Source organism: Lissotriton helveticus, chromosome 10, assembly GCF_964261635.1.
Source record: "Lissotriton helveticus chromosome 10, aLisHel1.1, whole genome shotgun sequence".
In the NCBI taxonomy this organism is placed as follows: Eukaryota; Metazoa; Chordata; class Amphibia; order Caudata; family Salamandridae; genus Lissotriton; species Lissotriton helveticus.
Window position 1 is genome coordinate 140528822 of NC_136071.1, and position 288358 is coordinate 140817179.

Genomic DNA, 288358 nt, shown 5'->3' on the forward strand with positions numbered 1-288358 from the left:
AGCAACCAGTGACCCAGCGAACTGCACGGAGGCTGGCGGCCCCCTCTCATTCACCGCAGCTCCAATGCCCTTCGAAACCCGCCAATGCCTGCCGTTATCGGCCTTCCCGACACAAACGCTCGCACCGACGCCGTCACCGCCAGCGCCAGCATCACGTTATCGCGGAGCCGTTAACCGACAAGGGCGACTTCACGAACTATTCGACGTCACATCGCCTCTCCGGAACTGACTCTTCATCGCCGACACCGCCTAACTTCACCTGTCCTGGATTCGATGCCTCACCTCCTCACGGACTCGACACCACGCCTTCCTCGTGGCAGAAAGGAATCAGCTTCTCCTCGGCACCGACACCTTACCTCCATGACACCGTGCATTGTCTGTTGACTTTGTTTGCAAGGTACTGTTGTTTGGGGGTTCATGTGACTCATTGTCTGGCCTGCGCACCTTGTGGTCGGCGCCGTACTTTGGATTTGTGCCTGTCACGATATATCGTAATGGCCCCAGGTGGAGATATTTTGTTTCTACAGTTCTATTTTTGCAAGAAACCATTGTAAAAGTAATATCTAGATATATGTATGTTGGATTTTTGTCGTTTTGGTATTGTTTGGTTAATATAAAGATAATTTACTTTTCTAAACTGGTGTGTTGTCCATTTGTGGTGTTTTCACTGTGTTACTGTGTGTTTGGAGTACAAATACTTTACACATTGCATTTGGGATAAGCGTGTCTGCTCGTGCCAAGCTACTAAGGGGGTGAGCAGGGGTTATCTAAAGTGTGTAACTTCCTTACCCTGACTAGAAGGAAGAATCCCTACTTGGACAAAGGTGCATACCTCTTACAATTGGAGACCCCCATTTCTACCACTGTCCATTTAATGTTATCTGGAGAGTGTTGGTTTTTAAAAATTAATGTGTAATCAATTTCATGATGGGTTTTGATTGTCGAATTGTGCTTCAATGTTCTGGAATTCTTAGTTTAACCATCCTGAAAGTTAATTCAATATATTACAATTGGCATGGACAATCCCATGTGGCATTTGTCTTTAATGTCTGGTAACATAATTTGCCATGTACCAGCTGTTCACGTTTCTACTCTCTCATTTAAAAGCAAATCTGGGTTAAATCATGGCTGATTGCCTGCACTCAAGTTCTTCCAAATCTCTGTATGATTTTCTTCATCTGGTTCGATTAAGTGCAATAATAAAGTCATGCCCTCAGTTTTATTTTTCACATGTGGTTCTAGTTAAACATTTCATGTTGCTATAAAAGCTTGTTTGTTGGCTTTTTGAATAGTTCCTTTGTGGTAACCCTGTGCCCTAAATCTAACCTGAGGATTTTTTGCCTGAATCGTCTACGCCTCCGAGGGGTCTACTATTCCTTTAATATCTCAAAAACTGTCCCAAAGGAAGATCCTGAATGAGATGATTTGTTGGATAATAGTGCAATATTTTCTTTCGGTTTTAAACCACATTGTTCCGCAGACTCTCATCTCAGGACATAATTTGTAGGTAAGTTGTTATTTTGTTGATCGGGCTTCTAATGGCTGGTAGAAGCCCGGAGAGCAACATTCCAATGCTTTTTTAATTTCACAGCTGTTGCTGTGAACAAAGGCCTCTTGGAGCCCGAGGGGATTTAAACCCCCTAGGGCTCTGAGAGGCCTTTGTTTTTACATAGGAGAACATTCTGCCCTCAAGGAGCAGAATGTTCTAATAGCCTGAGAGCCCTCAGTAGCAGGCTCTACCAGAAATTTAAAGCCCGCTCCCATGTTAAAGGCCCGAGTCGAACCATTTAATGGCCAGTAGAGCCTGCTACTGAGGGCACTAAGCCTAAATTATTGCACTTTTTCCACTGTTTACTCTACCCCAATACAGACTCATGTCAATGTGGAAATAGGCTGCTTCAAACAGGGCAACAAAAATAGTCACCAGACAGGGCGTAAAGGGATCCCCATCTAGGTCCCACCCACTTGCGAAAAAGTTATTTGTTAAAGACAACGCAAAACACTGAATAACAAATTGGATGGGGCATCATAAAACCATTCTGTCACAGAGCTCCGTCTACAGCTTCCAAGGTGGCTCTCTGAAGGATGCTTCTGGAGACCCTTGATGTCTACTGTTACCAAAATGTAATTATCAGACTCAAACTGATAGCCCTTAATGATCTTCAATACCTGCACGGTATCCCTGAGTAATGATGTCATGTTAGCTATTACCTCCCTAAGAGAAAAGCCCACTGTGTTTGGGTAGTGGTTCTAAAATAGACGCTATGTCTGAAATGATGGGACATCATGGTGGGGTATATTTGTTTTCCTGTAGTTTAGGGAGAATGTAAAAGTTTAGTGTGGGTGGATTTTGTCCAATTAGGAAATTTAAACATCCATGCACTTATACATTTTTTTTTTTTGCATTTTCAAAATTAGAAGAATAGAGTTCCAAACCTTGTCTGCGAGATAACGCATACTTAACTGATAATTGTTTTGATTACTCAGTAGTCTCACTGCCTCTGCAACGTATATATCTGTGTCTACAATGACCGTAGCTCCGCCTTTATTGGCTGGCTTAATCACTATGTATTGATTGTGATTGAGGTTCTATGGGGCTTATCTTTCACCCAAGGAAAGGTTTTGAAAGGATTTATACTAATGTTTTTTGAGTGCCTCTAATTCTTTCAGAACTTTATTCTCAAAAGTCTTTGCCACTGGAGTTGTAGGGCTATATAGGGACGGAAATGAGAGTGGTAGTGTAAATCCATTGAAAATAGTTCTGCTTCCCAAGGTTGGTTACCAAAAGATTGACACAATCTAATTTTTCTCATAATTTTCAAAACATTACAACCTGAAGGTAAATAGATTGTTGGTAGTCCTTAGAACAAACCCCAGTTCCTTTGGTAGTACACTCATTCCATCCTCATATGAAGTGTATTTCAAGAGGGTTATATTATGGGATTCTGTTGGTTGAACCCTCTGATTGAGGCAACCTTTGAACAGCCACCAGACACAGGGTTTGATTGTCTCTCATTACTTTAATAGGGATCGACCAACCCCTGAAAATGCTTCCACAATTGCTCCATGCTACTGGTCATTGGAATACACTGTCTTATTTTACATGTTTTTTAGCCATTTTTAATCCATCCATGACCAACAGTCCTTATAGCAGGCTGAATACAGCAACTCTGGAATATGCTTCACGGTAGATAAAGAGCAAACAAGGCATCAAGAAATGACCTTTGCTGAAAAGAAATAGAGACCTTTACCACAATCAATTTTTACAGTAGTGGCAGCATCTGTGATTACTGCTGAAGCCAGTTTGTGCTGTAGAATACTCCATGTCCATTTGCTGGTTAATGTCCTGCATTCTGTGATCACCTGACAGTTGCAGACTCTAGGAATGGAACATGCTCCCCGGCTAGGCTAGGGAGAGCATGTACTGCTGCCTTAAAGACCCTATAGCAAGCTGTCATGTTTTTTGGATAACCAATCCGTCCAACAGAGTAATTCATTATTAAATTTAATATGTGCTTTGTACCAAATAGGAGAATACTTGAAAATATCTAATTTTAGCAGTGAATGTTGTAAACGGGATCTTGCTAAAAATGCAGAATAATCAGCATCAGAAGAAGAAAGAAAGAAAGGTTTCTTTAACATATATAAAAAAATCTTTAATGTAAAAGGGGAGAATAAAGTATGTTCTTACTTCTGCCAGATGTTTAGACATTCTTGAGGGCTGTCAGACAAAAATGGCCAAATTTGTTTAAGTGTAAATGCTGAATGGTAATTCCTAAAATTCAGGAAAATCACACCATTTTGTTTGGAATACTGTACTTTGTCCAAAGAAATCCAAGACCTTTTGGCATTCCACAGAAATGTGGGTCAACAACTAGCTATGGCTATATAAACAATTTGTGGAAGTTTGACTGGGATCGTATATAAAACAAAAGTAATAAGAGGTAGAAGTAGCATTTTAATGGTGTCAAGCCTACTCCGCCAAGAAAGCAAAAGGGGAGACCACTTCTATGTGAGCACCCCAATTTTACGTTTAATTTCCTGAAGATTAATAATGATAGTTTTGCTTATAGAGTTTGAATTGAAAATACCTAAGGATTTTATTTTCATAGATTTCCAGCTGAAACCTGTGCTTAAAAACATATCTTTATAACAGTATACCTGTATTTATTAAGTGCCATTGCTTCAGGCTTATCAATATTTAACCTGTAACCAGAAACTAATGAATATGAATTTTTTTTAAAGCCCAGGACGAATGTATCAGGGTTAGACACATAAAACAAAACATCATCTGCATAACCAGGAAACCTGGCATCAGCTTCTTTAAATTTGCATCCACTAAAATTAGTAGAGGTGTAAATCTTCTCTTTGAAAAAAAAAGATTCCCATGTTAAACTATAGAGCGAAGGTGAAATAGGGCAACCTTGCCTGGTAACTCTTCTAGGATCAAAATATGAAGATTGTGTGCCAGTAACAAAGACTATGATCTATAATAAAGTGATATATTGTGTTAGAGTTTTGGGCAAAAAACATGCAATTGTAAATCTTTAAGCATAAATTCCAAGATTACCCAATCTAGTGTGATTGTAGCAACTGGATCTGATATTCTTGATACACCATGAATTATATTTTAAAAAGTCCTAGAATTATCAGCAAGATATTGCTTAGAAACAAAGCCAGATTGCGTGTGTCCGACCAAAGAAGGGATACATTCTTTAACATGCATTATCAGTATTTATCAATAAAATAGGTTTAAAGTTTTAGCAATCTGATAGGTCCTTGCCATTTTGGGGTATCAAGCAACACATGATATCTAGAAAGGAACGTTGAGCATAACCTTCAGAATAAAAAGTTTGAAACAACAACAATAATTTAGGAATACGAATCCCAGAGAATTAAGAATAGAACTCAACAGAAACACTATCAGGCACAGGAGCTTTGTCTTTGGGGAGACTGGAAATAGCATTGTAATATAATCAATGACAAATCTGCTTCTAATAAAGATAGGTCCAGTTGCTGTGTTTCATTTTTAGGTATAGTATCAACATAGTTGTCAATGATATCCTGTGATGGAGTATACTCAGGTGTTTAAAACTCGACAAAACAATTCAGAAAATCAGAATAGTTGTAAGGTTTATTACCCTGAGAGTAATTATGGATTTTTCTCTCTTAATTTTAAAGTAATTAGTTAGCGGTTTGTCATCTTTATTACGTCCACCAACATATTTGGCAATAATCTTCAAGAGTGTTCCGCATTCCTCATTGTTAGATTTCTTGTTAATTTACAGTTTTACCTGAAGAAATCGAGCAAGAGTATCTTTATGACTGGAAGAGAAATATTCATATTCTAAACTTTTGATAGACTTTAAACGCTACAAGCAGCTAATTTCTTTTTATCAGCAACATAGTTAATAATGAAACCTCTATCAGTGACTTTGAACGAATCCCCAAAATAATTACGTTTTGAGTCAATAGTAGTGTTGATGTCAAAGAATTCTGTAGCAAATGTAACACATTTATCAGGAAAAACTTAATCTTACAATAAGAAATTAATAACTCTCCAACTTTACAGTCACAAGATGCTGATAGAAGATCTTAGTCCACCAGCACTGGGGTGTGTCCAGATAATATTAAAATGGTATCTTTTTCAGAATGTATGAGATTAAGTATGGTTTACTTAAGAAAATATAGTCTATTCTAGATCTGGCTTGATGACCTGGAGAAAAGAATGTGTATTCCAAAATATTGGGGTAGCATAGCCTCCGAAAATAGCCTTCTGAAAACCTTTTTGCATTATATTGGGATTATATTTTGGTTTTGAATTTCGATCAGTAAACGGGTCCTGTTGATTACAATCACCTCCCATGAGAAGGTTAGAGTTAGAAATCACCTTAATTTGGATTCAGTACCAACCCAAAAATTAACATTAATGCTATTAGGGCCATGAAAGTTAAAAATGGAAAAGGGGACATTATTAATCTTTAGATCTAGAAATAACCATCTGCCATTATTATCAAATTATTGTTTTAAAAAACGTGTAGGTTTAGATTTTTATGATAGAGAACAATGACACAATTTTTGTAACAGAGAAAAATTTATCCCATTCGATCAAGTCTTGACAAGTGAGGCTCTTAATGTGTTAAATGTGTTTCCTGAAGTAAAGCAATTTGACATTTCAATTTTGAACAGTGTGTAATAAATCTCTGTCATTTCATGGGATTACAAAGTCCTTTAACACACACACACACACACATATATATATATATTAGAATCACAGCACTATACGGTACCTATTTCATTTCATCACTTAAACAAGGAAATGCTGCTCACGTGAGGTCCACCTTCTTGCTTAATAATTGCCAAAACTCCTTCTTGTCACAGAAAGAATGGGCACAACACACTCTAGGAAGATAACATTCATGCCACTTTTATTTAGGCATGAAACACCAACACCAGCACCAAACATATGCACTTGTTCTTTCTGTTCTGTGATGAGAAGGGGTTTTGGCATCCGTTTACCCTTTTCAGTGAATTCCTAAAAATGTTTCATTTAAAGTAACATATTATTAAAATTCCTGACTGTAATATCACTTTAACCTATGTTTTTTCAGTAAATTTCTATTTTAAAAAAATGTAAAGTAAGATGTTGATTGCCGTGTAGGGTTGGGGGCCCAACCCACCTGCTGTGCACAGCCTTTGGCCATTCACGGCTTGGTGTGGGTCACACGGCCTGGCTTTTAGCCAGGGGCCTAACACAGGCTCCCACATCCCCCGCACTGCAGGGGCTCCCAAGCTCCAGGGAGCCCCCTCCACGTATCTTGCAGGGGAGCCCCCTCAATGATCGTTACGCCACTGCTTTCAGCCTGGCGCTGCACCCAACCCCTGGTCACATACAGCTGACTATGTCATCTAACAATGTAAAGGGTGTCATTTTAAGCAAGGCAGACCTACTGGCTTTGTCAAAACATCAAAATACAAAAAGCTTTATCAAGAAGTCAGCACATCAAAGCAGAAATATATGTTTTGTCCCAGAACCCCCAAGCCCCGGCTGGCTCCCCAGGCAACACTGTGGTGGGAGCCAGCCAAGTTTTCATTTTTTGGTGGATGCCCACCCAGGAGACCAACTAGCTAGGTTTCTTTGGAGGCTGTGGGAGGAGCCCCAAAGCTCTCATAGCCCCTGGCAGCTCCCCTGGCAGAAGCCAGACAATTTTCAATTTTTTAGAGGGTGCCCCAATACCCACCTGGGGAACCCACATGCTAGATTTTGTTGGTGGACACAAGGGGAGCCCCAAGGCCTCTGTGGCCTCTGCCGGCTGCCGCGGTGGAAGCCGACCATTTTTTTATTATTTTGAAGAAATGTTTACATTTTTGGTGGCTGCACGCCCCCCTCCCCTTTTGTAAATTGTTGGCCTCAGGGGATAGGGTCCACACGGCCTGTCGAAGGCCCGGGATGGAAGTTAGCTTGCGCCCCTCTCCGAAATATTAACATACCAGTTCCGGGGGATGGAGTCCACGGGGTCCATTCAAGGCTCATGAAAAGGAGGGAGACCACTTTTTTTTTATTTTTGATCGATGATGCAAATCCTCTGCGGATTCGCAGCCAATTAAAAAAGGCAGTTTTTGCTCCCCCTCAACCAGGTCTGGGGGCTGGGTGTCCCTATCCTACCCCCGTATGTTCTTTTTTCTTTTTTGTAGGGCAATGGACCGAGTCCCCAGGTCCTAATATGACTGCCATCACATTCTTGTTGATGTGGTGTGGTGTCCCATCAGATCTCATTTTGAGATCCTCCACAACGTGAAATATGACAAATTAATGTGGAAAACACGTTTTGACATTCCGCCTTTTATCTCATCCTCACTTGATGGATCACCACAAATCTTTCCAGGAAGGAGCTTAGGTGGATAAAACTTCATATATATATATATATATATATATATATATATATATATATATATATATATATATATATATATATATATATATATATATATATATATATATATATATTCTTCCAAAGTTTGCCCTGCATTGAGAAATTGCACTCCACCAGCTGTAAAGTTTCAAACTTTTATTTCCAAGGCAGAAATGCAACTCCGACCTTTCAATCCCATTAGCCTAATGCATTTTGAAACTCTCTTGTTTCTCCGTCAGAGGCAGATTGTCAGCACACCATTCTGGGTTTTCACAGGTCCTCACGTGACTGCACCAATTTATACAGACCCCCGGTGTGTCAATTTCATAGCGGTGCACGTTGGGACTCGTGGTCCAATACCCTCTTATTAGCCTCCAGTGGCTCGTGTACTTTACAATTATTAAATGGGCTGCTTTTTACCCTCCAGTGGGCCTCGGTGTAACATTTCTGCCTTTCAATTCCGAATAACAGCTGCGCCTACTCAACCCGAGCATTACAGGTAAGACGGACCCCAGATCGCTGAAGGGGCGGTGCAGGCTCTCTGCGGCTGGACCTGCCGCATGAAATCTTCTTCCAAAGTTTGCCCTGCATTGAGAAATTGCACTCCACCAGCTGTAAAGTTTCAAACTTTTATTTCCAAGGCAGAAATGCAAATCCGACCTTTCAATCCTATTAGCCTAATGCATTTCGAAACTCTCTTGTTTCTTCGTCAGAGGCAGATTGTCAGCACACCATTCTGGGTTTTCACAGGTCCTCACGTGACTGCTTGGCCCCTGCAGGACTGAATACTAGTGAGGAACTGGCTGTGCATTTATATGAAGAATGATATATATATATCTGAATTAAGCGAATTGTAAATTATGCTGTCTGTAATTTTAACATTTTTATGTCTATTTTATTTCACTCATTTACACACAATCCTTCTTTTTCACAGATGTTATGAGGTATTGCTGGATACTATGAATTGTTTGGAATCTGAACATTATCTCGTTGGGGACTTTTCTTTTCTGATATATGAGACATATGCCCACTTGGGCGAGGACTTCCTTTGAACTGACACTGTAAGCCCACAGGGGCGATATGTGGTGGAATTTTGACAACCTATGCGTTTATATGCAATCCGCCGATGGTGGCGACTGTAAATGCATTTTCATGCCCACTCGGGCACAGCTCGAAGGATCACATGCATTAATGAGAATTATGTTGTTACTCTGTCTCCCAGCAACAGATATCCAATCAGAGGGGAGTATACGTGCTTGTGTGTTGTAACATCCAATAAGCGTTAAGATTACGGATTAGTGACAAACATGTGATCGCCACTTGGCGGAATATGTACCAGATGAATATTGGATGTGGTTAAATGATGCAAGTTACTTCCAAATACATCTAAACAACCGTGCTGGTAGTTATAGGATTTATCCAATGTTTTACACAATTAATTTGAGGGGAAATATCGCCCTTGGTAATCGTTTGGCTCCAGCTGACAATCTTTGAATTATTATTTTAACACTCGCATGTGTAACCCCAACACTGTACATTGTTTTGTTTATGTTACAAGGGATCTAGTAACCCGTTATTAACATAGTACAATATGGCGTCCTTGCAAATGTTTCTGTGATTAATTGTTTTTCACTGGGTGTGTTTACAGCACTTTAAAAATGGCTGTCATTGTTGGGTTCGGCGAGCGTGAGCAAGCCTTATCGGCGAAACGCGTCGCACTTTTTCATCTTGCCATTAAATTTTGCAACGAACTCCGTGTGTCCTGGTGTACTTCGTTACTTTGGAGGTATTTGGTTTGGATATATATATATATATATATATTTCCATCATATTCCATCATCTGCCAATGTACAATGAGGAATAGTTCTGTAAACTTTCGTGAGATTTGTCAAACAGGAACAAAGTTATTAAGTGGCAAAAATCAGAAGAATTCCTATCTCTGGCAACCGTAACTATAGCTAACACCACTCTGTGATATATATATATATATATATGAGGTTTTTACCTTGTAACAAGTATGCAAAGTATTTATGTATTTATATACTTTTGAAATTACAAATGTGATTGTGTAACATGTCAGTATCAAGTTTTTGCAGAGCCATGCTATACACTGCTAATATTTGTATTAGTGTCCAGTGTACCTAGTGATCATGTAAGAATTTTTTTTTAAATTAAAAATCGGGGGGCGTGGCCAAGATGGCGGCCTGACAAGACGTGTCTCACGCGGCTCCCCGGCCCTGAACCCTGTATTGCCCCTTACATACGCCGGCAAATCCCCCAAACACAGGCATCACACCCCACAGAGCTGCGCTCCTCGACGCTACCCCCTGGACTCGCCTACAGCTGCAGGGGCAACGTCCGGAGCCATCACCAGCCCAGCTCTGAGGCCCTGCCGGGAGGCGCGAAGAAATGGCGGCCGAGCGCTGACAGAGGAGGACGCACAGCACGGAAGCGGGTGCCTGGCTGAGTGCCGGCGGTGTGCCGCGGTCTGCTCACTGGCGAGGCCAGGACCCGGTACAGCCGGTTGGGTCCCGGTGCAGACAAGGCGACATCCGCAGTGAGAGGCGGCGGAGCCCCGTGCGGGCCGGCGGGCCGCTGCGAAATCGAGGCCCCGGCTTCGGGCCTGTAACGAAGGGGCGAGGCCGTGCAGCAGCTTTGAGCCGGCGGGGGGTCTGTACAGTGGGCCCCGCGGTGTGCACCCATCCTGCCGCAGAGAGACTGGCCCCCACTGCTCACCCGCCACCAGAGGGCCGCGACCGGTGACAGCGACGTGGGCAGTCGCGAAAATTGAGGCCCAGGTTTTGGTCGTTGGAGGAACCGGCGGCCAGCCGGGAAGTAGCGGTCTGCGGGCGCACTGGGAGACCCTTCCAGGCAGTCATTGGCGACCCGACGGCCCACGATACCCAGTAGAAGACTCAACAGCTGACTGGTGAGGAGGGGCACGGAGGGAGCGGAGGTGCCCAGCTGCAAGACACACACCTGGCTGGCCGGCCACAGCAGGGGGAGTCCTGGTAGAGAGTGGGGAGGCTGTCCCCTCGCTGGGTGACCCCCCCCAGTGAACACACATCTAGCGGGACTGGCATGACCACCGTTAAGTAGCCCAGCTGCCTTGGGAGTGCCCACTGACCACACCTAACTCGATTGGAAAGCAAGACCACCCTGCCCCTCAGAGACAGGGCAATTACGGCGCAATGGCCAACACTGGGCGCAGGGGCGGCCGTACTATAACAGACATGCTGGTTAAGAACACTCCAAAGGCGGAGAAGAACCAGGCACCCCCCTCCCCGACGACACCAACTAACGCACCGGGGCAGGAAGATGGAGGGGCCCCTATCACCAAAGCCTTCCTGGAGACGCTCTTTAATACCCTGCGGGAAGATTTCCAGACCCTGAAGCAAGATCTGGCCGGAGAACAACGCGAAATCCGCTGGGACGTAGATAACTTGGGGGAGAGGGTGGCAACGATGGAGGAGGCGGACCAGGCCAGGAGCGAAGAGGTGGAACTTTTACAGCAAGAGGTCCTTCGCCTCCGGGAGCTACAAGTGGACCTCCAAGTACATGCGGAGGACCTTGAAAACCGCTCCCGGAGAAATAACATACGGGTCCGGGGGGGTGCCATTGAAAGCGGAAGGGAACAGCGTCACTTGCTACTTACAGTACTTGTTTACTTGTTTAGGGAGATTCTCGGCGAACCCGCCGACTTTGACGTTCGCATAGACAGGGAACACAGAATCGGCCTGGCGCGGTGCGCACCTGCGCCCCCACCAGACATCTTGGCCTTTCTCCCTGACTTCCCATTGAAAGAACGAATTTTGAAAGAGGCCCGTCAGAAACAGCCTCTTGACTTCAAGGGCTACCCTGTGGCCTTATTCCAAGACCTTTCGGCCATTACCCTCCAGAAGAGGAGATCCTTCCGGGTGGCTACGACATTTCTGCGGGTCAACGGGATACCCTACTCTTGGGGACACCCCTTCCGGGGTAAATGGTCAAAATATCGATTCCAAAATATAGACAAACCAAAATATCGAGTCCAAAATATAGAATGGACAAAATATCAAATGGACAGAATATAGACATCAAAAATATCGTTTTGAAGGTAAGTAATGTAATATCGATTTAAAAAATATAGGCCGTCAAACTATCAAAGTACATAATATAGTTTATAAAAAATATCGAATTTTTAATAATATCTAATTTTTTAAGTGTTTTTTATGTTAGCATATGTGTGAAAAGTGTATATATATTTGTAATTTATTTTAAGTAATTAATTTTATGGTATTTAATTATTGTGTAATTTAATTCTGTAGCGGGTTGTGGGTTTATAGGGGAATAGGGTGGGAAGTAATTTCATTATAATTAATTAAATATATTAATTAATTGGTATTTATTTAGAATAATTCGTTAATTAATTTTTAATTGGTAATTAATTAATTCTTAATAGCTAAATATTTTTTATTAATTGATTATTTGATAATTATGTGAATTAAATTAATTTATTTTATGTAGCGGGTTGTGGGTTTATAGGGCAATAGGGTGGGAAGTAATTTAATTATAATTAATTAAATATGTTAATTAATTAATTGGTATTTATTTTGATTAAATTGTTAATTGATTTTTAATTGGTAATTACTTAATTATTAAATGATAATTTTTTTATTAATTTGTTAATTGATAATTATGTGAATAATATTACTTTATTTTCTGTAGCAGGTTGTAGGTTTATAGGGGAATAGGGTGGGAAGGAATTTAATTATAATTAATTAAATATGTTAATACATTTATTGGTATTTATTTTGAACAAATTGTTAATTACTTTTTAATTGATAATTAATTATTTCTTAATTGATAATTAATTTTTATTAATTGATAATTATGTGAATTATATTAATTTATTTTCACTAGAGTGGGAATAGTAAAATTTACCTCTATGCTATCCAACGCTTTCCCTACTGTTGCACTCTCTGGAGTGGGAATAGTAATTTTTACCCCTACGCTTTCCAACGCTTTCCCTACTGTTGCACTCTCTGGAGTGGGAATAGTAATTTTTACCCCTACGCTATCCAACGCTTTCCCTACTGTTGCACCGTCTGTTGTAGGAATAGTAATTTTTACCTCTATGCTATCCAAGGCTTTCCCTACTGTTGCACTCTCTGGAGTGGGAATAGTAAATTTTACCCCTACGCTATCTAACGCTTTCCCTACTATTGCACTCTCTGGAGTGGGAATAGCAATTTTTACCCCTACGCTATCCAACGTTTTCCCTACTGTTGTACTCTGTGGAGTGGGAATAGTAATTTTTACCCCTTCGCTATCCAACGTTTTCCCTACTGTTGCACTCTTTGGAGTGGGAATAGTAATTTTTACCCCTGCGCTATCCAACGCTTTCCCTACTGTTGCACTCTCTGGAGTGGGAATAGTAGTTTTTACCCCTATGCTATCCAACGCTTTCCCTACTGTTGCACTCTCTGGAGTGGGAATAGTAATTTTTACCCCTACGCTCGCTATCCAACGTATTCCCTACTGTTGCACTCTCTGGAGTGGGAATAGTAATTTTTACCCCTGCGCTATCCAACGCTTTCCCTTCTGTTGCACTCTCTGGAGTGGGAATAGTAATTTTTACCCCTACGCTATCCAACGCTTTCCCTACTGTTGCACTCTCTGGAGTGGGAATAGTAATTTTTAATCCTATGCTATCCAACGCTTTCCCTACTGTTGCACTCTCTGGAGTGGGAATAGTAATTTTTTACCCCTACGCTATCCAATGCTTTCCCTACTGTTGCACTCTCTGGAATGGGAATAGTCATTTTTACCCCTACGCTATCCAACGCTTTCCCTACTGTTGCGCTTCCAGGAGTGGGAATAGTAATTTTTACACCTCCGCTACCTACGGTAATAATATTGTGTATTTTTTATTAATATTATGTTAATATATATATATGTTTTAACAGATATGATTGTATTTTTTTATAAGTTAAATTAGTTATTTAATAATTTTAAAGTAATTTAAGTATTTTTAAGTATATTTTAGCTGTTTATTTTTAATATTTTATTAATTTTACATTAATTTTAAGAAATTCGATATTTTTATAATGTATATATATAAACAATATTTTGGGGTCGATATTTTGGTACTTACCTGTTTGTAGATAGGAATTCGATATTTTGTCTGTCGATATTTTGGAATCTATATTTTGGGTAGTCTATATTTTGTCCCTCGATATTTAGTCAGTGATCCCCCTTCCAGTTAATCTTCAAATGGAAAGGGGCCCTACACCAGCCCCGCTCGCTCCGGGACACATGTGCCCTGTTGGGCATCGACCTCGCAGAGGAAGAGCGGGCGGGAGAGGCATCACCACGACAGTCGCAGGAGGGATCCACACAACAGTCACACGGCGGATGGCAACGAGTGAGAAGACAATGCTCTCCTAAGGCGGACCTTAAACCTGACTCAAAGACCATGGCCCAGGAACAGGCGGCGGCCATAAAAGAGGTGGTTAAGGACACAATGGCTCCACCATGAGGCACTGTTGATAAGGGATTTGCTTTCTTTGCATTGGATCCACATGGGCGGGGGGGACGGGCGGGGGGGCCAGCAGGGCTGCCACTGCCACACACTCCTCCTGTTTGAGACTCTACGGGCCTGGACTGCGTTCTGATAGGCCTGGGACTATGGTTTGTTCTAGGGGATTCCTTGTTGGGGTTAAGGGGGGAGAGGGGGTTAGGGAAGTTTGGGGGGGTTGGGGGGGCGGCGGGAGTTGGGGGTTGGATGGGGGACGGGGGAGGGACGGGGGAGGGAACCAGTGTGCCGCGGGGAACCGACGAGTTGCGGGGTCTGGCGCTAATCTGAGCACGGGACTAGTCGGTTCTTGGCTTACTATGGCATCCCGGGTCCTCTGTACAAGTGATGGCTGACACTACCTTGAAGATCCTGACGTTAAATGTAAAGGGCTTGAACAACCCTGTTAAGCGCAGGGCGGTGCTCTCTTACCTAGAACACTTGGGTGCGGAGATATGCCTGATTCAAGAAACCCACCTCCTCACGAAAGACTGGCACAGGCTACGGTCACGCATGTTCCCGCACCAATTCTTCTCCTCCACTCCGGAGAAGAAAGCAGGGGTCGCGAGTTTAGTATCTAAACATTTTCATGGGCAGCTAAAGGGCAAGGTGGGTGAGATTAAGGGAAGAATGTTGGCCTACAGCATCCAAATAGGAGATCAGCAGATGACAATAGGGTCCCTGTACACACCTAACACAGGGCAAGAACCATTCCTACGAAACGCGTTTTCCGAGGCATTGCGCTCGGCTGATCCCCTCCTGCTCCTGGGGGGGGGGGGACTTAATTTGGTAATGGACACTGACAAATACAGGTCGGGGCACAGGTATGGCAGCGTGGGCGCTATCTCAGAGGCGGGCGAGGACTGGTTACAGCAAAGGGGCTTGGTGGACCTCTGGAGGGCTAAACATCCTGCTACATCACAATTCACCTTTTACTCACATGCACACCGCACCTACGCCAGATTAGACCACTCCCTCGGTTCTGCAGAACTTGAGGCCCGGGTCGCGAATGTTGACATTGTCCCAGCGGCTATATCGGACCACGTGGCGGTGGAACTCACACTTACAGTTCCCAAGATTAGAAGGCCCCCGGGTGGGTGGAGACTGAGAGAACCCCTCTTACAACGAGCGGACGTGGTCCAACAGATCCGCCAATGCATAACTGATTATTTAACTGACAATGACAACCCCGAGACGCCGGTAGTCGTGCTATGGGGAGCTCTGAAAGCGGTAGTGCGCGGGGAATTCATCGTGATCGCGGCGGGGGACTCAAAGGAGCGCAAAGCGAAACGTGAGGCACTGACGGCCCAGGTGATAGAGCTGGAGCGGGTCCATGGTCGCACTGCAGCACCTAGAGTCTGGAAGCAACTAAAGGCAGCCAGGGCACAACTAGCCAGTTTGGACACGGATAGAGCGGAATATGCCGCCCTCCGCCTTCGCCACACTTACTACATCGGCGGCAATAAGACAGGGAGGCTTTTGGCCAGCGCGCTGAAGGCGAAGGTCCAACGCTCCAAAATCCAGACCCTGCGCAATGGGAATGGCGTTGAACTCCAAGAGGAGCCACAGATCTCGGAGGCCTTCCGGGACTATTACGCCTCCCTCTACCATGCCGAACCCGTCTCGGCCACTGCGACTTACCTGGCGGGCGCTGCGGTCACGGCACTCTCTCCTGCAAATGCGACTTCCCTTGAGGCCCCTATCCGCCTAGCTGAGGTGACGGCAGCTATCTCTCGACTTAAACCCTTCAAGTCGCCTGGTCCGGACGGCTAATCCACTGGATTTTACAAGGCATACAGCTCGCCTCTCGCCCCTGTCCTCACAAAACTTTTTTACTCCTTTCAGGGCCCAGGCTCGATCCCCCCGGATATGCTGGAGGCGGAGATTGTGGTTCTGCCGAAGCCGGGCAAAGAGGTGACGCAATGCTCGGCTTTCTGCCCCATTTCATTGCTTAATATTGACCTAAAGCTCTTTACTGGCATTCTAGCCACGCGCCTTGGGCAGTGCTTACCCGGGGTTATTGAGCCAGATCAATCGGGCTTCGTCCCAGGGAGGCAATGCAGCGACAATACTAAGAGGATCCTCCATCTCATCGACAAAACCCACTTCCAGCAGTCTGACTCGGCCCTATTAGTGATCGATGCTGAAAAAGCTTTTGACCGTGTCAACTGGTCCTTCCTACAGAAGGTCCTGGCACGTTTCGGAGTGGGTGAGCGCTTCAAGGCCTGGATCGCGAGCTGCTATCATCACCCCATGGCGCGGGTTCGCCTGGGGGGCCTGCGCTCTAGGCCTTTTGAGATCCAACAGGGCACGCAACCAGGGTGCCCCCTTTCGCCGCTCTTGTTTGCGCTATATGCCGAACCGCTGGCGCAGAAGGTGCGCGACAACCCAACCATACGAGGCGTCACATTCGGTGGGGAATCTCATGTTATCGGCCTCTACGCCGATGATATCCTGGCTGCTCTCGAAAATCCGGCGAGCTCTGTGCCCGCATTTCTGGCCGAGGTAGAAGCGTTCGGTGCAGTGTCCGTCTTCCGAAAGAATAGAGGGAAGTCGCTAATCCTACCACTAGGCAGGAATGCCCACCTGAAATCCGATGGACCCGAGTACGGCGGAGGTCTAACGATATGCACACAGCTCCCATACCTGGGCATCACCCTCACCCCATCCACGGAACACATGGTTGCCCTCAACTACACCACCCTCACGTCCCAGATTCGCAGGGACCTGGAGCGCTGGTCCAAGCAACCGCTCTCTTTACTGGGGCGTATCGCAGCAGTTAAAATGTCCGCCCTCCCCAAGATCTTGTACATTTACCAGACTGTTCCAGTGCTCCCTCCTCCTGGGACCATCTCCACTCTGCAAACTGCCCTCCAGCACTTCATTTGGTGGGGGAATGACCGCGCCTCCATAAACAACTGGCTTATCCGAGGAATGGACGAAGGCGGCCTTGGAATCCCCAATCTCACACAATACTTCCTAGCTACGCAATTGTGTTATCTGGTGGAGTGGCATCGACCAGAATCTGGGAAGAGATGGCTCTTCCAGGATAGACCCATGGCCCAGACATCAACGTGGAAGATACCATTCCTTCGGCGCAAGGACAGACCCCGATACCTCCAAAATTCTCCTATCACTTGCTCCAACCTGCGGGCGTGGGATAAGGTAGCGGAGACCAGGGGCCTTACAACCTTCCCCTCGCTGCTCACCCCCCTCTGGGACAACCCGGAGTTTCCACCAGGCACCGACCCTCATGCTTTCCCGCAATGGCGCGACTCCACCTGCCGATCGGCTGGTCACCTCTTTGATCTGCGAGGCTTTCTCCCTCTCTCAGAGCTCTCCCGGGGCTACCACATCACCTCGCCGCAGCTGTTCCAAAACTTCCAGCTCTGACACTTGCTCACACATCCAGACATTGTCCCTCTGGTTAGCCGATGCATGACCAAATTGGAGAGGTGGGTGGTCCTGAAAGAGACAGATAAAGGGCTCATCACGGACATATATTAGATGCTCACACCCCTCCCCCCCAGAACCACGCCAAGCTGCAGGACAGAGACGATGAGAGGCAGAGCTAGGGAGAACACTTACACCACGGGAGTGGCACTCGATCTACCTTAGGGCCAACCACACATCGCATAATACAGCGGGCAGAGAGATGCCGGTAAAGCTAGCCACATACTGGTACCTTACACCGGTGAGACTTAATAGGGGTAACCCGACACGCAGTGCACTATGCTGGAGGGGATGCGGAGAAAGGGGCACCTTGGCTCATTTGCTATGGGACTGCAGGGAAGTCAGAGACTACTGGACGGAGGTGCTTAATGACATAGACAACACCTTTGATACCGAAATCCCCTGCTTCCCGGCCTACACTATACTCGGCCTCCCGAAAAAAACTCACTTTCCCCTTGACTTCGGTAAGGGGCCGCCAAATGGGCATTGTCATGCAAGCCGCCTCCCAACATATACTGTCCCTCTGGGGGTCCACCACTAGGCCTACTCACACGGGATGGTTGCATAAGATATGGTTCACGATGGGGATGGAACGAATACAGGCCACTCTCACTCAATCCACCGACACTTTCCAGAAAATTTGGCTGCCAATACTCACTCTCCTCTCTAAGGAGTTTAATGAGATTGATGAAGCAAGATTTTGCATATTACGCAACTTGCTCGAAATCATGAACCTCGAATAACATATAATAATATAACTCAACCTGTACGTCTTACTAATTTCCCTTTTATTTTACACTTGGGGTGTCCTAGTGATGCTTGCCTATGTGTTTTACTAACTTCGTAACCCTTGTCCTTAAAATGGCCGCTGCTTGGCGGGTTTCTACTGCGCATGCGTTAGTCACACTCACGTGACGTGACGTAGTTGCAGTTCTGGGGGGAATCTGTGCGCATGCGTACTCGCTTGTCTGTGTCCTCACATGGTGAAGCTTGCCAGATGCTTTCGTGTTATTGTCTGTTTGCCTTAATCACACACGCAATAGTATATTATAAAGTAAGGGGTATAGCGTAGCTAATCATGGTATACAGTGAATCATTTATTTCTATGTGTTAATTTGTTTTCGCTTACTTTTCATGTACCGCGATATTGGGGGTTTTGAGAGACGTGAACCATCTTGAAGGTCCCTATTGCGCATGTCGCGCAGCCAGGGAGAAGTCAACCTTGAACAGTGGAACTCAGCCAGCTGGCAGCCTAGTCAAGTGGCTCATGTGAAAACAACCTCTGACCCAGCAAGATGGAGCTGAACCGTTCCTCACTCGATACAATTGTAATTCCTTATTGTATTCTGTCAAATCTATCGTGAGAACCCTAAACTTGCTAGGCGGTTCCTAAATATGTAAATAGGGGCTTGCAAACGTAAATTGTGATTGGTGTGTAGACCTGGCCTACTTGGGGACCAATCGAAATTGGGGATTCTGACACTTGCAACATTTGGGGGGTGGTGCACTGACCCGAAAACAGTATAACTAGCCTGGATGTAGCTAGAGAAATTGTCCGACTTGTCTGAATAGCTGACCTGTCACTGACCCAACGCACTCAATAGGTAACTGATACAGAGGTGCTGCGGAGCATTCTGTCCGAATCTGACCATAGACTCAAAGGTTTTACTGAACCTTAAGTGCTGGCGAAGCACTTTGCTGGGATTTTCGCTAACCCAATCGGGGTTCTGACTGATAGCTGCAGAGAGGGTGGAGCGCAGGCGTTGCTTCCAAACTGCGGGTGCTGGTCGTGCCTTGGTGGTCCTGTCCTGATCCAAATCTGGGTTTCCTGTCCTGTCCTGGGGTGTCCATTCTGCATCTGCTGTTCCATTGATGACTGTCCTTCCTTGGGGTATTTCCTGTCCTTGTTTGACCCGTGGCCAGGGTTGGTCTTCACACCATTCTAGGTAAATATATATAGTGCTGAGAACTCTATACTGCACCTATCTATTTTTCTGTCTTTACTTTAATAAAGACATACCTATACGCATAATTGATTTTCCATGCTTTTGCATAGTCACTGAATAAAAGCTCATATTGGTTTTCCTAGCATGTTCCTATGTTACCCTTCCTTTTAGTACATTTCTCCATACTGTTCATGACATTATAAATGTGGTTTATAATTTTCTCCTGAAATTGATTTGAAGTAAGGTTGCTATAACTATAGCGTGTTCCCTTTTTACCTTCCTTTAGATGTATAGGATTTCAAATTCTCACCCAACTTAAGTATTACCCAGAAGTACATTTAGTATGTGCCCTCGTTAGTCCTATCAATAGATGTCTTTTTTTAGAATTGTCTTCCTGAAAACTGCCTAGCATATCCGCATGTCCTATCTCACCTTAGACGCATAAATGATTGCCCTAATATATTTTCTATTTGGTTATGTGATTTTCGTTATCTTGATTATCGATTGCTTTTTGACTGTAAACTTGATGATCTCAGAATCTGAAATCTAGATAAACCTTTTAAAACTTCCCAGTGGTCTGTGGTCATTTTAATGAAAGTATAAAGGAATATAGGTTGGTATTGTATATTTGCCTGCCTTTCTTTTACAGCTAGCTCCCTGATCCGTTGTGGTCATAGATACCCGTAACGGTGGATTGGTAAGTCGGGTACACTAGGAATAAACAGGAAGGAATCAGGGTTACTGGTAGTAGAGTGTATGGTCACCCGATTAATATATGCGACAAATTGAAATTTAGTATATGGGCCTGGTATGTGTATGGTGAAATTATTGGCCGGGTGACCTGCGATCTCTATCAGTAATTTTCTGGTAGCAGAGCTATGGTTAGGGACTAGTTAAAGTTAGGTAGGACTAGTTAAGCTAGATAAGTTGGATGCTGCTAGAAATTATTGCTGCTAGTCGAAAAAAAAATTATTGCTGCTAAAAAGGTAGACTTTTTCGTGGACTGATCACTCACGTAAAATGTTTTGCTTTGAAAAATTATGAAATGTTTTAAACTGATTTTCTTATTATTGTACTGATATATGTATTAACCCACTCGTTAGTAAAGTGTTCTGTGTTTGTTGGGAATCCCCGGGGAATTGAATAGCGAGTGGTGAAGAGAATCCACTGCGCTTTGAGGTCGCTTACTCTAGGAAAATTAGTGCAGGTTAGGCAGAACTGGAAGCACTGATTAGGGTTTTTCTGAATGAATAGTTGAATAAATGATAGCAACGAGTTCGCTGGCAAAACTTTTATTGTGATATCAACCTAGTGTGGGTCACACCGGAAGGAGTAGCAGGTTCATCGAAGCTTGGGTGATAGCAAAAGGGGTTCGCTGGTGAAACTTTGGGCTCGGTACATATCCCGAAAAGAAGTGGATGAGTCAAAGAAGTAGCAGGTTCCCTAGATGCTTGCGTGAAGGGTAGGCAGAAGAGATCTATCCGTAGTATTTGAAAAGTAAATGGAAGTAGTTTACTTGCAGTGACACAAATCTTTCCTGTCTAGACACTCGAGTACAGTGGCGAATGTGTTTACGTAGTTAAATAGCTAAAGCACTTGCACTTTAAGAAAGAAATAAAAGTTTCCGTTACCGTGTGAAGGAGAGAGTCAGTTGCGGAGCTGCTCTGACGTCACTCTGTGCCGCGCTGGGATTGGTCGAAACAGCGGGTGTGTAGCGGAGCTGGAATTGTAAAGGAGGGGTGAGTGCCGAAGCGTGGGAACCTGTCTCGCGAAAGGCCGCGCACCCATTGGTCGAGCTTATTTGAAACCGTGCACTCCACTGGTTGCACGAAACCATAAGATGCATTTAGATTGGAAGTGATTTTGTAAACAAAGTCGCTTGCGGAAAAGTATATGTGGCATACGCATACTCCGGAGACTAGACCTGATCCAAGATACCTAGGGTTTGGAAAAGATAAGTAAAAGACTAATAAATACGACATAATGTACGGAAATAAGAGCAAGTTGTCACTTGTAAACAAAGTGAAGAATTATTTCAAAAAGGACAAGCCTATTAGAACTCGGGAAGGTGTTGTCATTCCGCCACCTAATACTCCTGCATCTTTCATGATGTTTGATAAATGGTACCACTCGTGTGTATGGTTAGAAAACTGGGCGGAATACACAAAGGATGACGGAATTTTGGCTTTTCCGTTAGAAGGTACATTTAATGGCAGGATTCTATTTAATTTGAGAACCCGAATGAATGATTTACATCCCAGACCTAAATTAACGCAGTACGAAGCACTAGAGGAATGGGAGATTGAGGCTTTTGAGAGAGACAAGCCCCGAATGGATAAAGGTTTTACAAAATTTTATCCGAAACTGAAACAAGAAACCCGAGACAAAAAGATGAAACAGTGGAGGCAGAATATGATTGTAGAAGGGCTTTTTCCAATGATGCCAATGGGTGGTCCTCCAGCGGGGGAGAAGAAAACAGAAAAGTGCAAACATTGGGTGCCCATTGGGGAGTTGGATGATGAATTGTTAGATGACCTGTTTATGAGAAGTCCGCCTCCTTATAATGAAAGAAATAGACCCTCTAGTGAAGGGAACACTTCCCAACAACCTCCGTGTCCGGAAGGGAATAGAGTTGTAAACCAAAGAGACAGTTGCCAAATGCCTGCTTATAATGAGGGCCTAGGACCAATGTTCCCTCTAATTTTTTTCCTCTGTGTGCGGCAGTGTGAGGTCTCTGTGCGCTCCAGCCACAGTAATGTGCGCCAAGAACCCAACATGTGTGGGTGCAGCGACAGGGGTCTGACACAGGGGTTCCTGCTTGAGTGTGCAGTTAAATGGTTGTATCATGTTCGAAATGAAAAAGTGCAGTGCAGAGCATCACTAATATATATTAGGAAACCGGGGCAACCGGCCTCCTTCCACAGTGCCAGTGAACCTCTTCTTTCCTAACTAACTACACAGCGGCATCTCAGGGACATCTTAATGATTTTGAGGGCCCTGGGTCAAATGTATTTTGGGGGCCTCTGTGCGGATCAGCTTTGAATTTATGATCCAGTTTCACCTTTCTATTGTCCTTTTGGCCAGATAATAAACAGTGCACAGACACACTGGTTCAAATTCCAAATGTGTTTATAGTTAATATTTAAGGATAGTGATGTATTTTTCCAATATTGTAACACAGTAGAAACCCACTAATTCTACTGTAAATAATCACTGTGACATCCTCTAATTTTTCATATCTGAGTACCTGTTTGGATCTAAAATAATTTTTTAATAGATGTTGCATGAAACGCATTTGTCATAAAATGTCTGTAATACAATCTCACTCATTACCCAGAACAAAAATAAATGAGAGGAAAATGCTATTTGCGATCATCTGTTTGAGAATTATTCGAGGTCATCAGGGCAAGACTCTCTGCAGTACAGATCTGGCTCTACCAAGGCAAGGGTACGCCACTCTTTAAAACTGATAATCATGGGGCAGATTTAAGAGCCCCTTGCGCCTCATTTATGCCGCTGTTGCGTCACTTTTGTGACGCAGCGGCGGCGCAAATCCTGCTCCATGGTGCAGGGGTGCTTACAACGTGACGCATCTGGGAGATGTGTCACGTTGTAATGCCCTGCACCACATGTAGGCGTTCCTCTGCAGGGGGGGGGGGCGCAGGAACACCTTCTAAAAGTGGCTGAGTGAAATCTACAAGATTTCACTCAGTCACTTTTAGGCCCATGCTGTGTCAAAACCCTGCGCCTGCCTGAAGCAGGCGTAAGGATTGACGCAGCATTAACTAGATAGGGCCCCCAGAGCATTGCTGGAGTTGCGACGCAACTCCAGCAATGCGTCACTTTTACGGCACAGATGCGTCACGCATCTGTGCTGTTTTTGCACCATGGTGCAGTTATTGTAAATGCGGCGCATCCATGATGGCGGAGCTGTGGCGTACAATAACTGGCGCATCCCTGCTGATTTGCAGGGATGCGCCAGTTATTGTAAATATGCCCCCATGAGTTTACTTATCAGCTCTAAAGATGGTTTCCTGGATACGCATGTGTGCATTCAGAGTCACTAATATATGTCAATGATTCTGAAAGCACACGTGGTGCTTTTAGGCTTGCTCAGGGCTTTAAGTTGGATGAAAAAACTGGGGGGTCTCTCAAAGGGGCGTGCCTGATGTAATTAAGGGTGTGGCTTAAAAAGACGCAAGCTAAAAATCTGTGCCTAGCATAGCGTGCCCACCCACCTGTTATTGTGCTGCCTCTGTCATTGCATTGCATCCAGATATATAATAAAAGTAACTTTATACCTACAACATGTCAGGACTATTGACTTTGTCAATCGTTGTTAGTTGCATAAGATAAACAACCAACTATGGCTTTGTTGAATATAATATTGAAAATGCCTCAGTTCTGAAATGATGAGACTGTGGAAAACTTATTAAAAGTCCTCTGAAGTTACACCAAAGGCTTTGAGCAGTTGCACTGCTGCACTGTCTGATGCTTGGAGAGAGTTACTCGAATTATCTTTCCATACATTTTTTGACCATTAAGATGACTCATTGCAAGTTGAGGTTGGTTTGCATCAGCCATCTGTATGAAAGAACTGTCTTTCTTATTGTATAAAATCTCCACATGCTGCACATCCCCATAAATACTGAAGAGGGTAACAGACTTTGGGGCGAAACCATCTCTTCATTTAGATTGCTAACCAAGAGTACAGTGTAGACTCCAGGTGTCATTCCACCCATATCAGCACGACCAGCAGCATGAGCTGCCACAGCAGCATTAGGAATACCCATGGGACTTGGAGTTCCTGAAACAGCTGTAACTGGAAGCCCTAAAAGAGACGTATATGTAATCCTTTCATTGTTCAAAACCTTCCCTCAGATAAGTTACTTATTGTTTACACGTCTTTCAAGTATGAAAGGCTCAAACATTTATAAACAAATAAGCTATTAATTAGTATAATCTCAGATTCTTCTCTAGAAACACAACAACCTACACTGAAATACCCTGACATTAATCTTGCTCTTCAGAAGAAAATGAAAATCTGGCTTCATGGTTTAAAAAAATCACCCTATGTAGTTTCTAGAGTTATTCTCTTTATGGCAGTGATTGAGGGATGCTTGGCAGAAACCGGCAGATGGCTGTGGGGCTGGCGGTGACTCTGCAGCATCGCTAACAGGGGAGTAAAAAAGTATGTCAGTTGCCCGCTGCCACAGAAAACTAGTTAAGTGGCTCTGTCCTCATACATCGGAATGATCCAGGAGCCAGTTGTAGAGGGGGGTTGGTGGCAGCGCGAGCATGCCCTGTGGAGAGGGGGCGAAAAACACTGCACTATTGGAGGTGCAATGGGTTAGTGTTTTTTGGCGCGGGATGGTGTTTTCATTCAGGTGAACACTGGGAATGAGGTGATAAAATAGGATAACTGCCGAGGGTACAGAGAAGGCTACATGGGAGTAACATCTTTTTCATTCTTTTTACTAAGAAAATAACCTTGAGAACTGACATGCTTGCGGTGTATTTCGGACTAACACGTCGGAGGAGCAATTTAACAACTGGGCGTAGTGATAGCTAGCAGCAAAGGATGTAAAACTCTGATCACGGGATAAAGGATCATCTATAGGTGCAAGGTGCGTAGCTGCTAGCAATCCTCTACCTACGCGTTTCAAAAGCACACTTCCTGAAAGCAGATCTCTTCACACCAATTGCAACATCAGAGACAATACCGTCCATTGAATTTCGTCTCTTAAAGGAGCACGGCTGGGGGCTGATTGTGGGCCATTGTGAAAATAATTGTTAATTGCAGCATTGACGATGCTGCAATTAACAAACATTTTCACAAGGGCTGACAAACAGCCCCCAGCCGTGCTTCATTAAGTAGTAAGTACAGGAGTAAGTGCAGGAGGCAGGAAATGACCATTTTTCGCGCCGCTAGCGTTACAAAAGCGGCGCAGGCGAAAATGCTCTCCAGGATATGTTGTGGGTGCGCGCTCCACACGCAGCACTGCGCGCTCGGGAGGACAGATGTGGGCGCGCGCCCAGGCGCGCACGTAAGGGGGAACACTGCCTAGGACCCATAGGTGCTAGAGATACCTGTTCAAGACTACCATTTAGTGGGGAGTCAAGATACTCAGGTGAGAGAGATTTCAGTCCCAGACCACCCTATGAAGGTGAGGCAAGACCCCCAAATACAGGGAATCCATTCTCAAGACCTCCACATACAGAAGAACCAAGATCCTTAAGCACATGAAGCGTGTTCCCGAGACCCAATTATGGTGAAGGACCTAGTATGACGCACCCAACTGCCCCAACATTGACTCCGCAAATAGTACCTGAAATAAGCCTGGATAGGCTACTGCAGGAAAGAGAGCGAGAAGCTTTAGCGCAACAAAGAACTGAGATAATTCAGAAAATTTCCCAGTTAAATACAAGTCCTGAAGCATTGACAATTCCGGTAACTATTGGACCTGTGGTTCCGTTGTATGAGGACCGACAAGGAAGTCCAAAAACTCCAGTTATTACCCCAGTTATAGCACAGCCGAGACCAGAACCCTTAATAGTGGATGACCAGACAAGTGAATGCGAGTCTGAGGTCTCGCTAATGGATCTGCCCATTAGGGATACAGGGAAAAGATTACAGAAAAGGCATAATCCTTTCAATACGAGGGAGATTCAAATGGAATCGACTTCGGGTACTAAGAGCGTCACGTTAGTGACTCCCGAGGAAATTGAAAGATGGAGTCGAGAATTAGAAAAACAAACTCCTCAGACGAAACCTTTGGATATCTACAAACTGAGAGTAGAAATAGAAGAACTGATGGCAGGAAACGTAGGGATGGATAGATTAAATACCTATTCTGAAGAAGAGCTACTATTTATAGTTAAGAGTCTTACCTGGAATGCCCGAGTGCTTCATGAGAAACTAACAGACACTGCAGCTAGTATGGGAATAGATATTTCAAAATCAAACCCTTGCAAAAACCGTACAGAGTAGATTTCTCAGACAAAGATCTGTAAAACCTGAATGTATCAGGGAAAAAGGCACAGGTCAAGGAATTGTTGACCGTGTTACAAAAATGGGGAGATGTAGAAAGATGGAAAGCCAGATGGACGAGAAAAAAAGATGAGGCTAGATCCAAACAGGTGACTCCTGAATTGGTTCTAAAGGATGCTGACAAACCAGAGAAGTTGTACCCTATGCGCGAAGTGCCAGGTGGAAAATATGTGCACGTTCCCTGGTCCAGACAGGATATTGTGTCCTTTACCAAGGATTTTCCAAAACTGAGAGAGAAACCTGTAGACTGGTACAGGCAGGTGGAAAGGTTTGTAAAGGTGCAAAAATGCCTATGGAAAGACCTGGATGGGTTTTTCGACATAGTTGTTCCTGTGGATTTATGGACCGAATGCAAGGTTGCCATTGGTTGGCCTAGTGAGGAATACCCGAGCGACTCTAAAACAGGAGCTCCTTCTAATGAGGTGATGAAAAAATACGAACAGGTAATGTTCCACCTGAAGGGAAAGGTGCCTGCAAAGGAAACTGATTGGACCAAGATAGATAGAACCACGCAGGAAAGGGACGAAACTGTGCACTCCTTTTATGAAAGACTGTTACAGGTGTTCAAAACTTACAGTGGTATAGATAACATCGAGATGAAGGATATGACCCACTTCATTTACAGGTTTGTAAACGGTTTAAGACCCGAAATTTGCCAGAGGATCAAAGACAATAAGATTTGTTGGCAGTCTAAGAAAATGGATGAGGTCCTACGGTATGCAAAGTACTGTGAGGACGAGATGGCAGATAAGAAAAAGGCACTCAAGGAGAAGGTTATGTGGGCACAAGTGAAGCTAGCAGAACAACAGGAAAAGCAATTGAATAAGATAAACAAGAATACCCAAAATCAAGGCTCTGGGGGTGGAGGGAAGCCCAAGGTAAAAATGAGCAGAGAAGAAGCTAAAAAGAAATTTCCCTGCCACCAGTGCGGAGAAATTGGGCACTGGAGAGACGAGTGTCCATATTTACAGCATGATAATACCCAAACCCCTGATTTAACTCCACAGACGCAGAATGAGAAACCAAGAAAGACCCAGCATCAGGTAAAGGCAAGTCAACTGCCCCGTGCACCTAAACCAAATTATAAGGGAAAATCACCACAGGGTGATTACATAGAGATCTGGGGAGGCAATGAGAATAGAAATGCAGCAACTAGGCAGTTTCTGTTGAATGATACTTTTTTCTGTGACAACCAATACTGACGGGGCCTGAGGGGGGAGGACGAGGAGTGTGTACTTGGCGCCTCCTTGCCGGTAGACCAGTCAGGGCCATACATTGAAGGAAAGGTTGATGGCAATGATGTCACCTTTCTGTTGGACACTGGTGCTACCCGTTCTACTGTGAGAACAGCGGACGTTCCAAACCTACCCCTCTCGGGAGAAGCAATCCAAGTAGTGGGTGTATCTAATCAATTGATTAGTACCCCAGTTACTGAGCCCATGGAAATAACAATAGGTAACTTCAAAGAAATGCATAGATTTGTAGTTTGTGATACCAGTCCAGTAAACTTACTGGGACGTGATTTGTTGTGCAAAATGAACTGCACCATCTTTTGCACACCAAAAGGCGTCGAAATTCAAACCCCTGACGAAGATGGCCTATACAAATTGATGCTAATCAGACCAGACTCAGAAATTAAACAAATGACTGTACAAGACTTACCTGAAGAACTCCAAAAGACAGTGAAACCCGAAGTATGGGACTTTACTGGAAAAGATGTAGGTCTAATGGCAAATGTAGACCCAATAAAAATAGCTATGAAAGAAAATGCAGTTTACCCCAATACCAAACCTTACAAAATGAGTGCAGAAGTGAGGGCAGGAGTTGCCATCGAAATAAAAAGGTTACTAGAAGCAAACATCATACATGAAGTGATGAGTAGCCCATGTAATTCACCCATAATTGGAATCAAGAAACCTAGTGGCAAGTACAGGGTAGTGCAGGACCTGAGAAAAGTAAACAAAATAGTGGTTCCTTGCTGTCCAATTGTCCCGAACCCAGCAGTGATCCTGTATCAGATCCCTTGGGATGCTGAGTGGTTCACCGTGATTGACCTATGTCACGCATTCTTTTCGATCCCATTGCATCCAGATAGCAAATTTCTTTTCTCATTTGCTTTCGACAGTCACGTGTACGTTTGGAATCGGGTCCCTCAAGGGTACACCGAAAGTCCCTCTATCTTTAATCAGATCCTAAAAAAGTGCCTTGAATCTTTAGTGTTACCTGGAAATTCTGTCTTGGTGCAATATATAGACGACCTTTTGGTGGCATCTAAAAGTCATAGAGATTGTGTTGTTGACACCATTGCCTTACTGAATCACCTAGGTGAAAGAGGACATAAAGTGTCCCCTGACAAATTGCAGTTTTGTACAAAGTCAGTGAAATATCTGGGGCACCAGATAGAAAAAGGCATCAGGAAGGTCACTTCAGAGAGAGTCAGAATAATTCGGAACATGCAGTTACCCCGAACTCAGAAAGAAGTCAGAATGTTCCTTGGAGTGGTAGGTTACTGCAGGCAATGGATTGTGGGATTTGCAGTCCTGGCAAAACCTTTAATAAAGATGACAAAGAAAGGAGCAAAGGATCCCGTGGAATGGGATGATAAAGGTTTAACCGCCTTTACTAAATTACGAGAATGTCTGTGTACAGCCCCTGCATTAGGGATGCCTGATTATTCTAAAGAATTTGCTCTATTTTGTGACACACGAGATAATTGTGCACTATCAATCTTGACTCAGGAGCATGGTTTGACTAGACGCCCAGTGGCATATTTCTCTGCCACATTGGATCCAGTGGCTGCTGGATTACCTGGATGTCTGAAAGCAGTAGCTGCAACTTGCACAAGTCTAGAACAGAGTGAATCCATTGTCATGGGACATCCTGTAACAGTATATGTTCCACATGCAGTTGTAATTTTACTGACCCGAACTAAAACCCAGTATCTCACCCCTAGTCGGCTGACTAAATACGAGAGGATTCTCGTGGGTGCTGCAAATGTAGTCATTACTTGGTGCAATATTCTGAATCCAGCCACCCTGCTCCCTGACTCAATGATTGTAGAAGCCAAGGGAGAGGACGAGCATGACTGCATTGACCTGACCGAATTCAGTACTAAACCACGCCCAGACATTAAGGAGGTGCCTTTGTCTGTGGAAGATGAAGAATTTTTCGTGGATGGCTCATGTATGAGACACGAACTTGGAGGCCTAATTGCTGCTTATGCTGTAGTCTCACTAAACCGTATTGAAGAGGCATTATGCCTATTTGGAGTAAAGTCTGCACAAGTAGCCGAATTAATTGCATTGACAAGGGCCTGTAAATTGGGGAAAAACAAAAGAATAACAGTATATACTGACAGTCAATACTGTTATGGGGTTGTGCATGACTTCGGCCAATTGTGGCTACAAAGGGAGTTTCTGACTTCTTCAGGTACTCCCATTAGAAATGGAAAACTTGTACAAGACTTACTGGAGGCAATCCAATTACCAAAAGAATTGGCAGTAGTCAAATGTGCTGCTCACAAATCTGGCACTGATCCTATAACCTTAGGAAATGGATTTGCGGACCAAGTGGCCCAACATTGTGCCAGAAATGACATGTCTGTAAATATCAAATTGGGGGGACCTGGAAACAGCTGCCAACTTATGATGTTTGAGGAAGTGCCTACCTGGGATGAGTTGAAAGAGTGGCAGCATGCTGTGCCATCAAAAGAAAAGGAAAAATGGAGGAAACTTGGTTGTCGACCGAGACGTGAGGATGGTGTCATTGTGGGCCCAAATGGTATGCCTGTGTTACCTAGACATCTGCTTGCTTCTATGGCCCGATTGATACATGGAAATTCACACATTGGTAGGGACGCCATGGTTCTGGTTTTCCAACAAACCTGGTACAATCCGAAGTTCAGGAAAGTAGCAGAGTCACTGTGCCAAAGGTGCTTGACATGTCAGCAGTTCAACGCTGGGAAAAGAACAGTCGTTGAACTAGGGAAAATTGGAAAATCAGGGGGTCCCTTTGTCAGAGTACAGATTGATTTCATCACACTACCTCGTTGTGAAGGCATGAGATATGTCCTTGTCATTGTCTGCCTATTTTCAAAATGGGTGGAAGCCTACCCTGCTAAAAAGAATGACGCCATAACTGTAGCCAAATTATTGCTGCGAGAATTGATACCTAGGTTCGGGGTGCCAGTCACAATTGAATCAGATAGAGGCGGACATTTTCAGAATGAGGTAATCGATCAGCTCTGTAAAGCATTCCAGATCAAACAAATACTGCACTGTGCATATCGTCCAGAGGCTTCTGGAGTGGTGGAACAAATAAATGGCACTATAAAATCAAGATTAGGAAAGATGTGTGAATCTACTGGCATGAACTGGATAAATGCTTTACCTCTTGTTCTGATGGGACTCAGAAGTATTCCAGACCGAAAAACAGGCCTGAGCCCCCATGAAATCCTGATGGGAAGAGTAATGAGACAAGCATGGGTACCAGGATACAAACTGTTAAGCATTTCTGATGATTTAGTACTTGAGTACTGCAAGCAACTGGGTGACCAAGTGCGTTCTATCTCTCGCCAGATTGGGGAAGACGCCGTCGCCAATCCAACAACCCCAGTCCACAAATTGGTTCCTGGCGACTGGGTCGTTCAAGTTGCCTTGCACCGAAGTGGGGAAAGAAACGCCAGGTGATACTGGTGACCACGACAGCGGTGAAGTGTGCCGGCGTTCCAAAGTGGATCCATGCCAGCCATACACAGAAGGTGATTCCAGACGAGAAAACTGACGCTGAAGGTTGTCCAGCTGAGGGGTCTGCAGAAGTTGGTCCTGAAGTAGCTGATGACGAACAACCGAGCACCAGTCGAGAGGAGTGGATACCCATAATTGACCTGACTAACGACCCCATCAGAACAAGAAGCCAAACACAAGCAGATAGAGAGTGGGATAGAGAGGAAGAGACAGGCACAGGCGAAGACTATCAGATTATCGAAATCAATGTAAAATCTGAAGACGAAGAAGGTCAGACAGGGACAGAGCAAGTGACTGACACACCTCCACAAACTCCTGAAGTCGAAAAGGGACAGACCAGAACTAGTGCAAAAGTTCGAGCAGAAGAAAATCAAGGGATCGAAGTGCTTGAACAGGATCAGGTAGAACTAGAAGAACGAGTTCAGGACACAGAAACTGAAACACCCAACAGCCAAATCCAGTATACACCTGAACAAGGCCAGCTTAGCGACCAGGCAGAAGACACTGAAGTAAGACCTGAAACTAGTCAGACAGGAAGGGAAGAAACAGAAGCAGAAGTGCCACGAACCAGTGAAAATAAAAGAGCATTAGAAGAAAGCCCAATCACAGTGCCAGCTAAAAGACTCAAGAAAAAGAAAAATATCGAACCAAGATATATTAAAAGACTGAGACTGAGAATAAAAACAGTAGAAGAAAAACTTGAGGAAAGGAGGAAAAGTTCTCATATAGCAGAACAAGCTGGGGAGAGCTCCAAAAGGAGAAGTAATAGAATTAAAAGACTGAACGAAAAATACCAAGATCCTGAATGGACGTATCTGATATTGGAGGAGTTTGAGGATCTTGATATAACTGACCAAAGTGACGAAGAACAGATTGCTGATCAGTCTGCTGAAGAAGAAGAACCAACCTGAGATTGCTCAGTGTAAGCTACCTGTGCAAAGTTACAAAGAGGGGTTGAAAACTTCTTCTGAGCGAAAATGTCTGATTCAAATGTGAATGGTAGGCCTAGACGCAGTTGTTGCAAAACATGCTGCAAAGTATGTATATGTAGTATAGTCCTAGTGTTAATCATTTGGATAGGACTAACATTTTTTATTCCTTATATGGTGAGCAAAAGTACTAATACTGACCCTATAGAGACTGTGACGAAAAATACTGAAGAACAGACAACACGAAGTGTAGAAAGATGTGAAAAAGCACTTAGACAAACAAAATCGAACTTAGAAGCACCAGGTGAGGAAGGACTACATTATCATGGAATTAAGAACCAGACTCATTTAAATGTATTTGCTAACCTTTTAGTACGTTATGTAGAAACTATGGAAATAGAAGACTGCTATGTCTGCATGAAGCTACCTACTTCTGTAGCTGAAGGCGTGACTTATCAAAATCTGCCCTTGACGTATGGAATCTCTTGTAGTATTTTAGCTGGTTTATTCTACAAAAGAGGACCGTTACAGTACTATTACTCAAACTCAGACGTGATCTTTTCTGAATCCTGTACATACTAAAAGTGACGTTACAAGTTATATGGGAGAATATTTTCTGACTATAGGTACCATAGACTTAAATGACGCACACAGGGATACCTTGACCTGTTCATTACATACACAAGAGAAAATGTTCTTAAACATGGCAGAAAAAAGAAGGGAGAGTTTCCAAAGAAAGGCAAATGACAAAAGGCAGAAAACTCCTAAGTGGGCTGAGAACATGGAAAGCACCTCAGATGGCGGGAGTGGCCCTGCTTTGTTGCTGGATTTCGAAAGGAAGGGAAAACTCTGTCTTCATCGCGAAAAGACTAGTTATTATAATAACATTTTCATTGGTTCCAGTCAATGTGAACACAATCACAAGGTAATTGGAGGTTGGGGTTTCAAAAATGGGTCAGAACCTGTGTTTCCCGGAATTTATTATATATGTGGAAACAAGGCTTATTTCAAATTGCCGGATCAGTGGTATGGAAGCTGCTACTTTGGCATTGTCTTCCCGAAAATATACCATGTGAATGAAATTACTGGAAGCAATGAAAACACTAATGGCTTAGTGCGTAGTAAAAGAGAAAGCGTAAGTGAAATAATGGGTAGTATTTTTAGTGCACTGATACCTGGAGTGGGAGTGGTTCTGAACACACACAGAATTTGCAAATTATCCACTATAGTGGATGTGTTGTCTACTCACACAGCTCATGGATTTCTGATGGTCAACACCGAAATGGTTGCGATCAGATCAATGGTTTTACAGAACAGACTTGCTCTTGATACCTTATTGGCAAAAGAGGGTGGAGTCTGCCGGATGTTGAAAGCGCAACATTGTTGCACTTACATAACGGACAAAAGTGTGCAAATCCAAAAATATGTAAGAAACATTACAAATTTGGAAAAGGAACTCAAACCACTGGAGGTTGATAGTGCCTGGAAGAGACTTACTGATGGTCTCTCCTCTGTAGGTCATTGGTTTGCTAACTTAGGTAAAAGCTTATTGTTTAAAGTACTGATGCCAATTGGAGTGACAGGCTTCGTCATATTCCTTATATTTGTCTGTTGCAAATGTCGTAAACACACCAAAAGGTACACTGTAAATAAGAGAGGTGTGAAACGAAGTGTGGATGAACTTGAATTGGAAGAACTGAATAATCAGATTTACAAAAGAGTGAAAAATTCTCACCCTAACAAAGATGTGAAAGAGAAATTGAATCGAATGCTGGAAGAGATTGAGATGAACAAAGTGTGAGAGAAGTTGGCATCTGATTCCATTAGTTAGTGATGATAGTAAATATCATCAAAGAGGGGATTGATGAAGCAAGATTTCGCATATTACGCGACTTGCTCGAAATCATGAACCTCGAATAACATATAATAATATAACTCAACCTGTACGTCTTACTAATTTCCCTTTTATTTTACACTTGGGGTGTTCTAGTGATGCTTGCCTATGTGTTTTACTAACTTCGTAACCCTTGTCCTTAAAATGGCCGCTGCTTGGCGGGTTTCTACTGCGCATGCGTTAGTCACACTCGCATGACGTGACGTAGTTGCAGTTCTGGGGGGAATCTGTGCGCATGCGTACTCGCTTGTCTGTGTCCTCACATGGTGAAGCTTGCGCAGATGCTTTTGTGTTATTGTCTGTTTGCCTTAATCACACACGCAATAGTATATTATAAAGTAAGGGGTATAGCGTAGCTAATCATGGTATACAGTGAATCATTTATTTCTATGTGTTAATTTGTTTTCGCTTACTTTTCATGTACCGCGATATTGGGGGTTTTGAGTGAGACGTGAACCATCTTGAAGGTCCCTATTGCGCATGTCGCGCAGCCAGGGAGAAGTCAACCTTGAACAGTGGAACTCAGCCAGCTGGCAGCCTAGTCAAGTGGCTCATGTGAAAACAACCTCTGACCCAGCAAGATGGAGCTGAACTGTTCCTCACTCGATACAATTGTAATTCCTTATTGTATTCTGTCAAATCTATCGTGAGAACCCTAAACTTGCTAGGCGGTTTCTAAATATGTAAATAGGGGCTTGCAAACGTAAATTGTGATTGGTGTGTAGACCTGGCCTACTTGGGGACCAATCGAAATTGGGGATTCTGACACTTGCAACATTTGGGGGGTGGTGCACTGACCCGAAAACAGTATAACTAGCCTAGATGTAGCTAGAGAAATTGTCCGACTTGTCTGAATAGCTGACCTGTCACTGACCCAACGCACTCAATAGGTAACTGATACAGAGGTGCTGCTGAGCATTCTGTCCGAATCTGACCATAGACTCAAAGGTTTTACTGAACCTTAAGTGCTGGCGAAGCACTTTGCTGGGATTTTCGCTAACCCAATCGGGGTTCTGACTGATAGCTGCAGAGAGGGTGGAGCGCAGGCGTTGCTTCCAAACTGCGGGTGCTGGTCGTGCCTTGGTGGTCCTGTCCTGATCCAAATCTGGGTTTCCTGTCCTGTCCTGGGGTGTCCATTCTGCATCTGCTGTTCCATTGATGACTGTCCTTCCTTGGGGTATTTCCTGTCCTTGTTTGACCCGTGGCCAGGGTTGGTCTTCACACCATTCTAGGTAAATATATATAGTGCTGAGAACTGTATACTGCACCTATCTATTTTTCTGTCTTTGCTTTAATAAAGACATACCTATACGCATAATTGATTTTCCATGCTTTTGCATAGTCACTGAATAAAAGCTCATGTTGGTTTTCCTAGCATGTTCCTATGTTACCCTTCCTTTTAGTACATTTCTCCATACTGTTCATGACATTATAAATGTGGTTTATAATTTTCTCCTGAAACTGATTTGAAGTAAGGTTGCTATAACTATAGCGTGTTCCTTTTTTACCTTCCTTTAGATGTATAGGATTTCAAATTCTCACCCAACTTAAGTATTACCCAGAAGTACATTTAGTATGTGCCCTCGTTAGTCCTATCAATAGATGTCTTTTTTTAGAATTGTCTTCCTGAAAACTGCCTAGCATATCCGCATGTCCTATCTCACCTTAGACTCATAAATGATTGCCCTAATATATTTTCTATTTGGTTATGTGATTTTCGTTATCTTGATTATCGATTGCTTTTTGACTGGAAACTTGATGATCTCAGAATCTGAAATCTAGATAAACCTTTTAAAACTTCCCAGTGGTCTGTGGCCATTTTAATGAAAGTATAAAGGAATATAGGTTGGTATTGTATATTTGCCTGCCTTTCTTTTACAGCTAGCTCCCTGATCCGTTGTGGTCATAGATACCCGTAACGGTGGATTGGTAAGTCGGGTACACTAGGAATAAACAGGAAGGAATCAGGGTTACTGGTAGTAGAGTGTATGGTCACCCGATTAATATATGCGACAAATTGAAATTTAGTATATGGGCCTGGTATGTGTATGGTGAAATTATTGGCCGGGTGACCTGCGATCTCTATCAAGATCACTTGCCCCAGATATCTCCGCATACTACGCCTGACAACACCTACGCCTGACACATCAGGGACGACAAACCGGCAATAACCACGCAACGTAGAATACTAGACATCACATTTCGATATTCCAGCACACTGGTTGGGGTGGGGGGTGGCGGGAGCGGGAGGGGGGGGGCTCCGTTTTTCCCTTCGGGATGTTCTGGTTTGGCTAAGAATGGATGGACGGGCACTTCCCTCCAGGCGCGCAAAGGTCTACGCAATCTGCAGCTACTTGGTTTAAATGCTTGTTATGCATGTAAAGACTGTTTTTCCATCCTTCGCAGACCTCTGCATTGCTTTGTATTGCCTGTGATTCATACTGACACTAATAAAACAAATTTAAACAAAAAATTAAAAATCTATAAATGTACAAAAACGGCTATTCTGAGTAATGATAACAGACTGACATGTTAAGGCACAGGGATTGATTTCTAATTATTTTTATACATTTTTAACTATTTTCAAATGTATTTATATCATGTACTGCTAGTTTGCACGAGTGTAATGTTTTCAGCAATATCAATCAGGCATGATGTCAACAGCAATAGCAAAAAAAGAACCACAGTGAAGATGATTATTCACCCAGTCGAAATCTGTCTGCTATGACCATGCCTCCCTGGTATCACGTGGTGTGTTAGGTTGTATTTCTTAAAATGGTGGTTTCGCAGAGCTTCAGTAGATGTGAGCAAGCCCATTGTGGTGGGCGAAACGTGTCATCTAGTCATGTTGGTAAATAAAAGAAACTAAAATCAGCACAAAACTTGGAGTCTGTGTCCTGTTTCTGCATTGGAGCGCAGTGGGATGTTTTTGGAAATGAATGTGTGTTTATGTGTGTGTGTGTGTGTGTGTGTGTATATACCCTTCCACAAAGAGCATGCTCACACGTCTTCTTACATATTTAATCACTAACAATGACAAACAATTTTCTTTGAGTTGAACAACCCAACTTAAAGATTTCAGCATACCCTTTTTCAAGACAACTGTGTCACAGGGCATTCCATATTCTGCAGTAGGTGATGATTCATTTGTATACATGAAAGTGAAACCTAAAGTGATCACAGTCCCTTGGCGTCATATCGTGTGATCTTTGCTGGAATACACCGGCACACCCTTTGAAACAGCAACGCCTGGTTCTAACCTCTCACCACCTGTCAGTCCTTTCTGACTCACCTTCTGATTCACATGCTTGTCCACACCTTATGAGCTGGCAGAAGGTATGGCGCATTATGCAGCTAAAGGGTAAACAATAGCCCTTGATGCAGAGCTAGACTAAAAGCACTCACAGTGCTCCTGCCATTTTTTTGCAAATTTCCCGGAGGAGGGAGTAGTGAAAAGCCATTCTATATGGCAAGGATAAATGATCATTAACTCAATCTGGCTAATATCAGGATGACCGTCCGCATTAAAGTTGTTGGTTCTGGTACCATGCTGATTTAAGACAGCATTGATCAGTGTGTTATTATGACTACAGCGGTCCATGGGTCCGCTGTTGACACAATGGCAGTGCGGACACCGCTGCACCGATGGTCCAACCACCCCATTACAACTTGGGCAGTCGAACTGCATTGGCACCGCGGTCTTGAGGCCGCTATAGGCTTGGTGGGGCCGCTGCTACCCTGCCAAGCATATTACGAGTTTTTTCACTGCCACACTTTTCATGGCAGTGCGACATCCATGAAAAGTGTGGCGGTGAGGAAACAAAGAGGCCCTACAGGGGCACCTTGTGCCTTGGCACCATTGAATGCATGGAGGAAGACACATGTTGTTCACCCCTGTCTACATTCATCCCCAGTTCCTGCGGGTCATGGACTTGGCAACGCATGCCTTGCAGCAACTGCCTTTGACACTCCCATTGCAGTGACCGCCAACGAACTGCCCGTCAGAGACTTTAAAAGTTGTGCTCTGGCAGGTTTTTTTTTATGGCTTTAGGGGTCTCGGAGCGGAGTGGCGGCCCCACCCGAGACCGCTAAAGTCATAATAAGGCCATAAGTGCACTTTAGAGCTGGCATTTACAACTTCCTGCTTTCAAGGTTCGCCTGCCACCCGCCGCCATTAATCCTTCTCCAGCGGACCGAGTAGACTTCCAGTTCCTTCACCACCCGCGCCAGGCCAGGCCAGATTAAAAAAGTATTCTTAGTCCATGGTGCAGAAGCTATGTCTTCCTCACAGGCCTGGTCAAGAATACGGGCATAAATGACAGCCTAGGCCTTGAGGAAGGGTGCAGTGTATGATGCAGAGAACAGGCATTGCCATGCACCCTCCAAAGCTTCGTTCTAAATGGCGCCCATTAAAGATATATCAAGAGGGAGAAGACGCATGACTAGGCTATGCTTATTATTATTTTTTTTTACCAGCAAGTGGCTTCGCGGGGAGTTTTGTTAAGGTTTATTGAGAAATGTCCAATACCAAAGGAGCAGCTTAATTAAGAATCAATACACCATACCGTTTAATGCACTTTAAACATTCTAAATGGCGTATTAAATCCAGCACATCTCCCCCCTCTACTATTGGATCAATCTGTGACATATGCAGGTGCCAGGGAAAGCAACGACGGACATTAACCGGGCTTATCTCGAAGCTAGGCCAAGGCCGCGCCACAAGGCGAGGAGCTTCCCTTCTAAATACATATTTTGTTAGATAATTTACTATTGGGGCAGTGTGTTCGCGCGTGTGCTTCCAACGCACAGAGAACGTCTTTGGATATATATGTATATTTTCACAATGAATAATCATGCTGTCGACTAGAAGAAATATCACTTTACCTATATTTAGAACTCTATCTTTATATATATATAAATATTTAAAGAAATAACGTTCTAAATATAGGTAAAGTGATATTTCTTCTATTCGACAGCGTGATTATTCATGGTGAATTATCTAGCAGCGACAGATAATATTTTTCCACACACCTTACACTTTTAACCAGACAATAACTTCTCCCTTGTGTGAACATTACGGCGAGGCAATTAATGCTGAAATTGGGCGCACACCTCTACCAAGCTTTCATTTTGTTAGGAGGGGTGGTCCTGTGGTATGAGGTTTTTGTGCCTCTGCGAAGAGGCAAATATTGTATTTACGCCCCTATAATGATATCTGGGCATTAACCCAGCTCATCATGAATCTGAATCTCAACACATGTGCCTCCTGTACCATGTTTTGAGACGCACCCAGTGCCCGTGGGCAAAGTTCCACTGTGATTGCTGAAGACGTAGCTGTTTTACCTCACAGAAGCAGGCCCTCTCTGTGGGTCTGACCGCCGTGCATTTAAAGTGACAGTCGCACACCTATTACCATGCAGCGACAGTCACCGGCTTAATCATGTGCTTCGGTGATTTTCAGCGCAAAGGCTGACGCTGAGCCTTGCCTTAACTGCAAAAGTAATTTACAGTAATTATAAATAAATCAAACCACTCATATCGCCCGTGATGGAAGGTGCGTACGCGGCAAGAATAATTCATGCGCTCGAGACACTTCGATAGGGGTTTGCTGTTTTCATTGTCATAAATGCAGCGAATACAGATCGCCGCATAATGAACTTGCACCCTCGCGCGCTCGGTTCTGAAGTCCAGCAGCCTAAACTTTTAAGCAGACTGAAATAGAATTCAAAATGGCCATTGGGTGATTTTTTTCCAGTTCTATTCCAACTTCTGACCCAGATTTGTAAACTTTTCCATAATGTAAAATTAAGAATAATTAAGGATTCGTACACTTCTGATGCAATTTGATCCAATTCGATGCTTTAGCAAAGATGTGACTATTTTGTTGTTTGGCACATATATTGCGCCTGGTCAAAAATTAGTATGTCATCACGCGTGTCTGTAGTCCAGGGGCCCAACTATGATGGGCTGATCTGGCTCAGCACAGGGACCAGTTTGAATGTCCCTTCACAATTTAAGCTGTGGTTGCAGGTGAGGCCCACTAACACTTAGCGACTTATATATGAGAATTGTCGCTTAGCTGCGTGAAAGCAGCGATACGATACATTTCAGTGCGCCCTCCGTGCGACATGATGGATGCATCATATTTACTGTATGACGCATCATGCCACAAGTAATGACAGATACGTCAGTATTGCTGACATATCTGTTGGTGCAAAAGTGTCACGTTACTGGGGTGTGTCTGAAAACAGAAGCAACTCCAGTAATGTGTCCAGGGCCTGCGTCACCCATACGCCTGCCATGAGGCAGGCGTAAGGTTTTGACACATTGGCGTCATAGAAGTAGTGCAGTGAAATCTTATAGATTTCACTGCGCCTCTCCTACGACCCTTTCTTGTGGGGGAACGCCTACCCTGCATACATTATATCTGACGCAGGTATAAGTAGCGCATGGGTTTTACGGAATGACGCATCTGCCTAGATGAAAAGTGCAACACGGCGCATTATTTATGCCACTGTTGGTCACAAAAAGTGACGCAACGTGGGCGCAAAAGTGACGCAGGGGCTCTTAAATAAGCCCCTTATTCATCATTCTTCGCCGAGCAGGAGAGAGAAAAACACAGCAGGTGGAGGCACAGGACAGAAAAACAGTGACAAAGAGAGAAAGCTAGGATGCAAAAGAACCTGCAATAGTGAAATAAGGGGTCAGTAAGTGCCTGGTGGTGCGTGAAAGAGGCACGAGACAGAACCAAAACTAGGCAGCCGCAGTGGCTCCTCTGCTAAGGCGGAGGCACGTTGCCCCACTGCTTTTGAGCAGTGAAAAAAGAATAATAAAATGATAATAACAAAGTTTTTTTCATTTATATTTTTCCTCCCTTACTTCCTGCAGTGAGCCAAGGGCAGAACAATCCATTCACATCGACACAGCCGCAAGAAGGAGGAGGAGTGGTGGCATAGCTTGCTTCAAGGACACATGAAAGTTTTGCCGGCCATCTAAGGCCGACCAAACCGTCATGCGCACTTAGATATCTCAACTGAGCTGTGTTTTACAGCCGGGTGGAGAACAAGGAGAGGGTCATAATCCCTTAGTGAGTGCCTAACTATGGCCCTCACACCAATCACTGCGCTTCTCTCACGCTGGGTAATACCAGCATGAGAGCAGCGTCTGGATGGTGTAGGGGACCCTGTGGCATGCTAGGAGTGAAGGAGCGGAGACCAGAGGAGCACCGTCACTGCAAAATGCAGGTAAGCATTTTTTGGTTCAATTATTTTTCCCCTTGCTGCCCCCGTGCTGCCCTCCCCGCGCTACCCTCCCCCGCGCTACCTCACCACTTAGAAGCCACAGCAGCCGCCACCGGCAGCTTTGGTATTTACACCCAAACATTCTACAGCCCAGCCGGAGGCTTTTAAGCCAAGCACTGTTGCAATGTAAGCTCTGCGCTGTCAGTGGTTAAAGTGTATTCATTTAACTCAATATTTCTGTGAGTTAGGGCTTGATTTTCAGAGAGTACAGCTCAGAAACAGTGAGCAGGTTTTTACCTCTTTTTTGTTTCTGACATGTGCTGTCTAAAACACTGCACTAAGCCAAAGAAACAAAAAGTTAAAAGAAGTCACTTTACACACTGCAGGTGCATAAAAACAGGTGCTCAGCTCTGCACCAAGCCAGAGCAGCCCTTCATAGTACATACCCTGGTGTGAACGTCCAAATGGTTTTCCAATGCAGATAAGTCCGGATAGGGTTGTGGATATGGGAATGTGCCATTGTTAAGTGAATTTGTGACACCTTAGGGGTTGTGGTATGGCCAGCTCAGGTCAGGTGGCTCTACGGCAGTGAGCTTCAAACTTTTAAATTCCGCACCAACCCCCGTGAAAAATAATCATGGCCCCCCCTCAAAATTTTTCACAATTATTCTATGAAACTGCCATTGTTTAAAAATATCTAGACTTATTTAAGCATTGCGGTTAGGTTCTGCTACCATTTTAAAATGAAATCAAATACATGATTGCCGCACCTAACATTCTGGTCAAGCAGGCTAACGTGTAAAAGTATCCACAGTGTGATTATTAGAAATGGGGGTGGGGGTTCTGAAGAATATTTGGAGTCCCTTCCCATTTGACATCTTCTCCTAGCCAGGATATAAGTGACAAAAGATGTTAGTCATGGCCCGTTACAGAGCGGTTTAATGCCGCTCCCGCCACCAGCTGAAATTAAAGCACAGTTATCGGCATAATGCTTCTTTTGGCCAGAGCCTGGTGCCCCCTCCCCCCCATCACTTGAGGCCCCCCAGTTTGAAGATTCCCGCTCTACAGGGTCATTCACAGATCTCAGGAAGTGCCCCAGCACATTTTCTGACAAGTATGGTGGGTTTGGGTAGCAGGTGGAGCAGTAGCAGCCCGTATAGGGCGTGCTGCCGGGCAGTGATGTGGGGCGGGAGAGGGGCAGGGTGGGGGGTAGTAAACACCGGAATACGGATGAATGCAGGTAAGTAGACATTTAAATCAATAAAATGAATTTCGTTGCGCGCTCTGCATCGCCAAATGCGATACAGGGCGCGCAACAAAATTTGTTTTATTGATTTAAATGTCTACTTACCTGCATTCATCCGTATCCCGGTGTTTACTACCCCCGCCCCAAGTCACCGCCCAGCAGCACGCCCTATACAGGCAGCCACTGAGGTGGAGGCCCCCGAAGCGTTGCGCGGGCTCAATACAAGAAGAGCACATGTTTTTATGCGTTTGAGTTGTCCAAAGTTCATATGTGTCATGCGGAATTTCCTTGAGTTGAGGAATGAAATGCAGACAGCACAAGGCGGAAACAGTGAGCACAGATTGCTTCTCTCTGTTGCCGACTTGTGCTGTCTGAAATTAATACATTTAACTGAGAGAAATTCCGAGCTATATGTATGAACTATAGACACAGCAAATTCAATAAAGAGGCAGTTGGCTCGGCTGTGATTCTGCGCACATGAGCCTGCGCACATGTTCACGAAATGAAGGGGCCCATTGGTTCAGACAGTTCAGAGTGTGTGATTGGAGGTCTGTATTCATGCATTCTGCTATAGCAAATAGTTCTTAATTTGAGAGAGAGAGAGAGAGAGAGAGAGAGAGAGAGAGAATCATGGAAAAACGATATCAAATGGCGAAAGCAGGGATGAAAAAGAACTTGCAAGAATGAGAAAAAGTGGCAGGTACATAGTGTATGGCGGTGGATGGAAGAGGCATGCGATGGAATCAAGACTGGACAGCCCTGGTATTCGGCCACGACATTGTTCTGCAATGCCAGCCGCAGGCTTCTGAGAAAAAGGTTTGGACCCCACCACATATTATTTTGCAAATTAAGCACTGATGCGAAATATGTGACGATGTGCATTATTAGTGCAAATTGCTGTTGTGTGGATGGAAGGGATTAAATTGACTAAATACTGAGCCTGCACATTTCAGCGAGCTTGGAAGAAATTTGGACACTGCTGATGAAGTCAGATGGAAAACCAACTTTGGAATTGTCCCATTGTCCCAGCCTTCTTAGTAGAAGTACAAACTGGGTTCTCTGTCTCAGGTGTGTGGATACAGTGAGTAAAATCTTTTCTGGGATTTTCAATCCTCAAGGCCATATCTCCCAAAAATATTTTGGGGGAGATTTTTAAAAAATACACGCAATGCAGCACAGCCCCCCGCGAGGCTGCGCAGCATTGTGCGACAGGTAGGGAGGAGGGGAGCGCCATATTTTCAAAGATATGTCTCTCTGCTCCCCTTTCCCTTGCACCAGTGCTGATTTCAGCTGCCGTGCGCCAGGCAAACAGCTTAGTGCCATAGCGCTAAGATGTGTGCATGAGTCTAGCATAGGTTTTGTACAAACTACTATGCCTAGACACGATGCAAAGCTTTTCCCACTCTGTATGCGTGCAGCACAGTGCAGCATGTATGCGAAGTCGGTAAAGCAAGGAGAAATGAAAGCACCTCCATTGAAGGGGCGTTAACTTTTGGTGCAAAACCATTTTTACAAATCTTTATGAATATGGTTTTGTGTCAAAAGACATGGGTGGTTGCATGGGAACGCCCTTGTACCACCCATGTAACGCCCCCTTGGCACTAAGTAACGCCCAGCAGTGCTTCACGCTGCTTTGCGCTGCTTTGTGCTACTTTGAGGGTGCTCTCCAGCGCAAAGCAAGTTATGCACTGGAAAATAAATATAAAAAAAACATTTGGCACTGGTTAGCATCACTTTGTGGCACTAACCTAGCACAAAATGTTTGTAATACTCCTCCCTTGTGTTCACAAAGCCTGCGCTAGGCAAAGCGACAGGCGTTGTGAATGCAAAATCCCGAATTACAATGTGCTAAAATCATATTACCAATTGCAAAAGTATTTGTGCGTAGCAATGTTCACATTGCAAAATCCGTGTGAGTTGTAATGCAAAAGGGGCAACATATGGGTGTTCCCACCCTTCGTGCGACTCACAAAGAAATGTAGCAATGATTTGTGGCAACTCATGCGGTTGCAAACCATTGAAGGGTAACATATAGCCATAGGCGTTCAGTAGCCATGAACGAGGTCTACCCTAGTCATGACAAACAGAATCTTCTGTGCAAGGGACAGCTGTTGGCATCAGGATGAGCAGACAGCAATCCCATGGCCCCACATACCCCAACCATGTCTCTATCATGATGTGCCATTTTATAATGGCATTACGACCCTTGAACTTTCAGGGAACTGGTGCTGCAATTCCAGCACACTGTGAAAATGAATGGAAAATAAAGGCCTGTAGTCCATTGCAGGCCTCCTTCTATGCATTTGCATTGAAGGAGGCCACCTCAGCTTGCACCACCCATTGCCACTGCCTGTGTTGCCAATACACAGTACATACACAACTACTAGACATCACACTGCGACAAGTGTGACAATTCCGACTATTCCAGGTCCCCCAAAGCTATAAGAATGGCTTAGGAGGCAGGTATTAGTCGTTTTAACGTCTAGCTGATTAATAAAAACTCTTGTTGTGCTAATCTCTATATTACATAAACAGTGCCACCATGTGGCAGCTGTCATAGGTGCCGGTGTTGACAATTACGTGCAGAGCATAGGAAACCACTGGTTCAAATTAACGACTGAAGGCAGGATTTCTGGAAATCCTTGGCAACAGTTTCATTGCACTCTGCTGGATTTCCACATTGAGCGGAGCTCAAAGGCATTGCCAGTTACTGTGCGAACAGTGTGCAAACACAGCGCTGCATTACAGTCCAGCCAGATAGTGCATTTGGCACGATCGGTTCTTACAATGATGGTTTCCTCTCAGGGAACTTTCAAGGGTTAGGCAATACCAAGGAGCCATATACAAAGGGGCTGCATAAAGTGTCACTAGAAAGTCTTTCTCCTGTCCTGAGCTTGGGTGTGGCAAACTGCTGGTACACCTAGGCCTGCAAGCATTGTTACACCAGACATGCCTCTACTAAATCTGATGTGTAATCTGAGGTCGCCACAACCAGTCCACTCCATCTCAGCCTATGTCTCACTCTCCAGATGCCAACTTTATCACATCAGAACTCAGTCCTGCCTTGGCCAGGAATACCATGGATCAGGAGCACCCATGCCAAATCCACACCACATCTGCCCTTTCCTCGGGTGATAGGACAGGCCTTGTTATTGACTCAGCGCTTTAATTTAACTGACTGGTTGTATCAATGATGGCAGACTTGCATTGTTTGCACTCTTTGCATTGCTCTCACAGGTCACCACTATACACAACAAAGCACATTATTAACCAGAACATCTCACACACCCTAAACAACACAAGTATGCTTCTTAGATGACTATCATAATGCTCCCAACAGCACTCAACACAAATAAATCATGCTCTAACTTCCAACAGCAGACATGAAATAGATCATATCACATTCACTCATCACAGCTTAGATCAAGCCACCTGGTTTGTCATCATTGACTCAATGCCAGTTAGCCCTCACCCCCTAACATGGCATCGTATTCCGGTTGAAATATCTCCATATTTCTCCATACCCCAACAGACCACTCCAAACAGACCTCTGGGCAATTTCATGGGCACAATATGCCACTAAATCTATAAGGGCGGCACACAGTTGTCACCTCAGATGCACATATTTATTTATATATCAGAGCCATTCACCAGATGGCAGTGTAAAAATAGTGCATCTGCTTGGGCACAAAAATGCATTCAATCCATACAGTTGGCCAACAATGCTGCTCAACAGGATAGTTTTTTACGGTATAGGTTGACGTATGAAGGCACGTGCATCCTAGGACATAATAAGATATAGTACACTGCAAAGGTACCCAACAGACTCTGACACCACATGTTCTTTTCATTAATCAATAACAATTGTTACGAAACCATACGTACAGTAGACCAGTGTTTCCCAAACTGTGGGAAACCATTTTTAGTGGGCAGGGAAAGTCCAAGCTATAAATAAAGATGCCTTAAAATTCTGTATTTATCTTGTCAACTTTACTGAGCGTCAATGACAAAGATCAAATGTCGGGATTTTTAAAATAGGGATTGATGTTTGCAAACTCCTCTCACTTTGCAGTCAGATAAAGAAAAGTTAAGTGAATTGTGTGAAAGGTTTGCTGGGGTACAGAGAGTGTGAAAGGAAATGCTGTAGGATGTCATTTTTTGTAACACACAACAAAATGTAAATGCCTGGAAATGAACTATACACATTCAGCAGTTCAGAAATAAATAAAAAATAAAGCACATTTGTGTGTAATTTTGAAGTGTACTGGAAACAAAGACTGGGATCCAACATAGCAAGACACTTTTTCTTGGTGATGTGCAAATTATAAGAACTCACTGAAACCCAATTTCCAGACATTATCATTTGTGTGCAATGTAGTGTAATCAGTTAATCTTTATCTGTGTAAATGTAGTGGCCATTTCAATGGAAAGTGTGCTTTCTGTAAATTTCCCTGTGCTACCACTCAATGCTTTAGTCACATTAAAAATGTGCCTGCCTCATGTCCATTAAAGCTAAGTGGGTTGCGAACGTTTGTCAGGCTCAAAAGTGGTTCCTAAAAGTGTGGAAAGCACAGCATTAGACAGACTGCATTTCACTGACCAAACACAAAGACGAGTAGCCATAAGACATCCTAAGTTGAATGGAAAGAACGCCAGATTCCATACCATACTAAAAGTGCATATGCATTACAGAAACGCTGTTAACATAACACGATAACAGATACTGATTATTCCTGCCTCTCAACATAAAATACCTGAAACCCATCTAACCCCTTAACTTCATCACTCTTCATGTGCTGGGCACCATATTTAGTCTTGGGGTAGATTAAATTAAAATGAGAAAGCTTATGTCTCACTGCCTGGAGGCAGACCTCCGGCACTCATTTTCCCAAAAGTCCAAGTTTGTCCTCACCTTCTTCCATACCCTCAGACCTTTACCTTACAAGTACTGTAGAAGAACCACAGTTGGGTGGATTGCATGCCTAACTTTTGTCCTGGTAGAGGCATTAGCAACATCCTTACTAGCACCAAGTCGATAGTTACTTGTAAAATTGGATTTGTTCCCATTGTCTTACTTTATTGATCCATGGAGTGATGTCAAACATTGGTCTATAAGGGGATGAGCCAAAAAAACATTAACTATGTGAATGAGTCAAATGTAGTTTTATTGCAATTATTTTTGTCTCTAGTGGACATAATGAAAACTTCAAGAGCCTCCAATCCTCTTGGACAAAGGTTTTATTACGCACTTCTGATCCACTAAATTTGATACAACAGAACATGCAGAGCTCCTGAAATACCAGCATCGATTACCCCTGTCTACTGTAGCATGGCTATAATCTTCGGCGGATTGCATTTTCCACAGGTATGTCCTCTATACTAGAACACAGAGTGGTACCTGTTGATGCCTACCCTGAACAGATCACTCATAGTAAGTAATGCCGGCACTTCGCCTGTATTGGGTTGTTACTTATAAGGAGTAAATGTTCTTTATCTAAGAGGCTTTACTGATGCTACTGAATTTATTTATGGACGTATGATGAATCCTGCTCTTGGTTCATATTTGTTGTTTTAATTAATTATTTTATCATGGTAGTTGAAATGGAAAAAACTTAAAGTGTAATCAAAGAATTGCATGGAATGTTCATTTTCTAGGCAAAGTGAAATTTTGCTCTATTTGGGGCAATCTTGTGCCCCCCTCCGTATGAGGAAAGCCTTAGGAGGCTCCTAGTGCCTTTCCATACAACCATCTTTACTAAATGGACGTAGATTCAGCAAAATGCCTGGGGCAGTGGAAGTGACATCACACACCTTTTGACGCCCAGTGACATCACAGGGTTAACACCTTGAACCATTGCTACCCTGTCAAAAGCCTCCTGTTTTCTGCTGCAAGGGTCAGCACAGACATTTAAGAGAGTGGGAAATTAGCTGGCATGAGATCCAGAAAGCAAGACGGTGACTCATCAATGGTCAGGCTACCTCACAGATATACAAATGTCCTGGGAGGCCCTGAAGAGTGGGGATCCTTTGTATCACTGGGATTTCAGGAGCCATTGTTACAGCTCTCGGCAAAAGTAGTGAACAGCCCTGTCAGGTTTCCTAGGTCCATGCATGATGTGCTACTCCAGACCCGTTTTTTTCTTGAATTCTGGGACATGTAATCTTGTTTGTTGAATTATAGAACAGGACTACAAGTCCCAGAATACATACTAAAAAACCTGGATTGGACTAGCACATCACACATGAACCTGGGAAAATTGCCACTATGACTTGAGCACCAAAGAACTACAGCTAAGCATGGGTGGAGGGAAGAGGAGGGTTCATATATGAAGAACAGTTTTCACAACCAATATCCGAACACAGATTATCAGACAATAACTGGTGTGTATTGATCGAGAGACTAGACCCAAGTCATGAAGGACTGCTTAATGTGTTCCTGTACAACTTGAGTCAGCTAAGGGAGCCTATCAGAGGTTAGTGGTGACCCCTAGAAAGGTGGCCTGAAGGTGGCTAGCAAGACCAAGAGCTACTACTCAAAATCTAAATTGGCTCCCAATAGAAGGAAGATCCGCCTACAAGATTGCCTGCATCACTCACAAAGCTCTTCACCAAAACACCCCTTCTTACCTTACAACAAAACTACACAAAGCTGGTTGCTCCAGGTCCCTGAGGAGCACAAACGCCCTTGTCTTGATCCCACCCAGACTCATTTCATTTCATTTTCAAAGAACTTTATTTGGTTAAAAACAAGTAACCATAAAAGTAACAGACATAAAAACAGATTACAATAATTACAGCTCTTAATGTGAGTTCAGTGAGGGGGATCAATAGACAGTTATTCAGTTATTACCATTTGTTTCCGTAATTTAGAAACACTTTTTAGGAAATTTAAAACCACAGTTACAGTTAAAACCGTATCCATTCTCTGGACTTCTAAAAAAGCTGGGCGACATCTGGTTAAATTCATTTCTTTTAAAAAAGGGCCGACAATTTTTCTACGAGAGGCACTATAAAGCCTGCAAAAGAAAAGGATATGGATATCCGATTGATGTGAGGTGCCATCACACGGGCAAGTGGGCAATATACGTATCCATGAGTTCATACTGGGAAAGGACACTAATCTAAAAAATATACAAAATCTAAAACGAGTTAAAAGAAAGCGATCATAGTTTGTCATGGGCAGGGATAAGTATGGCTGTAAAGACTTAGTCTCACATAGAGTAAGGAGGTGGGAATGTACTGAATGTTTCAAGGTTTCAGCTCTCCTCCTCTTATCCTCAAGATGGTCCAGGCAGAGGGCTTTCAATGTACTCCTTGAGATGCTATCCAATGTAGATGGATCCGAGTAATAAGAATAGCACCCAATCTCAGTCAGGAAGCACTTAACATATCCCAGCCATTGTGATCTCTCCACGTAATCCAGGCTGAGGGTATCCTGTAATAGGGCCCGATTCATAACGCATTCATTTGTAGTCCATACCCTGTGCCACAACAGGATAGGTTGAATTTTAATAATGTCTGTTATGTAAGGTTGAGCCAGTTCAGCGTGACAGTTAAATGTGGCAACACACTGTGGAACTGCAAGGACTTCCCTCATAAACTTGTTTTCCACCACCTGGATTGGATCAACATTTGCGTACCCCCACAAGCCTGAGCCATACATAGCCACGGATAAGCATGTTGCTTTATATATAGTTAACATTTCTTTTATCGGCTTCCTGCCCAATTTTCTAGCAAAATTCTTTAAGGCCATGATCGTTTTCATAAATAAAAGAGTTCTGGCCTTAATTGCACTTGTCCAAGAACCTGACTCATGGAATAGAATGCCCAAATAAGAAAAGGTTGGGGTGTTATCTAGTGGAACATTATTTAAAAACATCCGTTTCATCGGTTTACCTGATTTTGGACCACAGTTCATTGTGAAAGTTTTACTACAGTTTACTAGCAAATCAAGATTCAGCATGAAGTTCTCAAAGCTTACTACTAGTTTTTGCAGAGCCTGAGGAGTACGTGCCATAAGCACGGCATCATCCGCATACATGAGCGCAGGGATTGCCCTCCTCCCCACCCTGGGCATATCTCTGCACTCCTGCAGCAGATGATTTTCAAGCCCATTAACCACTTCAGCGCTAATGACAAGGGTAACTCGTCATGGACTTTCCATTGATTTCAATGGAAAGTCAATGGAAGATCATCAGGTGCCTTAGCAGCCAAGTGGTTAATGTAGAGGAGGAAGAGAAAAGGTGCTAATACGCAACCTTGGCGCACTCCACGACCCACACTGAATTGTCTGGAGCATTCGCCCCCCCTACCGTAGCGAACAGAAGCTGTGGCTCCACTATAAAGTTCCCTCAGGAAACAGATGATGGTGTTGTCCACTCCCAAACTTTTCATTATTGCCCACAATTTGGTGTGTGACACGCAGTCGAACGCTGACGAGAGATCCACAAAGGTAAAATACAAGCGTTCTGACTTAATCCTTATATATTTATGTTGCAATAACATTAAGTTTAGGCCTTGCTCGATTGTGCCAATCCCTTTTTGAAAACCAAATTGCAAGTCGCTCATGACTTCATTTTCCTCCGCCCAGCTTTGGAGTCTTGCCAACACAATTCGTCCCAAGATTTTTATTGAAGAATCAAGAAGGGAGATTGGCCTATAACAGGCACAGCTGTTTCTATCCCCCTTCTTGTAAATAGGGACGATGACAGAGGTGAACCAGGAATCTTTTAAGCCCCTCGATAAAGCCGCATTAAAAAGTTGTACCAACATTGGGCCCCAGATTTCAGTATTTACTTTGAATAAGTCCGCAGGGATCCCGTCAGACCCAGCTGCCTTTCCTCCTTTGGTAGCTCTTAGAGCGAGCAGTACCTCATCAAGTGATACAACCAAATTTGGGCCTGGTTGTAAATCCAAGCTGGTCTGAGGACCTCCACTACGAGTATCATCCTGAGCCTTGTAAAGATTGGAGAAATGGTCCACCCAATTATTCTCATTTATTGCGATCTCAATTCGCGCCGTGTGGGTTTCGTAAGGGAAGGGGGTATTAATTACTTTCCAAAATGCAGCGGAATTTTTAGTTTTTGAAGCCTCGCAGAGTGAATCTATTGCCTCCTTGTTTAGCGCAATTTTCCTTACTTTAAGGGCCTGGTTATATGCAGACCTGCATGTTCTTATTTCACCTGTGTCCCTGGGGCTTCTGTGCACTGCATGTTTTAGATTTTTCAGCGCCCTGGTACAAGCATTGTCGAACCAACTCCTGGATCCCTTACCTCTTCGTTTTGACTCCACCCGTAAGCCACTTTTTATGTTTGTAGCTATAATACCAAAGTGTTCAATTATTTGATCACTACTAGAATTATCTCCCAAACAGGTCATAAAGCTAGTAGAGCATACATCCCAGAGTTCCTTAAAGAATGTAGCGGGGATTACTTTGCTCCAGTTAAGTGTGTACCCATTTTGTCTCCCAAGAACCACATCAGCCGCTGCCTCAACAAGAGGCGCGGCCGAAGATGGGTCTGGGAATAAATCTGCTACCTTAAGGCATTGGGGGAGATGATCACTTATAGGCATTGGGATATTTGTAACCCCCACAACTCTATGATTAAGATTTCTGGAGGAGATAATAAAATCAATGGTTGACACCAAACCTCTACCAACAAAGGTCGGGACAAAGGGTGTGGGTTTCAGTGCTGTTTCATTGGCAAACCCCAAGTCAAACAAAAATAATAATTCGTTCAACAAATCCCTCATTAAAGTGTGATCAAAGTGAGTCAGATTCATGTCTCTCTCTGTCATTAGGCCGCATAGGCCCTGACTCCCTTTGGTACACAGTGAACAGTTAAAATCCCCCCCCCATAAAATTACTAGTTCGCTGTCATTTTTATCTACCTCTAACTGAACTACCTCCTTGAGCTGCTTCATCGCAGCCGCAATTTCTTCCCTTGGGACATTATTATAAAAATTAATAATGATCACCTTTGCTCCTTTAAGATCTCTTAGAATTATGAACTGAAAATAATTGGAATATAAATGGCATTGGGCCTGTTTGATTTTAAGTTGATTTGAAACAAACGTAGTCAAACCACCCCTTGCCCTTCCAAAGTGGCCTCCAACTGCTGGGGTAAAAAAGGTTCTATAACCATTTACATGGATTGGGTCCTGAATCCATGTTTCTTGCAGGGCCACTATGTCCTGGCCGCTTATTACAGACTCCCAGGCTGGGTTAGTGATTTTTTGCCTCAACCCAGCTACGTTCCAGAAGAGCAGTTCACAAAAGTCACTCTTCACCTGTGTCGGGCCATTACCTGTCTTTTCTCTACTCCCATAATTGTCGCCTACGATGGGTTGCATCTGCTCTAGTAGATCACTGTCACAAGATGTCAGCCCATCGAGAGTGAGGGTCTTATTTACTATGGGAGGTTCTTGAGATGACTCAGTGGGGGCCTCGATGTTATTAGAGAAAACCCCACCCCTAGTAAGAACTTGAGAAGCTGGGGGAGAGGGCTTTTTCCCAACCACAGTTTCTATGGGAATCTGGGCTTGCTGTCAATCTACCCCATCCAGACCAGAAAAGATCTGGTAACGGTTTTGGATCGGTAAATTATACATATATGGAAACAATCCTCTATTGTTCCATGGTCCACCTTGAGTAGGGTTGGGTCCCAAATATGGTAGGTAATGATTACTGGGAGGGGGGTATTGATAGACCTGATGCTCATTTCTGAGATAAAAGTCCTCCGGCCTCTGAGTGTAAAGAGAGGGGCCTTGACCACTTGGATAACCAGAACTACCCAGCATAGGCGGTACTCCCCCAGGCCCAACCCTATCCAATGGTCTTACATTTCCTAGCCCCCGACATTGATGGACTGGCTTCTTAATAAGCTGCCTGTCCCTGCCCCAGTTATTAAAACTTTTTGGGGGTGCATAGGGATAGAAATAGGAGAGAAGATGTGTGGAGATGGAGTTGCTACTTCTAGCATCGAACCAGTCCCCAATATGCCTCACAGCCCTATGATCCTTAAAATTGATGATTATAACATCACCATTTTTATCCTTTGGCCTGGCTCCCACCCAGTTGGCACGCCTTAGACTTAAAATTTCACCATTTATTGATGCAGGTAACGGTCTATTATCACGGAGCCAGAAGACAACCTTATTCCGTAATGCACCATGATCTTCCCATTTACCTGCAGGCAGTTCTGGGACCCCTGCCATTACAATAACATAAGGAGCAGAATCAGGGGTTAAGTCTATGACACGATTAGTTTTTTCGGGAGCGATGGCCAAAACATTCCCTTTACTTATCTTGGTCGTTAGTAAGTCCTTACTACCACCTTGATTTTGGATTCCCCCTGGTTTAGATGTTTGCTCCTCAGTTACAGGAGCCGCCAGTTGAGATATGGCCGTTTGTGGGGTTGGAGTTATTAACGTAATCACAGGGCTACCCGATCTTACCCCCTCTTGCACAGATTTCTGTTTTTGTACAGGTACCGATGTTGTAGATGCTGGTGTTATGGGTACTAACATTGGAGGGGGAGCTGTTACTATGGATTTTGCAGGTGGCTTGGCTCTTAATAAAGGGTTCGCCTTAGGTTTCTCTAGCCCCTTTACCAGGTCAAATAAGAGAAGGGAATTCTGTTCGACCTTCTTCTCTATTTGATCTAGATGAGCGCACATCATAATTGTCTTATCTAGGAGTGGTTGCGTCACACCCCTGATAAGTTCTACAATTTTGGCCATCATGACCGCCTCACATCCTGGGATTTGACCAGTTTGTGACTGGGGGGCATGAACAGCCCCTTTCCTTATTTTGTGTGCTCGATTTCCCAATGGCTCGCCCCCCCCTTTTTTTGCTGTTTGTCGTAATAAGGGGGGATGTAGGGGACATGGGCGATGGCTCAATAGGAAGTTTTGGGGAGCCCGATAGCCTAAAACTATCATTCCCAGTAAGTAAGTCCAATGCAGATGAACTAGCGGGTGTACTAGACAAAGGATGATTACTTATCATGGTGGGGTCATCAGAAGTGCTTTCAATATTATCTGTGGCCCCTGAGTGTGATAAATCAATGAGAAGCAAAGAATCTTTAGGGCGTTTGGACGCGGTGACATCCCCTATTTCTCCTAGTCTGACTGATCTGATTTCTGTAAATAGTGATGAAGATCCAAACTCTCCCCCCCCTCCTTGTGTAGTTTTATGGTTGATTTTCCTTTGTTTCCCCCTGCGTCTCACTCGGGCTTTCTTAAATCTTCTAGGGGATTCCCTTGCAGCAGGCTCAAGAATTTCAGAAGAGCCTATACCTGTCCCCATGAGGGCTTGGACGTTAGAATCCTCATCGTTCTGACCCGCATGGACCATGGCAAATACAGTAGTTACTTTGCCTACAGGGGGAGGGGGTTCCTCTGGCACGGGTGTATCTGTGACAGTAAATGGAAGCTCAGGTGTAATTGTAGGAGACTGCTCCAACCCCAGAGACGCCCTTCTGTTGTTGTTAATTTGCGCAACCTTTTTAATTAAAAAGTTGTCCATAGTTACCAATTTAGAGGGCATAATAGAGGATAATTCCAGACCTAAATAGGGAAAAGGGTGTGGCCCCGGCCCGGCTCCTTCGGTCCCCGGAGGGCCACAGAGGGCCCGCCCTTTGCCCGGGCTACGACCCGCGCGCGTCCCACGATGCGCGTTAATGGAGTCACTAAAATTCTTGTTTGGTGAAAGGGGGCGGGGCTCTGGGAGGGGGCGCGGCTCACGCGGGAAGAGGACCAGCTGCTGGTGTTGATTGCTGGTCCTCGCAGTCCCGGGGCCGCGCCTCTCACCTCCGCTGCGGCCTCGCTGGTCGTTTCCTCTGCACGCTGGACTCCTGAAAGGGCTAAAGGCAAGTTGGCTACTCCTGTAGCTTCGCTGAGGGTAGAATTAAGGCAGGACCTCTTTGCGAGCGGCACCCGCGTAGCGCGGCCCGCGAGAGGTAAAGAGCACTTCGATGGGGGCGGGGCTCTGGGAGGGGGCGCGGCTCACGCGGGAAGAGGACCAGCTGCTGGTGTTGATTGCTGGTCCTCGCAGTCCCGGGGCCGCGCCTCTCACCTCCGCTGCGGCCTCGCTGGTCGTTTCCTCTGGACGCTGGACTCCTGAAAGGGCTAAAGGCAAGTTGGCTACTCCTGTAGCTTCGCTGAGGGTAGAATTAAGGCAGGACCTCTTTGCGAGCGGCTCCCGCGTAGCGGGGGCCGCGAGAGGTAAAGAGCACTTCGATGGGGGCGGGGCTCTGGGAGGGGGCGCGGCTCACGCGGGAAGAGGACCAGCTGCTGGTGTTGATTGCTGGTCCTCGCAGTCCCGGGGCCGCGCCTCTCACCTCCGCTGCGGCCTCGCTGGTCGTTTCCTCTGCACGCTGGACTCCTGAAAGGGCTAAAGGCAAGTTGGCTACTCCTGTAGCTTCGCTGAGGGTAGAATTAAGGCAGGATCTCTTTGCGAGCGGCACCCGCGTAGCGGGGGCCGCGAGAGGTAAAGAGCACTTCGATGGGGGCGGGGCTCTGGGAGGGGGCGCGGCTCACGCGGGAAGAGGACCAGCTGCTGGTGTTGATTGCTGGTCCTCGCAGTCCCGGGGCCGCGCCTCTCACCTCCGCTGCGGCCTCGCTGGTCGTTTCCTCTGCACGCTGGACTCCTGAAAGGGCTAAAGGCAAGTTGGCTACTCCTGTAGCTTCGCTGAGGGTAGAATTAAGGCAGGACCTCTTTGCGAGCGGCAGTCTTGTTAGGTGCGCTAATCACCAATTCTCAATCTTGATTCATTCAATCTTCCACCATACAGTGAATGTCATTCCTTGCTGTGTCTTTAACTCTCCTATAGAACTTCCAATGGGACCGTTACTTCTGGTGGGACGGCCCTTTCAGTAATATGATTAGGTGGCCTGGTGCTGCTTACTACCAGACCGGCGTCAGCCCTGTACTACTGGCTGGCTGCTGATCGATGCCTGCACAGGATGCCCAGCTCAGCTCTGCCCTTCTCAATTGTCAAAAGGCCCAATCCTGTGCGTTCTCTGGTAACGCTCCAACAATTTGAAACTCTCTCCCTAAGGATCTTCGCTGCAACCCCTCTTACCCTCTCTTCAAAAAGGAATTCAAAGTACTTCTTCTCAACAAATACTGGGGTATCTAAGGTTACTGACTCTGACCATGTTCACTCCTTTCTCTTCCCTTGTCCGCTCCTCTTCCCACCCCCTCTCAATCCCTTCATTTTCTCACTCCCCCTCTCTTCACCCCCCTCTCTCTCCTAACTTTTAATATTCACTTTCCACTTAATTTTATCTCTCTGTTTCTTTGCCCCCTTATCCCTGTTGAATGCATTATCATACTGTAACTCTTTTTCGCTTAATTGTTAATTGTATCTCATTATGTTCACCATCCTTGTAAAGCACTCTGATACTCTTGGGTCCAGTAGCGCTATATATAACCTTTGAAATAAAATAAAATAAAAAATACTACTGTGTTTTTGTTGAGTGATACTTGGTACTGAAGATCCTAAAATGATATCTGAAAGGACTATGGGCTTCATTTAGATGTGGATGGTGATGGGATACCTTCCAAATAATGGATGTCCTGTTCGCACTCCTTTTAGTTCCTACACCTCAATTAGAGGAGCGCGAACCACAATGTTACCGAGATCAGAGCCTCAGGCTGCTCTACTCTTTGAAATACCCTCCCAGCAGGCCAGACACCGCAAAACTGCAGGTTTCATCATGTTGGACAATTACCCCTACTTGGACCAGAAATCCAATGCCATTTCGCGAAATCTTATTGTGCCCAGTGCCAGATCCACCATGCATGCCAGTCCCAGGCCAGACTAAACGAATACTGTAATTTGAGGGTTTGACTTGGAAAGACACATAAAATGAATTGAGTCTCATTCGTTGCCGGGTCGCCAAAGGAGGTGCCTCTATTACCCCAGTGGCTGTCCACCCACTCATATGGCGCTAAATGAGCCCTTTAGTTTTCTAGCACTACAATACCAATAAAGTATATTACAATTTATAAAAATACAAGTTTCACATAAAAAGACACCATGATAGAATACACTCTAATACAATAATTATGTAAATTAAGCATGAAATCAATTCATCATCGCTTGACTGTATCAATATATTCTACACACCTCATAATTACTCCAGATCAATAAGATAAAAACTTGATTAATTCTCTAAATTACCAACAAAATCCACTTGTGCCTGAGGATATTTCTCAAGATCGTCTCTCGCATCCAGGTTTTGCGCAGATAATAAAGCAGGGTGCTCCACCTAGACACGATAAAGAGTTTCCTGGTGCTCACCACCCACTCTGCAGGCAGCCTCCTGCATACATTTTACAATTGGGTTTTTTCAACCTTATGTGAATTTGCCATTTTATTTCAATCCAACTTAGTAGCAACAGCTTTAACTTCTGTTGATGCTACATCAAGGGGACAGTAGCAGACCATTGCAGTTAGAAGTATGACTCAAAGCCACAGAAATGTACCATTTTTTCCACCGCCAGGGATGAATGTTGATCAACGCCTCAGATCTTACACTTTTTCAGCATATGGTCCAAAAAACCTCTGAAATGATGATGTCCCTTTGCACATCAGTTTTGTGACCCATCCATCTTCCGGCTTCGATATTCCAGACCCACACCCTCTCTGAGCAGAGCGCCATGACCACTGGTCAGGGGACCCTTTCCCCTTCAATGGGTGGTTGGCAGCCTTGTCATTCCTAAGGGACAAGGGGACTTCCAAGAGGAGCAAGGGAACCACTAGCAGAGCCTTTTGAGAGCACAAGCCGAGAAGGAGTGTGGCGTATAATACATATAGTACAATACAATACAATAGTATAATACATGTGGCGTATAATACATTGTGGAGAAGCGTGGCTCAGTGGTTAGAGGCGGCAGACCCAGAAGCTGAGATCGACCGTGGACCAGGGTTCGATTCCCCGCCTCGGCGGGTCTCAGGCTCAAAAAAATTCCACGGACTCGACAATTCTCGCTCTGGTGCCTACTCAACTTACGGGGTCACACTCTGCGACTCTGGGCAATAGCTTGCTTAATCTCCACTACGGCCCCTCGCGGCGGGATGCCTGGCTTTCACCTTGTGGACACCCTGCCGGGGTTTCTCACAGGGGAATACCAGGACGGGTTCCCTAAGCAAGCGCCGGGACGCTTACGGGCAGCTGTGCGCTTTACAAGTCCAGTACATTTACATATATAATTAAGTAATCCAGGAACACCAGCACAGGTAATTCCAGTTACATCTTGTAACTAATTGTTTGAGTCTAATGGTTTCATTTTGTATTGTTTTAGGCTCTAGAACATCCTGAGTTCACTTCTTGTGTTTGGAGTGACTGGAAAGTATTACTGTTCCCCAAAATGTTTTCCTCTTTAACAAGGGATAGGGAAAGAATGCTGCCATCTTGATTACAATCAGGAAGGGGGACTCACTAAGATGGTGCTGATCCTATTGACAATTTGGTTTATTGATAGATCAGATCCCTTTCTTGTGATGAGAACTTTGAATTTAAAGTTAGAAGTGGGGTTGCTTCCCAGCTGCTGCAACAAAAGGCCATTATTAGGATCTATGCAGCCCTTTCAACAGGCACCTTTGGGGATGGATGTGTTTGACAACTTGCTTCCTTTGCCACCTTAACCTCCTGTAACATATAGGGTGACATAACATCATCAAAACTGTGGGGCAGATTTACAATAACTGGCGCATCCCTGCATATCAGCAGGGATGCGCCAGTTATTGTGCGTCAGGGCTCCGCCACCATGGATGCTCCGCATTGTAAATGTGGCGCACCATGGGGCAAAAATGGGCAGATGTGTGACGCATATGTGCCGTAAAGGCGGCGCATTGCTGGAGTTGCGTCGCAAGTGCCACTTTTAGGAGATGTTCCTGCGCCAGAACGCCCCCCCTGTGCCGGAACGCCTACTTCTGGCGCAGGGCTTTACAACGTGACGCATCTCCAAGATGGGTCACGTTGTAAATACCCTGCAGCATGGTGCCTCTTTTGCGCCACCGCTGCGTCACAAAAGTGACGCAATGGCGGTGTGAAAGAGGCGCAAGGGGCTAGTAAATCTGCCCCTGTATCTTTTGCTTTTCCGAGGCTCAGGGCACATGAGTCCAGCTATTGACAACCTGTCATCTGCAAACTGGAGGTGGTGCAAACCTACCACAGCCAGTGCTTAATTTCTCATGAATAAGTGGCTGGGCCCCACATTTTTATCGGAGGCTCGTACCTCATGCCTCATTGGTCCACCACCAAACACTTCCTGTCTTTTTGTCTCACTCTTGCAGGATCCAGCTTTCTCCCTTTATTGAGTTACTTCTGCCTTTCCCTTCCACCTTCTTTCACCCTTACGTGTATTTCTCTGTCTTGTTCAGGGTTAAAATCTGATGAGGAAAAGTAAGAGCCAGTTCCCAAAACACGAGTGGCTTCATACCTGGATTAGGGACTAATGAGCAGTCCTTTGATCTCCATATGCTGATTAGCAAGTACACGGTTGCTATAAAAGGGCCCACTATACCTGCCCTTTAGGGACTTGAGCTAAGCTTTTGACCATGTAAATAAAGCCTTACTGTAGCACATACTTTGTGACATGGGCAAGGACCCTCCCTTAGTTAAGTTTCTTCAGGCCCTTCACTCTGATATCTCCGCCTCAGTAAGATACGGCGAGGGGGAAGCCTGCACTAGGTCCTTTAGCCTGAATCGCAGAATTACACAGGGTTGCGTGATGGTTCTGTTTTGTTTTTATCATATATTAACAGACTAAAGCCATTTCTGGCTAAACATGGCCATGATTTGCCCAAGGTAAATGCTACACATTTACCTACCCATTTGTATGCTGATGACGCTGTCCTTATATCCTGAACTCCTAAAGGTTTGAAACTTCTTAATGATAAGTTCATGGACCAGCCCGCCCGATCCAAAACATATTATATAGCCTGTGGCTCATTTTCTTGGAAAACTAGGGTTTTTAGTGCCAAGGGAATGCACATGGAATGGGCCAGCCAGTTCTCCTTCCTGGGTATTATATTTGACTTTAAGGATACCCGGTCCCTTACGTTTCTACCTGGTGCTCCAAACTCGCCCATTCGATTGGCGTTCTGCTGAATTTTGCCAAAAATGTAGGCAATGTAAATAAGCCTGTCGATTTTAGAGGTGTACAAGCGCAGGTGCCTTCCTATTGGTTCCTTTGGGGTGGGTTTGTGGGGCTACCATAAAACCACGTTTATCCAGGTTGAGGAAAACCGCTTTTGTAGGAAATTGCTGGCTGGGGGTCCCTCATAACTGCCCTACTTACCTTGTACATTAGGAGCTGGGTCTGGGGTACCTGGCTGATTGGTCGCACTGGCTTCTCTCCTTATCTGGGTGTCAATTTGGGTGAAGTCCCACACCTCTTTTAAGAAAAAGATCTTACTAGATTCTATGGCGTGCCACCGGGGTCATACCATTCCGTGGCTTCAGCATGCTAAGCTCAATGCCAACAAAGTGGGCAGACCAGTTTTATTTGCTGATCCATGATGGATAAAAAGACTGTAATTCAGTGGGTTAAGTACCAATTTACTTCATCTCGTCGAGACGGTGAAGAACTTCTTAAGCCGTCTATTAGGGATCATGTTGTCACTCTAGACAACAGGGACCATTGAACCGTATCTGCTTTGGATTAGTAACCTTTTGGAAGAGATAGATCCCTTTTGACGAGATTTCGCTGTGGTACAGCCCGGATGTATGTCATTACATCGTATACCAATACCACGTGTGCCATTACAACGCGGGTATTACTACGCGATGTAATGACAACGACGTGCCATTACATCGCATACTTTTACCACGACTATGCTTTTACCACGCATACCATTACAACGCAAAGGCATGCGTGGTAAAGCTATTGTCGTGGTAAAAGATTGCAAGGTCAGTGGCTCTACTCTACCCTACCCTAAACACTAATATAGTACCCCTACACAACCCTCCCCGACCCCCTAAAACACTACACAAACATTACCCTAAACCCTAAAACACTACACTACACAAACACTACCTGAAACCCTACAACACAACACTACACAAATACTACAACACTACCCTAAACCCTAAAACACTACACTACACAAACCCTACCCTAAACCCTAAAACACTACACTATACAAATACTACAGCACTACCCTAAACCCTAAAACACTACACTACACAAACACTACAACACTACCCAAAAACCTAAAACACTACACAAACACTACAACACTACCCTAAACCCTAAAACACTACAACACTACCCTAAACCCTAAAACACTACTCTACAACACTACCCTAAACCCTAAACACTACACTACACAAACACTACAATACCCTACAACACTACACTACACTACCTTAAACCCTAAAATGCTACATTACACAAACACTACAACACTACCCTAAACCCTAAAACACTACACTACAACACTACCCTAAAACCTAAAACACTACACTACAACACTACCCTAAACCCTAAAACACTACACTACTCAAACACTACAACACTACCCTAAAACACTACATTACAACACTACCCTAAACCCTAAAACACTACATTTTAAAAATCACTAGCGTAAACCCTAAAACACTACACTGCAACACTAACCTAAACCCTAAAACACTACACTACACAAACACTACAACACTACCCTAAACCCTAAAACACTACAGTACACAAACACTACAACACTACCCTAAACCACCCATTACCCACACTACTCCCACCCCTACACTATCCCTAACCCTAAAACACTACAACACTACCCTAAACCACCCACTACCCACACTACTCCCACCCCTACACTACCCCTAACCCTAAAACACTACAACACTACCCTAAACCACCCACTACCCACACTACTCCCACCCCTACACTACCCCTAACCCTAAAACACTACAACACTACCCTAAACCACCCACTACCCACCCTACTCCCACCCCTACACTACCCCAAGCACAATCACCCTTACCTCGCTTTCCTCGGGGTTCCTCTCCAGCGACGCTGTCTCTGCTCCCGGGTCCTGCTTCTTGATTCCTGCTTCACGGCGGTGCACGTCGTTGTGAGGAAACGGAACAGCCCCAGTTTCCTCACAACGATGTGGATCGGCATTACATCGCATGCGTTGTAAAAGCTCATGCCATGTAATGGTACGCGTAGTAATGGTACGTGTAGTTACATCACATACATTGCAACACATGCAATGTAATGGCAACGCGGAGTAAAATCCGCGTTATGATTGCTGTTTCCCACAGCCCGTTTACTTCTTAATTTTCCTTTGAGTAGATATGATACAAGATCTATTTTACCTTGTCCATGCAAATGGTTTTCTTCTCAATTGCTTTTACATTTTGTTTTTTTTGTAACTTTTATAATCCTTTTAGGTGTAGTTTTTGTGATATCGCTTCTTAAATCCTATCATTTTACTATATGTAAACCTGCACTTTATTTCTTATGTGCCTTAAGCCACCACTTTACCTCATCGTTATTGTATGATGTTTTACGTCTGTCGGATATGTTTGCAATCTGTTGTATTTTCTCCTTTAAACTTAGCATTCTTTGTTAAGAATGTTGGGTTGGTCATGGAGAATGTTGATAATGAAGCTAGGCAGTTGTAACCGGGATTGAGCTGCTGTAAGACTTGCCTCCCTGGTGGGAATTACAATAAAGTTATCCTGTTCAATTTATCTGGATTCCTTATCTTACATTACAATCATGTGTGCTTATTAAATGCCTTAATTGTAATTAGATTTTGTAGCTCTTTTATGATTATCTGTGCAATAATCTAATTAAGATACTATGATGATGATGTGGCCCAATCTACAACCTCCGGTTAAAATTATGCACTGGCCGCAGCACTGGTGGCTCATTGGTAAGGGCATGGGGGAATATCCCTTCCAGGGGGTCCCAGAGCTGTCACTGAGAGGGCCTTTAACTGATGATGCTGAGTCTTCTACAACTTCAAGAAGGGGTGCAGAGGTCCCAGTATCTATGAGTGACTGCACAGTGGCCCATGTACACAACACATTAGGTCTGCCAAGTGGCTCACCACATATGCACTATTTTTTTACTCTATGGTGTGGCAGGCACACTCAACCCTGCATGTGAGAGCTAAGAGTAGCACAATGACCCTCAGCTCTATAACATGGTGCTGTGCATCCTCACCCTCCAGCTCATCATGTTTCTTTCAGGCAGTCTGGGCTGGACCTGTCTTCACACCCATGCCCTGGCACAAGGTGGCACTTCTTGACATATATGGTCATTATATACCAAAGCATTATGCTAAGCTTAACCTGAGGGGACCATCTACGGTTTCTGATGGGTATCTTGGCATATATGGATACTCCTGACATTTGGGGGCTATGTTGGGCATGCCTGGCTTTGCGATAAAGTGGGAATTTGAGTCAGATTCTGTCTATTAGGGTAAACTGCGCTTGTGATAAGTAGACGAAAATTACAAACTGGTATTTGAGCTTCCATTTCTTGGGTTAATAAAAAGAAATGTTGGCTTTTGGGTGGACAAAGACGTTGTTTTAAAATAATGAAATGCTTTTGTTTGGGACACTAATTTGTTTTACCCTAAAATGAATACCTGTTATTTGGAAGCATATTTTTCAGAAAATGTCAAAATGATGTTTGGGGAAAAATGATTTCTTTTCCGTGCTATCCTTAACACTAATATTTTAGTGCTAATTCATGCTGAGTTGGAGAACAGATATTAATGATATTTTTTTGTGCCAAAAAGGTCTTGCTACAGTGCCAGTTTTTCATGTCTCATGGAAATATAAAACATTTTGGTACTATCATCACTATTTCCATCAGCAGTCAGTCTGTAAGGTTGCAGTAACCTGAAGCATATGTCTGCTGGTCTAAAACTGTAAGGTCGACTTGCCTGGCACCAAGTTGGCTTCACTTCTAGGAGTGTGTATTGGCCATTTTCCACTGTTGGGAAGGCAGTGATGAAGTTTTGGTGGTTGGAGGCAATCAATGGAGGAGACAGCATCTTTGGGGGCAGCCCAGCCTGTCCCATACGCCACTCCCAGAATTGGCAAGATCGTGACACCCACCTCCGAAGAGTAAAGGACAGTTCCATATATATCCCAGTAAATTGGTGAGCATGGTAGTGTGCTATGGGGCTCCCACAGTGGAGCTCGAGACCAGGGAATCCTCTCAAAGTGTGAGGTAGGGTGGCAAGGAGAACAGGAAGAGAGACAGTCATTGTTTAAATTTGTTTTATTGTATTTCAAATATCACTGAGCATATTTATGGTACATACAGCGTTAGCATCAATTGTACAATATGTGCATCAATATACGTAAAGCCACCAACAGTATCATAATGCAGAGTATAACTGTACACTGCTAGTATGTATGCAATCATTTCCATTAGTGGACACTGACAAGTGCTCCAGGCTTCAATGAGTTTTGATTACAAAGCTAGTCAATGTTTACTGCAGGCCAACATAATATAGCATAAACTTGCTATACCGCTACCCAAAAACAAAAAAATGGGGAGAGAGAAAAAACATCTTGTCCCAATCAACAAATCTCGCGTCTCCAATGCTACGTGTATTATGCACCTTCATCTGGGTGAGTATAGGCTCCCATATCAGTGGCTGCTACAAATGCTTTCAATGTCAATGGATGGTTCGGTACAACTAAGATTTTTTTTTTAAATGTATTTAATGCGATTTTATATAGCGCAAACTTTACCCGAAGGTGTCAGAGCACTTTACATAAGAACCAGTTGCAAAACATAAGGACTAAGGATTACATGCGTTACATAAAAGATTCAAGCAGAAAAAATTGCAAATGTACAAGATGTAAAGTCACACAAAGAAGAGACTGGTGATTAGAGTTATCTCTATATACATAGGGAAGGGCTGCGGATGGATATACTCTAAGAGTCACATAGGAATGGTAGAGAGTACAAAGGTCTACTGCACATACTAGTGATTAGAGTTATCTCTATATACATAGGGAAGGGATACGAATGGTCCACACTGTCATGAGGAAGAGACAGTGGCGGCCAGTAAGTTTTGGAGAGAGGGGGGCAGGCGGGACACACACATGCACACATAAACATAACACTCACAGCCATGCATTCACACGAGTGCATACATGCACACAAACACTTCCATTCACAACACTCTTTACCCAACATTCATACATACACACACGCACCAAACATTAATGTAAAAGAAATCACACACTTACCTGCAGCCAGCTCTGCATCAGAGGTTCCAGGAGGCTTGGGACTGCTGCCTTAGACCTAAGATCAGCCAATGAGGGAAGGAAGCAGTCCCTACGTCGTCACAGAGTGGGATGGGGTCAGTGAGACTGCTGACCCCACCCCACGTCACTGATTGACACTCGACCCTTGGCGCTTTAGGGCTTAAAACTGAAGCGCCCAGGTGCGAGGCAATGAGTGATGCTACCCCTTGTCACTGAGGGGAGGGCCTCAGGGACCTTTGCTGAGCTGAGGAAGTCACGGCCACAGGAGCTGTGACTTCCTCAGCCCAGCAAAGTTCAGCTCAGGCAGCCAGGAGCCTGTGCATTTAGCGTATGTCTGGCTCCTGGCTGCCTGACCTGAAATGAACAGTGTCTGTTAGGCTGACCAGGGCCGGGCTGGGAACCAAAACCGGCCATGGCAAAGTGCTCAGCTGCCCCCCGGGGGGAGGTTGGGGGTGAGACCGAGCTCTTTGCCGGGCCCGTTTTTCGGCCGATTTTGCTACAGGGCCGATTTTGCAGCTATGCTGCAAAAAAGGCCCTGTAACAAAAATGGCCCCCATGAGTCCAAAACCGGCCCCCACCCTTGCGGCGTACCGGGGGATTGCCCGGTGCCCGCAACGGCCAGTCCGGCCCTGAGGCTGACCTTTGTTCAACCTGACAGACACTGTTCGTGAGGGGCAAAAGGTGGAGGGGGTGATCCCTCAGCCCCAATGGACCAGCCGTGGCTGAGAAGAGAGAAAGTCAGTGCAAGTGGGTTTTCTACCTGTAGAGTGATGATGACCGACTGCCTGCATAGAGCTCCTGAACACTACAGAGCTGTGGATATATCATGAACTATGCCACCAAAAAGAACAAAACCCACCCAAACACTAAGAAAGATTTCTTTACCCCAAGGGCCCAATATCAAATCAGAGGCTGTCAAGAGGAAATAGATTTTCCGGAAAACTCTAGATTATGGCCCTCATAGAAGGAGTTCCTGATAATGAGTATGTCAAGAGACTTGCAGGGAACTATGCGCAGAGTTGAGGAAAAAGTTCCTCCATGGAAAGGGCAGTTGAAAATACTCAAAGGTGTGTCTGAAGTACAGAAGGGAAGGTTAAAAGCTGAATCAGAGAATGATTCTGATGGAGGAAGCTTTCAGTGAAGATCTAAAGAAGAGTTTTTTTTTTTACTTTTCTCTTTTTCGTTTTTAATAGGGCATATTCATCTCTGTTGAAACTAATGCCCATTGATTTGTTCAGAATCTAAATTGCTCCTTCATTTTCTTTCCCCCACTTTTGTCCTGTTCTGGGGTTACAGATGGTGGAGCCAATGCAAAATATCTAGAGCTATTGAAATACATTATTCTGTTCAATTTCCGCGGGTGCTTGTTTTGACTGCTAGAAGTGTCTTTAATCCTATGTATTAGTATTGCTTACCACTGCTGTTCGTGTGCTTCTGAAAACATCTCAATAAAACAAAAGAGCCAAACCTAAAACTGTAATGTTTTTGTAACTTTAGCAATAGATCTAGCTTAACCTTGTGAGCTGTCTAGCCTGAGGAAGTATCTCCACTCTATACTGATAGAGATTATGAGATCTGTGTAACTTTTCATTTTCCCACCCTGCACCTCCAGGTGCCAAGGGCTGGCTGACAAAATGAAACATACTGGGAGGTAGAAGTGTTTGGCACAACATTAAAGTGCTGGACCACATCATGCATTCCCTTTCAGAACTTATGCCTTTGACCAATTTGTCTGCAAAATGTGAAAAGAAATACAACATTTTACCACATTCTTCCTTGACATGCCACAGGAAAGAGCTCTCCTTCCTAGTACCCTGCTGGGCAGGACAGGCTTGCTCATCCTCTCTGGGTTGTTCAAGGCGGCTATTTATTTTGTACAATTTTAAAAATTCACCAGCTGTCCTGATCTACCTGCCTAGGTGTAATATTTCTTGCAGGTAGCCTGTTCATCCACGCTTGCCAACCCTAGGCCCGCCTTGCTGGACACATCCCTTGTGGTGAGCTTAGTGAAGCTGTGCCCAGGGACCTATTGCTCAGTAAATATGAAAAACTCCACTTATCTCTCCCCCCAACCTTGCCAGTTCAGGACCACAAATATAAACAGAATCTCAGATTAGACAACCCAGTGTAGTAACCAGCTAAGCAGACTATATCATATGAAATACCATAAAGGGACCTGTAGAGCTGTACAAAGCTTCCAGCACACTGAAAACCATAAAACTGCCCGTTGGTCTCTCACAGTTCATCATCCAACACACTGCTACGCGGTGTGACCCATAACACAATAACCGCACCTCGGTGGTCATCACACACAACATGGAAACACTTCCCACTCCGGATAAAACAATATCAACATCCTTCCAACTAGAGAGCCTACCAGTGGGGGCTCCTCCGCTATGGCTGAAGAGCGTCGCCCCCCTACAGCAGCCGCAAAACTCGAAAAATAAAATGACAATACGGGTTGACTATCATTTTTTTTTATATGAATGAGTCTTGGGGCGGGGCCAGACAGTGACAGGCTGGAGGGGGAGTGTTGAGCACTGCTGTCAGTGCGCATGTCGGTTTCTCTGGCCTCATAGGACTGCCAAACCGACACGCGCACTGCAATGTCTCCAACCTGAGATACATTGATGGGTTGGAGACAGCAGGCACAAGCTCCCAGTCTCATTGGGAGCGCAAATTGAGAGCGCTCTAGCCAATTCTGAGAGCAGCGTCAGGATTGCATGAGAGCCGCGTCAGCATTGGCTGCAGGGGAGTCTGGGAGCCTGTACAGTGCAGCAAAAGAGCACCGAGTTGGCAATGCAGCAATCTGCAGTTAAGTGGTTTTCTTTTTTTTCTTTTTTTCGTGGTCATCCATCGTCTGATCCACCCCTTGCCCCGCCAGTCTGCCCTAATACTAGCCGCCACTGGAGCCTACAAGGTGTATAATGCTACTCAAGTAGGAAAGCACTTTAGCCCCCCCCCCACAGATGATAAGTAAGCACTACATAAATGCGGCAATACAATAACATATAATAGGACCTCTGTTTACTCGTGCACCACCATCAGGTGGCGCTACAGTACTCTTCTCAGATAATGTGATTGTATGAAAAGGCCCCAGAAAGTGAAGCCATCAACTCAACTGCAGAGGCTGGCTCATTTCCCTTCTTCACAACAGTGTCACTGTGTGAAAAAAAATCCTTTACTTCTTGTGAGCCCCCTTTCCTTCAAACTGGAGGGCTTCTGTAGTTCCTCCCCTCGCTTGTCCTTAAACATATGACCTTCCAGGAGGAGAGAAACATGTCGTCTTTGGTGCCTCATCAACAAGCAGTAAGTAGAAGGCCGCAATCAAGGAGGGTTTATTCAACTGAAGGACGTTCTTGAAACTCCACGGGGTGCATTTTATTGTTCCTTTGACTTAAGATGCTTTCATCACCAAATGAGTGATTTATACTTTTATGTTATCAGTTATGTGCACGATTATTCACTCCTAATAAGACAGTTATCAATTATTCCATCTTAATTAGCCAGCAATAACTATCATATTGTACTTTAATTAAATCCTTAATTGTCGCAGAGAGTTGCAGCAGTTCGGGTCTATAATCTCCGCCTTTCATTCGTCGAGGCTTTCGCTTCGGCTAAACGGCCCCAGTTTGGAGCCGAGTGCAGCCGAACGGCGCGTGGATTACACTCCCTCCCCCGCCAGATAATTACCGGAAGGACAAAATAAAACCCCAGGATTCAAAGCTGCAGCACAGTCTGGGACTGAGGTGCTCTTAAAACGCAGCAACTAAAAATCAGCTGGCGAAAAAAAAACACAGGAACAAACTAATGAAAAACAAAAATTAATGAAAAGCAATAAATCAGCGAGGCTTCTTGTTCGGAGCGTGTTGTTGTTACCCCGTAATTACCAGCGCCAGACCTTGCTTACACCAGTGCTGTGCAGGCAGCTTATTTTGAGTACTTTTGCTTGTCATCAATTAAACTGAAGTGCTGTGTGCAGTCTCGTCTTGCAAACTGACCAGTCTGTGTACAAAGGTGGGTTTCAGTTGCAGCTTCAGCCAATTTCTTTAGTGCTGAGCCGACTGAGTTACAAAGGAGCATATGTACAAGCCCCTATCGCCACCGAAGCATCACTTTTTTTGATGTTCCAGTGGTGTAGCGCTATTTCCCATAATTACAAGGTGGCGCTAAGCGCCACCTTGTAAATATGCCCCTTGCCGCCAAAGTCCTCTGGGACAAAGGGGCATGCAATGGCCGTTCCACCGCAACAGCCATTGCTTTTTTTTTTTTTTGAAAATATGTTTATTTGCGTTTTTAAAACAGTGCGATACATTGTCACGTATAAACATAAGATAAGTGAGGCATAGTAGTACATCAACAGAAACCAGCAGAATTACAGCATTCACATGGGAGCAACTCCGTATAGCAATCAGAACATGGGTCGCTAACAGATAATGTGGTTCTAAAGTCTCATTCCGAATCAGAGCTAGAGCTATCAGTATCAGAAGGTGGGTCGCAGAGGTTTCCCCTGTATTTATTCCACGCCCCCCAAATCCTTTTCCATTTCCTGAGACAACCTCTATTTCGGTACACAGCCCTTTCTGCAATCATCGCTGCATCCATATCCTGCTTCCAGGCCGATATCGTTGGTGACATTCCCCCACCCCACCTCTGCGCTATATTCCTCTTCGCTACCATCATGCCTAGTGTCATCCAGCTCTGCCCGTATTGAGTGAGATCATTGGGTTCCCATATGTCTAAGAGGCAACGCTTGGGGTCTGGCAGTATGGAGAGTCCCTCTGATTGAGACATGGTGCGCATCACCTGAACCCAGTAGTGTGCAATTCGGGGGCAGTCCCAGATCGTGTGATAGAAAGTCCCTATGTCCCCGCAGCCCCGCAGGCAGTATGGGTGTGAGATCCTCTTCATCTTATGCAGTGCGTCCCTAGTGTAATATGATCTGTGCAGTATGCGTAGTTGCACCAAGCGGAGACGTGATGAGACTCCCACTTCTTTTGGAGACGCAGTCGCCTCCTGCCACTCCGAGTCATCAATGTCTCCACAGTCGTGTACCCATTTCTCCCGCAGGGTCTCCAGAGGGTCAGGTAAATTGTTAACGAGTTTCCGATACGTCAGAGACGTCGCCTTGGCTGGCATAAAGTCAGTAAGTAGCCTGTCCTCAAGCGGGGACGCTTCCGGGACAGGCTTATCAGACCTGATCGCTACCGTTAATGCGTGGCGTATCTGTATGTATCTGAAACGTTCCGATTGCGCCAAATCATATTGCTGTTGGAGCGTTTCAAATGATAGTACCTGCCCCTTCTGCCATAGATCGCCAATGGTCGAGATGCCTATAGCATCCCATCGGTCGAAGCCTTTGGAGTGTCTGAGTTTCCCCAGCTGTCTTACATCCCATAACGGGGTTAGCTGTGTTAGTACACCCTGCCATTTCAACCTGCTCAGTGCCGCATGCCACACAGTGAGCGTGTGACGTAGAGGGCCGAACTTTGTGGCGATAAGCGATTTATCATAGAGGGGGGGCCAGCATTCCGGTGAGTCCCAACTGCGCCCTGTCCGCCTTTAGGGCTGGCTCAGACTGGGGGAGATGAAGCCATTGGTTAATGACCTTCAATTGCGATGCCCAATAGTAAAGGGTAACGTCTGGAAGCGCTATGCCTCCATCGTACCAGCTACGCGTAAGCTTGGCCTGCGCTATTCGTGCAGGCTTAGGACCCCAAAGCAGCATCGAGACTTGCGCTGCGATGGTTTTGAAGTATGCGGTAGAGACAGGATAGGGCGTATTTTCCAAAATGTAGAGGAAACGGGGAAGGGCCATCATTTTGAAGAGGGCTGCCTTTCCAAGCAGTGTCAGTGGAAGCGATTCCCAGTGACATATGTCGCGTTTGAGGGGATCTAGAGGAGGCTGCAGGTTATGTGTATAGAAGTCGGTAGGGTCAGCCGTGATGTACATCCCTAAGTATTTGAACCCGGTAGCAGAAATCCGCAACGGGCAGGCGTCCGGCAAGCGTGGAGCGGGACCGTGTAGCACGTACATGGTGGATTTGGACCAGTTGATTGAGTAGCCAGAAGCTCGGCCGTATGCCGTGCAGACATCCAGCAGAGTGTTAATCGAGCGCTTGGGAGAGGTGAGATATAACAGAACATTGTCAGCGTATAGCGATATTCTGTCTTCCCACTCATCCGTCCAGCGGATACCACTAATAGTGGGCTCCCATCTTATCCACACGGCCATTGGTTCAAGGACCAAGGCAAACAGCAATGGGGAAAGCGGGCAACCCTGTCGCGTGCCCCTAGACAGTGGGAAGTCTGCCGAAATGTGGCCATTGGCTGCAACGTGCGCCATAGGTTTCGCGTAGAGTAGGCGGATCCAGGAGCAGAACTTTGGGCCAAAACCAACGTGGCGCAGCACCGCAAATAAGAAGGGCCAGTGGACCGTGTCAAACGCCATATGGGCGTCTAGAGAGAGGATCACCGAAGGTTCTAGCAGATATGTCGCGCGCGCCATTACACCATGTACTCTGCGCAGATTGAGCGCCGTATTTCTGCCGGGCATAAAGCCCGACTGGTCTTCATGTACGAGTTTAGGTAAATGGGACGTGAGGCGCATCGCCAACAGTTTTGCGAGAATTTTAGCCTCAGCGTTGATGAGGGAAATCGGGCGGTAGGACGCACATTGGTCAGCTGGTTTTCCTGGTTTCAAGATAGCCACAATAGTGGCCGTGCGCTGATCTAATGGAAGTTCCCCCACCTCCAAACTTTCCGTAAACATGCGCAGCAAATGCGGCGCTAGCGTGCCCGCTGCTTATAAAAGTCAACTGGTATGCCATTTGGTCCCAGTGCCTTACCCGTCTGCAGGGCCTTGATTGCCAATTGTACCTCGTCGGTTGTCAGGTCCGCGTCTAAGGCCTGTGCCTCCCCGTCGGTCAATGCGGGCATTTTAAGATCTTTGATGTAGGTGTACGCCTCATCCTCCGAGATTGTGGAAGCCGATGAGTACACCGTTTCATAGGGTCGGGCTAGCATGTGTACTATGGCGTTAGGGTCTCTAATGGGGTCCCATCCCTCCAACGTCAATTGTGCTATCCACCTGTCCCGTTTGTCACGTCTGTCCAGCCAGGCCAGTAATTTGCCCGCTTTGCCGCCCACCTCGTAAATTTTGTGTCTTGTGGTCGACATTTGCAGCTTGACTTCCTCTGTCAGGTGTGTTTTGTGTCGATGTTGTGCCATCTGTAGATCGCGCGGTCAGTCGCGTGCTGTGTCTCCGCCTCTGCTACCGCCGTCTCAAGCGCTAACAGTTCCGCTCGTCCCTCTCGCCTAAGCGCTGTAATGGAGACTATTGCATGCCCTCTAACCACTGTATTATAGGCCTCTCACAGAGTGATACAGGAGGACACTGAATCAACGTTTTCCCGGAAATATTGTTTAGTTCGTACCCTCAGCTCTTTTTTGATCTTAGGATTAAGGAGGTAAGCAGCGCGGATCGGGTAGGTCCGACGCCGTGTGGGTTGGTGGTGCGTGTAGGTAATTAACAATGGGGAGTGATCTGAGATGCCCCGTGGTCTGATCTCCACCTTGAGCACGGAGCCCGGGCCACCCGCTGAGCCAAGAAAATAGTTAAGTCTGGTAAGACTATTATGGACACTCGAGTGGTAAGTAAACTGGCGCTCTAGGGGGTTGTATTTCCTCCAGAGGTCCTCAAGTCCCATAGCTGTCAGGAAGCCCGCCAGTCGTGTTGTACCAACTGGAGCTAATTTCGGGGGAACTCTATCCATCAAGCTGTCAGCCACTAAGTTAAAATCTCCCCCTAGAAGCAGGTCACCCTCAGGGAGTCCTAACAGGAAGGCACTAAGATCTGATAGGGCCGTCGCCTGTAGGGCTGGTGGAATGTAGACTGAGACAATATTAATGGGTTTTCCCTCCCATTGTGCATGGATTGCGGCAAACCTACCCGCCGGATCAGACCTAGCTGACTGTACCAGCAGAGGGAACTGTTTCTTCACTAGAACGCCAACACCCCTGGACCCAGAAGTGAATTCGGAGTGGGCTACCATGCGAAAACCCCATCTGTCCATTGCTTTCGTGGCCGCGCCAGTGAGGTGCGTCTCCTGCAGGAGTATCACCGCTGCCCCTTCCCTTTTAATGCACTTCAAGACCAGACCTCTCTTGATTTTGTCACCAAGGCCTCTGACGTTCCATGTGAGTACAGATAGGGATGGAGTTACTCCAGCCGTGCCGTCCCGTGAGACAGTGCGTGTATCAGCCCCAGTCATCATGGATCAGTGTGTGAAATAGAGAATCACCAGTTTCCGTGATCAAAAACACCATGCCATACGGAGTAGATCGCTGTATCGCAATAACATAGAACTGAACAAACAACAAGAAACATACCCCCCTTCCCTCCCCCCTCCCTGCCTCCCTGCCGTACGGACTCCAAACTGCCCGCCACCCCAACTCAGCAGAGTGCTCATGATCCCTGTAAAAAAACAACGTTGCTTACACGAGCATAGGGGGTGAAAGTCCAAGGAGGACCAGAAGACCCCACCAGTTCCAGCATCCCAGCTAAAGTATGAGTGTCACAGTAGCCAGAGAGGGAGGTGAGCCTCAATCACGAAAGTTCGGGCTCACCGGCCACAGTCCAGAAATGAAAGGGAGGAGTACTTCTCTTGAGGCATCAGGAGTCAATCTCCAGAGTCTGCGGTCGGGTCGGTCTCGTTCTTCTCCTCCTGTACGGTCAGTTCCGACTCCTCGGCCTCTCCTTGTTTTCTGCGCCTACTGTTCTGCCTGCCCGAGCCCTCCGCCGGGCGCCAACCCTCGAGCCAGTCGTGTGCCTCCTCCGGTGTATCAAAGAACCAGGTCTTTTTATCCGCTATTACCCTGAGGCGTGCCGGAAAGAGCATGGAGTATGGCAATTCGCGGGATCTCAACGCCTTTTTCACCTCAATGAAGCTCTTCCGCCGCGCTGCCACCGCCGTCGTGTAGTCCGGGAAGATCGATATTTCTGCATTTTGAATCCGCAGGGGCGGCGCGACCCTCGCCGTTTGCAGAATGGCGTCACGATCTCTGAAATTGAATATGCGCGCTATCACAGGCCTCGGTCGCGCCCCAAGACGAGGGCGCCCCCCCGGGACCCTGTGTGCTCGTTCCACTGAAAAAAACTTTGAGAGACCTTTCGGTTGCAGTACGTTTTTCACGAGGTCCTCTATGTAAAGGTCCATGGCAGGCCCCCCCTCCGATTCCGGAAGGCCTATAAGGCGAATATTATTGCGCCTAGAGCGCCCTTCCTGTTCGTCCATTTTGTCTATCAGGAATTTGTTGTCGTCTTCCAATCGTGCCACTCTTTTCAGTAGCGACGCAGTGTCTGATGTAAGGGTTGTAGTGACCTGCTCCACCGCCGTGACCCTGGACGACATTTTTTGAAGATCTGCCCGTAAAAGTGTGACATCCGTCGATATTGACCCCACCGTGGTCTGCACCTGGTTTAGAGCCGCCATGATATCTTCCAGCGTTATGGCAGGAGCAGCGCCGCCCTCCGCACCCCTTGCATTGGACCCCTTTTGCTCCGTCAGCGGGGGAAAGTCTTTGGCATAGGCAAATTTGTCGAGCTTGCTCTGCTGGGTCCCACGGGTACCCCTGCCCCTCATCGTGGGGTGTCGTGGAGTGCTGCCTCAGGACGCACTGTAGAAAGCTGGAGGCCGTGCTGTTGGAGGGTCCGCGCCTCAAGTCGGGGAAGCCAGGCCAGAAGGAATGAATGGCAGGCGATCGTCTCCCTAGGCGTGTCACGTATCGCCCCCTTTACTGCACATGCCACTGCTGCGCTGCGTGGGGATATCAGTAGCAGGCAGCACGCTGTTAGCACCCAGGCGCTAGGTTCGTTGCCTCAGGAGGTGGCCCAAACTGCAGGAGTGCGCCCCAGAAGGTAGTGGGGGGACAGAGCGTGTCCAGTTTATGTGCGACCCAGAGGGGCGCGGGGGCGCAGGTCCGGGTCGCGTCAGTTTGCAGCTCCGGCGGCTGTTCCACCGGTCCTCCGCCAGAGCCGGCCAGAAGTTCGGCGGGAAGGCAGCAATTATTCCACCCTTGCTCCCGCTGAATGTGAGGGCCGGGCCAAAGGGGGGGGGCCCGCCACACCACTCACCCGCTTCCGGTCGTCCGAGCTCCGCTCCGCGATGGCGCCAGGCGGTGATCAGCAGTGCCTCAGCGGCGGCTGTTCCAAATCGAGGCCGGGGCTTACACTGCAGCTGTAGGCCGTCAACTCGCGCTCGATGCAGCTCCGGCTCCGGTGTCACAGAGAGCTCGGAGCAGGATCAAAGAGCGCCGGATCACCTCCGCCACAGGGTTCAGCTGCTTGGGCTATGCTGGATCAGGATATTTGGCCGGATTAGTAAGGGGTATCGGTCTCACCCTCGGAGCCTCACTAGGTCGCGGCCATCTTGGTCGATCGCCGGCCACGCCCCCCAGCCATTGCTTTTTGATGCTGCCCCAGATATACAAGGCTGAGGCAGCGCGCAAAACTAACAACAGGGAATACCTGGTCTTAGAATGGCGATAGGTGGAGAATTAATTTCTCCTTGTTTTTTGCTCTTTCTATGTGTGCTGCATTCTGCAACACACATAGAAAGAGCAAATTACCATTATTGATTGTTTATGTGCAGGAAGGTGTCCCTTCCTGCACATAAGCAATCATCCCTGCAGCGCAGGAATCCTTGCAGCATTGCGGCAGAGTGCCTGCGCTATCGCTAGGCAGCTTTTTTTGCGCTAGCGCTATGGGACAAACAAGGGTCAACCATATTCTTGTGAATAAGGCGCATCACTGCGTTAAAAAAAATGTTGGACAGCGGCATTTCCAAACTTGGTGTAGCTCTTGCGCTGAATTTTTTTTGTAAATATGCCCCAAAATGTTTTGGAGACGTAAGATTATTTACCTGCACAAAAAACAGACAAGATGGAAATTACCGGATTCGATGAATCAGGATTAGCTGACTTTACAGACACAATCCTACTCCTGTGGGAGGGGCGGAGCTTGCCTGGCCGAAAGATGTCCGCTCCTTCATAGTGCTCCACCGACCGCCTATACAATCCGGCATAAATCAGCAGCTCTTCTGATGCGTTTCCTGACTGAAGAGCTGGGTGCGAGATGCCCGCTGTTTAGTCCTCCAAAAGCCGCGTCTACTCCGAGGATCAGCCCGGTGGTTGCCGAGATTTGCTGTCTGGCACCCTTCCCGGAGCACGGCCTGGTGGCGTGGCTGACGTGAGCAGCGTCGCCGGAGGCTTGGGCCCGGCGTGAAAGTTGCGCAGTGGTCGCCGAGATCGGAGACACCCGACATTTGAATATCCTGGCTGGAGACTCCCAGACGCCGAGGGTCGGTGCGGCAGAGCGCGACGTTGCCAGCTAGTGCGTGCTGGGGTGAGCTGCCCCTGAGGACACCATTGTTTTCAAGCGGAAAACGCTGCCTTTGCTATAACCACAGCAGTAACTTTCACCAATCGGGGAAATGCAAAAGAACAAAATGGCGGCCGAGGTACACCCATATCGTCACTATGAGAGATCTTCAGCTCCAATTAGTCAACCAAGCTCCCATCCCACAGAGACCTGAAGTCCTCGAACTCTGTTGAGGTACAAAATAACCTTTGCGGCAGCGAAAACGACATTAATGTTGCAGGGATATTTAACAGTGTGACCTGACATTAAGCTGGCGGCCGTTTGAGTGTGTTACAGCAAGCGCCTCACCATTCGCCTAGGGGCCCTTACTGTATTGTCTAAGTAATTGGGCTTTCACCAAAAGTGTGGCTGCTGCTGGTGCACGAAGCGACTCATGCACAACTGTATTGATCGTCACGATGATCTCTCACTGTGTGCGGCCTGACCTTAAAATGGCGGTCGTTTGTGTGTTACAGCGAGCGCCTCATCCTTTCGCCTAGGGGCCCTTGCTGCATTGTTTAAGTATCCAGATATTCACCAATAATGTGGCAGCCACTGGTGCATGGAGCGACTCATGCACAACTGCTTTTATCGTCATGATGCTGTCCTGCTGCGTCTGGCCTGACCCCAAGATGGCGCCCATGATACTTTGTGATTTCAACCTACTCTGCTTTGCTCCGTTGCCCTTTGCAATGTAATGGCACATAGGTCAGTCTCCAGCCTTTGGGAACAGTAATTAACCTTCAGATAACCAGCATTCTCGGTGGGTCTTTATTGCCAAAAGTTTTGCCTGAAAAACGCTGTTTGCCATTTGATCGCCTCTGCATACCAGAACTGTAATCTCCTAGTTTGCATGTCATTGATGCCAGAGTCTATAATGGAATGACCCCTTTGCTTTGAGGACTGTAGGACCCAGAGGGAATGAGACATAGGGTGGGATCTAATGGTGGCAGCACAAAGCAGCAGCAGAAGAGCCCGAGAATGGTGGGCGGCCTGAGAAACAAGGGAAGCAGTGTTTATCTCAGATGCTGCAATAGCAATCCCTTGCCTGACCCTAAGATGGCTGCCACAGTTTTCCCTACCACCAGACTCCGACCAGACCTTGATCACATCCCCCATCGGCCTAATTGGCAGCCCCAGCTCCTTCTCTGGTTTGTTTGCACTCCCACCCCTCCACCTCCTTCTTTACCTCTATCCGCTAGTGGGGACATGCTCTTCCACTACTTGACTCTGTCACTGTAGCCTATGTATCTATTCAAAATGGTTTTTCCCTAACGTTGAGACCTGAGCAACATGGCTGATGCCCGGTGTAGCTGCTGAACAGCTAATGAAGAGATTGGCCCTGCTATCCCCCCCTCGACCATCATCTACCCAGCCGGACATTGGACACAGTTCTTCCTCGTCTCCCTACGATGGCTTCTTCCTCCCCTCCTTTCCCACAAATTCTCTCAACCTTGTTGTTTGTTTACTGTACCTTATTACGCTATTGTAACTGATGTAACTTGTAACGCAATGTTCCTCTGGTTTAGCGCTCTGATACCTCCGGGTCTAGCCAGCGCTATATAAACCTTTTTAGATGTAGCTTGTATTGCAACGATCCTCTGGTTAAGCGCTCTGATACCTCCGGGTCTAGCCAGCGCTAAATAAACTTCTTAAATCAAATAAATTCAGAACTGGCTTTCCTGAACACTGAGACCTGAGCAACATGGCTGATGTCATGTGGAGCTGCTAGACAGCTAATGAGGAGATTGGCCCTGGTTTCCCCCTTGACTGTCACCTACCCAGCCGGACATTGGGCACAGTTCCTCCTCGTCTCCCTGTTATTACTCCTTCCTCCCCTCCCTCCTACGAATTCTTGCAACATTGTTTATGTGTACTGTACCTTACTATGCTCTTGTAACGGATGTAACTTCTAACGCAATGTTCCTAAATGTAAAGCGCTCTGATATCCTCTTGGGTCAAGTTCGTACTATATAAAACTTTATAAATAAATAAAATAAATACTGGCATACTGCTACCTTGCCCTGGCGCTGCGGACCCCGGAGTGCCCTGATCCTGCCGGCATGGAGCTCACCCTTATTGACTGCCATAAGCGATAGGGGGACTGTTTCCTTACTGCCGCTCCTGTGAGGGACACCTCCTGTGGACTGCTCTGGCCTTCGCGTTTGAAGTAACTGCCCCTCTTAGTCTGAGGTGAAGAGTGGTGGGCCATACGCGCTGTGCACTGAATGTTGCTTGTAGACCTGTGACAATATAGATTGCTAAGTTGCCTCTCCGCTTGGTGAGCTCCTTACCTGCACTGGGACGACCTGAGCGCCGGGCCCGAGTCTGGGCCTGGTGGGATTGTGGACTGCTTTCTGCGCTGCCTTGACCCACAGCCGAGAGGCAGTTAGAGTTGAAATGGGTAAACCAGATAAGTCGCAGCCCAAGATAAATTTCGAACATTGAAAATCCAGACTGTGTGAAGACTCAGTGGAATCCACGCTAACGGACCGTGACAATCCAGTGGAAATCCCATTGGCGACATTAAGCAAATAATAGTGTCTTTGCTGCAGGGGTTGATGGCGATTGACGCCAAAATTGACACGCTACCTTATAGAATGGACAGAATGTCTGAGAGGGTAGACAAGCACTAGGAGCATTTAGATATGGCCAAAAGGCGCATAGTTGAGGCTGAGGAGATCCAGGCTGACTACAGCAGCGCCCCAAAACATGTGGAGAAAGCCCTGGTGGACCTGCAGAACAGAGCTGAAGACTTGGAAGCCAGGTCACGGTGCAGTAACCTGAGAATCACAGGCCTGGCGAAGTCTACTGAGACGGGCAACATGGAGACCTTTGTCGAAAAACTTCTCTCGACATTGCTGGGTGTTGACATGTTTTCCCCTGTGTTTGTCGTGGAGAGGGCGCACCGCTCGCTGGGTCCTAGGCCAATGCCCAGTGCCCTAACGCGGCCTATAATTGGCAAGCTCTTGAACTACCGCAACAGAGATGCTGCGCTGCGGAGGGCGAGAGAACTGGGGCACTTGAAGTATGATAGATCATCAATTTCCCTATTCTCAGACTTTACCATGAAGGTTCAGGAGGCCAGATGGCAATTTGCACCCCTGAAACATACACTTCGCGACCAGAGCATTGAATACGCTATGCTCTACCCGGCAAGACTCCATGTAATTCTGGATGGGAAGGCCAAGACTTTTTCTGACCCACAATCCCTTCAGACTGCTCTCAAAAACTGGCAAACGGCTGGCAGTGGAGGGAAGGGCCAGCAGGACAGTTCATCCGCTGTTGGTGCCTCCGGTAATCTCGATGACAATGATTGATGAGCAGTTTGTGAAGTCACATATGCCTGGGCTTCTCCGGTTTATTTAGCTCCACGTGTGCTTGCGCTATGTTGATTGCTGCTGTACCATTCTTGGGGATTGCTAATGGTCTGGGTTCTTCTCTTAGTGATTTGTCCTCCTCATGTACTAGCGGATGGGGGTTCTCTTTCTGCTGGGCTGGTTATTTGGAATAGGGTGGGCTTCGCGGCGCTCTGTGATGGGAATGCCTCTTGATTCCAGATTAGTTTATATTGCTACTAGCTGCATTACAACAGTGGTTGACGTGGTAATATTGTTGCTAGGCGGTTTGGCGGAGTGGTGGTACACTGTGGTATTGCTGGGTAACATCCGCCCCAATGCGCTACAAGCAGTTTTTTCAAGTGGTTTTTGGAGTTATTGGTATGTGTGTTTGGGAGGTGTTGCTAAACCTTCCTTTGCTTCTTTGTTGATTGGGAGGGGTGTTACTCACCTTAGCCGCATTGGGGAGGGTGAGGCGTGGGAGTGGGGTGGGTCTGATGGGTTTTTGTTGCTCATATTTTTAATGATTGTTGGACTTGGCCCTTTTTGCAGGGTCATCCCTGAACTTTTTGCCTTCCTCCTGTATTTTGTCTGACCTGTTGTTGGCTGTTTTATGACTCTGGGCACTTTACCACTGCTGATCAGTGCTCAAGTGCATATGCTCTCCCTATTGTAAATTGATGTATGGATTAGTGACTCCATGATTGGCTGGTTTGGTTTCCTTGTCAGACCCTAGTACAGTGCACTGCGTGTGCCCAGGGCTTGTAAATCAAATGCTGTTGGTGGGCTTACAACACCGTTTGTGCCACCCACAGAAGCAGCATGTAAAGTGTATCTCAGGTCTGCCATTGCAGAGTCTGTGTGCAGTCTGGTATTGCCATGTTAACCGGGCAAGTGCATCCACTTGCCATTCCCTAAACCTTCCCTTTTCTGCATATTAGTCACCCCTATGGTAGGCCCAAGTGCAGGGTGCATTGTAGGTAAAAGGTAGGACATGCACTGGTGTGTGTGGCATGTCCTGATAGTGAATTACAGCCGTTTTCATGTTTTCACTATTGCAAGGCTACCTGTTCCCCATAGGCCAGAATGGGCAGTTTGAATATAACATCTTATAATCCTAACTGACTCAGGGAACTATATAGAAATTTGAGTTTAGTATGCCTGAACTCAGAATGATAAAATACATATTTTAGTGAAGTTGGTTTTAACATTCTGTGTTTGAAAATACCACTTTTAGAAAGTAGGTATTTTCTTGCCTAACTATCCAAGCCTGACTCTGCTAGGTTGTGTATTCCTTGTCTGGAGTTTGAGTGACAGGGGCTGGGGATTCCAGGAGACAGGGTAAGTCAGCACAGGGCTGAATAGAGCTATCTGCATGTAGATGGCTGGGAGGGGTTGCACCTGGGACCTGAATAGGGCTGGACCTGCCTTCCACAATGCTGGCTCAACCTCCTGTGGTGTGTCTGATGTCCCTGGCCCACACTGTCAAAGGAAAGAAGGAGTCTTGTCAACAAAGTGCTCCAGGGCTGCACAGAACTGGTTTGGACTGGGTACAGGACCCTCTGCTTTCAAAGGACAAAGGATTTGCTGGTATAAATATGGGGACCCAGACCCCAGAACTTTAGATCACTTTTGGGAAACAAGACAAACCTTTGCAGAGGAGAGAAATCAGAGAAACTGAGGAGGAGACTATCTCTAAGCTGAGTGCTGTTTGGGGGATTAGCCTGCAGTGGTTGCCTGACTGCCAAAGAAAGGAGAAAGGACTTTGTGCTACTTTCAAATCAACTTGTAAAGGATCTCCAAGGGCTTGAGATAGAGCTTTCCTCCTGCTCAAGTCTCAGGGACAACAGACTTCATCAACCAGCTCCCTTGGCTTCCCTTGCTGGGAATTGAAGTGCGTGCCGTTGAGCTGGGCCTTCTGGGAGACTGTGTGTCGCTGGGAGCTGGAAGCGCAACTCAAGACAAAGAAGCATGTCTCCGCCGTTATCGTTGCATCACAGGAGAAGAGTGTCGCTGTCGCAGCAGAAGCCGTCGCATGACCGGAGAAGCGTGCCGCCGCTGTCGCCATTGCATCACCTGAAGTGCCTCGCATCTCCGGAGGAGAGTGTCGCTGTCGCAGCAGATACCGTCGCATCACTGGAGAAGCGTGTCGCAGGGCCTGTCGCAGCTCAGAAGAATTGTTGAGTCGCTGCACGGCCGTTGGGCATGCACGCATCGTTGTCGCATCAAGAAGAAGATGCCATTTTATTTCATTGCACCGTATCTTCATCGCATCATGGTGCTGTTTGTCGCATTGCCACTGAAGCGCAGTAAGAAACCGACGCATCACCTCCCCCACGCGGAGAAGAACCGACGCATCCCCTACGCAGCAGTAGGGACCCGATGCATCACACTTCTTGCGTGTTAGGAACCGATGCATCACCTTCCCTGCAACACTTTTGTTGTATAGCGTTACGCATCAAAAGGTACATTGAACTCAAAGTGTCGCATTTTACATCTAAAGAGAACTACGCTATTTCTACCATTTTTGAAGTACAGTATTGTGGATTTTTGTCGTTGGTGGTCTGTGTTAAGTCTATATAAAAATACTTATTTTACTACAACTTGTGTGGTGTCCATCTGTAGTGTTGTCACTGGGTTACTGTATGTGGTCACAAATGCTTTACACACTGCCGCTGAGTAAGCCTGCCTGCACGTGCCAAGCTACCAAGGGGGTGAGCAGTGGTTATTTTAGGAGTGTACCCCCGTACCCTGACTAGACGCAAGGGTCCCTATTTGGTCAAACGTACCTACCTTCGCCAACAATGATCACATGCTTGTTTGTTATTATGATGTGGAAGACTTCACACAGAGCTACACAGGGCTGCCACACTCATTGTGCACATTTCTACATGTCACAGCACAGTACGGGACGGAATAACATCAAGAAGTTGAGCCTCATTACATGGAATGTCAGGGGCCTCAATGACCACAGGAAGGAGCGTACTTGAAGCGGAAGGAGGTCGACATTGCGCTGCTCCAGGAGACTCGTCTGCTCCCAGGTAGCGCTCTCCTCTCTGGTACTGGGTCAGCGGGGCTTACTCATGCTGCAGGATTTACTTCACACTTTAGAGGATGTGTTGACATAGATCAATCCTAAATCGGGTCTCCGAGACAAACCAAACTGGTAGATATGTCATATCCAAATGCTATGGTACAGGGCAGAATTTTCTTGTTGTTAACTCTTGTGGTCAAAATTATGATGACCCTCAATTTTATAAGTCCATATTTGCTATCCTCAAGAGCCCTGTAACGCTACCAATGTTTTGGGGTGGTGACTTTAATTGTGTCTTGGATCCAGAGCTTGACCGTTCAAGGGGCCCTCCCAGGCCTCCGTCTGCGTCCGTCAGAGCTATTGCAGATATAGCCTTGCAATTACATATGGTGGATGTTTGGAGAGATAGATCTAGCGGCAGGGGAGGGTTCACACATTACTCGGCGCATCACGATATTCACACCCACTTTGATTACTGGCTCATATCACAGACGCTGTTGTCCAGTATTCAGGACTGTTCAGTGTTGGCTCTGACTTTTTCAGACCACTCGCCCATATTATTAGCGATCACTGCTCCCTCACGGAGTCCTCCTCCTTTTCTGTGGTGTTTTCCCCCATATTCCTTACTGGACGCGGTTTTTAAGTCCGACCTCAAAGATGCTATCACAGAATTTTTAGTCACAATTTTGGATCTGTGGACTCCTTTGCCACGGTCTGGGAGAAGTTTAAAGTCTTTATAAGGGGAGTGACTATCAGTAAACACATTGGTGTAGTACTTTCTATCAGAGATGACTTACTCATTTAGAATCCAGAATAGCTCGACTTGAGACGGAGATGGCAGCTACTTATAACCCGCAGACTAGGGAAGTATTGAAGTCCACACTTGGAGAAAATCATAATGAGGCAGACAGCGAAGTCAAATTAATGGGTAAATATGCCACGGGTAGAATATATGGGGAAGCCGATAGACCAGGCTCGGTGCTGGCAGCATTGGCCTGTTGCAGAACGAAGACTGGTGTTATTGCAGAGCTGGCGAACGAGGAGGGCATTCTCCTGACGGAGCTGGCGGAAATCAACGATCGGTTCTGCAGATACTACCAAGAGTTATATAACTCTAAGGTTGACCCTAGCAATGAAGATATTTTAAATTATCTTTAATTCATCAAGCTCCCATGATTTGAGAACTGGCATAAAAAGTTTCTGATGCGACCCAATGAGGCCCAGGAAATCTGCTTGACATTGAGGGGCATATTACCAAGCAATAGCGATAATTATCGCTAAGCTTGGTTAGCGGGCATAATTATAACGCTGTGCAGCGCCTATTTTTATCGCCTAGGAGCCTTGCTATTATCAAGGTTTATCTCCTAAGCAATAAAAACCGGCCGAAATGCATGAATAGTCAGCGATATTCATGCATTACCAAGCTAATGCTCTTAGCCATGTTATCCACCTACCATTGGATAACATGGCTAGGAACTGCTCTGGGCAGGCGTTAGCTTTTGGAGATATTCGCGCTTAGCGCGAATATTTCCAAAAGTTGGTAATAGGAGATAGCGATGTTAGCGACTGTTTCCAGTCGCTAACATCTTGGCACGCCCACTTTGCATGTCATTAGCGATAATTATCACTGACATGCAAATTGGGCCCCAAGATGGTCACTATCTCCTACTAGCTGTCGCTAACTCGTGTTAGCGACAGCTAGGTAATAGGGCGATAAAATTATCGTCGCTTTAGCGGGAAAAATTCTCGCTAAAGCAGCGATAAGGCCCTTGGTAATATGCCCCTGAGTTCTATGCGGGAGGGCAGTGCTCCGGGGATGGATGGATTGACAGTGTCCTTTTACAAAGCCTTTAGTGATCTATTAGTTCCACATCTGAGCTCCTTGTTTCAGGAAATGGGGATTGCTGGGATATGCCGCCCACGATGTGCGAGACTGTGGTCATTACATTGTTGAAATCTGAAAAAGACACCCAGAAATGCTCCTCTTATAGTCCCCTCTTGTTGCTCAATGTGGACACAAAATTATTTGCCAAAATACTGGCTAACCGTCTATCTCCGCTCTTACCCTTATTGATTGGCCTGGAGCAGGCGGGATTCATCCCGGGACGCACGCTGTCCTACAATCTCAGAACGGTGTTTGGTGCCCTCCAACATGCTTGCCCGGAAGTGAAGGCAGCCGCAATCTTTTTAGATGCCGAAAAGGCCTTCGATTCCATTGAATGGAGGTTTCTGCTCGCCGTGTTGCACCGTATAGGGGGTGGGAGAGGTATTTTTACAATTAGTATTGGTGTTGTATAATTCGCCAGTAGCACACGTACTGGAGACCCGGCTTCTGTTCCAGTTCATATATCACGAGGAACTCGACAAGGATGTCCCTTATCCCCTTTGTTATATGCAGTGACTGCCGAACACCTTCTGAGGGCTCTGTGGGAATATCATAGACACAGAGGCCTCCGTTTTCCCAACTATAACTTAATTGTCTTGGCCTATGCCGACGACATGCTTTTGTATATCCGAGACCCAGATGTTCACCTTGCCCCGACAATACGAGATGTGCTGCAATTTGGTGGCCTCTCTGGCCTTCAGATTAATTGGGATAAATCTATAGTTTTTCCACTAACTCTATCTACTGCGCCGGTGCCTCTAGATTTCCCACTACAGTGGACCTGAGAACTGGTCAGTTATTTAGGTATCCTTGTTCACTCAGATGCTGAGCAAGTGATCAAGGCAAACTACGGTAGGACGATGGCCAAATTAGGTGAATATATAGACAGATGGATCAGGCTCTCGCTTTCCCTGGTGGAGAGGGTTTCTCTGATGAAGATAGTGGTGCTCCCCAGTTTTTTCTTCCTCTTTGCCAATATACCCATGGTGATGCCACGGCATATGTTTAGACAGCTGCGTATATTAATTACTAGGCTGGCTTGGGCGGGCAAGACACCGTGCATAGCGTTTGACATACTCACTTTGCCCTGCACTGCGGGCGGACTGGGTGCGCCCGACTTGGAACCCTATTATAGGGTGGCGCAAGCCTTGCATGCATATAGCTGGGTACATGGACCGGCTAATTTAACACATTTCCAGATTGAAAAAGTGGCTGCTGAGGAGGAGCTACGCAACGATCCAAGATGGCCGCGTAAGCTCCCGGCTCCGTCGACCTCCGCCGGCGGCTCGTATATCCTGCTACTCATCCTGTACCACCACCGGGCGCCTGAATGCGTGAAGTCTGCCTGACACCGTTGGTGCACCCCCGGTTTTCCTAACTGCTTGGGTGACAGAGTTCTGTCGAGTTTTGTTTTGGGCCTACTCCAGGGCTGCTGCCGGGACCTTGATTTCCTGCCCGCCCGGGTTGCAATCGAACAACAGCGGCTGTGAGTCCGGGGTCTAGTCCGGTCCCCCAACTTCGGATTTTGAGACTTTGCATCGCACTCCAGTCCTTAATTGGTGACGAGGATACGTTATCGTGACGGACGGCGATCATCCTGAACCGCGGTCCGGGGACGCTGCCCGGAGACCTTGCTGGGGAGATGGGGTCGAAGGGCTGTCCCCCGCGGCCGAAGACGGTGTAGTGTTTGCCAGTGGTGAGAGCGCCCGCAGTTTGCATCTGCTCCGTGTGTGCCTAGAGCCTCGGAAGTGAGTCCGGGGCTCGAGTCCTGCTTCGTCCCTGTGGCCCCGGGGATGGAGGGGACGGATGGCGCGCCTTTGTTGGGGTCCATCATGGCCGCCGTAGGGGCGCTCCGTACCCAGCTTACCGTCACGTACGACCGACTCGCGGAGAAGCTGGAAAACATTTGCCTGAGACCGGACGACGACCCTGTGACATGTGTCCGACATCCTTTGATACCGGTGGAGGATTTGACCCATCGTTCTGAGGTTCCCGAGCGGCGGCCTGCCTTGGCTCATTTGGATTCTTTTGGCCCGATTCCTGCTGCACCCGCAAATACCAATGGTTTTTCCAACGTGCTCCCTGCCTGGCGGACCTTCGCTGCCTATGGTCCTGGTTGCAGTAGAACATCCTTCCGAGACTATTGGAGCAATCGGCATTACTTTTCCATCTTGCCCTGCTGGTTCTGTGGACGCCGCCATTTTGTGCCTGGTCTTTGTTCGGATTTCGCTGCCCCACACCTCCGTGGACATCTTGACTGTCTCCTGCTTATCGTGCTTCGGAGGACATGGGGCTATTCGTGGAGTCGCACTGGCCAGGGCTGACTTCATCTGGTATCCTGCTTTGACACGTCACCACTGCCTCGAACGGACTGCTGTCTTTTTCCCTCGTAATTGTTGTCACTTGGCGACAGGTGTCTTAATGCGGATTTGAACTTGCCTGTGCTCTCAACGGGAGGTGGGTGGTCTTGGTTGATGTCCTCCCCAGCTGGACGCTTGATTCTTGCATCTAATGGTTGGTTGATATGCTTCGGGGAGGTAGCCAATGGCGGAGGGTAAGGGTGTCCGGGAGTGTGTTTGTCGCTCTCCTCCTCCACTTTATATTTTCCCTTCTGTGGGGCAGTTCCTGGGCGACAGGCACGCTGTTAGTGGGGTTGGCCGTAGCCATTACAGGTGTGCAGGGTGGGGGGTGTGGGGAGGGTTTGTTGTTTTAGTTTGTTTTGTTCTATGGTCCTTTTCTCTTTTCTGTCTGTTCTTGGAGGGTACTCTATCTCTCCAGTAGGGTTGGCGGTTTCTTTTAACTCTTCTCCTTTTTCTATCGGGCGTCTCCACTTGCCTAAGCCTTTCTGTCATTAGAGGGTGGGTTTTTAAGATGGTGCTCTGCTACATTGCTTGCTGCCGTATCGCCTGTTGCTCTGTGGCTGCCTCGGCGACCATATTGTTCGCATTGCTGTGTGGGTTCTCACCTGATTTTGATTGCTTTGCGGGGTACGTCCCCCCTCATCTCTTCTTTTTACACCGAATGGTGTGACATCTTTGAGATAGCCGCCTCCACTTCTTCATTATACTTAAAAAACGAAAACCTAATGTATCCTCTTGCCTGGGGTGCCCATAGCCACGTGTGGTGGTCGTGCTGTTTATCCTTTTTCATTGATTTTTTGTCCGACTCATGGTTTCTTTGATTTGATTGCGGCCGGCCCTTGTGGTTGTGGGCCTGCGCATGTACCAACTTGCATGTTTCAATAAAGGTTTTAAAAAAAAAAAAAATTAAAAAAAGTGGCTGCTGCTTCTGACCCCTTGCAGCGGTTGTTGACTTGGCCTCCCCTTCGATGCGGCGGAGTTCTGGATTCGGTCAACTCCGTAGTCCATGCGTGGCACGTATTGCTTCGTAAGCATGATGGTGCTTAGCTTTACTCACCAGATTTCAGGGTGGAGTGGTGTCAATGGTTTACTCTCAGCGCCGAGCTATTCACTCACTGAACGGTCTTAACGTTCATACAATGGGTGACTTGTTCGGTGATGGGAGGGTGCGCTCATGGGAGGGGTTGGTCACTGGGGTTGCGGGGCCCTCGGCATTAACGTAATTTGATTATTTTAGAGCTCAACATGCGCTGCGCGCAATCCTGGGGGATGAGCTCTTGCAGCCATTGGAGAGCCAGGTCCTATCTCTGCTGCTGCGCTCCAAATCTCCAGTTAAGTTGGTCTCTCGTTTGTATACCTCGGCACAACTCACAAAGACCACTTCATATGAGAAGGCCCGGCTGGCATGGCAGTCGGATCTTGAGGTTCCAATTACTGATGCCATTTGGTACTACTGTTGTGAGGCCACCCGCAAAGTTTCACTAAATGGCGACATCGGTTGGCCCATTTTAAATTCCTACATAGGGTGCATTACATGCCGCAATGACTGTTTAGATACGGATTGCGTGATACTGATTGCTGTGAGAGATGTGAAGGGCTGGGAGCAGGGTTTTTTCATCTCGCTTGGCAGTGTCCTCCTCTGGAGGCTTATTGGAGGAGCATCTTTCAAGCGTTAACTGATATCGTGGGGCTACCTCTCTCTCCTGACTACCTAATGACGCTCTTGGGCTACACGAAATTTCTGCGTATGAGCGTTCGTAAATTGGTTGCTATGGGTCTGCTCTTGGCGAAACGTAGGCTAGCAATGCCCTGGGTGTGAGGCCCCGCCCCGACGATTGCAGAATGGGAAAAAGATACGTTGAATTGCAATACTTAATCTGAGGTCTATAATAAACTGATGCCCCCCTGTAGTCGACCGAAAAGTTTTGGGGGGCTGTTTGCTCAATATCACGCAATGCAACACGATAATGATGTGAATCAAGAGTAACTGCTGGCTGTTTAGGGCAGAAACGGGTAGACCGGGTAGAGTGCTGTATAGGTGAAACCTGATGAGTGTACACTCTATTTTGCTTACAGTGGGAATGATGTCGCAGCACCGTGTAAGGACGTTATGATTCCTCATCTGTGTAACCTGGCTCTTTGGTCATACATGCTTAACAAGTCCTAGTATATTGAATAACTGTAGCAAGCCAGCCTAGTCATGGTTAGATTGAGTATTTCCGACCCCATGTGTAAGAAACCCTCGTGACACCTGAAAATGTGATCTGTTTTATTTTCTTTCTTTGTATGTGTTTATAATTTCAAAACTCAATAAAAACATTTTCAAAAAAAAAAATCTACTCCTGTGGACAATCTCATAGGTTTACAGATGACCCTCTAGTAAATCACCAACCAGGGACGGAAATGGGAAATTCTTGGTCAGCTGGCCTGTAAAAAGTTTTGCCTTCTCAGAAGCTCAAGTGTATTCACAAAATCAAAGGTCATTATCCATTCTGGAAGGTTCCTGCAGTGAAGAGTCGTTCCAGATTGGGAAAGGAATGGATGCACCTCCGTATTTCATGAGGGTGAAGGGGAAGGGGTGTTTGCACAGGACTAAAATGTTTTGTGTGTGGAGATAAAGAAGTCAAAGAAAATGTGCGCTCTTGTACTTTCCCACTATGGCAGTTTTGGAAAGCCTGTGCTACATGTCTTGAGATTTCCCACATGTTTGTGGGTGACGCCCCTACAGTTATCCATCATTTGCCCTACAGAGGTAGTACACCTGTTGGCAATAGAGTTTCTGGCCAGAATTCGAATGTGCATCTCACCAGGAATTTTTAAGAGTGTTTTGTTTGAACCCTGACACCACACTTAATGGAACTCTGCTTTTCTGTGTATAGAGATAACTCTAATCACTAGTATATGCAGCAGACCTTTGTACTCTCTACCATTCCTATGTGACTCTTAGAGTATATCCATTCAGATCCCTTCCCTATGTATATAGAGATAACTCTAATCACTAGTATATGCAGTAGACCTTTGTATTCTCTACCATTCATATGTGACTCTTAGAGTATATCCATTCATATCCCTTCCCTATGTATATAGAGATATAATCACTAGTATATGCAGTAGACCTTTGTATTCTCTACCATTCCTATGTGACTCTTAGAGTATATCCATTCTTATCCCTTCCCTATGTATATAGAGATAACTCTAATCACTAGTATATGCAGTAGACCTGTGTACTCTCTACCATTCCTATGTGACTCTTGGAGTATATCCATTCGTATCCCTTCCCTATGTATATAGAGATAACTCTAATCACTAGTATATGCAGTAGACCATTTTACTCTCTACCATTCCTATGTGACTCTTAGAGTATATCCATTCATATCCCTTCCCTATGTATATAGAGATAATTATAATCACCAGTCTCTTCTTTGTGTGACTTTACATCTTCTACATTTGCAATTGTTTTCTGTGTGTATCTTTTATGTAACACATGTAATCCTAAGTCCTTATGTTTTGCAACTGGTTCTTATGTAAAACGCTCTGACTCCCTTTTTTTTTTCTTTTTTTTATGTACACTACTGAATTAACGAATCAAAAAAACAAAAAATTTATGCACGGGATTCGGGAGCAAATTATGGGAAAAAAAAGAAAAAATGGCCCTCAGCAATAAACAGAATGAACAGAAGGAGAACTCGGAGTGTCCCAAAAACAAAAAAACTCACATAAAATAAATAAAGATAATATCCAAGTTAAAATTATCTCTTGGAACGTTAATGGTTTAAGAATTAAGAATAGAAGAAGGAGAATACTAGAGTATTTAAAAATAGTAGATAGCGAGATAATAATACTCCAGGAAACACACTTATTAAAAAAAGAGTGGGAAGATATCATGAAAAAGCTACACTGGGTTGACTCATATATCTTTACTAATCAGTAGTGCGTTATCAAAGGCATTGCCATCCTTTTAAAAAAATCTCTGAATGCTAAAGTGGAAGCATATGAAGCGGACCCAAAGGGGAGATGGGCCTTGGCCAAAGTAAGGATTCAAAACAATGCCCTAACTGTGGTGGGGTATTATGGTCCAAATTCGGATGATCCGGTCCCGCTACAAACTCTGTACTCTCACCTACTCTCGGCGCCTTCCCCAATAGTCTTAGGTGGAGACTTCAATATAATCCTCGACCCAAAAAAAGACCGCCTCCCCATAAGAAGACAAACAACTTTGCCAAAAATGAGAGACTGGTTGGGGGTATATAAAAGAGATCTGAGGTTAGTGGATATCTGGAAACTAAAAGGGGACAATCAGAACAATTTTACCTTCAAAAATAAAAAACTCGGAGTCCAATCAAGAATTGACTTTTTTCTCGTAGACTATAGTCTGATCGAAAAAACAGTCAAAGTAGAACACATCCCCGCCCATCTTTCAGATCACTCAGCAGTCCAGATTACCGTGAAACTAGAGCCTAACAAAGTCGGCACAAGATGGACTTTGGACCGCACAATCCTTCTAGACCCCCAGATCATCGACCAGCTAAAATTACGGACCAATATTTTCTTTGAGGAAAATAAGGAAGGTACTTCGGCGCAGACTACTTGGGATGCTTATAAAGCAGTAATAAGGGGACACATCCTTAATCTAGCGGCGCATAAATCAAAGGGCTTAAAACAATCGATTTTAATCTTGGAGGATAAGATCAAAAACCTGGATCTACAAATAGATGCAGCTACCTCCTCCGCTCATAAAGAGCAGTTAGAGGCGATCAGAATGAGTCAAAAAGAAAGTCTTGCTGAAATTTTAGAAAATAAAGTGAGAGAAAAATGGGAAGCTAGTAAACTAGCCCATTACGAATATGGGGAAGGATGCGGCAAACTTCTTGCCTGGAAAACTAAGACAGAACAAACCAGGAATAAAGTTGTCTGTGTCGACCCTAGAAATCATGGAGAAAATGGAGCTGACGAAACCGTAATAAAACAAGAGTTCTTCACTTTTTTCTCAGATCTATACAGTGAAGATTGTCACCCAAATTTGGAAGAAATAGATCACTTTCTGGATCCCCTAAACCTCCCTATTCTACCGCTTGAGTTGAGAAAAGAACTAAATGCGGAAGTCTCGACTCAGGAAGTAGAGGAAGTATTAAAAAACCTTAAGAATGGCAAAGCAGCTGGTCCAGATGCCCTACCTAATGAATTCTACTCAAAACTAAGGGAGGTTTTGATTTTACCTTTAACATCACTGTTGAATAAAATATTCTTAGATAAATCTAACCTTTTCGACTCCTGGAACGAAGTCATAATCACCATCCTCCTAAAACAGGGCAAAAATCCAAGAAAATGTGAATCATACCGACCTATCTCGATCCTTAACTGCGACTATAAAATTTTCACTCAGATTATGGCAAAGAGATTGGGAAAAATAGCAGGGCTCATAATAAATAACAACCAGAAGGGTTTCATACCGGGAAGACAATTACAAGACCTAACGCAGGAACTGTTTGCCGCCATAGATATCGCTTCCAATGAGAAAATCCCCCTATCAATAATCACTATCGACGCCGCAAAAGCGTTCGATAGAGTTAATTGGGTATACCTAAGTAGAGTTTTGGAAAGGTTTAACTTAGGGGGAAACTTACTAAACATGGTCTCAAAAATATATACTTCTCCTAGAGCCCAAATCCTAATTAATGGCAGTCTGACCTCAAATATACAGATAAAGAGAGGAACTAGGCAGGGGTGCCCCCTCTCGCCTCTCCTTTTTAACTTTTATATAGAACCAATGGCGGAATATCTTAGATCAGACCCCCTAATCTCTCCATTCTCTTTTCAAGATTGGTCCAAAAAGATCGCGCTCTACGCAGACGATCTGATGATTTTCACAGACAATCTTAGGGGACACTAACTACAGCCGAAGAGGCATTAATCAGGTTCGGGAGTATTTCTGGCTATCAAGTCAATCAAGATAAGACAGAAACAATGAGTTGGAACGACAACTCCTCTAGCCCCTATAACAAAGATAAAATCAGATACCTTGGTATAGACCTAGTTAAAGATCTAGATAAAGTCACCCTTATAAACCTCCAAAGAATAGACAAGGATGTTAAAAGGTTATTGAAAGTTTGGGGAGGTCTCCCTTTGTCGTTTCAAGGCAAATGGAATTGAATTAAAATGTCAATCCTACCAAAATTTACCTTCGCCTTCGGTGCCATCCCTCTTGAATTTAATAAAGAAACATTAAAGAAAATCCAGAGTGAGATCTCAAGTTTCATATGGTCCTCAAAAAATCCCAAAATTGCCTGGAATAAATTAAGAAGAAAAGAAATCCAGGGGGGAATCGCACGTCCTGATCTCTATGAGTACTGTAGAGCTTTCCCATTTAAGTCAAATAGAAAGCTCCTAAATACTTTTGAATGCTACCCGTTGCACTTCCAAACTATGACTAATAAAACCAGCCACTTTTTATACAAATTTGGACATCCTAAATACTTTATAAAAATCAAACTCAAGACGTTGAAGTCTGCGGCCAAACTGTGGTTTGGCATAAGATGTACCCTAAACATTACCTATTACAGCGACCTAGCCCCCATCTGGACTCTCCTGGCACCCCAGAGTGTCTCAAAGATAAATTAGCTCTCCCGATAAAAGCAGCAGGATTAACCAAGTGGGGTCATCTGATGTCTGAAAACAATCTCTTGGAGTGGAATATCTTATCCTCCAAGACTATGGGCTCACTCTCTAAATTCAAGTTTTATCAGCTCTCTGGTTGGTCTAAATCACTAAAAGAAATTAGAGCTGGAAACCCTTCCCTGGAAAGTGAAATGCAGAAAACAGACACCATCCATAAAGAAATCGCGCTATGGTATTGGGTTTTGATTCTGGCTGGAGAGGAAGATTTCAGGATACCGGAGAGAGTATGGGGGAAAGATCTGCCGACGCTGGAGTTAAACAACCAATGGCAAGTATCTATGAGCAAATGCTGGACAATCGTGACTTCAGCTGCCTTAAAGAGAAACCATCTTTTCACCTCTCATAGAACCTACTGGACTCCTAAAAAGTTATCGAAATTCGCTGGGTCGACAGTGAAAACCTGCCCCAAATGCGGGCTGGAAAGAGCCAACGATTTACACATGTTTCGGCAGTGCCCCCTTCTCGACGGCTTCTGGAATGATGTGGGTAAGACTCTAGATGGGGTATTAGGAAGACATCTAAATGTAAGTATTGACTTAATTATTTTTGGGGTAAGGAGTTCAAATGCATTAGACAAACTTTCTACTGCTCAGGAAAATCTCCTTTTCGTACTAATACTGCTAGCAAGGAGAGAAATATGTATAAAATGAGTAAGCTCTGCCCCTCCAACTCAAAGTGAATGGTTAACTTCTATATTAAGAATATATAGGCTTGATAAAAGAAAGGCCCCTAAAAAAAAATGTAAGTTCTGGGATATTTGGGAAAACTACCAGCAAGGTGCATTTTAATCCTTGGAGGTAATCTAGAAATGATATTGTCCTAGTGATTGGCATGATGAATGTTTACAAAAGTCCAATGATTATGTGTAAGCAATGGAAAGGCAGGAGAAGGCCTGCATGAGTAGCCATAATGGCTAGCTCCACCCCCCGTATTCAATCCTTCTACAAAGTAATGGAAATAAGGGGACCCTTCTCTCTCCTAATGACGCTCCAGGGGAACTGTCCAGTTATAAACAACCTATCTTAGGACAGTGAAGTTTAAGAATCAAAGAGAGATTGGGGCCCCGACAACTCCTTACTTTTAATATTGCACTTATGAGGATAAAATAAAAAAAAAAAAAAAAAAAAAAAAAACGCTCTGACACCTTCGGGTAAAGTTCGCGCTATATAAAATCGCATTAAATAAATAAATATTAAAAAAATAAACGCTGCGCAGCTCAGCTCCCAAAGAGGCTGCACTGCGTTGCGTGACAGGGAGAGAGCAGGAGGGTGCCATATTCACAGAGATATGGCACTCTCTTCTACTCTCCCTAGCACCATCACTGATTTATGCTTCCATGCGCCTGGCAAACACCTCAGCACCATAGTGCTAAGGTGCATGCCTGAGTCTACTATAGGTTTTGAACAGGAAAGGTGCCCTTCTTGTACAAAATGCAATGCTAAATAAGTTTAAAACCTTTTCCTACTTTGTATGTGTGCCGTACAGTACAGCACACATGCAAGGTCAGAAAAGCAAGGAGAAATGAAAATATTTCGGCCCAGATTCTAAAAGGTGTCACGGAATGCAGCGCAGCAGCCAAAAATGCTGTGCTGCGTTGCGGAGAGAGCAGGAGAGCGGCATATTCACAGAGATATGGTACTCTTCCCTCCATAGCGCTGTCGCTGAATTCAGCTGGTGTGCGCCAGGCATACACCTTAGTGCCTTAGCACTAGGGTGCATGCCTGAGTCTAACATAGGTTTTAAACATGAAGGGTACCCTTCATGTACAAAATACAATTGGCTAGACAAGTGAAAAACCTATTCCTACTTTGCATGTGTGCTGTATAGTGCAGCACACATGCAGAGTCACACAAGAAAGGAGAAATGACAACCTTTCTGCTTTTAATGCCTGCTTTTCAGCTGCGTTAAGTTTTGCACCTAAGCCCTGTCTATTAATGTTAGTTGAAAGGGTTCAGCATCAAAAAGCATGGTTGGTTGCATTGGAATGCCCATGTACCACCCATGTTGCGCTGCTTTATGTTACTTTTCCATTCAAACCAATGCAAATACCAATTTGCGTTGGTTTGTTAATCCCCAGCAAGGTTTAGCATCAGTTTTGCGCAAAAAAAGTAACGCTAACCTGATGCTAAACCTTTGTGAATCTTGTCCCAGGATTTAGGAACTTTCAATGTTCAAAGCGCAACAATGAGCTCCAGTGAGTTTGCGGGAATAGATACTTTATTTAAATTACTAAAGTTCCAATTTGTTGCGTCAAAGTAGCTTGTAGCCATTCAAACCCCTACTTTATGTTGGTGACTGAAAAAACACACTCATATACGACTGAAACTTAAGGATCTACCGCACCATTTGTCAGTAAAGAACTTCTGTGTTGTGTCCTCCTTTTGCGCCGTTGTCTTTGTTGGGTCTGTGTCATGTGTATAAGTAGAGGCATCATATCATTGCAATGGTGTGTGTCAGCAGGCAGGGAGGACAGGAAATATCAGCAGACTCATCATGAGTAGACAGGAGCAAAACCTATGGCTTTAATTACAAGGCGGCATTAAACCCCATTAAGTGGCTTAAAGCCGCTTTGTAAAGTAGGAGAAGGGGATATCCCCCCAGAACGTCACTAAAAGTGACGATCTGGTGGCGATATCCTCTTGTAAATATGCCCCTTATGGTATACTGGAACAGGATACTAAGGTCATTTGGAGGCTCTGTTGGGCCATGACTATGTCACGGGTTCTACAAGGCTGGGCGGTTTACTCCCAAGCCGAACCAGGGAAATTGCTTATCACACGTGCTGACTTCCTGACATGGCTTTTCTAAAGGGGTTGACTCTTACCTTTTTTATTGTGATTCGTCCTTTTCATACCCCGGCCAACTATAATATCCTGTTTGTAAAGGGCCTCACAGACTCCTGATTTGCAAACCAATTTCTTGAGGGACGGACGACAACGGCTCATATACCTTTCTTTGGCAATAGCCCACTGTTTCTGTGCGCTACACCCCCTTTCTTATGCTTAGCACTGCACATTGAAAACTGTTGGTAATTCAGATGTACAGGCTTATGCAATGACAATCATTTCCTCTGGCACTTTGTAATCTGCCTGAGACCCTCTGGAAAATTGAAAACACCTTTCATTTTGGAAGCCTTTCAAGAGTTTCTTGCTCATAGAACTGCCCAACCCTGATGCTCCTTCGCCCATAAATGTGATCTTCCTCTTCAAAATCATGCTTTGGTTTTCGGTCATTCTGTCCCGGCATAAGTCTACCACATTCCACAGGAACTGCGAGGAGTGAAGCTCCTGACTAGCATCTACTGAAAATGGAAAGGACAGGCTTCTCTGAATCCTCATCTCCAAGATGAAGGCATTCTCCTGAGGCAGGCTGGGTGTTACCTGGGATGTGGATGGCAGAAGTTCTGTCCACAAGTGAGGTGACCAGAATTCTCTGCAAGTTCAGGTTTCACCGGCTGTACTGAATGTGTCTCATGTCATGGGCTATTAATCCACCCAGTGAACCTTTTGTGGTGCCACATGGTATCTTTTTGGCACCATGCCGCAACACCTCCGCCAGCGTTAGGCTTTTATGTTCTGTGGTCTGTCATAGAATTTTTCTACATCAAACTCAGATGACCTAACTGGGACAGAGGAAGAAATCCACATCATATGTCAATGAGAACCTAGGACTTTTTACTCTCAGTCTCTATGTCAATTCCCTACAAGGTGAGATGCGATTAACCTCTACACCCTCAAATTGAGCTGGAATCCACTCTGGAGAAGAGCTAGGAAAGTGGGTTAAACCATAGTGAGTTTATTAATTAGCAAAGAGATGCCCCATCATGTTAGATGCAGGACGTGACGGTGATTGATAGACTGGTGTAATAGCAAGGAACAAAAAATAGTGGGTAGCAAATAACATTTGCACTGGGTGTTCATCCAGTTTTAGGGCTGATTCTAACATCTGCATGAACATTTTTAATAGCACCTGCAAATACTTTTAGCAACCATTTTCCACCTGTAAATACAGCATTTTGCAGATTTTGGTTGCTTCTGATTGTGCTAGTTGTGCGCATCTGCATCAGAGTAGCCCTATAAACAGGCATAATAGACGTTTGTGCTCATTTTAGGTCTGGCCTAGAAACAACTTTGGGTGTCTCACCAGCCTCATATTTTCCAAAATAATCATGATGAAAATAGAATATACTCTTCATCCACTGGTCTGTTCAAGTTATATTTACATTTTGCTTCCATTATCCCACAGCATACAACATGTGGCAATGGTTTGGCCTACTTCATTCACAGGCGGCATAATACGGTCACTGCATTTTGCCTGACGGCATGTACACAGTTGCCAGAAAAGGAGAGCACTTCAGGACCAAGGGCTGGTGTGCCAGGGCTATGGGCCCCTCCTTTAATTTGATAATTTTGTGTTTTTGTTTGTATTTTACATATGTTTGCCAATGAAAAACTATTTGACATATTTTAAAAAGTGCAATATTGTCAAGGCTAGACCTCTTTGCTTTTGCCAATGCCTGTTACTGGCAGTTTCGGCTGGCACAGGGAGGTCAGGGAAGTGGGGCAAAGATAAAAAAGAAAACTTACCTCTTTGCGTCTCTCCGCGTTGTCCCTTGTCGTTGTCCTTCCGCTCCAGCCAGAAGAGGAAGCTGCCAGACTGCCCTGACCAATCCCAACGAAGCAATGCACCATTGTGATTGGACTGTGTGCCGTGGTACGCAACTCGATGGGGAACGGAGGCCTGGGCATGTTCTCCATGCAGGCTGTATTGCAGCCGGCATGGTGTACATGCAAAGTGCACATGACTGTTTGGCCTGCCCGAGAGGGCCAGTCAAACATTCATGCACACTTTACAGAGTGCCACCACTCTTTTCCCTGCTCTTAGAGCAGAGCAGCCCCACCCCACAAAGACGCAGGAACAAACAAAATGATAATAACCCCTAGTTATTATCATTTTATTTTTCCTTCATTTCCACAGCTAAAAGCAGTGGGGCGATGCTCCTCCACCTCAGCGTAGGAGCCGCCACTGGTTACTGGTTTGGGTTTGAAAGTAGTAGGAACAAGCAGCCTGATTCATCAAGCTGATTTGCGCTCGCAAAGGGCCAGATTCTGAGAATCTGGCCCTTTGCGAGTGCGATTTTTGCATTTGGGATTCATCATCCCAAATGCAAAAATCGCTATTACCGAAATCGCATATTTGCGAGGAATTGGATTTAAGGAATCTCTAATAGAGATTCCTTAAATGCAATTCATCAACCAATTAGAAATTGCGAAATTGCAATATTTGGTCGCAATGTACCACCAAGTCTGACTTGGTGGTAAATTGCGAAAATAGTGTAAAAAGCACTTAAGTGCATTTTTTTCTTTTGCATGTTACACACACACATGTCCTTTGGACATGTGTGTGCGCAACACCTGTTCAAATGTGCATTTAAGGGGTGCTACAGGGTCTCCTTTGGACACCCCTGGCACCCTTCAAATCGCTATCTTATTTGCGAGTAGCAAATTGCTAATCGCAAATAAGTAATACTCCCCATTCATTCCTATGGGCCTTTTGGCCCATAGGAATGAATGGGGAGTTTTTCCTTATTTGCGATTAGCAATTTGCTACTCGCAAATAAGGAATGTGTAGGAATCGCTATTTATTTAGCAATTCCTACATGAATACCGTTTTGCGAGTCCTTAATAGCGATTCGCTATGATTCGCTATTAGGGGCTCGCAAAACGGCCCCTTGATGAATCAGGCTGAAGGTCTTTATAACTTGGGTTTATTTGCCACAACCTCATAACATGTTTTTTAAAACATGTGTAGTTTTCATAAATGCAGAAAACATAGCCATAATTTAAGCAGCCAGGAAACCATCACACAGAAAAGAGTAGGAACACATGACTTTGCTTCTGTTGTTGACCTTTTAGGAAGAAGCGCCCACTTGACTTTCCGATGGACAACATTTTATGTTTTTTGTTCAGATTTGGCCCAAGTCAGCTCTTCAAGTTAGGTCTTCTCGGCACAATTAGACCACTTACAGTGATTTTACGAATCTGTATTTTTAGTTATGGAACGAAGCAGCCCTAAAACATTTTGATATTCTTTTAAGTTTATAGCCTCCTACCCAACCATAAAACCCCACCATGTGTGCAGCTCACAGCATTCTGTGGCTAAGACCAAGGAAACAGCATTTTGGTCGTATTCACTGTTTTCAGGATCAGCAAACTAGACTTCCAGCTGAGACGTCATACACCAGATATTGCTTAGGAGGGAACCTTCATACCAAATAGTAGCCACAGGGTTTATCTACGATAGGGTCACAAGCTTTAATAAGTCTCAAAGGCATTCAGATTTTACATGCACAGACGATTTGTGATCTGGCAACTAACTTTATTACTCCAGGAAGCCCTGATCTGGACAGAGTCAGCCGACTTCTCCCTGGCACACTGGGGTGTAACAATTTTAAGATTGTTTTCGGAGACATTTTCCTCGGCTGCAGTTTTAAAAGTAGACACCCAAGTGGAGAGCACATTCTAGATCATGGCTGGTATCTTGAAGTCTAAGTCCCTCTTCATGTATGACTATGCAAGACCATTATTAGATAATTACTAGAGTTCGGGCCACATTTACAACAAGCCATTTTACTGCACTAAGCTGCGTCATTTTAAAAGCAGAAGGATGCGTTGTATTTACAACAATATGACGCATCCCTGTGCTTTCCCGTGTGCTGGTGCACAATTGACTGCTGTTGGAAATGGCTCTTGTTGCAGGGTTACCCCCAAACTTTTTGCTTCTTCATCCTGTGTTTTTCCTGACCTGTGGTTGTTGGTGATAGGACTCTGGGCACTTTACCACTGCTGATCAGTGCTAAAGTGCATATGCTCTCTGTGTACATTGTTATTTGTGATTGGTTATCCATGATTGGCATATTTGTTTTACCAGTAGGTCCCTAGTAAATTGCAGTGAGTGTGCCAGGGCTGGTGATTCAAATGCTACTAGTGGGCCTGCAGCACTGATTGTGCCAACCACACGAGTAGCCCTAAAATGGTGACTCAGGCCTGCCACCGCAGTGCCTGTGTGCAGTTGCTAACTGCCATGCTGACCCGACCAGTGTCCACACTGGCCAGGCCTAACCCTTCCCTTTCTGTACACATTGGACCCTCCTATGGAAGGCCCAAGGTACCCCCCTGGGCAGGGTGCAGTGTATGTGAAAGGTAGAGCATGTACTAGTGTAGGTGACATGCTCTGATAGTGAAATACTGCCCATTTCGTTTTTCACTACTGAAAGGCTATCTTGCCCGTAGGCTATAATGGGGAATGCTGTGTATAATGTTTACCTGCATATCTTCCCATAGAAGCAAGATAGAAAATTGAAGTCTGGTATCCCTGAACTCAGAATTTAATAACCCATCTTTTAGGAAAAGATATTTTTTAAATCCTGCGTTTGGAAACTGCACTTTTAGAAAGTGGCTATTTTCTTGTCTAACCTTTCTGTGTGCCTCTGCCGGTTTGTGAATTGACTGTGTGGTTTGTGAGTGACAGGGGCTTGGGTGGCTCCAGGAGGCTGGATGAGTCAGCACAGGGCTGAATAGCTCCATCTGCATCTTGAGTGGTGGGAGGGGATAGCACTTGGACCGGAATAGGGCTGTGCCTGCCTTCCACAATGCTGGCTCCACCTCCTGCTGGGCGGCTGACGACCCTGCCCCTCTCTCTCAAAGGAAAGAAGGAGTCATGTAAACAGAGTGCTCCAGGACTGACCAGAACTGGTTTGGACTAGGCAAAGGCCTCTCTGCCTTCAGAGAACAAAGACAATATTAGTAAAAAAAGGGATACCCAGACCCCAGAACTTTAGATCATCCTAGAATCAAGAAGGAACCTCTGCCAAGGAGAAAGCTGGAAGACTGAAGAAGAAGGACTGACCTGCTGTAAGGCTGAACTGCAGTTGGTTTGCTGCCAAGGAGAGGGGAAGGACTTTGCTGTTGCTGTGTCTCCTTGCTTGAAGAGATCTCCAAGGGCCTGAGGAGAGCTGGCCTCATGTTAAGAAGTCCCAGGAACAAAAGGACTTCACCCCAGCTTCCCCCCCTGAACTCTGCTGTGTGAGTTCTGACCTGCCTAGAGTTCTTGATCCATTTGTGGGGCCTCTGGAGGTTGTTTTCCTGCTGTTTGGGGAGCTGGACAAGAAGAAAAGAAGAAGATATACAATGTACACGCATCGCTTGCTTGTGGAGCGCATCGTCGACAGTGCGAGAGAATTCCCGTCTCTGCGAAGATCGTCGCAGCGCCTGTTGCCGCTGCAAGAACTAACGCGATATTCGCTTGCGGAGCGCATCGCCCCGGTGCGGGAAGATTTCTGTTGCTGCGAGTATCATCGCAGAGCCTGTCATTGCTGTGAGAGATTGTCGCACCGCTTGCTTGCTGACCGCATCACGTCGCTGCGAACATCGTCGCAGAGTCCAGCGCAAGCGCATCGAGGGGCCTCGGCAGAAGAGGATCAATGCTGCGCCGCGAATCGCCGCTGCACCGAAGATCGTTACCACCCCGAAGATCGTCGCATCATGCCTGTGCGAGACTCATCCTACCAGAGAAGCTACGCGCCGTAATCCCCACAAGGTATCGCATCCCCTCCCCATAAAGAACCGGATTCGTCTCAACACGTCCGCTGCATGCAGTGGGGCTGTCGCATCGCCTCCCCAGGGTCTCAAGAGTGACACATCTCTTGTTTTTAAACGCTTCAGTTACTGCTTGGAACTTTTGTCGCATCTACAGTTACTTTGGACTAAAAGTGACGCAACTGTTTATTTTGACGCAAACCCTAGATTTCTTTTAAAATCATTTTCTTGAACTGTGTATGTTGGTTTTTTGTCGTTTTGGTCTGGTGTAGTTTATATAAAGATACTTTCTTTTCTAAACTGGTGTGGAGTCCATTTGTGGTGTTTTCACTGTGTTTCTGTGAGTGTTGGTACAAATACTTTACACATTGCCTTTGATAAGCCTGTCTGCTCCTGCCAAGCTACCAAGGGGGTGAGCAGGGGCTATCTAAAGAGTTTATCCCTCTTACCCTGACTAGAAGCAAGGGTCCCTATTTGGACATTGGTACCTACCTCTGCCAACTAGAGACCCCCAGATCTAACAGCTTCCATGTACCAGCACAGGCACCCTTGCACCATGGTGTAAGGATGCCTGCTTTGTGGGGATGAATGTTGTTGTGCAGGAAGGGACAAATGATGCACAAAAATAATAATTGATGGAGTTTTACTCTTTTGATGCGTGCTGCAGAATGCAACACACACACAAAGAGGAAAAAACGAGGACAAATAAAAGTATTTCTCATTGTTGCGCCTCCTTTGGCATACAATTTTGATGCATTCCCATGTTTACAAAGTATTGTAAATCTAGGAATGCAGAAGAATCCATGGGTTTAGCTTGGGAAAACTCACAGCAATACCCATGGCAAGCCCCTTTCACGCAAAGTGATGCGTGAAAAGGACTGTATTTACAAGGCCATGAAAAGCTGCAACGAGTGGCTTTGTGTGGCCTTGTAAATATGGGCCAACACACTGAACCCCTGGTGCGTCAAACAAGTGACACACTGGCGGTGCAAGGGACTTGTAAAAAAGCCCCTTCATGTTTGCCTGATTGCCTCCTCCAGTCATCAATGCCACAAACCTGGTAGGTAGAGTCCTTTACATAGGAATGAAGTGACTGAGGTACAGGTTGTTCTCTGGAATAATTAAGGTTCTTGAGGCCCTCATTTACAGTTTGGGGAAAAGTGAACTTTAGCACCACAATCTGGTAGAGTACCCTTCTGCAAAACTGACATCTGCCCACTCTATGTAGAGTTAGGCAAACGGTCATGTTTCTGCCAGCGATGCTTCTTGAGAATCTGGTGACAGAAACCTTAGACCGATCGATCGACCGACTTGGTGCCGTTGCTCACAGATGGTCCGTCTTATTTAGAGTAAACAGTCCAATGTACTTTTTTCAGTTCAGGACTGGCAGGTGTAAGGTCCATTAGTTTTTCATTTTACAAAAATAGATTCTAGGAGTTTGGTTTAGTAAAAAAAAAAAGTTACTGAGTGGTTGCCTGAATCATAGCAACTTTCAGTGTCTTTAGAGGAGCCACCATGGTGGCAGGCAGTAGACAGTGAGCCTCCCTCCAAGTATAAATGAAGGGCCTCTTGTACTTATTTTGGGCGTAGGGCAGCGCCACAAGTCTTCCGGCTGCGCTGCCCTACATCAAACGAAAATGCACCATATCTATGAGACACAGCACATTCTTGGCCTCTTACCTGTGCTGGCGCAAAAATGGCTGCCTAGCACGAACGCAGGCTTCCTTGCAAGGGTGCCTGCATTGAAATCAGGTTGTTTGTGTGCAGGAAGGAGCACCTTCCTTCATGAAAACAACCGTTACACCACCCTTGGGGAGGCGTAGACTTTGGACGCATTCCCAGGATCACAACATGTCTTAATTCTAGAATGTGTCAAATGACATGGGTGTTATGTGGAAACACCCACCATAACGCCCATGGCATGCCTCCCTATCGCAGTGTGAGGCAACACCGCGAATTGCGTTGCTTTGCCTCACACCATTTCTACGAGGCCCTGAAAAGCCACCCAGGGTGGCTTTACGTAGCCTCGTAGATATGGCTTTGTAGTGTGCGTCACCGGAGCGTCATTAAAAGTGAAGTTCCGGCAGCGCACGGGGCTTGTAAATGAGCCCCAAAGTCTTTAGTCTTTAAATCCCTTCAGTTATCCGGCCCACCCTCATTCATAGTACTCCAGTGAAATCTTAAAGGGGCCATCAGGTGAATGATGTCAGACTAGATACGAAAACCCCAAGCAGACATCATCAAACAAACCCAAGCAGACAGCATCAAACAAAGCGCCATTCTAAAACATCACCACATCTTAAAATATTTGTCTGATAGATGCACTGCACACAGAAAGCATGTTTTTTTGTTTCCATGTGTTCAATGCAGCAGGCTTGTTTAAAGTCTTAGTCAGAACTTAAAAGGCAATGCTTGTTAGTACGAGGCGGCCAGCACACTTGGGTTGAGTCAGCACAGCAGGCCAGATTTTATCAGAACTGACTTGGTTTCCTCTGGAGTGCACTCCAGTTCAGACCCCATGGAAGAACCAGTCACAGGGGGGGGGGGTGGGGGGGGTGATGTCTAACACTATTTTTACAGGCTCCTCCCACCGATGATGATGATGCTGTTTTGTTTTTGTGTCTGCTGAGGGGAGGAAATCCTTCTTGATGAATGATAACTGATATTTCTGTTAGCAGCTGGTGTGCTGGTGGGACATAACAATGCTTTAGTCATTCCCTGCTCACAGAATGACCATTGCGGTCACCGCTCTGACGCGGGTCTGAAAGAGGTGAGCCATCGCACACTTCCTTCCCTGCTGGATGGCTTCCTCGTGGTATGGAGGCGTGCTGCGGCAACCCTCACAATGTACGTGTCACACCACAGACCACATGCCTACACACCACGTGACAAGACCTGCTGCTGAGGACAAATCATTCAGCAAAGCATTTTTCATTGAACAAAGGTTTGAGCAATTCCATCCAAATGCTAATAAAAAGTTGCATTTCCATTTAAAGCAAGGGTGTGTGCCACTATGTTGAAATCAACGATATCTACCTACAACATTTTTGTAGGTGCTACATTGCATACCCCTACATCTAAAAGATAAGCATATATTAACTCTTCTTAACTATATACAGAGCCACTGGAATTATACGATTGGTAAGCCGCTGTGTTTTTCGCATAAATATTTTGCCACATAATCCATTTTCTGCTGCATAATCTGCATATTTTAACAAAAAATAAATATTGTTTCTAGCTTAAACGGCTCAAAAGTTACTAAAAATGCAGCAACGTCATGTTGCCGTGCAGTAGAAGGCTCTCTACAAAGCTTGATTGGTCACCTTTCTGTTGCTTATTTGCTATATTTGGGTGTTAAACTGGTACTGATGAGGTGCAACCAATGCCCAGAGAATATTAACAAGTGTAAAAATGACAAAATAATGCAGGCATTACCACGCAGGGTTTTTATCATGCATCATTTACCATGCATTGCCTTGACAACGCAATGAATTCACCGTGCATGCCTTACCACGCATATGACTTCACCACACATATGCCTTTACAAGGCAAGGTAAATATAGTTAAGGTAAGTATGTGTGTGTGTATGTATGGATAGATAGATAGATAGATAGATAGATAGATAGATAGATAGATAGATAGATAGATAGATAGATAGATAGATAGATAGATAGATAGATAGATAGATAGATAGATAGATAGATAGATAGATAGATAGATAGATATGTATAAATTAGGGTAAAGGGGTAAGTAAGGTTATAGGGTGGTAAGGTTGTCTAAAGGGTTTAGGGGTGGTTAGGAGTATAAGGTGATAAGGGTGTTTTTAGGCTTGAGGGGTGTGTAGAGGTATAGCGTGGTAAGGGCATTTTTAGGGTTTAGGGGTGGGTAGGGGTATGGGGTGGTAAGGGCATTTTTATGGTTTAGGGTTGAGTAGGGGTATAGGTTGGTAGAGATTTTTTTAGAGTTATGGGGTGGGTAGAAGTATAGGGTGGTAAGGGCATTTTTAGGGGTGTGTAAGGATATAGGGTGCGCAGGTGCCTCGGATGAATCCTCCAAATGACATGCCATGACTTACCCTATGCACCCAGTATTACCCTTCGAACTATGCTGCGATTTTCTGATTTTTTTTACAGCCGGAAACTTAGTCGCCTGGCATGGCAGGTCCATCGACACAGTGGGAGACTTATTCTTAGACCAACACTTACTAACGTTCAACCAATTACAAGAAGATCATGGAATTCTCCGATGCCAATTTCTGGTCCATGGCCAATTGCTGGCCACATTCCGTCAACTGTGACGCACGGTTGACAAAGAACGTTGTCATACACAAGAACGTTGTCATACACAAGAACGTTGTCATACACATCTTATTCACTATGGATCGTGGGCGGCACTTGATAACATGACTAAACAAGGCCATCTAGGAACATACAAGGGTCCCCTTGTTGCCTCCACATCAGAAATGGGTAGAAGACATTGGGCATCCCCTTCATGACTCTGAGTGGGTAATGGCACTTGAATCCCCACAGACCATTCCTCAAAAATATACAATACGTGATACTACACAGAGCCCACTTAACCCCGTCCAAACTAAATAGCATATTAGCCACAGTGGGGCTCAGCTGTCCAAGATGCCACTCTAATGAGGCAGACTTCCAGAACATGTTATGGTCCTGTCCCACCTTGGCAAACTATTGGTGCGCTGTCCATGAGACCCTTGCTACGGTCTCTGAAATCCTACACTTGAATAACTGGGCAGCCACCACCTTATGGATATATAAGCGAAGGAAGACACTGATGGGTCGAGTTCTATTTGTGAACCTGGCCACCCTACTGGTCAAACGCACTCTTATGTTGCGCTTTAGCGCCATCCCAGTCCGCTTCACTTACCTAGTGGTGCACAGCAATGCTGCATTGGCAGGAGGGCGAAAGCACTAATCTCCATTACGAAGAGGCGCGTTGCCTCCCCAAGAAATCCATAGTAACAGCCTGGAACACAATGCTCACACAGTTCCAGAAACTATCACAAGAAGGCAAACCTTCCTGAGATTGTCAGACATAGTAATGCATGCAGCCCCTCCACTAAGCTCGCCCGCCCCAGTACAGAGCACTAAGCGCATTCACGACCCCTCCACAACACACTCGCACAAGATGCCACTGCGCCTTATGGACGCATGATGAACCCATTGGTTAATTCACAGCCCCGCCGCCTCCTCCTGGCTCGCTCGGGCGCCTGTGACCGGCCCCAGTCCCACAGGCACACTTGATGCTCACACCCGCTCTGCCATTCAGCCACCACCTTTTCCCCAGTTTTGATTTCATAGAGGATTGTACACTTACCAACACACTACAAGAACTTGATTCCATAGGGGACATGACCCAACAACACTCAAATCACATACCTCATTATGCACCTGACTTGAGTCCAACGACAAAGCTCTACTGTCAAGAACTGAATTACTTTCATAACGTACTTATGTGTTGGTCTAATTAACCGTATTCACCAGATATTGCAATGATATCTAACATTAATCTCCCTTGATTGTAACCATGGCAAAGAAGTGTAAATGTTACAAAACTAAAACCTCAATAAAAAGAGTTGAAAAAAAAATAAATTGAGCGAAGAGCCAGGCTGGTGTGGTGGATCCCAATGTTCCAGCCTTATAATATAAAATTCCCTTTCAAAGAAAAAGAAGTGGGAGCAAACTGCCTCACATCCCAGCACTCAGTTCGCCCCAGTGCATCATGGTAAATGCACTGCATGACAACACTTCCTACAGTGACAGCCTTTAGTTTTTCACCCTTGTTAGTGCAGCCAGTGCTATGTATAGGGCTCTAGACACGTATTTCAGGATAGTTGTCCATCTTAAAAGAGCACCAACATTGTTTGGGGGTGCTGGAAATGCTGCCCAAAATCTTCTCAGGTCTCTGTACCACTCCCTGGGTGTAGGTGCCTCAGCCAGAGCTTGTCAGCTCATTAGCTCAAGGGAGCCTTTTCAAACAAAAAGAGGTTGGGCGCACACTGCTCACATCACAGCACTCAGTTTGCCCCAATGCATCACGACATAGGATTCCTAGGGGCTGGAGTGTTGCATTAAGTGGCATGTGTTTGAGACAATTTGAGGTGTTTGCTTCTGGATTTATAGTTAAAGGACAGTTATGTAACAGATATGGCTATCTCTACTTCTAGATAGATTTTACCTAAATTGAGCATTGTGGTGGTAACAGTTCCAGGGCACTTTGGGTCGATTTAATTAATTGATTCATCATCTGCTGATTGGAATACTTCATATATTTTCTGTCTCCTCTTGCATGACTAGCCTTGAGAAAATTTTATTAAAAAAGATAAGGGGTAATCACTCAGTAAACGTTTCCACTTTGTGCTTGTATTTTTGGAATATTAATTGGACTTCCTTTCATTAGTATCAGCCAACAACCATTTTTTAACTGAAAGTTTAAGGTTGCGGTGTTACAAAAGAGCAGTAGTAATTAGAGAGTGGCCTCCATGCAGGCTGACCCACCGAATGTATGACGTTACAACGCATACTTTTACAACGCATACCTTTACAACGCATTTTTTACAATGCAACATCCATTACAACGCATTCCATTACAACGCATGCTATTACAACTAATTTTTAAAAACTACCTTTACAACGCATTCCATTACAATACATACTACCTTTACAACGCATACCATTACAACGCATACCATTACATTGCATGTATGGTAAGTATTGGCTAGTGTAGGGGTAAAAATTACTATTCTAACTCCAGGGGGTGCAACAGTAGGGTAAGTGTTGGATAGTTTAGGGGTAAAAATTACTATTCTAACTCCAGGGGGTGCAACAGTAGGGTAAGTGTTGGATAGTGTAAGGGTACTATGCGTTGTAATGGTATGCGTTGTAATGACTGCGTTGTAATGACATGCGTTGTAGTGGTATGCATTGTAGTGTCATGCGTTGTAATGGTTGCATTGTAATGGCATGCGATGTAATGGATGTTGCGTTGTAAAAGTTTTGTTGTAATGGTAGTGCGTTGTAAAAGTTGCGTTGTAAAGGTTGTTTCCCGTCCCACCACAAAGGATTTACCTGTGTTGATGACTTTTGGATGTCTTTAGCTTTGTCTATTGTTTGGTATGCATGTACTCCTTGGGGCTTCTTAGTTAGTCTGAAATAAGTTTTCTGCTGCACAGCTGCATGACTGGGGCGAGTGGTAACTCTGACCAACCTCTGCTGTCAGATCAGTAGATCCCTTATGACATACAAGCATGAAGCGCAGTTCCAGGTATCGAGCAGACAACATCTTTTTTCCCAAGTAGCCTCGTAGATACTGAACAGGTCTCCCATATACATCAAAAATTAGAATAAAACATTGAGGGCCTCATTTATGGGGCCCTTACGCCGCTTTTGTATCGCATTTCACTGATGCTGCGGCAGCATAAACAATACGCCACATTGCGCCTTATTTACAAAGTGACGCATCTAGACAGATGCGTCACTTTGTAAACCCCTCTGCTGCATGATACCTGCCACAGGTGAAATGTATACAGGATGGGTGATCTGAAGCAGGAAAGCCTCGTAGAAGTGGAGCAGTGAAATCTATGCGATTTCAATGCGCCACTTTTACGGCGTAACTGTGTGCCTGTTTGAAGCAGGTGTGAGGGGTGATGCAGGCCTTTTCACATGGAGCTTGCCCCATGTTTAATGACACATTTCTGGAGTTGCGTCTGTTTTCAGACACACTCCAGCAATGCTCCATTTGTGCACCAACAGATACTTTAGGATTTCAGACGTATCTGTTAACCCTTGCGACAGGAAGCGCCGTAATGTAAATACGATGCATCCATGGTGTCGCAAGTATGGCAAACTGAAAAGTGTTGCATCGCTGTTCTCCTCCAGCGATGCAACACTATTCCTGACTAAGGCCCTGATTTTCTTGAGTACATTAAGCCTCATTACGATACCTCTAAATGTGAGGCTGTTAAATTCAAATCCCTAGGGTTAATTATTGTAGGAATGCAGTTAATTTAAAGGTGAAATTAATTGGGATTCCGGATTAAACTCTGAGATTTCGCATTGGAATGAGGGATTTCTGTGGAATCAGCAATTCAGGATCCAATTTCCCCAGTTATTCCTCATCCCAATGTTACCCTCCCAGATTTTGCCTGTGTTCAGCAGCCACAATATCCAGGGAAAACATGAAAGCTTCACAGTAACTCTGCAGATGTTTTGGGGCTTATTTATGAAAACAGCAATTCGATCATTTTCAGTGTGCCCTCCTTGCGACACGATGGATGCGTCATATTTAATGTACGCAAGAAGTTACAGATACTTCAGTATTTCTGACGTATCTGTAGGCACAGTAATGACTCATTGCTGGAGTATGTCGCAAAAGTGACGCAGCTCCAGCAATGGGTCATTACACATGGGCAAGTCCCATGTTAAATGTGCCAGTGTCAGTCTTACGCCTGCTGTGAGGCAGATGTGATATTTTGATGCAGTGGTGTCCTAGAAGTGGGGCAGTGAAATATGATAGATTTCACAATGCCACTTCTAAAAGGCTTTTTTTGCTGGGGAACGCCCACCCTGCATAACAGGGCTTTACAAAGTGACGCATCTGCTTAGATGCGTCACTTTGTAAATAGGGACCAACTTGGTGCATTTGTTATGCCGCCGGTGCGTCACAAACTTTGATGCAACGGTGGCACAAAGTGTCACAAGGTTTCTTAAATAAGGCCCTCTGTTTCCAGCTGGAGCTGTTAACAGGATTACTGGACACCATCAGGAATGATGGGCTTTTTGTAATGATGTTTATTTTTTAGTTTTTATAAACAAGCTTTATTGTTTTACAGTAACAACACAAAACATACACAGCACCATTATTTCAGCAGCCCCGTGCAACCTAATAGTTTTTTTTTGTCGGGCACACCAGTCCACCACCGCCCCCCACTCAACCAAAGAGGGGGTCTGTGAAGATTCCATCTCTGGGCGATATCGCCCTTGGCAACTAGAGAGGTGACCCCAATGAATATCTCTTCTGCTGTTGGGTCACCAAGATCATCTAGTATGCCCAGTAAGGTCACCCTAGAGGTAAGAACCACAGGTCAGTTGAGCACCCATTAGAGTTCTTGTGTTATCTTCTGCCAGTTGCAAACCATCACGGGCAGGCCCAAAAAACATGATAAAAGTGTGCGTCGAGCGCAGAATAGCGAAAACAGGTGGCCTGGGTGATTCTACCAGCTCGATATAGTCATATAGGGGTCTTATAAGTCAAGTGAAGATAATTCAGTTGGATCAGTCTAAGGTGCGTGGAGATGGCCAGCACTCAGGGGCCATCTTAGCTTCTCTCCATTCTATGCTGCCCAGTTCCCTGATCCATGACTCCCACCTCTGTTTCAGTGTGTCGAACCGGTTCACAGTCTTAATGATTAGAGAGCGGTAAATCTGGAAGATTTGGCCCGAGGAAATTTCCTGGTTAATAGTTTGGCTTCAAACGGGCTGAACTCAGTGACGTCAGTTTCTGTAGGGATGTTGATTGTGAGGGCATGGCTCAACTGCAGAATGATGAGTAGGCACTTTTCCACTGAAATGTTTTGCACTCAGACCTTTTGTTAATATTTTGGAGATACTGTAATGTTGTATGACTCTTACTTACAAATAAAAATAATGCTAGACTACAGACCCCAATATAATTACCTACGAATGCAAATAGTGTTTACTGCTGTGGTTAACAAATATGACTAATGAGAACAATGACAATAACATCAAATTAACTATTAAATATTTCAGATCTTTATAGATCTAATTTTGGCAAATACATAAAAGGTAAAGTCAAATTGGTGGAGAGAGTTAAATCAGCAGAACATACGAGTGGGAATGGGGACTGATAGGGAGAGGTTCACATGTAAAGACAGCACAGCCTCTATCCTTCGAGATTCTTAAAGTTTAATTGAACAACATTATGATTTTTTGAATGATTTCAAGTCACATTCCAGGACACATCTGTTATTATTTTGTGTTCTTCTATTACACCAAAATTACTTAACCCAACTGTAAATCATCTGCTACATTCTTTTATAATTGTTGTTTGTTTTTATTATATTGTGAAAATATTTAGGCCCATATTTACTACATTTTCACGCAGCGGAGCAGCCAAAAATGCTGCGCTGTTAAAGAAGGCAAGAGCAGGAAAGCACCATATTTAAGGAGATATGGCTGTCACCTCCCCTTTCCTTAGCACTGGTGCAGAAATTTGCTGCTGTGTCCCACACACACATCTTTGCACCATAGTGCAAAGGTGTCTGAGTGAGTCAGTAGAGTCTTTTTTAGGTCAAGCCTAGGCAGCGCTTACGCTGTCTTCTCCAGACATGTTGTATACACTTTGTGGGCTTACAGCCCGCCCATTGCCTTTTTATTCATTGCTTTGATTGTCCTTTAAAATGGCTTGCTTGCTAGTGGTTAATGTTTGATTTTTATCCCTCCTTTTTGTATTTTATTTACTTCTACGGAGAACCTCTTAATTACAGGTATCATTACATTTTGGTGCTTATCAGTTCGTTTTGGGCAGTATTTTTTTCTTTGTTTCCTGCCCGTTTTTGAAGAAGCTTTCCTTTTCGTGGGTTCCTCGTTAGGAGTGCCCATGTTTTCACTTGCTATAGTGCCATTGTAAACAGGGCTGTAAACATATTCTTATCTCTCCACATTTGCGGAGCATTCAAAGACTGAGATCAAATGTCAGACACTGTTTTCACAGTGCACCTGTTCTGTGCCCCAACCCCCTCCCTCATCGCTGCTTGCCGACTCCGTTAAATCATTGCTCACTGCAGCCCCTCTGCAGAGAATGCTTGCCTGGATCACCCTGTCCCTGGCAGGCTTGACTCTCTGGGGGAAGCTTTCCTGCCATGGACTATACTCAGGGCCACTGGAATTATGTGATTGTGCAACCACGGAGATTTCGACATAAATGTAGATTTGCCTCATTTGACACATAATCCATCATCTGTCGCATAATCTGCAGATTTTAACAGAAAACATTGAGGGGCAGATTTACGTTGCCTGACGCATCTCTGCAAATCGGCAGAGATGCGCCAGGAAAGATACGGCACGCAAGTTCATCCTTGCGCCACCCATGATGCGCCGCATTGTAAATGCGGTGCACCATGACGCAGGAATGAACAGATGCGTGTCGCATCTTGGGCGTAAAGTTGGCGCAGTGTTGAAGTTGTGTTGCGTGCGGCACGCAACTCCAGCACTTTTCCGACTTGCCCTATCTTTAACGTGGTGCGTCAAGCCTTACGCCTACTTCAAGCAGGCGCAGGGTTTTGATGCATCAGCGTTGGGAAAGTGACTCAGTGAAATCTTGTAGATTTCACTGAGTCACTTTTCAGGGGCGTTCCTGCGACGGAACGCCCCCCCCTGCACCGGAACGCCTACATGAAACCTGACGCAGGTTTCATGTGGCGCAGGGCCTTACACCGTGACGCATCTCCATGGATGCGTCACGTTGTAAATGCCTCGTAGGGATGCGCCACGTTTACGCCGCCTTGCGTGACGCAACAGCGGCGTAAACGTGGCGCAAGGGGCGTGTACATCTGCCCCTTTGTTTCTAGCTCAAATGGTTCAAATGTTACGAAAAATTGAATAACACGTGCTGCTGCGCAGTGAAAGGCCCTTTGAAAATCTGGGCTTGTCACGTTTTGGTAGCTTATTGTTATATTTGGGTATTAAAATGGCACTAATGAGGCGCAAACAGTGCCCAGACAGTGTTGGCAAGTTTAAAAATGATGAAATAATGAAGTAATACTATTACAAAATATGCTGCACAATTTGGCTTTTCTTGCCGCACAATTTGTCTCTCTCTTGCCACATAATTCCTGTGGCCATAACCATACTGATTCACAGACGGTAAAACACTCATCTCATGATTCTCCAGGTAATACAAACCATTTGATCTTTGTGCTATGATGTCAATAGAGGGGCTCAGTGTAATAAGAGTGACGCCAATGAAGAATTTATATCTGGCATTGTAGTACGCAACTCATGCATCGTGCTTTTTCCTGCGGCATGTAATACAACTAAACAGAAAAAAATTTATGGTAAGGTAAATTGAATTAACCATGGCTCTGCCAGCTTACTACACGCGATGTGCGTGATTATGTCACTTGTCCCGGCATCATGGGCTGTGAAGTTTTGGGGCTGCCGACAACACCCAGGAAAAGACTGTTTTGTATTCTCGAGCAGCGGCTTTCAAGTACACCATGTCCTCCGCTCACTGATAATATTCGGGGGGTGCGCTCACTTGCCAAAAGCTTTGCTTGTGCAAAATACAAATGTAACAATTTATCACGTTAACACCTTGCATTGCATTATCCACTTGAAGACTATCTAAATTTGTAATACCAAGAGCTTTCCAACTACATTGTTATTATCAATCATATCCTATTACAACATCATTTCCTGAGCTTTCAGTTTTGACTTTCACCTCTCTGTTTCAGAGCGCTCTATTTAATTTTGTTTTGGCCTCCTTTTAAAGTCTCATTTAGTGTCCTCGGTTATTTCCCAGTTAACTGCATCATTTACTTACAGGGAAGAATCTCACACAAATGTAAATATTTGAAACCATCACTGATAAATGCCAGCTTTAAAATTGCGAATCATATTAAATGTTTTACAGCCAGATTCATCAAGCCAAAATCGGCTCACAAAGGGCCAGATTCTGAGAATCTAGCCCTTTGCGAGCGCTATTTTTGCATTTGGGATTCATCATCCCAAATGCAAAAATCGCAATTTTAGAAATCGCTACATTGCGAATAATTGCATTTAAGGAATCTCAATTTGAGATTCCTTAAATGCAATTCATGAACCATTTTAAACTTGCGAATTCGCAATCTGGGGCCGCTATTTACCGCGAAGTCTAACTACGTGGTAAATAGCGAAAACTTAGAAAAATGCACTTCATTGCATTCTTCTAAGTTGTATGTTACAGACACACATGTCCTTTGGACATGTGTGTGTGCAACACCAGTGTACATTACCATTTCAGGGGTGCTCTGGCACCATTGAAATCGCTTCCTTATTTGCGATTCGCTAATTGCTAATCGCAAATAAGGAATGACTCCCCATTCATTCCTATGGGCCTTTAGGCCCATAGGAATGAATGGGAAAGCCATTCCTTATTTGCGATTCGCAATTAGCGAATCGCAAATAAGGAAGCAGTAGAAATTGCAAAAAATATTGTGATTTCTACATGCATCCCGTTTTGCGAGTCTTTAATAGCGATTCCTTAAAAATCGCTATTAAGGACTCGCAAAACAGGACTTTGATGAATCTGGGGGTTAGTGTATATAAGGGGTGACAGCATTGGATGTGTATCGTCATGTCAAAATTCTATTAACGTTTTTTAAACCTGTCTACATGTTATTATAAACATTTTGGTGTTTGGCAGGTCCCACGCACAGATGGTGACCAAGTTGTTACAACAAGGGCATTGCTTAGAGGCACACGTTGATGGATCAGCATTGGAGTGCAAGCAGTATTGTATTGGCATTTATACTGTGCTTTCGGTATCAACAAGTAAATTGCTACTTTGTCAATCATGACTGGAAGAATGTTGGGTGAGTTGTGGCCTATAAGTGGCCGCATTTGGGAGTATGACTTTTGGATGAGTGTGCCATTCATATCGCCACAGGCATGTTGCAGCGCTTTATTGCACGAGGTGAGGCTCAAAGGAGTTTGGGTGATGGGGTTGCTGTCTGAATGAACAGACCATTAGTTGTTTTAATTTGAGACCCATTGAAATGTTTATTTTAGGGAACAGCCAGATCTTAATTAATTTTTTTTAATTCTCTGTGATTGCTTTTTATCTACTTTTCCATAGGTTGATCCAGAGCTTCCAATTCTGTGTAGCATACCTGGATGTTTAGTGTGACACACAACACCACACAATTTCACACCACACAATTTACCGCCACACAATTCAACACCACCTAACATAATTGCACTCCACATAATACTACCCAACGCAACCTGATTCAACTCCACATATTTACATTCTACTTATACCACATAAATGCACCACACATAAAACCACACTATGCCACATAGCAACAATCCATATAAATACACTCCACATCATGCCAAATAATTCCAATCAGCATAATTTCACTCAACGTCACACAGTTCCAAGGCACGAAATTCAACTCCAAACATTTCCATTCCACACCAGCTAATTTAACACCAAACCACATAATTCAACCAGTGGCAGCTTCTCCACTAAGGCAGAGTAGTGTCGCATCACTGCTCAAAACAAAAAATAAAATGATAATAACGTATTGTTATTATTTTATTTTTACTATTGCAGTCAGTGGCTCAGTTTCATGCGGGCGGAGCTGACCAGAGCAGGGGGGAGGAGTTGTGGCATTCTTTAAGTGTGCATGACTGTTTGGTTGGCCGTCTTGGGCTGGCCAAACAGTAATGCATACTTTGCATGTTCCCCACCAAGCTGGAATCCACAGCCTGGTGGGGAACATGCACATGCTCTATGTCCCCGTCTCAGCGCCGAACCACAGCGCTCAGACCAATTGCAACGCTGCATAGCAGCATTGTGATTGGTTTAGGGGAGTCACTTAGGGGAGCTTAGGAGAGCCTCAAAATTCAACAGCACTCCACATAATTAAACTCTAATACATACCTCTCCACAACACAAAATACCATTCCACATAATTACACTCCATGACACACAAACCCACTCCACATAATTCTAGTACACTCAATACCACATAACTACTATCCACATAATTCCAATTCACAATGCCGCATAACTGTCAGATCCACTCCACACCACACAATTCCACAGCTAATAATTCCAATCCAAACCCACATAATTTCGCTCCACACCACATATATCCACGCTACTCCATAACACATGGGTAAAAGGCATTGTAATTTACAACGCCTATAGGTCGAACTCTCGCAAAAGCGAGACCTATTGGCTTTGTCAATGCTTGTTTCACTTACGTCCTGACTGGGAAAAGGTGTCAAGGTTTGGGGAAGCTTATTGAGGGGTTCCAAATAATCCTCAAAAGCCCTCACAACAGGAGCCCAGATAATTGCGATATATGCCTGTTAACGGCTGATACCACGCATATCACAATCCTGGGTTTGTGATAAATATTTGCAGGCCAAACCTGCCGTGTTTATCTAGGGGACAATACCCAGTATTTAACCTTAACATGTGGATTTTGGTGCCATGGGTACCAAACACTCAAGTTATTCCCCGAAAAATAGTAATTGGGTGGTATTTATCGCACCTGATTATTCCAATTCATAGTCGGGTTTTATCAGGTGTAATAAACAAAAATATGTTTGTCATTCAGGGAGGTTCTGAAGGGTTTCTTTAAACACACGAAGGGCGGGTGGTGATCTCCAATACAGAGTTTGAACTCTGCTTCCCTGTGTAGTTCGGCTCCTGTTCGAGAGGTTTCTCAGAGTGTTCAACGCAAGCACCACGAACTGCTATCTTTTTATGGATTATACCGCCCTCTGCTGGTGTTTAGTGGTGTGGCTACTTACATCACGCGCACAATGTGACATTTTAGGGAAGCCATTATCAAATCTGCCTGATTAAGAAAAGCCAATGTTTTACAGTTTAAAATATCTTAGATTCTTTTTAATTGGGAAACTTTTCCTTAGTCCAGATGTTGTTAAATATTATATTCCACCGATTAATGATGCGTTGATCCTTATAGGAATCAAGACACTAGTTGTCAAATAATGCATCCTGTTAGAAAATAATTATGGCTGATTTTCAAGCAATGTACATTTTAGGATTCTAGCTTTCAAGATTAAATATTGTTGTAGATTAAACAGAAGAGTAGTTTTCTATCTCGAAATGCGCTCATATCCTGTTGTATTTCATTGTCTCAAGCTCCTCCAATATCGTACTCTCAGGGCACATGCCTAATTCTCAAGCCACCCATTTTGGTCGATACATTTCCACATGGGAGTTCAGGGAAGAAATGCAAGGCCCATGGAGAGGGAGAGTAGGACTCAGTGTAATAAAGATTACAGGTAAGTAATGAGAGCGTTCACCGTCCCCATCACAATTCTTACTTTATTTAATCTTAAAATTTGGAAAACATTGCCAAAGAATTTCTGGTTTAATATCCTCCCGCCTAAACTTGTTACTTTGTTAGAGGTTTGGCAACATTTCAGTTCGAACTGTTAATGCTTGTAAACACTGAAAGGTGGCTGAAACAGAGATAAACACAGGGCAACGAAAAACAATGCAATAGTAACTTTGTAATTGAAATTCAAAGTGTCTCGAAACTTGGAAAAGTAGAATAAAGTATTGTGAAAGGTAAACAGGTTTGCTGATTTAGGATTATGGTGAACCATTTTACAATAGTGTGTAAACCCTGCTGGATAAATTGCACATTTAGGGGCTTATTTCCAAGCCCATTGCGCCGCTGGTGTGCCACTTTTATTTACGCATCGGCAGCACCATGGGCTTCCCCATATTTACAAGGCCATGTAAAGCCACCCTGCGTGACTTTTCATGACCTTGTAAATATGTTTCTCTTGGTGGTGTTGTGGGTGTTCCCATGCAACATCCATGGAACTTGAAGCATTCTCAGATTTACAACATTTTGTAAACCGGGGAATGTGTCCGATTCCTAAGTCTCGCCAGGGGAGACGTAAGGAGGAGCAACAAGGAGAAATATTTTTATTTCTCCTCGCTTTTTCCTCTCTCTATGCATGCTACATTCTACAGCACACATCGAGAGAGGAAAATGCCTTCAATGATGGTTTTTGTGCAGGAACCTGTCCCATCCTGCACTAAAACAATCACCACCTCAGCGCAGGCACCCTTGCAAAATGACGCAAAGGTGGCTGCGCAGACGCACGGTTGCTGTTTATGTGCTGGCACAGGGCAGAAAAACAGGAATGTGCCATATCTTGTAGATACGGCGCATTCCTGCCCTTTTATTTTGGTGCATGGAAGCGCAGCAGGAAGGCTTGCTGCACTGCTGTGCATCAAAATATTGTAAGTGAGACCATCAGGTCCTTCTTGATGTGGGTAGCGCACGGGCCAACCACATGCAGGCGTGGAGTATCTAAAACAACAGAAGATTGTTTAGGGAGTGTGCGTGCTCATTAAGTGGAGTCACCATGCAGCTCGCCTGTATATGTAATGAATGAAATTAAATGAACTGAAAAGATGATTTATATAGCGCGATGGCTACCCTGAGGCGTCCCAGCGCTGCAGAGGTTTGGACTAAGGCAGAGTTGCTGGAACTTATACCGGTTTATTAAAAAGCCAGGATTTGAGGAGCTTTCGGAATGTCAGCAATTTGGGCTCTGATCTGATTGTGAGGGGAAGCGAGTTCCAGATCTTGGCCAGGTTGTAGGAGAGTGAACGGCCTCCACACCTCGCTTTCTTGATTCGAGGCACTGTGGTGAGGTAGGAGGCCCCGGATCTAATGTGTCTATTGGGGTGGTAGGCGTTTACAAGGGGACGGTTAATAGAGGGACGTGTTCCCCAATAGGACCGGTGGGCAATGCACATGGCTTTGAATTCAATCCTAGATTTTACCGGGAGCCAGTGGAGGTCTTTTAGTCGGGTTTTGACTGAGACTCGTCGGGGGATCTCGAGAAGGGTCCTGGCGGCACAGTTTGGATAATTTGGAGATTGTTTAGTGTGGACTGTGGGGCCCCGAGGTATAGGGCATTCCCGTAGTCCAGGCGAGATAGGATAAGCCCTTGTACCATGATCCGCCTTGAGTGAAAAGGGAGTAGGGGAAGAATCTTGCGTAGTAGCCTCAGGAGCCCGAAACAGACGGCAGATAGCTTGGTTGCCTGGTGATTGAAATTGAGTGCTCTGTCCAGCCATATGCCGAGGTTTTTGATTTGTTCTTTGGGTAGGGGGGGACAGCCTAGGCAGAGGGGCCAGATTGAGTCAATAGGTTTGTCGATGGTATTTCCTAAGAGCATAATCTCTGTTTTCTCCCCGTTTAGTTTTAGGCAGGATGAAGTCATCCATGCGGCGACTGCTTCTAGACATTTATGTAAGCTATGGTGAGAATTGAATGGGGGGTCCAGTGCTACCACTAGCTGTGTGTCATCCGCATAGGTGATAATTTTCACTCCAAAGGGGCGGACGACCTCAGCTAGTGGACTTAAGTAAACATTAAAAAGGGTTGGGCTTAGGGAGGAGCCCTGGGGCACCCCACAATCCAGGGGTTTGCTGGGGAGGTGTATTCTTTCTCGAATACCTGGAACGAGCGGTCTGTGAGAAATGATCTCAACCAGGTGATTGCCGTTCCCAAGATACCTATCCTGCTAAGACGGTGGAGAAGGATGTTGTGGTTTACAGTGTCGAAGGCGGCACTAAGGTCGAGGAGAACGATGGCCGTCGACCCACCGTTGTCCAAGATCCTTCTTGCCTCCTCCGTCACTGCGACCAGGGCAGTTTCTATCCCATGGAGGGGCCAAAAGCCCGTCTGTGAGGGGTCAAGTATGGCGTTTGACTCTGGAAAGTTTGTCACGACTGAGTTGACATGCTTTTCTAGCAGTTTGCTGAGTCAGGGTAATAGGGAAATGGGTCTGTAGTTGGAGGGGTTGTTTTGATCTAGGCTCGGTTTCTTTAGAAGGGCCTTGACCATGGCTTGTTTCCATGGGGGCGGGACGGTGCCAACGTGGAGGGAGGTGTTGAGCAGGTCCAGAATAGTGGGTGAGATCTGACTGGTGACCGGGATGAGAACTCGCGGAGGGGCCGGGTCATTGGGTGAGCCTGATTTGACTTGCTGCATGATACTCTCTAAATGACTGAGATCCAGGGGCGGGAGATGTGCCAGTGAGGCGGGGGGTGGTGACACGGGGTCTAGGTCTAGAAAGCAGCTGTTCGGAGGGGTGTGTTGCGAGAAGGAAGAATTAATAGTTTCTATTTTGCGAAAAAAGAATTCCGGTAGCTCATCGCAGTGAGCCTGAGTATTGCGGTGCTCCTTTGGTGTCTCTGGCAGTTGAAGGAGGGATTTTGCTATTTGATAAATCTCCTTAGGCTTTGAGGCTGCCTTATCAATTTTTTCCTCGAAGTACTTTGCCTGCGCTAGTTTAATACTAGTTTTATAGCTTTTGATTGCTGCCATGTAGGCTGTTTTTCCAGTCGGTGAATAATCTAGGCGCCATTTCCTCTCAATTTTTTCACAGTTCCGTTTGGCGTCTCGGAGGTCAGCGGTGTACCACGGGGCGGTCGCGTTCCCCCGTTTGGGGTTGGTACTTTTGAGTGGGAGCACCAGATCGAGAGATTTGGTGATCAAGATGTTATCATTCTCGTTGCCCTCTATAGGGTTGGAGGTTGTGATAGGTTTGGTCGATTCAAGGTACTCCAGCCATTGTGGCTGGGGAAGCTTGGACCAATTCCGGGATATTTGGGCTGTCGTGTGTTTTGGTAAATGGTGGTTGGGGGGTCCACGTGAAAGGGATGAGAAAGTGGTCTGTCCAGGGGAGGGGAGAGGGGTTTCCAACTTGCAGGTTAGGGCAGTTGCTGAATATAGGGTCCAGAAGGTGGCCTTTTTGATGGGTGGGCCCAGGGACCAGTTGCTCTAGTTCGAGGGCATCTAGACTGGAGGATAATTCTCTGGCATTCGGGTCATTGGGGTCGTCAAGGTGGGTGTTAAGATCTCCCAAGAGAGTAAAATTTGCAGGGCTGAGGGCAAGGTTTGCAATAATTGGCGCGAGGTTAGGAAGGAATTGTCCTTGTGTCCCAGGTGGGCGGTATACAAGCATACCAGAGAACGTGTTTGTGGGACTAAATTTTATAGTGAAGGGTAGGCATTCACTGTCTGGGACAAGGGCGGGGATGCTAGTGATTTCATAGCAAGTCTTGTGGACTAGTGCTAGTCCACCTCCTGTTCCTGTTTTGCGGTCATTGCGTAATATTTGGTATCCTTGAGGGAGGGTTTGCACCAGGTCGGGTTCTGATTGTTCGTGCAGCCAGGTCTCTGTAAGGAAGAGGATGTCCGGGTTTGCATCCTCTATCAGTAAATAGATTTCCAGGGTGTGTTTGGGAAGGGACCTACAGTTGAGCAAGAACATAGAGTATTGTGAGGGTTCTATTTTTGGGTTCGGTGATAATTGAAACCCGCACTGACTGCAGGTGGTGTGTTGTTTTGATAAGTGCCGCGAGCGTGAGGGGTAGGTGTTACCAGCGTCCCAGCGCCCGGACTGAGGCATAACCGCCAAACAGCGCTGGCCTCACGGGAGCAAACTGCGAGGCCCTCCTAATCGCCCTTAGGGTCGCATAACTAGAGCAGGACTTTAGGCCCTCTACTCAACCGACCCAGTGAGGTTGTATTTGTGTTTTTCACTTTGTGTTTGAACCCCCTTTTTTTCACGTGTAGTACTCTGTTCTGGTCCTGACGAATCGCCGGATGGCGAGAAACATGTTGACCACACCAGGGGGTAGAGTTAGGTTCTGATACTCACCACAGTCTCTAGCTCCCCTCTCACCCCCTTTTAATCAGGGAAGCAGCCACGCAATAAATCCTATTGTGGACTGGTTACCCTTTTTAACATTCACATACTCCACACTGACTACACCATTTTCCTTCTGACTCACACACACCATCGGCAAGGAATAAAAGACCTCCGTCAAAAGGGTGCCTCCAAGCACCCCGTCAGACATTGCAGCGCCGGTCTGACGAGGAGCAGTGAGCCAATGATGACACTGGACACCCTACGGTCAAGGTGCGTTGCACACCTAAACGCCCTGGGTGTGTGAGGCTCTCTAATTCCGACAGAGGAACCCCTTAGTTCCTTGACTGCACACTCTGTATGATTTTCTCTCCACTCAAGTAAAACCCTTCCTCCCCCCTCCCCCCGGGGAACTTTGTATCCTTCTGTGCGCTGATAGATCCCAGGAGTGGTGACATGGTGGGGCAGCCTCCCTCCTTAGTTGGTGGAGGAAGCGCGAACTATATTTCCTGTTACGGGTGGGCGACCGGACAGGGGGGTGGCCCCTTGCCCCGGCCGGCCGCAGAAGGGCGCAGACGAGCTTGCCTTTGGCGCGCCATTGGCGCGCCACCGGCCCGCCCGCTGTGCGCGTCCGCTGCGCGTAGTGAAGATCATCCGGTTAAATGGGGTGTTGCTGGTGAGGTCCGCCCCCTCCTCCCCTCTAGCCCGGAAGTGCTCGTAGCTCCGCTCTTCCCTCCACAACAATCGGGAGAAATCCCGTGGTGGACCGGGGAGGCGCGGGGAGCTGGGCGTTCAAGGGTGCAGGCAGGAGTGTGTGCAGGTAATTTTAAGAATTTTAAGAAGTTGCTGGTATTTCAGGTTAAAATCGTTAAAATACAGTTGTTAAAATCACAGTATCACAATGTTTTAAAAAAGGTGGACGGGTACCGGTAAGAGCAGTCGCTGCTCTGTCTATCCGTGCCTCCGCTGAGCAAATGTGAAGTGGCAGCCTTTGTAGGGTGCTGCCGGTGAGGTCCGCCCCCTCCTCCCCTCTAGCCCGGAAGTGCTCGGAGCTCCGCTCCTCCCTCCACAACAATCGGGAGAAATCCCGTGGTGGACCGGGGAGGCGCGGGGAGCCGGGCGTTCAAGGGTGCAGACAAGAGTGCTTGCAGGTAATTTTAAGAATTTTAAGAAGTTGCTGGTATTTCAGGTTAAAATCGCTAAAATACAGTTGTTAAAATCACAGTATCACAATGTTTTAAAAAAGGTGGACGGGTACGGGTAAGAGCAGTCGCTGCTCTGTCTATCCGTGCCTCCGCTGAGCAAATGTGAAGTGGCAGCCTTTGTAGGGTGCTGCTGGTGAGGTCCGCACCCTCCTCCCCTCTAGCCCGGAAGTGCTCGGAGCTCCGCTCCTCCCTCCACAACAATCGGGAGAAATCCCGTGGTGGACCGGGGAGGCGTGGGGAGACGGGCGTTCAAGGGTGCAGGCAGGAGTGTGTGCAGGTAATTTTAAGAATTTTAAGAAGTTGCTTGTATTTCAGGTTAAAATCGCTAAAATACAGTTGTTAAAATCACAGTATCACAATGTTTTTAAAAAGGTGGACGGGTACCTGTAAGAGCAGTCGCTGCTCTGTCTATCCGTACCTCCGCTGAGCAAATGTGAAGTGGCAGCCTTTGCAGGGTGCTGCCGGTGAGGTCCGCCCCCTCCTCCCCTCTAGCCCGGAAGTGCTCGGAGCTCCGCTCCTCCCTCCACAACAATCGGGAGAAATCCCGTGGTGGACCGGGGAGCCGGACGTTCAAGGGTGCAGGCAGGAGTGCGTGCAGGTAATTTTAAGAATTTTAAGAAGTTGCTGGTATTTCAGGTTAAAATCACTAAAATACAGTTGTTTAAATCACAGTATCACAATGTTTTAAAAAAGGTGGACGGGTACCGGTAAGAGCAGTCGCTGCTCTGTCTATCCGTAGAGATAGAATCGTGATGAAGCCTTCCTCCCTTCCCTGGGTAGGGAGGGCTTCAAGGTACTGTGGTTGTCTCTAAATTACTTTAGCTGGTTTCGGGCTTCCAGGCAAGCAAGGTCAACAACAGCACCAGGGAAGGCCAGCAAAGCTTCATCAGGGCCTTTCCCCAGCCAAGAGGAAATTGGCAGCCCTCAGCTCCCCTTTCTGGAAGCATTAGCATTAGGGTTGTAGCAGGTCTAACTTGAAGAAAGCATTGCTTAATTTGAGCTGATGGTTTCAAGGGCTCAGCACCGGCACTTAATTGTCAGCACCAGCGCTTGTGACAGTATGCCACAAGGGGGTGCTGTCTGGCTAATTCAGAGATGACCACAACAACAGTTAATTATTAATTCAATATACATTAGAAATTATTATTACCTACCGCCCAAGCCAGTCTTATAGCTTTAGGGGCCTGGAATAGTGTTGTTATGTTATGTTAAAAGATTTTGTACCGCGCACGGACACCAATTGGTTTCATGGCGCTCAGAGACAAACAGAGAAGAGTGCAAGAGGGTTTAGTTGTAGGCCAGCTGGAAGAGCTGGGTTTTGGGGAGTTTACGGAAGCATATATAGTCAGGACAGAGTCGGATGGTAACGGGGAGGGAGTTCCAGGTAGAGGGAGCAAGGAAAGAAAACCAAGAGCCACCATGTTTTTTTCGTTTGAACCTGGGAGTAGTTAGAAGGTTATGATCAGAAGATCGCAGATTCCTAGACGGAATGTAACGCTTGAGACTGCGTGAGGTGAAAGCAGGAACAAGACCAGTTAGTGACTTAAAGACAGTGCATCCCAGTTTGAAAATACATCGAGAGGCTACCGGGAGCCAGTGCAGCCTCCTTAACAGAAGTGAGACATGTTGATGTTTCGGCTGTTGAAAAACCAGTCTAGCCGCCTGATTTTGCACCAGCTGGAGCCGGTGGAGATGGTAAGCAGGGGTCCCGACATAAAGGGAATTGGCATAGTCGATACGGGAGATGACAAGGGCCATGATCACAAGTACTAGAGCCTCTGTGGTGAGGAACCTTCGGATTTTGCCATTCTGCGCAGGTGGTAAAAGCATGCAGAAGTGACGGCGTTGATTTGAGGTCTCATAGACAGATCGCTAGAGATAATCACGCCGAGGCTCCTCACGGTATCGACGGGACAGGGTGGAGGGCCAAGAGATTGGGGCCAGAAACTGGAATCCCAGGGGTTGGAGGACCCTCCTGTCAGGACAAGCTCTGTCTTACTGGGATTGAGCTTCAGCTGGCTGAAGTGCATCCACTCAGAGATGGTAAGCATAGTGGACTGAAAGTTGGTACGGGAAGCAGGAAAGGTGTCGATGGGGAAGATTAGCTGTAAATCGTCTGCATAGTTGAAAATGGTTACTGGGGTGTGACGAAAGTAAGCTAAAAGAGGATGCATGTAGAGATTAAATAGAAGGGGCGAGAGGGCAGAACCTTGAGGGACACCACAGGAAAGTGAAGAGGAAGGAGCAGAGAAGGTGGATAAATGAACCGATTGAGAACGTTGGTGTAAGAAGGAGCTAATCCAAGTTAAAGCCAGGCCCTGGATGCCCGCATTTCTGACACGGTCGATCAAAATATCGTGATCGACCGTGTCAAAAGCCGCAGACAGATCTAGTAAGACCAGGGCCCGGGTAAAGTTCCTGTCAGCACCTAGTCTCAACGTATCCATCACCGCCGCGATGACCGCTTCGGTTGAGTGGGCTGGTCTAAACCCAGCCTGCTGGTCATCGAGGAAGGAGGACTTCTCAATGAATGTGCTGAGGCATCGAGTGACATACGTTTCCAAAACCTTCCCCAAATACGGTAAGAGGGAAATAGGCTGGTAATTGCTCAAGACGGATGGATCAGTGCCAGGTTTTTTAAGGATAGGCACAATGACAGCTTGTTTGAAAGCATTAGGGACAGAACCTGTGGCAAGTGAATCATTGAGAAGAGCCAGGGGGGCCTGGGCAGGCCAGAAAAGCAGCTTTTAGAATTTGAGGGGGACAGCAATCGTTAGGGGAGCCTGAACTGACTGCGTGTAGCAGGGAGATGAATTCAGTCTGGGAAATAGGGGGGAATTCGGACAGGCAACAGGGGTTCATGGAAGGTAAGAGGTAAGCAGTGGCGGTTCGTCCATGGGGGGCGTTGGGGCGTTGCCCCACTAGCCATGGACGACCGCACTGCCAAAATGATTGTAATAACTTTTTTTTAAATAAATGTGTGAACTGTGAGCCGAGCGTGCAGGCACTCGAGCACTGCGCGCTACCGGCCCGGGACAATCCCGACTGAATCGGGAATCAAGGAAGTGGGCCGGGGGCGGGGCTGAGGCAGAGAGTGACAGGCAGAGGCAGGCAGCACACAGTTACAATAATACAGACAGCTCGCATACTGCGCATATAAAATCCCGGAGTCTTCAATATTTTGCCTGGTCCGCGCATGCGTAGACTGTAGCCCTTCCCTCCCCCCCCCCCTCTCTAGCACTCAGAGACATTATGAGGACCCAGGCCCCCGGTCTCATTTAGGGCAAATACTGTCCTGCTCGTGTGCCAATCCTGGCGCAGTGGCGCTGTTAACGCTGCGCCAGGATTGGCTGCTGCAGCAGGATGGATGGATGGTGCCGCTGCTATGCTGAGGGCCGCACACTATGGCCAATCACATATGGCTATATCCAGCCATGTCGTTTGTGATTGGCCATTTGTCTAAGCTGTGGGGACGTCACAGCGCGTGGCACACCAGTGCTGCACTGCTGTCCACCACAGTAAACAACAGACTACAGTAAGTAAAACTGAAAGTAGAACTAGTCTAAATAAATTAAGTAGTTGAGGATGAGTGAGTCATAGTGATCAGTCGACTGGTCGTGACTACTCATCTTCGTCGTGAGACTCCTCTCGTCGTGACCAGCCAGCCCAGCAGTGAAGCCGTCGTTGTTGCGTTGTGTGTGAGTGGCGTGCTGCAGAGTGCAGCCTAGGAGGAGTAACGCCTGCCTGGACGACCTTTGCTTTGTGTGCAGCAGTCAGTAGTAGTGTGCACTGTGCAGTCTGAGTGAGTGCCAACGCGTCCTCCAGTGAGACCAGTCGTCCGGTCCAGCAACATCCACCCACGTAAGTTAAACTGCTTGTCAGTGTAGTGAAGAGTTGTGTGTTCTCAGCGGCCCCTGACCCGACTTGGATTAGTAGCTTCCTAAACTCTGCTCAGCGCTCCATCTCGTCCTTGTGTCGGCGTGTCGCCCATGTTATCACGCGCTCCTTGTCCAAACCCTCTGTCTGGTCTGGTGGTTCCAATTGGAATTGGTAATGGTAAAGAAGCTCTGCCATGAGGCCGCATACACATATTTTATAGTCTAGACTAGAGGCCGGTTGCATTCGGTGAAGGGGGCAGGTAAGCAGCAGCGTGTGAGCACACGTGCTGCAGTGCATACACATGTAGGCCGCCGCCAGAGGCCTCGAGTACGCTGGTGAAGGGCCAGGGGGCAGTTAAGCAGCGTGTGGTTGTGAGCTCCCACAGGCCGCATTGTCATGTAGAGGCCGGGAGCATTTGGTGAAGGGGGCATGTAAAAGCAGCGTGTGAGTGAGCATACAGGCTGCACACACATGTGCATGCGGTGAAGAGGACAGCCGGTAAGCAGCGTGAAAGCAGTGCACACAGGCCGCATACACATATAGAGGCCTCGAGTATGGTGAAGGGTGCAGGTGAGCAGCGTGTGTGAGCAGTGAGCACTGCTCACACGCTGCTGAGCAGTGACTTTCTTGCAAGTTGCATCCACCCCCCCCCCCCCCCCCCCCACAGGTGGACCCACAAAGTTAACACGAGAGGGCCATGTCCTCCCCCCACCCCCCTCCCCCCGAAGCCACCTGCTCTGTCCAGCTGTTAGAAACCATTAGCAGCGCTTCCTAAAAATGAGAATTTCGGAGGATATTGTACTGCGAACCCCCTGATTATGTGAAGCTCGCCTTCATGTTTTGATTGCTTTGTTGATAAATCAAGTGATTTCTCAATCTCACCTCTTTTGTAGACAAATATTCTCTCCTGCAGACCAGTTTGGTATACACAGCGTCAATCACGGCAGTTTTGGCCTTCTGTATGTTATGCTATTTTACCGGGTATTTCTATAGCGCAATATTCGGCAATTATTTGGCCTCCAGGCGCTTTACGTGAATGTTCCTAAAGTGAATGTTCCTAAACATTGCTATGGGTTGGTGGCTTTGGGGTGTGAGATATTCTCGTGGAGGTGTCCTGTGTGACCTTTCGACCTGACCCCTGTGAATGGTGTGAGTGCCAGTGGTCGGTTGTCTCTCCACGGAGGCCCCCAATAGGAGCTTGGATTTAGGGGTAATTTGTGTCATATAGGGCAGTGTTGTGTGTGGGTGAAATATGTCTCGTGTCTTCTGAGGCCAGTTAAGCAGCGTGTGATTGTGAGCTCCCACAGGCCGCATTGTCATATAGAGGCCAGGAGCATTCGGTGAAGGGGGCATGTAAAAGCAGCGTGTGAGTGAGCACACAGGCTGCACACACATGTGCATGCGGTGAAAACCTCAGCCGGTAAGCAGCGTGTAAGCAGTGCACACAGGCCGCATACACATATAGAGGCCTCGAGTATGGTGAAGGGTGCAGGTGAGCAGCGTGTGTGAGCAGTGAGCACTGCTCACACGCTGCTGAGCACACAGGCTGCATGAACACATCTGTAGTGTAGTGTAGACTAGAGGCCGGGAGCATGCATTCCTTCAGGTGCTGCTGCTGGCCTGCAGCTCGGAAGAGAAGCCAGTGCTGCAGGCCAGCAGCAGCACCTGAAGGAAAGGCGGAGTCGTCTGCTCATTGTTCAAATGTGTTCAGCTGGCTTGGCATCTGCGTCTGCTGCTGTACAGTGAGCCTGGGAATAACTGACGGTGATGAGGTTAAAATAGGGTTTCCTTTTCATCGGTCCTGCCCGGGCGAGAAGGTGACAAACTGGGATGGAGATTAGCCATGCAGCCCGTACTGAAACTCTGAGAGACCTTGTCCATAATTAGCACCAGACCCTCGGCTCCCGTTTTTAACATCAGTCCAGAGTCCGTCTCATGAAATTATCAGCAATTAATTTTTTCCTTTTCGTTTTTACAGTATTGGTTTGTAAACACCCTTTCCTCCAATTATATTTCTTTTGTGGTGTTGTTTTCTATAAGTATTATTCTCCTCCTGTCTTTCTTGCAGTCCTACACATTCCATTTATTTTTGCAGCTGGCATGGCAACGTGCATCCCGACTTTGAATGAATGCTTGCCGCTGTCACAGGGCTTCTCTTTTTGGTGGCCCTTCAGTTTTAAAAGCAGATGCCTGAAAACACCTTTTCTGTTTAGTTCCCAAACATTTGCTTTTAGTTTTCATCCACCCACTGGAAGTCTTAGCAAGAGCATTGTAATGGCTAGAGGGAGGACTGGTCATCTTGTTAGACTCGGACATGGAAAGAGGTCAAGACTGCCTGGGGATGGAAGGACCTCAGGCTGTGTTTTCTACGCGGGGCAAGAACCCAAAACAAATCCAGTATAATTTTATACTGTACACAGTGGCCAGTGCCTTTTCCTCATACATGGGGACAAAAAAGCCATGTATGGTTTAAGATACCCTTTACCGTTCTTTGTAGTTCTCTGTTTTTTCTTGCAGGGAGAGATAGTACGAACTTAAAACTGGTTTTGGTTTCGAGTTCTCATTTCCCATTGAGTTGGAATGTTCCCAAAATACTTTTGTTGTTCTACCTCTAGAGAACCATCATATGGCTAGGGTGCTAACATTTTGGGACAGCAAATATGGTATATATATCCGAATGGATAGAAAGACTATACATTAGGTGTTCCCTTCTGGAGGATTCAATGATCCCTTTATAGGTAATGCATTTATTTCCACTGAGCAGGTTCGTATACATCCCTCTTGAGTGAAGTGTCTCAGAAGGATCATCTTATTACAGGTAGTGGAGCCCTGCAGGAAACAATCTCACTCCCTCAAATCTTCTACACACTGCGAAATTACTGCTTTACAATACCTTCCCACGTCTTTAAAAAGTTTACAGCTAATCTGAGTTCCTTCCTGTTGAATCCCCCCACACCCAGTGCTTTAAATGTGGAAAAATAAGTGCAGGTACTCATCAAATTGAGCTAGGGGGCGGGGCAAGGGGCAGAGCTGAGGGTGGGGCATAATTATATATAGACACTACTGCCATCTTTCAAGTAATCATTTTGCCCTTAAATTACGCTTATCAACAGTCTCAAACTGCCTGCATGTGCAAATTACCTCTGCACATGTGGGCATGGCATATGTAGACAATTGATAACCTGTCTCCTTATATGCCCCTTTCAACTGAGTAAGCTGCTCATTGCATTTAAAGGAACATGTTAGTTACAGCAGTTTCAGCACACACCCAAAAACATGATAAGTGTATGAACAGAAAGTGGGTATTTCCTCACAAAAAATTACATCAAGGCCAAACAATGTGTTATGCTTTAGTTTCTGCGTTTTTTTATATTTGCAGGTTCAGTTCTTTCGAAGCCAACACATTAAAAAAATTGTAATGTACAATACCAATAGCTCACACTTCCCTAATGCGAGACCTATTGCATTGCAAATGCTTGTATTTGCAGGTTCAGTTCTTATTTGTTGTATTACATACAGCATTTATACATTCTCTTGCCCATGAGTATGCATTCACACACAGGCCCAAGAACAAGCAGACATGCACACACAAAACATTCCTCTCATTTTCGGTTAAAATACCTCCACATAATGTCCCAATGCTCTCTCTGTCACTTACAATGCTCTCTCTGTTGCTTATGCTCTCTCACACAAACGCAGACATTCACTGACACAAAGGCTCACGAGTCGACCCACTTGGATTCGAACCGTCCGTCCAGTCGCCATGAGGTCGAGCTCAGCCTCAGATTCCTAAAGTGTATAATACTTAATTAATACACTCAGCGCCATGGCGGCTGGCAGTTGGTACGTCCAACCAAGTTAATTTTGTTTGTAAAGCGCACACTGTTACTAATAGTTAAATTGCTTCTAGGAGGTGCTTTTGAGAGCAGCACCAGTATGTGGTGACGTGTGAGAGAGGTTTGCACTCAGCGCTTGTAATTGTATGCTGCATTCATTGCAGGCAGGCATTAGCTCAACTCTAGCTTTTCATGATGTGTGAGTAGTGAGACAGACCGACCCTCTGTTATAATCCATGTCAATGTTGTTTGTAAGGCGCACGCAACATAATTGAACTGCTTCTAGGTGCTTTTCTGAACAGAAACAGTATTAAGTGTGAGGGTGGTTTGCATAGAGGGGGCTTGTGGGATTTTAAGGCAGGCAGGCAAGCATTGCTGGCGGGGTTAGGTGGATCGACTCTAGCTTTTTATGGTGTGTGACGAAGGGACTTCATTGCCCACAGGGCCACTGCTGCTGTAGGGTTACTTGGCGATCTGCTTTGGGTCCAACACTTAGGGTTGAGCCTCTGGACATCAACAGCAAAAAGGGGTCTGGTTGTCAGAGGACAGTAGTCGCTGACTGCCCGGGCGCCCCTAAAAGGACAGGCGCTACCGAGGTCTATTTGGTGCTGCTGACACTGCTGAGTGCTGGGCTCATGGTAAGGGGGGCCGAACTATAGAGGTGAAGAACTGAATAGAATTCACTCAGTTGGAGCCCATGACTCCTCATTGCCATGGGACACCCTAAAACACTCCCCGCATTGCTCTGCCATAAATTGTGGCCCCAGGTCATGTTTATCCTAGAGAGAGATCAGAGTTTTCTCTAATGGAGGTTTTGACTCATGTTTAGTTGGTTCTTTTGTTGTTTGCAGTTTAAATAAAAAAATGTGTTTGTTTTGTTGTTGTTTGCAGTTTAAATAAAAACAATCTGTGAGGTTCTCAGCATTGTATCTTGAAGTCTGTGATGAAGCTCTGTGGTTATACCGAATAAGCAGCTACCTATGTTATATGACAGCTCTTTAATAATGTAATACCTGCACTTTCACAATTGCTTTATTAACATTCCTGCTTTCTCAAATTTGCTTGAAAATGCACCATTTTTTCCACTATTTTTTCGAAATTTTCTCGGGGGGAAATCCCCCCGAACCCTCCTTAGGGGGTTCGGGCTCGCTCGCTACGCTCGCTCGCTACCGTGCAGTTTGATTATCAGTTTCCGCCCCACCACTTTCAAATGTCACCAGCCGCCACTGGAGGTAAGCACTAGAAGGAGACGGGGAAGGGATATTGTTTTTGATGATGGAGATTTTCTCAATAAAAAATGAATTGAGTGAGTCACAAAAAACTTGTGAGGGTTGGGGTTGTGCAGTGATACGGTCAGGCAAAGAAAGTTCTCTAACGATTGAAAAAATGTCCTTAGTTTTAGTGGCTGAGCTGAGAATTTTCTGTGAAAAATAGGAAGTTTTGGCCAGAAGGATGGAATTTTTATACAGTTTTAATAGATCCATATAGGTGGTTTTTAGTAAGGGATCGTAGTTGCGTCTCCAGCTGCGCTCGGCTTGTCTAAGAGCTAATTTTTTCTCTTTGAGTTGGTCAGTATACCAGCGCTGAGCGTCATGAGGACGTTTAGTTTTGACAACTCTTATCGGGGCAACCTCATCGCTAGCCTGTCTCAGCCATTTATCAAGAGTGGCAGTTTGGGAGGTAGTTGGAGGAAAATCGCTGGGGATTGTGTTAAGCAAAACAGAATGAAACTGAGAAATGTCAGCTCGCTTCCAGTTGCGTGCCCTGAAATTAACAATGGGAGGGGTGCGGATGGGTAAAGTAAGATGTAGAGAGAAAGAAATAAAAAAGTGGTCCAACCAAGTACAAGGGTAGACTGCGGGCGGGGAGATGGCAAGATTAGCCGACCATACTTGGTCGAGAGTGTGTCCCTTAATGTGTGTCGCAACTGAAATGTGCTGTCTACAGTCCAAGCCATAAAGCAGATCTGTAAAATCAGCGGACAGACTGCTTTCCCGGGGGTCCTGAGGCCAATAGTTGTAGTCACCTAAGATGAGGATTTTGGCCGAGTTGATAACTAATTGGGAAATGAAATTGCCAAATTGTGAAGGAAATAAAGGCATATTATCAGCGGGACGATAAACAAGAACACATATGAAAGACAATTGAGGGGAGGTGAATTTTATCGTAAGAATATCAGTGTTTGGGATTGAAGTAGTAACTAATTCAGTGAAGTGAAATTGGGAGCGAATGATGGCAGCGACCCCGCCACCCGTTCTGCCCGTTCCCCTGTTGGACTGTAAGATGTAATAGCCTGAGGGAATGGCCACCAGGAGATCGGGGGTGGAGTCATCTGTGAGCCAAGTCTCGGAAAGAAGAAGAATATCAATATCGCTGCTGTCCAATAATTGGAAAACCTCGAGCTGATGCTTGGTAAGCGATCGGGTGTTAAGGTATACAACAGAGATGAGTTGGGATGCTGGAGAAATATCCGTGGGTGATAGGAGAGTAGGTTTACCACAGGGGATAAGAGCAGGCGCGTCAAAAGGGAAAAGGGAAGGGCTGAGGGAGGCAAAAATGCCATTGGATTGGGCAGTGCTGACAGCGCGGGGGTTGAGAGGGCCAAGAAGCCGAAGGGAGTGGAGTTCCTGAGAGGAATAAGTAATACGAAGGACAGAGTGCGTAGCCCCGAGTCCCGGTCGGCCGCGGACGGGCGCAGACGAGCTTAACTTTGGCGCGACTTCGGCACGAAGTCGGCGCGCCCGCTGCGCTTCCGCCATACCACCATTTTATACCACTAGACCGCTAACCTGCAGGATGGCGATGCAGGGCGGAAGTGGTAGGAGGCCAGGAAGTGGGGCTCGAACCAGCGACCCTCCACGCAAACGACACACAGCCGGGGCGGAACGGGGTCCAGAGCCAAATGAGGAAGGTGAAACAAGCCTGAGTCCAATGCCCGGTAAAATACAATTTTAAACGCGCTTAGCGCTACAGTTTCATTCATAAAATACAGCTTGCAATCAGCTAATATGGAAAGTTAAAATAAACAGCAGCGCAGTTCCACGCCCGCAGCCTCAATCGCCATGTTTGTCAAAGAGCGCGGCCGCTATCACAGAAGATATAGGCAAGGAATTAGAGACCACTAGACCGCTAACCTGCAGGATGGGATGCAGGGCGGAAGGGGTAGGAGGCCAGGAAGTGGGGCTCGAACCAGCGACCCTCCGCGCAAACGGCACACAGCCGGGGCGGAACGGGGTCCAGAGCCAAACAAGCCCGAGTCCAATGCCCGGTAAAATACAATTTTAAATGCGCTTAGCGCTACAGTTTAATTCATAAAATACAGCTTGCAATCAGCTAATAAGGAAAGTTAAAATAAACAGCAGCGCAGTTCCACGCCCGCAGCCTCAATCGCCACGTTTGTCAATAGTCTGACTTGTCACACTTATAGGAGTGTGATGGTTAGAAGTTGTGCTGTTATTATCTGTGGCAGCATGGCAGGGGCAATGTGTGGTGCAAGCTGCAGTGGCCACCTGAACAGAATCCTGGCACTTATTGTTTTACAAAGTAAGCACTGGAAGAAAGTGTCCACGTAGTTGAAGGGGATCTCCAGAGTCTACGTCCACATTCTGGCTGTTGGGCAATGGATCCTTCCTATGAGGTTCAGTGCATTGCATGCCGTTCAAAAATCTACTGAAGCAGGTTCTCCCTACAGAGAGGCTTCTGGTAAAAGTACCCCTTGCAGTGTTCTGATAATGCACTGCGCTTCTGGCAGCTGGCCGTGTGATACCTCCAGGTGCCTGCTCTGGTGACAGGGCTTGTATACTCCCACCAAACAGGTCTATAAGAGATGGAGCGAAGATAGGGGGGATGGGCTGCCCCTGATGCTCTCTGGCAGCATCCATGCACCGTATTGTATACAACAGTCTCACAAACATGAAGATGTTCGCGATCATATATCATAGCCCCAGTGAATGGTGCACCGCTAGTTAATGCAATCGGCCTCCCATAAGGACACGTTCTGATGATCACAATCATTATTACAAAACTAATACAAATAAAGGGGGGGGTTCTGGTGGGTTTTACTGTGCTCCTCGGTATAGAAACCCATATCTGAACCGAGTATGCAACAGTCCCTATGCAGTACTGGTCTGGTGGGAGTAGTCTGCTGCAGTCACATCAGTTCTGAGAAGATTTATTCACAAACACCTGGATCATCAATATAATCGCACTAGGGTACCCACATTATATTCGCTGTCGTTCATTTCATTCAACCTTCTCTTACCATGACACATGTGTGGTAGACTCCAGCTTCACCCTTATTTACAGGTGTTCCATGTCCATTACAGACCTTCTTTTAAGGTTTTACCTATCTTAATGGAGCATGAAATAGTGTTTCTCTGGGATGCATTGATATGTTCAACATTCAGTAATTTGCTTGACTGTGGCTAACATCTGGTGCACACATCCATCAACATACACAAAAAGAGAGTGTTTATTATTCCATAGTTACAAGTATGTTAGATAAAAGTAGCATATATATGTTTGCGAGAAAGTAAACAGATTTTCTTACATATAAGCAAGCTAGGCAGTGCTTAATTAGAACCCGTGGTTTCCGATGCTCAGCACCGGCACTTAATCATCAACACTAGCGCTTTTCATGAGCACCAGTTAAGGATACATTACATTAAGGGATTTTCCCCAGAATGCAAGGATATTGAGCGGACCCTGAGACTTGAACCTTGCTCCCCAGCTCTGATGTCTGGAGCTCTGGCCATTATGCCACATCCTCTCCCCACTTTCATGGTTAGCAGTTGGTTCTGTTTTAGGCAGCGCTCCTCTCCCCACTTTCATGGTTAGCAGTTGGTTCTGTTTTAGGCAGCGCTAACAGGAGAAATGGGCTAGTGCAACCTGCCTCCTGTTGAGAGCCCCGGCATTTTTTTTTTAAATTTTTTTTACAAATTAACCATCGAAGCTAGATTACTTAATGCAGATGGGGACACAGACCACAATCAACACCAAATTTATTTTTACACAGACGACACATGACTTAGAACGTCAAATAGTGGAAATCAAATGCTAAGATGAATTTCTATTGAATTAGTGACTTTTTGAGAATAAGATGTTTGGGTATTCAGACCAATACTAAGCCTGGGGGAAATTTCATTTATATTGGTGCAATCATGCATAATTTTCAGGATTTTGCATAGCATGAAGTGCCCACGATTGTGTCATTACACCACATTGCGTAGTTGAGATTTCGTCCAAGTAGAAATCCTATCTCTGGAGCATAGGAACAACACAAATGGAAAGAACATGAGTGACTGTTGCCTGCCTCATACATAATTTTGTGCAAAATGTATCGTCACGAGCAAAATGGCGCAGTCCTACAGTCAGATAACCTCCAAGTTGACCCCCACAGGCAGCGCATTCTCTCTCCTGCTCAACTGTGCTTCCGAGCTTTCCTGGTTTGGACAAAGCAAGAGTTTTTGTACATGCGAATGAAGTGAGTCGCAAACCACTGCCATCAGGAAAGGTGAGGTTTAACTGATTGGTGGTGAAATTAATTGCAGAGCATCAGCAAGGAAGGTGCTTGCTGATTGGCCAGGGGGCCTGTGTGAACAGCACTACAGATACCCCAATCTTCCCAAAGCACAGTATTTTAACACCTTCGCTGCGGCGGCTATTCCGCCGCAGCGCTAAGGGGGCGGGGCGGCCGCGCGGCGGCAGCATGCTGGTGACGGAACCGCTCCGTCACCAGCCTCGGTTGAGCTGTGCTCATGACGGAGCGGTTCCGTCATGGCCCGCCCCGCTCAATAGAACGCTCAGCGCAGGCGCGGAATCCGCGCCGCGCAGGCGTGCCGAGCGGGACATGACGGAACCGCTCCGTCATCAGCACAGCGCCACCGCAGCTGATGACGGAGCGGTTCCGTCATCAGCATCGAAGGAGTTAAATGAGTCTGCAGTGAATTAGAAGGTCATTTCCACCTGTATCATGTTTTCCGTACCCTTATGTACCTGGGTCACTGAGCAGGTCAGGAGATCGCTGGTGCTACCCAGAAGACCACAAAGTGTAAATTCCAGAATTATACGTTTGGTTTAGTATGCTTAAGTGAGAGACTGCAGTTGAAACAATGTCTTCCAATCTTGGTAATCTCTGCCACACCACTTTATCACTATATGGAGTTCCTAATCTAAAAGATTTCCATTTGCTCACTTCGAGCCTTCAAAGTTCAGAAAATTGAATACAAATCAGACAGCAATTAGAGAAAATAGATGTATTACTCAAATGCACCAGACCACAAGACATTCCAGCTGCAGGTCAGGTGTGGCTCCTGCAGCGTTCTCTGCTCTCTGCATATGTGCTTACATGGAAGACAGTTTCTATCATTTCATAAACCAACTGAATACTAATCAGCATTTTTTTTAGAAGATCACATATCAATTGATCCCATAATGAAATCCAGTGTGTGTAGGTAATGGCAATTGGAAAAAATGTCAATTCTATGATACAAAAAGACGGTCTCAAAAGAACATCAACCCCTGGAAGCTAAGGAGAAACAGTCGAATATGTTAAGACGGGTTAACATTGATAAAGTTGCTGGACATTTTTGGTACATATTTAGTACACTGACACAACTAAATTTAGGCTCGTTAGAACTATGATAATGCTTATTGTACACATATATTCATTTATTGATGTGGCTTGAATGGCTCCTCAGTGTGGCTACTTCTATATGGATAAAAAGATTAAACCGCAGCCTAAGGTAGGCAATAATATGATCATGCATTTTTGGGGGTCAACTTCGGCTCTCTTGCTTATCACATCGATTCACACAGGCAGCACAATCAACCTGATATTTGAGTCATAGTTCGAAATAGAAACATGAAAGACAATGTTGGGGAATGTGTTTTATGAAATAACTGAATGTACCCAAATTTGAAGTTTGTGCCCACCTTCAATGACTGACCCATGCATCAAGCGACTCCTAAAAGACAGACGATAATGTACTACAGAGGAGAAAATAATGTCAGATGGTTCAACAATGGCTACTAACAGAATCCCCAAGGAGACATACAGTTTTCAAAAGTATGTGGCAAAAGCCAGAGCACAAACTTGCCACCTCACCCAAACCCTGGCACGAAGTTTCCTGGTCATTTCCAGTGTGTCAGTTCCCCCAATGGGCAGCATTCCTTGTTCTCAGAACATGGCTGCATGTTTTATCTGTGAATCAGTTTAAATGGCAAGTTTACTCAATTTTATCCTCAGCCAGGGCTTTAAGTCAAGCCGGTGCTCGGCACCATCAGTTCTAAAAAGCAGGCACTGAGACGGGTCCCTATTGGGCTCTCCATTTTTGCCCTCACCCTCAGAATGGAAAAAAAATCTTAACTCTGCAGCAGTACCACCCTTCACTGCCTTTGAGGTAACTACAAGGCCACTCGTTATAGTTCTTTCAGAATCTCATCATGTCAGAACTGAAGCATTTTCAATGTTATATACAACGAAGCCATAGTTGTTGCTTATTTATCTTTTGCAACTAACAACCATTGACAAAGCCAATAGTCCTGCCTAGTTGTAGGTGTATTTGTTACTTGTATTATATATCTGAATGGAATGACAGAAGCAGCAAAATACCAGTCTATGCTAAGCACAGATTTTTAGTTTATGTGTTTTTAAGCTATGCCCCTAATTACATTGCCCATGCCCCTTTGAGAGAACCCTCAGTTTTTTCATCCCACGTAAAGCCCGGTCCTCAGCCTCAGGCCTGTCATTTTGTAATACGCATACATTTACACCATGCCCTATATCTTTCAGAACTGAGATACAATTTATCATTCAAAGGCACAAGGGTCTTCGCACAGTGCAGACCAAATACTTGAAAAGGTTTTCATCCCCATCCCAACCCCTACCCATCTGCCACTCCCCACTCTCCCCTTACACTATAACTCCTACTGATCTCTCCTTTCCTTTTCTCCTCTCTCTTCCCACCCCCTTCTCTCTATCGCTCTTCACCCATCTGCACACAAACAAGATACCTCACACACCTCCCTCAGTAAATAACTTTACTCTCTTACCATACAAACATTAGACAATTCTACCTCATCTTTATAAACAGATACACTTATACCTCACCTCTTCCTCTACATAAAACCCACTTATTATGGGATATACTGTTGCTTCCGTTTGGATTGCCGGTACCGTCCACTCTATGGCTGTCTTTCTCTGTATTTTCTCAGCTATACCTTACTAATTGTACAAAATCCGAATAAAAAAACTTTCTGGAAAAAATAAAAAAGTTTTTTTCTGTCATTGCAGGATGATGCCCATGTGAATTTTCTTGCACCTGCAGGAATAGAGTCATCATGGCCATGAAGATGAAGAGTAGTGACTGCATCCTGAGCAAGTCTTTCTAGCGGCTTCATACCAGCCATGCCTGAAAGTTAGAATAAAAGTTTCCTTCCCGCATTGCTTCAAGTTCAGAATCTGGCTCTTGCGTTCCAACGCCTGGTGTACCATGGAGAAGAAGAGTTCTATATGTCAGACTTTGCCCAGGCATCTATTTAGCTCTACTGTGTCTGGTGGAGTTGGTGAGTGTGGTTCAGTCCGGTTCAGAGCTGCAGAGCTCTGTATCTCGTCTTCATGCTCACGAGCTTTGGCCCTCAGGGTGGCAATGCTGTGAGATCTGTAATCCTCTGCACACATACCCTCATCTTCCAGGGTGTTCTGTGGTTCCTTGCTACATGGGGAGTTAGGGTGAGCATGGTCTTGGATGGACGCTCTCTCGATGTTTGCAATCCTAGGGTTCAAGTCTTGCCTTTTAGCCTCCTCACATGTTTTGGATTTCCCGTCGGAAGGAGAATCGTTACTGATATTTGTACCTCCAGGCCTCATGTGTACTTTCATCTGTCGTCTCATCTTTGCTCTACGATTCTGGAACCAAACCTAGAACAATAAATAAACAAAGCAAATTTGTATCACTACTGTCTTAAACAAGCCCAAAACATACCCTGTTAGGAGGAAACATTGCTGTAGAAAAGTGATCATATGATATCCAGTAGATAACTCATTTGAGTGACATTAAATGTTTACTAGATTGTAGCTGACACTGGAAAAGACAGAAGACATCACCCAGGATAACCATTAGAGTAACAAGCAAAAGCAAAGCCAATCAGTCTCTTTTACCAATTTTGAGTGAGCAACACAATCAGCTTTGCCAATGACCGGATGGCCATGTTAAAATGATACTTTCTATGTTATGTTATGTTAGATTGTCTTGTAAAGCGCATGGCTACCCCAGCAATGGGGCGTCCCAGCGCTGTAGACCACTGGGGAACCCGTCCTGGCTTTCCCTGTGAGATGATCCCTGCTGGGTATCTCCAAGGTGAAACCAGGCATCCCCAGTGTATGTGGGGGGCCGTTGTGGAGATGAGGCAAGCTAATGCCCAGAGTTGCCGAATGTGATCCCTGGTTAGAGTAGGCACCGAAGCGAGAATTATCGAGTCCGCTGACCCTGGTCCACGACCCTGCCGCGTCGGGAATTGAACCCTGGTCTCGGGCCGTCCTCTGCTTCCGGGTCTGCCACCTCTAACCAGTGAGCCACACCACTCCACGATGGCTGCCAAGTCGGGTAACGCAACATGTACTATGTCCTCATGCATTGCTGGCATGACGCAACACATCATGCAATGTGGAGGCCATCTTGAAAATATAGAAAATAATGTTTTAATTCTTTTCTATACAATCTGAAGGACTGGACCCCACTACGGACTTTACCAGTGCTGGTGGAGACTAAAAGTCACCACCATTAGTACAGCCAATAGTGACTATCACCATACGAGTGGCAATATCCAGGGGATCATCCAAGGTTATAATTTGATGGCTTGCACACCACAGAGGAGCATCGTCAGGGAAAGTGGTAGAGGACATTCATGGCATCACAAAGGCCGCCTTCCAGTGCCTGCAATGCTGCTAAGGTGCATCTAGATGGAGGACTATAGGGAATATCCAGGGCTTCACCAAGGCCACCATGTGGGGACTGGCATGTCATTGAGGGGCATCAAGAGGGAAGGCAGGAGGGAAAGATGGAGGAGTTGGGGTGGGTAAAATTGAAGTGTGTGAGCTTGCTCTGGAAAACAGGATGTGCACTACCACTGAGTGCTAAAGAGTTAATGACAATAACAAAAGCATAATAAGTAGTTCCATGATACCAGCAGTGGAAGGCTACACCATAATCAATAGACAGCAAGAGGGCGTAACATGGCTGGTGCTACTGGTTTTGAAGCAAATCCCTATCTACTAACATTTGTATATAGTGATTTGCACCAAAGAATTACACGCCTCGATGCAAGCGTGGACAGTGGAGGAAGTTTTAAAACTCTCCACTTTGCTAGTATGCTGCACAGTACAGCACACATACAAAGTGAAGAAAGTAATAAAGCATTGTTTTAGTTTTTGTGCTAGAAGGGTCCAATTTCAGTACAACGCCTACGCTTGCTAGAACGCACACACCCTTGCACCACAGGACAAGGTTGTGTGCATTGGCGCATGGCAGCATGTGCCAGCGCAGGGAGAAAGAACAACAGAGCCATACCTTGGTATATATGGCACTGTTCTCCTCTCTTTCTTTCATGCAACACAGGAAATTTGATTACTGAACTGCAATGTGTGAAAAGTTAGTAAATCTGGCCCTCAGACTCATGATTTCAACCAGGTAATATTACACATAAAACAAAACTCCTCTTAAAATGGCGGTTAGTGTATCCTGAACAAGCAAAGTTGTTTACTGTCTCCTGCTAGCTAGCTAGCACTTTTAAAGAGGAGATACCTAGACCAAAACTTTAGGTAGCCAATGCTTATTGGTGCATGAATTCTTGGCGTCATAGTGCAATGCATGGTTTTTCATTGACATGGGGTGGTACTACAGGACAAATAGGTAAGGGGAAGGAATGCCAGCTGGATGAGTATCAATTCAAACTTAAATATCCTTTAAATATTCATTCCAACTCCGATCTCACACCTAGGGGCTCATTATGATGGAGGATTTTCCGCATCCTCCGGGCCGGCGGAAGCCACCGCCGGCCCGGCGGATGCGGAAAATCCTCTGCGGACCCACCAAAGACCCACCGCCAAATTAGGATGGCTGGTGGGTCCTGGTTTCAGCCCGCCGCTTTTCCGCCGCGGTTGGCTTACAACCGCGGCGGAAAAGCTCTAACATGGCTGGCGGTGTCTATCAGACACCGCCAGCCATATTAGGATGGTGTAAAATGTATGCTTTTCCGCGGCGGCTTTTCCGCCGTGGAAAAGCATACGGACCTTCACTTCGGGGGCCCGTTGCGGGCCCCCTGGGTGAAGGGGGGTGGGGGTGCACATGGGGGGTACCTATGGTACCCCCCTGCATTTGCGTGAACAAAGCAGCAGGCACCGCGCGGTGCCTGCCGCTTTGTGCACGCAAATGCGGTGCATGCATTTTTAACATTGCGGCGGGTGCAGCTTGAAGCTGCACCCGCCGCAATGTTAAAGATAGAGGATGTGACCGCCACCCTGGCGGTCACATCCTAATTGCACTGGAGGGACCGCCGCGGCCCCTGCGGACGGTCCCTCCTCCTCTAGGGTGGCGGACGGACGCAAGTCCGTCCGCCATCCTAATGAGCCCTCTAGTCTGGTTCATTAGAATACTATGAGCGTGATAACTTAAGTATATTGTGGTTGTCACTCACAGCTATTTACTTCTATTGCCACATTTAGTGAAATATTCAAAGTGTTTTTAACAATTCTCTATGGACAGAGGTCAAAATATCTATATTCTTGACTTAAACATTCCATAGGTGTCAACAGAACGGCAGATAAAGGTCCTAAAACCTTTCTTACTCTTACTGAACACCTAAACTGAACACAAATGAACCAGGCATAAGTGCTGCCGGTAGTACAGTAAGGTACAACAATTTTATGCAGGTTTTGAATGAAATGTTAGGAAGGGGTGCCATATAATCGAAATAATTTAATTTTGACTAAAGAAATGTGAAAACAAAATAATTTGTGAATTTGCTTTTTTTCTTAAAATAGAAATTCATACTGTATGCAAAATGTACAGTGAGCATATTTAGGGTTAAAGACGGCCTATCATCTTGCACTTAAGCATGCAATTTATTTTATTTTAGGGATTGGTATTGTGTGCAGCCCCCCAAAGGGTTTCCCGGGACAAAGCAAAAAAGGAGGGTAAACTAGGTGCATCAGATTAAAAAATCCAGGTCTTCAGTCCCTTGCGGAACCCAATTAGTGATGTACAGTGTCTCAAAGACTCTGGAAGAGAGTTCCATAACTTCGGGCCTAAGTAGGCAAAGGAGCGCCCTTTCATGCGAGCCAGGAGGAATCTAGGCACAGTGAACCATTCTCGGTTCAGAGATCTCAGGACCGGCTCATAGGGCATCACCAAATCCTGAACGTAGCGTGAACCTAATCCAGTTTTAGCCTTACACATATAGCATAAGGCTTTGAATTTGATGCGTTTAGAGATAGTGAGCCAATGCAGCTTGTGGAAAAGATGGGAGACCGAGGCAAATTTTGGAAGCTGGTACAGGAGCCTAGCGGCTGCATTCTGTACTACCTGTAGCCGGCGAATAGTTGTCTCTTCAGTACCCAGATAAAACACATTACCCTAGTATAATCTGGGTAAGATTAGGGAATGGATCGCAGTCCTTTGGGCTGAAGCGGGGATCAACCAGATTACCTTTTTTAGCCACTTGAGCACTGTAAAGCTTATCCAAAAGAAATAGCAAATTTTTAACCTCTCAAGAAGGAATAAGGGTGCCTCTTGAGGTTCTGCCCAATGATGTGGGCCCCAGAGAGAGGAGTGCTTGCCTGGAATCATGACCTCAGTTTTATCACCATTGAGTTTGAGCGAGTTTTTTTTCATCCATGAGGAGATGCGAGTCTAGCTCAGGCTGAGGGCAGAAAGAGTGCGATTCTGTGCAGATGACAAAGTAAAGATGATCTGCATATCATCAGCAGGAGGAAGGGTCAGGCCACAACTCTCCACTACATCCGCCAAAACAGCCCTGGTGCTATGAAGTTTCTCATTCGGAGCAAAGGCATTCAGTTTTGACCAATTTCTAGATTTTGATGAAAACGTGTCGTGTTGTTAAAGGACAAAGTGGGATTCTAATCAAGACAAGTCAGTCTTCTTTTTATTGCAGGTGCACTAGTGTGCAAGCACGCTGCTTCCCCACATACTTTGAACAGCTTGGGCTTTGTTAGACAGCTGTGGACGCAATCTGCTCCCTGTCATGATACACCGCTTGGAGAGCAAAATACAGCTTTTTGGGACTGTTTGCTCCTTTCTTAAGCCCTTCTCCGAGGGTCGTAAAATTTACTGATCAAGGCTTTGCCTTAGGGGTTTCAGGCCGCCGTCTTCACATTTTAATCTACTGGTTTGTTTCTGGCCTGTTATTAAGGACACTCCCGCCCTAGACTCCCTTTGGGATTGGGCATGTGGAGCTTGTGGACATTTCTACAATATCAGAGTGCCAGCCCTTTGACAGTGGGGAATACATGGATTATGAGAATGACCCTGTGAGGACCGATTTGGAAGAGCAATTGGTGGAAGCCTTTAACCCCTTCCATGCTCATGACGAGCTCAGCTCGTCATGAGGCACACTGGAGCTGTGCTTATGACGAGCTGACCTTGTCATGAACAATGGTAAATCTGGGCATGCAGCACAGGGGGGTGCTGTGCTCTGCTCCATTTGTCGAAATAAAGGTGCCTGACAATATGGCGTCCTCAGCAACAAGAAAAGAGGCAGCGAATTGGCCGCATACTGATGCCCTTGAAAAGATCTCTCATTATATTTTGCTAGACCAATGGATATGAGGCGCTCGGGATTCCAGGCCCCTCGGGGTCTGACCCTCTGAGCAGACATGCTTTTGGTGATGTCTCTTCCCTCTCTTCTGAATCAGATTAATCTCAGGATGATCCTCAGCCTATGAAAGCAAAACAGAAACGAAAGGTCCATTATGATGAGGCGAACCCTTTGCTTGAGGGAAAAGGGAGAGTGCTAGATTTTGACCCAGAAGAAATTGTGCACCCTAGATCTGCAGACTGGATGCCTGGTCTGGAGGTGTCAGAATAAGTATAAATTCGACTCTGCAAAGATTGGAAAGAAAAGTTAGAAATCGGCTACATGCCAAATGCCCCTGACCATCACTCACTGGTAAAGTGGCGAGTGACGCCAGAGGTTGACTCCAATATGGCGGTGTTCATGTGAAATTTTCCAAAGACCCCAAGGTAAACTTCTTGATATAACTAACCAGCCCTCTAATGAAAATTTTAGAATTGGCCTACAAAGCCAAAGACACTTATACCCCCACTGACCCTGATGTTTTAATTGTATTGGCCCAATGCAGTTTGCCAGTTGGGCAATGTAAATTGTGAAATCTCCTCGGACAGGTGCTGCTCTATCCTAATGCGGACATATTCAAAACTTATGGACCTGACAACCTCTGAACCTGGTCCATTGGCCAATAGACGCTTTCATCAAATCAAATCAAATCAAAAAGTATTCCAAACTGGCCTTTTTGCCAGGGCTGGATGGTTAGGAGGCCGATCACCAGGCCGAGGTTATTATCAGACCTCCGAAAGAGAATTCAGCACTCGGAGACCCGGAAGATGGGTGGACAGCAATAGAGGAAACCCATTCTTCCACTCAAGAGCTCAATGGGGAAAGGGCTACATTAACTGAGGCAGCTACAGAGGTGGAGACACAGGAATCTCAAGCCCCAACAATACAGATAAACATTATCCCACTATCCATGGTGGTTCTGTGAGGCAGGGAGCGTTGCTTTTTGCAAAATTGGCACACTCACACACCACACATATGTTCTAGAAACAATAGAAAGGTACAGACTGGAATTTTATGGGACTCCCTCTACAACAATATCACCCCCCAACCCATCCATTGTTCCCAACAAGAGCAAGTCTTCATATAATCCGAGACCCAGGAGTTACTGAGCAAGGTAGCTAACTGCCGCACGCAGCCGCATTGTGGAGGGTTCCTCAGCACTATCTTTTTAGTGCATAAGAAAGGAGGTTCAGATTGGTCCTGAACCAGAAGAGATTTCAATTTCTAGATAGTATATCGTCATTTCAAGATGGAGGGTATTCATCTTCTTCGGGATCTCCTTCAAGATGGGTGTTGGTACATTCCGTCACAATCTCAAAGACACCTATTTCACTGTACCCATTCTTCCACCCCACAGGAGATTTCTCCAATTCCAGTGGGTGGCAAATTGGTACAAATTCACAGTCCTGCTATTCGGGCTATCATCCGTGGTGCTTCAGCAAAAGGATGAGATCAGTGGCCGAAGCTCTCAAAGCAAAAGTTATACACCAGAAAGTTTACTTGGACGACCGGATCTTAATGGCTCAGAATCAAACCACAGTGCAGTTAACCCTGTTTTGGATAATTCAACTGCTCCAAGACCTAGTTTTCATAATTAATTTCTTGAAATCGAGGCTTGTGCCAACTCAATGTATCAAATACCTGGGATTCCAAGTGGACTCAATGCAAATCACATTACCTATGCAGAAGGTGAATTCTATCAAGAAAGAGTTTAAACTGGCATTGCCCTTTCAGCCATTATCTTTAAGGTCTCTGGCCAGGATTGTGGGGTTGTTGACTTCATCTATCCAAGCAATCTTCCAGGGCCCCTCCAATATTGGGCCCTGCAGCACCTCCACCTATGGAAAGGGGTATCATATTCAGAGCAGATTTCCCTGCCCGAGGAAGCCAGGATGGAGATCTCATAGTGACTCGGTCACATGCATGCATGGAATGGCAGAGCTATCTGTGGTAGAGTTCTGGAAGTCATAAAGGAATCAAATGCCAGAAGGTGGGTTGGGATGCTAGATGCAGCCCCATTTCCACAGTTACAACTCCATACCAACTATCTGGAGCTTCTGTCTGGGTCATTTGCCACCGTACCCTTGCAACTCACAAGGCGAACTGTTGGATACTCCTTGTGATGGACCACATTTCCTAGGTGAGATATATAAACAAATTGGTGGGAACCCAGTCCTGGCTGTTGACAGAGATAGCCAAGGATTTCTGGCTTTTTTGCCTTCATCATCAAATCTCCATCATAGTGGAGTACATCATGGATAGAAAAATGTCATAGTATATTGGAATTCTCTATTTCAGCGGGACAAAAGCAACTGGAAGCTGCAACCTCAGATATTCAAGTTAATCAATCAATTGGGGGGTCCATATGTAGCAGACCTCTTTGCAGCCCATCTGAACAGTTGCCAATTGTCTTCAGTTTGAGACTTGATCACTTAGTGGCGAGTTCCAAAGTATTCCTGAAAAATTGGGGGTGGGAAAATTTTCACTATGTCTTCCCTCCCTTTGTGATGACAGCAAAAGTGTACTCTTAAATGAGGTGTCAGGCAGCCAAATTGGTTCTGGTGACACCAATGTTGAAGGCACAATCTTGGTACCCAGTGCTACTGGGAATGTCTTACAACAGTCCGATGAAGCTTCCAACCTTCCAGGTCCTTCTAACGGACCTGATGGGTATGCTCTAACCATTGATTATGACAGATCAACTCTCCGTGATGGCATGGAGTATTTCAGTTTGCATGGCAAATGTCAGGAATTTTACAACAAGCTTCTTTCCATCTGCAACAATCTTGGGCTGCCAGTACCCATAAAAGAAATTCTTCAGCCTGGCGATGATAGGTTAGCTGGTACAACAATTGGAATGTAGATCCCCTGGCAGCAGAGTTGCATCTAATTATTAATTTTCTTTTCCAACTAGCAGAAAGTGGTTTAGCATACAGCTCTGTTAACAATTTTCGATCTGCAATTTCAGCCAGTAACAATACCATCAATGGTAAACCTGTGGAGGAACACCCTTAAATCTGTAAATTGTTTAGGGGTATTAGACTAGTACAGCCTCCCAAACCTAAATACTTGACTTTGTAGGATGTGAAAGGGGTTTTAGAATTTTTGGAAAGATGGCCTGCTAATGACAATTTCTCAAGAAAGCAATTATCAGCCAAATTGACTGCTCTACTATGCATCACTTTGTGTTGGAAAGTCTCGGATATATGAGCTCTTAATCTGCAGATAGAGTATTCTCTCCTTCTGGTGTGATTTTTACATTTTCGAAAAGAACACAAACAAACTCCCAGTGTGTGTCTTATTCAGCCTTTCCTGACATTCCCAGGTTTGTGTGGTTAATCAATCAATCAATCAGAACATTTGTAAAGCGCGCTGCTTACCAGTGGGGGTCTCCAGGCGCTGGGAGGGGGTGGGGATGCTTCTCGAACAGCCAGGTCTTGAATAGTCTTCTGAAGGTTAGCAGGTCCTGGGTCTGCCGTAGGAGGATGGGGAGGGTGTTCCAGGTCTTGGCGGCAAGGTGGGAGAACGATCTGCCGGCGGGGGTCGCTCTTCGGATGCAGGGGACGGTGGCGAGGGAGAGGTCTGCGGAGAGGAGCTGGTGGTTGGGCGTGTAGAAGGTGAGACGTCTGTTGAGGTATGCTGGTCCGGTGTCGTGGAGTGCCTTGTGTGCGTGGGTGAGGAGCTTGAAGGTGATCCTCTTGTTGACAGGGAGCCAGTGCAGGTCTTTCAGGTGGGGTGTGATGTGGATGCAGCAGGGGATGTCGAGGACCAGGCATGCAGAGGCATTCTGAATGCGTTTTAGTCATTTCAGAAGTTTGGCAGGGGCTCCTGCATAGAGGGTGTTTCCGTAGACCAACCTGCTGCTGCTGATGAGGGCCTGGGTGACCGTTCTTCTTGTTTTGGTGGGGATCCACTTGTAGATCTTGCGGAGCATGCGGAGGGTATTGAAGTAGGAGGACGAGACAACGTTGACCTGCTTTGTCATGGAGAGAGTAGAGTCGAGGATGAACCCCATGTTGCGTGCTTGGTCGGTAGGTGTGGGTGCTGTTCCCAGTGCAGTCGTCCACTAGGAGTTGTCCCAGGCCAAGGGGGTGGAGCTGAGGATGAGGACGTCTGTCTTGTTCGAGTTTAGCTTCAGGCGGCCGTTCTTCATCCACTCGGCGACGGCTTTCATTTCTTCGCGGAGGTTGGCTTTGGCGGTGAGGGGGTCCTTGGTGAGGGATAGGATCAGCTGGGTGTCGTCGGCGTAGGAGATGATGTTGAGGTCATGCAGTGGGGCGACGTGGGCGAGCGGTGCCATGTAGATGTTGAACAATGTCATGCTGAGGGATGAGCCCTGGGGTACGCCGCAGATAATCTCGGTGGTTTCGGAGAGGAAAGGGGGGAGGTGGACGCTCTGGGTTCTGCCGGAGAGGTAGGATGTGGTCCAGAGCCTTGTCTCGGATCACTGCGTTGTGGAGGCGTGTGCGTAGGGTGCGGTGGCAGACAGTGTTGAAGGCGGCTGACAGGTCCAGGAGGATGAGGGCCGCGGTTTCGCCGTTGTCCAGCAGGGCCCTGATGTCATCGGTGGCGGCAAGTTTCGGTGCTGTGGTTGCTGCGGAACCCCGACTGGGACGGGTCCAGGATGCTGTTCTCCTCAAGGTAGCGGGTCAGTTGTCTGTTGACGGTCTTCTTGATTACCTTCGCCGGGAATGGGAGCAGGGAGATGGGCCGGAAGTTCTTGAGGTCATTAGGGTCAGCCTTGGGTTTTTTGAGTAGAGCGTTGATCTCGGCATGCTTCTAGCTCTCCGGGGAGGTTGCTGTCTCGAAGGAGATGTTGATGGCTTTCCGGAGGTGGGGTGCAATGGTGGTGCTGGCTTTGTTAAAGATGAGGTGTGGGCATGGGTCTGATGGAGATCCGGAGTGGATGATGTTCATGATTTTGATGGTGTTGTCGTCACTTATGTTGGTCCAGGAGAGCAGTGGATCGGTGTGGATGGTGGCCGTGGGGATGAGGGTCTCAGTGGCTGTCAGGGCGGTCGTGACGTTGAAGCTCTTGTGGATGTCTGCGATCTTGCGATGGAAGATGGTGGCAAGGGAGTCACACTGGTCTTGCGAAGTTGGGATGTTGTTGGTGTTGGAGCTGGGGTTCGAGAGTTCCTTCATGACGTTGAAGTGCTCTTTGCTGTTGTGTGTGTTGTCATCTAGGCGGTCTTTGAAGGAGGCCCTTTTGGCGGATCTGATGAGGTGATGGTGTTGGCGCATGGCGTTCTTGTGGGCTGTGTAGTTGTCCGGTGTTGGTTCACAGTGCCATGTCTTCTCTAGTTTTCTGCAAGTTTGCTTGGAGGCATGGAGGTCCTCGGTGAACCAGCTGGCTTTCTTGCTGGTTTCTTGTTTGGGCGAGGGTGTTGGCGCAGTTGTCAATCCACTGTCTGAGGTTACGGGCGGCGGTGTCGGGGTCGGTGGGTTCGGCGGGTGGGCTCCGGGCAAGGGTGGTTGTTAGCTGGTCTTCGGTGACTTTGCTCCAGCAGCGGCAAAGGATCTGTTGGGTGCGGTGGTGCGTGGTGGATTTCCGGAAGGTGAAGTGGATGCAGCGATGGTCGGTCCAATGGAGTTCGGTGGAGTGACTGAAGGAGACGTGGGAGCTTGCGGAGAAGATGGGGTCAAGCGTGTGGCTGGCAGAGTGGGTGGGTGTTGTGACGATGGGGTCAAGCGTGTGGCCGGCAGAGTGGGTGGGTGTTGTGACGATCTGTCTGAGTCCAAGGTTGGCGAGGTTGTCAATCAAGGTGGTGAATTTGGTGTCATTGTTGTTCTAGAGGTGGAAGTTCAGGTCCCCGAGGAGGATGTAGTATGTGGAGGCAAGGGCGTGTGTACTTTAGAAGTCAGCGATGGAGTCGCTGAACTGTGGCCGGGGTCCGGGGTGTCTGTAGATGAGAGTTCCTTTGAGGGTGGTGTTGGTATCGGTGTGGATCTGGAAGTGCAGGTATTCGGCGGTGTTAAGGGTGACGGCGGTGTTGGTCGAGACTCTGAGAGTGTTCCTGTGGACTATGGCGATTCCTCCTCCTGTTCCGTTGGTGCGGTCCCTGCGGGTGATCTTGTAGCTTTCTGGGATGGCTATGGCGATGTCGGGTGCCGAGGAGGGGTTCATCCAAGTCTCTGTCAGGAAGGCGATGTCTGGGGATGTGGAGTCGAGTAGGTCCCAGAGTTCAATGGCGTGTTTGCGGGTGGAGCTGGTGTTGAGAAGGATGCATCTAAGGTGGTTGCGTCATTTCACGGTGGATGGCTTGGCGGATCGGATGCTGGTGAAGCTGCAGTTCCGGCAGGAGAAGGATCCTTGGGTGCACTTCAGGGCGGCCAGGAAGCAGGTGTGTGATCATCCGGTGTTGAGTGCGTGGAGGGTACTGGCATCGTAGCGGTGTCGGGTGTCGTAGTGTTCGCGGGGGCCAGGGGTTCTGGCGAGCGGACGGGTGCAGACAGGTTTGCCTTAGGCACGCCTTCGGCACGCCAGGGGCGCGGCCGCACTGCGGCCACCATAAGAAGGGGAGATGGGAGGGAGGAGCAGCTGGGAGGAGGGTGTAAATGAATGGACAAGAGGGGGGGCGGGTCCTCAGGGGACGCAGCGGCGGGAAGAACGGGGGCAGGAACAGCGTGGGAATAGAAGGCAAAAGGGGCACAGGGCACAGAATGCAAGAGGAAAGGAGGAAAAACGAAATAATTAAACAATATAAAAACAGAAGCAATACAGTACAAAGCAGGGGGGCGGGGCCACAGGGGATGCAGCGGCGGGAAAAACGGGGGTCCGTAACGGCGAGGGAACAGAGGCAAAAGGGGCACAGGCACAAACGGGAAAGTAGGAATAATTAAACAATAAAAAACAGAAGCAATACAGTATGTGTGGTAAAATGCTTGAAAGCATACGAGGACAGTACAAGGGAGTTAAGACAGGATTCCTCTGGACAATTACTGATTGCGCTTCCGAAAACTTTTAGACCAGTAACGTTGGCTACTTTAGCTAGATGGGTAAGATGGCTGTTTGCTGAAGCTGAAGTTGATTTGTCTGCTTTTGGAGCACATTCAATTAGGGTACTATGACTTACAGAGCTTATTTTCTAGGCTCTCATCTGGAGAATATCATGCGGCAGAAGATTGGTCATCAGAGTCGACCTTTAATATATTCTATCATAAACCAATCATGGATGGGGCTTCTGTTGCTATGGTAGAACCTCCAGTCGTGACATAGAATAAAACATGTTCTAGCTGACGCATCAAGAACTTTCAATTCTATTAAGGACACAGAGTTGAGGATCATATTGTCTGAGGTTGATTATATGTTCTTCATTAATAGTGGTACGGCTTTAGATTTTTCTTTCACAGGGAATGAACAGAACAAGACTGAGCTTCAATATCAACCATCTAAATTGTGGCTGAGGTGGATGTTGGTGTAGTTCCCTGAGCAGATCGTTCCACCATCGATTAGCCAGGCAAACGTTTAGTAAGAACTGTGAGCTACTGGATTTCAATTGGACTGGCAAGAAGTTTCCATGGGTTTAGAGACAGTTAAAGTTGATGTCTGGTGCATTTTGTGGGCCGTGGTGCAAAGAAAGAGAATGGACAATAATCTCTTCTGATTATATAGGACTACAAGGGCTCTGAATGGTGGTTGGAGTCATTTTAAGGTTGCAAGTATTCATGGGAAATTAAGTTTAAAGTCAATGATGGCTTTCATTGGCTGCTGATTGCAAGCAGTAAAGTTTAAGAAGCATAATCCTTGCTACCGACTCCTTAATAGAATTGAAAGTTCTTGACACGTCAACTAGAATTTGTTTTACTCTACCTCCTGATTGTCATATGAGCAAAACAATACATGAATTAAAAGAACAGTGGTCATTTGTTGACAATGGCACTAAATTGCAAAGATGTCCAGCTTTCTATGTATTGCTGCAAACAGGAAATGTATGTAACTCAACAGCAATGGATGAATTGGCTCTAGGCACTGGAATCTGCAAAATATCCATGGGAGGAGAAACAACTCTGTGACAATTAACATTAGTATTTTTAGCCTATGTAAGCCTAGCTTCATTCATTCGACACTCACTTCTAAATTGTCGGTGGCTTATTGTCTTTACCTGGACTCTGGCTTCGATGAGATCGAGGCGCAGGGCCAGCGCCTCCCTCATAAAGATGTCAGGGTAGTGGGTGGTCTCGAACACCTTCTCCAGCTCCTCCAGCTGCCAGCTGCTGTAGTTAGCCCGGGCTCTACGCTGCTTCAATGGGCGACCTTCATCTAGGGAGAAACAGTTCTACAAATCAGCCATGGAAAGAGAGGCAGCCACTGGGAGGACAGCGCTGATGCGAATGACCTCTAGAAACCAGTCATCGAAAGAGAGGAGGCCACACAGTCCAAGAGGTAGGAAAGTGCTTCACAATAAAGTGTTGAGAGAATAAGCTCAGAGACCAGTGGTCAAAAGAGAAGTGGTCACAGAGAAGAAGAGTACTGGAGAGAGAATCCATGCAAGAGATCAGTCAAGAGAAAGAAAGAGAGGCGTCCGCTTGGAAGAGTGCTGTGGATAGACATCTCTAAAATCCGTCCTCAAAAGAGAGGCTGCCAAACAGAGAACAGTGCTAAAACGAATGTTCTTTACAAATCAGGCAAGGAAAAAGAGACAACAAAAGGGAAGATCAGTGCTGAGGAGAATCAGTTCTAGAATTCAAACATGGGAGGAGAGGCAGCCACAGCCAAGAGAGCATTGAAGAGCATCAGCACTAGAAATCAGTCATGGATGGAGAGTTTGCTTAATAGTAATAATAGCAGCAACTTACAGTACACAGTACTTGCAGCAGTAATGAGCATTTGGTAGTAATATCACAGGTTTGAGGAGCAGTCATGTATTAGAGGCACCAGTAATGGCAATAACACTAGAGTTGGTCATAGTAGCAGGTCTAGAAGTAATACTAACAGTAGAAGTCTATGCTACTCAGAGAGCACAGACTACTTGCAGCAGTAGTGTACATTTAGTAGTAGTATCACTAGTGGGAGCGGTAGTGTAGCAGTGGCACCAGTAGTAATAACACTACATTCACTCATAGTAGCAGTTCCGGAAATAATGCTAGAGGTCTTCTGTGCTCCTCAGAGAGCGCACATTACTTGCAGCAGTAGTGTACATTTAGTAGTATTTAGGTAGCTGTGCAAGCAGCAGTGTAGTAGCGGTACCAGTCGTAGTAACAATGGGCTTAGTCATAGTAACAGTTCCAGAAGTAATACTATTTTATTTATAAAGTTTTATATAGCGCAAACTTGACCCAAGAGGGTATCAGAGCTCTTTACATTTAGGATCATTGCGTTTAAAGTTACATCAGTTACAAGAGCATAGTAAGGTACAGTACAGATAAACAATGTTGCAAGAATTCGTAGGAGGGTGGGGAGGAAGGAGTAATAGCGGGGAGACGAGGAGGAACTGTGCCAATGTCCGGCTGGGTAGGTGACGGTCAAGGGGGTAACCAGGGCCAATCTCCTCATTAGCTGTCTAGCAGCTTCACCGGGCATCAGCCATATTGTTCAGGTCTCGACGTTCAGGAAAACCAGTTTTGAGTTTATTTGGTTTGAGAAGTTTACATAGCGCTGGCTAGACCCGGAGGTATCAGAGCGCTTAACCAGAGGACGTTGCATTAGAAGGTACATCGAAAAAGGTTTATATAGCGCTGGCTAGACCTGGAGGTATCAGAGCGCTATACCAGAGGAACATTACGTTACAAGTTGCAACAGTTAGAATAGCGTAGTAAGGTACAGTAAACAAACAATGAGGTTGTGAGAATTTGTAGGAAAGGAGGGGAGGAAGGAGCCATGGTATGGAGACGAGGAAGAACTGTGACTAATATCCGGCTGGGTAGGTGACAGTCGAGGGGTAAACCAGGGCTAATCTCCTCATTAGCTGTCTTGCAACTCCACCGGGCATCAGCCATGTTGCTCAGATCTCAGCGTTCTGGAAAAACCGTTTTGAATAGATACATAGGCTACAGTAACAGAGTCAGGTAGTGGAAGAGCATGTCCCCACTAGAGGATAGAGGTAAAAGAAAGGAGGTGGGGGGAGTAAAAACAAACCAGAGAAGGAGCTGGGGCTGCCTTTTAGGCCGATGGGGGATGAGTTCCAGGTCTGGACGGAGTCCGGTGGTAGGGAAAACTGTGGCAGCCATCATGGGGTCAGGTAAGGGATTCAGACTCTACATCTCATGTGAATTATCCCTGTGCCAATGTTTGCTGGATTCCGTGTGGGGTCAAGTTAAGGTTGCGTCTGCATCACCTTTAATTTATTGCTTTGTCCCTTCACTTGCAGTAGTTGGGCCCGTGTACTGTAGGAGCGTCACGACCGGGCGCCATCTTGGAATCATACTAGAGGTAGTATTCTGTGCTCCTCAAGCAGCAGCTACCACTTGCAGCAATAGAGTACATTTAGTAGTAGTATCGCTAGTTTTGGGAGCAGTAGTGTAGCAGCGGCACCAGCAGTAATAACAATAGAATTAGTCACATTAGAAACAACCTTTACATGCAACTTTTACAACGCACTACCATTACAACGAACTTTTACAACACAACATCCATTACAATGGATGCCATTACAACGCAACCATTACAACGCATGACACTACAACGCATACCACTAGAACGCATGTCATTACAACGCAGTCATTACAACGCATACCATTACAACGCATCCAACACTTACCCTACTGTTGCACCCCCTGGAGTTAGAATAGTAATTTTTACCCCTGCACTATCCAGCGCTTACCCTACTGTTGCACCCCCTGGAGTTAGAATAGTATTTTTTATCCCTACACTATCCAATGCTTACCATACATGCAATGTAATGGTATGCGTTGTAATGGTATGCATTGTAAAGGTAGTATGCATTGTAATGGAATGCGCTGTACAGGTAGTTTTTAAAAATTCGTTGTAATGGCATGCGTTGTAATGGAATGCGTTGTAATGGATGTTGCGTTGTAAAAAATGCGTTGTAAAGGTATGCGTTGTAAAAGTATGCGTTGTAACGTCATACATTCGTCACAACAGAAGTAATACTAGCAGAAGTCTTCTGAAAGTACAGACTAGATACCACACTTACACCAAGGTGAGCACAGCACCAAAGCCAAGCAGTTGGCAGAGAGCTGCCAATCCAACAGCACTGTTACAAACCACAACAGGTTCTTGTCTAGAACCCCTCAGATAAAACTCCTGCCTGCCCCACATTGAAGCACAACATCACATCGTTGTTTCTGGGCCACTGTTATCCACACCTGCAGCACAGTTCAAGGTCCTCTGTTTGTACTGGAGGAGAAAGAACAAGAGGAGCACGAAAAGCCTAGTTTGACCACACATGTGCCACAGCGTGCTATTGTATGCATCCACTGCGGTCTGGGCAAAGAGAAGCCAATTATGGACACCCCTGCTGACGTTGCATCAGCCCTAGCTCCCAGCCTTTCCAGTAAAGACATTTTCCACCACTCTGTCTGCCCACCTCACTCTGGGACAAGCAGGGAAGTGCAATGCCCTTTGCATTAGCATAACTCACTGCACTGCCCACAAGCACTTACACCTTCACCCTAACCCACCCGCAGGCTGCCAACCAACAAGAGCCAGCCAGATACTTAGGCACGTACGACACCCAACAGGTGTCCTGCTATTTGGTGCAGATTCTGTTTGCCCCCACCTTATGCTGGTCACCCACAAGGGATCACTGCAGTCTTCCATCACATTGAACTCTTTCCCAGTTCAGCCTCGGTGGCCCTGTCCTACGTTGTGCTGCCACTCACAAAGGGCCTGGGTTGCCACCCCCACCCTGCCTGTGACTGTACTGTTGCTACTCAACCTGTCTAAAACTCTGTCGACCTGCCTGCTGCTGCACATGTTGCAGAACTCTCAAATAAGCAACTTGTGGCACTAAAAATCACATAAGAATAGATGTATCTGCTCATATACTTACTCGCCACCACTAAAGTCATCTCCACTCAGGACTCACTCCCACAGACCCCTAGGACATGCTTGAATATTTGACATTGACTATACTTGCTTCAACTTCAACAGTGCAACACTAGGGTGCAAGGAGAAAAGAACGTTTCACATCAAACACGGTGGTGAGATTTTGAAAAAGATGACAGAGTCCGAACAAAATACTACCTAGGTGGCACAAACATTAGCTGCAGTGACACATCTTATGTGGCCCGAATGGGACATGGGTAATGCTTGGAGAAAGGACATAACAAATAAGGTAGCTTATTTAATCCAAGCAGAAATATTACCGGTTGTATGATGGAATATTGCATGCCTGAACAACACATGCCTGAGTCACGTGGTCTTAACCATGGCCATGCTTTTACCACGCATGCCTTTGCCACACATGCCTTTACAACGCAATTTCGTGGTAAACACATGATCGGTAAATTGGCATGTGTGCTAAAGATCATACCCATGCCCAGAGCCCTGAAAACTGTGCCTTTTCCCCCACCCCACCCTGGGCCCTAAATATTCTCACGCCCTGAAAACTACCCCTACCCCTGTAACCTACTGCGACCTAGCCCCCCTGCCCTGAGGCCTAAAACTGCCCCAAGCCCTGAAAACTGTCTCTTCCCCCCAGCCCCGCCCTGAGCTCCACAAACCGACCACACGCCCTAAAAACTACCCCGACCCCAGCCCCCCGTCCGATTCCTAAAAACTGTCCCCTACACCTGTAAAGTACCATGACCCAGCACCCCGGCGCTGAGCAATAAAACTGCTCCCTGCATCATAAACAACCCCGACCCTCCCCCCCCCAGCCCTAAAAACTACCACCTCCCTGAAAAACTAACCCTTCCACCCCACCCCAAGACCGGGCCCCAGCCCCATTTTCCTCACTGCATCCTTTCCCAATCCTTCTTCTTCCTGTGCCCACCCATCCGCTCCGCATCTAGACCGCACATTGCCTTAACTACACATATGCATTGTTAAGGCATATGCGTGGTTAAGGCAAGCGTGGTTCGGCTTGTGGGGAAACCGGCACGTGTGGCTGAGCCCGCGTTGTTAAGGCTGTTTCCCAATATTACCACATCCCTGGCAGTCTCCTCCATCAACTGGACCATGCTTAGTCAGCCCATCTACTTTCCAAGTTGACTCATCTAGAACCATTGTGTGCTACATGTGGGTCCACCACGGAACTGGGCAGCTTGCTGCTACACCACCAATTCTGGTTCCAAATAAACAATCAATGTGTTGGTCCCTACCTACACCTGTGATTTGCAAACAAAGGCACAATACAGGGCGTACAGCAAGCTCAACCACTCAGCAGCTAGGATGCCCTTCCCCAACACAGCAAACCACACATCATTATCTGATCTTGTTCTCAAGCCAACAGGCTTCCCTGGACGATTCTTGGACAATCCTGCATGTCTATGGCATTCTGCTGGAAACACTGCTATTTATTTTATTTTGCAGTATTTATAGAGCCCTAACATTCGTCCCCAGAGGGCTATCACGGCGCTAGTACTGCCATATGTTCCGTCAACAGGAAAACGGGTGCAGGAGGCGGAGCGGGTAGCAAAGAAGGTCCATTAGTCCGGGAAAAGCCAGCTTTCCGTTTTTTCTGAACCCAAAATAGTTCTCAGCAAGGCGAATATCCAAAGGAATTAGATTACATTGGGCTGCGGCCAGATAGGTAAAAGAACGGACTCCAGCTCTGGCTTTCCTGATGCGTTTTGTTTTAGCTAGGGCTAGATTTATGGATCTTAGGTTTCTTGTGGGTCGATAGAATTCCACCTTTGGAGTGAGAATCAAAGGTCCTGTGTCCTTTGATTCTCCATAGGCACATATCATAAATTCAGGCACATATTGTAGGCAAAAAACACCCCCCTTGCCCTAGCCTGACAAAATAACCCACGCTGTCAGCAATGCAACCAGGTGTCACCTATTGTGGTTGCTTCTAAAATCATGCACAACAGGGAAATGTGCCTCTGCATGGATATGAAATGCTGCAAAAAGACGGACCTTCAGATGGGATCATTATTCTCTACTAAGACTTATAATATCAGAACGGTTATGGGATCCTGAACCTCTGAAAACTCATCCTCAAAAGCAAGGTACCACCACCTCGATCTCCATTCAAACTGGCAGTACATCACAACCGCCAAACACCTAGGCCTGTAAGACCCAAGAGCCTCCATTTTCGGGTTTCTTTTCCTGCTGAAATTACTCAGAACTTGTTAGTGAAGCCTTGTGAAAGCCAAATGTTGCCTTTTGACACACTATAATGGCTCAGGGCACAATACAAGTATATTAACATGGCGGCATGGAGAATGGTGCACCAGACACACATGTGAGATTCAGAGATTGAATTGTCGGTAAACAGTCGCAGAATACAAAGTTGAATAAGGTCTCCTCTCATAATGCATTTCTGTAAGAATCTCTTTATAAATTATTCTCCATTATGGCATTTTTGTACCTTATACCCTGGCGAAAATATCAGTATTTGGTATGTGAATGTGGGAGGATCGGGTTCTATTAATTTTTCAGAAAAACATGAAAATAAAGAAAGAAGTTATGGTGCATTTAAAAAAAGACTGTCCGTATATTATCTTGCTAATATCATTTGGATCTAATTCTCGAAAAGAATTGGCAAAGCCAAAAGGTCTGGGTTTGAAAGTGTGTAATTTTCGTTTGCAAAAATTAAATATGGAGAACAAATTTGGAAAAAAAATAGAAATAAATTGAAAAATAAGAAGCAGTTAGCTACCCAGCCGCACCTGCCTTGGCACGAAGTACACTCCTTTTCAGGTGGCTATGCACAAGTGACCATGCAAAATTGCCACACCTCTCACTCTGCAAGCAAGCCAATAGATGAAGTGGGCTCATCCACTGTCCCATGCTGTGGTGGGCAGAAGCAAAATGTGAAGGCATTTGAATAGACCAATGAATGAAGATGGCAGACCAAAAGCGCGCGCGGGCGTGTGTGTGTGTCTGTGTGTGTGTTTGCCCATGCCCGCGTGAATAAAAATATAAGATGAGGCTAACGAGCCAGATATAGCAGTCTCCAGCCAGGCCTAAAATCGGTGTTAATTGTGTCTATTTCAAGATATCTTTGAGGGTGACTTTAATTATATGGTAAAAAATCTTGGGACAATTTGAGACATACTTCCCCCCCTTTCCAAGGTATTTCACCTCTGTAATTACCTGCATAAATATGCCAGCGACCCCTTACCTTTCCTGACTCCTCCCACTTACTCAGGCTCCCTACTTCAAGTTACAAATCCCTTCCCTGACTCCACACCTTGCCACTCACTCCCTCACGACCCTTCCACCACTCCCCGAGCAATCCATCGCCCTCCTGACACCCATTATTTGCGGAGCGAGCTTTGCCTTGAACAAACATATGTTAATGTCTTAGGAACTGTACCATTCATTTTATTTTAATTTCAAAAGTCCACCGTATCAATATTTCATGAACATAATATTGTGTGCGCGGTGCCTGGGCCGCCGCACTGGTTTAAACCTTGGAGCCTAAATTGAAAAATGATTTATATTAAAGTGAAAGAAAATTGTTTTGCTGGAATGTCAAAAGGGGGGAGTGAAAAAACATGTCTAGGAAATAACTTTTTTTCTTATTGCCGGTTATTATTAATGTGCCCCTTCGTTTATGGCACTGTGTAAATGCGGGCATGTATAATATGTATGCACTGGAGAACAGTTTGCAATTTCCTATTGAAAGGTTTTATCGCACAAGATTTCCATTTATTTCTGTTCACTTGCCGTTGTATGTGTTCCTGGGCAAGGGGAGCTCAACCTTGCAACGAGAGAGAAATAAAGGTTACAGAATGAAAATCCCCAATGCTCCTTGAATAACAGCCCTGCTAATGCCACACGTCAGGCCAGTAAATCTAGACACATTTAGTGTTTGTGTACACATGGGGTGTTATGTACTGGCTGGCATCGCTGGCAAGGATGTTGTTGGTGGTTCGCAGGATTGCCAGGTCAGAAACGGGGGGCGGAGCCTTGGGTGCCAGCGGCCATTTTGTGGAATTTCAGTTTTGTTGAATTACAAACCTTTATCAATCTCTTAGGATTCAGGAGGTTTCAGAAAAAGTATAATTTTACACAAGGAAGATATGTCTTTTTTTTCCTTCTGGTTGATTGGTTTGCTGCATTCTTAGCGTCAAGAAGCCTTAGTTGGCAGTAGTGGTCTTAATAAAATTAATATGTTAATTAAAAAAATAATGAATTGGTAAATCCCTTGCTTTTGCCAATGACTCACCCTAAAGCCAGCTCCCATTAGGAACTCAGGTATGGAAGGGGACGTCGTCTATTGGCTAAATCAGATCAGGAAAACTCGATCAGCGTAAGTTTCAATCCTGGCTTACTCACGTCACAAATGGGCACAATCCTCAGCAAATCAATTGACATCTCTATGTCTTGGGTCCCTTATCTGATAAATGTGTGAGCAATTCTGAACAGGTTAAAACAGTTTTTAACCAAACTATTAGATGAGCCCAGACAAAACCGTTCGTTTGGATTATGGCGTGGTGGAAAGTTGTTGGGTTGCACGGTGAAGGCATGTAGCGGCGGGGAGTACAGGACCCAAAAGGAAGATGGGGATTGGAAACTGTGCTCTTTGTGACGTAAGAGTACAAAGAGTGGCTACATAGGTTTTGAACGTTAGAGAACATAGCAGGTTATATTAATCTGTTTTGTAATTTGTTTTCCAAATGGGCCATTTGTTGCTATTGCAGTTCATGAGGATGTTTGCTTCAGTAAACTTGCACACATTTATTTGGTTTTCTCTTTAACATGTTTGTGGTATATTTGTATTAACTGTCAAACCATCACTTTAAATCTGTGTTATGGATTTAGGTTCTAACAAGTATGGACTTACAATGCCAACTAACAGCAAAATTGGTAGCCTTCATTTTAATTCCACCCACTGCCTTCACCACACTATGCAATCCTGAGAAAACACTTCACCTCTCAGTGCATCCATTTCCTTCCCTGTCAAAAGTGGGTGCTCTCTGAAAAATCTGAAATATTGGTATAAAGCTCTATAAAAATGAGCATTTACAGATGCCATTTTTTAACCTTATACCCTGGCGAAATTTCAAAATGGCGACTGATTAGTGTGAAGATATAGCCCTACCTACGGGTGAGTCACATGATGTAGAGAGTATCTATTTAAATCACTCCTGTGTGTTAAACTAACCATTTGCAACATACACGCGGAGGGTCTGTCCCCGATGACAAGCACATCATAGAGGTGACATCTATCATTTATTGCTCAGGATTATGCGAGCGAGCTGTTAGGAGCTTAGTAGTGGTTACTCTAAGTTTTTTAGGGATATGATATCTATATATCCTGTTGTTTAACTTGATATGGATAGATTTAAACATAGGGGGCTAACATAAAACATAACATAAAACAAGATGTGAGTTTCTCATAAAATCTATAGGCAATTAAAGACAATTCTATAGCTGTTATTTATCTTGTATGGTGAGAGGAAGGAAGTTCAAAATAGTGTTAGGAGGTGTAGGGAACACTGTAACAGCTTAGGAGCAGCCAAACAATAATGATTGATGGAGGGGGGAAAATGCGACATGCTGTAACAAGCTTTTTTATAACTAAGGATGTGAAAAGAAATAGGCAGAATAAGGGACCCCCCACATAGTGTTTGTAGATAATAAGAGGTCAACCAGGGATATAATGTATAGGGAGATATACCAACATCAACTGGTATGAGGAGTGGACAATCTAGATTCCCTAATTTTTGGAAAGGAGTCTATTTATAAAGAGAAAAGGTATTTTTATATCTACATGGGAGGGTTATCTATTTAGTACTTTCTTAAATTAAAATGATACTGTGGTATGATAGATTGATGGCTGTTATAGTATGAAAGATAATTTATTTAGGAACTTTTAATATCACGATAATGTAAATACTTTTAACATTGGAATGAAGTAATATTTCGTAAGCGAAGGATGTATTAATTTATGTTCATTTTATGTTTCTGTATATTGTTTTGATAGAATAACGTTGTTGGGAGATATCGTTCTTTCCTGAGGAAGGTGGTCGAGAAACCAATGAACCCACCAAAATGCGTCAATGCTATGACAATGTGTACACTAGATCACCTAAACGTTTGATTGAACAAAAAAATTAGGATCAAATAACCTCATTTTAATAAGGGTTTGGTTCAACTAATAATTTTTGGGTGATTAGTGTCTCTCTAATAACATAATTTATTGTCTATAATACTCTCCCACTAGGTATTATTGTTTTGTTAATGAATATTTTTATTTTTTTTCTGATGAAATGATCAGTGTGATCTTTTAAATGTTAAATATGCTTGGATTATTGCAATATTCCATGTATAGTGTTTTTAATCAATGTACAACAATTTTTCTATAGAAATAAATAGTTGTATATATATATATATATATATTTATTTATATATATATATATATATATATATATATATATATATATATATATATATATATATATATATATATATATATATGCTGAAACTCCGCATTACCACCTCCAATCCACCAGGACCGGCGAAGCAGGAGACAGACCACGAACTTCTCAGGTAACTGATTTTTTATTTGCAGATCTTAGTGGTACAACCAACCATGACGCGTTTCGGGCTATGCAGCCCTTGTTCACATGCAAGGAGTAGCTGAATTTAGTGATATTTAAAATGCATTTTGCCCCGCCTGCTACCCGCCTCCTAAAAGGTCATGTGACCTACAAACACAAACAACAGACTGGATTTGCCTGAGTCCAATGTCAGAAAGCGTAGTTGTTTTCATATGTCCATATTGCCAAAATTAAAAGCAATTATGTAATAAAACAACAATTTGAAATTGTAGCACAATAAATACTATATATATATATATATGTTTGGTTCTTTCATGCTGTGGAGAGTAAGCCTGTTTTCCCTGCAACTTGCCGAAATAAAAGGTGTTTAACACGCACGTGTGCGGTGCCTCAATATTGGTGCAGCTCTTTGTTGGATTTATAGCGGCCGTGTACCAGGTCGCGAGGTACCCCGCTGCGGACGAGCAGCTCCCAGACGCTTTTAATCCTGAAGCGTCCAACGGAAGGCGTGACCAATTTTTGCAAGACTCATGAGCAGGGACCCGGTCTTGCTCGTCACAGCTACCTCTACAGGCAAGCTTTGGGGAAAAACAGCGACATTGTACTACAGAGTTGAAAATGTTAAAACTACAGCTACCAAGATGCCGTTGTAAGGCACGCCCAATGGGCGGGACTATCATTGAAAAACGCTGCGAGTGCGGTGTAAGACTTTGTTGCTGCTTCTCCTCGTAATACCAGTGAGCAAGGGCTGTGGGAGCCCGAAACATGTTTGGTTCTTTCATGCTGTGGAGAGTAAGCCTGTTTTCCCTTCAACTTGCCGAAATAAAAGGTGTTTAACACGCACGTGTGCGGTGCCTCAATATTGGTGCAGCTCTTTGTTGGATTTATAGCGGCCGTGTACAAGGTCGCGAGGTACCCCGCTGCGGACGAGCAGCTCCCAGACGCTTTTAATCCTGAAGCGTCCAACGGAACGGCGTGACCAATTTTTGCAAGACTCATGAGCAGGGACCCGGTCCTGCTCGTCACAGCTACCTACTATAGGCAAACTTTGGGGAAAAACAGCGACATTGTACTACAGAGTTGAAAATGTTAAAACTACAGCTACCAAGATGCCATTGTAAGGCACGCCCAATGGGCGGGACTATCATTGAAAAACGCCGCGAGTGCGGTGTAAGACTTTGTTGCTGTTTCTCCTCGTAATACCAGTGAGCAAGGGATGTGGGAGCCCGAAACATGTTTGGTTCTTTCATGCTGTGGAGAGTAAGCCTGTTTTCCCTTCAACTTGCCGAAATAAAAGGTGTTTAACACGCACGTGTGCGGTGCCTCAATATTGGTGCAGCTCTTTGTTGGATTTATAGCGGCCGTGTACAAGGTCGCGAGGTACCCCGCTGCGGACGAGCAGCTCCCAGACGCTTTTAATCCTGAAGCGTCCAACGGAACGGCGTGACCAATTTTTGCAAGACTCATGAGCAGGGACCCGGTCTTGCTCGTCACAGCTACCTACTATAGGCAAACTTTGGGGAAAAACAGTGACATTGTACTACAGAGTTGAAAATGTTAAAACTACAGCTACCAAGAATCCGTTGTAAGGCACGCCCAATGGGCGGGACAATCATTGAAAAACGCCGCGAGTGTGGTGTAAGACTTTGTTGCTGCTTCTCCTCGTAATACCAGTGAGGAAGGGCTGTGGGAGCCCGAAACATGTTTGGTTCTTTCATGCTGTGGAGAGTAAGCCTGTTTTCCCTGCAACTTGCCAAAATAAAAGGTGTTTAACACGCACGTGTGCGGTGCCTCAATATTGGTGCAGCTCTTTGTTGGATTTATAGCGGCCGTGTACCAGGTCGCGAGGTACCCCGCTGCGGACGAGCAGCTCCCAGACGCTTTTAATCCTGAAGCGTCCAACGGAAGGCGTGACCAATTTTTGCAAGACTCATGAGCAGGGACCCGGTCTTGCTCGTCACAGCTACCTCTACAGGCAAGCTTTGGGGAAAAACAGCGACATTGTACTACAGAGTTGAAAATGTTAAAACTACAGCTACCAAGATGCCGTTGTAAGGCACGCCCAATGGGCGGGACTATCATTGAAAAACGCTGCGAGTGCGGTGTAAGACTTTGTTGCTGCTTCTCCTCGTAATACCAGTGAGCAAGGGCTGTGGGAGCCCGAAACATGTTTGGTTCTTTCATGCTGTGGAGAGTAAGCCTGTTTTCCCTGCAACTTGCCAAAATAAAAGGTGTTTAACACGCACGTGTGCGGTGCCTCAATATTGGTGCAGCTCTTTGTTGGATTTATAGCGGCCGTGTACCAGGTCGCGAGGTACCCCGCCGCGGACGAGCAGCTCCCAGACGCTTTTAATCCTGAAGCGTCCAACGGAAGGCGTGACCAATTTTTGCAAGACTCATGAGCAGGGACCCGGTCTTGCTCGTCACAGCTACCTCTACAGGCAAGCTTTGGGGAAAAACAGCGACATTGTACTACAGAGTTGAAAATGTTAAAACTACAGCTACCAAGATGCCGTTGTAAGGCACGCCCAATGGGCGGGACTATCATTGAAAAACGCTGCGAGTGCGGTGTAAGACTTTGTTGCTGCTTCTCCTCGTAATACCAGTGAGCAAGGGCTGTGGGAGCCCGAAACATGTTTGGTTCTTTCATGCTGTGGAGAGTAAGCCTGTTTTCCCTTCAACTTGCCGAAATAAAAGGTGTTTAACACGCACGTGTGCGGTGCCTCAATATTGGTGCAGCTCTTTGTTGGATTTATAGCGGCCGTGTACAAGGTCGCGAGGTACCCCGCTGCGGACGAGCAGCTCCCAGACGCTTTTAATCCTGAAGCGTCCAACGGAACGGCGTGACCAATTTTTGCAAGACTCATGAGCAGGGACCCGGTCCTGCTCGTCACAGCTACCTACTATAGGCAAACTTTGGGGAAAAACAGTGACATTGTACTACAGAGTTGAAAATGTTAAAACTACAGCTACCAAGAATCCGTTGTAAGGCACGCCCAATGGGCGGGACTATCATTGAAAAACGCCGCGAGTGCGGTGTAAGACTTTGTTGCTGTTTCTCCTCGTAATACCAGTGAGCAAGGGATGTGGGAGCCCGAAACATGTTTGGTTCTTTCATGCTGTGGAGAGTAAGCCTGTTTTCCCTTCAACTTGCCGAAATAAAAGGTGTTTAACACGCACGTGTGCGGTGCCTCAATATTGGTGCAGCTCTTTGTTGGATTTATAGCGGCCGTGTACAAGGTCGCGAGGTACCCCGCTGCGGACGAGCAGCTCCCAGACGCTTTTAATCCTGAAGCGTCCAACGGAACGGCGTGACCAATTTTTGCAAGACTCATGAGCAGGGACCCGGTCTTGCTCGTCACAGCTACCTACTATAGGCAAACTTTGGGGAAAAACAGTGACATTGTACTACAGAGTTGAAAATGTTAAAACTACAGCTACCAAGAATCCGTTGTAAGGCACGCCCAATGGGCGGGACTATCATTGAAAAACGCCGCGAGTGTGGTGTAAGACTTTGTTGCTGCTTCTCCTCGTAATACCAGTGAGCAAGGGCTGTGGGAGCCCGAAACATGTTTGGTTCTTTCATGCTGTGGAGAGTAAGCCTGTTTTCCCTGCAACTTGCCAAAATAAAATGTGTTTAACAGGCACGTGTGCGGTGCTTCAATATTGGTGCAGCTCTTTGTTGGATTTATAGCGGCCGTGTACCAGGTCGCGAGGTACCCCGCTGCAGACGAGCAGCTCCCAGACGCTTTTAATCCTGAAGCGTCCAACGGAAGGCGTGACCAATTTTTGCAAGACTCATGAGCAGGGATCCGGTCTTGCTCGTCACAGCTACCTCTACAGGCAAGCTTTGGGGAAAAACAGCGACATTGTACTACAGAGTTGAAAATGTTAAAACTACAGCTACCAAGATGCCGTTGTAAGGCACGCCCAATGGGCGGGACTATCATTGAAAAACGCTGCGAGTGCGGTGTAAGACTTTGTTGCTGCTTCTCCTCGTAATACCAGTGAGCAAGTGCTGTGGGAGCCCGAAACATGTTTGGTTCTTTCATGCTGTGGAGAGTATGCCTGTTTTCCCTTCAACTTGCCGAAATAAAAGGTGTTTAACACGCACGTGTGCGGTGCCTCAATATTGGTGCAGCTCTTTGTTGGATTTATAGCGGCCGTGTACAAGGTCGCGAGGTACCCCGCTGCGGACGAGCAGCTCCCAGACGCTTTTAATCCTGAAGCGTCCAACGGAACGGCGTGACCAATTTTTGCAAGACTCATGAGCAGGGACCCGGTCCTGCTCGTCACAGCTACCTACTATAGGCAAACTTTGGGGAAAAACAGCGACATTGTACTACAGAGTTGAAAATGTTAAAACTACAGCTACCAAGATGCCATTGTAAGGCACGCCCAATGGGCGGGACTATCATTGAAAAACGCCGCGAGTGCGGTGTAAGACTTTGTTGCTGTTTCTCCTCGTAATACCAGTGAGCAAGGGATGTGGGAGCCCGAAACATGTTTGGTTCTTTCATGCTGTGGAGAGTAAGCCTGTTTTCCCTTCAACTTGCCGAAATAAAAGGTGTTTAACACGCACGTGTGCGGTGCCTCAATATTGGTGCAGCTCTTTGTTGGATTTATAGCGGCCGTGTACAAGGTCGCGAGGTACCCCGCTGCGGACGAGCAGCTCCCAGACGCTTTTAATCCTGAAGCGTCCAACGGAACGGCGTGACCAATTTTTGCAAGACTCATGAGCAGGGACCCGGTCTTGCTCGTCACAGCTACCTACTATAGGCAAACTTTGGGGAAAAACAGTGACATTGTACTACAGAGTTGAAAATGTTAAAACTACAGCTACCAAGAATCCGTTGTAAGGCACGCCCAATGGGCGGGACTATCATTGAAAAACGCCGCGAGTGTGGTGTAAGACTTTGTTGCTGCTTCTCCTCGTAATACCAGTGAGCAAGGGCTGTGGGAGCCCGAAACATGTTTGGTTCTTTCATGCTGTGGAGAGTAAGCCTGTTTTCCCTGCAACTTGCCAAAATAAAATGTGTTTAACACGCACGTGTGCGGTGCCTCAATATTGGTGCAGCTCTTTGTTGGATTTATAGCGGCCGTGTACAAGGTCGCGAGGTACCCCGCTGCGGACGAGCAGCTCCCAGACGCTTTTAATCCTGAAGCGTCCAACGGAACGGCGTGACCAATTTTTGCAAGACTCATGAGCAGGGACCCGGTCTTGCTCGTCCCAGCTACCTACTATAGGCAAACTTTGGGGAAAAACAGTGACAGTGTACTACAGAGTTGAAAATGTTAAAACTACAGCTACCAAGAATCCGTTGTAAGGCACGCCCAATGGGCGGGACTATCATTGAAAAACGCCGCGAGTGCGGTGTAAGACTTTGTTGCTGTTTCTCCTCGTAATACCAGTGAGCAAGGGATGTGGGAGCCCGAAACATGTTTGGTTCTTTCATGCTGTGGAGAGTAAGCCTGTTTTCCCTTCAACTTGCCGAAATAAAAGGTGTTTAACACGCACGTGTGCGGTGCCTCAATATTGGTGCAGCTCTTTGTTGGATTTATAGCGGCCGTGTACAAGGTCGCGAGGTACCCCGCTGCGGACGAGCAGCTCCCAGACGCTTTTAATCCTGAAGCGTCCAACGGAACGGCGTGACCAATTTTTGCAAGACTCATGAGCAGGGACCCGGTCTTGCTCGTCACAGCTACCTACTATAGGCAAACTTTGGGGAAAAACAGTGACATTGTACTACAGAGTTGAAAATGTTAAAACTACAGCTACCAAGAATCCGTTGTAAGGCACGCCCAATGGGCGGGACTATCATTGAAAAACGCCGCGAGTGTGGTGTAAGACTTTGTTGCTGCTTCTCCTCGTAATACCAGTGAGCAAGGGCTGTGGGAGCCCGAAACATGTTTGGTTCTTTCATGCTGTGGAGAGTAAGCCTGTTTTCCCTGCAACTTGCCAAAATAAAATGTGTTTAACAGGCACGTGTGCGGTGCCTCAATATTGGTGCAGCTCTTTGTTGGATTTATAGCGGCCGTGTACTCGGTCGCGAGGTACCCCGCTGCGGACGAGCAGCTCCCAGACGCTTTTAATCCTGAAGCGTCCAACGGAAGGCGTGACCAATTTTTGCAAGACTCATGAGCAGGGATCCGGTCTTGCTCGTCACAGCTACCTCTACAGGCAAGCTTTGGGGAAAAACAGCGACATTGTACTACAGAGTTGAAAATGTTAAAACTACAGCTACCAAGATGCCGTTGTAAGGCACGCCCAATGGGCGGGACTATCATTGAAAAACGCTGCGAGTGCGGTGTAAGACTTTGTTGCTGCTTCTCCTCGTAATACCAGTGAGCAAGGGCTGTGGGAGCCCGAAACATGTTTGGTTCTTTCATGCTGTGGAGAGTAAGCCTGTTTTCCCTTCAACTTGCCGAAATAAAAGGTGTTTAACACGCACGTGTGCGGTGCCTCAATATTGGTGCAGCTCTTTGTTGGATTTATAGCGGCCGTGTACAAGGTCGCGAGGTACCCCGCTGCGGACGAGCAGCTCCCAGACGCTTTTAATCCTGAAGCGTCCAACGGAACGGCGTGACCAATTTTTGCAAGACTCATGAGCAGGGACCCGGTCCTGCTCGTCACAGCTACCTACTATAGGCAAACTTTGGGGAAAAACAGCGACATTGTACTACAGAGTTGAAAATGTTAAAACTACAGCTACCAAGATGCCATTGTAAGGCACGCCCAATGGGCGGGACTATCATTGAAAAACGCCGCGAGTGCGGTGTAAGACTTTGTTGCTGTTTCTCCTCGTAATACCAGTGAGCAAGGGATGTGGGAGCCCAAAACATGTTTGGTTCTTTCATGCTGTGGAGAGTAAGCCTGTTTTCCCTTCAACTTGCCGAAATAAAAGGTGTTTAACACGCACGTGTGCGGTGCCTCAATATTGGTGCAGCTCTTTGTTGGATTTATAGCGGCCGTGTACAAGGTCGCGAGGTACCCCGCTGCGGACGAGCAGCTCCCAGACGCTTTTAATCCTGAAGCGTCCAACGGAACGGCGTGACCAATTTTTGCAAGACTCATGAGCAGGGACCCGGTCTTGCTCGTCACAGCTACCTACTATAGGCAAACTTTGGGGAAAAACAGTGACATTGTACTACAGAGTTGAAAATGTTAAAACTACAGCTACCAAGAATCCGTTGTAAGGCACGCCCAATGGGCGGGACTATCATTGAAAAACGCCGCGAGTGTGGTGTAAGACTTTGTTGCTGCTTCTCCTCGTAATACCAGTGAGCAAGGGCTGTGGGAGCCCGAAACATGTTTGGTTCTTTCATGCTGTGGAGAGTAAGCCTGTTTTCCCTGCAACTTGCCAAAATAAAATGTGTTTAACACGCACGTGTGCGGTGCCTCAATGTTGGTGCAGCTCTTTGTTGGATTTATAGCGGCCGTGTACCAGGTCGCGAGGTACCCCGCTGCGGACGAGCAGCTCCCAGACGCTTTTAATCCTGAAGCGTCCAACGGAACGGCGTGACCAATTTTTGCAAGACTCATGAGCAGGGACCCGGTCTTGCTCGTCACAGCTACCTACTATAGGCAAACTTTGGGGAAAAACAGTGACAGTGTACTACAGAGTTGAAAATGTTAAAACTACAGCTACCAAGATGCCGTTGTAAGGCACGCCCAATGGGCGGGACTATCATTGAAAAACGCCGCGAGTGCGGTGTAAGACTTTGTTGCTGCTTCTCCTCGTAATACCAGTGAACAAGGGCTGTGGGAGCCCGAAACATGTTTGGTTCTTTCATGCTGTGGAGAGTAAGCCTGTTTTCCCTTCAACTTGCCGAAATAAAAGGTGTTTAACACGCACGTGTGCGGTGCCTCAATATTGGTGCAGCTCTTTGTTGGATTTATAGCGGCCGTGTACAAGGTCGCGAGGTACCCCGCTGCGGACGAGCAGCTCCCAGACGCTTTTAATCCTGAAGCGTCCAACGGAACGGCGTGACCAATTTTTGCAAGACTCATGAGCAGGGACCCGGTCTTGCTCGTCACAGCTACCTACTATAGGCAAACTTTGGGGAAAAACAGTGACATTGTACTACAGAGTTGAAAATGTTAAAACTACAGCTACCAAGATACCGTTGTAAGGCACGCCCAATGGGCGGGACTATCATTGAAAAACGCCGCGAGTGTGGTGTAAGACTTTGTTGCTGCTTCTCCTCGTAATACCAGTGAGCAAGGGCTGTGGGGGCCCGAAACATGTTTGGTTCTTTCATGCTGTGGAGAGTAAGCCTGTTTTCCCTGCAACTTGCCAAAATAAAATGTGTTTAACACGCACGTGTGCGGTGGCTCAATATTGGTGCAGCTCTTTGTTGGATTTATAGCGGCCGTGTACAAGGTCGCGAGGTACCCCGCTGCGGACGAGCAGCTCCCAGACGCTTTTAATCCTGAAGCGTCCAACGGAACGGCGTGACCAATTTTTGCAAGACTCATGAGCAGGGACCCGGTCTTGCTCGTCACAGCTACCTACTATAGGCAAACTTTGGGGAAAAACAGTGACAGTGTACTACAGAGTTGAAAATGTTAAAACTACAGCTACCAAGATGCCGTTGTAAGGCACGCCCAATGGGGGGGACTATCATTGAAAAACGCCGCGAGTGTGGTGTAAGACTTTGTTGCTGCTTCTCCTCGTAATACCAGTGAGCAAGGGCTGTGGGAGCCCGAAACATGTTTGGTTCTTTCATGCTGTGGAGAGTAAGCCTGTTTTCCCTGCAACTTGCCAAAATAAAATGTGTTTAACACGCACGTGTGCGGTGCCTCAATATTGGTGCTGCTCTTTGTTGGATTTATAGCGGCCGTGTACCAGGTCACGAGGTACCCCGCTGCAGACGAGCAGCTCCCAGACGCTTTTAATCCTGAAGCGTCCAACGGAACGGCGTGACCAATTTTTGCAAGACTCATGAGCAGGGACCCGGTCTTGCTCGTCACAGCTACCTACTATAGGCAAACTTTGGGGAAAAACAACGACATTGTACTACAGAGTTGAAAATGTTAAAACTACAGCTACCAAGATGCCGTTGTAAGGCACGCCCAATGGGCGGGACTATCATTGAAAAACACCGCGAGTGTGGTGTAAGACTTTGTTGCTGCTTCTCCTCGTAATACCAGTGAGCATGCGCTGTGGGAGCCCGAAACATGTTTGGTTCTTTCATGCTGTGGAGAGTAAGCCTGTTTTCCCTGCAACTTGCCGAAATAAAAGGTGTTTAACACGCACGTGTGCGGTGCCTCAATATTGGTGCAGCTCTCTGTTGGATATATATATATATATTATATATATGATTTTATTTTTTGGTGATATTGGTTGGTCCCTGGTATGAATGATTGAAAGTTGGTTTGTGAAGTGACCCAAGGGGGAATTACTTTGACTTATTGTCGGCTTTAATTTTTCCACCTGATCTTGTTCTCGGAAACTGTGAACTGTCATCACCAGTGTCCAGGATTTGTGTCAGCGGTGTAGATGTATCAGCAGTCACTGATGTTTGACACCCAGTATCTCCTTCAACAGTTAGATCTGATAAAAGATGAGTTGAGTGCCTGAAGTGAGAACAGTCTATGGTTATAGACTTCTCAGGGCTCTGGACAGGCACCACGTGTCCCTTGGCAGACACCACTTGAAAAGGTTCTGCATCAAATGGAGCATCAGATTTTCTTCTTTGCATCTGTTGTGCGAGTACTCAATCTCCTTTTTCAACTCATCGCTGCCAGGCCTTCCCCCCGTGCCATGATCTTTTTTGGCTATTTGGGGTAGTTCGCGCTTAGGCTCCCATACCTTTTTGTCCACATGAGGGAGCTATGCCAAACTGGCATCCTTTTCTTCCAACATGCTGAGGATTCTAAAGATATCCAGGGTTTGGTAATTCCCCTTGAGGGGATCGAGAAACTAGGCAAAATGCAGAAAGATCTTGGGTTTTGGGGGAAAAAGGGGACAAAAGTGCTGCAGAAGAAAGCATCTATTTTTTTCCCTGCAAATGGTATCAATGAAGGTTTTGTGGTGCTATAACCACCATCTTCCCAGTTTTCAGGAACAGGCAGACTGTCAAGCAGACTTTTGTCAGAAATCCACATTTTTCTACACAGTTTTGGCATTTTACTGGGACATAGCCTATTTTTACTATTTTTGTGCTTTCAACCTCCTTCCAGTCAGTGGTAGAAATGGGTGTGAAACCAATAATGGATCCCAGATAGCTATATATTTCGGAAAAGTAGACAAAGTTCTGAATTCAGCAAGGGGTCATTTGTGTAGATCCTTCAAGGGTTTCCTTTAGAAAGTAACAGTTGAAATAAAAGAATATTGACATTTTGTTGAAAAAAAACAGCCATTTTTGCCTACATTTTCATCTGTAACTTCTTCTAACTATGGTAGATTTTTGAAAGCTATATACTGTTAAGTCCAGAGGACCCTTCTAGTTGCGGTTATATATAGAGCTTGTGGTGTTTACCAAGAACCCGAGGTACCCAGAGCCAATAACTGAGCTGCACCTTGCAATGGTTTTTCATTGTGTACCGAGTATACAGTAACTCATTTGGTAGGACAGATGCAACAACACTGTGGATTGGTGTTACTTTGTGACTACGCAAAAATCTCTGCTGTGCGACGGAGGACGGAGCTGCTGACCGCAACCCAGAGGAGTAACAGGAGGAGCAAAGCAGAGAACGCGGACGTAGGTTGACGCTGCCCTTTCCGACCGCGTTCGCGTGCACGCGCGCTTCCTGGGCAGTCGGAGCAAGGAGCGAAACACGAGGAGGAAGGCGCGGCGGTAGGCAGAGGCAGAGAACCCCCCCAGGCTGCCACAAAGACGAGTGCAAGTAACGGAGCCGAGTATGGTATCAAGCACCGAGCTATTGGTCCCTGTATGACAAGCAACAAGGCTGGAGGTGAAAGCCTGTGATTTAGCAGGCATGCAGCGCGGGGGGCAAGCTAAAAGACTCGTGCCTGAGATAGCTTGTGCCTAAGACAGTTGAAGGAATTCTTTGGCACAGGTGTTATCACTAACTGATAAACGTGGAGATGGAAGTATTGAAAGCGGATTGAACAATACCGGTCAGTTCAGCCTGTCCACGCACAGCAGAGGTAAGTGAACCTATAATTGTGTCATTTTTGGAATTAACTAATCTATCTTAAAAATCCTAACCAAAACCTGGTACTATTTTATGAGAAATAAAAATTAGATATCCCAATTACGCCTTCAAGTAGGGTGGGGTTGGAGCAAACAGACGGTAGTAATTTACCCCGGTGGAAAGGGAACTATATACAATACAGGCTAAGTAAACAAGCATTTCCACCCAAAGTTGGAAGCTAAAGACATGGTATGATGGCACCAAAAAAGCTTAAAAACCTTAAAGGTCAGAAAGAGCCGGATAGTACTACTAAGAAATTTGTGCCTGAAAACGAGTCCCGGGGAGAGAGTATGGAATCACCTAAAGGCGTGACAAAAAGGTCTTCTTAAAGAAATAAAGATACGAGTGAAGGCACCCAAGGTGGACTAAAGGGAGGCGCACAAGTTTCCAAATCAATCAAAGACTTTGTAGGAAAACACTTTAAAAAACTGCAAACCCCAGTGAAAACCCCAGAATTGAATAAAGACCTGAACAAAGAGCTATCGCTTGAACAAATGGATCAGGAGGACTGTGTAATCAGCTCAGATGTATCCTTTAGTAACCAACTGAATCAAAGCCCTATTGAGGTCACCCCGGAACCAAGACTATCCTCCTCACCCCGGATCTTCTCCTTGACAGGCAGCATTGATATGACCTGTGAAGAGGTGAACAGAGAAGTGACCCGGAGCAGTTTACAATGTCCATGACCGTAAAGAGCACAGAGCAACATGAAACTCAAGGAGCAATATTTATAGAAAATTCGGCACCTAACAATACCTTGAGTATAGACATATCTGCGACTGCTTCAGCATCAATGCTAGATATAATGCTAATACTACAAAAAACCTTGGAAGGGTTGTTGGAAGTGGCGATGTTAAACAATAGTATATTAAAAACCCATGAAACCCAATTTCAGAAGATTGTAGGGGAATTGCAAGGAATCAGGGGGCTGATGCCTACGATAGTGAGACCGGCTCAGACCCAGGACCTCCCACAGCAGGTAGAGGAGAGGGTTTGTGAGCAGTTGATTGACCATCAGGAAGTCTATATATCAAGATGCCCGATGCTGGTAAATAGATGGAAGGACCTATTGTGTTATAGGCGATATAATGTACGAAGAGTAAAGAAAAGATCAGCACGCTTAAAAAAGAAGTCAAGGGCAGGGGGAAAAAGGCTGGAAGGAATCTCAGATACTGTGAAGAAAGGGAGTAAAGAATCAGTATCCCCCTAAGAAGAGAGAATTCTAGTGGGAAATAGGAGGTCAATGAGGATCCCCAAAAATAGTACAAGGGTGGGGGAGGTAGCAACGGCTAAAAGAAAGTAGCAAATAAAACTAGCACCAATAGATAAAGGAGAGGTCAAGGTGATTAATTCATGGAAATAACCACACGGGCAAATTAATATGAATAGAATAGCAGATAGGGGAGAGGCTTCAGTAAAAAGAGGAAGGGAATGGAATGGGAAGGAGGGGAAATAGCCCGGTATTATTCCTATAAAGGACGTGGATAATCTGTGGCTATATTTTTGAACCTGTCAAAATAGAGAAAGGGAGAAAAAAAGGCTGGAAGGTTACACCCCTAAACCGTTCCCAACTTGTATATTCCTTCTCTAAATGCCCTACTCTGAGGGGGTTGGGATCAAAGGATATAAAACAAGTAGGTTTTTGTAATAATAATGATGGGAGAGAACTTACTATGGTACTATTGTACTCAAGTCTGGTAAAAACAGCAATTGTGAGGGCGGAAAATGAGATAGCAAAGGTAGGGATAAGGTTGGTACCGACTAGTGAATTAGAGGCGAGGAACCAGCAGGACAGAGCCTTTCTAGCTTGTCACTCAGGCCTGGGAAGAAGACAGATAAATCTAATCCTAGGCGAGGGAAGGGTAGGTGAAAATATGAGAATGGTAGTTGAGAACCATGAGGCAGGTAAATCGTGGGGTGATTGGTCTTTTAATGATAGCTGGTCAGGTGCCCAATATGGGCACAATTCTGTGATGACCGTACCAGTGATGTCGATTAGGGAGGAGGGGTGTCGCATAGCATGAACCTGTTGTCTTGGAATGTAAATGGGCTAGGAGGGGAGGCAAAAGTAGAAAGTATAAAAACCCTAGCCCGAAGTGCCGAAATAGTAGGTTTGCAGGAAACTTGGCTATGCGACAATACCCCCGTATTTGAAGGCTTTGTACAACTACATAGGCCAGCAAGAAGGAAAAGGTTTGGCCGTCCAGCTGGGGGCATTATGAATCTTGTCTCGGACAAGATAGCAAAAAGGGCTATGATTGTTTATACGACTTGTAAATGGTTATTGGTCATTGATGTATCCCTGCTGGGCTCGGTAGGGGCGTATGATCATATGATAATAAATGTTTACATTCAATGGGGATCAAATGAAGAATATGAGATAGAAATGAGACGTTTTGAAAATGACCTAGATACATTGTGTGAAAAGTTTGAAAATTATATGATAATTTTAATGGGTGATTTTAACCATAGATTGAACCCCTCGAGATATGACCATTGGGTTGAAGACCTCTTGAGCTCAAATATTATACCCCCTGCTGTGTTTCCAAATTGTACTACCTCTAAACTAGACGCAAAGTTGGGCTAATTTTTGGGGCTAAAAGGATTGTTTTGCTTAAATGGCAGATGGGAAACAGACTGCCCTGCAAGGCAGACCTTTAAGATTGGTTCCCAACTTTGCCCGATTGATTATATATTCATCCATGCGTGGAACTTGAATCTTATCAATGGGTTTCAGATAATTGCTTGTGATGGTAGTGATCATAACATTTTGCAATTTGCATTAGGAAGGGGACTTCAAAGCTCTAGAGAATTGGTTCTCCCTCAACAAGTAGAGTACCCTAAACGGCTGACAACAAGATTAACTGAGCAATATATTGGAAAGCTAGCTGGATTCCAACAGAAAGTGGATCTGGAAGATGCTAGGGCTAAGAAAGTGCCTTGGTTGGAGGAAAAGATAAAAGAAATGGCGCAGTGCCTTAAAGTAGATATAAAAAGTAAGGACCCATGCATAACTGCTAAACAATCAATACAAGCCAAACAGCAGAGTTGGTTTAACGTTGAGTGTTTAACCAGGAAAATAGAAATAAGAAGGGAAAAAATATGATCCTATAAGACAGCAAAATTTAAGTAATATGAGGAAGGAGTATAAAATGGTAGTTAGAAATCTGAAGAGAGAATTTAAAGAGAAATGCTGGGTTAACTTGCTGGAAATTATTGAATCTAAAAACTTGCGAAAGTTTTGGAATTTGATAAAGGTAGCAGCAGGTCAGGCTAACGGGGCTATGCCCTGTGTAGTAGAGGAAGCAGCATGGGAAGAATACCTAGGTGAGTTATACGGAACATATGCTGAAGAAGCATGTGAGGAGATCTGTCCCTGGATGGAGGCGGTGGTAGACCTAAAACCCTTATTTACTAAAGAAAAGGTCAATAAAATCATAAGAAGTCTAAACCTAACCCGTGCTGCAGGTCCAGATAACCTACCAGCAATTATCATAAAATCCCAGCAAGATTGGTGGGCGGAATTTTTTTCCTGTATGTTTTTGGCAATATTGGAGTCAAGTAAGATCCCCAAAAAGTGGAGAGGAGCAGTAACCAGACCAATCCACAAGAAGGGAGACAGAAAAGCACCAAAAAACTATAGACTTATTAACTTGCTGGATATTGGGGAAAAGGTATTTTCCAAAATAATCCTGGGCAGTCTAAAAGACTGGGTGGAACAGTGGATGATTGTGCCAGTAGAACAAGGAGGGTTTAAGACGGGGCATTCCACGATCGATCACTGCTTCGCACTGTGGGCCGTGGCGCGGAAGTCGGTGGAAAAGCAGGGGAAGTTATGCTGCTGCTTCGTAGACTTCCACGCGGCATTCGACCTAGTAGATAGGAGATGCCTGTGGGAGGCCTTAAGAAAACTTAATGTCCCAGAGGGGCTCCTGAAAATTATCCAGGAGCTACACAAACAAAATTGGGCGCAAGTTATTAAAGACACAGATGGAGCCCTGACACCAAAAATATTGATTAACCCCTTCCATGCTCATGACGGAACGGTTCCGTCATGAGCGTCGGTTGAGCTGTGCTCATGACGGAACCGTTCCGTCATGGTTCCATAAGCTCAATGGAACGTTCAGCACAGCGCGAAAATTCGCGCCGCGCTGAAGCGGTTAAGAATGGTTTAAGGCAGGGATGCGTATTAGCCCCCTTACTGTTTGCAATATATCTAGCTGATCTCCCAGCCACCTTAGAAGTGAATAGAAGCGCCAGCCCTAAAATGCATGGGAAACAATTGTCCTGTTTGCTGTACGCCGACGATTTGGTAATCTTTGACCAAACGGAGATTGGATTGCAAAGGAAGTTATCTGTCTTCAATGAATACTGCTTGGCTAAACTCCTGACTGTAAATATGGAGAAAACTAAAATCCTATGTTTTGGGAAGAAAACTCAGAATTTTAACTGGTATCTGGGTTCCAGTAAATTAGAAATTGTGAATGAATACAGATACCTCGGTATCTGGTTCGAAAAGTCTTTGAAATTGGATATCCATCTGGCAGCCCAGAGTGAGAAAGCCCATACATCAGGATGCGGGCTAAGGAAATTTAGCCAAATCTATGGGGATATGTCACATAGACCTTTACTGAACGCCTATAATGCAATGATACCCCCACAAGTGCAGTATGGGGCTGAAGTCTTGTATTTGAGTGGGAAGAACAATTGGGACATTGAGGAGGGGAAATGTCTCAAACCATTGATGTCACTGCCTAGCTCCTCTATGATCCAGGCAATCCGATTGGAGTTGGGAGTGACATCATGGAACATAGAGGTACAAGTGGCTCTTTTAAGATTTTGGAAAAGATTGGGATCGGAGGAAGTTACAAAAGTATCACAATGGTGCAAAGAGGAGATTTTGCACAGCGATTTAAAATGGGCCAAGGTGATTAGAATGAAATTGTGCGCAATGTGTAAAAGCCTAAAAGTAAAATTTAACCAGGTGACACTGTCGGTTGAAGCCTCAAATGGGGAGCTTAGAACAGCAGGAAGAGAAGTATCCAGGCAAAATGACATGATATACCTGAGAAAGAAAGTATCAGTCAATTATATGATGAATAGCTGGGAGAATGATATGTGGTACCCCTATTTGGATACACTAGCTAATGCTGGACTAAGAGCTGAAGTGCTCAGATGGAGAATAGGGGTTAACCATTGGGCATCTCATGGAAATAGAAAAGCAGAATTGGTACAACCTGACGGTAAATGTTGCTGTGGATTAGGTATTAAGTGTGACAATTTACATATTTTACTAGACTGCCAAAAATTTGTGTCACAGCGGAAATTGTTTTTACGACCTATGTTTTTAAAATATGGTATATTTGAGCGCCCGCTAGCAATTAATCTACTTACTGATATGCCAAATCTTGACATCGCAATCGCCATGGCAAAATATATGAAGGCGGTGAAAAGGACTCTGCTGGAACCAAATATGATTGGCTAGAAATTGGCATGGAAATATAGTGGGACACGCTCAAAGTAAATTGAGTTTAGGTGGAAATACTATCCTTACGTTAGCGTGACTGTTGCTCATTGCAATTTTAGGACTATTGTTATAGGATATTTTTAAGCTGTGGGAGGGAGGTAGTAACTGTCTGTGAAGGTAACGCCTTTTTAAAGTATCAGCGAAATTGTTTTGTATATGTTTTATACTATTTATTGTAATAAGTAGCATGTTGTTTATAGACCAATGGTCTAATAAACATACTTTTACTACTACTAACTCATTTGGTAAAATATAGTAGTGAAAATTAGGTATCAAGGAAACCTATGTATATCTGAAATTGGAACAAGATATGGAGTTTAGAAGCAGTGGTTATTTGTGCATCGCTGAATTTGTGGGTTCCTATATTAGCATGGGAATTAGAGGGTATTGTTCAAAATGACTTCTTTTTTACACACTGTCTTACATGTTGAAGGCAGAAATGCATAGAAAGACAAATGGTAATTACACTTGTTCTACTATTCTATCCCAATAAAAATGCTACTTCTTCACTTGTGTGGGTAGACCTAGTGTCTGCAACATGAAATGGCCCTAAACGCAACGTCGACAAGTCAAATTTTTCCACTGAAACCTGACCCATTTTTTGCAATGTGCCTAGTTGAGGATTTTGGGCCCTAGCTCAGTAAACACCAATGGAAACCTAGCAAACCTGCGTATTCAGGGGAATCTTGGATGGGGTGACTTGAGAGGCTCTCACTAAGTTCTGTTACCCAGAATCCCTAGTAAACCTCAAACTTTGTAAAAAAACAAATTTCCTCATATTTCTGTGAGGAAAGTTCTGGAATCTGCGGGGAGCCACACACTTCCACCCACCCAGCATTTCTCTCATGTCTGCCAATAAAAATGGTACCTCATTTGTGTGGGTAGGCCTAGTGCCCATGGCTAGGTCACATTTTTCCGGTGAAAACTGACCCTTTTTAATCAATGTGCCTAGCTGTGGAGTTTGGGCCCTAGCACTGCAGCACCTAGGCAAACCGAACAAGCCTGTACATTTTTTTAAACTAGATACCCATGGAAGTCCAGGATGGGGTGACTTGTGTGGCTCTCACAAAGTTCTGTTACCCAGAATCCCTTGCAAACCTCAAACCTTGTCAAAAAAACTAATTTTCCTTACATTTCTGTGACCCAGCATGACCCAGCATTCCCCTAAGTCTTCCAATAAAAATGGTACCTCACTTCTGTGGGTAGGCCTAGATGCTGCAATAGGAAATGGCCAAAAACGTATTATGAAGACATCAAAATCATTTTTCACAAAATAAACTGGTCACCTGCGTTTTTGGTCCCAGGATCAACGGTCATCTAGGAAAACTGACCAAACCCAGACATTTCTGAAAAATAGACACCTAGTGGAGTCGAGAGAAGTGTAGCTTACGTGGATCCCCCAATGTTTTTTTGCCCAGAATCCCCTGCAAACCTCAAGTTTAGCTTTAAAAAAATCTACTTCTTTACAGCAGCTGGAGTTGCGCTTTGACTCCACATGAGTTAAGCATCGGTTCTGCAATTCGACTGCAACACACATAGCACGCAGCAGTAGTATGCTTGGACTAGGGAAAACTCTCTGGGAGAGCACTGTCGATCTTCAGGTTACTGATCTCCTAACTCGTCACCAGTTGTAGGGTCTTCCCCAGCCTGGGTACCCGCCAATGACTACGCCACACATGGAGCTTAGTTTTACATCTCTATTTGTCTGAGTGTAACTGCAAACTCAACATTCTAAACCAGCTTTCAGAATATTCTTCGCTAACACTCCTATCAGAGTTCTACGGATTCCATCAGGAGCCAAAAGGGTTCCATCATTTCTAACTCGCAAGACACTACAAAGAACACATAAAACAAGTACAGAATAGGCAGCTGCTGAGCATGCTTTTCTCACACAAGGAAAGGTAAGGCTGGAGCAGTAGCAGAGAAGGCATCTCTGACATCATAGGCAGCAGCTGTGTAAATGTCCTCCACTCAAAAGGTACTCCTTTCACAGCATCAAATCAATCTTACAACACACATGACCAGAGTCAGCAGAAGTTCTAGCTTACCTTGCACATAAAAGGCAGGCAGAAGAGGAAGGCAGACACTGCAGGACAGCCTCAAGGACCAAATTGCTTGTTTTGTTAGGGAGGGGCCCATAGAGGACATAAACTCCGGTAGAGCCCCAGGGACTGACAGGAATCAGATTGAATTCTGCCATAAGTTGTGGCCGATCATCTTACCCCCACCGATGGCCATGTATGACAAAGCCATCCAGAGGGGCTGCTTCCCCGGGGACCTAGACTTGGTGACCAATGGGGTCTTTCTTAAGCCGGGCCAAACATGGGACCAATGTGCCTCCTATTGCCCAATCTCACTTATTAATATGGAGGTGAAGCTAGATGTCAAGGTCATGGTGAATAGGCTCCTCCGACTACTTAGCCAATTAGTTTGTCCAGACCAATGGGACTTTATGCCGCACACCATAGTACACAACATTGTATCCACAGAGTACAGGTAGTCCTAGCACAAATGCATCATCTCAGAGATTCAGTGTCATTGCTAGTCATTGACTTTGACAATGATTTTGAGTCCTGGGGCTGGGAGTTTCTGGAGGGCCATTGTTAAAAATGGATTTTAGTCCCAGGTTCATGTTGTATGTTCAAATCCTTTACGGTCACCCACAGGCACATGTGCAAGTGAACAGCACTCTCTCTCCCTGGTTCGCAACAAGTCGATGTACCAGGCAGGGATGCCCTCTAGCCCCAACTCCTTTTTGCCCTGGTAATCTGGGCCAGATATGATGCACAAGTGTGGAGGTTTGAATGGGGGATCACAGTGGAAGATCGGATTGCCTTCTATGCTGACAACGTGCTCTTCTTCCCTCTCTCATCATTCATGTACTAGGCCTTACCTAGTGTACATGCCGTTTTCGGCCGCCAAGCGGCGATAATATTATCGCCCTATTAGCAAGCTGTCGCTAACAGTAGTTAGCGACAGCTTGTAGGCGATAGCGAGCGGTTTGGGGCCCGCTTTGCATGTCAGCGATATTTATCGCTAATGACATGCAAAGTGGGCGTACCCAACCTGTTAGCGACTGAAAGCAGTCGCTAACATCGCTATCGCCTATTACCAACACAGGCGTAGCGATGGAAATATTCGCACTAAGCGCGAATATCTCCAAAAACTAACACCTGCTCAGACCAGTTCTTAGCCATTGTATCCAATGGGAGGTGGATATAATGACCCTGTTAGCGATAATGCGTGAATATCGCTGTATTCTCAGCGATATTCACGGATTTTGCCGCCATCGCCGGGAATTTTATCGCTTTTGAGATAAACATTGCTAATAGCACGTTATCTCAGCGATAAAATCCCGTGATGCGTGGCAATAAAAAATTACCCTAACCCTACTTAGCGATAAATATCTCTATTTGTTGATAATATGCCCCTACAAGTCTGTATACTGTGGAGTAAAAAATGAGGGCTCCACATCATACTTGAACCCAATCTCACTTGGGCCCTAAATCTTGGCCCACAGGGACTGGTGCTGAACAACTGGATAAGTGGGAGGTGGGCTGATTCCGTGTTTCATCTAGAGGTGGCCACGGTGGGCCCCAACAACATTACCTACATACTTTATGTCTCGCCCTTCCCTTGCACTCTTCCAGGGATTACCAGGGTGGTGTTTTAGGTGTGGCAAGCGACCATCAGATCGACCGTGTGGGAGCAGAGGGTCACAACGGAGCTCCTCCATCTGGCACCGCAGATGTCTACATCATTGCACACCACTTTCTTGGTTCTACAAATGGGACCTCATTGGTTTCTTGTGGCTGGGTACATATGGCAAGATTCTCAGATGAGGTAATTTTCCGAATTCCAACAGAGTGAACTAATGGTGTTTGAGGAAGGTAGCAATCTAGCTGAGCCAGTCTCATCACTCCATAGAAGGTGTTAATGATGCTTGAGTAAGACTGAGGTCTGGCTGAGCCATGGTCCTCAATCCATAGAGTGTGATAATGATGGTTGAGGAAGGTAGATGTGTGGTTAAGTGAATCTCATCAATACATAGGGTGCACAACAGATGACATAGACAGACATTTGAATAAAATGTACTAGTAGACAGCAGAATGTACACAGTAGGAGAGAATTAGCATCTTATGTCCATCTAATATTTGGGAGAAAAAGCCTCATAAATACCAATGCATGCGGAATTCGGTGGGGTGAGCAGTGTATTCCACAAGTTACGTCTCATTTTCCCAGCGAAACCTTAAAATAGGATAGATTAATCATTAATTGAAAATTTCACCCAGTAATGTTTATATATACCGGGCATGGTAAATATCTCATTACGATCTTCCCCTCTTGCATTTCCTTCTTGCCTGACTGTGGAGCAGACTGCCTGCTTGTTCAGCTCTGGAAGAAAGGGAGATGATAGCTGGCGGTACCTACCTGTGATGACGTCTCTGCACCCACTTAAACCCCCGGCATGACTGGCCAGCAGCAGGGCCTGCTTGCAGGTTTCTGGAGGGGCGCAAGACTGGATAAGTTGATATCGGAACAGCGGTCCCGACATGTAGAGACTTGGGCCAAAATGGATGGGGGCTGTCGGGCTGTAAAGGTGACCCGCAGCCAGGAGGTGCCCTGTAGTGAACATCCTTTCCTGGGACATTAGAGGAGCTGCACCTGCAAGAGAAAAAAGAGAATGATGGAGCTGTATGCATGGATAAAAGAGAGGTGCAATGGATAAATACTTGGAGAAGAGATGGAAATGTATAATTGTAACACTATTAATATTAGTATTGTTATTAGTTGTATTATTATTGATCATAATATCATGTTTCTGTACAGTGTTTAAACTCTATATGGGAGCTGTGTGGTGCATACTGGAGGTACCTGGTGGGCTAGTTGCCCCCCAGGGACCCTCAGTATTCAAGGGGACTTAATTCCCCAACTTAAAACGCGCCAGGGGGTGAGTTTGCAGAGTCATGCAATTAGGGGGTGGGGCTTCCGGCAAGTTGCCTGTTACTTTTTTATTTTTTTTATTTTATGGGAGGGGGCGGCATTGCCCCACCTCCCTGGGCCACTTTTGGCCCCGCCAGGGACCCCATCCCCCGGGGCCTGGAAGTCTATTTTTGGGGGGAGGGGGGCTGGGTGGCCCCCCCTCCAGAGGCCAATTATGGCCCCGGGGACCCAATCCCCCTGGGCCTGGCCAGCCTTCTTTTTTTTAAAAATATTTGTGGAGGGGGCCGCGTGGCCCCCTCCTTGGCCAATTATGGCCCCGGGGACCCCATCCCCCGGGGCCGGCCTGTCAGTTTAATTATTATTATTTTTTTTATAATTAAAGGGGAGGGGGGCCAGATGGCCCCCCTCCCTGGCCGGGGACCCCATCCCACGGGGCCTGGCCTCTCCTTTGGGGACCGTGGAGGGAACCTCAATGGCCCCACGGTCCCAGCCGGCTCCCCGCCTTCGGCATTGCTTTTGCACACGGGGAGCTGCTAACATGCAGCTCCCCTTGTGCAAAAGCAATTCTGCCTCGGTTTTTGGAAGCAAGAGTAGGAAACCTGCTCTCGCTTCCAAAAAACGAAAGAGGAGTTTATGATGGCAGGGTGGGAGCCGTTCTCCTGCCCTGCAATAGCAAACAGCAATGTCCCGAGGATGGGCCCCCTGGGACATTGCAGGAGCCAGCCCTGGGGGATGACGGTCCCCAGGGCCATCAAGGGTTCCAAGAGGTGGGCCGTGCGTCCCTCCTCCCAACGTTTGCAAAGCCCCGGTGGTCCCCGGGGCCCGGGGGTCCATAATGGACCCCCGGATTTACATACAGAGTGCCCCAGGGAGGTGGTGGTCCCTGGGGCAGTGTGGGGGGGCCCAAGCCCCCCACACAATTATTTATTACAGCCCCGGGGAAGTGGTGATCCCGGGGGCTGCGGGGGGGGGGCCACATGCCAGCCTGCGCATCATGAATAAAGCCCCGGGGAGGTGGCGGTCCCCGGGGCTGCGGGGGCCCCTATGGGCCCCCCCCCAACATAATTTGACATGCCCCCCGGACCTGGCCCACCTGGGGGATTAAATACAACAAAGCGCGGGAGCCCGCACTACATTTTTTAAAAATGTTGTTGGCCGGATTTGCGCACTCAGCGCTAATTCAGCACATTTTTTTATTTGTGCTTTTTTGGGCCCTGGGGGCACTTGTGGGACTCCCTGGTCAGGCCTAGGGGGTCGGTGTTTCTACCCTGTCCCCTTTTCTTGTATGTCACAAGATGGCTGCCATCACTTTCTGGTTTGGAGTGTTGGCAGCCAATCCGAGTGAAGCTCGTGCCCGGGACGAGTCGCGACTTGGCCTCGGTGCTCAGATATCGATATTTTTATTTTTTAAATTGCTCAGTAACTACTGAACGGATTTACACCATTTTTAAAAAAGGGATCTTCATAGCTGCCAAGGTTTCAGATTGCTTATATGTGACATTTTCAAAATTTCTGTGTAATTATGAGTGACATTGAGCGACTATGAGTGACACTTTCCCTTGAGCAAAATCAAGCAATGAGGACTAGAGAAACATTTAAATATCGGAAATTACACCCATTTGAGCAACGAGAAACTCTAAGAATATCTTAAAACTGCTGCAAAAACACCAGGAATGGAAGGGCACTAACCTAGTGTCCTTAAATAGTGCTGCTGCTTGGAAGCTGTGCATCGCTGCAGCCAGGCCCCAGGTTCAGGGGATTTGGGAGTAAGGGGAGGTGTGAGAAGGCTACATACATGTAGGGGTACCCCCTGAAGGGTTTGTGTCGCTGCAGTCATGCCCCAGAGCAGATTTAGGGATTTTGGAGGAAGCAGAGGGGTGTGAGAAAGCTTCATACCGCTGCATGACACCGACCCTCGTGACTTTGGCCCCTTTCTGCTGCCAGCTCACACTTGGAATTTGCGGATGGCTCGAGTAAAAGGATTTCCATTTCTAGCAGTGTACAAACATCTCCAAATAAGAAGCTCACTAACCAAAAATCTCTTTCTAAGACGACCCTTCTGTAAAAAAATTGCAGCACCATCTTCCATCACACCTTGAGGAAGGTAGCAGTTGGCCTGTGGAGCCTTATGCTCAACTTGACAAGACATCAATTGTGGACCGTATTAGGCTCTGAGCACGTTTTAGAGACTAGTGTATCTGATAATATCATGACATTAATACAAACATGCCTCTGGTTGCCAGTACAACAATATAACCAAAACTCGAAGGGAGAGCTAGTAGGTTAATGTACATACTGCAGTGATGAGTGTACGTCAGTGCAGAGAGAGTGCATGACACCTGAGAAGACTGCGCCACCAGAAGTACCAAGGAAATGTGTCTGCCAGGATGAGAACTTGCCTTGAGCGTTTTTCAAGTTCTTCAGGTGGGGATGGGCAGGGGCCACCAGGCTGCAGCAGAAGGTAGTGCTAATTAATGTAAGGCAAAGAGCTGCTGACAGTCTAGACCTGAGCTGCCAGAAGAGTTACCTGTGCAGACTGGAGAGGAAACATTACCCCACCAGGGCCGGACTGGGATTGAAAATAAGCTCGAGCACAAATGTAAAAGAGCCCCCCAACCGCACATTAGCAAATGAGACAGTTAAGAATGGCATACATTTGCACATTGGGGTCGTTTTGAACGCTGTAGTAGTGTTTTCAATTTATAAGAAACTCCATGTGTTTAAACTTGCTTATGCAGCACACACGGTTTAATGTATTATTAGGAACATGCAAAGTAGAACCTGCTGCACACCTAGCTTTAATTTCCCTGGGCCGGATCCCGGCTGGGACTTCTACACTTATATCACAGGATGGGCTGCATCAGTCCGACAAGACTGTGATCCATACCAGGCCAGTCACCAGCAGGTGCTTTATAACCCTGCTTCACCAGCCAGTAAAGACCTGCTGTGAAACACGCACCGATGCGGCACTGAAGAAGGGCATCACATCAGCAGAGCTCATTGTAGTTTGGGGAAATCAGTGTCAGACTGAAATAATTTATCAGAGATGATCAGACTGTGCGTGCCGCTCCGCGGCGGCGCTAATGTCACGACAAGCCCTAATCAAACTGTGTACACTAAAGTCTGCCGGGCAAGTAGCGCATAACATTGCCCAAAGTGAACACTTACCTAGTGAACTAGCGTTCAGACTGCTGCTGTCTCTGCGTCCCGGTCAGTCGGCGGCCACGTCCTGAACCACACAGGGACCCGCGACCGCACAGCACACCACATAACATCCTGCACTCTTCTTCTCCCAGCAGAGTGACTCTTTGACAAGTCCCCCGCCCAGCCGGACTTTGCGCCCGCAATGTCTGCGACGATGACTCTGATGCACAGCAGCACGGGCTGCCATGTCTCCTGTCATGAGTGACTAAATCAGTCGATCACTCACTGCTCGGTCCGGCAACGCTGCCGGGTTTTATTGAATTTGTTGAACAGTCAACAGCGGCAGCGCACGGAGGACTCGAATTTCAGTTTGAGTTTCCCGCCACTTCTAAACTCCCTTCCTCCAGCCTAGGACGTGACGCACTACGGTTACATCAGAGATTGAGCCCTCTGGTGTGCCACAGCGTTAGCAACCACTGCTGAGCCTGCCTGGGCAGGCCCCGCCCCCCGGTCTCGGTAATTGTCACAGCGTGAGTGTCTGAAAGCTGCGCGGCGCCGGAAATATAATTATGTTGCCAGCACGAGTCAGCTGCCAGATTTAATTTGTAACAATACATTGTAGCACTCTCAGCCACTCCAGAGCTGAGAGTAGACAAAATAAACTATTAACTAACTTACTTCCCAGTGCCTGCAGCAAGTCTGCGGGGAGCAGCTGGCAGGCGCAGGTGCCGCGCGCTGGCACCCTGTGTTGCCAGAGTGGCAGAAATGCGTGGCAATGCATTTCAGTGCGGTGATGCGGAACACCGCACTGAAATGTGTTAGCGTCACACCTGATGCGTGATATTTGGCAGGTCTGGATCTTTCTGAACCAAGTCCTACATTTTTGCCAAATTTTATGTAATTCTGTTTGGCTGTTCGGGTAGCTTTGTCAAAAGTTCCTATGGAAATTAACAAAGGGAAAAGGTTTTTTTGGACCCCCGTTTTTTCTCGGCCGCGCTTGAAAAATCACCCCGAAACTTTCAAGACAGGAGCTGACTGGAGCGGGCCATCTTTTTTGAAAATTTCGCAAAGATTCATCAAATGGCGCCAAAGTTATTGGCAAAACAAAAAAAACTTTTCCTATGGAAACTAGGTTCTAACTATAATTACCTACTAGCGACCGTCAGTAGGTAATACATATATATATATATATACACACACACACACACACACACACCCTGAATCTTGAATACCCGACTAATCAAGGACAATATAACTACCAATAATGTCTTCCCATAACTGCACCCCAGGACAAAAGAACATGCTAAATACAATGTTAAACCAACGACACACTTCTCCCTTTCAGACATCCAATGCACCCAACACTGTGCAAACTAGCACTCATAAATAGGCAACATGAAACCTAGCCAGTTGGCCAGATAGACCTGATAAAAAGTCAAACAAAAAAAAAAAACGCCAGAAAAGCTTTGCCATTGTTGGATTTGGACTTTACAGTGAAACTCGAAAAAGAGAAGCGTGAGGAAGAGTCAGACAGGTATAGGGCCATTTCAAGCCCCGTGGCAGGTGGAGAAGGGGTTAAAAACAGGGAACCACTGCAAACGTGAGACCAGTGGGGAGGTGGTGGCAGGGACGAGCAGCAGAAAGACTTTTGGTGCCAAGGAACCCACAGAGCCACAGCATTTGAGGCGGTGGGATTTGGAGTTTGCCAAGAGAGAGAGAGGAGCCAATGAAGGATTGAGGAAACAGGCATGAGACAAGTAGACCAGAGCAAGGTAGACGCTGGACGATTCAGAGACATTGTCATTTCCCTTTCTGACCATAATTCTATGGGGCATATTTATGAAGGTTTTGCGTCACCCTCACACAAGGGGGTATCAGGGCCACCCCAGACCTAAGTTGGTTTTATCAAGCCAAACAAGGCCACCTTGCAAGGCCGTGCATGGCTTGATAAATCTAGAGTAACGCAACGCAGCGCAAATCGCTCTGACCCAGGGAGGCATTCGATGGGTGAGGCGTGGGTTTTCCCACACATCCACCCATGGATTTTGGTGCATTCCCAGATTTACCAACACTGGTAAAACTTGGGAATGTGTCAAAATGCAACACCTCCTCAGGGGAGACATAACAAGGAGAACTATGTTTATTTCTCCTCATTTTTCCCTCTTTCAATGAGTGCTGCATTCTGCAACTCACAAATAAATGCAGCACTCATACAAATAGGAAAAAGCCTAAGAGGCATGGGCGGTTCTTGTATATGGGTGTGGGGGGGTTGACCCCCTACTGGGAGGCCCCACAGTCAGACAGACTCATTTTAACCTATTTTCCCTGCTAAATACTTGCGTACCATCATTATGTTTTCTTCATTAGGGTCGGGCCGCAGCGCTCTCGCTCTCTCTTTCTCTCATTCATTGGGACGATCAGGAACATCTGAGGCAAATGTTACTGAACTGCGCATGTGAGATTGGCCGGTGTTTTCACTGTGGCCAGCCTAACAAGCGCAGTTCAGGCTTCCAGAACCAATGCCACCAACAAGCTGGAATAGCAGACACACATCCCCATTGATCTCCGATGGAGCGGCGTTGTGTCTGCCTGACCAAGCCAATCCTGGAACTGCTCTTATGCTGTTTAGTATTATAAGCAGTATGAGAGAAATGCTTATATTGGCTGGGAAGCTTGGGGCCCATGTTCCCTGGGACCAGCATGATTTACAGCCAGGCAGCGCAACACGTGCGAATTTAAACCTCTGGTGTACCGCAAGCTGAATAAAGGTGTCATGGTAAGATTATCTTTAAATCTCCAAGCTAACAACGGACAGTAAATGCTTCATAAATAGAATGTGCCGCTATCACCTCTGCATTACGAGTTCCATTCTGCAGCTATGCTATGCTTCAAAATTGAATTCGTATTGCAGGGGTGATCTGGGCATATTCTATTTATAAAGCATTTCCCGTCCATTATCAGAATATTTAACTCGTACGTGCCCCACCACTTTCAAAGGTCTTCAACCCGTTGAGAGGATTGTTTTTTTATGCAGAAAGGTGTCCCTTCCTGCTCAAAAACAATCCTGTCTGCAACGCAGGCACGCTTGCACCTCAGCGCAAGGGTGCCTGCATTGGTGCTAGGCGGCCATAAGGGCGTCCGTGCAAGGACAGAAATGCGTCGTAATATGCTACATAGAGCACATTCCGCCCTGCCTGCCTTAAACCCCTGGCATCCAGCGCTGTTATATACTGACAGGCTAAACACACCACTTCCCTCCAAAAATATGTGCAACATCACTCAGTGTTTCACAGAAAAATGACAGATTTTTACAACATTTTTAACAGACTTTTTGAGGCTTCAACATGTGATGCAGATAATTCCACAAAGACAGTGACCTTAATTGCAACAGAGTAAAAGTAGTTAATCCATTGTTGACTGCTCAGGCCGCTGTAGCAACGTTATCCACTGCTTGGTATAGGAATAAACTATCAACGCTGGGTTGCTGTAGATACAACACTGGGTGCAAACTATCAACGTCGAGGCACTAACGCAGGGGTGCTGCAAATGCAACACAGAAGGCAAACCATCTATACTGGGGTTCTGCTGACGCAACACTGGGTGCAAACTATCAACGTTGAGGTGGTGCAAAGGCAACACTGTCCACAAACTATCAACACTGGGGTGCTGCAGATGCAATACTGGGTGCAAACTATCAACGTTGAGGTGGTGCAAAGGCAACACTGTCCACAAACTATCAACACTGGGGTGCTGCAGATGCAACACTGGGTGCAAACTATCAACGTTGAGGTGGTGCAAAGGCAACACTGTCCACAAACTATCAACACTGGGGTGCTGCAGATGCAACACTGGGTAAAGGGGTTGATTTACCATAATGTCCAAGGTGAGGGAGGGTTTTTTTACCACATTTAGCCTGGACGATCTATATGGGGTGCTGCAAATTCATTAAGGATGTGGAAACCATATATTCTTTCAAGAGTTGTGTTTTCACCTCTTCTCTGGAGTGGAAGTGAGAAGGAGTAACATCACAATATCATAGATAAAATAAAACATTATAATCAGGGCCACAGGAATTATGTGGCAGAGGATGACCAAATTAGGCATCAGGGAAGCCCAAATCATGTGACAAGAAAAATTAAATTATGGGACACAATGAGGCACATTTTGTGTTAGTATTACTTCCTTATTTTGTAATTTTTGTGCAGGTTAACACTGTCTGGGCAAATGTTTCACCTCATTAGTACCAATTTAAAACCTAAATATACACTAAGAAACAGAAAGGGGGCCAATCAACTTATGCAAATGACGTTCAGTGCGCTGCAACACGTGTCACATCACTATCTGGAACTTTTGATCAGTTTGAATTAGAAACAAATATTTGCCTTGTTACAATCTGCAGATGATGCTGCAAATGATGGATTATGTGGCAAATACAGCAAATGCATAAAAACTCTGGGGGGGAGCAAAACACCGCATAATTTTGAGTGACCCTGATTATAACACACCATACTGCATCAGATTGTGAGACACAGCAGGATATAACATTAACATTTGCTACATGTTATACTGTGTTCCATCAAAGCCTTACCTCTTCCTTCGCCCAAACCCCAAAGTACTGAATTCTCCTGTTCTCTGTAGTCTAGTTGAGCTGGCGCAATGGGCGGCTATTGGCTGATTCTTGGATGGACGGCCCGGTCTCTCAATCAGGCAGCGCGTTTATTTCTTGGACCCGGTGCTGGCCAGAGTTGCTCGGTCCCAGGTGAAGCACGAGACTAAATCAGAGCACGAGAGCAGGGAAGCACCAGGTGACGCAGGTACGGCCCTGAGGTGTCCTGTTCCACTAATGCCCGGCTGTCTCCCCGCCAGTGGGAGTCGCTCGGCTCCCCATCACCTGCCGTCAGCCACTAGACACTGCTCCTTCCCTTCAAAGGGGCTCTTCAGTCAATTAAGGACAAGTGTGAGCAGAAGCCAGGGTAGAGTTTCCGAGTAAATATGCATCTAATGCATCCGTGCCACTGACCCGGAAAAGCTGTCTCAACCCGAGCGATGACTTCACGTAGCAGGCCTCGCGCAGAGCAAAGAAGATCAGTCAGATGGGCAGACAGCTCTAGGCCCGCCGACGCCATTTTGTAAGTTACCAAAACCTGCCACCTACCTGAGGCAGCCCGAAAACACAGGGGGCCGTGAATATGGGATGCCAAAGAGAGAGAGACATTCAGCAATAACAAGGTGTCTCCTTCCCATCCAATGCATGAGTGGAGGGGGGCAAGGGGTCTTAACCAGGCTTTGAAGTTAACAGCGCACTGACATTCCACTTTTTCAATGACCATAGGACAGTTTACACAACTTTATAGTAGAACATGCATTGAGTTCTGTGTGCTGACGAATAGACTCTAAATTTTGAGACTGGTCTCCTCGCTTTTCAAAAAGCATAACTTTTATTTTAGAGGGATCAGTTTTCTCACTCTTTTTCCCATTCAGTGCAAGGCCCTTCAAAACAGTTGGCTACCCAAACTTCAAGCATGAATCTGATACTACACAAGTTCAGACAACCGTGTTTGATAAACTACACACTGCTCTTTTGTTCCAGTTTTCCCAAGCAACATCAGAGAGGTCTGAGGTTTGAACTTGAACCCTCGCTCGTTTGCTCCATTCTCCAGTGAAAAGAAAAGCATGGCTCCCTCAAAGCTTAACTCTGAAAACTCACCCCTTCAAGCTGTCACTCTTAAATTTGTGTGATTGTGTCACTCAGTCTCTCTTCTGCATTTCCATCCCCTCATCATGGTTACTGCTTCGCTGTGGACTTTCCTCATCAGAACTTAATCCAGACTGCCTATCAGTTTCAGAAAGCATGTACTCAAAAACAGAAGGCAGCTGCCTTTTTCAGAAAGGAAATGAAGTTATGCAGGAACCAGAGTGATATCAGTTATCAAGATATTTTTTGTATTTCAATTCTAAGAATGTCATTGGTCCACCAAGAGAGATAGAGGCATAGAGATACTCTGGATGAATATCATTTATTATAGCAAGTGCCCAAGGAGTCTACTCGGAGAAAAAAACCATTAAAATTATAAATCTCATATTAGATATGTACTATGATCTAAGGAGACAACACTCAGCAGAGTGAAACATCAGAGTGGTGATACCTACTGTCTCTGTTTCTTTCTCTTTTCCCATTCCCCTTTCCTTAGGTCTATTGCAAACCATCATATTCTTATTGTGTATGTTTCATCGTGGATATGGAGAGTGCAGAACAGTCCATTGCTCCCGTTGAATCTAGAATTCAGGTTAGTGCATTCTGACAGAAACTTAGGGCATATTTAACAAAATTGCTTGCAATGCAGGGCAGCAAGCAAAGTTGCTGTGCTGGGTTGTGTGAACGGGAGAGAGCTACTAAGATATGGCACCCTTCACCACCCTCCTAATGCTGGTACCCTTGTGGCTGCCTAACGCCAATGCAGGCACCCTTGCGCTATGCTGCAAGGTGGCCCGCGATATGGCCATGATTATTTTTGTGCAGGAAGGGATACCTTCCTGCACAAAAACAATCTTGTAAGGCGATTTCCTCTTTCTAAGCATGATATAGAATGCATCACATCTAGAAAGAGGAATTAATGAGGAGAAATGAATATATTTCTCCTTGTTACTCCTCACTGGGGAAGTGGGGTAGTATATTGGTGTATTCCCAGGTTTACTCACTTTAGAACATCTGGGAATGCGCCAAAGTCCATTGGTGGAGGCATGGGCATCCATCCATCCATGGAAAACATCCTAGATGCAGTGTAACACAACGCAGTGCAAAGGGCTACATTGCTTTACATTTTCTTTACCAACACATGTTGGGCCTAGTGTGGCTTAGTAAATATCAACTAACATTTTGCGTCATGGCTGCATCAATAAATGGCGCAACTCCGACACAAAATGTTAGGAAATTTAGGCCTAAGAGTTGTAATGAAATACATGGCAATATGATACACAATAGGGAAATTATTTTAAGAATGCAGATGCCTACAACAATATTGGAGGAAGGAGTTGGCTGTGCCAATGTGAATACATTAATTTTATCATTTGTTTTTATTTTGGTATATATATATAGGTTAGCTTTTATTTTGATTAATTCTCTCCTGAGGCAAACAGAGATTCAGATAAACTCTTGGAATTCCCTTACATATTTGAAAAAATGATTTACAGGCATTCACAGTTACTGTTTGAAATATTCAGTTTATTATGTTGCACATACTTTCACTGTTATGCATTGCATTTTTCAAAATTAAGGCTAGACTCATTGCAAAAAGATGTGGATATATTAATTGAAACAGTACTGGGAAATTAATCTGAACTGCTGGGTTCTCTCCAGGGTTAAAGGAACATAACTGAGAACAATGACATCAGGAATGCTAATTTGAAAACGAATTGAGTTGAATTATACTCTCTCACTGTTTATGACAAGGCAACTGCACTGTATCCATCATCTACAATAACACAATATGAAACACCACAGCAACAATGTTATCTGAGTAATTGGTGCCTTCTGGTGATATAACATTTCTACTGTACTCCAAATTCAGTTTGTTTAGCATACAATCACTGACACAGAGCAAACATGTATCATCATGTGAATTTACATAGTTTCTCTAATTAACTGAGAAAAGGTAGAGGATACACTAGAGGATACACACATTTTTAAATGGGATAATCTTGTAAATAGCATATATTTTCAAAAATGACTTTTTTTATTACATTTACTACAATATTAGCTTATGATTTTCTAAGGTTTTATTAGTGAGGCTGGTAGTAAGTGTGTATGTATGTGTCTACACGAGCTTGTCACGCTGCCCTCTCTTCTAGTGTTTTTTGCTCATGGCTTTTAAGGGGAACAAAATGTTTTGTGTTTGCACGCTAGTCTTTCTTTTTTGTCTATTGTTAGTTATTAAAACATTTGGGGACACATTGATAATGGTAAATTTGAGGTAGATTTAAGGGGAGGTTACGTGCCAGGCAACGTCGGGACGGGCTGCTAGTATTATATAAACACATACATCGGACAAACTTCGATTTGCGTTCTATTTGGGTGTCCCATGTCGACAAACATTTAAGAGGTATGGGCTCTGAAGTTCGTGGCAATTCAAACATGTCTGTGTTTTTTGTCAACTCCAGAGCCAGTAGTTTGTGCCTGAAGTTGTTCACAAGAAGCAGTCTTATTTTCTTAGAGTCTTGAAAAAGCTGGCAGAAGTGAAATGAAATATAATAAACAATTTTTTTTTTCAACAGGCACAAACGGTGCTTAAATAGCGAAGAAATGTGTGTACAGAAGGCTACAGGTATCAATCTTTTTTGTAAACCAGAATTATTTCTTAGAACTTGAGATAGTTGTTAATTTGGAATCTATGACAGAATATCGAGGGTCAGAATATCGACAGACAGAATATCGACGCTGGAATATTGAAGGCAAGTATATCGACACCCTATCTACAACATGGTAAGTACAAAAATATCGAAACTAAAATATCGATGTTAAATATATCGTAATTAAAAATATCGTTTTTTTGTAAAAAAAAACATTAAAATAAGTTAATAATACTTAAATATAATTTAAACTTATTTAAAAATATGTTATAATGTTTAAAATTATTAAATAATACATATTTAATATTAAACATTTAATTAAAATTAAACATACACTATTTAAAATATATTCATTAATTAATAATAATATATACATATTTTTTATTAATTAAAAACTATTAACAAATACTATAAATTAAAAATACATCAACACTCATAAAATAATAACATAAATAATAATAAATATTTATATTTAAATTAAATAAAAAAAATATATACTTTCAATATTATTAAAATTAATTAAATACAACATTATGTAACATAATAAATACATAGATAGCGTAAGGGTAAAAATTACTATTCAAACTCCAGAGGGTGCAAAATTAGGGAAAGCGTTGGATAGCGTAAGACTAAAAATTACTATTCCAACTCCAAAGGGTGCAACAGTAGGGAAAACGTTGGATAGCGTAGGGGTCAAAATTACTATTCCCATACCAGAGAGTGCAACAGTAGGGAAAGCGTTGGATAGCAGTTGGGTAAAAATTACTATTCCCACTCCAGTGAGTGCAACAGTAGGGAAATCATTGGATAGCATACGGGTAAAAATTACTATTCCAACTCCAGAGGGTGCAACAGTAGGGAAATCATTGGATAGCGTAGGGGTAAAATTACTATTCCAACTCCAAAGAGTGCAACAGTAGGGAAAGAGTTGGATAGCGTAGGGGGAAAATTTACTATTCAAACTCCAAAGGGTGCAACAGTAGGGAAAGCGTTGGATAGCGTAGGTGGAAAAATTAATATTCCAACTCCAGAGGGTGCAACAGTAGGGAAAACGTTGGATAGCGTAGGTGGAAAAATTACTATTCCAACTCCAGAGGGTGCAACAGTAGGGAAAACGTTAGATAGCGTAGGGGTCAAAATTACTATTCCCATACCAGAGAGTGCAACAGTAGGGAAAGCATTGGATAGCAGGTGGGTAAAAATTACTATTCCCACTCCAGTGAGTGCAACAGTAGGGAAATCATTGGATAGCATACGGGTAAAAATTACTATTCCAACTCCAGAGGGTGCAACAGTAGGGAAATCATTGGATAGCATAGGGGTAAAATTACTATTCCAACTCCAAAGAGTGCAACAGTAGGGAAAGAGTTGGATAGCGTAGGGGGAAAATTTACTATTCAAACTCCAAAGGGTGCAACAGTAGGGAAATCGTTGGATAGCGTCAGGGTAAAATTACTATTCCAACTCCAAAGAGTGCAACAGTAGGGAAAGAGTTGGATAGCGTAGGGGGAAAAATTACTATTCCCACTCCAGAGAGTGCAACAATAGGGAAAGCGTTGGATAGCGGGTGGGTAAAAATTACTATTCCCACTCCAGTGAGTGCAACAGTAGGGAAAGCGTTGAATAGCGTACGGGTAAAAAGTACTATTCCAACTCCAGAGGGTGCAACAGTAAGGAAAGCGTTGGATAGCGTAGGTGGAAAATTTACTATTCAAACTCCAAAGGGTGCAACAGTAGGGGAAGCGTTGGATAGCGTAGGTGGAAAAATTACTATTCCAACTCCAGAGGATGCAACAGTAGGGAAAGCTTTGGATAGCGTAGGGGAAAAAATTACTATTCCAACTCCAAAGGGTGCAACAGTAGGGAAATCGTTTAATAGCGTAGAATTTTATTTTAACATACTTATAATTAATGTTTATATTTGCAATAATGTATAACTAATTTTTGTAATACATCAACATCAATAAAAAACTATTAAGAATTAATAAAACCAATAACATTTGAAGAATTAATTGACAAAAAATTAACTACAAACACCAATAAATAATAATTATTAAATAGTACTCACCAAAAATAAATATAAAAAAATAAACTATTTATCATAATATATATTTTTTAAATTTAAATCACAAGTAAAAAACAATAAAGAAACAATATCCAAAATTAAAAAAAATTAAAAAAATGTTTACCAATTATTTGATGAATTTTTCTACTGATTAAAATATAATTACAAATTAGAAATATTATTTGCCAATTTAATAAAATAATTATGTATTCAAATAATTAATTGCCAATTAATAATCAATTAATACATTAATTATCCATAAAAATAAATGTATACATATTTAAATATTTACAATTAAATTACTTCCCACCCAATACCCCTATAATCCCACAACCCGCTCCGGTACTAAAACATAACATTTAATAAAAAATAACATTAATTACCAATTAAATAATTAATTTACCAATTAAAAAATTAATTTATCAATTAAAATAATTATTTGCCAATTAATAATTAAATAAAAAATTATTTATACATATAAAAATCTTTATTTATTGACAATTAAATTACTTCCCACCCTATTCCCCTATAAACCCACAACCCGCTCCGGTACTAAAACATTACATTTAATGAAAATTAACATTAATTACCAATTAAATATTTAATTTACCAATTAAATAAATAATTTATCAATTAAAATAATTAATTGCCAATTAATAATTATATAAAAAAATATTTATACATAAATACTTCATTAATTATTTACAATTAAATTACTTCCCACCCTATTCCCCTATAAACCCACAACCCGCTACGGTACTAAAACATATAATTTACTTAAAAATAAATTTAATAATATATAAAAATAATACACATATAATATAAATTAATTTAAATATTTAACAGAAACATATAACACATACATAATAAAAAACATAAAAATAATACTAATATCGATATTAGTGACATCGAAATTAGTTACATCGATATATATGCTATCGATATTACTAACTTCGATATTACTTACATCGATATAAATAAATTCGATATTACTTACCTTAGGGTCGATATTCTGTCCTACGATATTCTTGACATCGATATTCTGTACCTTCGAAATTTCAAACACGATATTTTGGTAGGTCGAAATTTAAAACTCGATATTTTGACTGTGTACCGTTAATTGGGCCCAATTCAATGGTACTTAATTTATTGACTTCAGGAGGATGGAAGTTTGAGTAATCAATGGCTGTATTTCTACTAGGGCTTCCGGGTTTCCTTTTTACTGATATTTACAGATAAATCAGACCAAAAACAATGTGCTTCCTGTCTGTATTTATTTTTAAAAGTGGAAAATACTGAAAATTGGAGTTCTTGTGTGCGACACTCAATGCTCTCTTTCATGAATTCTAGGCCAAAAGATGAGCTGATAGACCGCATGGGGAATTAAAAAAATGGATTGTATTTCCTTAAATACAGGCGTACATTAACATATATTTGCAGTATATTGCTTATATTTACCTGTGGGTGTACTGTTTTGTTATATTTGGCTGCTTAATTTTGGTAACACATAACAGGCAACAAAGCCTGAGTGCATGTTTAGCAGTTAATTAAATGTGAAAATACACCATTTAACGACATAATTTAGTCTCAAAATGCTAAATAAATATGGTTAAATACCAATAAGATGTCCAAAAAAGAAATATGAAGAAATAGACGGAAACGTTAAAAAAAATACATACCATAAAACCGGGAGCCCAAATTTCAACCCGCCCCTGCACGGATATCTTAACCCATTGAGCTATCTGACTGTGACGCTCACATTTGAATTAAACAGTTTTGTATTTCTAAACTGCTAGTATCAGAATGTAAAAGCAGGAACTAGGACTGGAAGAGGTACTTACGGTGCAAGTTGGACAATTTGTGATCTCTTGCTTTGCCCAGACCTGTGAATTTTGGATTATCCCTATTCAGTCTCACAACACTTACCGCCTTCTTTTCCCATATGGTGTCTCTACCACCCTGCAGCCATTCATCCTTCTGGGGGTCTGTTTTTGAAGAAGTGTTTTCATGTTACCCAGGTTATACAGGCTATATCTGAAGTTAACCAGCAAAGTAGCAAATCTCCTACGGAGTATATAGCTCAGATTTGCATACCACATTTGGAAGCTTTGCGTCTCTGGACACGAAAAGTGCTCACTTGTTCACAAGCAGGCCCATAGCCAGAAGTATGTATGTGTATATATATATATATATATATATTCAACGCTCTGTTCCCTGCCGTTTGAGAGACGGGTCACTCGCGAGTGGGTGCAGTCTGCGGCGGCGGGGCCCCGCACTTGTATCACGCTCAATTTCCTTAGTGATTATTTCGAAAATCAGCACTCGTAGACAGAAGGGTAATGCCTTTCCTTGGTTTTATTTTACAGTGTCAACAGACGCGTTTCAGCTACAAGCCTTCGTCAGTGTTGTCTACGCGCGCCTGGCAACCAAAACATTTAAAGGGATGTCATGTGATCCTATTCACATTAGAAGAAGGACTGATGCGCTAGGGGTCGCGCCATATTGGAATGTGCAAATGCTGTGATAGCATATATGCAATTCCATGCTCTACATCGCATATAGCCGTGTATCGGCCATTCATCCTAGTGTTGGGGTTTTAATCATTGCCTGTGTTGTTTTACATCCATAATATTTTATATTAAAGATTAACATTTAACGATGAAAACATTCGTTAGTCTCTGTGTTGCCGTGTATCGGCAGGTCACCCCATAATGGGGATTCTTATGGATGACTGGCAAGCCCCTATACCTAGGATGAAGAAAGGGGGCACAACCCACTTAAGGCTCAGTCTTAGACAATACCTCTTCCTTCCGCGCTTAGGCATATAAAGTTATACATCCCTCAGTAGCTAATTCCCGTTCTTATACTGATGCATGACCCACAATTCAGCACAAAGGTTTAAATAAAGAATAGTGAAACTAAGTTTTAAAGTTATACACATCATCATTTAGGTGGAAAATAAGTTCATGCATGTTCTTCTTCACTTCCAACCATGTCTTTAGATCTCAAGCAAGATTAAGTTTCAGTCATAGATCCCGTTCAGGGATATTCGTCATCCTCTCTCATTAAGATATCGATTACATCCCTGGTATTTTGCTAGTGTCCATCTAGCACCATTCAGTTCATCCATTCAATATTATTACTTGCCCAGATGTACTGCGAGTTCTTCCCCACTGTTCAGCCCCAGTGGTGCCTTGGTCATCATATCGATTATATACCTCGATTCAAGGCGTCTGAGCTGTTTCAGCCTATCACCTCCCCTGATGTTTGCTGGAATGAAATCAAGACCAAAATATTGAAGTTTTTTCCTGTCCTTGTTGTGTTTTTCACAAAAGTGTCTTGCAACCGGGTAGGCTGGATCCACTCTCTCAATGGCACGCTGGTGCTCAAGAATCCTGATCTTTAGGGGGTGAATTGTGCTGCCCACATATCGAAGGCCGCATGGACAGACAAGGCAGTATACCGCATAAGGTGTGCTACATGTGAGGAATTTCTTGAAATATGCCAGAGATGAGAGCGACTACCTGCAGGGGAGAGTGCTAACCTTTGCAAGGAAATATGATGCACCCAGAAAGGAGGTAATACGTAAACAGACCTTGGGAACAGTCTCACCAGAAGTCACATCAGAATCTGATGTAACAGATAACGAAGCGGCGGGGAGCAACCCAAGAAGACCAGCATCAGAAAAGGCTAAAGGCGGCCAACCCCCCTCGCCTCCCCTTTTTCACCGCGAATGCGATGTGATACGCCAGGCTTGGCTACGTGGAGGCAAGGTGAAACCACCAGAAAAGCCAAACGAAGGACCCGCAGGGCCGGAGGTGGCCGGAAGAGGAAAAGGGCAAACGTGGAGAGGCAAGAAAAAGACCCACAAACGCTAGGCTTAAAAGACTGCCTCACGGTAGTGAATCTTACTCCGAGACATTTAACTAAACCGGAAGAACAACTTTTAAGTTTGGGTCTGAGCTTCTGCCCCAACAATAAGAGCGAGTACACCCAAACTAGGATCGATCTATACAGTTTTATTAGAAAACTGAAGTTGCATAAGTATCACAAACTCAGAGTAGCAACCAAAGGTCCTGCATTAACAACAAAAAGAATGACGGTCACGGATATATTATCATGTGATGACATAAAGGGCATCGACACTCTGGAAAATCTGAGACTTGAGCAATTAACACAGCATGAAACCATAATTGAAAAGGCTAAACAGCATAACATCGAACAAGAAAGGGAGGAAAGTACCTTTAAAATAGCCTCAACCTTCTGTCCAGTAATGCCGTGGGATGCAATTGATGCATTCTCGGAAACGGTACTCAAAGATCTGGTGGTTATGAGGGGGAACCAAAGAAACCGGAAATCCAATTGGAAGGACAATCTAACTACACAAGAAAGAAAAGCACTTAAAGCCTTGCAGGAAGAGGACGATATTATTATAAAGCCCTCCGACAAGGGAGGTAATGTCGTGTTATTAACACGAGAATACTACCATAAGGAAGCAGTCAGACAACTCTCAGATACAAACTACTACCACAAAATTGAGATGGATAAATACAAAGAGAGCATCTTGCAATATGAAGAACTAGTGAATAAATGGTATAAGAGAACAATGTTGGGGAGTGAAGAAAACATCTTTCTACGGAGCAACAACCCAACTATACCTACCTTTTATCACTTACCAAAGTTGCATAAGAATGCCACTGAACCACCAGGGAGGCCAATTGTATCCTCAATCAATGGGCTAACAGAAAACATGTCGAAGTTTATCGATAGCTACCTTTACCCCCTGGTGACAGAACTGAAGTCGCATGTAAAAGATACAAAGGATTTTCTAGGCAAAATAGAGGATCTTGTCTGGGACCCTACATATCTGATAATGGTATTAGATATTACCAGTTTGTACACTAACATCAAGCACGAACTGGGGCTAACTGCGATTGAACACTTTCTGAACAAGAGACCGGCAAGATATGCACTACACAATTGTATGCTCTTGGAGTTTGTGGAATTCTGCCTTGCCAAGAACATCTTCCTGTTCGATGACCAACTGTACACTCAAGTGTCTGGGACTGCGATGGGCACTTGCTTTGCTCCCAGCTACGCGAATTTATTCGTCGGCTGGTGGGAGGAGCGAGTGCCCATGGCACTTGAGAAGGACGAACAGGTGGCAGGTAGAGTGGTGAGGTGGTACCGGTATATTGATGACCTCTTCATCGTGTGGCAAGGGACGGTGGAGACGGCTCATCAATATACCGAGGTCCTGAACAATAACACCTGTAATTTACACTTCTCTGGGACAGTAAGTCCGGTGGCAGCGGACTATCTCGACCTTAGAGTGTTTGTGAGTGAAGGCAAACTGCACACCTCACTATACCGTAAACCCACGGCCGGAAACTCCACGCTGATGGCGAACAGCAACCATCCAATAAAGCTCATCCAAAGTATCCCTTATGGGGAGCTACTGAGACTGAAAAGGAATAGTAGCAGGAATGAGGACTTCGAAGTGGCAGCAAAAGACTGTATCGAAAGATTTACTGCGAGAGGGTACGACACTCAGGCACTTACCAAAACTCTAACAAAAGTAAGAAAAATGCCAAGAGCAAACCTACTACAGCCGAAATCGAACAAGGAGACAGATACAGGTGGAAAATTCAGGATGATTACACCTTATTGTACTGAGTCACAAAACCTGAGAAGAATTTTCTCAAAAAATTGGCATGTGCTCCTGACGGATCCAGTAATCAAAGAGGATATCCCTCTGAAACCCTTGATAACTTTCCGCAAAGCACGGTCACTTAAAGATAACTTGGTGAAAAGCCACTATGAAAAAAAGAAACCAAAAGTTGGCGGATTGGCGGAAATGAAGGGGTTCTTTCCATGCGGCAAATGTAAAGCCTGCGCAGGGAGTAGAAGGATCTTATCATACTGGGTGGCAGGGGCGGAGATGAGTAGACCCATCAAGAAATTCCTCACATGTAGCACACCTTATGCGGTATACTGCCTTGTCTGTCCATGCGGCCTTCGATATGTGGGCAGCACAATTCACCCCCTAAAGATCAGGATTCTTGAGCACCAGCGTGCCATTGAGAGAGTGGATCCAGCCTACCCGGTTGCAAGACACTTTTGTGAAAAACACAACAAGGACAGGAAAAAACTTCAATATTTTGGTCTTGATTTCATTCCAGCAAACATCAGGGGAGGTGATAGGCTGAAACAGCTCAGACGCCTTGAATCGAGGTATATAATCGATATGATGACCAAGGCACCACTGGGGCTGAACAGTGGGGAAGAACTCGCAGTACATCTGGGCAAGTAATAATATTGAATGGATGAACTGAATGGTGCTAGATGGACACTAGCAAAATACCAGGGATGTAATCGATATCTTAATGAGAGAGGATGACGAATATCCCTGAACAGGATCTATGACTGAAACTTAATCTTGCTTGAGATCTAAAGACATGGTTGGAAGTGAAGAAGAACATGCATGAACTTATTTTCCACCTAAATGATGATGTATATAACTTTAAAACTTAGTTTCACTATTCTTTATTTAAACCTTTGTGCTGAATTGTGGGTCATGCATCAGTATAAGAACGGGAATTAGCTACTGAGGGATGTATAACTTTATATGCCTAAGCGCGGAAGGAAGAGGTATTGTCTAAGACTGAGCCTTAAGTGGGTTGTGCCCCCTTTCTTCATCCTAGGTATAGGGGCTTGCCAGTCATCCATAAGAATCCCCATTATGGGGTGACCTGCCGATACACGGCAACACAGAGACTAACGAATGTTTTCATCGTTAAATGTTAATCTTTAATATAAAATATTATGGATGTAAAACAACACAGGCAATGATTAAAACCCCAACACTAGGATGAATGGCCGATACACGGCTATATGCGATGTAGAGCATGGAATTGCATATATGCTATCACAGCATTTGCACATTCCAATATGGCGCGACCCCTAGCGCATCAGTCCTTCTTCTAATGTGAATAGGATCACATGACATCCCTTTAAATGTTTTGGTTGCCAGGCGCGCGTAGACAACACTGACGAAGGCTTGTAGCTGAAACGCGTCTGTTGACACTGTAAAATAAAACCAAGGAAAGGCATTACCCTTCTGTCTACGAGTGCTGATTTTCGAAATAATCACTAAGGAAATTGAGCGTTATATATATATATATATATATATATATATATATTTTTTTTTTTTTGTTTGTTTTTTTTTTGGGGGGGTGGGGGGACATTGCCCTCTGCTATGACCAAACATTAAAGCTGTGCACTAAAGATGCATCTTTTCCCAAATATTAGTGAGGGAAAGGGTACAGTATGCAATGTCTTAAAGGACACAGTGCTTTTTTGGTGCTTTCTAAATTATTGGTGGGATTCTATTTGAAGGAATGTGTGGAGTTTTTTAAGGTACATACTAAGCGCACTCAATTAACTTTTCACAATCGAACTTTAAATCATATCAATTCGATGGAATTTAAAGTACAGGGGTGTAAAGTTATAAAGTTAGCTGACTCTCAACTTTGTGTATTTTTTAAAATGTTCACGCTTTGTGAAATGCAAAGCTTGTGAAGTTCCTGTTTAAAAAAATGAACAAGCTTCAGGTTGGAGCCTCTCTCCCACACCTCTTACTTGAGGTGCTGGATGTCCAAATCCCACACTCAATATTTTTTTCCTGAAGAATGTCCTACCTGGAACACATGGAAGGCCATAAGAAATAAACCTTACCTCAAGTAAAGTTGGGAAACTTCATATGCTTCGCCAAGTGTGGAGTTTTCTAATTCAACCAACTTCGTATGTGAAGTTTTAATATAATCCACCACTAATTTAAAATAACTTTACAGGACAGTTTTGGGAAATTAGTGGCAAACTGTGTGTTTTAAACATTTAGGTGTCGATTCCGATCCGGTAAAATCCCCGTCCGTACGATTCGTATCCGGAGCCGTTTCCGTACGACTCGTACGGACGCCGTACGACCGGACGATTCCGATCCCGATCGGCCGACCCGGACGCGATTCGTACGGTACACGTCGATTCGTACGGAAAAGCGCACGATCACCTACACACCGTACGGCGCGTACCCCCCATGATCGCAGGGGTACGCGCCGTACCCCTGTGATCATGCGGGGTACGTGCCGTACACCCAGCGTACATGGGGTACGTGCCGTACACCCACCGTACATGGGGTACGGTGCGTACCCCATGTACGCTGGGTGTACGGCACGTACCCCGCATGATCACAGGGGTACGGCGCGTACCCCTGCGATCATGGGGGGTACGTGCAGTACCCGGGGGGGGCGTTCCGTACCTGTTTCGGCGCGAACTCTGCGTTTACGACTGTTTTCGGCTCCCGTAGGAAAAGGGTCGTACGGTGCGTACCCGACACAAATCGTACTTGCTGGGTCGTAAAAACCAGCCGGGAACAGTAGTGATGTCGTGTACAGCGGGTTCCGAGTGAGACTCGTACGGAGATTTGAGTCGTACGAAGTCCTGTACGACTCGTACGGAGTTCGGCTCCTGGGAGGGATCGTACTTCGTCGTACGTACGGGACGTTTACGGGTACGATTCGTACGGGGAAAAAACGCTCCGTACGACGATTCGGAGCGCATTTTACCGGATCGGAATCGACCCCTTAGAGCTGCAATAATGGTGAAAAGTAAATAGAATTTCAATCTAATTTTACAAGGAAATTGGGAAAGTAAGAAAGAACTTGGTCACTCTTAGCCATATTTGTCCTTTGCTGGTGGCCTCATGTGAACAATCAGAGGCAACCTGGCCCAATATTTCCTTTTGAAGTATTCTGAATAGATCTTGGTGCTAATTGTAACAAGACTATGGGATGCTATAGGAAAATTTACCTTGTCCAGGAAGGCTAAGGCTTTTCATTCCAATGTTGCTAGAAAATAGTGCAACAACCAGGTGCTCCTCTAGTCTAAGGGACTTCCCCAGTGCATGTTTCAAATCCTCACAGCTGAAATATTTGCCACTGAGACACCACAGTGGCTCGAATATATCTCCATGGAGCTGATAGGAAGAATTTTCTTTGTCATGACAATGACTGTTGTATCTCGTTTATAGGCGTCTGAGGAGTTTCATTAGACTCTGAATAGTTGACACACTACCTGCAATTTGGCGTTGATATGGGCCCTACAAATGATACGTAACAAGATTGGTAAGAATAAGTTTATGGTCTTCTAAGTTGGGCCAAACTCAGAGTGATTGGATGGGGAGAGCAGGATGATTTTCCACAAAATGGTGGCACCCGTGATCCACCGGCAGCTTCCAAATTCAAAACTTGATCCCTGCGCTTACATAGAGATTTGTGAGGTGTACATTAGGGGTGTGAAAAGCTTCAAGGTAGGACAAGTCACATTTTTGCATTTGTTTTCTAAAAACATTGCCTACTTGGCTGCAACAGAAACACTTCCTTCTACAGCCAAGGACCATGCAAGGCAGTAGATGAACCACCACCTGTTCTAGGCATCCACCCCTCAACTAATTAGTGAGTTTTGTGCAAGAACTGTCTAAACCTGCCCTTCAAGGGACCTTGCTGCGTCTGCTGCTGCACAGCATACCTACTCTTCCCACATTCAAGCTGCAGTGAGTTGTCCCCTGCTTTCCCTGGACACCAAGCAGTTCTGTGGCACCTTAGCCTCACAAATACACAGCTATGGTCACCTGGTCCCCCGGCACCTAACCTATTTTCAACTAACCCGAAGCCACCTCAGACCTCACACAGTTTTGCTTTCCTCTGCGCCCTACCGCCATGTCTTTGTAGGGAGGGTTTATAGTTGGGATGGGAGAGATTTCCTGTTGCTGGCTGTCCCATCCGTGGACAATCAGCATCAGGAAATCCGGTCTCCAGTTGGATCACACGAGTTTCACTTCCACCCAGGTGCAGTAAAGCAAAGTTAGGATTCTTTACGAACCTTCACCAAGACAGTTTCTGGAATTTATTTTGACTATGTGAGCAAAATAAAAGTATCTCATGGGTAACCGTTCCTCCAAGGCTCTGATAAAAACGAGACGGCTACCATCGAATTTGAGTACCCATTTAAGGAGTAAAGCAATTGTTGTGAATCAGATAAAATATTTGTATTTGTTTCCTTGATAAAATATTGTTATCTAGCGACATTTATTGTGACAGTGTAGCTTTAACTGATGACCCACATTCGCACATAAATTCCTACTCTTATTTTACTTCACGGTTTGAGTATTCATGTGACTTGGCCAACTCAATGCATCAATGTTTTGTATTTTTTATTCAAGTTCACAATCTTATTACATAATTGGTTTTGGAGAAGAACAGCATCTATCTGACTGGATACTAATTAATGAACTTGAACATCTTTAAATGATCCTAATTTTGATGCGCACTATTTATCTTTAATGACATTGCTATGTCTCCGGGGGTGTCTTTTATGATGTCGCTGGAGTACACGGAGGTCAGGTCACAGCACTAGTGGTACCCTTCTTGAATTTAACTTTCTAAGACAGGCAACCTTTTGAAATGTTTAAATGAGACTATTTAATGCTTCTGCGATTGTTCAACAGTAATCTTCCCACGTAAGTTTTGTGTTCCCACAAGCAGAAACTTAAATCAATTTGTAGGACGCCATGGAGTGGTGATCACATTGGACCCTCCTTGTCTCCTCAAAATGTTCTAGGTGTGCCAATTTTTGATCCCATAAAGTTACAACAAAGCATGCAGAAAACACATTTCTCTATGCCCTCTCTCTCAACATATGTTGACCCTATTTAGAAGTGTAAATTGAATCTTCACAGTGCATAATACCAAATCCACCACACTGAATTCTAATACTTCAATGACGGCCTCAAAATAAGTATTGCATCAAAGTAGGGGCATAACTTTTCTTTTTGGCCAGATGCAATCAAATAGTAATAAGAAAAGGACTGAAATTTGTATTACCCATTGTGTCACCTTTACTCTGATCTTGAACATTCACTCTTGTTGACTTCCACTCTCAACAAACTCTTATAAATGACCACTTCAGCAGGATAGATTATTGACATCTATAAGTATCTTGACGCCAGCTTTGCAGGTCATTTTGATCAACCACAAAACTTTCATCGGATGCTTGCATTAGTTGCATTACCCCTCCCAAGCCATATGTTTATCATCTCTTGTGTATTTGCTATATTTTTGGTAGACGCACACTTCACCAATATATGCAGGCTTTTTTTAACACTTCAGTCGAATCAATGGGTTTTCCTACATTTTTAGAAATCATTATTGTCAGATAAATGGATTTTGATAACAATCTCGTCTGCACCTTGTGACTGTTACAAAATTCACTGGGCTCCAATATTTCCAAATCTGCAAAATGTAATGATTACCTTATGGGAAGCAACATTCCTCTAACAAGCACCTGAGCGTGTTGATCTCATTTGTAAAACTGTTTGCCTCCCATTTTTAGGTCTCGTCCTTTTCCATTGCGAAGCAATGGGAAATGGGGGAGAATTCATGTGCTCCATCGGATAGTCAAACCACCACTTTTTTCCGTGGCGTTTTCTTCGAGTGCACGTACAGGCACGCGCATTTGGCTCATACACTTTCATGGCCATCTGTTCCTGTTCCTAATGGCCCTCCCCCAGCACAGAGCGCGCATCGCGGCCGCACAGCACATCAAAGGGCTTCGCCCAGCGTGTGCTCTGCGGCTTCTCGGCTTCTCCTCCCCTAACTTCCTTGCATTTCTCCTCCCCCTCCCCAGCCAGCTTCCCCCAGGCTAGAAAAGTATATTGTCATCACACTGTTTGTTTCATTCAGTTCGTTACCTCCTTTATGCTGTCTATACATAAAACAAACGTATTTGCTACTTTTTACCAGTCTTGGTAAAGCCAACAGGTCCAGCATAAAAGCATTTGTGAATGCAGCTAAATGATTTGCCTACATGGGCTACCAGCTGCGATACAACGGAAGCACAGTGAATCACACATGCTTTCATCCGTTTGCATTCGTCTTAAAATGTTCAATGTGCTTCTTTATTTAAATAAACTTTATTAATCTGTTGATATGCACGTTCCTAAGCAGTCACTGTCACCCTCGAATTTTTAAACAGCTCGTGCTACCACGTAATTCATAAAAGAAGGAAGATCGATAAATTCATTCAAAACGGACCCAGAACATAGCGTTCAGCTATACCCAGCCTTAACCAACGCAAACATTCTGCCGTCAGCACAATCACTACATCAGCAGGACACACAATGACAGTCAGAGGAGCCGGAATAGCTAACGTCATTTGCATGGTGTCGCAAATTCATCATTCCTTCAATCAACTCACCGGACCCCCCCCCCCCACAAGCACTCCCTCCCCGCACCTCTTGTGTCCCCACAGGGAGGAGCAGTGCAAGCTTCCCTCACACACAGAGCAGGTACAGCACAGGCAGCTACAGTGCAAGCATCCCTCACACACGGAGCAGGTACAGCACAGGCAGCAACAGTGCAAGCTTCCCTCACACACAGAGCAGGTACAGCACAGGCAGCAACAGTGCAAGCTTCCCTCACACACAGAGCAGGTACAGCACAGGCAGCAACAGTGCAAGCTTCCCTCACACACAGAGCAGGTACAGCACAGGCAGCTACAGTGCAAGCTTCCCTCACACACGGAGCAGGTACAGCACAGGCAGCAACAGTGCAAGCTTCCCTCACACACAGAGCAGGTACAGCACAGGCAGCAACAGTGCAAGCTTCCCTCACACACAGAGCAGGTACAGCACAGGCAGCAACAGTGCAAGCTTCCCTCACACACAGAGCAGGTACAGCACAGGCAGCAACAGTGCAAGCTTCCATCACACACGGAGCAGGTACAGCACAGGCAACAGCAATGCAAGCTTCCCTCAAACACGGAGCAGGTACAGCACAGGCAACAGCAGTGCAAGCTTCCCTTACACATGGAACAGGTACAGCACCGACAGCAGCAGTGCAAGCTTCCCTCACACACGAAGCAGGTACAGCACAGGCAGCAGCAGTGCAAGCTTCCCTAACACATAGATCAGGTACAGCACAGGCGGCAGCAGTGCAAACTTCCCTTACACATGGAACAGGTACAGCACCGACAGCAGCAGTGCAAGCTTCCCTCACACACGGAGCAGGTACAGCACAGGCAGCAGCAGTGCAAGCTTCCTTCACACACGGAGCAGGTACAGCACAGGCAGCAACAGTGCAAGCTTCCCTTACACACAGAGCAGGTACAGCACAGGCAGCAACAGTGCAAGCTTCCATCACACATGGAGCAGGTACAGTACAGGCAACAGCAATGCAAGCTTCCCTCAAACACGGAGCAGGTACAGCACAGACAACAGCAGTGCAAGCTTCCCTTACACATGGAACAGGTACAGCACCGACAGCAGCAGTGCAAGCTTCCCTCACACACGGAGCAGGTACAGCACAGGCAGCAGCAGTGCAAGCTTCCCTTACACATGGAACAGGTACAGCACCGACAGCAGCAGTGCAAGCTTCCCTCACACACAGAGCAGGTACCGCACAGGCAGCAGCAGTGCAAGCTTCCCTCACACACGGAGCAGGTACCGCACAGGCAGCAGCAGTGCAGGCTTCCCTCACACACAGAGCAGGTACAGCACAGGTAGCAACAGTGCAAGCTTCCCTCACACACAGAGCAGGTACAGCACAGGCAGCAACAGTGCAAGCTTCCCTCACACACAGAGCAGGTACAGCACAGGCAGCTACAGTGCAAGCTTCCCTCACACACGGAGCAGGTACAGCACAGGCAGCAACAGTGCAAGCTTCCCTCACACACAGAGCAGGTACAGCACAGGCAGCAACAGTGCAAGCTTCCCTCACACACAGAGCAGGTACAGCACAGGCAGCAACAGTGCAAGCTTCCCTCACACACAGAGCAGGTACAGCACAGGCAGCAACAGTGCAAGCTTCCATCACACACGGAGCAGGTACAGCACAGGCAACAGCAATGCAATCTTCCCTCAAACACGGAGCAGGTACAGCACAGGCAACAGCAGTGCAAGCTTCCCTTACACATGGAACAGGTACAGCACCGACAGCAGCAGTGCAAGCTTCCCTCACACACGAAGCAGGTACAGCACAGGCAGCAGCAGTGCAAGCTTCCCTCACACATAGATCAGGTACAGCACAGGCGGCAGCAGTGCAAGCTTCCCTTACACATGGAACAGGTACAGCACCGACAGCAGCAGTGCAAGCTTCCCTCACACACGGAGCAGGTACAGCACAGGCAGCAGCAGTGCAAGCTTCCTTCACACACAGAGCAGGTACAGCACAGGCAGCAACAGTGCAAGCTTCCCTTACACACAGAGCAGGTACAGCACAGGCAGCAACAGTGCAAGCTTCCATCACACATGGAGCAGGTACAGTACAGGCAACAGCAATGCAAGCTTCCCTCAAACACGGAGCAGGTACAGCACAGACAACAGCAGTGCAAGCTTCCCTTACACATGGAACAGGTACAGCACCGACAGCAGCAGTGCAAGCTTCCCTCACACACGGAGCAGGTACAGCACAGGCAGCAGCAGTGCAAGCTTCCCTTACACATGGAACAGGTACAGCACCGACAGCAGCAGTGCAAGCTTCCCTCACACACGGAGAAGGTACCGCACAGGCAGCAGCAGTGCAAGCTTCCCTCACACACGGAGCAGGTACAGCACAGGCAGCAGCAGTGCAAGCTTCCCTCACCCACAGAGCAGGTACAGCACAGGCAGCAGCAGTGCAAGCTTCCCTCACACACGGAACAGGTAGAGCACAGGCGGCAGCAGTGCAAGCTTCCCTCACACACAGAGCAGGTACAGCACAGGCAGCAGCAGTGCAAGCTTCCCTCACACACAGAGCAGGTACAGCACAGGCAGCTACAGTGCAAGCTTCCCTCACACACGGAGCAGGTACAGCACAGACAGCAACAGTGCAAGCTTCCCTCACACACAGAGCAGGTACAGCACAGGCAGCAACAGTGCAAGCTTCCCTCACACACGGAGCAGGTACAGCACAGGCAACAGCAATGCAAGCTTCCCTCAAACACGGAGCAGGTACAGCACAGGCAACAGCAATGCAAGCTTCCCTCAAACACGGAGCAGGTACAGCACAGACAACAGCAGTGCAAGCTTCCCTTACACATGGAACAGGTACAGCACCGACAGCAGCAGTGCAAGCTTCCCTCACACACGGAGCAGGTACAGCACAGGCAGCAGCAGTGCAAGCTTCCCTCACACGGAGCAGGTACAGCACAGGCAGCAGCAGTGCAAGCTTCCCTCACACACAGAGCAGGTACAGCACAGGCAGCAGCAGTGCAAGCTTCCCTCACACACAGAGCAGGTACAGCACAGGCAGCAGCAGTGCAAGCTTCCCTCACACACGGAGCAGGTACAGCACAGGGAGGAGCAGTGCAAGCTTCCCTCACACACGGAACAGGTAGAGCACAGGCAGCAGCAGTGCAAGCTTCCCTCACACACGGAGCAGGTAGAGCACAGGGAGAAGCAGAGCAAGCTTTCCTCACACACGGAGCAGGTACAGCACAGGCAGCAGCAGTGCAAGCTTCCCTCACACAGAGGGCAGGTACAGCACAGGCAGCAGCAGTGCAAGCTTCCCTCACACATGGAACAGGTACAGCACCGACAGCAGCAGTGCAAGCTTCCCTCACACACGGAGCAGGTACAGCACAGGCAGCAGCAGTGCAAGCTTCCCTTACACATGGAACAGGTACAGCACCGACAGCAGCAGTGCAAGCTTCCCTCACACACGGAGCAGGTACAGCACAGGCAGCAGCAGTGCAAGCTTCCCTCACACACGGAGCAGGTACAGCACAGGCAGCAGCAGTGCAAGCTTCCCTCACACACAGAAAAGGTACAGCACAGGCAGTAGCAGTGCAAACTTCCCTCACACACAGAACAGGTACAGCACCGGCAGCAGCAGTGCAAGCTTCCCTCACACACAGAGCAGGTACAGCACAGGCGGCAGCAGTGCAATATTCCCTCACACACGGAACAGGTACAGAACAGGCGGCAGCAGTGCAAGCTTCCTCACACACAGAGCAGGGACAGCAGCAGTGCAAGCTTCCCTCACACACAGAGTAGGTACAGCACAGGCGGCAGCAGTGCAAGCTTCCCTCACACACAGAGCAGGTACAGCACAGGCGGCAGCAGTGCAAGCTTCCCTCACACACAGAACAGGTACAGCACAGGCGACAGCAGTGCAAGCTTCCCTCACACACAGAGCAGGTACAGCACAGGCGGCAGCAGTGCAGCACAGGCAGCAGCATTGCAAGCTTCCCTCACACACAGAAAAGGTACAGCACAGGCAGTAGCAGTGCAAACTTCCCTCACACACAGAACAGGTACAGCACCGGCAGCAGCAGTGCAAGCTTCCCTCACACACAGAGCAGGTACAGCACAGACAGCAACAGTGCAAACTTCCCTCACACATAGAACAGGTAAAGCACAGGCAGCAGCAGTGCAAGCTTCCCTCACACACAGAACTGGTAGAGCACAGGCGGCAGCAGTGCAAGCTTCCCTCACACACGGAACAGGTACAGCACAGGCGGCAGCAGTGCAAGCTTCCCTCACACACGGAACAGGTAGAGCACAGGCGGCAGCAGTGCAAGCTTCCCACACACACAGAGCAGGTAGAGCACAGGCGGCAGCAGTGCAAGCTTCCCTCACACTCAGAGCAAGTACAGCACAGGCGGCAGCAGTGCAAGCTTCCCTCACACACAGAGCAGGTACAGCACAGGCAGCAGCAGTGCAAGCTTCCCTCACACACAGAGCAGGTACAGCACAGAAAGAAGGGGAAGGGGTTAAGTCAACAAGGACTACAGGTAGAAAGGGCGTGTTTTATGCACCGCTTGCAGGTTGTCAAAACACATAAATTGAAGGCATTGTCATTTAGAATGCCAGTAGCTCTCAAAATCTCGCAAATACGAGACCTATTGCATTGCAAATGCTTGTTACCAGAGGCTCTTTGTTGTAAAGTTTTTATGCCACTTGGAGTGCATGATATTTTTCATTTCTGTCCTCGTTTCCTACAACAGAAAAATTATATGTTGCAGTGAAAGAATTGACAATGGGGTGAAACTATTCACAACACTACGTGTAAGGTCATTTAGTCAAACGACAAAAATAGATATTAAGAGTAAAATGGGATACAGATGGTGGAGCCATCCTGCAGACTCAGAAAGGGAACGAATATTGGAGAATTAAGGAGGTCTCTAGTAACCCATATCTACATAGAGTACATATGACCCCCACAATCATCGGCAAAGTATAGTTGGAGCATGGACACATTACCTTAGGTATTATTGGGAGGGGAAGACTTTGTGCACATGGTATAGATATGGACAGTGGTTACCGTGTTTTGGGAAAGATTTACAAAAGTAGGAGGATCCATGATGGACAAAGATAAGAAACAATGTATATTGAGATTACGTAAAATCCCAAAGGGTAAACAAATACAGTACAAATTTATAGCCCTAGCATTGACCTTAATACACAGAAGGATAGTGATTCATTGGAAGCGGGCCAGGGGACAAGAATATATGCTAGGGAAAAATATATTTTGGAATTGGCATTGAAAGAAGAACTGCTTCTAAGAGAGGTCGGTAATGATACAAAACCTGAAACTGATGTTGCAACATGGAAACAATAGAAAATATGGGGCAAATTGATCATAGTGTTGCATTGCGATGCTGGTGGTCGGACCATTTCTGTCGGGGGATGGACCGCCTCCTCCGATAGGAAGTACTGATCCCGATGGTGCGGCAGTCGGAATTGCAATCCTTAATGACGGCGGTTCCAATGCATGCACCGCTGTCAGAATTACGATCTCTCTTTCCAACAGCCTTCTATTTGCAGTCCGACTGCCATGGAAAGGCTGTCAGAAAGGGACCTTGAGGGTCCCAAACAGGGCCCCATTCCCTCGTGGGCCACATGTAGTGCCCCCACTCACCATGTGCCACGTGGAGCATCAATGTGCCGGAAATTTTCTTTAACACCTTTGCTGCGGCGCGAATTCCGCCGCAGTGCTGGGACATTCCAATCTTGGGCGTGGCTCAGACAGCCACCGGCCGTTGTGCGCACACACCTACCGTGACTCATGACAGCCGGGGGCCGTCATGAGCACGGACGAGTTTAACACTGTGGCTGGTGCTGTGGCCCTTTTACTGGATTAAAGTGCACTTTTAGAACGCCAGCTCGGTGGTCACATTATGATTTGGCACTCGACCACCAACTGCTTGTCGGGCAGTCTCCTGACTGCTGTGATAGCGGTCAGTGGTCCGACCACTAACAACATAATAAGGCCCGAAATGTTCTACTTAAAGCCCAAGAATATGAAACACCCGTCTATTATATTTTCCTTGTGTTCTGTTTTTATTTTTTTAATAGTGAGAATTGTATTTTTTTATTATATTTTAGAGAGCATCACAAAGTACAAATTCATCAAAACAAACAAAAGAAATTCCATCAATCACAATGGTACCAACACCAATCAGACAGGGGAACAAAGGATAATAAACAAAAAAAACATAAAGTGTAATGTGCATCAGATAAAAATACATATCGATATCCAATCATTGAACAAAAATCCAATTAATGCCATACGTTATGAAAATGACGGTTCATGACCAGTCAAAACTTTTGGCATCCATACTCTTAGTGGGTCCCAGATACGGTTTAATCTGGATTGATGACTGACATTTTCTAGAATAAACATTTAAAAATTCTTGCCACCATATCTTTGGATCCAGTGCTACACTTCGCAACCAGTGTTGTGCCAGAACCAAGAGAAATAGAGGAAAAATAAATTCCTGTTACTGCAGGTAGAATCAGAGGGGACTGCTTGAGTATTATCAACTTATGGTTCCATGTAAGGTCGATGAAAAAATCCCATTTAGTGTCTAGAAAATATAGTCCCAGTACCCATGTATACTTAAACATGCAGCAGAAATATGAACAGCTCCCGTTCCATCTGCCACACACTGATAACATTGACTTTCCTGCCTTATCTTAATTCTATGCAAACAATACGGTGTATAGTGCAAATCGTTCATAAACTTAAAATGGCAGGCCTTGACTTGAGACACATTCAAAACTGTCTGTGCAAGAATGTTACTACTCGCAGTCTCATGATATGTCACGTCCCTCACATGTCCATTGCTCAAATTAAGAACTTATATTTCCCTATAATAATTCCGCCACTAATCTTTTGAGTTCCGGAGTAGAGTGTTAATCACTAAAAAATGTGCTTAAACGTCTTTTTAGGGGTAGTAAGTACTATATAAATACAATCACAATATGTCACCTCGAACTTAAGCAGGCAAGATGGCGCCCACGCGAGTGGACGTGTAGGCTGACCGCTCCTCAACTCACCTGCAAGCCTGAGAACCAGAGAGGTATTCAATTTTGGTATTTTTGTCTTTGATTCAGTGAGCTCTATTGTTATTGTTATAGTAATTTTTCCAATGTCATATCATGTGTCTGGAAGTATGGAAATAAAATAAATTTTAAAAAAACACAATATGTCGCCTCAGCTTCCAAATATCCACTTTATTTATCAGCCCTAAGTTGATGATACTGTATGTTGCATCAAGGTGTTTTGTAATTGCATATAAACTTCTGCCAGAGGGCTTCCATTTTATAAAAAAAAAACTAAGTAATGTATAGTGGCATACACCTGAATAAATACCGAAGCAGAATAACATTTTTATAAGATTATACCTCCTACTAAGCCCCAAATACAGTCTATTCAATTTGTTAAAAAACACTATGGATTGTTGTAAACTTTGCCATAATTTAGGTCAATGGCCTCCTCAGGCCGCATGGTCATTTCCAGCCCTAGGTATTTATTTATTTATTTATTTTAAAAGTTTTATATAGCGCTGCTGGACCCGAGAGTATCAGAGCACTTTACATAGTGATGACACATGAACAGAGCAAGTACATATTAAGTAAAATATACAAGTTGAAATGAGCAGGAGAAATTATAAGAAAAATAAAAATAAAATAAAATGTACAAAGTGGTAAGTTAGTGAAAGGGGTCAGTAGAGTAGAGTAGAGGCGGTGCAGGGGGAGTTGAAGATAGCGCTAAGGAAGAGGTTGAGGAGGGGGGTGGGTGAGATGGAAGGGGGAGAATGTTGGGTGACAGAGAGAGAGTGATAGAAGGGTGATGAGGAAGTTCAAGATCAATAAAAATTAAAAACCCCAGTATTTATTGAGGAGAAGAGTTTTGAGTCTCCTTTTGAAGAGAGGATAGGAGGGGTTGCAGCGAAGGTCTTTGGGTAGTGCATTCCAGATAGTGGGGGTATTACCAGAGAATGCACGAGATTAGGTCTTTTTGCATTTAAGTTTGGGAGGGATAAGGACAAGGGAGTTTGTACTTCTCAGGGATCTAGTGCTCCCTGCTTTTTGTAGTTTGCTTGACAGGTAAGAGGGGGTGTCTTGGTGAAGAGCTTTATGGGTAATGCAAGCAATCTTGTAGGTGGATCGACCTTCAATTGGGAGCCAGTTCAGGTTTTTGAGGACAGGGGAAATGTGTTTGAATTTTCAACAGTCAGAAATAAGTCTGGCGCCTATGTTGAGGACAGATTTAATTGGTGCCAGGTGGACTTTGGGGGTGCCTACCAGAGTGGCGTTACCATAGTCAATCCTGGATAGGACAAGAGATTGTACGAAGATTTTGAATCATCAGCTGGAATGAAAGGTTTAACTTTTTTGACGTGGTGTAGGGTGGAGAGAGCACTTCTTGCTGTATTTTTGATGTGGGGGATGAGAGTAAGGTTCTGATCAATGCTGATACCCAGGGATTTCACCGTATTGGAGGTGGAGAGGGAGCAATTAAGGGCTGTGATGTCTTTAGTCCAGAGTTGAATGGGTAGGGAGTTGAATTTAGGGGTGAAAAGGATAATTTCGTTTTTTTTAGGATTGAGTTTGAGATGATTAAGGTGGAACCAGGCTTGGACTTTCAACAGTGTCATTGAGGTGAAGGATGTCATTGTGGGTTTTAATCTTGTAGTATAGTTGGGTATCCTCGGCATATAGGTGGTAACTGATTTTGGCTTGTTTGAGAATGAGAGTGAGGGGTTCCATAAAGAGGTTGAAAAGGGTTGGAGAGAGGATAGACCCTTGGGGGACTCCGAGAGCGACAGGTTGAGGTTTAGACAGGCAGTGACTGAGTTTGATTTGTTGGGATCTGTTCTGGAGGAAGGAGGTGAACCATTGGAGTACATACAATGCCTTTAAAACCAAAGCGAACTTTTAGGGTGTTCAACAGGGTGGGATGGTGTACCGTATCAAACGCCGCCGAGAGATCCAGGAGGATTAGCAGGGAGGATTCGCTCTTGTCAAGAGAGCAATGAATGTCATCAGTAATATTGAGCATGGCTGTTTCTGTGCTGAGTCCCTTTCTAAACCCAGATTGGAAGATGTCAAGTAGGTTGAAGGAGGAGATATGGTTGTTTAGCTGAGACAGAACACATTTTTCAAGGGCTTTAGAGAGGAAGGGAAGGTTGGAGATAGGGCACAGATTCTTCAGATCAATAGGGTCGGCAATGGGGTTTTTTAGAATAGGGGAGATTTGACCTAGCTGAAGGGAGGCAGGAACGCAGCCAGAAGAAAGTGAGGAGTTGATGATAGCGGTCCAGATTGGGGCAATGGTGTATTTGAGTTCTTGAACTAATTGGGCGGGGAGGGGGTCTTTAGAATGTGAGGACGGTTTGAGTTTGGAGATGATGTTGATGATAGTGGTTTCAGAGGTTGGATTAAATACACTCCATGAAGCGTTATTTTTAGGAAGGGAAAAGGTAGAGGATGAATCCTGCAGGGTGAGAGAAGGGAGGGGTTGGGTGGGGTCGGGGTGCGTGGAGGAGGAGGAAATAAGTGAATTGGGAGTGTTGGGGAATGAGATGTGGATGGGGGAGGTTGATAGGTGAGAGGAGAGAGGGAGGAGGAAGGAGGTGAATTGGGCATATTTGGTAAGGTGGGTTGGAAGGAGGGAGGTTGGAGAGAGAGAAGGGGTAGAGAAGGATAGTTCAATGGAGTTGACTTTGTTCGAAAAGAAACTGGCAATTTCTTCGCATCTATCTACAGAGGCTGCAAGTTTAGGAGGGCCAGAGGAAGTTTGTTTTTTAACAATGTTAAACAGTTCTCTGGGACGGTTTCTGGCCTGGTCAAGTTCAGACCGGAGGAAGGTGGCTTTTTCATTAAAGATATGTTTTTTGTAATGTGCTCTGTTGGATCTCAGTAGGGGCAGGTTTTCAGAGGAGGGATAATTCCTCCAGGCGCGTTCAGATTGTCTGAGGGTCCGTCTTTCGTTATTGAGGTCAGCGTTGAACCAGGACTTGGGAGGGATTTTTTTTGTTTTTTGAGTTTAATGGGGGCAATTAAGTCAAGGGCATCAAGAATGGAATTGTTATAATGATCAGTGAGATCATTGGTGCTAAGAGAGGGGGGGGGGTAGGCGAGTTTTAATTGCCGATTCCAGTTCGTCAGGTGGGATGAGGTGAAGGTTACGAGTGGGTTTCATGGGAAGAGTGCTGATAGGGGCGGGGGGAGTGGAGGGGCTGTTCAAGGTGAAGAGGATGAGGTGGTTATCAGACCAATCAACAGGTGTTATATTCGAGAGAGAGGACATATCCTTGTTTGTCAGGATAGCATCTAGGGTGGCACCTTTGATGTGAATGGGGGCTAGGCAGAGTTGGGTCAGGTCAGTGATGTCAAGGGTTTCATTAAAAAGGGAGACCGCAGGGTCATCTTTTTTGTTCCAGTGGATGTTGTAGTCACCCAGGAAGAGATTTTTGGGGTGAGAGATTGAAGCTTGGATAATAAGATCAGTCATCTCTTCTGTGAAGGGGAGGCAATTTCCTAGGTGGTGGTAGATGGTGTGTAGCCGAGTGGTGGGAAAGCCAGGAAAAGAGAGTTTGGCGCAGAGGTATTCAAAAGACGAAGGGTCTTGGAGTAGGACGGGTGATATGTCGAGTTTCTCCTTAAAGATAAGGGCAAGGCCTCCTCCTAGTTGTTTGATTTTGTCCTTCCTGATAATAGAGAAGCCTGGAGGGATAAGCAGGTCGAGGATAGGGGTGGAGTGGGCGGTGAGCCAGGTTTCAGTAAGGAAAGCGATGTCAATATTTTCACTGAGAATGGTTTCAGAAATCTCAGTTGAGTGGCAGGAGGCGGATCTACAGTTTATCAACATGCAGCGAAGGGGAGAGGGGACAGGAGGAGGGGTGGGGGACAGGGGCGATAGATCTAAGTAGTTGGGGGTCTAGGAGATGTTGGTTGAGGGGGGATTCTGTTCGTGTTTAAGAGAACAGGTATTATGGATGAGCATGGGATGGTAGGCGAGGATGGAGAAGGGGAGTCAGGGGAGTTAATAAGAGAGTGGGTTCCCAATATTAAGTTGCGAGTATCACCATGAGGCGGAGAGGAAGTGTTACAGTTGCTGGGTGGGGTGCTTAAGGGGTAATCATTATGCTTAGCTCGGGTAGTGAATTTACAGGGGAGGAGAGGGGTGTCGGTGAAGGTCGGTACAATAGGAGGTCTGTTAGGGGGTGGTTTGAGAAGAGTGTCATCTTGCGATGGGACGGTGCAATATGACGTCATAGAGGTGTGGTCAGAAACAGACGGGTGAGCTTTAAGGAGGAGAGATATATCATTTCTGAGTGAGGAGAGTTCTAAGACGAGGGACGAAAGTAAAAGTTCGACTTTAAGGAATGATTGGGATGGACTTGAGACGTAAAGTGTAAGGATAAATTAAAGAGATTGGTAGGGTACGGGTTATCAAGGTGGGCATAGGATGGCCGGCTTTCAGAGGACCGATAGGTGAGTGAGGTGGAAAGTCAGTAAGGGGTGGTGTGCATGGGGAAAAGTGGGAAGAAGGAGGGGACAGAGGAGGGTGCATGGTGGGCGTCGATGGGGAGAAGGTAAGGAGGTGAGGGAGGGCTTTGGGGGGAAAGGAGATGAGGCGCATCAAAGGGTGAGGGAGAGTAGGAGTTGGTTGGGGGGAGGGCGTTGGGGGAGAGCGAAGTATTAGAAAAGGGGGATGATAGAGGGTAGTTAGGTGAAACTGGAGGAGTAGATGCCTGGTTGGATAAGGTTGAGGATGTGGGGGGAATGGTTGAGAGGAGATCATCAGGCAGAGCGGGAGTGGGTGTGTATAGGAAGTAAGGGCTTAGGGAGAGAGCCTGAGTAGGCGTGGGGGAATTAGGGGATGTAAGTAAGCTCGGGGGATCAAGGGGTGAGTCGGAGGGAGGGGGTAGGGTAGAGGAGAGAGCATTGTTAGAGAAGGGGGTAAAAGGGGGTCAGTCGGTGACACTGGGGGTGTGGTTGAGGTGTTGGAGAGAGAGGAGATAGCGGGTGGAGTAATCGGGAGGAGATCGACAAGTGGTGAGCGAATGGCCACGAATTGGAAATTAGAGTTTAGGGAGGAGGCCTGAGAAGGTATGGAGGAATCAGGAGGTAAAGGCAATTTAGGGGAAGTCAAGGGTGTGGAGGGGGGGACAAGAGTTGAGGGTGAAGAAAGGGGGACAAGTACATTGGAGGGCTGGGAGACATTCGAAGATAGGGAGAAAGTTGGGGATTGGACGACAATCTGGGATTGGGAGATGTTAGGGGATAGGGGTACAGGGTTGTCGTATCAGGTAGGTGGTGGTTGAGGGAAGTCAACTTGCTTGGGGGCGGGGGAGAGTGTGATGAGGGAGGGGATCGAGGTGGGAGGAGAGGTGGGGGATTGTTATTTGTGATATTGAAAGGGACGAGAGAGGTCGGGAGTTGTTGAGAGGGGTCGATGAGGTTGGGTGTAGGGGAGGGGGATGGCATATCAAGGGGAGGAGAGCGGGGGTGGGAGTGATGATGGGAGAGGAAGGAGCTGTAAGTTGGGTGGGGAGGGGAGACAGGGGGGCCGGAACAGATTGTGAGAGGGATTGTTATAGAGAGTTGAAGTGGAGCTCAAAGATGAGTAGGTGATTTTCAGAGGCTTGGATAAGAATGTTTCCGGATTTAAAGATGGAGATATCGATATCACCCGAAATATCATTCCTATTATCAAAATCCAGCACGGAGACATTTTAAATAACCTGGACCTTATTGGAGTTAAGCATATAACCAGAGACCCGACAGAACTCCGTTGCCAGGGATTCTGCCGCCCTCAATCCTACGACCACGGAGGATGTCAGGATAGAAATATCAACTGTATAGGTAAGGACTTTAAGCTCTAAGCGAAGCAGGTGCAATGCGCTGATGGAATCCACAAGCTGCAATGCCTAGATATAGGTTCAAGATAGAGTGCAAGACATTTTGGTGGTAAGGGACACTGCTGCCGTGTGCCTCTGGTAATTTTAAGAATGATCAGATAATTTGCCACCACATTAGATCCTCGCACTTAATCCTCTATTAAGTACTTTAACCTGAGGATAAACCCTGGGCCAAACCCTGAGATGGCCATAACAGCCCACTGGAACTGCCAGAAGACCTGATCGAATGACTTTTTGGCATGCAACATGATCATCCCTACAGGGCCTCTTCCTCTGATGCTACCTCCAAGGCAGTTATGGCAGTATTAACACAGGAGATTGTATCACGTCCCAGGATAAACTCCTGTTGCTTAGGGTCAACCAGGTCAGCGATCACTGCAGCTAATCTATTGGCCAATATCCTTGTATAAATCTTCTAATCTGCATTAATCAATAATATTGGCTGAACCACAGTGTGTTGGACCCTTCCCTTTTTTCAGGAAGATGATGATTTTGGTTTCCTTCCATGAACGGGGCACCTGGCTAAGAAACTCAAAGGAGTTAAAGAGATCTCTGAGGACCAGTGCGAGTACCCCTGAAAAAAGTTTATAGAACTCCAGGGAAATTGTATCCTGCTTGGATGCTTTTCCCTTCACTAGCTGGCTCCCTTTCAACTAAAGTGGCAAGCCCATCTAACATTTCATGGTGTCGTTGTCTCAATTTTCAGTGTTGGAATTTTTCTATATATTTGTTGACAGTTTCTAGGAAGGCAACACAATCCTCTTTATAAAGGCTTTGATAATATTTTCCAAACACCCTGATTTCCATCTGCTCAACAATTGACTCACCCTGTTCCTTAACGATCTTAGGAATAAGGTTACCACTTATGTTGTCCTTCACCCTGAAACCAAGTACACAGCCCTTCTCCTCGTTATTCTCAAAACATAACATTTGCACAGCTCGATATTGTTATTAATCCTATCCCAGATATTTTTCTTTAAAGTTGTTTCAAGCTGTTTCGAGAGCACTGAGTCTCCTTTGGCAGTCTTGGTCGATTATGCATTGGGCCATTCTAACCTCGATTCCCACCACACCCTCCTGCTTGGCCTCCACCAAATGGGAGTCCAAGGGAAAGCCCTTGAATGGGTCCCTTCATTTCCCTCTGGACTAACCCAAGCGTCCGCCTCCCAAGTTTGACCTCGGGACCGAAAAAAGTAACCTGCGGCGTCCCACAAGGATCCTCTCAAAGCCCAACCCTTTTCAACACTGACGTGGCACCCCTGGTTACCCTGGGCAGATCCCACGACGTGAGTGTAATTTTCTACACTGACGACACTCAGCTCATCCTCTCCCTCTCCTCAGACCTGACTGACACCCAATCTAACTTCCTCAGGTGCATGGCCAGCGTCGCAGGCTGGATACAAAGTAGATGCCTCTAACTCAACACAGACTAAACAAATACTCATCTTTGGGAGCAGCAACTCCCTGTGGGATGACTCCTGGTGACAAACGGAGCTCGTTCCAGCACCCACACCCACAGTGCACTCTATGAACCTCACAATAATACTTGACAGCAAGCTCTCGATGAGGAAGCAGATAAACAGTGACTCATCTTCTTGCTTTCTCACCCTGCACTTACATAGAAAAATCTTCAACTGTCTCCCCTTCAAAATCAGATGCACTGTCACCCAAGCCCTCATCACCAGCTGGCTGGACTACGGCAACTCCCTCTACATGAGAATCAACGCTCAACCACTAAACAGACTCCAGACCATCCAAAATGCAGCAGCCAGCCTCATCCTCAACCTCCCGAAGCAGACCCACATCTCCCCGACCTCAAAGCCCTACACTGGCTCCCTGCCAGCAAACGGTGCCAGTTCAAACTGCACACCAATAAAGGTCCAGCTTACCTCAACCCCAGGGTGAACTTCCACCAACCTACCTGCATACTTTGTTCCTCATCCATCTTCCTGGCCCACACCCACAGAAGCAGGAGCTGTGGCTGTGACCTTCGCACACCTGGCAGCCAAGTCCTGGAACGGCCTCCCTCTCCAACTCCATACCTCCCCCACCCTGCAGGAGTTCAGGAAGGACCTGAAGACCTAGCTCTTGAACTAATTCATCTCAGCAGCAGTATCCTCACCCCCCAGGCACCTGGATACCCTCAGGGATGATAAGTAGTGCTCTACAAATCCTATTCGATTGATCTGGCTGAGAAAAAGCCGCTTTTGAGACTTCACATTATACCAGGCTTTCTGTTGATGTTTTGAAAAACTGAACATTTGCGCCCTAGAGAAAGCCTTAAATTCAACCCAAATAACAATTGTAGATTTGAGCTGAATGTAACATCTAGGTAATCCCTTAAACTATTGTTCAGTACACTGACATATTCTTGATCCAATAGCAGCTTCCGGTCAAAAGTTAAGTTACATAGGTTAGGGGGCTGACAAAGCCGCTTTGTGATAATAAACATTGACAAAGAGTTATGATCCAATATTATTCTCGCATTTAAGTGGATACTAACGTAAGAGTGTAGTGATTAACTCACTAAGAACGCGTCATTCCGAGAAAGAGTATCATGGGTGATGAATAGAAAGTAAAATCTACAACGCCAAACATTTACCAATGGATGAGAACTCATAACCTTTTAGGTTTCTTTTCTCCCCCCACTTACCATGTTCAATAATCCCCTATGAGTAGAGTCAACCCATGGACATAGGGTAACGTTAAAATCCCAACATAACACTATGGGCTCAGGCCCTTGATGAAGTTCGGTCAGCTGATTGAAATGACTGCAATCAGCCACCGCCCCCTATATTGGAGTTCGTTTTCACTGAACACTGAACCCCGGTTAGGATCGCCTACCAGTAAAGCTACCCCCCTCTAATTGGAATTATAGTGAGAGACACTCAGCAACATACACCACAGCTCCGTTAATAGAGGAGTTTCCTGCACACAAATAATATGCGGCTTAAGAGCGTGTAATTCCTGCTTAATCAGCTTGCGCTTATGTATCGTTTTCATACCATTAATGTTCCAAGAAATAATGTGAACTTGGTGGCCACAACCTGTCACACCATTACCCATCACCTTACCTTTGTCTTAAAATGCCGCCACATGCACCATCCTTCGCACATTCCTGCCTGCCCAACGCATTCCTTCCATTTGTTGCAATTATTTTCCCTATTTTGACCCCCTGTACTTCTACACCCTTGAAAGTGATATGAAGTATGCTTAAACCTTGACCCCTCCTATGCACCGCCACAATTTACACCCGCCCTACCACGCCTACCCAGAGAAAAAACCCACCCCTCAACTTCTATGCCCGGTATGTAACGTTTACAACAAAACTTTTACCACGCACTACCATTACAACGCAGGCATTACAACGCAAACCATTACAACGCATTGCGCTGGGGGGCGCTCTAGGATAGGGAATAAGTTTAATTTTCTATCCAACACCTTCCCTAGTGTCCACGGGGACTGGTGTTGGAATAGAAAATTATACTTACCACTATCCAGGCACCTCTAAGCGCTATGCGTTGTAAAGGTTTGCGATGTAAAAACCGCGTTGTAAAGGTATGCGTGGTAAAAGTATGCGTTGTAACGTCATACATCCTCTATGCCCAAACCCTGGGTCATCCACCCACTCACCTACCCACCACACCTTATAAAGTAACACCAATCAGCAGTTTAGCCTCCCCCTAAGGTGTAACAAAATAATCACTGGTCAACATAATAAAACAGTAAGTATAACTGGAAGAAAAAAAAGAATAAAGAAAAAAGAAAAAAAAGGAAGAGCAAAAAACATCATCATGACTAGAGAGGAGAGGGTACTCCAGATAAAGAGAGAATGTGGCGTAACAGCTAGAGCTGCTGACTTTGCAACTGGGGAACCAGGTTTGAGTCTCTGCGTCAGCTCAAAATCCTGTGATTCTGGGCAAATCACCTAATTTCCCTACGCCTACAAAAAAACATTTGTCCTGCTGTAATATAACTGGTGCTCAACGTAAAGCACTTCATTACCTTTGGGTCGAGTTTGTGCGATATAAAACTGCAAAAAAAAAAGAACAGATATCTGCACCTGGCTTGAGCTGCTCCAAACCTTTAGGAGATAAGAAAGCAATTTTACTGATTGCCATTTGTTGTGCAATTCCTCAACTTTAGCAGCATCTTAGCAGAAATACATATGTCCTTTGAAATTGATCCTCAAGTTAGCTGGCTCCATTAAGGAGACCGTTATCCCGATATTCTGTAATGCCGGAATTAATTCACAAAGTTGCCAGCAATGAACAACTGTTATATAACAGAAGTTGGATCAAACCAAAAACTCCAAACCACAAGCTCTGACAGGGTATTAAGGACAAACCACTTGAAAGATTGCCTGCCGCAAAATGAAGTTTCTAGCATATATTAAGATAGCCTGAGAATAGCGGGCAGCTCTGCCCTTCCTGTGTTGCTGAAATGGAAACGATGTGCCCTTTGAATAATAGGGTTCATGTCCCAGTCATTTAGTGCCAGAGAAGTTCTCTGAAGAGACGGACAATATACCTTCCTAGGTCATATTCTTTGATGCCCTCAAGAAAACATAAAACCCTGAGGTTATTCCTCCAAGATCAATTTTCCAAGTCTACTAATTTAGATTTGTGCTTCTGAGTGGCAGATTCATTCTCTCTGGCCGACTCTTGTAAAGTGACCTGACACTCCTCTAGGTCCTCCTATCGAGTATGGAGAGTGTCCATATTTCTAGACTGTTTTCTTAGCACCACCTGTGTCTTCAGGTGTCCTGTCTTTAGAAAGAGTGTCCTTCCTATACTCCTTCCTATGGAGCTGGAGGGGAGATCATAGATAGCAGCTAGGGTGGGAGCATCATTTGGAGTGGCTTTCTCGAGCTCAGCAGTGATCGCCTCCGTTACACTAGGCCTGACGGGTGCAGACTTCGCAGACCTAGAGGGAGAGAAAGTGAAGACGTCTCTTTGTGATGGACGAAAATAGCTTTTTAGAGCATGCCCTAGACATCAGGATCTCATAAAAGTTCTTCCTCCAATCTAGAAATTACAGGATCCAATTCCCCTTGAGCAAAGACATTATTAACCAAGTCTTCCAGCTGCTTAGTTGTTAGGGGTCTGGCCACATCTTCTGCAGGATTACTGTCAACTGCTTCTTTACCAGCAGTCGCTTTTGAATACGAATACAACAACTCCCTATGATCCATCACGGCCACTTCAGCAGGGTTATCCAAACCAAGCTCTGCAGCTTCCAGATCTGACAAGCTGCAAGAATCTGACATTGAGTAAAAAAGCCTTGTCAGGTTCCTGTGGATTTAGGCCAGGGTACTGAATATCACTGGCCTCTGTGACAACTCAATCCAAGATCCTGCCCTACTGCACAATTTGCCCTCCCCCTACTCTTCCAGAGTGCCACTTACCATTTGCCCAGATATTAATGGGTTACACCTTCCACCACATCTGTTCCTTAAAGGTTCTAGGGTCATCAGATTCATCACTTTCAACCAAACTCCCACTGCCTTCAATATTGACAGAGCGCCTTCATGCTTGAATCTGTTTTACCTAAGAGAGGCTCCTTTAATTAGAGACCGAGGATTCAGGAGCAGATGCAAGAGGAAATATGAGTACAGATTTAGTAGGCACCACCCTAGAATCATTGGTAACTGTGCTGCTAAAGTGATTAGCAGGTCTACCCAACCCAGCTGTTCCACTCACATCTCCCACCAACATTGAGTTAGGAGGGCATATGTACTGATCAATAGTTTTTTGAGAGAGGTCTGACAAGGAGGCACCCGTTAAAGCAGGGGGAAGTTGAGACAAGCCAGAGTCACATGAAAACTTGCCCTTTGCCCCCTGCACCTTACCACTTTCTTGAAACTGAGCACTCTCTGATGAAGGACCTAGGGCAATCTGTCGAGAAGAGCCTCTAGAAAAATTTAGCTTCTCTGTCTTCTTTGCCCTTCTCTGCTTTATAAGCTGTTGCTCCCCCAGCTGCCAGCCTGTTTCCCGCCACACTGCATATACTTGAGGAGCGACTCTTTAGAGGTCGTCCAGCACCTCGTCTGGTGGCCATCCTTGCAAATCTCCAGGCAGAGGCCAGAAACCACACTGCCAACCAATGCTGTAAAAACACCCCGGTGTGCCACGCAGCCGGTACTTGTGCAAGGCACTTCCTCTTCACTGGTCGTAACTTCTGCCAGATTTGAAAATTAGCAGCTGCCAAACATCTCAGCAGCTGTCAGTTCCCAAAATTGAATAGGGTGGGAAAGACTTGGTTATTTCCACACTCCAAACCTCAAACGAAGGTCAGATGCAATCCTGCCTACAGTGGTCCGCTGAGCTTGTACTGACACCTCCTAACGTGCCTGCTGCAAGCCTCTCCCCTATGCACCTGACATGGCGCATCCCACAGCGCCACCAGGAGGGAGAGCATCAAGGCAGCTTATCAGTTCAGCCAGCCGCTGCAGCACTCTTCCCTCCTCTGTGTTCCGGCCTCCTAAGGAGGCCTCTAAAGTACCAGGAGACCTCCTCTGCACTCCATTCAAACCACCATCACTGAGCCGTAAGGAGTTACAGTTGCAATTCAGGAGAGCTCAGCATCCTCCTGAGGTATGACCCATGCCGCCATCTTGCAACCTGGAACTTTTCCTTGTTTTTTATCAACAAAAGCAATGCATTGCTATTACAGGTCCTGTTGTAGGTGTCTGGGATGACAGAATTAACCCGAATGGTGCCCAAAGCCTTGAAAGATGCTGTTAGGAAACACTCTGTCAGTGATGCTCACAGCACCAAAAGGGAGCTTTCTTAAAAGGCCCTTGTTAGACTTGGCATCTTTTGGCGTGTTTCCCCTGAGTTTTTGCTTTCTGACCTGCCGGTTTTGACTCCGTTTTTACTGGCTTAGTGTTTCTGCGCACTTTTCTCACTGCAGATCAGTGGTAAAGTGCAAGTGCTCCTGTGGTAAACTGTGTTATGGATTGGTGTTTCCATGATTGGATATTTGATTACCTTGTTAGTCCCTAGTAAAGTGCACTGAGTGTGCCAGGGCCTATGAATCAAATGCTACTAGTGGGCCTCCAGAGTGAGTAGCCCTGAAAAGGTAACTCAGACCCGCCATTGCGGAGTCTGCGCACAGTTTGTAACTGCCATGTCGACTTGGCCAGTGAGCACACTTGCCAGTCCCTCACCTTCCCTTTTCTTACATGTCAGCCACCCCTAAGGTAGGCCCAAGGTACCCCTGTGAGCCGGGTGCAGTGTATGTGACAGGTAGGACATGCCCAGGTGTGTGTGGCATGTCCTGATAGTGAATTACAGGCAATTTCGTTTTTCGCTATTGCAAGGCTACCTGTTCCCCATAGGACAGAATTAGGAGTTTGTTTATAACATCTTATATACGTAACTGGCCCGGGAATTAGGTAGGAAAATAAAGTTTAGTATGCCTGAACTCAGAATCTAAAAATGTGTCTTTTAGTGAAGGTGATTTTTACATTCGGTGTTTTAAAATATCACTTTTAGAAAGTAAGTATTTTCTTGCTCAGTCATCCCATGTGCCTCTGCTGGAATGTGGATTGCCTGTCTGGGTTTTGGATGACAGAAGGCTGGGGAGCATGAGTGGCTCCAGATAGACTAGGTGGGTCAGGAAAGGGCTGAATAGACATGGGCTGCAATTGGGGGGGGGGGGGGAGGGTTTCCTTGCACCTCAAAGGGCCTGGTCTGCCTCTGACCATGCGTCTCCACCTCCTGCCAGGAAGTCACAACAGAGAAGGCAGAACTGGTTCTGGCTGGACATAGACAGTCTCTGCCTAAGAGATCAAAGGAATTTAGGATATAAATATTGGGGCCAAGACCCCTGAACTTTAGAACTTTTTTGGGCAAAGAAGACTGCCAAGAAGAAGAGCTGGAGAAGCTGCGAGGAGGAACTACCACATTGCTGTATGCTTTGCTGTGTTGGCCTGCAGTGGCTGCTTCTGTCTTGGGCAGTGAAAGGAGTGGACTGAACTTTATGTAATCTACTTTTGTGAGTTTCTCCAAGGCCTTGAGGTAGAGCTTGCCCCCCTGTTCAAGAAGTCTCAGGAACAGCAAAGACGTCATGCTCTTCTGCCCTCAGCACTGGGAACTGTGTGTTTTATGTTGCAACAGAGTAAAAAGCAACCAGATGCCGTATGTGACGCCGCCACCGACTCCGTGTCCTGAAGGCACCGCAGAGGGCACTGCCGCAACACTGCACCGCGACCCTGGTCTCACCGACGACACCTGCTGACTCCGCCACCAAGCCGCTGCTCACACCGCGACCTGTGTGCACCGTACTCTGCACCGCCACGCTTCACGACGACGCCTTGGCCTCCCCGATGACGCCGCTCCACGCCAAAATCGATGCCGCTGCTTGCACCGTGGTTTGAGGGCACCGCTCGTAAAGTTACATGACACACCGTCCTCACCCTGCACTGCAGCCTTGGCCTACTGATGCCCGTGCCATTGACTCCAGTTCATCAGCTGACGGCAATGCTTCAGCAACGACGCCGACGCTGCTTGCACCGTGACCTGCCAGCACCGCATTCACTTCGCACTGCGACCCTGGTCTCACCGACTATGCCATCTGACGCCGCCACCAAGCCGCTGCTCGCATTGCGACCTGAGGCCCCCGCACGCAGCACTGCTGCACTTCGCACTGCAGCACCCGACGCCTGCCGACGCCAGCGCTCCTGACTTCAACAGAGAGGCATTCGATCTGCAATGCGTGTGACTTCGAGGGCCCCAACGACTCCTGCACCAACCTCCGGAACCGACACCTGCGGACGCTGTGATTTCGAAGACTCAGCGAGAGGTCGCCGACACCCTGCATTTCTAAAAGGTACTGTTTGCGGGTCTTCCCGACAACGTAGCTGGCCCGCGATGCCGCGGTCAGCCAGAACTGTTTGGATTTGTTTGCTCACGACGCCGTGATAGCCCCGGATGGAGCTATCGACATCAAGGAGCTGTTTTTCAAGCATAGTTTGATAACTGAAGATTATTAAGTACTGTATTGTGGATTTTTATCGTTTTTGGTCTTGTCTTAAGTATATAAAAATATTGGATACTTTTCTAAACTGGTGTGGTGTCCTTTTGTAGTGCTTACACTGTATTACTGTTGGTAATGTGCAAATGCTTTACACACTGCCACTAAGATAAGCCTGGCTTCTCATGCCAAGCTACCAAGGGGGTGAGCAGGGGTTATTTTAGGAGTGTAACTCCCTTATCCTGATTACAGTGGTGGTTTCTGCCTGGCTTTGGCACATGCTCTAGCCTGCCAAAAAAAACTTCTAATAGCCCTGAACACTTTTTAAATATTCAGTAATTTTTACACTGGAGTTTGGATTATCATTCTCTTCCTCCATTCACTTTAAACTTTCATGTCAAGTGATAATCCAAGCACAGTATGTCCTCCGAAACAGAAGCGCTAATCCAGACAATGCATGGCATGATCATGTAACCTCAGGTAAGAAGCAAATCTCTGTGACCACATGTAATGCATTACTATAAAGTAATTTCTAACTCCTATGTCCAATAATGATCTTCTCAGCTGTTTCCCATTAGCATTATGTCTCGCCTTGCGTTACTCTGCGTGGTATAGTAAATCTTGAATTATACAAGGCAGCACAAGTTGTTGCCTTGAGTTTCTGTGCGCTGGGAGGGTGTCCCATGTGTGGAGCATGGGTGTTCCCAAGCATCACGCCATGGTTTTTGGCACACTTCCAGATTTACTAACACTAGTAAACCTGGGAATGTGCTAAAATGCTACACCTTCTGTAGCACACACAGAAAAAGGAAAAAGCCGCAAAGGACTGTTTTTGTGCAGGAAGGTGTTCCTTCCTGCATGAAAACAATCCTGGCTCTAACTCAGGCACCCTTGCACCATGGTGCAATGGTGCCTACTTTGGCACTTCACAGCCACTAGTGCACAGCACAGAGGAAGAGCAGGAGTGCACCATAGCTTAGTAGATATGGCACTTCATTTCCTCTCCATTTGACACAATGCAGCAAGTTGTGTTGCTGTGTTGCACTGCATTAAATGTTAGAAAATCTGTTGCCTAGATTGGACCAGTCTGAATGGAATAAGCAAAAGGAGTGGAACTGCCCAGAATTGGTCTCAGAACTGTCTATTGAAAATAGAATTACTACCAGCTATTCTAGTATAAAAGGGGGCATAAAGTTCCAGCCAGTGTTATAATATTTCTCTACCAGAATTCAAGGTCTCCACATCAGTGGAACTAGAAACTCTCTGTGCTCCAGTGTTGGGACATATACAGTCAACTCCACTGGCCGGATTCATGATCAGAAACCTGGTGTAGTTGACCAATATTTTTGGGAGATGCTGCCTGGACCCATCTTTGAGGGATGGCGGTGGCCAACAACTTAGGTCAAGCATTGGAGATGCCATTGCATGAGGAACATATTGCTCAAAAGGAGAGAGCCACACGGAGCCATTGACGGATGAGCTGAAGATATCGACAGCCCCATCTGAGAAGGATCTGCCCTGCTCTTTGAGGGTGAAGTCTGGGGATCCCGAAGTGACCCATAGGCGCCCGCAGTTTGAGCGGACCAATGTACCCTGATGGACAAATAGTACTGGGCACCACAGGTCCAACTGAGTTACTTCCTAGGCAGCCAGTTCCTTATGTGATCCAGCTATCAGGCAGTAGTTCTTCCACCCACTGATGGATTCCTAATGGGTGAAGAAAGCATTTAAGAATATATTTTACTAAAATTCCGGTTAACAGCCGGCGAGTCTGTGCAAAAGTAACCAAGAAAGCAATGTCATATTTTGGGAAATACCACAATAGATTTTTTGAAAACTCTGCTGCTGTGGCAATTAGGAGGAGAGTAGTCTGACAATAAGCAATATGATATGTGATATACGAGTTCCATAGCTTTCCGAATCACGTTATTCACCGAAAACAAAGGTTCTTTTCCACTGTCTGCTTTGACATACAACGTTCACCTGCAAAGCTCAGTTCTGCAGACAGGAAACAACAAAAAGAAAGCAAAAACATAGGCCTTTTTTTATTTATTTAAAGCGACAAGAACACACCTCAAACAAACCCTGAACATAGTTTCAAATAAACACACCTTTCTTTACACATAAGCATTGTCCTATATTTGCAAAAATGTTTGACAATATTACACTGCAACCTCAACCATATTATTCAAAAATTCTTAAAGCCTGTTAATACCAGTGTATGGGAAGTAAGAGAGAGAGAGAGAGAGAGAGAGAGAGAGAGAGAGAGAGAGAGAGAGAGAGAGAAAGTGTGTGTGTGCGTGTGTGTGCGCGTGCGTGTGTGTATGTGCGTGGGGGTGCGTGTGGGTGTATATACATTACGTATATGTGTATAGAACATAAAATCAAGTACTGCTGCAAGGCTAAGAATGTAAATGTGTCTCACTGACGGCACAGTGAATTAAAAAAAATACAAAATTCGCCCCGCCTCCCCCTACAAGAGTGCACTAACACAGGGGAAGGGAACGGGTTAATACAGGTTAATACACCACTTGCTGCTGGCAAATCCTGCAAGCTAAAGAGGCTGATTCCTTTCCCTTGAATCCTTTATCCATTTTCAGTAATGCATGGTTGTCTCTGCTCCTAAGACAGAAACAAGGGCTACAGAAACACACAATGCCTCTACACAAATAACAGGGACACACACATGGCTGATTTCACCTAATATTTCAGTGTGGTTTAACTCTAAAGACAGATACTTAATTGCTTTGTGAAATAAAACAAAAACAACACAGAAAATGTAATCATTTATAATTGTAAATAAATCAAATGGGAAAGCAGGCATGGAAAATTCATCTAAAATCCACCTCAAGATGAATTTTCCAGGGCATAATTGATACAATGCGAAACTGAAATTTGGGAAAAGATAGTAAAAGGAAAGTTGCAACATTAGAGCTTTTCCTCTGTGGTTAGCACAAACCTTTATTTCCGTCCCCCGACTCCCCTGAGGTTAAGTGGTTTGGATCTTTTGTGTAAGAAGTTATAAACTTCGGAAGGTGATCGGTTTGGAAAATAAAGGATATCTTGTTCCCCCTGGAGCCGTACGCCGCACCCGGAGAGAGTTAATAAGTACAGTCTGTACAGATCACTGTAATTCTCTCTTGCAGACAGATGAATGCCTGCAACCTTAACCTTCACCCTAGACGGATCCAGATGGGCTCCTTCCACAAAGCTTTTTTCATGTGTAAATCAGACAGACATAAGGGAAAGAAAATCTGTATGCAAAACTCCCAGGTGACCCGCAAAGCTGGTTTTGCATGGTGGCCTTTGCACCGGCTAGGTTCTCCTATGCCTGTGTGTGTGTGTGTGTGTGCACACACAAACTATTTATCTATAAATATATATATATATGTCTATATCTATATGTATATATATATATATATATAAATATATATATATATATATATATATCCACCACAGCAATTTTCTTCACAGAAAAACTCGCACTTGGGATAAACCACAGTTTATTTAAGCAAAGTTACGCGTTTCGACAGCAAAAGCTGTCTTGTGTGTGATCAAGACAGCTTTTGCTGTCGAAACACGTAACTTTGCTTAAATAAACTGTGGTTTATCCCAAGTGCGAGTTTTTCTGTGAAGAAAATTGCTGTGGTGGATTCAAATTACCGAGAGACCTGCTCGGTTTCTGCTCGCCATCTGTGAACGGGCCACGGACTTCGTGAAACAGGTCTTTTCGATGGTACAATATATATATATATATATATATATATATATATATATATATATATAGCCCTAGGACACTTCCGCGCCGCACGGCCCCCAGCTGCTGCGTGTGCCTCCCCCTCCAGTGTGCCTCGCTGCCCGACTGCCGCTTCGTGACCACGCCCCCTCCTTCGAGCGGCGTGGTCCGTGCTTAGCGCTCTTCCCCCTGTACCCCTGGTGCTGTTTGTGCTGTTGCTAGTTGTTACTGTGGAATTGTAATTGTATGTAATTGTGTATACCATAACTGTTGTTTTCCGCCGTATTGCCCGTTTTTTCCCGCCCTCCGTCTTCCCTACCCGCTCCCCGCTTCCCGCCATCTCCGCTGACCACGCCCCTTCTTTCCTTCTGTTCCCTCCCCGCCTCCCAGCTGCTCCGCCCACCCGCGCACTTGGCCATATATGGCGACCGTGCGACGCAGGTGAGTGTGTCCTAGCCCTAGGACACTCCCGCGCCGCACGGCCACCAGCTGCTGCGTGTGCCTCCCCCTCCAGTGTGCCTCGCTGCCCGACTGCCGCTTCGTGACCACGCCCCCTCCTTCGAGCGGCGTGGTCCGTGCTTAGCGCTCTTCCCCCTGTACCCCTGGTGCTGTTTGTGCTGTTGCTAGTTGTTACTGTGGAATTGTAATTGTATGTAATTGTGTATGCCATAACTGTTGTTTTCCGCCGTATTGCCCGTTTTTTCCCGCCCTCCGTCTTCCCTCCCCGCTCCCCGCTTCCCGCCATCTCCGCTGACCACGCCCCTTCTTTCCTTCTGTTCCCTCCCCGCTCCCGCCTCCCAGCTGCTCCGCCCACCCGCGCACTTGGCCATATATGGCGACCGTGCGACGCAGGTGAGTGTGTCCTAGCCCTAGGACACTCCCGCGCCGCACGGCCACCAGCTGCTGCGTGTGCCTCCCCCTCCAGTGTGCCTCGCTGCCCGACTGCCGCTTCGTGACCACGCCCCCTCCTTCGAGCGGCGTGGTCCGTGCTTAGCGCTCTTCCCCCTGTACCCCTGGTGCTGTTTGTGCTGTTGCTAGTTGTTACTGTGGAATTGTAATTGTATGTAATTGTGTATACCATAACTGTTGTTTTCCGCCGTATTGCCCGTTTTTTCCCGCCCTCCGTCTTCCCTCCCCGCTCCCCGCTCCCCGCCATCTCCGCTGACCACGCCCCTTCTTTCCTTCTGTTCCCTCCCCGCTCCCGCCTCCCAGCTGCTCCGCCCACCCGCGCACTTCGCCATATATGGCGACCGTGCGAACGCGCAGCGGCCACGCGCAGCGGGTGCGCCGATTGTGCGCCGAAGGCGCGCCAAAGGTAAGCCCGTCTGCGCCCGTCCGCGACCGGATCGCGCCCAGCGCCAGGACCCCTGGCCCACGAGGACCCCGACCGACCCGCCTGACGTACTCCGCCGCCACCCTCATCGCACTCAACACCGGCCGATTCCCAGGATGCCACCAAGCCACACCACGACGCACCCACGGACCCTTCAGCTGCCACGCCTGCAAGTTCACCTGCATCCGGACCTGCCTCGCACCAGCACCCGCCAAGTCGAACACCAGCAGCACCCACCTCAAGTGCATCCTGCTCAACACCCGCTCCGTCCACAGACACGCCATCGAACTCTGGAACCTCCTCGACACCACAGCCCCCGACGTCGCCTTCCTCACGGATACCTGGATGAACGCCTCCTCAGCGCCCGACATCGCCATCGCCATCCCAGAGGGCTACAAGATCACCCGGAGGGATCGCACCACCAACCAGGTGGGAGGAGGCATCGCCATCATCCACAGGAACACCATCCGTCTCACGACCAGCACCGACCACAACCTGACCACCGCCGAACACCTGCATTTCCAGATCCACACCGACCCGAACACCACCCTCAGAGGCACCCTGATCTACCGACCTCCGGGACCACGCACACAATTCAGCGAGGACATCGCCGACTTCGTCAGCCCGCATGCCCTCCCCTCCGCTGACTACATCCTCCTGGGGGACCTCAACTTCCACCTGGAGAAGAACAACGACCGCAACACCAGCACCCTGCTCGACAACCTCGCCAATCTTGGACTCAAGCAGCTGGTGTCCACCCCCACCCACCTCGCCGGACACACACTCGACGCAGTCTTCTCATCCAGCACAGACATCGTTTTCAGCCACGCCACAGAGCTTCAATGGACGGACCACAGCTGCGTCCACTTCACCTTCAAGAGAACGACGACCCACCACCACCAGCAACAGGCTGCCCGCAGAAGCTGGAACAAGATCACAGCAGACCAGCTCGCCACCTCCCTGAGCCAGCACCCTCCTGCCAGCTCAGCGAACCCCAGCCAGGCCGCCGACAACCTCACGAAGTGGATCAGCAACTGCGCGGACGAGCTCGCCCCGCTGAGGACCCCGCCCAGCAGACCCGGCAGCAAGAAAGCCCCGTGGTTCACCGACGAACTCAAGAGCTCCAAGAAGAACTGCCGAGCCCTCGAGAAAGTCTGGAGAAGGGAACCTACTCCGGACCACAGGACCGCCCTCAAGCTGGCCACCCGGAAGCACCACCAGCTGATCCGCGCCGCCAAGAAAACTGCATTCAAGGACCGGCTGGACAACAACGCACACAACTGCAAGGAACTCTTCAACATCGTGAAAGAGCTATCCAACCCCAGCACAGGAAACAACGACATCACCCCATCGCAAGACCTCTGCAACTCCCTCGCCTCATACTTCCACAACAAGATCGCGGACATACACAACCGCTTCAACAACCAACCAACGCACACCAAGACCGAACAACCACCCCCCACCACCACCCTCCATGCCTGGAACTCGATCAACACCGAAGACACCATCCGCACGATGAACTCCATCCACTCCGGATCACCGACCGACCCCTGCCCTCACCACGTCTTCAACAAGGCCGACGCTGTCATCGCACCCCACCTGCGAGACATCATCAACACATCCTTCGACACCGCCACCTTCCCTGAGAGCTGGAAGCACGCCGAACTCAGCGCTCTACTCAAGAAACCCACAGCGGACCCCACCGAACTCAAGAATTACCGCCCCATCTCGCGCCTCCCGTTTCCAGCCAAAGTCATCGAGAAGACCGTCAACAAGCAGATGGCCGCCTTCCTCGAGACAAATGGATCCCTCGACCCCTCACAGTCTGGCTTCCGGGCCAACCACAGCACCGAGACCGCCCTCATCGCCGCCACCGATGACATCCGAGCCCTGATGGACAACGGAGAAACAGCGGCCCTCATCCTCCTAGACCTCTCCGCGGCCTTCGACACTGTCTGCCACCGCACCCTAGTGCAACGTCTCAGCAACGTCGGAATCCAGGACAAGGCGCTGGAATGGATCATCTCCTTCCTCGACGGAAGAACACAGAGAGTCCGCCTACCACCGTACAAGTCAGAGGCCACCGAAGTCATCTGTGGCGTCCCTCAAGGATCCTCACTGAGCCCCACCCTCTTCAACGTCTACATGAGCCCCCTCGCGGCCATCGCACGCCAACACAACCTCAGCATAATCTCCTACGCCGACGACACCCAGCTGATCCTCTCCCTGACCAACGACCCCGCCGCCGCCAGAGCCAACCTGCACGAAGGGATGAAAGAGGTAGCCGAGTGGATGACGACCAGCCGCCTGAAACTGAACTCAGACAAGACGGAGGTCCTCATCCTGGGCTCTTCACCCTCCGCCTGGGACGACTCCTGGTGGCCTCCCGCCCTGGGCACCGCACCCAAACCGACAGACCACGCACGCAACCTGGGCTTCATCCTGGACTCCTCCCTCTCCATGACCAGGCAAGTCAACAACGTCTCCTCGGCGTGCTTCAACATCCTAAGCATGCTACGGAAGATCTTCTGGTGGATCCCCACCGAGACCAGGAAGACCGTCACCCAGGCCCTCGTCACTAGCCGACTGGACTACGGCAACGCCCTCTACGCCGGTACCACCGCCAAGCTCCAGAAGAGACTCCAGCGGATCCAGAACGCCTCAGCCAGACTCATCCTCGACATCCCACGAACCAGCCACATCTCCGGACATCTGAGAGACCTACACTGGCTCCCCGTCAACAAAAGAATCACCTTCCGCCTCCTCACCCACGCACACAAAGCCCTACACGACCAAGGCCCGAGCTACCTCAACAGCCGAATCAACTTCTACGCTCCCAAACGCCACCTCCGATCAGCCAACCACGCCCTCGCCGCCGTCCCCCGCATCCGAAGAGCGACTACAGGAGGGAGGTCCTTCTCCTACCTGGCCGCCAAGACCTGGAACTCCCTCCCGACCGACCTGCGCCTGACCCAAGACCACCTCTCCTTCAGGAAGAAGCTGAAGACCTGGCTGTTCGAGCAGTAGCGGCACCCCCCCTCCCCAGCACCTTGAGACCCTACGGGTATGTAGTGCGCTCTATAAATGTCATTGATTGATTGATTGATTGATTGATTGTGTCTAGATAGATAGATAGATAGATAGATAGATAGATAGATGGATAGATGGATAGATGGATATGTAGATAGATATGTAGATAGATAGATAGATAGATAGATAGATAGATAGATAGATAGATAGATAGATAGATAGATAGATAGATAGATAGATAGATAGATAGATAGATAGATAGATAGATAGATAGATAGATAGATAGATAGATAGATAGATAGATAGATAGATAGATAGATAGATAGATAGATAGATAGATAGATAGATAGATAGTACCCCGGCACATGAAAAAGCCACTGTAACATTACTACTAATAGTCGTGTCCCCATTTAAGGGCCGGAAAACCCTATATCCTGAGGTAATACCAGACCACTCATTTGTGGTATTTCTCCTGGATTAGATGCAGGACTCCAAATGGGGCCCCTACAAGTGATTTTTAACACATCGTATTGTGTACTAAGCCCTTTTCTCTGACACTGTTCCATGGGGTGCAAATCTGGAGTAGAAAGAACTTCCTTCGAGTGTACATAGTCGAACAACCACCACAAAATGCCTGATCAGATACTCGAGCTTCTGTGCAGACATACAACCAAATAAACCAACCAACCAGATCTTTAGTCAGACCTATAACCTGCCAGACCTAGACAAAACAACGAGGGACTGATTCGCAAAGATAAACGTACACTTTCGTGTACGTTTACGATTGTTTGCTATTCAAAAATGGATTTACGAGTCGCATCTTTCAGCGTGCAGGGTCTTCGCACATAAAAAGATAAGACAGTCCTATTGGGGCGGTGGAATTTATTGGGTGCGATAAATTGCACCTATTTTAAGATTTTGAGGGGGAATACCATGAGGAATTTGATGCCTACCGCTGCAATTTCCGTATGTCACGAACATACCTTAAATTTTTCCCCTGTTGAAATGCGGCAGGTTGAGCCTGCCAGAATTGATCAAATGGGACGGAATTTTTCTTACCAGGTAATTATCGAGAACTTCGAACTCGGTGTAAATAGGGGGTTGCAAAGGTGACAGAAACCTCTGGCTGATTCATAATCAGAGCCTTTATTATCTTTCTCAGAACAGAATTGTTTGATTTGCAAGAGTGCAAGCTCAGTGCTCACCGGCGCCATCATCTCCATTTCCCTTCCTACTGTTTCAAAATATCTTTATGCTTTCAAGATCGTCTACACTTTTGCTAGCATTCTTCTTGCACTACTTTCACCTCTAACTCCTTAATATTACTATGGTAGCAGCCAGTGAGTAAATATATATGCACATCCCCAGATTGTATGTGGCAGTATAGGAAAACAGCAAGTATAATAAAGAAACTTATTTTGGCGAATAGATATATGCTGCTATGACAAACCAAAACTCAGCCTGCTACCTCAGGTGTTGTATACGGGCCTAACAATAGTTGGGGGTCCACAGAGGTAAAATGTACAAGGAAGGTTCGACCTCACACCAAAAGTTTCAAGAGTAATGTCACAAGTTAGTCAAGAGCCTGTTTTCAACTTGTACTGAAATCCGTAACCACATTCAATCATCCTCAAATGTTGAAACGATGGTACAGGTGGTAATACAATATCACATATTAAAAAGAACAGCTGACGTGTTTCTCCGAATTGGATTTTATCATGGCTTCAACAAATTATAGCAATAAAAAGTCTGCCAAGTACAGTAAAGTCTATGTATTTATAAGAAATCAGTTATAGACGGTATAGAATCCTAATGACAATGGAAAATATAGAAATGGCAGGGCCAAATCAAAAGTGCTGAGACTCTCAGAGTTCAGAGGTAGGTTACATAATGTAGTGCTGTCATATTTGGTTATTAAAAGACATATTTCTCTGACCTCTGACTTTGAATTCAGATACCTCTTGAAACCATTTCGAACATCACCATGTCTATGCGTCTTATCTAAAATTCATAAACCGTCTAGCTTTCCTCCAGGTAGACCAATAATCTTGGTTCTAAATTGAACAGCAGAACACATTTCTTCAAACATACGTGCTCCTTCAACCGCTAGTACACAGTTTAGCATCATACATACATGACTCTAACTTTGGTAAATACACTTAGCGATATATTGTGGACATCAAATATGACTTTTGGGTCACTAGATGTCTGCTCATTATACACCTGTATACCTCTCTGAAATTAACTATTTTCTATTAAACAGTGATGCCAACCTATATGCACACACAACCATGCTTGTGGATATGATTTCCTTGGTCTTGGATAATAATGCGTTCTTACACAAGCGGTAGTATTGCCAGCATAGGGAGTCGCGATGTGCTCGAATGTTTCTCCATTATATACTAGTCACTATAAGGGGTGGTTAGATTCAGCAACAACTAGAACAAATCCAGTATAGGCGGTATACATGGACCATGGGAAAATAGCATTCAAGGTCTATCGCAAACCCAGAACTTGCAACTCAATTCTGTTTGTGAATAGAGTACATTCTAAGTCACAAATAACATCTATACCTAATGGAGAAATGACAGGGCTACATAGAAAGTGTATTAATGATGATGTTTTTCAATGATGATGCTTTAATGATGCTTTACCCAACAGCTACAGCAACTTGCAATTTGGGTCAGTTACAGTAATGGTCTCTACACCCACTGTAACATCTCTCCATGAGCTATCATTTGATAGATAGCTGTAAGCAAACGCCCCAGAATTTGACCTGAAGGCTAGAGCAAATATGTCTGCTACCCTGTCCTTAATTTGAGACAGTGGTTTCCAGTGCTCTTTCTGCACCATCACTTAATTGTCAACACCAGCACTCATGATAGCTGCCACATGGTGGTGCTGTTTGTGTAATTGAGAGATGAGCAGACCAACAGTTGTTTATTAATGCAATAGCATCCCTGCCACCCAACCCATTCTTAGAGCTTTGGGGGCCTGGAATAGTCTGAATTGTCATACTTGTAGGAGGGTGATGGTTATTTGTTGTGTTGGTACCTTCACTAGCAATGCTGGCAAATCCTGATGAGGGTCCTGGCTCTTATATATATTTTTTCCCCAAATTAAGCACTGCTGCTACCCAACCTGTCCAATTTCCATGTCCTACCGACCTCATCTTTGGCATCTCTCTCTTTTCTCAGTGCATGAGAAGAAGAACTATTACTCGTAGAATCTTCTAAACATTAATTGAGCCCCATCCTTCACTTGAGGTGAATTTTCTACCTATATTACACATTCTATTCCAATCAAGAGGCACCTTTTGATGTTCAAGCTCCTGGGGGTACACATTTCAAATTCATGTAGCACGTTGTGTTCCAATATCAACAATAGTGCAGCTTCATCTTTCCAGCTGTTGCCTTCCGAACCCTTTAGCCTTAATATTACCTGGATACACCACCCAGGCACTGCCCTAATACATACCTACATTCGATTCATGGAAGATCACAGCAAGACTCACTAGAGGTTATTCCCCCAGCCCAACCTCATTTACATAGACAACACCTGATTCCTCCCACTTCAAACAACAATGAAAAATATAAGACAACTAATGTTTTTGCGTAGTCAAGATGGGCCATCATCTTCTTTGCCACCAGGACACTTGCATCTCCAGTAGTCCCCTTTAGCCAATTCTCTACTCATCAGATATTGGTATTCTGTCCATGAGCTGGACAGTGTGACAGAAAGTCTTGTCCAAACTACTGGCAGGAACATTTCCCATGGCCATGGGAGTCCAAGACCGTCTTCACAAAGAACATGGTGCAGCAGGTAGAGATGGACTCGATACCCTGGGGGGAAGTACCCTCCCAGGGAACCGGGCCCCCTGTGCATGCGCACTCCGGTTATGGAGATCATTTTCTGGGTTTAGGGGGTGTTCGGGGTGGAGGCAAGTACCCGCCCAGGGAAACGGGCCCCTTGCGCATGCGCACACTTATAATGGAGATAATTTTATGGGCGTAGGGGGTGTTCGGAGGGAAGTACCTCCAGGGGAACTGGGCCCCCTGAGCATGCGCCCTCCGATTGGAGTGCAGGCATAGCTGGATCAGGATCTGGGGGCCAGTTATGACCTTGCAGTGGGCTCAAACAGGGATACGCAGAAAGATAATGATATTTGTTTTGAATGTTTCATTTAGGATAAGAATGTCTATGTATTAGAAACTTGTTAAGATTAGGCAACAAGACATATGCACATATCAATATGACTGTTTGGACTTAATACGTAAGTTATACTGTGAATATACTGTGTTTTTGAAATATTAATTTTGAAATATGAATTTTTTATTATTTTAATAAATAGGGCCTGGGGTTTACAACCCCTAATCCAAAAAGTTGTGTTTTATGGATTGTTCGCTTTGGCGGAAGATGGGAGGTGAGCACTTTGGGACACCGAGGTGGGCCCCATCTTCACACAGAGAGGGGTATACAGTTAGAGGGGGACTAGGCCGTACCTGGCCATATCACAAAGAACATGATGCAGCAGGTGGAGATGGATTGGGTACCCTGGATCCAATGACGTTGGGCCCGATTCACAGAACTCACTTAAGACTAAATCCTAAACTTACTACCATTTTGGTATTTTGGTATTGTGGTAAATAAATAAATAATTACCGGTACTATTTTTCTATGCATTAACTGAAAAGGATAGCTCAATAAATAAGAGGCAGAATCCGTGGTATCTGAGTCATACGGGCTTTAATTAAGTGGCTCGAGCCAATGGACCATCGGGTTCCATCACCTGCTAAGGCTCAGGAAGGGACAATCTCAGGAAAAGAGGGGACAGGGAATATTTCATTAACAACATCATACAATATATATAGTAAAACAGTACCGTTGCATTGAACACAGTAGGCGTAACAAGTGACAAACGGAAGATAAGAACATATGGGCGTGAAAAGAAGGCGTGCACAGGGCGTGCACGGAGGTGTGTGATGTAGACGTCACAGAAGTGTCATAAATGGGTGGATACATGGAGGGGGCTTCATGGGCAGCTGGAACCTTTAACCTACTGGTGCGCGCAAACGGGTCATGACGTGTAACTGGGGAGAGCTGGGGGCTCTGACTTCTAGCACTAGAAGAGGAGACTAAAGTCTGGGATGTCAGAACGACCTGTACCTATAGCATATCTGATATCTTGTGTTTGGAGTACATGTTGCTTAAATCTAAAAGTCATCAGGGCAAAGGCTACTTGTCACTAGGGCTAGTGTGTGCATATATTTCTTCATGTATTGCATGAACTATGGATCTTCTATGGGTACTAATTCAGGAAATCACTTGCATGGAGACAGGAAGACTAGACTGTAGATGGATATGTTTATGCAGTTCGTTAGCTAGGAATGTGAAGCCGGGGAGCTGAACAGATAACTGTAGGCATAAGATATTCTTGGCAGGCAGGCAGGCTAGGCCAAGCCGGGCACCTCGTTGCTTGGCAGGAAGTAAGTAAAGGGTCAGGGATGCGGGCGGGGCTGCATCTCTCCTCGGAGTGGTTCAGGAGACTTGAAGCATGAATCTGGTGTCCGGGCCCTGTGAGGCCTAGAAACGGGTGCATCTCGATGATTTAACGTGCACAATGTAAAGACGTTGGCAACATAGGCCTAAAAGCCCAATTCACGTTGCTTTCACGAGGACTGGATAACTGACATACTAACGTTGGACGCAACTATAACTGCGTCTTTATTCGGTCATAGGGGGGAGATATGCATAGCGATCATGCACATATAACATATGATGGGGAACACGTAGGGACACATAACAGGGCAAAATTCAATTTTCCTCATTCCCTCCTTGTTCCCTACGTTCCCTTCAGGAAACATCAATATTCATAATACCATCTATCTGTTCATACAGCATCATTTGCTCGTCTTTCTTCATTTGGGAATGGGATCGTGGACGTGGAATACAAGATGTAGCGCACAAGCCGCAAATCGCAGGGCCACATTGTAAACAGAGACAACAACTGAATATGATCATTACTACTACTCCTAGGAATGATAGTACTTTCCATCCCCAGGCAGATATTATACTCCAGAGCCAACCGGACCATGTCCAGGTGCCTGGATTCTGGTGTAGCTGATGGGCTATTTTATGGAGTCTAGTTATTGCTGAATACACAGACGGTGCGTTATTAGGAATGAAAACGCAACAACTAGACCCGATGACTCTACAAGCTCCGCCCCTATCGGCCAGTATGACGTCAAGAACAAGGCGGTTCTGGAGAACAACAAATCTCATAGCAGACTGCTCTTCTGTTAAGTTACCTAGAGCGGAAGTAGTCTCATTCACTACTGCTTCAAGGGTTCTGGTTAACCTGCGTATTAATTTACTATTCTGGACAGGACCTATGAAGAAGAAGAAACCTTTATTGAAATCTGTATACTGTTCTAATGCAGTTTCAGTCTGATCGACAATTGGGGACTCAATCTCCCTTCTATGTCTGACGTGTACTAGATGTGTATTTCTGTGATAATCGGATGGGGCTAGGAAAACTGGTGGCAGTAGGAAGGCAATGTAACATGTTCCATCCCAATCTAGGGGCAGACGTACATATGCGGTCTGACCACATACAAAATAAGAATGACGTGAAGCTTTGAAAGTAGACTTCCCACTGTCACTGTACTCGACCACAGTAGTACAATCACTGTGTCCTAGATGTACTGAACCATTCTTTCTAACACATAATTCGCCTTTCACTGGTAGAACTGTTATAGAAGGCAAGTCTGGAGTGGTCTCGGACTGAACATTCAAAACCATAAGGTTGGAGGAAAAGTTACCTAGATCATATACTTCATTTTCGAGATCTAACCCTGTCCTATGGGAAAGACCTTCCTTATCTGAGAAACATGTTCTATTCAGAAGGGACTTATCGTCTAAAGATGACGTTAATGTGAACCATGCTCCACACGAACCATTGTGTGAAAACGGATAGGGAAAGAGTGGCAGAACTCCCTTCGGTGTCTGGTAAGGGGGGAGTCGACCACATACCCAGCAATTAGTGGCATTGCTGGTCTGGTGTGAATAGTGTAACATACGAATAAAAGTATTGTTGCGCATTGCAAGTCGATAGGATAACTCGTGAGGGGGTAGTTCACTAAATGTGTGCTCTACGGTATCATTAGAGGAAAGGTGTGAATGCGAATCAAGAGGAGGAAAAAATACATTTAGCATATAACTTATACATGTGATCGTAAGACTCAGAAATAACATAAACAATAATGTAACGACACATCTGCTTCGCAGACTTTTACAGTATTTCGTTTTCTTGGAGTTTCGTCTATCTCTCTCACTATGTGGGTCTATCTCATACATGTCAGGAACCTGTCTAAACGCTTCACCCGAGAGGGACTTAAACAATTAAACGTTGTCTGACTTACTAGACCTCAATTTGAGTTTATACTCCTGCTGCGGAGTTTTCTCTAACAGGGGAAGTTTAGAGTCAGTATCGGGGCAGTCCTTGAAAAAAGTCTTTGGACGCAGTCCATGGAAACGCTTGATGTGACTGGAGTGGAGCCAGCCTTTGCGTCCTTCCAGCTTTACGGCGGTCCTTGTGGTCATCAGAACAAGTTTCGGCTCCTTCCAGCGGGGCTCCAGAGGGCTTGAACGATCAAAATTGCGAATCAGAACGAGGTCACCTGGAACGACCTCGTGTGGTTTCACCTGGGTGTTGTCTGGAAAGGCAGCCGCGACCTGTGAACGACAAGAGAGTAGTGCAGACATCAAGGAAGCTAGGTAATCTGTCAGCATATTACTGTCAACGTCAGTGATTTTACGTGGCATAGGTGTACCCCACATGTTTGGGGGACGACCGAACACTACTTCGTATGGTGACAAACCCGATCGGGAGTGAGCGACCATTCTCATATAGAAGAGGGCAACTGGCAGGGCTACCATCCAATCTACACCTTTTTCTGCACAGACCTTCGCTATTCGTATTTTCAGAGTTTGATTATGTCTCTCTACGAGGCCAGCTGCCTCGGGATGGCGTACGCAATGGAACTTCCACTGGTATCCTAACAGAAGTGATACTTGTTTCATGAGTTCGGACGAGAATGGCTGTCCGTTATCTGAATACACGACCCTGGGCAAACCATAGCGTGGGAAGAACTCACGAACCAACTGCTTGGCAGTGGTCGCGGCAGTGTAATCTGGGACTGGATATGCTTCTGTCCATCTGGACAGAGCGCACACAACTACGAGGACATACTTGAAACCTCGGCATCGATCCATCTGGATATAATCCATCTGGAGGACTTCAAAAGGGTGGTCAGGAGGATGAAATCCACCTTGTTCCACGGGGACACCTTTACCTGGATTGAACTGACAACAGATCATGCAGGTACGCACTTTCTGCTTCGCTGCTGCTCGTAAATGCTTGTTAAACCAAAGGTTCTGGATGCTGTCTAACATGGCTTTTTCTCCTAAATGTGCTGGACTATGTGCTGTATTAATAATGACCTGAACCATAGAGTCGGGGAGAAACCATGTGGCTTTTCCCTTCGTCAACCATCCCTGATCTGTCAGGACCCCTCCTTGTTCACACCACTTCTTGATTTCGTCTGGGGTAGCATGTGTCTGTATGTCTAGTACGTCTTGTGTAGGGTCCTTAACTGTCCTACAAGTCGTCGGGACTGGAACGTCTGTCTTTGTCGTGTTAACTGGAATGTCTGGAGTCTGAGCTGTAAGCTTGGCTGTTCGATCTGCCAGATCGTTACCCTGGGAAATGGTGTCAGTGATTTTCGTATGTGCCTTGCACTTCATAATGGCTATAGCTGTCGGTAAATGTATTGCTTCTAACAGAGCTTGAATGAGGGGGCCATGCTGAATCTTGGCTCCATGAGAGGTCATGAAACCTCTTTCTTGCCAGAGGACTCCAAAGTCGTGAACGACTCCGAATGCATAACGTGAATCTGTATATATGTTTACTTTCAGGTTCTTGGCTCGTATGCAGGCTTGGGTCAGAGCGATGAGCTCTGCTGCTTGAGCAGACAGGGTGTCAATACGATGTGTTTCTATAACTTCAGTTTCAGTAGTCACTGCATATGCGGCCACTAACTCTCCTGTATTTGTTCTCATACATGAACCATCCACATAAAGTGTCAGGTCTGGGTCAGGTAATGCAATGTCCGTCAAGTCTTGTCTTGGCTTCGTCATGGTGTTAATAACTTCCACACAGTCATGTGTGGCAGGATTCAAGGTAGTCGAGGGTAACAGTGTAGCAGGATTTAATATGTTACAGCGTCTGATTTCTATGTGTGGCTGGAACAGTGTCAGTTCATATCCTGTTAATCGTGCAATTGTCAAGTGCTGAGTCTGTGTTCGGTTTAAAAGAACTTCCACGGAGTGTGGAACCTGTACTGTCAGGGAGTGTCCTAACACTATGGAATCACTTTGTCTGATGGCTAGAGCTGTGGCTGCAACTGATTTGAGGCATGCAGGCAGAGCCTGGGCTACCGGATCTAATGTGCTAGAAAAATAAGCACAAGGCTTGTGTTGTCCTGTTTGATCTTGTGTGAGAACAGATAATGCTGTACCATCACGTTGAGTGACAAAAAGCGTAAAAGGTTTACTGTAGTTTGGTGTCGCTAACACAGGTGCATTACATAAAGCTTTCATTAACTCATTGAAAACAAGTGTATGTTCCTGGGTCCAAGGGAGGACAGTCGATGTCGCTGCCTCCTGTGTTGTTAACTGTATCAGTGGCTTGGCTAGATATGCGTACTGAGGGATCCATTGTCTGCAGTAAGTAGTGAGGCCGATAAAAGCTCGTACCTCCTTCTGTGTCTTGGGCCGTGGAAGATGTGCTATTAACTGGATACGGTCAGGTGTCAACTGTCTACCCCACTTGGACAGCAAGTGTCCAAGGTATACCACTTGCTGGACACAGAATTGCAGTTTCGAAGGGGACACCTTGTGCCCCATTTCTGCCAGGAAATACAAGACTGTCAGTGATGCTCGTTCGCAGTCATGTTCTGTACGGGCTGTGATCAATAGATCATCGACATACTGGAGCAGGGCAGTGTCAGTTGGCATGTGAATACTGTCTAGTTGTCGTTTAAGTGCTTGACTGTAAATACTAGGACTTTCCGTGAAACCTTGAGGTGCACGTGTGAATTTATAGCTTCTTCCATTTAAACAGAATCCGAAAAGGAACTGGCTGTCTGGATGGATGGGGACACTAAAGAAAGCGTTCTTGAGATCAATAACAGTAAAGAACGTAGCTTCGGAATCAATGGCAGTTAATAGGGAAGAAATATCTGGAACCACTGGGTACTGGGGTATGATACATTTATTAAGTTCTCGAAGGTCAATTACTAGTCGATAAACTGGAGGTGCATTTGGGTCAGTACGTTTAAGAATCGGAATGATAGGAGAATTACATACATTGGAGTCAGTTTCTACAACCACTCCTTGAGCAATGAGCTCGTCAATAATTTTTGATAAGGCTGCTACAGCCTCAGGTGGTAACTTGTATTGTCGGATTCGGGGTAATACAACTCCTTGCTTCAGGGTGACACGATATGGTGTAATGTGCATACAACCTACATCAGTTGGACCTTGCGCCCATAAATGCTGTGGTACATTCAATAATCTTGGATCAAAATCTCTTAACACATAATGTCCTTTAAAATCACATAAAAACAATCTCACTCCTTCCGGAGAACAACATATTACTGCACCTAATTCTTTCAATGTTTTAATACCAAGTAAGTTTTCTGGACATGATTTCGTAAGTAACAAGTCTGTAGTTCGGGACAATGGGCCAACTTCTAGGGAAACTGGTTTCGATATTTCGTTAACAATAGGCTTTCCTGAAAATCCCAGGGAAACATTTCTTGAGCCTGAGAGTGGAGCCCCTGGAACCTCGTCATGACTGATGGTAGTCCTACTTGCCCCTGTATCAATCAGAAACTTTCTGTCTTTCCCTAATACTTGACAATGGACATAGGGACCCTCTTGATCTACAGGAACCTCGATGAGAGGCAAGCCAACCTCCCTCTCTAGGCTGTTTCATGAATACTTCTGATATTCTGGATAATCTGACTGTGCATACTGGTACATCTGCTGTGTAACGTGTTGTGTGGCAGCTATAGGCTGCGGTACTGCTACTGTCTGTTGTGCGTTCTGCGGTGGTTGCGTATTCTGCGGAACATGTTCCTGTCTAGGAGGACGCGGTCTCTCTTTCGTCTTACCAGTAGCTATGTTGTGTTTCAGAACTGCACATTCGTTTATATAATGACCTGGCTGTTTACAATAATTGCATGTCCCTTTAACGGGAGCTGCAGAATGACTAGTTTGATTCGTACCCTTCTTCTGACTATCTGCTGGAACAGACTGTGCCACCAGTACTTTCATTTTCGTGTCTTTCATACGTCTCCTTTCGTGTTCTTGCTCTTCCCTGATTCGGTTCTGGTGGTACTGTAGCATCTGTAGCATTTGGGACGGGGTATTAGCTTTCCAGGTACTCTCGACTTTTAGTACTCGATTTTTAACTTGTGGTAAAGAATTCTCAACTAGTTTGGTAACAAAAAGATGTGGATACGACTCACTACTTGTTTTCAAGCCGCTATTAATAATGAAACATTTCTCAAATCTGGAATAAAAATCACTAGTGTCTTCGTCTTGTTTCTGTTTACAGGCTGAGATGGCATCCCAGTCTTCCTTTTTCGTAGCTAATAATCTTGGCAAGACTTGTATTAACAACTCAGGCAATGCTTTGGCTTTTTCCCCGAGACCGGTACCTGGAACTCGTGTGTTATCTTCGTTCTCTAATGCTGTCCAGTCAATCTTTTTCTCTCCCACCTCCCATTCTTTTTCTTTGAGTTTTTCATATATGCCCGCAGGCAACAGAACCTTTAACATTTTGATGATATCAGGATACGTGTATTCTCCCATACGGAGCATGTCTTTTAATTCACGGTGGAACCCTGCTGGATCTTTATCGTGACTAGGCACTAACTTTTTCATTTCTAGTAGTTCTATTTTCGTTAAAGGGGTGTAAACAAATACTCGTTCGAGCTCACCCCCCGTTCCCTTAACAGGATGCACTTCTCGCAAAGGATTCTGTCTATCTATGTAGAATGGGGGTGGAACAGGAACAAAATGTGGAGTCAGGAACGTTCTGTATTTATGACGTTGTTCTAAGATGACATTAATCAAATCAGTACCTAGGCCTCTCCATCGGTTTAGGAGTAACTCGTCCAATACATTATATAAAGGACCTGGATCAGAATGCTGGCTTTCGTACAGTGTAATGAGGTGCTGGATCATGTACATACCCACCAGTCGCTGTTGGTCTGGGGGAAGCTTCAGAAACATTTGGGCCACTATTTCGTCTGAGAACGTGATAGAATCACTAGTCCATCGGACTGCTGATCGGGCTAGTTCCTGTTCATGCATGGTACTAAGCTCACTGTAACCTATTCGTTGTTTCAAAACTTTATCGGTAGCCTGCAATAAATGTTCAAGAGAACACTGTTCTGGTACAGGAGGAAGAAAAGCTTTCTTGTATTCTAGGCGTGTGTGTCTGTCAAAAGGTCTCGTCCTACCTACGTATGCTATTCTGTTTGGATTCTCGGCGTCTACTTCTTCGTCTGAAGTATCATTCTCTTTCTTGGCTACTCTCCTTGCTTTCTCCCTTTCGTGTATGTCTAGAATTTCTTTACGAATCTTTCTGTACATGGTTTCTATACAATTTTGTTTACTGTGTTTTCCTTCTGCTATATTGTCACTCCATCTTGTCAGGACTTTCATCTCGTCTTTGTTTTTATCAGGATGATCTTGTTCTCTTATTAAACAATTTATCAGAAACTGCAGAATCATACCTTGAATCTCGACTTTCCTGTGTGCCATAGCCTCGTGAATAACTTCTGGTTTCTCCCCTGTTCGGATGAAATGATATATTCTGTCTAGATGTTCCTTCATATCTGACATGGTAGTCAAAAAATTTGCAACTCGTCGTAAACGTACGGAGTATAATATCATGTGATCTTCGCCTGGCACTGGATCATATCTACAATCAGTAAGGTACTTTTTGAGGGCTTCGTATGTAGCCACCTTTGGCGTACGCTGTAATGCTGCGTCTCTCAGCGTCATTCGTTTTGTTTGAGGCGGGGTGATAGGAATACCTCCCCCTGCTCCTCTTGAACTAGAATCGTCAATTAATACTGCATGTGCAGCTGCTGGTAAAGTGACTGGTAAAGTAGGCATACGTAATGTGGGTTGGTCCTGGGGTACTGGCGGATTAGAAGGATTCCCGGGACCAATGACTGGAGGAACAGTAATTACGTTATTAACAGGGTGCTGAGGTTGAACAGGCGGAGTAGGATTCGGATTTGCATATTCTGGGACAGTGTCGTCTAAATAGGAAGAAAGGAAAATTTCAGCTGCGGTCGGTTTATGACGTAGCTTAGTTGGGACCAATGGTGGCGGTAAATTACAGGGTGTTTCCGGGGTCGCCTTCGGCAAACCCTCGGCGAGAAGGGGATACATACCTTTAATAAGGGCATTTCTTTGTCTGTCTGACTGCTCGGCTCTAACTCGTTCACCTTCTTCTAGTAATTCCCTTTCTTGGGCTTTTTCTGAGGATTCCCTACTTAATTCTGCTTTCCTGAATTCCTTTTCTGTTCTTTTATGCGATTCTTTACGCCACAATTCTATGGCATCTTTCTGGGATTGTCTGGCTTTCTTTTTCCATAGTGCTTCCTCTACTCTCATGATGCACTCGGCATCCCATGTTCCTGAAACAGGCCATCTATATTTCTCTTCGAGATCCTTGGTATAATCCACCCATAAGTCTTGATACAGTATGGCATCTAAGCCATGTTTATGATACATGAAATGTCCAGGACTGTCCCTAGGAGGGACAGGAACTGATTCTTCGAGTAATGCTTTTCTCGTTCCTATCTGACGTAACTTCGAAAACAGAGGCATATTTGAACGTACTTGAACTTGAACACAATACACAATGAACACAGTAATGCAATAGCGAACAAATCACTCATACCACAACATCAGAACACATTAATAACAGTTCGAACAGATACTACCTAGTACATTGAAAACATAACACATCGAAAGCATAATACTGGAACTTCTCGAGAAGCTATACCAGAGAACAGACTTACTAGAATTACTGGATGCACTGCTAAAACAGTACAGAACATACCGGTCTCATAAAGAGACACGTCATACCGTATCCACCTAGGTGAACACGTCGGACCGGATCTGTGTACCCAAACCCGTCGGACCGGGCACAAATTAATGAACCCGTCTAGATACGTTCCCAGCAACGGTACTCACCGGGAAGCAAAACTGAAGGCCTCGGACTAGACTGGACTGCTACGACGTCTGGTTACTGCTACGCACTACGCATGCGCTTCGGGCTTCGGAAACAGGTGGGCCTCAGGATACCTCGGACCTTGCTCTCTCGGCTTGGGCTCTGGTCGGGACGTTCCGCCTTCCTCACCGCCTCGTCTGGATGCCGGACCGCAGTCTCCGTCTCCTCCGTGGGCCTGAGGGAGACTTGAGCAGGAATACCTGCAGGTGCACAGTAGGGGTCCGTCACGGCTGTAGAAGGGTCAGGGGGCCTGCGTTACATCGCCGGCGCGTGGGGAAGGGGCTTGTGCCTGTTCGGGCGCCATTATGTGGTAAATAAATAAATAATTACCGGTACTATTTTTCTATGCATTAACTGAAAAGGATAGCTCAATAAATAAGAGGCAGAATCCGTGGTATCTGAGTCATACGGGCTTTAATTAAGTGGCTCGAGCCAATGGACCATCGGGTTCCATCACCTGCTAAGGCTCAGGAAGGGACAATCTCAGGAAAAGAGGGGACAGGGAATATTTCCTTAACATCATACAATATATATAGTAAAACAGTACCGTTGCATTGAACACAGTAGGCGTAACAAGTGACAAACGGAAGATAAGAACATATGGGCGTGAAAAGAAGGCGTGCACAGGGCGTGCACGGAGGTGTGTGATGTAGACGTCACAGAAGTGTCATAAATGGGTGGATACATGGAGGGGGCTTCATGGGCAGCTGGAACCTTTAACCTACTGGTGCGCGCAAACGGGTCATGACGTGTAACTGGGGAGAGCTGGGGGCTCTGACTTCTAGCACTAGAAGAGGAGACAAAAGTCTGGGACGTCAGAACGACCTGTACCTATAGCATATCTGATATCTTGTGTTTGGAGTACATGTTGCTTGAATCTAAAAGTCATCAGGGCAAAGGCTACTTGTCACTAGGGCTAGTGTGTGCATATATTTCTTCATGTATTGCATGAACTATGGATCTTCTATGGGTACTAATTCAGGAAATCACTTGCATGGAGACAGGAAGACTAGACTGTAGATGGATATGTTTATGCAGTTCGTTAGCTAGGAATGTGAAGCCGGGGAGCTGAACAGATAACTGTAGGCATAACATATTCTTGGCAGGCAGGCAGGCTAGGCCAAGCCGGGCACCTCGTTGCTTGGCAGGAAGTAAGTGAAGGGTCAGGGATGCGGGCGGGGCTGCATCTCTCCTCGGAGTGGTTCAGGAGACTTGAAGCATGAATCTGGTGTCCGGGCCCTGTGAGGCCTAGAAACGGGTGCATCTCGATGATTTAACGTGCACAATGTAAAGACGTTGGCAACATAGGCCTAAAAGCCCAATTCACGTTGCTTTCACGAGGACTGGATAACTGACATACTAACGTTGGACGCAACTATAACTGCGTCTTTATTCGGTCATAGGGGGGAGATATGCATAGCGATCATGCACATATAACATATGGTGGGGAACACGTAGGGACACATAACAGGGCAAAATTCAATTTTCCTCATTTACAGAAGGCACTTACTCATTTTGATATTCATAGAAGGCACTTACTCATCGATTACTAAGTGCCTTCTGTGAATACCAAAATGAGTAAGTGCACCTACTCATTTTGGTATTCACAGAAGGCACTTACTCATCAATGAGTAAGTGCCTTCTGTGAATACCAAAATGAATAAGTGCCTTCTGTGAATACCTAAATGAATAAGTGCCTTCTGTGAATACCTAAATGAGTAAGTGCCTTCTGTGAATACCAAAATGGTAGTAAGTTTAGGATTTTGTCTTAAGTTAGTTCTGTGAATTGGGCCCGTTGTTTACGGTGTAGGTGATTGATGAACTATGGGTTACCAGGGACAGGGCTACCCATCAGGGTGTGTAAGCAAGACCACAGTACTCCAGGTTTGCAGGTGGGCTCTACCTTAGATTCAGGTACAACTAGTTTCCTAGCATAGGATAAAAGCACAACCTGACACGAGTTTTTTATTTTATTTATTTACTTATTTTATAGTTTTATAGAGTGTGAACCAGACCCGTGGGGGTATCAGAGCGCTTTACAGGATTAAGGGTGGAATACAAAGCGTTAGGAAGAGAGGGACCAATTGGGTAAAACAGTGGATACATTATACAAGAAAAAGAACGCAGTCTAAGGTCCCGGCTACATGTGGGATAAAAATTAAAACAGGTAGATACATTATAAAATGTGGGATAAAAAATAAAACAGGTAGATACTGCAAGCAGTCTCAACGCTTGGGTAAATAGGTATCCGTAGAGCCGTAAATAATGCCGAGGTGGAGGGTGGCACATGTCGCTGAGGTGATTGTAATGTAATCATTAGACAAGGTATTTGCCCGTTATGAAGGTTTTGGTCTCCTTTTTTCAAGTGTGCTAAGGACGGGAGTCTTCTGATGGCGGGTGGGAGAGAGTTCCAAATTCTTGTAGTGGCCCCAGAGAAGGCCCGATTGTAGGTTTTTTCTTCCGGAAGCGTGCTGGTTGCAGCAACAAGTCTTTGGCAGATTTGGAGTTTCTTGCTCCAACGAATATCACGAGTTTTTGGGCGAGAAATCCAGGAGAATTGGAGTAAAGAGCTTTGTGAGTGATGCAGGCCAGTTTAAGTTGGATTCTGGCCTCTAGGGGAAGCCAGTTCAGAACTTTGAGGTGGGGAGAGATGTGGTCGAATTTCTTTGAGCCAGTTAGTAGTCTGGCGGCGGTGGTGAGGCAGGCTTTCAATGGGGCCAGAGAGTTCTTGGGTAGCCCTGCGAGAGTAGGGCATCCATATTCTAGTCTGGAAATGACTAGTGCCTGGATTGCCGGTTGAAGGTCAGAAACATCGAGGAAGGGTTTTAGGTTTCTCAGGTAACTCAGGTGGAATCCGGCCGTTTTGGCCATCGAGTTTATATGGCCACACATGTTCAGGCTGCCGTCAAGGGTTATTCCAAGGGATTTTGCTGAGTCAACAGTGGTAGGAGGGCAGTTTAGTGCTGTGATGGTCTTGATCCATTCCTGGATGTCTGAATTGGTTTTGGGTGGGGAAATTAGAAGAAATTCAGTTTTATTCGCGTTGAGTTTAAGCTGGTTGGCGGTAAGCCAATGGACTGTCGGCTTCAGGGCTTCGTTCAGGGAGAACATTTCCTAAGGGGAAGAGATTTTTATGTAGATGTGTGTATCGTTGGCGTACATCAGGTAGGAGATATTGGCGGCACGTAGCACCTCAGTGAGTGGTTCAGGGTAAAGATTGAAGAGGGTAGAGGAGAGGGTTGATACTTGGGGGACTCCAACCATAACCGGAGAGGGGGCGGAGTTGGGCCGTTAGGGGACAAAGGAGGAGTGGAGCCTTACACAGAGTTCTCAAGTTTACCAGGTCCATATGTAAGAAGTTCATCCATTTCAAGATATTTCTTTGAAACCTGGGAGATGTAGCCTTACTGTAGTAATGGGATGAACAGGAGTACAAATCCCAAAAATGCAAATAAAACAGTTGGACTGGATGAGCTGCTCAAGGATTGACCTGGGAAACTTCAGAAATCTACCCACACCAACTTGTAGATTCCATGCAATTTCTTTGCAGCCTGTCTGCAACCCCTCGATCAGGTGTAAGATACGTCTGCGTTACTACTAGGACGGTGTGAGGAGCCCCCATCAATCAGCAAGGAAGAGTAGGAATTATTAAGATACATCATCACATTGGGATAGGGAGTGAGCCTCTAGGATGAGGATGAAGAGAAGAGTGTACATTATACGAGAAAGAAATTGACTGTATGTTAAACTATGTTTCTCTGGACCATGTTGTTGGTGCAAAATACCCGGTTGGGAACCATTATAAGGAAATTTTAGCTATGCATGGAAATATCGGAGCATAAGTCATTGTTTCTCATGTTTTACTCCCAATTATCGTAGCGTGCGATGGCGCTTGAATGCTTAGGGGTGACTTTTCACTTTATAAATGGGTGATTGAGTGAATACCAATAATGTTAGCATGCCATAACCAGGTCGAGGCACTCAGTAAATAATATGACAATGGCCGGCCCATTACTGTGTGCACATACTAAGCGGGTGCAGGGGGCCCGAGTAGAAGTGCCCTCACTTGTTTCCCCATTGTAAACTAACGCGTGCATTTTTTTACCCCCCCCCCCCCCGCCTCCCTAATGTTTTTAATATAAGATTACACCAAAGCAGTGATTTGACTGAGGATTGATTATGCAAATGTGGGCCGATTTTATTTTATGCGTGCCCGGGCCGATTTTCAATCCCAATCCAACCCACCCTGTATTCCTGCCACCGTGATATGGGCTCCTCACAGGGAGACCATGTGATGGGGCACCGTGAGAATTGGCAGGTATGCACTTTCCCCCCAGTTTTTTCATCCCCCTTAAAGCCCAGGAACTCTCCCTTTGGGCTCGTTCCTCTCTGTGGTCACACCCCTCCTCTGTGATATTCAATATCCTGCTAGAAGTGATTTCCTTGCCGGGCTCGGGAAGCAGGATCGCTTTCACAAAAGGCAAACGAGTCTCCTTTCTGAAACGGAATGTAAACAGGGAGACACCAAATCACTCACAGATAGCAGGTAATTTAATTACCTCCACTCACCTGCGCGCATTAACCAAATCACCTAGCTGTCTGCGGCTAGAACCCACCCACAAACACCCCGTCTGACAGGTTATTACGGCGACTCCTTCCTCAATTAGCTGCAGATTACTGAACAGACGGGCGGCCCCGCTGCAGCTAACAGGTCCCCCCTGCACTCTCCGCGCTCAATTAGGCAGCAGCGCCTGACAGCTGTTAATTTACAAAACGTTTCCAAAACGCTTCACCTATCCGAAGAGGACCCGAGTGCGCCCCCGCGGAGCCACCGCCATATGCAGAGGAGATGAGCGCGTTAAATAACACTTGGATAAATCAGTTTGTAAACAGACACCCCCATTTGTCTCAATATAGGCACATCGGCTCACAATCATTTTCAAGAGATAGCAGCTAGTTTAACTATGGCTGTTCCACTGTTTCCACAGGCAGTTCAACTCTGGCAAAATTGTGTTGTATTGGTATGTATATAGCGTTTCTTTAGATCTTGCGAGGCCAAAAGCGCTTAAAATGTGGATTTTTTGTTCTTGCTGTGAGTCAACGGCACAAAAGCTGGAAAAAGCCCTGCAACAAAGTAGCACATCTGTACACTATGTATAGGGTGACCAGGTGTCCCAGATTTTTTTCCGGACAGTCACGGTTTATTAACTGCTGTCCTGGCAGATTTCAGTTAATTTGGCTCAAATCCAGGTTTTTAGACATAGCCGACTGAAAAGGGTGGAAGGCAGCTTTTATGTGTTCCAAAGCAATACTATTTAGCACAGGGCTCTAAGTAGGAGGAAAAAACTGGGGGGAGGAGGGGTCTCTCAAAGGGGCGTGGCCAATATAATTAAGGGGGGTGGCTTAATAACACTGTTAAGCAAAAATTCTGTACTTAGCGTAGTGTGCCGCCGGACTTGTATTTTGCTGTTTCTGTCATTCCATCAAGATATATGGTACAACAAGTAACATCATACCTACAGCAAGTCAGGACTATTGGCTTTGTCAAAGGTTGTTAGTTGCATAAGATAAATAATCAGTAACTATGGCTTGTATATTATTAAAAAAGCTTCCACTTAAGGCCCTGGTGACACCATGACAATGTTGCTGCTCCTGAGTCCAGAGAGAAAATGGCTCTCTTTAAAGGATTTCCCTTCCCCTACAACGTTCACCCGGCATGACGTCATGCCCTAACTTTTCCTCTAGTGAGAAGTGAGCAGTGTGAGCACACACACATAGATGTGCCTGCGGTCACTGCAGTCTGGTAAAAAACTGACCGCCTATGCCAGGGCACAAAACAGAGCCCGATAGAGACCCGTTTTGAGGCCTCCTTTAAAAAATTGCCGGTGCTCAGCACCAGTGAGACCCGGCCCACTTAAAGCCCTGAGTTAGCAACTGTTATCTGAAAGCAATTTGATGAGCAGGTAAGATAATGGAATAAAAAAATGCATTTTATTTCCTCAGTAACTTATTGTCTGTGTTGTTTTTTTTTTTTTTGGTTTTTTTTTCTCTGTCATTTTTTTTTATTTTTTATTTTATATCCTCATCTGCCCGACACACGTCCCTTAGATGCAAATAAGACAACCCAACCAGCTCACTGCCATTGGGAGCAAGGCCCTGGAAATTGAGCCGCTACACACCTAGGCAGAACTTTTTATGAGTTGGTGGGAACAACCATACATCTTGTTGACGATCTCAAAGCAACTTCATGCCTGTAAAGCCAGTATGTGAATATCGAAATCGGGGCAGACCACAATACTGAACCATAGAGTAGGTGGGCTTAATCATCGGATCTTTGGGGAAAAAAAAAAAAAAAAAAAACAAGAAGGTCAAGAAAGCTTCACTTCCACTCTGTCAAAAATTTCCAAAATGTGAGGTTCTGGACTCTACATGATCTTTTCAAGTCTACCTTGGAAGTTTCGTAAAGTGAGGTTAGCCATGCGGAGTGAGTGGGGAGGATGGTATCCACCCAATGCATGCATATCTGCTGTCTTGCCAACAGGATAGCATAGAATAACAAGCATTTGCAATGCAATAGGTCTCGCATTAGGAAAGTTTGAGCTATTGGCATTGTAAATGACAATATTTTTTTATGTGTTGTTTTTGAAAATGGATAAATTAATAGCATTGTTATTTACAATGCCAATAGCTTATACTTTCGCAAATGTGACACCTATTGCATTTGTAATGCAATATATGTATTGTTGAGAGTGGGAGAGCGTTACAGTGGGAGAGTCAGTGAGTGGGTGGGTGGGAGAGTCAGTGAGTGAGTGGGTGGGTGGAGTGGGTGGGTGGGAGAGTCAGTGAGTGGGTGGGTGGAAGAGTCAGTGAGTGGGTGGGAGAGTTAGTGAGTGGGTGGGAGAGTTATTGAGTGGGTGGGAGAGTCAGTGAGTGGGTGGGAGAGTCAGTGAGTGGGTGGGAGAGTCAGTGAGTGGGTGGGAGAGTCGGTGGGTGGGAGAGTGAGTGGGTGGGTGGGTGGGTGGGTGGGAGAGTGAGTGGGTGGGTGGGTGGGTGGGAGGGTGAGTGGGTGGGAGGGATAGTGAGTGGGAGGGAGAGTGAGTGTGAGGTAGAGTGAGTGGGAGGGAGAGTCAGTGAATGGGAGGGAGAGTCAGTGAGTGGGTGGGAGAGTCAGTGCGTGGGTGGGAGAGTCAGTGCGTGGGTGGGAGTGTCAGTGCGTGGGTGGGAGAGTCAGTGAGCTGGTGAGAGAGTCAGTGAGCCGGTGGGAGAGTCAGTGAGTGGGTGGGAGAGTCAGTGAGTGGGTGGGAGAGTCAGTGAGTGGGTGGGAGAGTCAGTTCTTCATTTCCTCCGAGGTACTCCTCATCAGTGTCATCCGCAGATAAGCATCTCTGTGGCTCGGCTCTCAGCAGTGCCACATATAACTGCCCTGTAGGGCACGTGCCAGATAGGACCCTAGCGCGGTTGTTAGCCCCTTCAGAATTAGCACCCTCAGCTGCCTGTCAGCCAGCTAACAAGGAACACGAAACCTGGTTATTTTTGCTACTTTCAAAGTTTTGGCGCGCAGTGGGAGTTTGCTAATCCGAGGGGACGTCCTGAGGTCCCGTCGCCTCTGGAGGGCAGCGAGAGGTTAGGAGGAGCGAAATCCTTAATAAACCAAGAGTTTGTCCACCCTGGCGCTTATCCTGTCGGCCCAGCACTGTTTGCGAATGAAATGTATAAACCTCTGTTGCGGACTCTCTGCTGCACCGTGTCCTTTGGCAATATTAAAAGGTTTTTCTCAGCTACTGTAAAACAATAAGCTGATAATTGGGGCATTAGGACACGGTAGGAAGCACCCGCAGCTGCGCTCGAGACTGCTCTCAAGATCTTCCTCCGCTGAGCTGGCCTACCGCTGCTATCTGGGGAACAAGAAGCCCCTCCCCCTTCCAGAACCCTCTCAGGTGAGCCAGGGTCTCGAATGTGAATTTGTTTATCTCCGGGTCCCAGGGCTGACGCACGGAGCTGTTGACATTCTATGTTTGATGGTCTGGAGGGTCCAATGCACTGAAGGGGGTTTGAGTCCTCACGGGAGGCCAGGAATAATAAATACACAGTCTGCATAGCTGCCAAGGTTTCAGATTGCTATGTGTGACATTTTCATAATTTCAGTGTAATTATGAGTGACATTTCAAGGACTATGAGTGACACTTTCTCACAAGCAAAACCAAGCAATGAAGACGAGGGAAAAATACAAATATCGCAAATTACACCCATTTGAGCAACAAAAAACTAAGAAATTCTTAAAACTCCTGCAAAGCACCAGAAATGGAAGGACAATGACTGAAGACGGACTGAGGGACTGCAGTTCTCAGTGACAGAGGGAAGGCAGGCACTGCAGCTGCTGAGATTGTCTCATTGATTGGATCCTTCATAACCGCACGCTAGCCTAAAAAACAAATCTTACAGCATAGCGAGTGCAACAAGGAGATATACTGTCACTCATTCTCACAGCAGGCTGGGTCATGTCATTACCTTGACAGGCTGCTTCACTTCTCTCGGAGGGACACGAGGCCCTGCAGCCCCAACCCTGCTCTCACAACACACCTGGGAGGGCAAGGGACGGGTTCAGTGCCTGCAGTCCCGGTGCCAGTTGAGGGTGAAATGCTCCGGGAAGAGGGACTGCTGAGGCTTGTGTTGGGACCTGGCCAGTGTTCTACCAGCACCACTGGTATTTATTTTGCTGTACAGGCTGGCACAACAATAAGCAAAATCACGAAAGCAGTATTTGTATACATTATCTGTACATACTTCAAACAATAAATATAAAGCACTTTTAAATGTGTGCTTGGGCTACTTTAACGAGACCTGGTTAATAATTGTAGGCAACAAAGGCAAAAAAGTGATGTTATAAATAAATGTATATGATTTTGTTTAAAATCATATTTCATATGATACACGGGACTTTCAGACTTTTAAAACAACAACTGGCCAGTATTTTGTTGGTGGAAAGGAAACAACCGTAGCTGAAGCAAAAGCACTACAAGTACCAGACACAGGTTAGTTTATAGTGGTGTTGTACCATATGGAAACAGGGTGTGTGTGCTGGGGTTTTAGGAGACATCATAAGTAGCATGATGTCATAAAATGAATCGTAATTCTTTGCTGCATGTTTTGTCTACATGTTATATGAAGGACTTGCAGCCCTACACTGTAGATTGTGTACCGGAACCAGTAGTAAAGAATCATGGTGCATCGAACGGTCCCAGAATGACACACTCGATCCCCTAACTCCGACGGAGGCCAGGCAACACTTGACGCTAGCACTAGCAGGAGTGTTGGGCGCGTGGAAAAACAAAACTTTAAGCAGGCGCCCACTGTTGTGTTTGCCTCGCAAGTCAACCACTGCATGAGTACAGTGAGAGGCGCAACTTGGCAGAAGATGTGAAAAGGCAAAGCGCAGTCCCCCTGGATACACACGAGGCACTGACTGTCTATTTAAAGATAACAGTGTTGACGAGCAAGGCACGGGTTCAGGCAGTTTGTGCGATGGATGTAAATGACCTGCACAGGGACCGGGCACAGAAGTTAGTTCTGCAGGCATCAGCCACGTGACAGAGAGTTGAGACAATCGTGGGGTCTCAGCTGCTAATGCAGCCAGCTGAGCCCAGCACCAAAACCGTGGCAAGAGCCCGATGAAGGCTCGAGACACTGTAAGCAGCCTTCTACCAGGTAGACGCCCGGGCTGCTAAAATTATTAAGTGGTGTGTTATAATCGTGGTTAACTCAACAATGGTAGTTATGTCTGTCAGTCTGAGTCAATATTTTTATTGTAGTCACTGTGCACTGCACCGCGGCCAGCTAAGTACGAGCGGCATCAGCACGACGATATCACAAAAAAGAAGCAGACTGCGGCAATTAAGTGTACCATGAGTTCAAATCAGAGGGACTGAAGAGGAAGTGCAGGAATCTGCTCCAGTGACTATAGACTCCTACGAGCTTTGAATTAGACAATCACACATCAGCTCAAGTCCTAATTCCCTTCTCTTTGCTCCTCTTCGCCGCATCCTTCTCAGGGCAGATTTTAAATAGTAAATTACATGAACAACAACACTACTGAAGTCAGTGGCAGTAGGCAGCCTGGCCAATGTACTTACTTGCTCTGTGTAGTCTAACAGGCAGCTGGCACTAGTAGTGTCTCATACTTTCTGTAAACAAGAGTTGAACACTCGCTGCGACCCTACAGCACTGCAGGTAGCTCTCCCCGAGGCCTCTCTCATGCGCGGCCATGACTGACAAAGAGAGCTGCAGTCTGGCATGCAACCCCGGGTAATATGCGTAGGTTGGAGGCCAGGGGCACGCTCAGAGTTTATGGCGCGGATGATAAGATAGATGCGGACACCACAACTCCAGTCAAATACCCCGCCGTTTCTGACCGACCTCACTTCCTTCCTGGCTGTTCCAGGACATGAGGTCACGATATCCGGGATCCCCCCTCTTCCTGCGCAGTCACAGCCAGTACACGGCAATCACTTCTGAGGGCAGGCCCGGCCAATCCGCTCGCGGCCGACCGGAAGTCCCGCCTCTCGAGGTCCGTGAACAGGCATGCCGGCGCATGGAGCGCCCTGCCGGTCCGGGGTAGCCCGGGTCCCCAGGAGGGGGCCAGGGAGAAGGAGGAGTGTGGCGCCTGTTGTGGGGCTCCTCTGACCTGAGGGAGCCCCGATTCAGAAGAGGAGAGGAGAGGAGACGAGACGCGGAGCACGAGAGGAGCCCCGCCGGAAGAGCGCAGTCGGTGAGTGGGGCCCAGGGCTGATGTGAAGTGCGTGCGTGCCTGTGTGTATGCCTGGGGGTGGGGGGGGAGTGTATGTGCGTGCGTGTGTGCGCGAGGGAATGTGTGTGCGCATGCGTGACTGTGTGTGATTGAGAGAGAATGCGAGGTAGGGGATAGTGTGCCTGTATGTGTGCCTGTATGTGTGCCGTATGCCTGCGTGTGCATGCGCGCGCCTGTGTGCGTGCGTGCGTGCATGCAGAGGGGTGGGGGCTGCCTGTGTCTGTGTGTGAGCAAGGGATTTGCACTGCGCATGCGCAGCTACCAGACGCTCGCTCCCGAGGTGAAATCCGACACTGAAAACGCTCGTAACACTTTGGTGTCCACTCTCCTAAATACGGATCACATTAGTTGTCGAGCTGACAGCATTCATGCTTCGCATGAATGCTAACGTCAGCTCGACCTAAAAAGGACCACGCTACCCCAGTGATATTCTGGTCAAAGCCGAAAATGACAAGTGATAAAGTTAAGGTAATGTTGGTCTTAATAATTGTATCCAGAGTGGCTTTGATCTCCATCCAGTAGGTAGATATGTGGGGGCAGTCCCAAAACATATGTGTATCAGATGCTGCTAACAGTTGGCATTTATTACAGCATTTCCCCTCTTGATATTTGGATAAACGTAAAGGGGAGAGATATGCCCGGTGTAAAGTAAACAAATGGTTTCGTCTAAGCCAGGCGGGTTTAACCAATTTATACAAAAGGGAAAAAGATTCTATCCACCGGTCCTCGTCTAGTGCCACCATTTCTCTACCCCATAGCTCCATTGGGAGATTAAAATCCCCATCTATCTCTTCCAATATGGACCAATACCAAAGAGCCACCTCCTTACCTCCTATCTGTTTTTCGACTAGCTGTTGTTCTAGAGGACTAAGTCTCCCGGTATTAGGGTCTTTCCTGATTAACTCTCTGGCCCAGCTACTGATTTGTGTGTATTTAAATCCTGATAGTGTCGGCCCTACTTTCTCCCTAAGGTCCTCCCACCCTATCAAGATGCCTCCATATAACAATTCCCCCCATCTAGAAAGCCCAGCTGTAATTAGGGGGGTTGCCAGAGAATCTTGCAGGCACAGTGGAAGCCCAGGAGAGTCCCAAATCCGGGCGTAATTAGAATAGTACGCCAACCCCACTCTACGTTTAATTTGTACCCATGACTTCAATTGTGTTAATAGAATCTTCAGCCTCAACTTCTTGAAAAACTTTCGATCTCCAAACTTAAATAGAAACCCGTCTAACGGGAGGTTTGCCCCTACCAGCATTGCTTTAAATAACTTCCCCTTTGAAGTGTGATCAGGTGACTTCAAGAGCATTCTTGAGTGGGAAAGCTGAAATGCCCAAGAGTAGTACTGCAAGTCTGGGAGGGCCAATCCACCTTTTTCTCTCCTCCTCCTCAATTTTTTCCAGGCCAACCTCGTGGCTTTATTGCCCCAAATAAAGGAATTTATTTTTTGTTGGCACTTAAAAAGTTGCTTAGAGTCGAATGCAAGGGGAATTGTGTTGAAAATAAAAGTCAGTTTCGGAAGGATAGACATTTTTACAATGTTGACTCTCCCGAAAATTGATAACCGAAGACCCGCCCAGGATCTCATTAGGGCCCTACACTCTCTGGCGACCAGATCTAGGTTAACTTTTGCTAAGACTTCAATGTCTTGCGTTATTTTGACTCCGAGGTAGCGGATTGAGGGTGCCACCCCAACGCCGGAATTAGCAATATTCCACGTCATAAGCTCGGTCTTATCGGCATTGATGTCGTAGCCCGAGATACTTCCGAATTCCTTGGCCTTTTCGACCACGATGGGAAAAGCATTTGCTGGGTCACTGGTGTAGATTACGATATCATCAGCGTAAAGCCCTACTTTCCTTTCCTATCCGCCAAATTTAAATGAAGAAATTCTTGGATCGTCCCTAAAGGATTGCGCAAGAGGCTCTATATATATGTTAAAAAGTAAAGGGGACAGGGGACACCCCTGTCTTGTTCCCCTAGTGATCCGAAAGGGCTGGGTACATGAACCATTGACCATAATGCTTGCACTGGGATTTGTATATAAGAGTCCAATTGATCTCCGAAAATTGTCCCAATTAGGTTATACGTAAGGTCCGAGAGCTGTCTACCCTTTATGAAGCCCTTCTGATCAGTGTGAATTATTGAGCCAACCTCACGTCCTAACCGGTTCGCCAACACAGCTGCAAAGAGCTTATAATCGCTATTTAGAAGCGAGATTGGCCTATAGGACCCACACTTAGCTGAATCTTTCCCGGGTTTTGGGATCAAGACAATAATTGCCTCGCCCCATGATTTAGGAGGGGTCGCACCGTTTACTAAGATGTCATTAAAAAGTCTTGTGAGCACAGAAACTATTTCGGGTGCCAGTACTCGCAATAGTTCGCCGGGGAGACCATCAGGGCCTGCTGCCTTACCCCGCTTCACCTTTTTAATACTTTCCCTCACTTCTTCCTCTGAAATAGGCCTGTCAAGACGATCACTTTGTTCAGAGCTAAGAGTGGGAAGAGTAATCTTCTCCAACCATCTAGATTTTGATATCGGGTCCTCCGAGGTCTCCTCCTTATATATTTGCTGGAAAAACTCCAGAAATGCATCTCCAATATCTCTGATGGAAGATCTTTCAAGTGTCTCCCCCTCTACAATAATATGCTTTATATGTTTTTTGGCCTGATCAGATTTAATTTTCCATGCGAGGACCTTACCTGCGGATTCACCGTACTCAAAGTTGGAGAGCTTACCTGCTTCCCATCTCAATGCAACCCTCTCTTGAAGAATATTATCTAGCTTCTCTTTTAGGTCTTTACGCTGCTCCTGCTCCGTAATAGTCCCATTTCCGGAACCGATACGTTGGTCCAGGGATGCAATATCCTTTTCGATATTGGCGATCTTTGCCCTATATATTCTCCCTCGATAAGAGGCCCTATTAGTTATATAACCTCGCAAATAAGCTTTATAGGCCTCCCATACTATATTTAACTGAGTAGAGTTTATATTGGTATTCATGAACATTTTTGTTTCTTGGATGAGGAGGTCAGTCTCTTCATCCTCTAAGAGAATCGTGCGGTCAAATGACCATAGATTCTGAGAGGGTTGCTGAGCCAAATGTAAAGAGAAAAATATAGCGGAGTGATCAGATAAGTGCGAGGGCAAGTATGTTAAGTCCTTTAGGGGGTCTCTTAATGAGTAACTAAAAAGAGCGTAGTCAATTCTCGACTTATGGTTATATTTGTGATTGTGGTATGATATGCCAAGTACTTCGCCTGCTCCCTCCCTCCATGGATCCGCCAATCCGAGCGTTGACATGACAACCCCCAACGCCTGCCTGGATTTCTTATAAGTTAATGCCCTTGAGTTGGGGGATTTATCTAATTTTGGATTGAGTACCAGATTAAAATCTCCCATCCAGATTATTGGACCTTGAGTTGTTAGGAGGTGACTCTGAATTTTATTCAAATATGAGGGATCATCCTGATTGGGTCCATAATAGCCAACCAAATTATATGGTCTACCCTCTAGACTAACTTTAGCGTATAGCCACCTACCACTAAAGTCTTCCTCATGGGCAAGAATCTGTGCTCTTATTTGCTTTTTGAAAATAATTAGGATACCCCGAATATTCGAATTATGATTAGTACAAATAAAACAGTCTACCCATCTAATTTTACTCAACATTTCCCTCACTTCTTGTTGAAGAAGATGTGTTTCCTGAATGACGATGACCTGCGCCGGAGAGTCCCTCAAATATTGCAATATTCTATACCTCCTACTCTTAACACGCAGGCCATTGACATTCCAGGACAAGAATTGTATTCCCATCAGCTGATGTCATTCCCCCTACCCCAGCTCATTAGATAAGTATAGAGATTACATCTCCCAAGGCGAATTGAACAAAACAAAGATGTATTTGATAGGATTTGTGAGTACGGAATGGTGACCGATCGATGAGGATATTTTACAGTTTTACCCCTTCCCCCCCTCCCCTCCCTGGAAAACCCCCCCTTAGTTACCCTGGCCGTTGATGCCAGATTTGTCTCTCTAAGGAGTCCCCCCTTGCCCAGCTCTATTACATATTTACATATTTTAGTATAAAATGTAGTCCAGCATTACCTAGGTATATACTTTTAAGGGGAAACCGTCATAAGTGGAAAAAAAAAGGTATAGAGAGTAGTGAAACTAGAGGTGGGTTATTATCACAAAAATTTCCAGTCCGAGTTATCACTCAAAGAATTTTTCCCTTTTTATTTATTTATTTCCCCATTTTCCCTTCTCTCCTCTCTTTCTTTTCCCCTTTTTTTTTCTCCTTTATATTTTTTTTTTTGTTTCCCCACACCTTTTTTTCTCTTTTTTATATATTTAAACACCCTCTGTGAAAATTCCACTTTCCCCTATCCCCCTTTTTTTTTTTTTTTTTTTTTTTATTCTATTCACTTCTTTCCCATTTCTTCCCCCCCCTTTTTTTTTTTTTTCCCTTCTCTAATTTTTTTTTCCATTTTTCCTTTTTTAACTCCATGTCCTTATGTGTGTTACTACCGTACCAGACACATAAATGGATAAATAGGAGAAATAAAGTGCCTCCAATAAAGGAGGTGAGATCTAGAATATCTAGAATATCTTTTATCACTGTATTTCCCTAATGTTTTATCTGAAGGCTTCCAATAACTATTCGGCTCCCTGTTGCTGGTCGCTAACAGATGTCAGGAATTCATCTGCCTCCAGCGGGGAATGGATGTTGTGCATTTTATTGTTATACATAACCCTCAGGAAGGCAGGAAACCTCATCTGGACAGTAGCACCCAGAGCCCTAAACTTCTCCATTTTCTGACCTAACTCCCATTGTCTATCAAGCGTAGTTTTCGACAAGTCAGACCTGACAACATAAGAGAAATCTGGAGCTTTTAGAGCTGTGGATTTAAGTGCTAAATTCAATATCTTCTCCTTAACGGAATAAGTTAGAAAGTTGACTAAAATCTTTCTTGGTTTTGATCTCCCCTGTTTTAAACGGAACGGGTCTCTGTGAGCTCGTTGAATGTCTTTTTCCAGGTCTTCAACAGATTCCTCCAGGTTCAGGGACTCTTTAAGCAAGGAAGCTACACATTTTTTCATTTCACTCCCCTCTTTTCCTTCTGGAACTTTCAAAATTCTGATATTGTTCCTCCGTGAGTAATTCTCCAAAGATTCCACTCTTTCTTTAGTTGCATTTCCATCGCGCCTTAAGTAATTTATCTTCTCATTTGCCGAGTCTAATTTGGCTTTTAATTCACCTACTGTGCTTTCAAGGTTTTCTGTCCTTTCTGAGAGAAGGTCTACCCTCTTATCAAGGGCGTCAAACGCCGCTTTTATCTCTTGCTGGTTGCGCTTAGATTCAGCGAACCCACTTTTGATCTCGTGTAGTAAATCTTCCAATGAAATCCTCTCCTGCGTCTCTGGAGTTTCACCCAGTGAGGGAGTAACTTCGTTAATGTTTCCTTTAGCCAGAAGAGCTGAAAGCCCGATCTCCTCCGAAATATTATGGACAGGAACCCCTGAGGCCGTGTCAGGAACCCCTGAGTCCGTGTCCGGTACTTCTAAAGGGGCAACCCCGTGGGTGTTGTCTATACCGCTCATCTTTCTAATTTCTTCTTGAGGTCTGCAGGTGACTTCTAGGACCTGAGGCAGCGCCTTAACCCCATGGCTGCTCAGCATATTCCCCTGCTGTGCTGGAAAATCGAAAATGCCACTCCTCATGACGAGCTGGGCTCGTCATGAGCGTGCGAGGAGGCTACTTCATGACGAGCCCAGCTCGTCATGAGCGTGGAAGGGGTTAAAGTACAATCTAAGTGAGGGCGTGAGCCTCACAGCACTACTTTTAGTGTTTCTGGGTTTTGGTATAGCGCCTAGTTTTAAGTCTTTTAAACCTTTTGAAACAGACAGCCGAGGGATTGTAGCTGCAGTGACAGTATTGACAGAATTGACGGTGTAGTCCCCTGTAAAGACAAAAATAGAAGAACCCTGGATAGTCTCACTAGGACCACCCTCCAAAACGTTTGCTCCCTCCTTTACGTAGCCAGGATCAAGACCCACTTCAATGGTGGTGTCAATAAGAGTATTTTCATCAACAATAGCTATAGCTGGAGTCCTTATCTCATCGCTCCCAATCACTGATATATTAGTGCCCCGAACACCCCCTCGCCCCTGCCTGGACACCTTACTTGAGGGTAGTGCTTGAACTGATATTTTTCCTGTTCCTTCCTCCTCTGATATCGCCTTAGTCCTGGTTTTAGATTTAAGGCGACGGATCTTCTGATTTTTCTTTTTATCCACGCTGGGAGTAGGTGTACCGCCTGATTGCGTTCCTTTAGTGGTGGTATTGGCAGGACACTTATGAGAGGAATGAAGGCTGTTAAGATCTCCAAAAACTCCGCGAGCAGCCGCTCTGCGGCTCCTTCGCAGCTCCACGGCTGCCTCTGTCCACCGGGAAAGAGAGGCGGAAGGCGGGACCCTGAAGCCGCACATCCACCAGGTAGGCGTTCTCTCCCCCCTCGATGCTGAGCTCACCCGTAGGAACAGGGGCTGGAGCCGCTAAACCGCTGTGTCCCCTCCCCAGCAGGAGTCCGTAGAGTCTGTGCAGACCTCTGCAGCAGTCTTGAGACTCTCCGTAGACAGCCGACAAACAGATCAGCGGCACGGCTGATGTGAGCGGATGAAGCCGCCCGTATCTCTCCTCACAGCACCCACCGCTCAGAATCGGCTCCTACCACGCAAAAACGCCAAAAACGAAAAAACAAAGGCAGGACAGGTGCCCCGTAGCAACCACGGTCAGGACCAGGTCCAGCACATCCGGCAATCAGTGCATTCTCCCAACCGGTAAGAGACTGCCGACTGTGTTACGCCATTTGCTGGGCTTGCAGGGGCTCTGTGAGAGAGACGCGACCCGCCCTAGCCGGCGGCCGCCATGTTTCCCCGATTGAATTGTTTCATTGTCTGTGTTGTTATGTGAATGAGCACTGTCATTCGGTGCCCTCGGGTGATTTAAAGGTGTGGTCCTTCTTTTATTTTTGCAATATGTCCTGTTTTTTCGTTTTCAAAATCCGGTCACCCTAAATTGGTCATAGGGTGTAAAATAGACTGGAGGCAGAGCTCTCAGGTTTTCCAGGTTCATGTTAGCAGTTCATCCAGTCCAGGTTTTTACTTTGCATTCTGGGTCTTGTATTTTGTTTTTTGTCTCATTATACAATTAGGACTTACCTAAACTAGGGCCTGTTTGTCAAACTGCATTTTATAATAGGTACAGCAGTTCTTTCGATAGTACTTCTACCTAGTGCAATTCACATACCTCTGGGCGGAGATCTCCTGCTCTTCTGTCTCTTCTGTGTATAGAGCTCTGCCACATTGTTAGATATCTCCATACAGATAGGTCTACGTTTTGGAAGTAAATGTGGAAGGAGCAAGGAAAGAGGCTAGAAAATTGGGAATAGTTCATCCTAAATGGGTGGGCCTTAGGGAAATGTAAGCAGGTGTTTGGAAGGGACATCCTAATACAAAACACACACCCACAAAAATGTAAGACAATTACCATACACAAAATACACTTCTAAAGTTACTACAGACTTAAAGGTGTCAGAACAGGTGTGAGGGTACTCCAGGCCAGGCTTGGAGTAAGTGAAGAACCATACATGGCCAACCACTTGCAATGCAGCAGACTCCCATATGAAGAAATGGATACAAAGGATTAAAAAATAACACCCCATAAAAACTAATGTTAAATTATTTAATCTATATATATATAAAAACGAATGTATGTCTGTCTGTTTGTCCTTTATGCATTACTACACCATTCATCCGATCGCCATGAAACTTTGGGAAGTTGTTGAGTACACTCCCGCGAAGGCTTCTGGCAATTTTTAAAAAAAATATCAGCCCCCAGGGCCCTCATAATCTTTCGAATACTGAAATTGTAAGCGAATTTGCGAGCATCGTCGACAGTTATGCCCCCAAACGGAAATTGATTGGTCGATCTACACCTGAAGCACGAAAGAAAAAGGCATTACAAGCTTCAGAAACAGACGAGCAACGGGAAGCAAGATTAGAAGCTGTTCGAACACAAACTGCTCAAGCACGTTCTTCTCAAATGAACGAGCAACGAGAATCAAGATTGGAAACAGATCGATTACGCACTGCTCAAGCCCGCTCGAATGAAACAGGAGAGCAAATTGGAAACCGATCAATTACGCACTGCTCAAGCCCACTCGAATGAAACAGGAGAGCAACGAGAATCAAGATTGGAAGCCGATCGAGTACGCACTGATCAAGCCACACTTTCAAATGTTTTCCATATTAAAATGAATAAGTTTCAATAAAAATGACACAATGTAAATTGAATGTTATCATAACGAGTTTCCTTGAATTTCCTTTCTTCTGAGATCGCAGCAACACGCGACGGGTAAGCTATTCAACACATAAAATTATCTAAAATAACAAAGAGAACCCTGGCAGTCCAAGGGTTCCCATCTTCTTTTATCCATAATTTATGTTGCCTTCTAAGCATGAAAAGGCACTATTTGGAATTTAAATTATGAACACGTACTTATGTTAAGTGATTAAAAATGATATGCAGTTATCAATAAAAAAATATAATAAACTTAATTTAAAAATAATACATTAACCCCTTCCCCGCTCATGACGAGCTGAGCTCGTCATGAGTTGCGACGCTCGCACGCTCATGACGAGCTGAGCTCGTCATGTAACACTGCTTTTTTAAAAACGCAGCGCACAGCGGGAAAACCGCTAGCGGCGATGCGGTTAAACTTTTGATTTTTTTTTTATATCTTTTAAGCTGATTGATTATATAACCGATAACCATATTTACAAAATATTAAATAAAAATTAACATGTTAGTGGGTATATTTTTAACGTATTGTTCAAAACTTAATATTTATGTAAATATTTAATATAATTTATGTAATCATTGAAAACACATTTAATTTGAGGAGTTAATGTGCTGTACAATTGCATTCTATTAGTTCCTGGCTAATAATACATATTTTAAATAATTTATATGTATATAATTGATAAGAAAATATTTATATTTATTTAAAAAACAAAAATTACAAATTACTTTTTTAAATTTCTCTATTTTTTTCCCATGGGGAGATCTCTCTGGCTGAGTTTGTCACCCCTATGGCAGACGTGTGCCAACTTAGAGGGACATAAAATACAGTTGTAAAGTTACTTCTAGTAATTAACTATCAGAAATACCATTGTAGGATGCTCCTCCCCCTCAGAGGGGGAGGAGTCATATAAGTGCAAACCTTAGTGTAAATATTCATTCTGAAATAGGGAATAGTAAAATGTGGAGAGGTACATCTACGTATAGGGGTAAATATAGACATGAGTAAATATACATGTGTACATGTACCTTTGTGAATCAGGCCTTAAGACTTGGCAAGCTACTCACAGGTGGACCTAGGGATCTTGAGAGCTCTACGAAGGGGCAAATTAACATCACCCAGGCTGTTTGTAGTCTGCCCCAAAATTATTTAAAGTGTTATAAAAAAGCAAAACTACATTAAAAACGTATTTATATAACAAGCATTGGCAAGGGCAATAGGTCTCACCTTGCAATTGCATTACCCAACCTTTTGGCTTTACCATTGCTTGTTGCTTATATTCTGTTTTGACAAAAACGAAAAACATGGCTGTTTGCTAATGCAAAAAAGTATCAGCAAAAACAACAGATGGAGTAAAACGAGTGGATTCACATGCATGCATGTTAGTCATGACGCTTATGACAGCTGGAGCATAAACCCACATGAACCATGACTTATGCTCTCAAATGCATCACTGTGCATGTCAAGATGCTGTGGTCATTTTGTTTTTCATTTAATTTGCCTTTGTAAGGTAGGGACGCCCATCTTTGAGTGGTAAATTGAAAATTCATAAAAAGTGCACCCAAGTATATATTTTTTTAGAGAGGCGCTGCCCAGAAGTAAACTGCTGCAACCCAGCACATAAAAAAGGAAGAAAAAAAGACTTAGATGGGGACAGGGCATGAGCAACAGTGAAGCGTTGTCTGGAACTAGCAATGAGCGGCAGTAGTTGGGTGGATCGGGTTGGGAGGGTGTATACATTAAAAGGGGTATGGATGGACACTTCAAAGGAGAAGCAGCTCACAAGGGATAGAGCAATAAAACCCATACACACACACATGGACGTCATTTAGGGGTCGCAGCTGCAACCCCTGGCTTCTCCTTTGTAACCCCTGCCACTGCGTTTGCAACCTCTGAGCTGGCAAAATCAGTGCCAGGAAACAGAGGCAACTCGCCCTTATGGAGGTTGGTTGGATGTCCACTTTCCTTGTTTTCTTGTTTTATTACACTAATAATGAATACTTCTATATTATTCACTATTAGTGTAATAAAAAATGTAGTACAGTTAGCTGGAATATGACCCCTGCTGGGAGCTGAGGTAAGTAAAAAACAGATTTTAAATGTATGTTGTGCACATGCCTGCAGGGGAGAGTGTTCTTATGTAAGAGACAGTGACATAATGTATATATGTGTGAGTTTGTGTGTATGTCTAAGTGTGTGAGTGAGTGAAAGTAAATTTCAAAGGGCGTGGAAGTTGCTTTTGCTACTCCTGGCATTTTCTGGAATTGTTGACCATGCATGTACATGGAATGCTGAAGGAAAAAGAAACAAGGCTTGGCAATGCCAATAGGTTTGGCTTCTGAAAGAACATGCCTTTGGTGTTATTGATGGATTCAGGCCCTCAGTAAGTAATTAAACATGCACTTTGTCACTCACCTTTGCACTTATGCATCCATTCATTCCACTGACTCATTCCAGCATTTACCCTCTGACACAACCACAGTAAAACAAATACAAACTCTTAAAATATATGCAAATAAATTCAAAGAATATGAATAGAAAAAAATAAAAAAATGCTGCTGTCTAAACATTGCAGCAGATGTCTGTCTTGCAATGGTATTTAACAGTTTATCATTATTTTGAAGTTCCAACATGGTCTCCACATGTAGAACCATGTTGCCCATCTTGGAATGGTAAAAACGATTTTACCCTTTGGAAAACAGTGTTCCATAATGGCCACCTGGTTCAGAGGAAGTGTCCATGAAGAAAAGAGCACACTGCAGATGAAATGAGTGGCAAGCAGGTGACCGGTTAGCACTGTCCTGGGAGCTGTAATATCCTCTTAAGAAAAAAATTAATAAAAATAGGAAAAGCAAAGATTTGAAATGGAATCTTTAAATGGAGAAAATTGAATATGGAGAAAATTGAATACTAAAGGACTGGCCAACCAGCCCTGACATTGAAGCATACTTATTTTCATGTGGATGTGGACATGTGATCAGAAAATGCTGTCATTCACAGGGCAAAAGAGCCGATGACTGGTATGTACTGAACCCTTACCCCATGCAGTATACTAAATGGATTGAAGCATAGTGTTAATAACTCTCAGACATGTATTATCTCTTAATTGTTTGCTTATTACCTCATCCTGGCAGACAGCTAAGCCTCTTAGGCCTTCCAAAGAGATTCTGGAAAGAATTATTACAATGCAAATCGTCCACCATTATGGTTTGTCAAAGGGTTAACCAACACCAAAATCCTTCCCCACAAAGGTAAGCTGAGATTATATCTAACAAATTACCTGACTGTGAGTGTTAACATGGTGCAAAAACAATTTAATTTAATTAATTTAATTGTGGGTTTATATAGCGCTAGGAATCGACTCCCGGAGGAGTATCTCCACGCTTCGACTGCTGGGGAACCCGTCCTGGCTCACTCTGAGAGATGGTCCCTGATGGGTATCTCTAAGGTGCGACCAAGCATCCCCGGCGGTCTGGGGGGGCCGTTGTGAAGATGAGGCAAGCTGATGCCCAGAGTTGCCGAGTGTGGTTTCTGACTAGAGTAGGCACCGAGGCGAGAATTATCGAGTCCGCTGACCCTGGTCCACGACCCTGCCGCGTCGGGAATTGAACCCTGGTCCTGGGCTGTTCTCTGCTTACGGGTCTGCCGCCTCTAACCAGTGAGCCACACTTCTCCAGACCAGTGAGCCACACTTCTCCAATCCACCCGAAAAGGCCTCTTGGCTTTAGCATATGTGATACATAGTATATAAATTAGGTCTACCATCTTTGTCGTAACTTTTCATAATAAACTGATGAGACACATGGCACCAGCAATACCCTTTCCTGCTTAACCATTCAGATATATAGCTGTTATCATTGGCCAGTCACAATAGCTGGGTCAGGCATTCTGTATTGAGCTTTAGCTATCGCACAAGACATCCATCAGGTATAGAGTCATAAAAAAAACAAAGAGATACAAAATGACAGAAGGCTAAACAAAATACTGCCCCTTCTATGAGGATCTAACAGGGATTTTTACAGTGCAAATCTTCTATATCCATGGTCCGTCATAGGGGGAAACCACCATGAAAACCATTGTCTATTAAGGTAATTGGTGAGATTCCGTGTAATAAAATATATACCTGTAGGCTTTAAGACAGAGTGATAACAATGAAATGCCTACTGAATTTACATATGCTTTCCACAATAAATATGTTGCAAGAATTGTATTAATCTGGCACCGTGTTTTTCCTGAGTTAAACGCTTATGTTTCTGTCTTCATGTTAAGTGTTTTGTATTCATTGATTTTTGAATGTCTGGTTTGCTTTTAGTGTTTGCAAAACTATTAATATACTCAGATGCTTTCTTATCTCAAGTCTTAAATCCCCTTAGCACAAGGGATAGGGAATGTATTGCCCTGCAGACTCTGAGCCCCTCTATCCTAAATGGCATTTTTAACCTGGTTATTATTGCTCACAATTTATAGGATTTTTGGGCCGTTGCAGTGAGGTGAAAAAAGAGAAAATAAAAATATGGGAATGTGACTCAGTGGGAAAAATGGAAATGCACTGAACAAAATAACTTTTGGAGTGTCAGTTCAAACATTTAGGCTTACGAATTGCAATTTTATAATTGTCATGCATAAATATCTCCCTAAAACATTACAGGGGAAGCTCACAATGTCATTATCTGCCTTCCATAATCGCAGTGCTTAATTTGAGCCAGTGCTTTCCTGTGCTCAGCACCGACACTTAATTGGTTTTGGTGCTTGGCACCGGCACTTAATTGTTAACACCGTACTTAGGACAGTCTGCCACATGGTGGCGGTGTTCATCTAATTTTGAGATGAGCCGAACAACGGTTGTTAATGAATACAATATACAATAAAATTACTAATACCTGCCTCCCCAGCCATTCATTTAGCTTTGCGGACCTGGAATAATCTGAACTGTCGCACTTGCAGGCAAAAGAGATGGTTAGTAGTTGTTTTGGCAGCAATGACAGGGGCTATGGGTAGTGCAAGCTGCAGTGGCCTCATGGGCAGGGGCCTGGCACTTATTAGTTTAGAAATTAAGCACTGCATAATCTTTTATTGTCATGCCATCAGGGTCAAGGGTTATGTGAGTACACTACTTATGAAATATCAGCATGGTGAAATGTTACTTCTGGTGAAATCATGTGGGGTCAAATGACACATGATGTAATTTCCACTTACCGAAGGCATTTTGCAGAAATGGCACCACTGTGTTTCAGGCAACCTTTAAGCTGGCAGATTTACCACATGGAGTTGGCTGTATATGACATTATACTGCAAATGGGATAATATTACCATAATTTATGTACATTGGCCGGTAATTTCTGTTGTTGATTTCGAGTCTGTAGAACTTTGAGTTCCTTATATATAAATCATAGTGATATTACCCAGTGGTGGTCCTCTCTGGGTAGGAATAGTTAGGATTGTGTTTCCATAGGAAGAGTATCTTTTGGTTTGCTAGTAACTTTAATGCCACTTGACGAATCTCCAGGAAACTTTCCCCAAAAAATGTTCACCCACCTTAGCACCTTCATCGAAAGTGAGCCGTCAAGCGGAGGCTGAGAGAAAAAAAAAAAATTCCCCATGCACCCTACATAGACTTTTTTGAAACGGGCTACAGCCAAAATGGCTGAACATATTACACCAAATTTGGCAGGAAGTTAGATCTTGATCCAGAAAGCATGCTTTTTAGGTCTCGCTAGAGTCAGCACATGCGCTACTCTTGCGAGAAATTTAGTAGGTGGTTTAAAAGTGCTACCCAGGCCGGCCACCAGCTTGCTATTACGCGCAAAAGCGCGCGATGTGCACAGCACTTTTTCCCGTCGCGCGCTCGCACAACTCGCTTCACCACTAACGTTTTTTTTAATTTCATTTCGCGACCGCGTGGCGTTACCAATGGCGGCCAATGCTTGTTGTTTATTGGCAAAAATACCAACGTACTCGTGCTATTCATATCAAAGAAGACATGGAGTTCAATTCTTCGCTATTTCATATCTAAAATGTGTGGAATAATCGCTGTCCTTCCTAATCAATAAAATACCCCCGTTTCTGAATGTTAAAACAATTTACGGTAGAACAGCTGTGCTTGCAAATGACTCTACAAGACAAATGGCACATATGAAAGATCTCGTTTTGTGCCGACATTAGACGCACAAATCATAGTGACATTTCCACTGACTTGGAAGAATGATTTCAGCAGCACTCAGTGCGCCCTGTTATGGCTGCTGCACAAATTACACCGGCACACAGTAGAAGACGCTGTTCAGCTATATAAATACATACACCATGTCCCCCTGCCAGAGATTTCCGGGGGCATCTCAAAGGCATGACCACCATGATGGGACAGGTCACCAGGAAGTGTATGTACAAGGATTCCAAATAATCCTGCTGACACCAAAAGAAAATTCAGCCTCAGAGTCCAACCTTGGTATGGGAAATTTGCATTTAAGAGGCACAGAGATCTGGGTTAAATCTTGATGAAACCGGGTCAATGTTCAAGAATCCCTATGTACAGAGAGTCAGCACTGAATACACTGTAGAACACACACACATAAATACCTTGGCCTGAGCTTGGTCCGCATTAAATAAGACAAAATTACCAGGATGCCTAGGTATAGACACTGAGTCATAATTGCAAACCAAACAAGCATTGGCATAGCCAATAGGTCATGCTTTAGGGACCTTATAAGTATTTAAGTATGCAGCACAATATTCTTAGTGCAACAACACCAACAGTTGCATGTCGAAACACTTATAAGGTCCCAAAGGCGAGACCTATTGGCTATGCCAATGCTTGTTCCTATTTGGAGTTTAGGAGAAATTAAGGTACTAAAATATTTGTATGTCTGGAAGTTTGGGTTGAAGAGGTACTTTAGCAAGAGTTCGGTAAGCACAACTTAAAAAAAATAGTGTTCTGATTGGCCAAGGAGGTTTTTTAACCTCGGGCACTTCGTTCCTGAGCGAGTGCTCTTATTGGCTGGCTGGAATATGAACAAAAATGTTGTGGCGGCCATTACAGGACAATGGGGACTCAATCGCCAGTCCTGAAAATAGTTAAAAAAATTATAATAATATAAAGGGGTAGAGTAGGAATACTCTGCCCCCCAACCTTTGTAGGGAGGGTCCAAAAGGACCCATCCCCAGGACCAACATTACAAAATTTTTTTTTTTTTGCGGCAATCCCTCTGCAAAAAATAAATGGCAACTGCTATTTTTTAAATAATAATGTGACCCCTGGGGTAGGCCAGGGCATGTGGATCAATACATATGTATATTTGGTGGGAGGGCATGCGTGGGACACCCCTTCCTCAGTTGATTTCGTCACAGAAGAACTCTTACCAGGGGGTCTGCAAGATAAAAAAAAGCCGGAGCACCTCCCCCCTCCTCACGTCTCGTAGGGCCCAGGGAGAACACGTGCCAAGGGCCAATTTTACTGATAACCGGGGGGAGGGGGGCACAGTTCCCTCTCAATCCTGCCAAAACACTGGGGACCCAATCCTTTGGGGCCCATACATAAATTTAAAAGGGAGAGGGGCATGCGCCCCACCCCATTCCATGAGCCTCTTGAGGCCCCAGGGACCTCATCCCCGGGTCCGGCCCAATTGTGTTCCAGGGAGCCCAACCCCAGAAACACTGTTTCTCTGCCCACGTGGGCTTGGAATACTTCTTTGTTCCCACCCGGCGGGAGCTGCAAAAAGACTCCCTCTGGGTGGGAGCATGCATTTGTTTCCCTGCCTGCACTCTTGTTGGCAAGGAAACTCAGATTTCTCCAGCCCAATGAGAGCTTTGAAAAAGACACCGGCTCCCTCCAGGTGGGAGCAATGCCGGCTCCCAAAGCACAAGGGATGGGTGCATGTGGATTGGTGTGGCTCAATGGTTAGAGGCGGCAGACCCGGGAGCAGAGGACGGCCCGGGACCAGGGTTCAATTCCCGACGCAGCAGGGTCTTGGACTAGGGTCAACGGACTCGATAATTCTCACCTCGGTGCCTACTCTAACTAGGGATCACACTTGGCAACTCTGGGCATTAGCTTGCCTCATCTCCACAATGGCCCCCCACATACGCCGGGGATACCCAGTAGGGACCATCTCACAGGGAAAGCCAGTTCGGGTTCCCCAGCGGTCTACAGCGCAGAGATACTCCTTCGGGAGTCGATTCTAGCGCTTTACAAACCCACAATCAATCAATCATGTAGAGAGCCAGTAGGGCCGCTGGGGCTCTGCTGCTCCCCCCAATGCCCCTAGTGTAGTGTGTTGTGGAGACCCTAGGTGGGCACCGGGACTCCCACCTAGGGCCCCAGGGAATACGGGCCTGGAGCCACTTGCCCCCTCTTTAAATAAAAAATGCCACAGGGGAATGGAGACCCAAGGGACCTAAATGTTCAGGGAGCGGGCCGCACCCCCCCCCCCCCGAAAAAAAGGACCTAGGGGCTGGGGTACGCTGGCCCTTATAGGTTCAAGGAGGGGGGCTGTGTGATTCTCCCCAATATTTATAAACAAAAAAGTATTGACGACTCCCGCCAGCACCCTTAATGTTTACTGACAGGGGAGCCAGAGGTACCGCGGGGGGACGCTACTAAAAAAAGGATCTGGGTGTCCTGGGTGGGCACCAGGACACCCAAAATAAATGTTGTTAAAAATAATGAGCCGAAGGAGCCACATTTTATTTTTCACTGCTTCTAGGAAGGAATGTTCTAGGGCATTTTAATGTACAATATGTTCATGCTTGTGGCACCCCTAGAAGATGCAGGGACACCACCAAGCATTTTTTTATGTTCCGGGGGCGGGGGGGGCAGCGGGTGAAGCAGCCCCGCAACAACAATAACAAAAAGTAACTCTCCTCAGTCATTAAATCAGTGTCAGTGACCCCAGGAGAACGTACCATATTTTTTAAACCACTCCGAGCTGTATCTCTATGGCCTTCAGTTGGAGTGAAAGGCTCTTTTGTGGTTGTCTTTCTGATTGTATGATGTGGGCTGACATTTTTTAAAATAAAGACTCAGAGACATGTTGGTTTTATTTTTTTTAAAAAACATGTCTCTCAGTCTTACTTTTTTATCATTTTTCAGCCTCCAAAATGCAATCATTAAAACAATGTTAAAAGAAAGACTCAAAGATATGTTGATTGTTTTTATTAAAACTTTATTAAACATTTTTCTAATAATAATTATTATTAAACATTGCATTGTGTGAATTACTGAAATATACATTTAATTTTTTTAATTGGTGATTCTTGGACAAAGATTATAGATCTGCTTTATATATAGCTTAATATTCTCACCGTTTGATAAAGCCAGTAAGCCTACTCTTTATATTTCATTGTTGTGACTCTTTGAGTCTCTGAAAAAGTCTGCCTGAGTATGGCCAGGACCTGCGAGACCAACCATACGCTGCGCATGCCAAAAAGCATGTGCTGTGGGAGGTAGTGTGCTTCTAGGGGTTTGGGCACATGGCTCGGCTACAGGCCAGGCCGTGCAGCCAATCCCACGCCACACACCGCCAAAGGTCAAAGGCCATGTGCGGTGTGGTCTTGGCTGCCCACACAGAGTTGGATGAAGTGCCTGCAGCCCACCGTACACCATGCACAGCCGAAGGACATGCGTGAGTGTGGTTGGTGTTACATAAAGTAATAAAATATTACTTTACAAAAAAAACCTAGAAATTCACTGAAAAAAACAAAGGTAAAAGTAACGTCATTGTTAGAAATTTTAATTATATCTTAACATTATAGGTAGGTGAAAATGTCATTGACACTATAGAAACTGGCTGTGGAAACAGTGTGCCAAAAAAGATAAATATATATTCTTATAAACATAATTAGAAAATGGAAATAAATGGTTTGAAAATATCCAGACAAGGCACATGAGGAAAGACCCAATAGTGAGACGAAGCAATTGGAAATGAAGGGTATGGCAATACCAAGTCAAAATATAAGATGTAAGACCAAATGATACATTAAATCACATCATTACATGAAACAATGTTCACTGGTATATAAAACCAGTACTGAAATGGGTATAACTCTTACACTGCAGATAGTTCACAGAGCGGGAAGGATGGGCAGGGCGTTAAGGAATGTGCGGCTAGACTGTGCTTCTACCAGATAATACATTACCAAAGGTAAGTAACTTGTTCATCTGATAGAGACATGTAGCCGCAGATACCTTAACTTTTGAATTAAATACCATAGCTATATCCACACAGAGCAGGGTCTGCAAACTAATCCTACAGAAGCTCTCAAAGAGAACTGGCTGGTCGAAATTCACCATAGACCAGACATATGTAGGAATTAAATGAAAAAGAGCATGGCTCCCTATAAAAACTGTGGTAGCGACCACAGCCAATGTAAATAAGAAACAACCCGCAGGTACAGAAAAAACAAAAGCCTCAAGGGGAACAGGAAAATACCCTGTCAGAAGACATCTGACAACAGACAGATAATAGTATTTAACCCGCAAAGGGTAAATGAGCCCTTGGACTAGAAAGGCCAGTGGCAATGCAAATGCCATGCATCAGTAAAGAAATATATCAAGGAATTCTGTCCTAATAACTCCAGAAGAAGGGGCTTCCAAACCTCATTCCCATTAAAACCAAGATAAATAAACATATTCATTGCAAGGTCGGGAAAATCAGACCAAGTGTCTAGATGGATAAATTTCATAGTCCGTTCCTAAAACAAAGAACTTTTTTTTTTTTACTTTAGACAAAATGACCACTGGAAGGATCACACAATGCATACTGTCCATAGAGATGGAAAAAATTGCAATTTAACAGATTTGAACCCGCTATAAATATTGATCACCAAGATCTATATATATACCGCCCGAAACGCGTCGGCCAAATGGGGAAATAGTGCCTGCATACCTGCCCTGTGAAATGGAGTAGTCCTGGGTGTGCCGACCAACAAAAGGGGTAACTTGGCGAAATAAAATAGTGACCAGCCCTTGGTCACGGTCTGGCGCCACCACCTATGCCTCGGAGGTCCGTGTGCCTCTGGATGAATTGGTCACACGGAGCAGGGATTCCCTGGAGCGTCTGCTACGAGGAGTTCCACCTTCGCAGCATCGTGGGTCCGCCGGCTGTCTAAACGTGCAGCTGGTGTTGAACAGGAGATGCCCGATACTGACACTGGGGGGCTGCAGGACATGGTTTTCCCCATGATTGTTTGAGGGAGTGACTTTGTGATGGCGCCCATACTTGGATTTTGACTTGAGCACTACCAGTCCCAGAATGCCTTGGGTGTAATCAACAGGTACATTAATGGAAATAAAAAGAGGGATTATACTGGTCAGTGCTTCCTTGCCGTCATTTGTCTCACCCTGCCCATGATGAAGGGCGTTTACCGCCCGAAACGCGTCGGCCAAATGGGAAATAGTGCCTGCATACCTGCCCTGTGAAATGGAGTAGTCCTGGGTGTGCCGACCAACAAAAAGGGTAACTTGGCTAAATAAAATAGTGACCAGCCCTTGGTCACGGTCTGGCGCCACCACGTTTGCCTCGGAGGTCCGTGTGCCTCTGGATGAATTGGTCACACGGAGCAGGGATTCCCTGGAGCGTCTGCTACGAGGAGTTCCACCTTCGCAGCATCATGGGTCCGCCGGCTGTCTAAACGTGCAGCTGGTGTTGAACAGGAGATGCCGGATAATGACACTGGGGGGCTGCAGGACATGGTTTTCCCCATGATTGTTTGAGGGAGTGACTTTGTGATGGCGCCCATACTTGGATTTTGATTTGAGCACTACCAGTCCCAGAATGCCTTGGGTGTAATCAACAGGTACATTAATGGAAATAAAAAGAGGGATTATACTGGTCAGTGCTTCCTTGCTGTCATTTGTCTCACCCTGCCCATGATGAAGGACGTTTACCGCCCGAAACGC